This window comes from Cucumis melo, chromosome 12 (genome assembly GCF_025177605.1).
Source record: "Cucumis melo cultivar AY chromosome 12, USDA_Cmelo_AY_1.0, whole genome shotgun sequence".
Taxonomy (NCBI): domain Eukaryota; kingdom Viridiplantae; phylum Streptophyta; class Magnoliopsida; order Cucurbitales; family Cucurbitaceae; genus Cucumis; species Cucumis melo.
In genome coordinates, this window is record NC_066868.1 from 26,256,966 (window position 1) to 26,463,801 (window position 206,836).

At 33.0% G+C, this 206,836-nt stretch overlaps 34 protein-coding genes and 1 long non-coding RNA gene across 67 annotated transcripts; 14 read left to right on the top strand and 21 right to left on the bottom strand.

The window, feature by feature from the left end:
- Positions 1 to 613: 613 nt before the first annotated feature.
- LOC103483429 (bidirectional sugar transporter SWEET5) lies at positions 614 to 2,385 on the bottom strand. The gene is made up of 6 exons (XM_008440049.3): positions 2,091 to 2,385; positions 1,972 to 2,008; positions 1,659 to 1,875; positions 1,382 to 1,543; positions 1,144 to 1,263; positions 614 to 1,051 (listed from the first exon to the last, which is right to left on the bottom strand). The coding sequence occupies exons 1-6, from the start codon at positions 2,131 to 2,133 to the stop codon at positions 914 to 916; spliced, it is 717 nt and encodes a 238-aa protein (XP_008438271.1). The 5' UTR covers positions 2,134 to 2,385; the 3' UTR covers positions 614 to 913.
- A 3,787-nt stretch (positions 2,386 to 6,172) lies between these two features.
- LOC103483411 (protein DELETION OF SUV3 SUPPRESSOR 1(I)-like) lies at positions 6,173 to 8,637 on the bottom strand. Its single transcript, XM_008440027.3, has 3 exons — positions 8,474 to 8,637; positions 7,925 to 8,031; positions 6,173 to 6,530 (listed from the first exon to the last, which is right to left on the bottom strand). The coding sequence occupies exons 2-3, from the start codon at positions 8,013 to 8,015 to the stop codon at positions 6,400 to 6,402; spliced, it is 222 nt and encodes a 73-aa protein (XP_008438249.1). The 5' UTR covers positions 8,016 to 8,031; positions 8,474 to 8,637; the 3' UTR covers positions 6,173 to 6,399.
- Positions 8,638 to 9,551: 914 nt separating this feature from the next.
- On the bottom strand, positions 9,552 to 11,961 carry LOC103483402 (U-box domain-containing protein 19-like). Its single transcript, XM_008440016.3, has one exon. It carries the CDS (start codon positions 11,846 to 11,848, stop codon positions 9,803 to 9,805), a length of 2,046 nt encoding a protein of 681 aa, XP_008438238.2. The 5' UTR covers positions 11,849 to 11,961; the 3' UTR covers positions 9,552 to 9,802.
- Positions 11,962 to 16,395: 4,434 nt separating this feature from the next.
- LOC103488909 (spermidine synthase 1-like) lies at positions 16,396 to 18,744 on the top strand. Its single transcript, XM_008447860.3, has 9 exons — positions 16,396 to 16,597; positions 17,020 to 17,096; positions 17,190 to 17,312; positions 17,408 to 17,512; positions 17,735 to 17,807; positions 17,903 to 17,974; positions 18,072 to 18,270; positions 18,401 to 18,527; positions 18,612 to 18,744. Exons 1-9 carry the CDS (start codon positions 16,396 to 16,398, stop codon positions 18,675 to 18,677), a joined length of 1,044 nt encoding a protein of 347 aa, XP_008446082.3. The 3' UTR covers positions 18,678 to 18,744.
- A 7-nt stretch (positions 18,745 to 18,751) lies between these two features.
- On the bottom strand, positions 18,752 to 20,928 carry LOC103483387 (uncharacterized). Of its 2 annotated transcripts, XM_008439996.3 has the most exons (4): positions 20,405 to 20,928; positions 20,022 to 20,102; positions 19,155 to 19,294; positions 18,752 to 19,044 (listed from the first exon to the last, which is right to left on the bottom strand). In XM_008439996.3, the coding sequence occupies exons 1-4, from the start codon at positions 20,708 to 20,710 to the stop codon at positions 18,795 to 18,797; spliced, it is 777 nt and encodes a 258-aa protein (XP_008438218.2). In that variant the 5' UTR covers positions 20,711 to 20,928; the 3' UTR covers positions 18,752 to 18,794. The 2 variants fall into 2 exon arrangements, with proteins under 2 accessions (XP_008438218.2, XP_008438226.2); XM_008440004.3 differs by lacking the exon at positions 20,022 to 20,102 and having other exon boundaries at positions 20,405 to 20,919.
- Positions 20,929 to 23,479: 2,551 nt separating this feature from the next.
- On the top strand, positions 23,480 to 24,778 carry LOC103483378 (uncharacterized). Its single transcript, XM_008439985.3, has one exon. The coding sequence runs from the start codon at positions 23,935 to 23,937 to the stop codon at positions 24,436 to 24,438; it is 504 nt and encodes a 167-aa protein (XP_008438207.2). The 5' UTR covers positions 23,480 to 23,934; the 3' UTR covers positions 24,439 to 24,778.
- A 1,103-nt stretch (positions 24,779 to 25,881) lies between these two features.
- LOC103483362 (RING-H2 finger protein ATL46-like) lies at positions 25,882 to 27,547 on the bottom strand. Of its 2 annotated transcripts, none has more exons than XM_008439967.3 (2): positions 27,288 to 27,547; positions 25,882 to 27,190 (listed from the first exon to the last, which is right to left on the bottom strand). In XM_008439967.3, the coding sequence occupies exon 2, from the start codon at positions 27,108 to 27,110 to the stop codon at positions 26,052 to 26,054; it is 1,059 nt and encodes a 352-aa protein (XP_008438189.2). In that variant the 5' UTR covers positions 27,111 to 27,190; positions 27,288 to 27,547; the 3' UTR covers positions 25,882 to 26,051. The 2 variants fall into 2 exon arrangements, with proteins under 2 accessions (XP_008438189.2, XP_008438180.2); XM_008439958.3 differs by having other exon boundaries at positions 27,284 to 27,547.
- Positions 27,548 to 30,889: 3,342 nt separating this feature from the next.
- Positions 30,890 to 34,603, bottom strand: LOC103483342 (ubiquitin-conjugating enzyme E2-23 kDa-like). Of its 3 annotated transcripts, none has more exons than XM_008439928.3 (7): positions 34,357 to 34,603; positions 33,495 to 33,575; positions 32,728 to 32,807; positions 32,169 to 32,283; positions 31,979 to 32,031; positions 31,740 to 31,868; positions 30,890 to 31,266 (listed from the first exon to the last, which is right to left on the bottom strand). In XM_008439928.3, exons 2-7 carry the CDS (start codon positions 33,536 to 33,538, stop codon positions 31,136 to 31,138), a joined length of 552 nt encoding a protein of 183 aa, XP_008438150.1. In that variant the 5' UTR covers positions 33,539 to 33,575; positions 34,357 to 34,603; the 3' UTR covers positions 30,890 to 31,135. The 3 variants fall into 3 exon arrangements, with proteins under 3 accessions (XP_008438150.1, XP_050936127.1, XP_008438158.1); XM_051080170.1 differs by having other exon boundaries at positions 34,272 to 34,515; XM_008439936.3 differs by lacking the exon at positions 34,357 to 34,603 and adding an exon at positions 33,878 to 34,247.
- A 4,435-nt stretch (positions 34,604 to 39,038) lies between these two features.
- On the bottom strand, positions 39,039 to 40,353 carry LOC103483333 (RING-H2 finger protein ATL48). Its single transcript, XM_008439917.3, has 2 exons — positions 39,955 to 40,353; positions 39,039 to 39,484 (listed from the first exon to the last, which is right to left on the bottom strand). Exons 1-2 carry the CDS (start codon positions 40,028 to 40,030, stop codon positions 39,312 to 39,314), a joined length of 249 nt encoding a protein of 82 aa, XP_008438139.1. The 5' UTR covers positions 40,031 to 40,353; the 3' UTR covers positions 39,039 to 39,311.
- A 694-nt stretch (positions 40,354 to 41,047) lies between these two features.
- Positions 41,048 to 46,744, bottom strand: LOC103483324 (protease Do-like 9). Its single transcript, XM_008439904.3, has 9 exons — positions 45,993 to 46,744; positions 45,238 to 45,437; positions 44,961 to 45,141; positions 44,638 to 44,829; positions 43,662 to 43,894; positions 42,125 to 42,226; positions 41,784 to 41,834; positions 41,586 to 41,690; positions 41,048 to 41,489 (listed from the first exon to the last, which is right to left on the bottom strand). The coding sequence occupies exons 1-9, from the start codon at positions 46,588 to 46,590 to the stop codon at positions 41,391 to 41,393; spliced, it is 1,761 nt and encodes a 586-aa protein (XP_008438126.1). The 5' UTR covers positions 46,591 to 46,744; the 3' UTR covers positions 41,048 to 41,390.
- A 7,299-nt stretch (positions 46,745 to 54,043) lies between these two features.
- LOC103483316 (uncharacterized) lies at positions 54,044 to 55,124 on the top strand. The gene is made up of 3 exons (XM_008439892.3): positions 54,044 to 54,445; positions 54,533 to 54,645; positions 54,756 to 55,124. Exons 1-3 carry the CDS (start codon positions 54,136 to 54,138, stop codon positions 54,867 to 54,869), a joined length of 537 nt encoding a protein of 178 aa, XP_008438114.2. The 5' UTR covers positions 54,044 to 54,135; the 3' UTR covers positions 54,870 to 55,124.
- A 4,377-nt stretch (positions 55,125 to 59,501) lies between these two features.
- LOC103483303 (snakin-2-like) lies at positions 59,502 to 60,773 on the bottom strand. Of its 2 annotated transcripts, none has more exons than XM_008439872.3 (3): positions 60,616 to 60,773; positions 59,956 to 60,085; positions 59,502 to 59,817 (listed from the first exon to the last, which is right to left on the bottom strand). In XM_008439872.3, exons 1-3 carry the CDS (start codon positions 60,679 to 60,681, stop codon positions 59,633 to 59,635), a joined length of 381 nt encoding a protein of 126 aa, XP_008438094.1. In that variant the 5' UTR covers positions 60,682 to 60,773; the 3' UTR covers positions 59,502 to 59,632. The 2 variants fall into 2 exon arrangements, with proteins under 2 accessions (XP_008438094.1, XP_008438104.1); XM_008439882.3 differs by having other exon boundaries at positions 59,956 to 60,061; positions 60,616 to 60,771.
- Positions 60,774 to 61,560: 787 nt separating this feature from the next.
- On the top strand, positions 61,561 to 63,621 carry LOC103483295 (peroxidase 41-like). Its single transcript, XM_008439861.3, has 2 exons — positions 61,561 to 62,176; positions 62,660 to 63,621. Exons 1-2 carry the CDS (start codon positions 61,784 to 61,786, stop codon positions 63,269 to 63,271), a joined length of 1,005 nt encoding a protein of 334 aa, XP_008438083.2. The 5' UTR covers positions 61,561 to 61,783; the 3' UTR covers positions 63,272 to 63,621.
- A 479-nt stretch (positions 63,622 to 64,100) lies between these two features.
- LOC103483287 (putative DNA glycosylase At3g47830) lies at positions 64,101 to 66,427 on the bottom strand. The gene is made up of 4 exons (XM_008439848.3): positions 65,965 to 66,427; positions 65,269 to 65,469; positions 64,613 to 64,669; positions 64,101 to 64,522 (listed from the first exon to the last, which is right to left on the bottom strand). The coding sequence occupies exons 1-4, from the start codon at positions 66,397 to 66,399 to the stop codon at positions 64,292 to 64,294; spliced, it is 924 nt and encodes a 307-aa protein (XP_008438070.2). The 5' UTR covers positions 66,400 to 66,427; the 3' UTR covers positions 64,101 to 64,291.
- Positions 66,428 to 68,983: 2,556 nt separating this feature from the next.
- On the bottom strand, positions 68,984 to 71,074 carry LOC103483277 (U-box domain-containing protein 38-like). Its single transcript, XM_008439836.3, has one exon. The coding sequence runs from the start codon at positions 70,784 to 70,786 to the stop codon at positions 69,164 to 69,166; it is 1,623 nt and encodes a 540-aa protein (XP_008438058.1). The 5' UTR covers positions 70,787 to 71,074; the 3' UTR covers positions 68,984 to 69,163.
- Positions 71,075 to 87,778: 16,704 nt separating this feature from the next.
- LOC103483237 (uncharacterized) lies at positions 87,779 to 92,514 on the top strand. 8 transcript variants are annotated; one of them, XM_008439769.3, is made up of 9 exons: positions 87,779 to 88,043; positions 88,145 to 88,340; positions 88,487 to 88,596; positions 89,054 to 89,132; positions 89,235 to 89,302; positions 89,883 to 89,949; positions 90,585 to 90,671; positions 92,095 to 92,127; positions 92,241 to 92,514. In XM_008439769.3, the coding sequence occupies exons 1-9, from the start codon at positions 87,831 to 87,833 to the stop codon at positions 92,276 to 92,278; spliced, it is 891 nt and encodes a 296-aa protein (XP_008437991.3). In that variant the 5' UTR covers positions 87,779 to 87,830; the 3' UTR covers positions 92,279 to 92,514. The 8 variants fall into 8 exon arrangements, 6 of the variants coding, with proteins under 6 accessions (XP_008437991.3, XP_050936129.1, XP_008437984.3 ...); XR_007815961.1 differs by lacking the exon at positions 92,095 to 92,127 and having other exon boundaries at positions 89,235 to 89,379; XR_007815962.1 differs by lacking the exons at positions 92,095 to 92,127; positions 92,241 to 92,514 and adding an exon at positions 92,128 to 92,146 and having other exon boundaries at positions 89,235 to 89,379.
- Positions 92,515 to 97,352: 4,838 nt separating this feature from the next.
- On the bottom strand, positions 97,353 to 100,488 carry LOC103483254 (protein JINGUBANG). The gene has a single exon (XM_008439790.3). It carries the CDS (start codon positions 98,683 to 98,685, stop codon positions 97,531 to 97,533), a length of 1,155 nt encoding a protein of 384 aa, XP_008438012.1. The 5' UTR covers positions 98,686 to 100,488; the 3' UTR covers positions 97,353 to 97,530.
- A 3,339-nt stretch (positions 100,489 to 103,827) lies between these two features.
- LOC103483262 (E2F transcription factor-like E2FE) lies at positions 103,828 to 109,553 on the bottom strand. Of its 12 annotated transcripts, none has more exons than XR_001762324.2 (13): positions 109,105 to 109,468; positions 108,952 to 109,019; positions 108,804 to 108,856; positions 108,609 to 108,686; positions 108,443 to 108,496; positions 108,226 to 108,328; positions 107,919 to 107,995; positions 107,756 to 107,828; positions 107,611 to 107,672; positions 106,883 to 107,282; positions 106,011 to 106,101; positions 105,868 to 105,933; positions 105,491 to 105,761 (listed from the first exon to the last, which is right to left on the bottom strand). XR_001762324.2 is itself a non-coding variant. In XM_008439821.3 (11 exons), the coding sequence occupies exons 1-11, from the start codon at positions 109,203 to 109,205 to the stop codon at positions 106,079 to 106,081; spliced, it is 1,092 nt and encodes a 363-aa protein (XP_008438043.1). In that variant the 5' UTR covers positions 109,206 to 109,468; the 3' UTR covers positions 105,491 to 106,078. The 12 variants fall into 12 exon arrangements, 4 of the variants coding, with proteins under 4 accessions (XP_008438043.1, XP_050936128.1, XP_008438033.1 ...); XR_007815959.1 differs by having other exon boundaries at positions 107,919 to 107,986; positions 109,105 to 109,464; XR_007815956.1 differs by lacking the exons at positions 105,491 to 105,761; positions 105,868 to 105,933 and adding an exon at positions 103,828 to 104,175.
- A 1,792-nt stretch (positions 109,554 to 111,345) lies between these two features.
- LOC103483223 (pentatricopeptide repeat-containing protein At1g74900, mitochondrial) lies at positions 111,346 to 114,795 on the bottom strand. 4 transcript variants are annotated; one of them, XM_008439751.3, is made up of 4 exons: positions 112,925 to 114,795; positions 112,531 to 112,614; positions 112,368 to 112,438; positions 111,689 to 112,070 (listed from the first exon to the last, which is right to left on the bottom strand). In XM_008439751.3, the coding sequence occupies exon 1, from the start codon at positions 114,670 to 114,672 to the stop codon at positions 113,164 to 113,166; it is 1,509 nt and encodes a 502-aa protein (XP_008437973.1). In that variant the 5' UTR covers positions 114,673 to 114,795; the 3' UTR covers positions 111,689 to 112,070; positions 112,368 to 112,438; positions 112,531 to 112,614; positions 112,925 to 113,163. The 4 variants fall into 4 exon arrangements, with proteins under 4 accessions (XP_050936132.1, XP_008437973.1, XP_008437964.1 ...); XM_008439742.3 differs by having other exon boundaries at positions 112,531 to 112,623; XM_051080175.1 differs by lacking the exon at positions 111,689 to 112,070 and adding an exon at positions 111,346 to 111,495 and having other exon boundaries at positions 112,531 to 114,795.
- A 1,056-nt stretch (positions 114,796 to 115,851) lies between these two features.
- LOC103483216 (anaphase-promoting complex subunit 8) lies at positions 115,852 to 120,567 on the top strand. Of its 2 annotated transcripts, none has more exons than XM_008439729.3 (4): positions 115,852 to 116,167; positions 116,745 to 117,051; positions 118,723 to 119,973; positions 120,069 to 120,567. In XM_008439729.3, the coding sequence occupies exons 1-4, from the start codon at positions 116,082 to 116,084 to the stop codon at positions 120,156 to 120,158; spliced, it is 1,734 nt and encodes a 577-aa protein (XP_008437951.1). In that variant the 5' UTR covers positions 115,852 to 116,081; the 3' UTR covers positions 120,159 to 120,567. The 2 variants fall into 2 exon arrangements, with proteins under 2 accessions (XP_008437951.1, XP_050936133.1); XM_051080176.1 differs by lacking the exon at positions 120,069 to 120,567 and having other exon boundaries at positions 115,913 to 116,167; positions 118,723 to 119,552; positions 119,635 to 119,971.
- Positions 120,568 to 121,510: 943 nt separating this feature from the next.
- Positions 121,511 to 124,217, bottom strand: LOC103483212 (uncharacterized). Its single transcript, XM_008439716.3, has 3 exons — positions 122,892 to 124,217; positions 122,692 to 122,780; positions 121,511 to 121,877 (listed from the first exon to the last, which is right to left on the bottom strand). The coding sequence occupies exons 1-3, from the start codon at positions 122,931 to 122,933 to the stop codon at positions 121,724 to 121,726; spliced, it is 285 nt and encodes a 94-aa protein (XP_008437938.1). The 5' UTR covers positions 122,934 to 124,217; the 3' UTR covers positions 121,511 to 121,723.
- Positions 124,053 to 128,626, bottom strand: LOC103483188 (uncharacterized). The gene is made up of 7 exons (XM_008439686.3): positions 127,721 to 128,626; positions 126,489 to 126,540; positions 126,090 to 126,179; positions 125,397 to 125,461; positions 125,145 to 125,312; positions 124,989 to 125,059; positions 124,053 to 124,222 (listed from the first exon to the last, which is right to left on the bottom strand). The coding sequence occupies exons 1-6, from the start codon at positions 128,393 to 128,395 to the stop codon at positions 125,009 to 125,011; spliced, it is 1,101 nt and encodes a 366-aa protein (XP_008437908.1). The 5' UTR covers positions 128,396 to 128,626; the 3' UTR covers positions 124,053 to 124,222; positions 124,989 to 125,008.
- A 1,455-nt stretch (positions 128,627 to 130,081) lies between these two features.
- LOC103483182 (uncharacterized) lies at positions 130,082 to 132,044 on the bottom strand. Its single transcript, XR_536544.3, has 2 exons — positions 131,645 to 132,044; positions 130,082 to 130,377 (listed from the first exon to the last, which is right to left on the bottom strand). It is a non-coding gene; the product is annotated as an uncharacterized LOC103483182 (long non-coding RNA).
- Positions 132,045 to 133,361: 1,317 nt separating this feature from the next.
- Positions 133,362 to 137,689, bottom strand: LOC103483170 (uncharacterized). 2 transcript variants are annotated; one of them, XM_008439648.3, is made up of 5 exons: positions 137,526 to 137,689; positions 137,083 to 137,259; positions 134,890 to 136,188; positions 133,960 to 134,069; positions 133,362 to 133,718 (listed from the first exon to the last, which is right to left on the bottom strand). In XM_008439648.3, the coding sequence occupies exons 1-5, from the start codon at positions 137,538 to 137,540 to the stop codon at positions 133,646 to 133,648; spliced, it is 1,674 nt and encodes a 557-aa protein (XP_008437870.1). In that variant the 5' UTR covers positions 137,541 to 137,689; the 3' UTR covers positions 133,362 to 133,645. The 2 variants fall into 2 exon arrangements, with proteins under 2 accessions (XP_008437870.1, XP_008437878.1); XM_008439656.3 differs by lacking the exon at positions 133,960 to 134,069.
- Positions 137,690 to 140,491: 2,802 nt separating this feature from the next.
- Positions 140,492 to 146,952, top strand: LOC103483154 (pentatricopeptide repeat-containing protein At1g74850, chloroplastic). Of its 2 annotated transcripts, none has more exons than XM_008439636.3 (4): positions 140,492 to 142,611; positions 144,769 to 145,083; positions 145,162 to 145,269; positions 146,227 to 146,952. In XM_008439636.3, exons 1-4 carry the CDS (start codon positions 140,756 to 140,758, stop codon positions 146,537 to 146,539), a joined length of 2,592 nt encoding a protein of 863 aa, XP_008437858.1. In that variant the 5' UTR covers positions 140,492 to 140,755; the 3' UTR covers positions 146,540 to 146,952. The 2 variants fall into 2 exon arrangements, with proteins under 2 accessions (XP_008437858.1, XP_008437850.1); XM_008439628.3 differs by having other exon boundaries at positions 140,493 to 142,611; positions 146,224 to 146,952.
- A 4,943-nt stretch (positions 146,953 to 151,895) lies between these two features.
- LOC103483146 (transcription factor MYB1R1) lies at positions 151,896 to 153,931 on the top strand. Its single transcript, XM_008439617.3, has 3 exons — positions 151,896 to 152,272; positions 152,472 to 152,680; positions 153,207 to 153,931. The coding sequence occupies exons 1-3, from the start codon at positions 151,978 to 151,980 to the stop codon at positions 153,621 to 153,623; spliced, it is 921 nt and encodes a 306-aa protein (XP_008437839.1). The 5' UTR covers positions 151,896 to 151,977; the 3' UTR covers positions 153,624 to 153,931.
- A 6,845-nt stretch (positions 153,932 to 160,776) lies between these two features.
- On the top strand, positions 160,777 to 164,751 carry LOC103483138 (polynucleotide 5'-hydroxyl-kinase NOL9). Its single transcript, XM_008439605.3, has 10 exons — positions 160,777 to 161,080; positions 161,800 to 162,024; positions 162,153 to 162,250; positions 162,363 to 162,396; positions 162,642 to 162,811; positions 162,931 to 163,117; positions 163,517 to 163,697; positions 163,876 to 163,975; positions 164,111 to 164,238; positions 164,371 to 164,751. Exons 2-10 carry the CDS (start codon positions 161,837 to 161,839, stop codon positions 164,422 to 164,424), a joined length of 1,140 nt encoding a protein of 379 aa, XP_008437827.1. The 5' UTR covers positions 160,777 to 161,080; positions 161,800 to 161,836; the 3' UTR covers positions 164,425 to 164,751.
- A 1,144-nt stretch (positions 164,752 to 165,895) lies between these two features.
- Positions 165,896 to 168,934, top strand: LOC103483117 (probable myosin-binding protein 5). 2 transcript variants are annotated; one of them, XM_051080177.1, is made up of 5 exons: positions 165,896 to 166,936; positions 167,030 to 167,986; positions 168,058 to 168,242; positions 168,320 to 168,416; positions 168,513 to 168,934. In XM_051080177.1, the coding sequence occupies exons 1-3, from the start codon at positions 166,171 to 166,173 to the stop codon at positions 168,228 to 168,230; spliced, it is 1,896 nt and encodes a 631-aa protein (XP_050936134.1). In that variant the 5' UTR covers positions 165,896 to 166,170; the 3' UTR covers positions 168,231 to 168,242; positions 168,320 to 168,416; positions 168,513 to 168,934. The 2 variants fall into 2 exon arrangements, with proteins under 2 accessions (XP_050936134.1, XP_050936135.1); XM_051080178.1 differs by having other exon boundaries at positions 165,927 to 166,936; positions 168,068 to 168,242.
- Positions 168,935 to 169,633: 699 nt separating this feature from the next.
- On the bottom strand, positions 169,634 to 170,993 carry LOC103483107 (uncharacterized). The gene is made up of 2 exons (XM_008439555.3): positions 170,189 to 170,993; positions 169,634 to 170,086 (listed from the first exon to the last, which is right to left on the bottom strand). The coding sequence occupies exons 1-2, from the start codon at positions 170,900 to 170,902 to the stop codon at positions 169,931 to 169,933; spliced, it is 870 nt and encodes a 289-aa protein (XP_008437777.1). The 5' UTR covers positions 170,903 to 170,993; the 3' UTR covers positions 169,634 to 169,930.
- Positions 170,994 to 176,940: 5,947 nt separating this feature from the next.
- On the top strand, positions 176,941 to 180,372 carry LOC103483099 (hydroxyproline O-galactosyltransferase GALT6). Its single transcript, XM_008439543.3, has 7 exons — positions 176,941 to 178,244; positions 178,550 to 178,782; positions 178,862 to 179,152; positions 179,249 to 179,377; positions 179,485 to 179,658; positions 179,776 to 179,883; positions 179,966 to 180,372. The coding sequence occupies exons 1-7, from the start codon at positions 177,395 to 177,397 to the stop codon at positions 180,173 to 180,175; spliced, it is 1,995 nt and encodes a 664-aa protein (XP_008437765.1). The 5' UTR covers positions 176,941 to 177,394; the 3' UTR covers positions 180,176 to 180,372.
- A 2,950-nt stretch (positions 180,373 to 183,322) lies between these two features.
- On the top strand, positions 183,323 to 186,857 carry LOC103483086 (AAA-ATPase At3g28580-like). The gene is made up of 2 exons (XM_008439519.3): positions 183,323 to 185,306; positions 186,346 to 186,857. Exons 1-2 carry the CDS (start codon positions 183,770 to 183,772, stop codon positions 186,357 to 186,359), a joined length of 1,551 nt encoding a protein of 516 aa, XP_008437741.1. The 5' UTR covers positions 183,323 to 183,769; the 3' UTR covers positions 186,360 to 186,857.
- A 915-nt stretch (positions 186,858 to 187,772) lies between these two features.
- On the top strand, positions 187,773 to 189,926 carry LOC103483087 (AAA-ATPase At3g28580-like). Its single transcript, XM_008439522.2, has one exon. The coding sequence runs from the start codon at positions 188,201 to 188,203 to the stop codon at positions 189,722 to 189,724; it is 1,524 nt and encodes a 507-aa protein (XP_008437744.1). The 5' UTR covers positions 187,773 to 188,200; the 3' UTR covers positions 189,725 to 189,926.
- A 1,909-nt stretch (positions 189,927 to 191,835) lies between these two features.
- Positions 191,836 to 193,923, top strand: LOC103483085 (AAA-ATPase At3g28580-like). The gene has a single exon (XM_008439518.3). The coding sequence runs from the start codon at positions 192,143 to 192,145 to the stop codon at positions 193,781 to 193,783; it is 1,641 nt and encodes a 546-aa protein (XP_008437740.1). The 5' UTR covers positions 191,836 to 192,142; the 3' UTR covers positions 193,784 to 193,923.
- A 1,736-nt stretch (positions 193,924 to 195,659) lies between these two features.
- Positions 195,660 to 200,240, bottom strand: LOC103483070 (HIPL1 protein). The gene is made up of 8 exons (XM_051080179.1): positions 200,041 to 200,240; positions 199,474 to 199,568; positions 199,187 to 199,344; positions 197,480 to 198,274; positions 197,175 to 197,391; positions 196,860 to 197,038; positions 196,379 to 196,620; positions 195,660 to 196,280 (listed from the first exon to the last, which is right to left on the bottom strand). The coding sequence occupies exons 2-8, from the start codon at positions 199,562 to 199,564 to the stop codon at positions 195,872 to 195,874; spliced, it is 2,091 nt and encodes a 696-aa protein (XP_050936136.1). The 5' UTR covers positions 199,565 to 199,568; positions 200,041 to 200,240; the 3' UTR covers positions 195,660 to 195,871.
- Positions 200,241 to 201,188: 948 nt separating this feature from the next.
- LOC103483054 (protein EARLY FLOWERING 5) lies at positions 201,189 to 206,600 on the bottom strand. 3 transcript variants are annotated; one of them, XM_051080180.1, is made up of 10 exons: positions 206,280 to 206,600; positions 205,507 to 205,711; positions 205,125 to 205,218; positions 204,788 to 204,873; positions 204,421 to 204,470; positions 204,224 to 204,293; positions 204,054 to 204,135; positions 203,542 to 203,951; positions 202,802 to 203,317; positions 201,189 to 201,819 (listed from the first exon to the last, which is right to left on the bottom strand). In XM_051080180.1, the coding sequence occupies exons 2-10, from the start codon at positions 205,561 to 205,563 to the stop codon at positions 201,601 to 201,603; spliced, it is 1,584 nt and encodes a 527-aa protein (XP_050936137.1). In that variant the 5' UTR covers positions 205,564 to 205,711; positions 206,280 to 206,600; the 3' UTR covers positions 201,189 to 201,600. The 3 variants fall into 3 exon arrangements, with proteins under 3 accessions (XP_050936137.1, XP_008437718.1, XP_008437712.1); XM_008439496.3 differs by lacking the exon at positions 205,507 to 205,711 and having other exon boundaries at positions 201,274 to 201,819; positions 205,125 to 205,238; positions 206,280 to 206,599; XM_008439490.3 differs by lacking the exon at positions 205,507 to 205,711 and having other exon boundaries at positions 201,274 to 201,819; positions 206,280 to 206,598.
- Between the last annotated feature and the right edge of the window lie 236 nt (positions 206,601 to 206,836).

The window sequence follows — 206,836 nt, forward strand, 5'->3', positions numbered from 1 at the left end:
CTAAACCATACAAGAAAGAACGAGTTACAGTTACTTTTCGAGCGTTCGAAAAATTCTAGAAGAGAAATTAGAAACTTTATGGTCTTTAGCTCAGCTTATTTCTTGACCCATGGAGTAGATCAAGAAGATGGAAACGCAGAGACGATCTCGATGAGAAAACCGCGGATGAACGAAGGGCAATCCGTAGAACACCCACATGGCACAATTGAATATTAGAACAGGGAGAAAGAGAGAAGGAAATTAACTTAGTTATTGCTCATTAAAAATAATAATGGATAAAACTAAAGGTCATTCTATCTTAATTTGAGGTTTAGGGAGCTTAATCAATTTTAGACATTCATTAATACTGGATTAATTCAATGGATAAATATTACAGATAATTGCGTAAAGTAAGACTACATAGAGAACCAAACTATTAATCCAAACTTATGTAATTAATTGAAACTTGACATAAAGATTGATCTTATTTGACATTTTTGGAATGTCCAATCAAGAATAATATTAGATTGTTAGTGTTATGACCATTTGAACGTACAAATGTGCCTTTCAAATTATTTGTTGTTAATGGATGTCTCTCATAGTGTTTACGGATTTAGAAATATCACAAATATTATACAAAGAGATAAAAGGGAATTAAATTGAAGTTTGATGAAATGAAGAAGAATATATTCCAATAAAGAATATTGTGAGAACAAATTTAATTTGGTGTGGGGGGAAAAATGAGAATTAGAAGTACACAGCAAAACAAAAAGAATATATGTGGATGCAATGAATAAAAAGAAAAATTACACCAAACAATTATTCATGAGCTGAGCCTTCATCAAATGAAGCTCCAAAAGGAGGGGTAAACAAATTGCTAGACACGACATGTCGACTTCTAAATATGTATATATATATTCAACCTCTCCCAAGACTATACATTATCTGTCATTTGCACCTCAGGCCTCCTCGGCCTCGTCGACCCGTCACTGTCCCAATTTGTAGTTCTATAATAAGTTGCATACAGAATCAATTGTATCAACCCAGAAAGTGCTCCCAAACTATTTGGAATCTGTAGAAAATCAATGACAAAATATATATCAATGAATAACTAAAAATCAAATGGTTATTAGAGGGAAATCTGTTATGAAACGAATGGCTTACCAAGACGTTAGGATCGAATTTGAGAAGAGCGTAAATGGCCCATACAATACCGTTGCAGAAGTTGGCGAGGGAGAGAGTAAATGGCATGTATTTCACACTCCTTGTTTTGATGACTAGTCGCTGAGAAAAAAAATACACACACACACACATGCATACACGTAATGGAAATCAATATTCGTCGTTTTAGAAGAAAAGAAAAACCAATTTGATTGTACATTGAGTTTGTTTTTAATTATACCATGACAGTCAATGGAGAAGTATACATTCCAATGTTGAAGATGATACATAAAATGCCAACAAAGTAACTTCTAGTTATGGTGGTATGGAAAACCAGAAGCGTAATAACGACGACAACAGCGAAGAAAATAGTTTCGATGAGCAAAATGATCAACATCTTCTTCTGAAAAAATATAAATCCACAGAAACATGCATTATCAAAAGAAACCCTAACAAAACCGACCGTACGAAAAATAATTTAGACGAACTTTTTATTTATTTATTCTGTCAAAACTTACTTTCTTGGCCCATGGAGAGTAGAGAAAGAAGATGGAAACGTAGATGAGTTCGATGAAGAAACCGATACTATTGATAGTAATGACGAGAAGGCTATCGGGATGAACAAAGGGCATTCCATAGAACACCCACATAGCACAATTCAGGATTGTAGCCAAGTAAGGATCTGGCTTGAAATCTTCCACTGCCTTGTGCTTTATTATTTGAACAAATGTTGGACTACACAAGATTGTTTGTTCATCACGAAAATTCAACACAATAAAAAGTAACAAATCAACAATATATAATAGAGAGAAATAATCAGAATAAGCTTACATTGGTGACATAAACAAACCAAAAGATATGACATTTCCTGTAAACAAAATACTAACAATCAAAATCATCAATCAATTTGTTTACTTAAAATTACAAAGGTCAGATTTTGTTTTCTTTACCTATAATGCCAATCACTGTTCTTGCTGTCTCTGTACTCACCATTGTGACAAAAAACAAAACAACACTATTTTCCTTTTCTAATTAACCCTTTTAAGAGTGAAGAAGAAGGGTTTGAAAAACTTGAAAAAAAAAAGGGGGTTTTTTTTTCTTTCTATTTTCTGGGGATTTTTTTCCTCTTTTTTTTTTGTGGGTTTTTTTATAAATATTTTTAAGATAATAATAATAATATTATTATTAAAAAATGGTTGAAAAAATGAAAAAAGTTTGTGGGTTTTTATATATAATGGTGTGTGTGTGTGTGTGTAAAAGAGATGAGTGAAGAAATCTGTGGCTAAATTTCGTTGGTTTATATGTCAATGGTTTGGAACCTTTTTTTAAGGCTAAACGTAAATAGCTGAGAGAGTAGTGATAATAATTTTAACTGACTTAAGACAAAGTCAAATTAATTTTTTAGTCTAATTTTAGGAATTTAATTTTGATTAACATGTGGATAGGTATAAACAAAAACAAGGTTTAAGGATTAATTAGGATTTAGTCTTCCATTTCATACTAATTTAAGATGCTAATTAAGATTTTATTGTGGATTATTTATATTAACTAATTGAAGGTTTATAGTTATTGATGTATATAAGTTCAACTGAGTATGAAATATAGTATTGACTTCCAACTTAAAAAGGTATAAAGATTACTCTTCTCCTTTGTATATTGCAGATAAAATAATAAAAATAAAAGGCACATTTTCATATATATATATATAAATTAAAATATTTATAAGATATTGTAAAATTTTGGATTCTATCGATTATAGATACTAACAAAATTTTATAGTGCTATTAATTAAAGTATATCAGTGTCTATTATTGATATAATCTAAAACTTTATTATATTTTGTAAATATTTTGTCAAATTTATCAGTTTTTATCGTTTCGATATTTTTTTGGCTCTACTCAAAATTCTAAAACAACTAGCGGTAAATGATGTAAACTAATGATGGATAATTATTTATACTTTTTAAAGTATCCTTTATTCTTTTTTAAAAAAAAACATTATATGCTTTCTGCTGAACCGTATTTAAATATACTAAAACGAACCAAAATATTTACAAAATAGAATTAAATTTCATATTATAAATATTCATAAACTTCTATTACTGTCTATCAGTGATATTGACAGAATTTTAAAAAAAAATTATACTTTATAAATATTTTTAACAATTTTGTCATTTACAATAATTCTTCTTCGATTATTAGGGTTTTTTGTTGTAAATTATTTGTAAAGTATTTGTAGAAATAAGTAAACCAAAACATTCTTTATAATAATATCGATGTTAATAGAACGCAGTCGAATTTATAGTTAAGAAAACACAAAATAAAATTAAAAAAGAGAGAGAGACATCAATTCATCACTACCAAATTTGAATATAAACTCCTAATTAACCTAAAAATACAAGTTTTTCATAAAGAAAGAAAGAAAAAAAAAAGATTGATTTAGAAGGAAATGAATATCCTAATTTGGGTAACCATGTACAAGTGTTGAAATTAAAATTCAATAATTTAGGTCACTAAATGACCTAAGAAACAATCAAAATTTTGGTGTACATAATATTAATATATATATATATATATATATATAAATGATTGGATTCTCTCAATCATAAGACTTTGTTGTACACATGAACATGATTAGATTCTCCTAATAATTTAGAACTTAATTTAATAGAAACAAAAGAAAGAGGTTTTTAAATTCCAATCAATTCATGTGATGTGGGGTTAATGAATATGGTACTAAATCAATGGCCTGAGAAGCACTTCAATTTGGCATCAAATTCTTTTTTTTCTTTTTTCTCTCCTCCCTAAGTTCATATTTGGTATTTGAAAAGGACAATTCCAATCATTGTTGAACCTCTTGTCTTTCAATGTCTTTACACAATTTACCATAACATTTATTAAATTAAAAAAAAAAAAAAAAAAAGAGCTCTTGATATGATATTTTATAGGTTAAGGGTTTATTATATTAATCATAAAATAAAGTTAGAAAATTTATTAAACATTAACACAATTTTAACAAAAACTATAACTTTGGATATCAATGAAGATTGGTGTTCGTATAGAATATTCTTAATTTTTTAATTTGAAGAACATATATCTATGTATGTATGTAAAAAAGCAAAAAAGTTAAAAAGTAATAATAAAGTAGCAAACTTTAATTCATTGAAGCATGTGATTATTATTTAGTTTTTAGTTTTTGAAAATAATTTTTAATTAGCTTGACTAAACATTTGAAATTGTGACCAAATTTGAAAGATAAAAACAAATCTAAAAAATTACTTTTGCTTGATCTCTAAAAGTGTTTGTAAATTTAATTTTTTTTCAAAGACTAAGATACTAAAGTGATCGTAATATATATATATGTAATTTCCTTTCTAATGATCCAAACAAAAGACCGTTCCAAAAGGGTGTTTGATAAAATTTGGAAAATTTGTGAAAATGACCCCAAAAAAGACAAAAGCCAGAAGGACACTCATCACCAAATTCTTCTTCTTCTTCTTCTTCTTCTTCTTCTTCTTCTTCTTCTTCTTCTTCTTCTTCTCTCTCTGTCTCTCTGTCTCTCTGTCTCTGTGTGTCTTTAAAACTCAATCCCAACAAAACTCTTCCTTTTGAAGATCCAAAATGAGTGAATCTACAAAATAGAACCAAAAACAAAACAAAAGGGGTTTGTCATTTTGTGGAGATTATTATGGTTATGGAGATTGTTGTATCAGCTGTTCTGTTAGTGGTTGGAATAGCTGTTTTAGTTGTAATTCATGTTTGTATTGTTGGGAGAGCTTTAAGAGAAGAAGGAATTTGGAGAAGTGATAATAATAATAATCATAGTAATAGTTATGGAATGAAGAGATTTTCAAATGAAGATTTGGAGAAGATTCCTTGTTATGAGTGCAACAACAAAATGGAGGATTTTGAAATGGAATGTGTGATTTGTTTGGAGAATTTCAAATTGGGGGAAAGATGCAGATTGCTGCCTAATTGTAATCATAGTTTTCATGTTCAATGTATAGATTCTTGGCTTTTGAATAAACCCATTTGCCCAATTTGTAGGACTTTTGCTGCTGTTCTTCCTAAAATTTCATTGATTCAATTGAATTGAACTGGTTCATGGTTCTGATTTTGCTGCCACTTGTGGTAGCCGGGCCGGAGGAAGTCGACGTTCACGAGAAGCCCCAACGTCTACGGTGACAAAGTTGCAGAGCATGGCAAAGAGAAGAAGAAGATGAAGAACTCTTTTTGTGGTTGATATTGTTCTTGTTTGTAACTTCTTTTTGTTGTTTTGTATTATTCAGTTTCGTAATGAATAAGAATGTGGACTATTTTTCTTCAGTTTTTTGTGATTTGAGGATTTGTAGCCTTGTGCTTGTGTCAACAAACTTTTTTTTCTTTTTTTAAATTCTTAGAACTCAAGGACGTAGTTGTACAGTCTATATAGAATTTCGTTCAAATGAGATCGTAATTGTATTTTCTAATTCTCTTGATCTTCTTCTTGTTTCCTATATTTTGTTCTGCTCTTGCTTTTATATACTATTCGTCGCTCTAAAACTCCATTTTCTCCACATGTTTCTCTCTCTTTCAGAAGAAGAGCATAGTCGAAAATCGCAAAAGAAAAACAAAGCCCTAACGATGGGAAAACAGGGAGGAGCAAACGCTTACAAAAATTGTTAACAATAGCAAAGGTTTACTCGAGTGTCATAATTTTGTTAAGACAGTCTCTTAGAATACTCTTTTAAAGGGTCTTAGTCTTCAATTCTACCAACAAAAAAAAAAAAAAAAAAAATCGATTATCTGAATGTTTTGAGAAATGGTGTTTAATCATAGCTAAAAGATTCATTGAGATGAGCTATTGAAATAATTGGCCACAAAAGTGCTTGTTGTGAAACGTACAATTTGTTTGGAGCTACTGAAACCCTAGAAAATTTAATTGAAACGAATTTCATAAAATAGATGGAGGAGAAGTTGAATATGTGACCTTTGAGGGAAAAAGGAAGATAAGTAAATTGAACAAAAGAAGAAGAAGAAGAAGAAGAAGAAGATGCTACAACAATAATGAGTGTTTTCTTCAGAGCTAAACGTTTCACAAATTTCCAATTATCTGATCTGAAAAGGTAAAACGATGTTTTAGGCTGCTAAGTATGTTCATAATACCACCATTTACAAGGATATAAGACGGCGTAAAATCACAATGGGGTCAAAAGACCTAGGGTTGAACATAGATCTTAGAAGATGAAAACATACAAGACAGTAAAAAAAAAAAGTCTTCTCATTTCTTCTCGGTATTGCTCTCCAATTCTCTTCTAAGCTGCAGAGAGAAGTCGTCGTTGACATCGTCATCATCCCAGTCGTCTTCCCACTGCTGTGTAATTTCTTTGCCTTCTTCTTTCATTTCCCACTCTGCACAGTTGATGTGATCATTCATAACAATATTAGAAATGTCTGATAACGGAGTGTTTAGATTAGATTAGATTAGTACCCCTCTAGAACCAAATACATTTTCCATCAGGGGGGGGGGGGGGGGGGGGGGGGGGGGGGGGGGAGAGGAAGCCACGAGAAACAAATACTGATTTAATAGGATTACACATATATCAGAGTGTCATGCCGTTCTCCCATTTATGAGTTCATCTTTTAATGGTAAAGATACCAAAAAATGGATCCATTAGTGACGGGTGTTATTGTGCTAATAATACATCACTTTTTCTAGGCCTCTAACATATATTTTGAAAGAAAAAGAAAGGTTCAGATTGCGGCAGATTAGACAAGCAAATCCTTATCCATTGCCACAGGACTCTAATTTCCTTCCTAAAAACACTTTTGCATTGCTCATAGGAGGATTCAAATCAAGTAGCAGAGCATGCCTTTTCACCCCCACCTGCAAAAGTGGGGAACTACTTAACAGAAACTTCTACTTCTTCCCTAAATGTATCAAGATCAATGCATACCGGCCATTTGATTTACAGCAATTCAAAATGGTTGAACTGAAAAAGCCAAAAAGATTGTCTCTTTCTCTTACACTTAGTTCCAACAACATCATCCCTCCAATTTCCTTATATTCAACCAAAACTCATACTCCTACTATTTTTACTTTATTTTCCCTTATAACATGTGGGGTGGGGGACCAAACCTCAGAACTCTAGATATTGATAGTACAAGTACATGCCAGCACAACTGCTCATGTTACAAAAAAAATAACTCCTAGTATTTTTTAGTGCACACTATATTATAAAAACTTCTCAATTATGGGTCTCATCCCAAATATCATAAAATCTTTAAAGTAGATAAAACTTTCCAATGACCTTACTTGAACAAATATATGCCTGTGTCCTTGAGTTCTAAGATAAAGACTTCTCAAATCCTAACAGCGGAATGCCAGACATTCCTGGGAAGCCAAAAGGCATGTAACTCTGACATCTTTTCTCTCTAACTAATAGTTTCTTTAATTGAACGGTGTAATTGTAGAGAATGCAAGTCCAGCTCATTATAAGGTATGGGTGATTATAATTGTATCAGATGGAGATAATATAAAATGGTAATCATGAATGAACAAGAAAAACTTAAGAGTATGCTGATCCAAATTAGAGAATGATATTACTGTTATAGCAGATCATATTTATCGCCAAGGAAGTAACAGGACTATGAAGACCCTTATTTTATTTCCATTATTTTGTATGCAACATCAATTAAGTAATCCACATCGGCCAACCATAAACGAAAAACAAGTATACACTGTAAACAGTAGTGAAGAACATCAAATAAGGGGATGGTTTTTTTTCCCAAATGATTAACGGTACCTTCATTAATCTCAAACTCTTCAAACTCATCATCATCTTCAAAGAGGTCAATCTTAACTTCCTCAGTCGCAGTCTTGGATTCAGTCGCCATGAAAAATTTTAACAGTCTACAGATGTCGTATTCAACAAAAATCAGCAACAATCACGTTAATAAAAAATGTAAAAAAAAGAATTCTTTTTTTAAAAAAACCAGAAGTCATATTGTACTGCTTTCTAAACGACGAATTGATAATTTAATTTAGCATTAAAATAACAAAGAACAATGTAGTGAAACCCTAACTTTTCAAATCTAAGATCCCAATCAAACAAGAAACCAAACCAAAAATATTTTTCGCAGAAACTCAAAAAAGAGTCAGCATTAAAATAAAAGATGAAAAAAAAATCAGGAAGTGATGAATAGTGGGATAAAGAGATTTAATTAGCAAAACATATTGAATAAAATGACTGAAGAACTCCATAATAAAATGCAGATCTAAACACAAACAAATCGTAAAATTTGAAGAATGTAAATCGATTTAGATTTGAGAGAAGAACAGTAGAGAAGATTACCTGGGCCGAATTAGGTAATAGGGAAGAGTCGGGGAGATGAGTAAGAAGACGAGCCAGCTGAAGAATTTTGCAAATGAAATTTTTAGCCCTAATTATGAGGTCAAAGCGCTGAGGTTGCGGTTGGGAGTTCGAATCTAGAGATCTTCACTTCCTTTTAAATTTTCACTTTTCTTTTCTCTGAAAATTTGTAAAAAAAAAAAATATATATATATATATATATTTACATTTAGTACAAAAATTAGTTTTTTTTTGTTCTTTTTGAGGAAAAAAATCCTTTTTCTTTTAGATATGTGTACAGATAACTTAAAATTGATTGTAATAATATCAAATCAACCTGATTTAAGAGACTATGATAAGTAACTTTTTGTTTAAGTTATAAGTCATTTACATGGTGGCCACAAGTGTGATAGTGATGAATTTTACCGAGAATCTCTAAGTGTGAGCAAAATGATTATCTAATAGGGTAATGAATGGTTAGACGGTGGCCATAAGAGTGAGGGAAGGAGATAATGCAAATACGAGGAGAAGAAAATAACCAAAACAAGACGAACTAAGAAAGTGATCTAGATGGTATGTGACATAAATAAGATGTTAGTATTCGTTATATTAAAAAATCAAGTTATTTAACATTAACCCGACACAAAATGGAACATTGCACACTCAAAAGGAAGTTCATTTTATTCCAATAGGCTCAAATTTTATTGTAAATATAGGTAATCTTTTTAGTAAGATAGTTAATGTTATTCATACACATTTGTAAAAGAAAAATGATTATACTGACAATATAAAAAATTAAGAGACTCTATCATGTCTAACAATGTCAAGAACTATCATTGATATTATTTTAAAAAAAAAATTATATTTGAAGACACCCTTCGTAAATTGATAAACATTCCTTTTACTTTAACTTTTGAAAAAAAAAAATTCATCGCTCTTTACACTTGAAACCCTGTTTAGGTGAAAAAAGAAAATACGTTAAATACGAGTTATTGCCAAGTTCGAATTCAATAACAATAACATTTGATTGCATTTCTAATCAATTAGTTATAGCAACAAAAATCTAAGACACACCACTACATATGAAAATTCAAATACACATTACATTACAAAAGAATATGATGTTATTATACAGATTCACAAACTATAGATTATATCTCTAAAATATAAAGTATGGTTTTTTATATACAAGTGTTTAGTAATGTAACACTATTCTATACTTTCCTATCCAAAACTAAATCAAACGAGCTCTCTTAAAAACCGAGCTCATTTTCAAAACGAACAACAAACAATTAAAATCTCCAAATCATTTTTTTCCTAAACCTAATTTAACTACCAAACATCAACTGATCGTTCTTGATCCACCGCCGTGTACGCCACCACATCGTCTTCCCTAAACTTGTGCAAAATCTTCAACAACGACCGCGCCTTCTTCCCCGCAGCCGCATTTCCCTCCGTCACAACCGAATAAAGCGACCCAGCAATGGTTCGATCACCAGCCAGTGCCGCCACCACCTCCTCGCCGCCGTGGCTGCACAGAGAACGCAGCGTCGAAACGCAGTACTCTTTTCCGGCCAAAGCACTTTCCGAATTCAGAGTCTTTATAAGCAGAGGCAGAGCCGATGCTTGAAGAATCGCGTTGCTTCCTTCTGTACTCTCAGCCAATGCGGCGATTACTGCAAGGGAATCGGAAATCAATTCGCTGTTGTTGGAGGTGGCGATTATGTCAAGAAGAATCGGAACGGCGCCGGAATTAAGAACGGTTTTGTTGTTTTTGGGACAGAGTAAAAGCCCGAAAATGGCGACTACTGCGTTTTTTTTCCCGCACGTCGTTCCTTCCTTGATGAGATCGATTAGGCCTGTTATGGCGTCAGGAATTTCGCCGATTAATTTCCGGTATTCCTTTACGGATGAGAGGTAGAACAATGTGGCGGCGGCTAATTGACGAGATTCTAAACAAAACCCGGATTTTAAAACAGAGAGAATCGGTGGTAATCCTCCATTTTCCATCACCAAAATCTTACCAGTTGAATGCTTTGAAAGCTTCAAAATTGCAGCAATGGCGTTTTCTTGCGTGGATTTATCGAAAGACGAGAGAAGATTCAACAATGGTGGAATTGTACCAGCTTTAATCAAACAAGACCGGTTGAAGATGTTCGATTTCGCCAACAAACGAATCTCATATGCTGCCTTGTTCTTCTCTGTACTCGTTCCAAAAACCAGTCGCCGGAGAAGAAACTCCGAAGTGAATTTGATCGCTTCCGCAGCGGCCAAGCTCCCCGGAATTATAGTTCGAGTTATGTCATGAGATCGTGCGTTGAATTTGGCCAAGGAAATTCCATTATCGGCACAAAATTGATTAATTAACTTTTTGAGACTCGAATTTGGCACCAGCTCTAAGCTTGTGAGCCTCTCCCCTGTTTTGGGACAGATGAAATTTCCGGCGGAAAGCCATTTTTGAATGGAAGCTCGATCGTAAGTCTGTCCGGTGGATACAGTAACGGGATCAATCATAAGTTCAAGAGAAATTGGACATCGAAAATCTTCTGGGTTCAAACAGCTAAGGATCTCGGGATTGCATTTGAATTCCGCTTGATTTTTGTCCCGAAAATCCAGAGCTTCAAACAGAGTTACTCTGCTGTAACATATAAAACCCACCAAACTGCTCAAAATTTGGACATCTCGTTCTTTCAAATCCAAATACTGAAAATCAATCTCCTCTTCCAAGAATTTAATCTCTTTATTACAATCACTCCACCTTCGAATTTCAAGGTAATTAAGAACCCTTTTTATGGCGGTCAAATCCGGCTCAATCCCCTTCTCAAATTGCAGCAAAATCGATTGAAGACGCTTCATCGTTAATTCATCATCTTTATCCAGCCCAAACTTCGCAATTCTTGCTTGTTTCGCAACTAATTCCACTAATTCTTTCACTTCATCGCTCGTATCAATCCGATTCAACGGCAACACGTCGAGAGCCGTAGCGAGCGCTCGAATCAGAACCCAAAACTGAGTAGCGACGAATTGGGACTTCATTAACATCCAAATCTTCACATTACAACGCGAGCAATCTTCAAACAAGAACAAGATTTTCTGAAACGTGAGATGAAGCTCTGAAAAACAAAGCACGACAGAATCCGGAAGATTGGACGACATGTCACGAAGTTCCTCGAAGAATATCAACAAAATTCCAATTTGTCGAATGGTTTCTCGAGCGTTTCGTTTCTGGGTAACGAAAGTTTTCGTTTGGTGATTGCATATTTGACGGCAAAGATCGATCAAGGAGGCCAAAAGAGTCGCCGGTGAAATCGCAGAGCATGGATGAACCGCCGGAAAAGTAAGAATCCGACGATCGGATAGTTTGGGATTCCGAAACATTGAAGAATTTCAAAAGGAATGAAAATCGGATTATCTTTTTTCAAAGAAAGGAAATTTTAAGAAATGGAGAATCAAAGGATTTGAAGATCTTTCAAGTTTCAATTGAAGTGAAAAGGACGGAGGAGGTGGTGGTGGAAGGATTTGCCGCGAAAAATATGAACACGTGTATGGTGACACGTGGAAGGCTTTGGTTGGGAATGTGTTGCTTCGTGGATCCTGCTCGGATTTCGGGTTACGGGTTCTTAATCCGATACGGATAAACCTGTGGGGTCTACGAACCGACATAGAAACGTGGACGAATGATATCACGACATGTTACTTGCGGCAAAGGTATTGTCAGCTTGGTCTAAGCAACGTCAGACCCGACTCGTGGCTGGACGCGTGTTTATCTCCAATCAAATTTAAATATTATCTTTTTAATTTAAATAATCCATACTAAATTTTAATAATATCATTAATCATTAAAAAAAAATTGTTAAGGTTTCTTTTTCTTAGTATGTTGATGTAAATTTATAATTAATGTTTTCCTAAAATTATTATAGGATTCTATAATTTTCATCAGAGTCTTTTTAAGCTACCATTTAGGGAGGAAAATAATAAGCTTAAATTCTTTGTACAAAATTGATAATAATAATAATAATAATAATTGGTTTGAATTTCCTTTACTATTGGAACTTTCGAGATTTTGCCTTCCTTTTTCTCTTCTAAAATTTATTTCTTTTAAATTATCAAAATATTGCCTCTTTTTAATGATTTTAATTATTTTTTTTCTTAATATTTATAATGATATATTTGTCTTATCATAGTATTAAATTTTCATATATATTTACAAAACATAAAAAATAAACAATCTAGATATTATTGATGTAAATGTTGTTTTTTATGTTTTTATGAATCTAGTAATTTCATTATATTTTTATGTATAAATTTTAGTATTTTTTTTTTTTAAAACTTTGGTACGTAAGAGAAAGAAAAACTCAAAATTTTATTACATCATCCTTCAATCAAAAGGTTCAAACTTTTCTTCAAAATTAAATATATCTAAAACCCATTTGAGTAATGAAAATAAGAAGGTAAATGTGACACGAGAATCTTGTTATATAGAAGCAAATATGGACTTAATTATATCCTCGTGAGGAGTATTGACTTAAACGGTGTCTTAGTTTTAATAATTATATATATATATATGAAGAAAATAAAGTTAGCCTTAGAGTTTAGATTTCCATCAACTTAAGCTGTCGGTAGGTAATGGGTTGGGAAATATTAAATCAAAAGTCATATTAACTTATAAGTGCTTAATTATTTATATATTAAATCACTAATTAAAAGCTTCTCAAGTTAATTATATAGTTGCAGTCAAATCATAATAATTAATTACAATTGATAGGTTCATCAGTTCGTCCAAGGATACAGCTGCTCTAACTCATTCCATTAATTTATACCAATATATATATAGATTTGGACACAAAGACTACATATTATTAAACATCATTAATTAAACTTTAATTTAGACTCTATAATTTCCCAATTTTTTCAATCTTGTCTTGTGTGACATAGTTATGGTTTGAATTTTGCTCATTTCGTTTTAAATTTTTTCAAAGTTGGTTCGTAGGATCTAAATTTAGTTTTATTTTGATTTTACACTAATATTCATCGTTAATCCTTAATGATAATAACGTTGTTGATTAATTTAAAAAGAATCAAAACGATGATTATTAAATTTCTTTTCACTAATTTTTTACGTTATTATAAATTAGTTAAAAAAGCATCGCATAGTGATTAGTTTAAATAGTTAATTTTAATAAAAACTTAAAAGGTAAAAATAAAGTTCTAAAATTTAGAGATAAAATGAAAATATTCAAACAATCGGCTAACAATTGTAGTTCTAAGTGTTTCTAAATTTATGGTTCCAAATGTTTCCAAATCATCTTCATCTTTTTTATCGTCAACTTTATCTATCTGCAATAAAGAAAAGTGAGAATTTTAAGAAACTTACATATATCGATAGTTCGAACAACATAAGAAAGTGATAGATCGCTATCACTATCAATCCTAAATAAATAGAAATAGACTTAACTTTGGGCGTCAAATATTTTACCAAATTATTATATTAAAAAAAAAAACCTTTAAAAATAGAAAACCTAAATAAAAACTAAAACTCAAAATTTTGTCATTTTCATAAGACTATTAAGTGGGGGAGAAAAAAAACCAACCATTTCTTTAAATTCAAAATAAACTAATGATATTTTTTAAATTTTGATTATACAAAAAAAGTTGACAAAGTCAACATACACATTAGGAAGCATCTAGGAAGAAGTGTATTAAATTTATAATATGTTTTCAAGAACATAAATAATATTTTATAGAAACAAAAAACTATAGGGATCATATTATATTATATTATATTATATTATATATATATATATGTGGTGGAATTTAAGGTTAGATATTTTTGTGTTAGATTGATTTATATTATATAGTGTGTGGGTCATAGTAATCATATTATGTGGCTAAATATGCATGGCGTTATCCTTTTCAATAAAATCATATAGCATTTAATATTACACTAAATAACAATAGGACGTAGTCCCTCAATTTGGTAGCATTATTGATTTTGATTAATTATAACACAAATCTTGATGTTCCTATTTCTTCAATAATTAATAATTACAATCAAAATAATCAAATGTTAATTAGCTTACCCTATGAGACAAAAGCAAACATATTTTATTTATCCAATAGTTTTTTGACATTTCAACACGTTTATATACTTCCTTCGTTCACACCGTAACAATTAACAAACTAAATTTTCTTATTTCATTTCTTAAAGAGAAAAAATTAATACAATAATTCGTACCACCAAACTAAACATCTAACATTTGGTTTCGTTGTCTCTTATTTTAAAGAAAAAGTGAAAATAGAAAGAAAATAAAACGTATGGTTACATCAATCTTATTTGATAACAAATTTTGTTCTTTTTTTAATTAATATGGGACATTATTGACAAAATATAGCAAAAGTTTGGATTCTATCGATGATAAAAATTGATAAACTTTTATTACTGTCTATCAATGTTACTAATAGAAGCATATAAATATCTATCGATATATATCATTAATAGAATCTAAAATTTTGCTATGTTTTATAAATATTTTATCAAATTTGTCATTTTAAAAAATTTCTCTTATAAATATTTATGTTTGTTTCGTACCAACTTTTAAATTTTAGTTTTCATCTAAGAAATACTTAAATTTCTAGTTAAATTCTAAAAATAAACTTTTTTTTTATATAGTTTTGGAAATTAGATTGGTATTTGTTTTACATTAGAAAGAGATTGGTTGATAAAATTAATTTTTAAATTTTAAAAAAGATAAAGATGTTTGATATATTTTTTATGAAAGATCATATAGTTGTTTAAAAATACTTGTACATAAATTTTTAACATGTAAAGTTCAAATAATTTATACACTATATTTTGAAATTGTATTAATAAGTAAACTAATTGCATAATAATTTACAATCAAAGGTATTTATAAGTACAAATTACAAAAATTACTACCAAAATACGGCGGGTTAAACTTTCGAAATAAAAAACTAAACAATCAAACTCATTAAAATTCTAAAATTAGACCTTCAAACGTTCAAAATATATATTGGGAGATTCAATTTTTATTATTTTATTTACGACATTGTTGGATAATACTTGAAGTAGAGTAGAGGAGGAAGAAGATGATATGAAGCATAGTTAATTGCATGTAACAAATGTGTAAAGTGTTAGCCCCCAATTTGTGATGGGGAAAACGTGTAAATGTATAGGACCATAGGTATGTTTTTTAGGGTTGTTCCCTAGGGAAAGTAAAGATACAAATCACTTGCAAAATTTTGACTTGAAAGCAACATGCATGCAACAAAGTTTATTACATACACCCCTTTGTCCTTTTTTATATTAAATCCAACTAAATTTATATAATTTGTGATCGATCGTGTTAACAAAATAAATATCATAATAGTTTATTTAGCTTCATCGAACACGGACATAGTTTAACTCGATTAAAATGTATTATAGATCAACTAAAAAGTCAGAAGTTCGAATTTCTCATTTCACTTACTATATATAAAATGTACAACTTTGTTTAACAATTAATACACACGTTACCACCAACAAACAAACTCTTATTTCCAAATCTTCTCGTCCCACCAACCACACAAAAGGGAAAGGGGATCGTAAAATGGGGTAAAAAGGAGAGAAACCTCTCATAGCTATAGCATAAGAAGCCAAAATAGTCTAAAGAACAAAGTAGTACAATTCACCTTGAAGAAAAAAGCAAGAATCTTAGGGCATTTTAGGGAATGAGTAGGGGAGAAATCCACCAATCTCATTTCATGCATTGAAAACTTTCTATTGTTTCTATCCAAAATATTGTTATCCCAAAGCTTTTCAGCTGCTATATAAACTCCCATTGCACCATATTAAAACTCACTCACAATACTCCATCTCTTTAGTTCATCACATTATCTATATCTATATATCTAAATATATATCAAAAATGGCATTTCAAAATGGTGTCTCCTCTTCTCCCATTAAAGCTATGCTCCATGTCCCTACCATTGAGACCAACCGTAATGAACCTATAGAAATCATTTCTTTTTCTCCTATTCAAAATGGCACCCAAAATGGAGTTCAAGATGGAGATTCTTTTTCGCCTGTTTTTCCAGGATGTTACGTCGATATTGCTCCATTCTATCCTGGTACTTTTTTTTAGATAAAATATTATATATTTTGATTATTGAATTCCAAGACTTTTTCAATTTTAGTATCTATACTCTCAGTAAACCTCAAATTTAGTTTCTCAAAACTAATTTTTACTAGAATTTGTTAAATAATAATAAATAACTTTTTAGGCAAGGAAAAATACCATATGTGAATTTGTTTTCAAAATATAGTAAAAATTCTAACAAATAACAAAAAGTTAAGATTTTAAAAAATATCCACCATAAAATTTAAGATTTATTGAAAGTAAAAGATCAAAATCAGAGATTTCAAAGTTGTATCGATTCACAATTAATTAAAGGGTTAAAAGGGCTAAATTATAATAACTAGTCTTGTTTTTGTTTTTTTGTTTTTTTTGCATATTATTCATTCTCTCTAATGATGTAATTTAAATTAATAGAGCAAGGACATGTCTATAAGGTAGAGAAGGTCATATTCAAAGGAAAATCCCAATATCAAGATCTTTTTGTTTTTCAGGTAATTTTTTTCCATTTCCACTTTTTTATTTTACTTTCCTTAATTAATTGTTGTTTTGTTTAATTAATTTTACTAAAGTTTAATTTTTTTTAGACATCAACACATGGGAAGGTTGTTATTTTGGATGGGTCACTTCAACTAACAGAGAAGGATGAATTTGCTTATCAAGAAATGCTCACTCATCTCCCACTTTGTTCTATTCTCAATCCCAAAAAGGTCATTGTCTTCTTCATATCTATATATATATATATATATCACATAGCTAAAGTTTCTAAGTGTCTACCGAGTTTCATCAACACTTTACCTTATAGGTCTTGCTCATTGGAGGTGGAGATGGAGGGATTCTTCGAGAAGTATCTCGACATGCTTGTGTCGAGCAAATCGACATTTGTGATCTCGACAAAATGGTGATTGATGTAAGCTATACTCCAAAATATCATATGTTTTAGATCAAATCAAAAGTTAAGCTTAGCTTGTATTAAATAAATCCATAAACTTTAAAGACTTAGTTCATCCAAAAATTAAGAATTAATTATGTTTTAAGCATCAATTTTACTGGATGAAATTATGAAAGGGTAAGTAATATGTAAGGAAAACAACAATTAGTTAGTGATTAAATATAATGTTGTTTGGTTTAGGTTTACAAGAAGCATTTCCCAGACATTGCTATCGGATACAAGGATCCTCGTGTGAATTCATACATAGGCGACGGTAGGAAACATAGAACTACATGTCGTTTCGAGGATTGTTGTCGTGTTTTTTGTTTGTTAATTTCCGTCTAATTGTCGTAAAGTTTGTTGTTTCAGGTGTGGCCTTCATCAAATCTGTTCCTCCAGCCACCTATGATGCTATCATAATTGATGCATTTCAAGGCATGGGTATGTTATAATTTTTTTAATTTAAATTTTAACGTATAGTTCTGCTCACTATACAAAATGAGAAGTTGAAGCCTATATAATTGAATGTGGATATCAGGGGCTTATGCAACAGAGCTTTCAAACGAAGACATACTTAAATCAATAGCAAAGGCGTTGAAGCCCGGCGGAGTGATGTCGGCTCCGGCCGACAGCATATGGCTGAATAATTTCGCCATGGAAGACACCATAACCCTTTGTCGTAACATCTTCAAAGGCTCTGTAAACTATGCTTGGACCTCTGTTCCTTCATATGCAAGGCAAACCTATCCAAAACGAACCCTATATATTACCTTTTTTTCATTTCCAAACTTCTTGAATTTTTATTTTTATGCACAATCTGCACTTTTCTGATTGGTTTCTTCCCCCTGCTAAATGATCCAAATTCAGTGGCTCCATTGGCTTCATGCTCTGTTCAACTGACGGTCCATCAGTCGACTTCAAACGCCCAGTGAATCCGCTGGATCCAAGTAATTTTGGTGTTGCGAAAGGACCCCCCAAGTTCTACAACTCAGAGGTGGTTTCTTCTTTCTTTTGCTCACAATTATTCATAGGCCCTTATAAATTCCAACTAATTTGGCTGTTTAATTCTGCTGTTTAGATTCATACTGCAGCGTTTAGTCTTCCGGCATTTGCAAAGTCGGCGATGGGTTCCAAATACGCATGATAAACTCGCATGTAAACAAATTATGGTTCTTCAACTGCAGGCTGTAATGTCAAAGTGAAAAAGAGAAACTGATGTTGTCTATTGAACGTTTTGTAATATAAATGAATAACTCATCTATCACAATGGGAGATGTTTGGTTTCAGAATCTTTTGGTTGCATGGACTTTATACAAAGATAATGAGGTAGAAAAAAATAGAAAACCAGAAACACTAAAACTCCAAAATCAGCTTCTTCACCGACAGCTGGTCGACGAGGGCTAGCCCAGTATATCTGGCTTGCGCACCACATGGAATATAGGGTAGCTACTACTACCATAAGCTTTACGGACTGAAACCATTGTTTCGAAATCGACTTTCCAGACTTCACTCTGTATCATAAAGGAACATGAAAATGGTATATTGAGTGCGTGCTAAAGATTTAATGGAACTTAAATGGCACAGAGAGTAAGTGAATAGAATGAATATAATTGTCACGAACCTGTTAATGTAAACAAAACCACCAATTAAGCAAGCGCACAAGAATCCAACAACAAAAACAGCATCTGGATTGATTGGTGCTCGGTTCTCCCACCAACCAGTGCTCAAAATCCAAGTGTACGTGGACGAATGCCCGTTTTCCTGCGAATTTGGTGATACAGATATAATTGTACAACCCATCTTGTTTAATTACATTAGTTTCTAGGCAAAAAGAAAAAGGAAAGAACAATCCCATTCAGATGGACACAACTTAGAGAAAGTCGAAAATTGATGAACTAATTCATCAAAGATAAGATTATATCAGTTGTACTTCTGAACTCATCAGAGAACGATTTTCAACCAACTCAGTTAAAACAACAAAGGTATCAAACATCATTCATTAGATGGTAATAACAAGGTTTATTTTCCCTTGCACTCTCTTAGATAATAAGAAAACCTTTATTTTAACACACGTCACATCTCTTCATGACAGGTGCTTTACCTGCGGAGATGCTTTAGCAGCAATATGTTAGGATACCACATAAGGAAAATTCAAAGAAATACAAAGAACACAAGAATAGGAATGTATTGCAATATTAAGAGACATTATATTATACTAATAGCCAAACAGGGCTACGTCTCTCCCAAAGTCCAACGATTGAAACTTTCAACAAAATGATTCACACCCCCCTAAGATCTCCAACTTCTTTTATTTATAACTAAAACACCACTTACTCATATCCTGTGAATCTTACCCATACACCACTAACTAGTATTCTCACACATTGTTATATCAAGCAAAACAGTTTGCTTTTAAAAATGAGCAAAGAACTTACAGAGGCAGAAATGTAGGTTATGGGGCAATTTAAATTCTTGATGATGAGCTTACCTCAAACAAATGGTCAAGAAAGAAGTGTGAAAAAGAACCAGCTGAAATTAACAACAAGCATTGCCTTCTATTAAGAGATACCTACATCATTAGAGAAAAATGAACAAGGATGAAGATTAACAATCTTATAAAGGATTCACAATGTTTCCATTTCTTTTCACTAGAAGCAGCCATCGTTCTCACTTAATTATCATTTTACAGTAAGGAAAACCGTAAAGAAGTCAAACCATAACAACAAGTGAAATGGTGTAAAGAAAACGAGAGACCCAATTAGGTGTTCCACATAATTCAGCAGATTCAAGCAACCAACAACCAATACAATGATCCAAAAAATCGAATACCGAATTCCAAAATCTCCCCAATCATGGAGTGAATTGACTCACCCCACAGACGGAATCGAGGAGGCCCTTATGGAGTAGAAAAGAGGAGAGCCAGGAGTAGAAGAGGCAGAGAGGAAGACCCAGAATGAGGATGTAGAAGACGGGATGATGGATAGCGTCGGGAAGGGAAGATGCTGGGAAACCAAGAACGGAGGACAGCCAATCGGAGAAGGAGCCGATGTCGGGACCGAAGAAAGCGTTGATGGAGTAAAAGAGAGTATGGTGGGGACTAAATCGGCCGTCGGTGAGAGTGGTCAGAGCCATGCCGGAGCCCATGGCGTAGAGCATGTGAGGCCCAGGTCCCGGCATGGTTCCGTCTCAACGATCACCGTCGCAACCCAAGTTTCGATCTGGATGCTCGACAGAGCCGAGAGGGATAGTAAGCCAGTCGATGAGATTCTTTACGGTAAATATTAAAGAAGTAGGGACGAAATTGTTGTGTTTTAAGCTTATGATATATATAATCATGAGCTTCCGAGTTGGGGATTGTGTTCAAATTGATTCGACCACGAACAACTACGAACAGATCATTATTTGGATTTTTCTAAATTGACATCAAACGAATCTCTCCTCATCTTCGACTAACAATTTTATGTTCGATCAATTTTGGTTGATCCGCTTGATTTTTCAACCACTTCTACTTTTTAACCTTAGATTAATAGTTTGAGTGATGTTATTTTGACAAATAATTAAGAATTTAAAAGTTATAAAAAAAATATATTATTAGATTCTTGGGTCTAGAGAAGTTTATATTTTGTATTAATTTTGTAAAAGCTAAAATGCTAGCTTGGTTTATGTACAATTAGAAAGCATAAAGTTCGAGATAAACTAAAATTAAAAGTACAAGGACTAAAACGAAAAATTCAAAAGTACGGAAACCAAAATAAACTATAGTTGAAAGTTTGTGGAACTAAAATAAACAAAATGTTAAGTATTTTGTAAGTGATAATTATTCAATTATCTCAAAATTAAAGACAATAATTGCTCTTAACAATTAGGTTATTATCAAACATCGTCACCCTCTTCAACTTAAAACATCCATCTTGCAACCTTAATAGTTTTAGTAATAAAAAAAAAAACTACGGTTTTGTCAAACTTTAGTTGATTAGAGTATATATCCAAAATTTGAATCTCCATTATCACATGTGAATTTTCTAAACATTGTGATCTCTAACCTACTAATTAGCGACGACAAAACAAATTAAAATATTAAAAATATAATCATCGATGACATAATTGTATCGTTAAGACATCAAATCCGTACAAGCTCTGGTATGACTTTTTGAAGGGAGTAAAGAGTTTTTGACTTTGACTTTTTATTGGACCTTTTGGGCTTTTGAATAATGGGCTGGGCTTTGTAAAGAACGATAGAGCCCACGGCCCAAACTTCCCATCCTGTCCAAAAGATCCTATAACTTTTGCCACTTTATTAATTATTCTTCCTTTTCTTTTTTAGTTCAGTTTCTTTCAAGTTCATCATTCTCATCATTACTGCTTTTTTCATTCCTTTTATTTTCATATCACCAATAATACAAAACATACAAACATTTAGAATCCCTCACCTTTCCACAAAATATAAAAAAGAAAGATAAACAAAGAAAAAACCGTCCACTTATTTATTTATTTATTTCTTTCTTTCTTTCTTTTTTGAGTTTTAAAAGAACAAAAAGAAAACCGTCCATCTGACCTCTACTCTTTCTCTCTTTTGTTCTTTTTGAAAAATTAAGTTATAGCACTACTAGTTGCCCCCTTTTTATTTTAAATATAACATCAAAAAGTCAATGCCCCCAAAACCCTATCTACCAAGCATCGATACATGTGTTAGATAAGGATACTTTGTTAGATGTAGATAATTTCAAATACTTATCTAACATGCGTGTCTTAACGTATCTATTTTTATCTCGATCTTTTTTTTCAACCTAGAACGAAGGAACCTATTTAAAAAGCTCATTACCTCGGTCTAAAACTAAAAAGAAAACAATACATTAAAGAAACCAAATCCTAGAATAATCAAATCTTCGTATTCACGTTTGAGTCTCCAGGAAATCTCGCAAAATATATTCCAATTGAACATTCTCTTAACAATTCAATGCAAATGTTCTTTATTTATCATGCTTCTCCTTTTTCTTCCTCAATTGGAGTTCATTTTTTACTGTGTGTTTCTTGATTATTGCACTCTTTTTGATGTCTTTGATGTTGCTTCTTTGTATTTTATTTCAATGTTTGATTTGTATTTGTACGATTGTAATCAATTTGAGACATTTAATAATTTTTGGTGGATTTAATAAATTACATTCTAAATGTTTGAATTTACCAATAAAGTGGACCTATTTTAAGAAAAAAACAATAAATGTACAAATATTCTAAGTTTTTTTTTAGAAATTGGTGTATTGATGTACTATTTTAAAGGGCGTTTGAGGGAAGTAATGAATTAATGTAGACTTTGGTTATTATGGTTTGGTTATAATAGTTTGTATTTTGAACGTAGATTATAATAATTTATATTGTTGGTGTCTAGATTATTTTAATTTAGAGTTAGTTGCAAATCTAGCAATTATATTCAAAATAATTAAGTATATAACAACATTTTAAAAGAATTGCAAATATAGCAATATCTGTTAAAAACTATCAATGATAAAAGTCTATCATCGATAGACCATGTAGCAAATGTTGGTCTATCACTGATATACTATAAGAGTCTATCAATGATAGAAATCTATCACTGATAGATTTTGCTATATTTACAATTTTTTTAAAATATTGCTACATACTTAATAATTATTCTAAAAACTACTACTTATTATAATTACTCATTTAATAAGGAATAGTAAACATTGTACTAAAAAACAGGTCGAATAACAAAAACCGTAGCAAATTGAAAGTTCGAAATAACAATGATGTAGCAATAGATAGTTCTTATAGTCCTAGATAATCTTCGTCTCAAACGGGTTCTCGTCATGTCCATCTTTCATGTTGTATTATTATTATTATTATTATTATTATTATTATTATTTTTGTTCATACATCAATATCAAATGAAAATAAAAAAGAAAAGAAGAAAAAAAGAGAGAAAGAGAAAATAGTGAATATTAGTTAGTGCCAGTAGGCAGCGGATAGAAACGCCAGCGAAATAAGATTCCGTAAGTGGGACCCCACATTCGCTAATCATCTCCTCATTTTTCTAATCTACGCATGCCAGCTCATCCCCTCGGTCCCACCCCCCCTTTTTTCTTTTGTACTCTCCTTCCTTCTCTCTCTCTCTCTCTCATATCTCCGCGATACACCAGATCATTCCCTCTCCCACACTCAACGGCTCTATAATAATAATATAAATATTAATAAACCCCTTTTTTTCATTTTATAGCTTTCGGATAATTCACCCACCGGCTAACAAACACTGGGCCCCCCCCTCCCCCCCCCCCCCCAACTTTACCGGCAGTCTCCGGTCACCCGCCCTTGGCTCTATATACAAGAGCTTTATTCTTAATCCGTAAACCCTAATACCTCTCCTCTCTCTCTCTCTCTCTTCGGCCATGGGAGACCGTGACGGAGCTTTCAAGGAATTGGAATCAATCGATGGCGCCGATGCTCTTTTAGCCTCCAAACGCTACAGTTGTTTCTGTTTCCCTTGCTTTGGACCTAATCGGTCTGGTTCCGATGAGCTTTCATGGTGGGAACGGGTGAAGACGAAAGCAAAATCCACGAAGTTTGACGGCGAAGATCACTGGTGGACCGGCGGAATCAGATCCCTCAAAAAGCTTCGTGAATGGTCGGAAATCGTCGCCGGTCCGAGATGGAAGACGTTTATTCGCCGGTTCAATAGGAACCGTCCGGCTACTGTGAAGCTTGGGAAATTCCAATATGATCCTATCAGTTACGCTTTGAATTTCGACGAGGGGCATAATAATGGGGATGTGGATTTCGAAGGAAATCATGAATACACTGGTGGTGGTGGGTTTCAGAACTTCTCAGACCGGTTTGCTGCCGTCCCGCCGGCGCCTATGAAATCGTCGTCTTCTACAGCGATGAATGGTTAGAATACGGCGGCAGTGGTGATAATAATGGTGATGGTCTTGTTTTCTCCGGTGAAGTTGAACGGGCGGTTTCCTTCCTGTATTGGGATTTAACGTATATTTTTCAACTGATGAGCTGGAAGTTGACCGTTTTCGATGAAGTAGTAGGGAGGCGCTAATGGCGGCGGTACGCGTGTTAAAGATAATTTACTACTTTTTTAATGGGGTGACGTGTAGCTAAATGATTGGTGGGTGTTTATATTCTTATAGTTGATATAATTTTGTTTTATTCTTTTCCCAATTAAAATTGTATAATTCCAAATTTCACAGAGTTTTATTTATTTATATAAATTCTTATTATCAATATAGTGTGTATTTATTTATTTCTTTCTTTCTTTTTTGGGTTAGTTTTGTTTAAACAAAAAAAATTGAGTCACTTAGAATGTATTATTCCAATTAAATTATTATTGTCGTAAAATGTATATGGTTCGAATAATCAAAGGCTTAGTGTTGATTTAACTTCTAGTTTTGTTTCTAATTGAGTAATAAACTATATAGAAATATATAATATGTAAATAAAGTATCGATTGAGTAAAAAATTTTGCTCCATTGCAAATTATATGTGACAAATCACAAATTATTGAATCTTTAGACCAATTACAAATTTACAAGTGTACTTAATAAAAATTGAATGCAAAATGTTAATTGATCCAAATAGGACCATAGTTTAGTGAGATTAAAGTGGGTAATTGGATTTTACGACCAACCAAATCTATAAATCCAATTAAATGAATGAGTCAAATAGTCCATACTTTAATACTTAACGATATTCATTCTTTCACGCTCTTCGAATTACTCAACATTTTTTGAAAAATTATTTGGAGTGTATTAGATAAAAAAGTTTTGAAAGTTGTCTTATCAAGCATAGATTTTAACATATTTAATTAATCTATTAAATTTAAGTAATGTCAAATATTTGTGAGAAATAAATAAAAAAAAAATTAGGACTTTGTCAAACATTGGTTCATAAAGTTGGAAGGTTTAATCTAAAAAAAATTGTTGTACTAACAAAATTTACAAATTTATTCCACTCTTTTTAAATTTTAGAAAATTATTAAACACAAATATTGAATTTTAAATCTCTTACTTTTCATCAATATACCAAAGATTTTTAGGTTCAAATCAAGAGAATGTAAATATTCATATTTTCTATTATTTAAATATTTTAATAAATATAGAAATATCCTAAACATGACGAAAAACAAAATTATTGAAAATATTTACCAACGTCTATTAGTAAATATAAAATTTTGATTTGGTAAATAATTTTGGATAGTTTTGCTTCCTACGATGATTTCTCATATATATTTTTACTAATTTGAATATTTAAAAAAAAAATCATCGACATTTTCGTAAAATTGAAGAACTCCATATTTGATCAAATCATCATTCGCCATTGTTAGAACAGACCTAAAACTCGAGTAATTGGATACCATGTGTTCTTCATTGTTCCAAGGTTTACACACAACATGAGAGCCCCTTACTAACAGAAAACTGAATTCAATCAAATAGAAGAAACCAGCAATCATTTTGATCTCATTTGTCTGATACTATTCGGAGCTTCATTGATGAACATTTCACACAACTTCCGTCTTCCATTCACTGTTGGAGCTGCTCGTAATTGGCAACTCACTCTTCTTCGACCATTGCCAAATCTTCGACACCGAGAAACTTTCCCCTTTGCTTCTCCCACTGATTTTCTTCCCTTCCATTTCCCCATTTCCCCTTACATTCTCTGTGTTTAACTTCTCCTTCATCACCTGTAAGTCTGATTCTCCAACAACGTATTGGTAAGTCCCCATTGAGTAGCATCTTCTCGCATTTAGGTTCTGTTGGCTACTGCTTTCTCCTTTCTCTTCTATTTCTTCTTCTTCATCATCATCTTCTTCGTTGTTTAGTTTCTTGAACTTCCCGAGTCTCACAGACAATACTCTCATTTCCCCTGCAGATTCCTCCATTGTTGTTGTTACTCGTTTCTGATGATTTCCAGAAACCGTGTTTTCTGGGTGTCTGTTATAATTGTTTTCTTGCCCTAAAATCTCGTTGAGATTAGGGTTTTCGGAAGGGAAACTAGAGCCCAAAAGGGTAGCTCTGCAGAGTGGACATGTGGAGTTTGAGAGTAGCCATGTGTCTATGCAACTGATGTGAAAAGCATGGCTACAGATGGGGAGTAATCTCAGTCTGTCCTGATCGGAAAATTCGTAGAGACAAACGGCGCAATCGAATGGCTCTTTTAAACCCATGATATCTTTGTACAAGAACACTGGCAAAGCATCGATGAAGGTTTGATCGAGGCCTGAATCGTGAAGGCGAAAGAGCTGCTGGAGCTGTCTTTGGAGTGTGTGAGATCCAGGCCGTTCTGGGTATCGATTGGATTGGTAGATTGATGGGGAAGATCTTTTTAGTAGAAATCGAACGAGCAAATGGAGTAAACCAGAGATGAAGAAGATGACTGCTAGAATCACTATAACTAGAAGAAGGATTGGGCTAATACTGCTGAAAGAAGAAGAAGATGATGATGGGGATGGTGTAGGATCATTTGATTTTGGATCAGTGCTACCATCAAAAGGTGAAATGGGAGATGGGTATATCAGATAACCATCTTTTTGCTTCATTTCATTTGAAAATCTTGGCATCTCAGGAGATGAGATAGAGATACTATACTCAACAACCACTCACTCCTTTTCTTCTTTTTCCAGGTAATGGATGAAACTTTCTGCTTTTTGAGTGTAAAAAGCTGAAAGAGATTAGAGAAAGAGAGAAAAGAAAGAATATGTTAAGTTGAAGGAGGTGGTTGCATGGTACCTACCTACCATTTGATGCAGAAAATGAAGGAAGCCATTAAAAAACTGAGAGAGTCTTTGGCTGGTGAAGATGTGATCTTCAGATTTCTATTGTTTATTCTCCACAGAAGTAGAGGAAGAGGGTTGGGATTTGATTGGTTTTTTTAGTGTGAAAGACAAGGTGGGTGAGGCTGAGATTGGCCATCAAGGTGGCAGTTGAGCCCTACAGTGATTGTAACCACCAAAGCTCCAACGCGGCATGAAGAGACTTGAGAATCAGAATTCCATACATTTTTAACAAAACAACTCCCAATTTGAAGGCCCATTTTCTACCAACCTATCACAAGGTACAACTTTCTTTTCACCTGCTCTCAACAAATACCTGATATTTCAGTCATTTTCTTTATCTTGTTTCCTTGTATGTCAAAGATTTTGGTTAGTGTTTAGAGAAAAGAATGGTAGAAAAAGGTGAAGAAGATGTGTAAAGAAAATGGAGTGAGTGAGTTTCAGAGGTCCACCATTAAAATAGAAACTTGATTACCCACAGGAGCCTGTGTTCTCTTTATTTATTAGAAACAAAAAAAAATTATATCTACCTTCAATGATGATATTTCCCTGTCTAATAGCCTGCTAACCAAAACATTCTTTCCACTAATGGTGACTTGAAGTTGGACAACATCATTAACTGAGAAGATGAAATCTAAAGTCAGCAAGTGAAAATTCTTTACTTTGATTTCCATGTGATATAATATGAAGTCAAAAACTAACAAAAAAATTATCCTAAAGGGATAATTGGAGAAGAGAAAATGAAAGGTGCCAAGAGGAAAATGACCAGACAAAGAGAAAGAGAGAGGTGGGCAGAGCAGAGACTTGAAAGTATCGTATAGAACAGAAGAATTTGGATTGATATGTCACTAAAACTCGAGCAATATGACAAAGGAATAAAATTAAGGGCTTAGAAAATGGGTGATATGTGGGGTCTTTGCTGACTTTTCCTTGCACGCATGGCTTCAAAATACCCTCTTTGATTATGACCATTCAAACACCCGTCACCATGCGTCTTCCTGTAACACTCCTGTCTCTACCTGCGGGAGGTAAAAGGGTTGTTAAAAATACAAAACTTAATCTCACATTCGTTATAAGTAGAGAATATCTTGGACTTAGGGCGTATGAAAAAAGAACCTCTCTATATTAGTGTAGAATCATTTGCCAGATTTCAAAAGTCAAATTATACCAACTTGACTTTAAGTGGACAATATCATACCATCGAAGAAAGAGAACTTTGGTAGATTTCTATTAACTATCATGAATGGCCTAGTGTTTAATAAATGTCATAGGTATAATGAAGGACTTTAAAAAATGAGGTTCAATTTATCGTGGTTACCTACATAGGAATATCTTACAGATTTCTTTGGCACCTAAATGTTGATAAAAACCACGGAACCTTCACCTATCTCTACATTGATTTGATATTGTCTATTTTGGACATAATCTTTTTAATTTTGTTTGTGAACCATCCAAAAGGCCTCATACCTATCATAAGACTCGCTACTATGGCTTTGAAATCGCTGCAGATCTCATCGACACAACTAGGTTCAGACTATGACTCTAATAATGTCGATTGATAAAAACAACATAACCTCCACCAATCTCACAATGGTATGATATTGTCTATATTAGATATAAGTTTTCATAGCTCTACTTCTTGAACCACCCAAAATGTTTCATACCAATGAAAATAATTATTCTTATACACTCATTGTCATTTTATTCTCTAACAAATCTTGGACTCTGTTTACATTGCTAACAAATATTATAGCATTAGATAAATTGTCTCTGGAGATTAGTTGAGATGGAGGTTGGTTGACTTGAAATATCACAAATATTAAAATAAAATGTGCACCAGGGACGGAGGATTTGTCCCAGTTGAAAAGGTTTGGTTGGTTTCTCGGGATTCTTAAATTAGTTCACCCCACCTTTGGCAGAACTTTTGGCTTTTCTATGAACTTGATGGTATAAATCTCGTGAGAATTAATAGGTCAAACTTCTTCATTACAAAGAAATTATTAGTTTTTGTCTTAATATATATTATATATATTCATTGGAGAAAGAAAATATCATTATGCTATAGAAGTTTAATGATTTGGACGTGACCTTTAATACCTTGCTTTCTGGTCTTTTTAGTGTTCATTCATTCTCTCTCTTTTTTGGAAACTTTTTTTTTTTTTATGGTGTTCATGCTTATTTCATAATGACATTATATTATGTTAAAATATTATATCTTGGTGTTCATGCTGTTTCCTAATTAAGTTTGATTGCAAAACCATCCGAACTTTTATTAATATGAGTATTTTATATAAATACTGACACATTTTCAAATTTACTTTCTGATCATATTTAATTTTATTTAATATTTTCATATTTGCGTTGATGCTTTCAATATTGCTCAGACGGTGAATCAACATTTTTATTATTTCGTAAAAAAAACTCTATAAACATAAGATACCCATCAAAATGTCAATAATGTAAATATAGTATACATCGTTAATTTGTTGATTTGTTTAAAAACCATATGATCTATTTCTTAATTTAAAACAATTTTTTTCATAATTCATCCACATCGACAATCAATCGACATTTACCTGAATTTGAGATTTTCACACTTTCAATCTTTTTAACTTTGGCCATGCTATCTCTCCCCTCTATTTTCGTTTTTCAAATACTCTATTTATTTGATCAAGAAGTCAATTATATGAATTTTCTACTTATTGAAAGAAAAACAAATCAAATCATGGTGGCCATTATTTCTCTAGTAGGACGAACAACCAAACAAAAAATATTGCAAAAGAGCATCAATGTGCATAAAGCTAAGGACTTATGGTTGATCGATCTTCCAACTAAATTTCATTTCAATTGTGTTGACAGGCATGAAAAGCTAGATCATGAGCAATCGAGATACACGAGAGGTAGAACATAATTCTTGTATACGAAAATTTACCTTTGTTTATCTTGAATCTTGTAGGCAAAAAATCCAATCTCTTTTGCATAACGATGTTTTCTTCTTAAAAGCAACCAAAGAGATTGAAGAATCAACCTCATGTTACCACCGTAGACTAATTTCCAAGATGGGAACATCTTCCATGTTGATCAAATTAATTGTGGATCTTAAATTTAGATTAAAGCTCAAATTTTAATTCATAACATATTTCAGATTTTATATGGATTCGTTTTTTGATATCGTATGAAAAAAGTGATTTTATAATCCAAAATGATTTTACATCCTATTTTTACCTAAAAACTTAATAAGCTAAACGATTAGATTTTGCATAATTTCATGGGATTTGAAGATAAATTATATAATTGATTTTTTCTAATTTTAAATTAACCTATTCGTAGATAAAAACCTTTATTAGTAAATTTATAACTTTTTCTTCTTTTCGATTACCATTTAAACATGAAATTTTAAATATTTCTCGTTTTAAACGAAATAAAGATTTAAAATCATTTCTTTACATTTCTAGAATACAAATGAAGGGTAAAGTTAAAAAATTAGAATTTAGAGAGGATAAGTGCATAATTGAAGCCTACTTTCTAAACTTTATAGAAGGGAAAAGATCATTCAAACCACCAAGTAGGGAAAAGAGTCCATGGCATTAATTTGACATACAAACTAACATTTCAACATCATATATATAGGAGTGTACTTCCACTTACCCCCAAAACATGAAAACCATTCTTTATTTTACAGCCTAATTGTAAGTTGGCAAAAACAAACAGTAATATCCATTCATTCCAAACAAGCCATGTGATGGAACATATCATTTCATGTGTTTCATCTTTCTTTGGTCTGAATGAAAGAGTGAATCTAGTAAGGCCCTTTAGAGATCAACATGACCAGCAATATCATTGTCGCTTGAATCACTTTCATCATCACTTACATCTTCTTCACTCTCATCTTCTGCACCTGAATTCGTCACGTTTTCCCTTTTCGCATAGCGTTCGCAGTACTCTGTCATACCAAACAGCACACTAACAATATGTACTTTCATTTTCATCTCATGAAAACTTCACTTTCGTGGACTTCGTCTCACCCTTATCTTGTAATTGTTCTAAATGCTTGTTTCTCAACTTGACACCCTATCTATTATGTTATTGATAAAAACAATCCACGAGGAAAGGATCAAGCAAGAAAATTGGCAAGTGGATTTATGTTAGTTTACTAATGGTGTGTTAGCTTATAGCTACAACCTTGAGTACGTCACCTTGGACTCCAACTTGTTGACTAGGTCTCCGAGTGTCGGATAACATATTCAACATATTTCAACACATTAATAATAGTTTCAAAAGCAAATCTCCATTGTGCTATGCAATATTCTTATTAAATGTGATATCTATATCTAAATACAAAGTTAAAAGTATACTTTTATGCAAAACACATAAACCTCAAGTCCGTAGTAGAGAATTTGCAGAATAAACTCGTACCTTTAACTTTCTGATCGTATTGGCTTCTGTCTTTTAACATTAGAGATGCTGCGTCGCCATTAAGGGGGTCTGAAGGATTGGGATAGAGCAAAAGCTGTGGAAGGAAAACTTCAAAAACATTCAATAGGTCTGGAAAACAGAAATATGCAACAAAAAAATAAAGAAAAAAAGCTTGTCAGTCAACATTCATGTCAGGTTTTGAGCTTGAAGAAGTAAAATGATAATTGATATAAAGTTACCAAACATTGGACTCCAAGTTTGGTTAATCACATCCAGGCAGACAGAACCAGATCTGCAAGTGGAAAGGAAATTTAAGACCATTGAAAAACTTCTACCTTGCAAAAATAAGAATTAGTAGTGCACTAGAGTGAAAACATAACAATCTCAAACAAGTTGAGAGCCACACTATGTGAGGTCTAGGTTGCTCACAGTTCATCAACATTTGGATGATATATCTTGTTCACAAACCCAATAGATGGGGACTTGTATGGGTAAGCATCAGGAAGTTCAACGTGGATTTTCCAAACTCCGCCTTCGTATACACCTGTCATCGTTGCAGGCATTTTGTATTTCAGAATTTTCAAGCAAATAAACTGTTCACGAATAATGTATTTGAAGCAAACAGATGAGAACTACATCAGCACTTGAATTCACCATAAAAGTTGAATATTCTAAGACTTTGATGTTATGAATCCTATTTAAAGCTCACGGGTTACCCCACTTAATTTAGCATTCTAAATGAGACTAAATTAAAAGTTGAAACGATTGGTGCCAAAAGAACTTAACAAGGTAGCATCACTTGGAAGTTCAAGAGCTAGTTAAGGGGAAAACTCTGCTATTCATCCATATGCACATTCAGAGAAACTAAAGCTCTCAAGAAAATGGGAAATCACTTGGAACCTGCAATATACTACTCAGCACCAGCCCTACACATTGAAGCAAGTAGAAATACATGTAATAGAAGCAGACAAATGAGAATAGGGAATACTTTCTTTTGGACCGTTGAATTCAACATTAAATTCGCTAAGCCCATCGTCAATCATCTCCACTTTGTAATCACTCATCATCCTGGATTTAGTATATGAAAATTTCAACAAAGAAGCAACAATCAATACCTTCAACTTAAGAAAGTACAATGGGAATCTATCTATGAGAAGAGAATTGAAAACCTTTAGTGCATAAGAGAGCTCCTATTAATCAGATAAACTGGAAAAGTCCGAAAACAATTCAATCATGGTCATCCAAAACATCAATTACATGATTTTCCAATTATGGATGAAATATAATGAAAATTGAGTAGATTACTACTCCAAAAATGTGTCTAAACTAAGCTGCCCTAGGATCGTCTAACTTCATAATGGTACGCCAGAGAGCCCTAAGCAAGTAAATCCTTCCTTAATTTCTCTTACAATTCATCAAGGGAAAATGGTTTCAGCATTCTAACATCACTGTTAAAAAAGGTTATCTAGAAAAAGAAAAACTTCAGCATTAGCTCCAACACCGCATACTTTCAAGTTTCAAAGTCATTACACTTTAACGCTATAGTCTATTATTTTTCCCAGTTTGCATACCCCAAAATCCTGGACTACATTATAATTTCTCAAGATCAGGTATCAGCACCTTCCTCATAGTTTTCAATTAATTTTCGGCAGTTGATCTCATAGTATGAACATATCATACATGCAAGAACTAAAACTGATTGTAGCAGCAATCAAACGAAACCGATGAGAAAACCTCACTTGTCAATCAACTTACAATTTCATGACATCCATATCTCTCCGCTTGTTTGGAGACGACATTTCAAATTCCAACACCTCAAATATTTCAAAAGAACGCCTGCCAAGAATTGCTCAATTGCATTACTTCTCTTGTCAGACAAGTAAAACTATAACATCATATAATCTTTCCCGATAAGCAGAACATTTGCATCAACCAAATTATAGTGACAAATTATAGAAACAAGAATTCCACAGATTTCTAATATTACAAACAAAAGAACATGATAGTCAAGGGGCTGTATTATACAACTATAGTTGCCAATGCATCCACATAAACAAATAAAGCAAACTCACAACTTTTTATGCAACTCCACAAACTATACAAAACTTGAAATAAACCATCTAATGACAAAGCCTTACAAGAAACTAGATTCCCTTGTTCATCAAGATCTAGATTAAACAGGAGGATCAGAGTTCAATCCTTAACATCTTATGCAGAAGAAGATAATATTTGAAGTTGTCTGATAGATGACTCCAATGCTTAGCGATAGCATACTCAAAGGGTATAATCCATCATCCACAGTAATATTTCTACACAAATATCCCCTCTTTTAACTTATAGACAATGAGAAAAGGACAACACCAACCAGAATAAATAAAGAAATAAGCCTTTTCCTTCTCCCCACTCAAGCAAAAAGGAGCATTACACCGGATATCAAACTAAACAAGAAGGAAATAATATTAAACAGACATCCAAAATCTAATCTTTAGGATACGGTCTAAAACAGGAGTTGTTCGAAGATCCACGTCCTACCCACTTGACCAAACATTGATATTTGAATGAAAAATGGTTCTTTTCCCCCAAAGAAAAGGGGAAAAGGGAAGGGGTTGATTCTTACAAGGACAGGATCGCAATGGCGTGAAAATCCCAGCTCAATGAAGAAAACCCAGAAGTAAAACACAAGGGGAAAACTCTGGAATGACAAAGAAGAAAGGTTTCTTCGGCAACAAAGAAAGAACGAAATACAAAAATGGGAGAGAGAGGAGTAATCAACTTTTCATTATTGACACATGGATCAGAAGCCAAACTTTTAATACCAAAAGTCGGATAAAATGTTTGGATTGGATTTTTGTTCTTCAAAATTTTAAAAGTAAATACAGTTTTTTTTTTTCATTGACATCAAATCGCTTTATCAAATCAAATGTATGGTAAATTTTTGGGCATGTTGCAAGATCTAAACTTTATTATGAAATCCTCAAAATTTCAAATTTTGGACGGTGAAAATTGAGTCCTCAATATATGTAGGTGTTCAAAGGATTGAAAATGAATATAATAATATTTTTTAGTTTGGATTCCCATTGAATGAAAATAGAATAAAAAGTTTGTTGATACCCATCTTTAAATGTTAAATTTTTAATTAAAAAAATTAGATACATGTATAACTTACCTCAAAATTGTATGTAACATAGTCCTACTATCTTCATTAGCTAACTTTTTTACCTCAATTAAAATTTTTATATCGTTTAAACGAATAAACAAAATTTATTAGTTAGTTATTGAGACATGTCTTCTTATTTATCGTTAAGTTAATCCATGATGTATGGTTAAGTGTTAAAACTATATTGCAATTGTATTTTGTGCCACTTTATAAATTTCATCTTTCATATCATAATTTTTGTTAGTGGCGATCTTTCATGTTTTGTTATCTAATCTATAACCAATGTAAATTCGAAAGTCTATTAATGTATCTACCTGAACATAACTTAGTAGATAAGACATTATTTGTCATATTAAATGACAATTGTTCAATCACTTGCCTTGCAATGTTTGAATTAAAATTAAAAAAAAAAAAAGTGAGAGAGGTTCGTCCTTCATAAATATCTTGTTTTAGATGACATTTATATGTAGCACCTTTATTGTATTTATTGGTATTCATAACAATATCTTGAGATTTAATGATTAAAAGATAGTTTTCTTTTGTCATTTTAATGGGTATAATTGCAAGCAATAACATAATTTAAGATCATGGATTGGTTTTTCAAAGATAGCGTCAGAAACGAAGAGCTTGTTAGTAGTCATTTGTTATTATAATTAAATTATAATAGTTTGTGTTTGAGACGCAAATTATTTCAATTTGAGTTATAAAAATATATAGCTGAGGTATAAACTATTTTAGTTTGATAAATAAATAATAAATAAACGAATAAAAAATAATAAATATAAAACAGTACAAACAATAGAAATTTGAGATTTTAAGTTAGTGCCGATTATACCTAATAATAATAAGCAACAAAATAATATTTATTATTTGCTACAAGTCGTTATTATATTCTTAAGACAATCGATGCTTCAAACACCCTCTCTAAAAATTTAAAATAAGTGTTTGTAAATATAAATATATCACTCTATATAACCAAAGTATTTATAATTTGCATATTTCAGACACGCTTGTCCTTCGATATTTGATTTTATCTAGAAAAAAGTTGTGATATGTGAGTACTTTTGTCAGTGATAATTTAGTAGAAAGTGAGTCAAAACCCCCCAAAGATGCCAAAATTGTAGCCACAATGGTTCCATTTGCCCAACTATTATTGGCTTTGAGTATTAATTAACATTTTGAGTTTTTTTCTTCTTTAAAAAAAGATTAAATAATTTGAAAACAAAGGCATTTTTTTAGAGATAAATTCACTTCAAAGGAAGTGACACCTAATCTCAGTCCACGTGAAAGACTTGCACTAAGAAAATTTATAGCATAAAATGGTATGAAAACTCCAAGAACAACATTCTTTTAAAATCCACTGATATTATTGTGTATTGTGAATTCCATGAATTAACTATATAACGACTAAAGTTCTTTAGAATGTTATTGGTTTACTAAAGTTTGTTTAGCTAACCAATGACACTCTATCAATTTCAAAATCTTGAAAAATTTCAACCAAAATCAACACTTGAACGTTTGAAACACTGAATTAAATTATGAAATTTAAAGTTAACATTGAATTAAGAAGTTTATGTTTTGGATCCAGAGTTAGAAGACAAACTTTAGTAGTATATGTTATTGCGAATACTGGCTTTGGCCAAAAACCTTTTAAGGTATAAAGGTATAACATTTTGAAACCGAAACAACAAATAGAAACTATACTCAAAACTTGATACGATAAGAATAGGAGATCTTTGAACCCAACCAGTAAGCTTAAAAGATATTCAGCTTGTATACATATTTACCAACAGAAATATACAATAAACACCCCACAATGTCAACCAGATCCACAGGAAACAAAATTAAAGAATAATAAAGAAATTTTATATGACAAACAAGAGCCTTAGAGTTGAAAAAGATCATATCATACGGCTATTAGTGAGATCCCTGCAATTTGAGAACGCTCTCAAGAGCACAAACTTTCAATTTCAAATGCAATATATAATAAGCCGTTCTAGCGAAGAGATGTTCCCGTCGCAACCCTCGACCGCCGGGGACCACCCACCGGAGCTTCTGAACTTTACGGCGAACCTCTCGTGCTTCTCTCCTCTTCCTCTTCGAGCTTGAAGGAGCCACATTGTGATGGCAAGGGGGACTAGAATTAGCCATCAAATCTGCTAAAGCCATAGAGAGAGAAGTATAAACGCAATACACAAAGAGTAATAATGAAGGGAGTAGAAAAGAGATGACTAATGGGAATGGCTTTGAGTTTTGTATATATATATATATATAAGAAGAGAAGCTTCAATTGGGTGGTGGGGTTTTGAGTTTTTCTGTGGAGAAATGAAGGATTGAGTTTCAGGTGGGGAATTGTGATTCCATGTGGGCAAACAGTTGGAAACATTGTATGGGTATGGAAGGAGGGTTCTGTACACGTGTCAGGCAGATTTTGGACGGAAAATCATGTCCACTAGTTTTTGTTTGCCAGAAATTGACAGACAACAGACACTAAACTCCCTAGCATTCCGACACCTGTCCTTCAGCTCACGTGCTGATTATTTGCTCTCCAATGACTACTAACATCACCCACATGCTGTGGCTTATCCAATTCCTTGAAGAGAAGGGAAGTGGAATTCTGTTCTGTATAAACATTTGGTTAACACATGAAAGAATGTAAAATAATAGAAAAGTGAATCAATTAAAAAACATAGGAAAAAAGAACTTTTACACGCTGGATATGTTCTACAGATTGTATGACTATGTCCTTGAGTTCTAAGAACAAGAAACAACTTGACACATGAAAAGAAAATTGTTCAAAGATGAAAGCGTCTAATAGAAACGTAAAAGAAAACAAAGAAAACAAAGGACAAATACAAACAAGAACAACAAACTTCAAAATAAACAAATTTAAGGGTCTTCCTATCTGTAGTGGTCTTGTTATCATCATGAAGGAAGCAGGAAGAGACTTACATTACTTCAGCAAGAAGATTGCTCCTGAATTTATCGATAATGGTTGAATGAACTTCAAATAACTCCACCTTATATTTGAGTTCAAAGAGTAATTTCGTTATGAAGAGAAGCTTATTCTGCATCAAACTGATCAATCCAAGTTGAAAGATGAGTAAAATCAACATCTCTGCCTCCACAATGTACAAAAAGCTGAAGGCTGATGCACATGGCAAACTTTTGAAGATAACATTGCAAAATTAACAAAATCACCATTCTCATCAGCATTCATTTACACACTAAATTTCCTTGTCACCCAGAATCAGTAAACCATATCAATACAGATAAATTAACATTGTGATCTAGTAGATTCATAAGGGATGGAACTAAAACAATTCCAACTATAATATTCTAGGCAAGAACATAGATTTTATTGATCAAGAATAGTTAAATTATAGTTCAGTCATTAAAGGACTTTCTAATTATACAATGCACATGTACCATATTTCTTTCATGAGTACAAATACATCTGAAGTCTGGAATTCATAGACAAATTCCATTCAATGCTGAAAGCAATTAGAGAAACATATAGAACCGCTTGAAGGACTGGCAGATGAGAACATGTGGAGAAGAAGATTTGCACTTTCCACCCCCAATGATTTGTAACCAGGTGGAAGCATCACATTAATGAGAAAGCGGAGAAGATTAGGAGAGAAGCAGGGTCCTACCCCATATTGAGACATTCCCATTTGTTGAATCCAAAGGAAATGCAGTGACAGATCTCAAGTTGAAATTTCAAAGTAAAGTAAAACTATCGATTTAGACATGAAAATGAAATTTAGAATTTGCTCATCTACAGCCACAACTTCAATGCTGCCAAATAGAAACCATGTGGAATCAAAAAGAACGAAGAAAGGAAATAAAACATCCACATGCCTAACTTCTAACTTGTCTCTCCCTTCCCCTTATCTCTATTAATGCAGTGTACAAATAACTTTGCCATATGCTCAACATAAAGTAGAGAAGAAGACAATTAGAATGAGTAAGCTCTTCCATCATATGTCATAAGGGGAATATGTATACCAATATAATATATGGATGGTCATCGAACTAAGATGATGACATTGAAATAGGCCCAATGATTCTCAGTTATAATGTCAATGCTCCAACATAACACGTTAAACTTAAAATAAAAGAAAAGAAAAGAAAAGAAAAAAGCAAAAAAAAGAGTTCCAATATTACACCAAGATTAATATCTTTAAAGGCAACACGCCAAAGCCTAAGAATGAATACGTATTACACTTCCTTCCCCTGAAGGATTATTTCAGTATATATAAATATCGTTACCGAATCACTGAATAACATATCGTTGTAGCTTATACCTAAAGAAAGATCGCAAGACAACAAATCTTTCATTGTTTACTGAAATGTCGCAATGTAAAACAAGTTGGTAAAAAGAAAGTCATAAAGAGCAGTACATGGACGTTTTAACTCGACCGCCAAGGATTCTCTCCATAGTAAAAAGCCGTGCCAACCATCAGTGCTACTGTAGCACCTTGGACAACCACACGAGCTCTCATTAATATCTGCCCCAATTGAGAGTTGCCTCGTCTAAAGCTTATTAATCCAGCAGTGAGAACCCCAGCAGTGGCAAGTGCACCTGAATATCAAATTCTATCAAACAAATAAAACTAATGGAGAAAAAAGAACACAACCTTATATCCTAGAATTACAAACCGCTTACTCTCATAAGCAATTTTAACTCATGTACAACACTAAAATGAAAACCCTTTGTATTGTAGTATAGAAAAAGGACATTTCCTACAATTTTCTTAAAGTCAGATGCTCGATAGAATCACTCTAGAATTCGTTTCGTTTATTTGAGACTAACTCGGGTAGCAACCTAACCGCCAAAAGGGTATACATAGAAACCAAAACATATTCATTTGCGATTATAATCCGACGCCGTACATCCCTGAATCGAGAGGGAGCACTTAATTGCACAAAGGGGGAAGAAAAAACAAAAAAAAAAATATACACACAAGGAGACGTCCAATAAAACCATTTAACAGACATCAATGAAATTGAAGTAACAGCAATAGGAAGGAGGAAGAAATTGGGGGAAATTACCGATGGGGACAAGAGGGTTCCTAGCGCGCTTCTTCTCAACGAAGAACTCGTCCAAATTGGGTTCGTCGGAGCTCATTGTTGGTTGATTGAAGAAGGGAAGAGATGAATCTAAATCAAAATCAGAGAAAAACGCAAGAAGATCAAGCAACCCACAAAGTAAAAAAGAACGAATTGGTTTGGAGGAAGGAAGAGGTTGCTGCGTTGCCGCCTTCTTCGTCTTGGTACAAGTTCGACTTCGTTCAGTTGTGGACGTAAATTGGGCAGGAATCAGCGGGTCGGGGGCCCATACAACATTTTAGTCGTGGCGGAGTTCAAAGTTAAATTATCCTTATTATGTTTTAAAAAAAGAAAAACCCCTAATAGTTTAGATTGATTTTATTCATAAAGTTAGAAATTTCAAGTTTTTTTCAAAATAATTTTTACCTTATTATAACATACGAAAATTTTAGGGAGTTTGTAAAAAAAACATATTAAAAAAATTAAAATAGATATTTATAATAAACTCAAATTTTACTATATTTACAATTTTTTTTTACAATTCTTTTTGAAAAAAAATACTACTATAGATGTCGACATTTTGAATTTAATCGAAAGAAAATAAAACCATGTGATGCAATTAAATACTATACATCTGGTTGTCTCCCTCCATTTAACTTTATGCCTTATACTTTTTGTTATTTCGTTCTTTTTATTTTTCGCTAAATAGAAAAAACATAAACTTTTTTCAAAAGCTTTCCATGGTTGTTTCGAAAAAAATTTCAGACATAAAGGGAGCGTTGAAATATGCTTTTGCATTGTAAGAAAAGCTTTTTTCTAAACTCTATTTGGAATGATTTTCCAAAGATTTGAAAACACTTGGAAAATCATTCTAAATAGACCCGACCTTGTCATGTTCACATCTGTACAAACCAACTATGGATTAGGGAAGGAAGCCAATGCAGTCCCAGCAGAGGTGAAAACCCAAATTTCCTAAACCTGTTTCTAGTTCAACTTCACACAACCGTCATTTATGAAAGCAAAACCACATACAACGGTTTGGTCCCGACCGAAATGGTTGGCAGTTACTCAAGAAACTGCACCATAACTTAGCTAGTTATCACACATTATCAATGGTAAAGAGTTTCATTTCAACAAGTAGAGTGCGGTGAGGGATAGAGAAAGTCATCAAATCCACCTAACCAACTACTAATATCATTTAATCAAAACTTCCAAGAGCTGAGAAGTCAATACAATGCAGTTTTTAACTCTTGATCGATTCTATCTTTCATTCTAATCCTTTTGGAAATCTACCTCCTACCATTCGTATTACCCAACGTCATGAAGAAGGAAAGCAGCATACACACACTTCAAATGGAACCTTCACATACTCAGCAGGGCGGTAAACTGAGTACGATAAACTACGTAATCAAGTATACCTAAAAAATTTCAACCTGAAGTTAGGTCTTGAGATCGTTAGACATAGCTGAAGGTATGCAATGTGTGGCCAGAATATCTGAAGTGGCTGCTTTGGCCGTACTTGTGCGGAGGACAACTATCTGGAAGATTGCAGCAGATAGAAAATGAGACTCAAGATAAAATTAGAAAAAATGGAGAAAATCCGTTGGGGGGGGGGGGGGGGGGGGGTACAGAACCTGTTGATATTCTAAATCAAACTTCAAAAATTCATCGTCACAACTTTCAACCATGTTAGCCAAGCTCTTGAGGTTCTTCACAGGTTTACCATTGAAAGCAAGGACCTATGATGCACAAAGATGATCAAACAGAGTAATTAATTACTTGCAGTCAAAATGATGTCGTTCTAGTGGCTATTAGCAGGATATAATCCAGACCTGGGTGTTAACGATGTCTTCATATCCAATATTGATATCAGCCACAAGTACCTGCAAGAAATTTACAAGAAAGGGTTGAGGTTAAGAATCCGAAAAAATATAGGTTCAAAAAAACTCCATAATATGCATTTAATTATTGAATCATTTTAATATTTGATTCTACACTTTTAAATCTGATCATCATACAATCAATATTGATTTTAATCGTTAAAAGCACAACTGTGGAGCAAACTTGAACATGATAAAGGTGATCTTAACAATTTCAAAATCACTCCCAAACATGCTAATACACAACATTATATAGCACACTAAACTGAAGAGACGAGAGTAAATGAGAGAACCTGAGAAACCACCACTAGCTGCTCATCTGGTGATTGGGGCATTGAATGCAATAGTTTGTCCAAGAGTTTGACTGGAGCTTCATATTCATAATCCTTTCCATACTACAATTCCAAGCATTTTCAGAAAGTTCAGTATCATGATGTATGCAAACTTAATATCAAATCCGTAAGAACTTCAAATTTCAAATTACAATCTTTTTCAAGGACAAGATACTAATATATATATATCATAACTCGTAGAAATGAACATTTATGAATAAGAGTGATGTTAGTGTTCTCTACTCAAATTTATTCCTCTTTCTACTATGCTATCAACATTCAGTATTAACTGCTGATTTAAAAATTATTAGCTTAAACACGCAGGATCTTTCCATAACTGTGTACCACAATATACCGAAGAAAAGGCTCTGTGGGAGAATCTTAAAACAGTTTTCTACTGGAATACTTGGCAAGAAAGCTATAGGCGTATCTTCCAAGATGTGAGTCTCTCCTTTCATAGTTTTTTAAGGCTCTAAATAATCAGGGGCTCAATTGCGGTAAATGTTCCCTTCTTTACCAATCCTCTCCAATTGAAGAGGCCATTTGCAACCTCTTTTCTGGGGTGAGAAATTCTTCTCAAATTCTGCCTACCTCCAAAACTCCTAACAACTCACCCTACATGCGACATACTAGCCAACTCCTGTTGATGACAAATAGGTCCTCCAAATATGCTTAATTATGTCTCTAATATTTTCCTGTTAATATTTCTAACACAAATAAAAAACAATAAGGAAACTTCCCACCTGAAAGCCTTCCCTCCGGCAATGGAAATAAACATTAGTTTAGTTGACAACCAACTTGGCTAAATTCATAACGCAGGCCAGATCAGGGAAATTTCAATCCACTTTGTCATACACTTTCTCAAAGTCTTAGCTTCCAAGATCAACCAGTCTCAAATCCCCCTTTTCCTCCCACCATTCTTCTATTGTTCCATTAATAATCAAAATGAGATCTATGTTTTCCCGACCTTCAACATAAGGTGCTTAAGAAATTAAATGGTACGTTCATTCCAAAACTGAAAAGAATGAGATCCACCGACGAAATGCTCTTTGCCTCGCTGAAGAATGAAGAACCTTAGAGTGCACTTTGTTTTGGAGGCTCTATTTTAAGTTTAGGGTTTAGAGGCAAAGTTAATAGGCCTAAAATCTGACACATTAATACAGCTATAGTGTCATTGAGGATGCTGCTGTACAAGTTTTAATCTCATTTACAGTGCACTAACAATACTACAATCGAAGAATCAAATAATACCAAAAAGCAGGTAAAAGCTGAGCTAGATACCTGAGAGCTATACTGGTTGCACTGACAATAAGAGAATCATGCCTAACAGGATTATGATATAACCACTAAACACAATTCTATGTAAATTTTGTTCAACAAACTTTTAAACACATTATTCCATTGTGTAAATTCTAATAAAATATAGAAGAGAAAATCAAAGCAACTAGTAAAGCTTATAGAATGCAGGGGGAGGTGAAAAGTATCTTGGTTAACAAACCTCAGAGCGGAGATAAGGAACGGATACAGTGGAAAAAACAAATCCTGCTACGATGTAATAAGAAGGGGGTCTGCCTTCATTGTGGGCAGGAATGAGTCTTCTGTAAGTTGCAAGCTGGTAGTTAAAACTAAGTGTCTCAGAGTTGCGCAGAACTTTTATCGCTGCACTATCACCAGTATATTTCTGAGAGACAAGGTAACTAAATCCTATACGCTCACCATGCCTGAAAGGAACTGCAAAACATAGTGACAGAGTGGGCTATCAAATAAGAAAGAAGTGGCTTCTACAGATATACTTTCCAAAATAAGGTTATAACTTGTGCAGACACAGAAGAAACAATCCAAGGATTAGATTCTGCCATGCACTCGCATTAGACCAGCAAATCAGCGTTTTTCTAAAGGTATCCAAATATACGGAGTGCTCAACAGCCTCTAGAAATTAAGTCAACACAAGATGCAAGGGAAATAAACCCAGCTTCAGTGAAGTGGGATAAAAAAAGAATATAAAACTTGTGAAAATTATTGAATTTAGAAAAAGAAAAGCACGATATGAAGGAAACTAGAAGAAAGGAGATAAGAAATCTTCCAAAGAAATAGGCATGCAACATTTTTCTCTTCTAGTATTTAGAAAAAGAAAAGAAAAATAAAGATGCGGCAGGCTTGCTTTTTTAACATATTGCTGCAGAAAATAGTACTCAGCAATTATGCTTTAAACTCATTCAGCCTTCTTTCATAGGAGAGCTTTTTACTCAATTCAGGTGGTTTGGGTTAGTGTATCTACCTCTTTCTACTTTTGGTAACTAGTGAACTATATGTATCTTGGTATACTTTGCAAATCTTCTAGTGTTATGGAAGTAATCAAAGTACGTAATTACTATAAAGTATTGTTCAAGAAGAGGCTAAATGAGTCCATAGATGGTCGTCAGTTCAAGGATGATGCTTTAACATCATGTAAAAATGATAAAATACATATTTACCTGTTCCATCATTTGCAATATCGACCCCATCAAAGCTGAGAATAATATCTGCTGGCTTCAAAACTTTGGATTCTGGCCCGGTAGGATCAATACGCCTAATACGGACGCCTTTCTGATCTTGCTTCATACCCATAGCCTCACGAAGATCAGGATTTTCCATTTTCTGCCACTCAAGACCAAGAATTGGAAAGCCTGGCATCCAATAAATTTTATTGCTTCCATTAAAGAACAAAGTAAATCATAACAAAGGCCAATGTCAATCAATGAAAATAATATAAAAGGACCGCAGTCTGATATTCGTCCTACTCTAAGGGCCGAAATACCTGTGTATGCTCCATTCTTCTCGTAATCCCGTATAAAATGCAAGATAACTGGTGTTGGTATGACATAACCTATGTTTTCTGCATCTTCATGCTTGAGTGACTGAAAGGCAATACCTACACAGTTGCCTTTATCATTAAAGGCAGGCCCACCAGAATTACCAGAGTTTATAGCAGCATCTATCTACAGTAGAAAATAGTTGAAGTAAAGCATCGACCATTATCCCTATTCCAAAAAACTAAATAGCAGCAATGAGGTCAAGGCTCAAAAGTGCAAAACCTGTAGACCGAGAAGCTCGGTAGACCCGTGCACATAAGAAAGGATTTCTATCCGCGATACAACCCCACTTGTGACAGAAATTGTATCACCTCCAATTGGATAACCAACAACAGTTACTGCATCTTGCAGTGCAGGTAACTCCCCAAATTCTACCGGTGAAACTCCCACCCAAAACTCATCGTCATCAACCGTAAGCATTGCTGCATCATCATACATCATAATACTTAATGCTTTAAGTTGACGACAGACTAAATTTATGGAACCATAAATCGATGCAAATGCAAGGCAACGAGAAAAATGGTAGGTAAAACCAAAATTACATGAATCGTGATCCACTTCCATCATCCCCATCTTTAATTAAAGAGAGATTTATCAATCCTTGTCTTCCTATTATATATAAGCTTTCACATTAATCCATCGTAACAATAACCAAACATAAATGCACAGCGTGAATCTCATCTAAAGTAACCCATTCGCTAAATCAACATGCAAATGACTAGGATGAATTTCCACAAGTCTAAAAGATGAATTTATGTGCAGTTTAACCCCACAAAGAAATGACTAGGATTCTCAACTCCAGAAACAATACAATCTTGGACAACCGGAACGCATGGTAACGTCCCCAAAATTTCAGATTGAGATAAACATAGAGAATAGGTCGAACATAGCATAATCTAGTTTGAAAATTTATCCGTCACATTCCAATCCAAGAATCATAAATTAAATTAAAACCCAAGAGCAGCGGATCCCATTACCGATATCGCATTCAGTCCCGATTGCAAGTACGGTCGCCAAGTACTTCGTATCTGAACCACGCTTCTTAAGCTTAACCTGGGTATAATGCTCGACGGAATGCGCATTCGTGAGAACCCTCCTTCCACCAATCACAAATCCACTACTACTCGAACTATATTGCCTCTTTCTCTGCCAAGGAAGAGAGAAATTCGGCTCCGTGTGGACACAAAACACCTTAACCACAGCGTCCATCGCCGGCACGACTCTCGCCATGCCCGGCCATTCCGGTTGCACCCTTTCCGAAACGATGGAAGACGGCAAGGCATCGCCGGAAGCTGCAAATTCGCCATTTTCGACAGCGCGAGGGCCACGTCTAGACGGAGACAATTGCGGGAACTTGTCGGGATTCTCGACATGCTTGGAAAGCTTCTTGGGTCTCCCACGGCGGTTCTGGTGGTGTTTAGAAGTGGATGCGGGCTCCATAAGCTCGACGTTGCTGACTGAAAAAACGTCATCCATGGCGACGGTGGCAGTAGCGGTGGTGGGCGGAGGAAAATCTAGAGCCTCCGGCTTGGAATCTTTGGCTTTTCGGCCTCTTTTACGTTTGATTTCTCCCATTTCGGATGAAATTTGAAAGGGAGAAATTGAGGGTTTATGAAAGGGGAGAAATGGGTTTTCAATTTCTCCTGAAATTCAGAAATAAGAGGCGAAAAGTGAATGAAATGAAACAACACAACACAACATTTCCCTTCAAACTCCTTTTATAACTTCTTTCCCTTTTTATAAACAAATAATAATAATCTAACCTTCTTTCTAACTATTTTTTATTATTTTTTTTTTAAAAAAAAAACTTCATTATAAATATAAAATTAAATTAACCTCATTTAGCTAAAAATTCAACGGTTATAGTTTAAAATAGAAAATAAAATAATTATCAAACTGAATATGACCATTAATATATGTTTTTTAACCTATATTTTGTCTTTATAATAAAATAAATAAACGAACTTGTTTGTGTGTGTTTTTTTCACTTTGAGTTTGATAGAACTCAAAATTTAAAATGGTCATATTTTGTCAAACAACCTTAGCTAACTTTGTCCTTTTCCATGTATTTACGAATGTCGTTGTTTTATATTTTAAAACTATATTTTATGTTTTAAAGAAATAATAATTTGAATATTATTTTATTGTAAGATTGAGTATATTTGGAAGAGAAATGTATGAAATATATTAAATTTGTACTAAAGTGATGATCTCATTGTAACAATTTAACAATATTTTTTTTTATTTGTAATTCACTAATATATGAGTATAGTTTAATGTCAAAGTTATTGGGAAGTTTGGATATCAATTAAATTATTTACCAATTCTAAATCCTCCATCATAGTGGGAAATTGGAAAGTACACAATTTTATAATTATATATCAATAGTGTTTTAACCGTGTCAATAAAAATGTCATGTTCTTAATTTTGTATTAATTAGTTAATGAAACTTTTATTGTGGCTTAATTAGACTATCATTGACAATTTTTTTTTTGTCATTATTTCTACAAGACATGACAACATTTAGACATATTATAATAGTTGGTGCAATAGTAGTGTTTGCTGCGCCAAGAAGGCCTATCTCACTACTTCCGAAAACAGCATTAGAATTCGTCTCAAAACACCTTAGAAAAAGGGTCGCCCATTTGGCTCAACATATGAAGCAAAAAGTATCATGATTAACACGTTACGTGGAGAAGGAATTGGATCAACTATCAAACAAATGTATCATAAAAATGCTGTTGTCAATTATTATTCCTAAAACGACTATCTATTATAATTATCGAATTGTTATTTGAAATCATGATAAGTAGTTTTTATTAAATCTAATTTTCTAGACAATCACAGCACAGAACTTTTCAAAGAAATAAAATATGGCTTTAAACTACAAAACTGTGGCCAACATAGGCACTACTGAGTTGAGTTGGATTGGTATGAAAACTTTGTAAAATTTGGGCTAAACAAACAGGCCCTAAAGTACACTACTCTGGGCCCAGTTGTCTACCCAGTCCAAAAGAAATAGCCCAATAATCAATAACGAGCGGAGGTCCATTCGACATCAACAATGTTTAAATTAATAAAAAGATAAAGAATAGACATCAACTACATATTAAATAATTATCGGAAAGATTTAAGAAAAAAAAAAAGTATTCTAAACATACACTAACCTACTGCACGAACATTTAATTTGGTTATCTTTTTGAAGTGGCAGTAGTTCATCGTTTAATATCCATTTAGGATATGTAATAATATCATACAATGTCGCCCATACCTGTTGAAACCGAGATTGCATGTTCTTGCTAATGATTTTGACTTAGTTATTTCCCTTTTGTTTAAACAATTAAACAAGCTTGACTAAACCAACCAAAAACTTGATACGTAATTAGCTCTTCTAGTACGCTTGAACTATCTAGATGTCCTTGGACTTGGGTCTTGCTTTGAAAAATCCTTAACAAATTTGCGTTATGGACTATGATACATGTAGTAAAACGAATAAAACCAAATTGTTAACACAATTGAGCCAAACAAACCATAGATGGAAGGTTCAAAATCCACCCGTTTATTTGTTATAGTAAAAATATCATTTATCCATTTTTTAATCTACTTTTGACATATTTGATTTTGTACTAATTTTTTCTTTGTTTTTTTAACATTTTTTAAAGATTATTATTAAATTTTTTAAAAAATAATGTGTTTAACGTTTGTCAACATTTTAAAATCACAAGTTAACGTAAGAATGATAAATTCTTTTTTCGATTTTAAATTCAATTAATGTAAAGTAAAAGATTGAAATGAAAGAAATCTTCAATCTTTAATTATGGAATATATTCTTTGATATCAAATATACAATATAACATCAAATATACAACATCAACATTCTTATGTTATAAGATCACATCACAACAAATATACAATATAGAAAATAAAGGAAAAAACAACATCAACATTCACCAAATAATGAAAACAAAGAATTAGAAAAAAAGCAAACTAAAAAGAACAAAATTTTAGAATCATATAATATATAGAAGATATTATTTTTAGAAAATTTTAAAAATTATGAACATTAACTTTGTCCTCATTCCACGGTAAAATTATTAATGAGAGCTTCAAATTTATATTTAAAGTTGAATGTGTACGATCAAATTGAAATGTATAAAGATAAGTGCATCTTGAGATACACTCAAGTATTTCTCTTCAATAATTACTAGTGTTAGAATAATGTCTTTAATCTGCTATCTAATATTCTAAAGGACCAAATATGTGGTCTCACAATTTTTACATTTACATTATTTTCGATTATGATCCTAAAGTTTAAGAAATATTGTGTATAAATTCTCTAACTCTATTGGTACTTCTTAATCTATAATATGATAGTCTTTTTCATAGGATTAACCAACAGTAGTATCAGTAAACCACAAATAAATATCTATGTCAATTTCTCCTACATATGTTTTATACTTTGCACAATTTATTCAATTGTATCGATTTCTGAACGATCAGAGTCATGCACACAACTTTTAAAATCTACATCAACGATTACTATGGAAACAATATCCTAGAATAAGTTCTAACGTTCATCTTTTCACCCAAAGATTTAAATTTTTTTGAAAGGAGACGAATTTGTGGTAAGTTTTAAAGTGAGATAGAATTGGACGTGTAGTGGTAAAACAAAACAAAGAGGTATACATTTACGCAAAAAGAGAAGATCAAAAAAGGGAATACAATACAAGACACACTTGAAGAAAGGGCAGCTAAGAAACAATTTGGCCTTATTTACTAACAATAACATTCTCTTGCAAATTGCAAAAGGAGATTCCTTTGTTCTTTGGTAATGGCAGGCTTTTGTAAACCAATTTATGGGCATTTGTTTATTGGTCTCTTTTCCCTTTTTTTTTTTCCTTTCTTTCTTTGTAATACCAACATTTCCAGCACAAGAATACAAACCCATTTTTTGGGCTTCTGTCCTTTGTTAGACCTACAAAAGAAAATTGCATGATGAAAAGAAAAATTTTGCAACTTTGAAAACCCCTTTTTGGTTGTGGTGTGTGTCACCAATTTTTGGACTTAATATGTGTTGTTTGGTACAATGGCCAGAGAATGTTTGATGGACTTTGTAATTGTTAGAGACCTACCCACTAATTTATGCACCTAACTAACATTACCCCAAATTTATGTGTTTTGTTAAAATATAATGTATGGAGTTTAATGAATAGTAATTTTTTAGAACTTTGTTGAGATTTGTTTGGTTTTTTATTTTTGAAAATTACATTTTTTTTTCCTCAACTTTTCTATGATGTGTAATTTTTTTTAAGAAAATTGCATTAGATGAAATTTTTTTTTTAGAAAAAACAGTTTATAACACATCTTTTTTTTTTTGTATATTACAAATATGACAAGTAAGTAAATATATCATACGACTATCAGACAGTTATTCGTTTTTAAATTTGTTACTTTTGGAATTTAGAAAATGTATTGACATGAGTCTTATTATCATAATTTTTTTTTGTTATTTTTGCAAACACAATATCCTTAGTTGAATTTAAAAATAAAAATAAATATTATTGTTTTTTAAACGTCAGTAAGAAATATATAATTATTATTTTCAAAAACTAAAAAAAAAAAAAACCATTTGGTTACCAAAGTAGATATTGATTTCATGGTTTTTGAAACTTAATCCTATAAAGTCTACATTTACCGCTAAATTTCTATATTATATATATTCTTCTCTCTTTTCTACCAATAGTAATTTTATTTTGACTACCAAGATAATGAAAAATCATGGTAAAAAAATCAAGAAAAAAACATAAATTTAAAAAGAATGATTGATAAAAAAAAAAAATCTTTTTTAATTAATTATAAGCCCAAGTGCTATAAATTAGTTTGAGTTTAGATATGGTCCCTCGTAGTTATCGATTTTGAAAAGAAGTTACTTTATAAATTGTAAAATTATTAAAAATAGAACATTTGACAAAATATATATACATCAAATATAAAATTTTTTATCTTTTAGGTGATTTTGTTCTATGAAGTGTAAATAGTTTGTTAAAATTTTCTATTTTTGAAAAAATCTGAAAAAGAAACAAAAGCAAGAAGAGAAAGGAAAGGAACAGTGAAATAGTGCAGATAGTATGTACTTGAAAGGATCTAAAAAAAAATTAACAATATATAAGACAGAAAAAAAAAATTAGTGATTAGGTTCAATGCATTGCATGATATAAAATTAATTAAGCAAAAGGGGGGGTTGGGGATTTGGGTATCAAAATTTTTGCAATGATACTAAACTTTATAATGAGATCTTAATAAAAGAGATTAGTTAGTTGGGTTAGTAATGTAACAAAATTATATATATATATATATATATACATACATATTGATTATATAAGAGAAGAGAAGATTATGGGGAAGACATAAAATCAGACAAGAGAGTGTGCGTTTGTTAAGTGGACTTTAGGATATTAAATATTTTTAATGAATGTTTGTTTGTTGGTTCCCAATGTTTGCTACAACCTGTCAAGGAACCCTATTAATGGGTCCCCTTTTCACCCCCTTCTTACCATGACATTCTCTTCCTCTCTTCCATAGTTTTATAGATAGGGACATCCACTTTTTTTTAAGACCATTATCTTGTTCGATTACGATTTTAGGTTAAATTTAAATTTTTTATAATAATTATTGTTTCGATTTACGTTCGAAGATTCAAGAAAGTGATAAATTTTAAGGACGGTAAAAAGAGATTAATCATGCCATTAGATTCAAATCAATATCTCGATTTTTATGTAGATCGAGACCCAATTTTGCACTTAGTAAAATTGTTCTGATCCGTAGTTTTTTCCTTCGGTTCTTTTGTGGTTTTTTTCTGTTTATTTTTATGTTTTATCGTTTTCTTTTAATTTTTCTACTCATTCTTGTCGTATTAATGGAGATTTTTTTCAAAGACGTGAGACGACTATTATTCTAATATTTTGTCAAAACGAAAAAAAAAAACTATATTTATATAAAAACTAAAGTGATTGTGAAAGGAACCATTAAATATTTAACCTAAAAGGTGGTGATTCAAATGTATAGTCTTTAAAAACAAAAGAACCTAATATGTTGACCTAGTTTATGATCAACTTCAAGCATAGACTTAAATAATAGACAATGTAATATTATTGTTTGAAATATATATATATATATATATATATATATATTTTATTTGTCCTCACATGACTAAACCAAAAACAAATTAAAGTTGATACATTTTGACTCTTATTTTGGTCTCCTAATTCATATTTAATGCAATAGAAATCATGTCATAAGTTTAAGTGGGGTTCTCATAATCTTTTTTTTTTCTCTCTAAAAAATATTCCATTCAAATTAAATACCAAGACTAATATAAAATTTTAGATAAAGTTGGATTAAATTACACACTACATTTTAAATACTTTTATTAAATTCATTTTTTCTAAAAGATGGAAAAAAAAAACAAATTTGAGCACTCTCAAAATAATTTGGAAAATTGAGATTTTAAAAGGTTACATGATTTAACTAATAATGTTCTCTTCCACAAATTTTTAGAATAATAAAGCTTGAATGACTTTGTATTGAAGTTTGAATTGATAAACCTTCAAAAAAAAAAAAAAAAACTATTCATAAATTATATACTAAATTAAACCGTAGATAACATGTCGTTTAATAATAATTTTTTTAAAAAGTATATTTAGGTATTATAAACTCAATTTTTGATAAACATGAGTTTTGTTACAAATATATTAATTAGATGTAAAATATTAGCAATATAACAATAGTTTTAAAAAATTGTAAATACAACCAAATTTATCTAGAGTATCAAAAGTTCAACGATAAAAATCTATCGGTAATATACTTTGCCATATTTGTAACTTTTTAAAATGTTGTTATACACTAAATTATTATCCCTAAAATTACTACTAATTATATTTATTTAAAAGAACAAAACAATTATCAAACGTGACAAAAAAAAATTCCCATGTTATTTTTTCATTCATGAAAATAAATAAATTGATATTAAGCCAACAAATGTTTAGTTTAACTGACGTTGCAGAGTATTAGTAACAAAGAAATTTGTTGTCCGAATTCTTATGCCCCAATTGTTATAATAAAAGAATAAGTATGATATATATATATATATATATATATATATATATATATATATATATAAAAGATAGATGAGTATATGTAAATTTAAATGGAAAGAAATAAAATAGTATAAATGAGTGGAAATGTTTGTCATGAAAATGCCATGCCCTTATGTTTGGGAATTACATAACATAGAAGTAAGATAATTGATGTCACATAGTGCATTTAATGTTTTTCCATACAACCGAAGTTGGTCAACTCTCAAACGCTAATTAAACATGTGAAGGAAATAAATTAAAGACAATCTGTAACTCCAATGTTTCTTTCCTCTACAAACAAACAAAACAAATATATATATATATATATATATATATATATAGAATAAAAAATATATATTTTTGTACTAAATAATTAATTTTTTTATTTGAATAAATGTTGCCATTTTAATCTCAAACTTATCTTATATGTTTAATTAATACATTAAAATTTATTATTCAAGATGTGAGGGTTATTTGTTAATTTGACAATAGGAACGTAGCTAAATAATGGATAATTTTTAATCTCCTAGAGATTCATACCTAATTTCATATTAAAACCTTCAAATTTAAGAAATTAACACTAATAAAGTTTTTTTCCATTTCAAGTATTAAATAAAAATGCTAATATTCTTAATTTTCTACAAAAGAAAAGAAAAAAAAAAGCTAATTTTGTCGATATTAATTGTTTGATTGTTTTAAATTAACCTTTTAATTACTACTTACTAGAAAAGGAAAAAAAGAGAAGACGTTTTTTTTTCCTTTTTCAAAGTGAAGAGACGCATTTCTTCTTCCATAAAATTACCATATTGCCCATAGAAACGAAAACGCACCGTTTCAAGCAAATGATATGCTATAAAAGAGGTCGGTGCTTCGTCCATCCACTCTCCAATTCAATCTTCTTCTTCTTCTTCAACCTCGCGGCCGTAGCTTCCACTTCTTAGAGAGACAAAAAACCAGAGTACCGGTGGAGAGGGAAACAAACCCGATGGGAAATTGCCAAGCCATAGACACAGCTTCTCTAATAATCCAACACCCAAACGGAAAAGTCGACAGACTTTACTGGCCAGTAAACGCCGGTGAGATAATGAAAACAAATCCCGGCCACTACGTTGCTCTTCTCATCTCCACAAAAGTTTGCCAATCGGAAACCACCTCAACCCACCATCGTCGCCGTGATAACGACACCCAAACCAACAGCACAAATTTCAACTCGGTTCGATTGACCCGAATCAAGCTTCTGAAGCCTACCGATTCACTCGTTCTCGGCCAAATTTACCGACTTGTCACAACCCAAGGTCTGTTTAATTCCTTAACTCTTCGTTTTGTTTAATGGATTCGTATGATTTTGCAAGTGGGTTTTGAAATTGGTGGTGTTGGGTTAGATGTTTTGCAGGGGTTGAAAGCCAAACAGGAAGCGAAAAAGAAGAGGAATTTGTTGGATTTTGAAGGAAAACAGGGGAATTCGGAGAAGGGATCTGAAGGGGAAATTAATCAGGTGGGTTTCTTTTCTTTTTTCTTTTTTTTTTTCTCATTATCTTTTGAAATTAAAATTTATTTTCATGGGTGGAATGAATCTAAATATATATGTTTTGAATTGTTACACAGGGGATGAAGAATGAGAGAAACAGAGTGAAGAAATGCAATTCAACAGTATCGACGGCGGCGAAATCGAGAGGGTGGCAGCCATCGCTGCAGAGCATTTCTGAAGGGGGATGTTGAGGATTTGATATTTGAGATTAAGAACATAATAATGGTTTAATGAACACAGATTTGTGGGTTTTTTTTTCTTTTTTTGGAAGTTTTTAGAGTGAGATTTGTGCATAGAAAATGAGTAGTTAATTATAGAACAGAACAGAGGGGGAAAAAAAGAAAAGAAAAGAAAAAAGAAAAACAAAAGATTGGATGAAATATGAAATATTGTAGTTGAAATTTCATATGGAGGAAATGAAATTGGGTTTTGCAAGATTCAAATCATTCCTACTTGTTTCTTCTTGTGTTTTGATGAGCATTATTTCTTATAATCTTGAACCTCCCAAAAAAATTAGGAAATTGGAAGTGTTAAGGCAATTATAAGGTGATTTAGACAGCTTAAACGCAATTACTTACTTCATCAACGAAATACTTTACAAGTTTCTAAAATTCAAATTGAGAAAGGGAAGAATAAAATGAGATTGAGATTGAGATTGAGATTGAGTCACATCATAATTTGATATCCAACATTCAATTTGATGTTCCTTCTTTTTGGCAAAGAAAACCAATGGGACCATTCCAATGCCAACGTTGGACATAGACAACCCAACCTCCCTCTATTCTCATTTTAAAAACACAAACATTCATAATTACACTTTGAAAATCTTAGAACGTTACTTTTCCCCTTTTCCACCCCCACACTCCCTCATCCCCTCATCAATCAATCTTATTTCTTTTTATGGGCCTACTCACCCCTTGTCAATAAGAAATTATTTAGTGTGCCGTTATCTTAATATTGATATTTTTAGATATATACGGTGAAAAATAACAATTTAGAGTGCCAAAAATAAGTTGGGAAAGATCTAAAGACTCTCATGGTCGAACAAAAGAGCAACCTCGACATGAAAAAGATAATGAAATTCCTCCAAAAGCGTTTGGTTGTGCAAATTAAACTAACCTTAGTGGTCCTCTAGCTAACACAAACGGTGTAAGAATGTCATGGTAGTTTCGGTCAAATCATTTAAGGGTATGAATATGACGATATGTTATGTAAACTATACTTGTGACTAACTTAAAGCTTTAGAAGTGTTGACGTTGATGAGCACCACAGTGGCTTTAAGGATGCAATCTTGTAGGTACACGTGGAATCTAAGATACTTGTTGCTAGAATCACACATATGTATGTATATCTTTAGACAACCAAATTGAATAACTTTAATAAATTAAAAGACTATGTTTAATTTACATCGATCTTGAGGATGGGTGACGTAAGAGAAGTCATATATCATGTTTGGTTTTGATTATGATGGAAATGTGAGACAAAAGGGAATGGAGAAGTTGAATGAAAGTGGGGCATGTAATGTTTGAGATTGTTTAAGCAAAGGAAATAATAATAATGTAAGAGAGGGTGAGATTTTGACCAAAAGAAAGAAAAGAAAAAGGAATTGATTGCAATGAAGTCACATGAGGGCATTGAGAGTGGAAGGGAGGGAAGGTGTTAAAAGAAAGAGAGAATGCATTGCTCTTTTTGCTTGTCTTTCTGTGCCATGCATGGCCACAAAGCATGCTCAAAAACACACTCCATCACTACCAATCACTATGCATTTTTCAAATACACACAAAGCAAAAACATGCTTTGTGCCCTTTTTTTGCTTTTGTTTCTACCTAAGCTTACACTTTCAATTCAATATTATTCATTGTTTGGCCTCATCATGCATCAAAGTGTGTGGACAAATTTTGACTTACTCTAGCTATCCTGTATTCATATTCACGACATTTCATCATGATCATCTTATTAATTTTCTTCTTTGAATCATATTATTACACGATTGATTCTTTTTGTTGTTGAATTTTTATTATGGTTGTCAATAACTAAATCTCTTTACATGTTTTATTGTGATCCTTTTTGAATATGTACTTAGTTTGCAACGTCCCATAGCATATAGAATAATTAATTAATATATTCATACAGGTTCCTACCCTTTAGCACCGCAAATACAAAACCCATTTGTTTTCATTTATTTTACTTATTGTGGTTCTTTTTAACGTTTAACAACAACGTTTATAGATATGGAAAATGTTGTTTGTCTAAAAATGGCATAGAGAATTAGTCACATGTGACGTAAAAGCAAAAGGCAAATACGCGATATACTTTCTCTATATATTCATTCATCTAGTCACAATTTTTTTTTCACTCGAATCATTGTTAATTGTGTATGTTATACTATACGCATAGTATGTGTGTCTAGAAGCTCTTGCAAATGGAAAAATTGCACATATTGTTACTCGATAAATCATTGTAATTCATACTTGATTAGTTTGTGTGTAAGAAAGGATAGGGCGTACGTAAGAAGTTATGTCCAGGAGATAATTATATTAAGGATACAAGTGCAATCTAAGTCTCTAGTTCAATAGTTCTAAGAAAAGTAAATAATTAAAAATGGAAGATTGTGAATAACGACATCTCAAATAATCTATACCGAAATATTTGAAAAAAAACAAAGGTCAATAAGTAAAATTTGCTTCCAACTTAAGTTCGAAAAATATGAAAGTTTGCGTTGTATATTAAAACGTAAGAAAATAATTGGAAACTTGCTATTTTAATAATTTTAATCGATACAAGTTTGTTTCTTTTTAGATTAAATTTTTCAAAGCTACAAAAATGAAAACTTTTGAAAGAGAATTTTTTTTTCTATCATAATGCTTTAAGTAGGAAATTATTTAGAATGGTGTAGGTCAAAGAATTTAAAATGATGAATTTGCCAAAAAAAAAAAAAAAATATGCACTTTGATCATATCATAAAAAGAATTGGCTAAAGTCCATATAGACTAGAGAGCAAATAATTTGTACCTATAAAATGGTCATGTTAACCCTAATATATCCTCTATATATATAATAGCAATATGAATCAATGGGTACAAAAAGATCATTTGACCATATAATTTATCTACACATTAAAAGTTCATAGAGAATTCATTCATGATACAATCAAATCCCACCAAATAAATGGAAATAAATACCGTATATATATATATATATATATAAAAAGTTGGGTTAATGGTTTCATATAAATATAGCATAGGAATAGCTAGGCACAAATTATTTGACAACCATTCCCATAAAAATGATAAAATGATATCATTACTATTGTATCCCACTTGACCTTTGCTTGCTTTTAAAGAAACAATTCTCTTTATATATCAACTACTCCTTTTTCATTATTAGGGTTGGCATCTCCCTAAGGTTTAATTCCTTTTAATAGTAATTCTTTTTTTATGTTGAATTTTGACCAAATATTTGTTTCACCAAGAATGACGAAAAATTGATATCTTCTCGAGCAAGACATTCTTATTTAGTTTCTAAACACACACACAAAAAAAAAAAAAAAAAAGAAAGAAAGAAGAAGTTAGAGATAATTTTGAATCAAGGTAGATCTATTAAACATAGTAGTTGAACTATGACCAAGATAAGATCATGATGGGCCAAGGGACGAGAGGTCAAGCAAGATACGATCAAGTGATCATGTAACAGTTATATTTTGAGAGAAGACCTCAGTCAACCTCTTTTATAAATACATAAAGAATGGGAGAAGACCTAAGTCAACCTCTTTTGTAAATACATCATTATAATTTCATATGAGGTAACTTGAATTCTATTATCGAACTCTCTTAGTTTCTTCATTCTCTAACTTAAGTATATATTTTCCTTCTATTACACGTGACTCAAGTATATTTGCTTATTCTTCGCTATAGGCATCACACATGTAGATTTATTTGTTTGTTTTTGAAAGGAGTGGGTAACGTTTAAAATTTACACTTAAAAAGGAAAACGTTATGTGCAAAAAAAAGAAATGGTTTTGAATTCCATTGGAAGTTGGAAGACACTATGAAATGTGGATTTGGGCTTTGTTTGAGTCTTCTTTTCTATGGCCTAATTCTCTTATGGAACCTACTAAATTACGTAATTTTAATTATTCGAGTATTAATAGAACTCGAATTTCATAATTAAAAAACTAAAGATTTTTCTCATTAATCTTTACTTTGCATATTCAGCTTTAATTTTATGAAAAAAAAAATATAACAAAATTTAAATTCTTCTCTTACATGTTTTTTCCTATGATGTAAAAATTACTCAACTTTATATGGGTTTGTTTATGCAGAATTTTTGTCCATTAACGTCACTTTTTTATTTTCAAATTAATGAGTAAAATTATAAACCATCAAGTTTGTGATCAATACAAATCTCTCGTGTAAAAAAAAAAAAAGACATTATTTATATTCGATCCTAATTATTTTTTAAAATTTTAACTCAATATTTTTAATTTTCGAAGGTTTAATTTTTTTTTTTCTAATGTATTACTTGGGTATAATAGTGTTTATTTGCCAACTATGTTAAATTTACAAGAATGGTAAATAAAAATAATTGAACAATAATTTTATAAAGTTTAACTAAACTATAAATAATAAATCTTTAAAACTAAAAATTAAAAAAAAAACTAGTTGAAATCATTTAACTTAAATCCCTCTACCTTTATAGAAATCTTTAAACTAAAGACCAAATTACTAATTAATTTCACCTAATTAATCTCCCAAATATTTGATATCAAGATGTAGTTTAAAAAACCAAGCACGTAAATGGAAACATAAACATGGAAATACAAATGAAACAAAAAAGGAAAGTTTTTGCAACTAATAATTCTAAACATACATCAAAGAAGAAGGAAACAAAAGACTCAAAAGATTGAATAACCGAACCAAGGGAAAAAAGATGACATAGTAGTCGTTGGGTAGAGTTAAGGGCACTTGGTTTTGTTCCCATGAGTGGTCATGCTCGTGTAGCAAGTGCCACACATCTCGCGATTACCTGACGTACCTGGCGGTACACATCTGCACCGCCTACAGCATGTCCCGCACGCTCTTATGCACCGGTTTGGCCTCGAGTGCGCCCCACAACGACGCTTGCATTCCCCTCCACAATCTGTGTAATTATAATATTATTCCCAATTTTGTTTTGATTTCATTTCTTTTAATTTCCATAAACGAATCATATATATGAATTATAAGAATAAATTAAAAACCATCATTCTATTGTTTAATTTTCTCTCTCACGTCTCACCTATGTATTGCATTAGCCTTCTATTTGCCCCTCTCATCACTTGATCTTCATCATATTCCATCTCCTTCATCCCAGCTTCCTGATCTTGGTAGCCATCGGAAGATATCTGCGTTATGTGTGTCCTACGTAACTTAGTAAATAAGACGACATTTATTATATCTCAGTTTTAGTTTAATGAGTTCATTAGCTTCCATTTTTGTGTTTACTATGTTTTTAAGTTCTCAAAATCAAAAATTAGTTTTTAAAAAATATTTTTTAGGTTTTAAATTTTAGCTTCGGTTTCTGAATGAGAGGTTTAGATGTAGAAGCAGTATTTGTAAGCTCGATGAAAAACTAAAAATAAAAAACCAACTAATTACCAACATTAACTTAATCACTTGTTTTTAGTTAAGAAAAAAAACAATTAAACCTATAATAAGTAAACACTTCTTTCACTAAATTTCTTGTTATCTACATTTTACCAAAAAGCCAAAATTTAAAATCTAAAAAAAAGTATACATACATATATTTTTATTTAAAATTTAGCTAAGAACTAAAACCATAGATCTAAGAAATATGCAAATCCATCATAAGAAATCCAGAAAAAATAGCTAGACTCATTCAAAATTCAATTGCGAAGGGTCAGAAGAGAAGGAAGAGGTAGGAAAAGAGAAGCTTTACCTGTGAAAGGCAGAGGAAGACGAAGACCCCAAGAAGAAGGAGGAGGAGGAACTTACGGACTGCCATGGTTTCGACCTTTCATATAAATTCTTCAACTAATACTCTAACATCATTGATATAAAGAAAAGAGACTAAGCTTGAAATTCCAAAAAAGGACATGCTTTGTGGGGGTAAATTTCAAAAGAATGGGGAAAGCTTGAGCTGGAAAGGCTGTGGGGGGGTGGGGACATATTTGGGAGACAACAAATACAAAAATACAAAGAAGAAAAAAGGTGCCACTGACTACTCTGACTCCAGACCTGCCCCCAACCCAAATGGCATCTTCAACCTCACAGAGGATATAAAATGGAAAGGATAAGAGTGAAGAGAGGTTTAGGGGAATCTTTGTAATATATATTGAATTGGAAACCAGCTGCTTGGGCTGCACCTCCAACATACGAAGCTGTCTTCCACTATTTTTCATTCTTAATAAAAACGACAATAAAGTTTCTGAAACTAACTTACAGAAACCACTTTAATTACTTGGGAATTGAATTCCCATCTATGCAAATACGTTATTGGACATCACGTAAAACTGTATGAAAAGTGTTTTTAATATCCATATGCATGCATCTGTTTTATCTTATGGGTTCTGATACGATGGTCAAACCTAATTGACAAGTCTACTTAAATTTTATGAATTTATTTTTCTGTTATATGATGGATTATACATATGTGAAATTCAATCTTATATATCTAAGCTTATATATGTCATTTAATACAAGAGAATCTAAAAAGAATTAGATTCTCATGCAAAAATAACATAAATATTTATATATATAGAAAGTTTGGGAGGTGGAGAAAAGAGAAAAAAGTGGGAAGAAGAATAGAGAACAGTGGAAAATAGAATTTAGAAAAAGAAATATAAAAGAGAGGCAATGGTTTAATATGGAATTGGATTTATAACAGAAAACCCTAAAAAAAGTGTTTTGTCGAATGGACAGCAATTGATGGAGATCCCAAAATTTCTTATTGTATTAATTTAGGAATGTTTGTTTTTTTTATTATTATTGCATCCTCCTTCCTCTTCTTATTCTTCATTGCCCTCCATTGGAAGAGGCTTCCCCATAGAGGAATAGATAAGGAGGAAGCATTAAGTTTTCCTCTTCCTTTTCCCCTCTAACCCACCATGGCTTTCCCTTTCCCTTTCCCTTTACTTTTCCTGATGATCATTACCATCATCCTTCCTTTCCCATCTCTTGTTCATTCCAAACTCTCCCTCGGTTATTACCAAAAAACATGTCCCGACTTCGAGAAGATTGTTCGTGAAACTGTCACCAATAAACAAATAACCAGTCCTGTTACTGCTGCAGGAACCCTTCGCCTCTTCTTCCATGATTGCATGGTTGATGGTTGTGATGCCTCCGTTCTCATTTCCTCCAACTCCTTCAACCAAGCTGAGCGTGAGGCTGAAATCAACCACTCCCTTTCTGGTGACGCCTTCGATGTCGTCGTCCATGCTAAGACCAACCTCGAACTCGCATGTCCTGGCATCGTTTCTTGTTCCGACATCTTGGCTCAGGTCAATCAATCATCATGACTGTTTTCTTAATATATTAACCTTCTAGCTAGCTTAGTTTTCTTTTTCTTACTTATCATTTCATTTCAAAGTTATAATATTATAACCCTTCGTACCTCTTTCAAAATTATCATTAACAATAGTGTAATGATAGAAAAGTAAATATATATTCTAAAATTCTAATGAACCGTTTTCACTAATAGGATTAATTTTGAAACATCAATCAATCTTTTATTAGTTCTTTTAGGCGATAATCTTTTACTATTGTTGTTATTGTTAATCTAAAAGTAACGACATAGACAATGGTTAGAACATGAAACAATGTAGAGAGTGAAAATTGGATCCGAACAACACTACATTCGTTTTCATAGCTTAATTTTCGTATATAGCAGATAGATTTGCATTGGCCATCTATGATCTTTATATTATTGTTATTAATCTAACAATATCAGACCGTTGATAGCAGTTATTTAAAAACTAACGCAGGCGACTCGAGATCTAGTAGTGATGGTGGGAGGACCATTCTACAACGTTCGATTGGGGAGAAAAGACGGAATGATATCAAAAGCAGGCAATGTGGAAGGGAACCTCCCAAGAGTGAACTTCACAATGGACAAACTCGTCGATTACTTCACCCAAAGAGGCTTCACAGTCCAAGAACTCGTCGCCCTCTCCGGAGGTCACACCATCGGTTTCTCCCACTGCAAGGAATTCACAGACCGACTCTTCAACTATAGTGCCACGTCACCCACCGACCCGGACATATACCCCAAATTCGCCGAAAAGCTCAAGGCCATGTGCGCCAATTTCCAAAAGGACACCGCCATGTCAGCATTCAACGACGTCATAACACCTGGCAAATTCGACAACATGTTCTACCAGAACCTGCCACGTGGCCTGGGCCTACTCGCGACTGACCACGCCCTCGTTAAGGATCCGAGGACAAAGCCGTTTGTCGATCTTTACGCCGTGAACCAAACGGCGTTTTTTAACGACTTTGCTCGTGCTATGGAGAAGCTCAGTGTTCACGGCGTTAAGACGGGAAGGAAAGGGGAGGTTCGGCGAAGGTGTGACCTTTTTAATTCTATTAACTCATGAGAAATTCTTTCTTCTATTTTTCTTTTCTTTTTTTAATTTTTATTTCGTTTTTTACCCAAAAAAAAAAAAAAAGTAAACAAATCAAAAAGGAAGAAGGGAAGGAAAAGGATTGATGCTCGTATGCAAATCAATGTTATTTTCTAGGAAGAAGAAGAGCCAAAAAAAAAAAAAAAGAAAACAAAGAAAACAAAGGAAAAAAAGAATGCATTCTTTTTAATTCTTGAACTTCTATTTATCTGTGTTTTATTATTTTAATTTTGGAAATGGGTGTTTTGTTTGTTATTAATTTCCTTCTTAAAATGGGAATAGTGATATGTATTTTCCACTATATGAATATTTACTTTTATTCATTTATTTATTTTTAATATATTCTATCTTAACTTTAGTTTAGTAAATTATTTATGATTAATCAAATTAGTATAGTCTTAAGCGGGTAGGGAACAGAGGGGTTATTCGTTTCGGTTCCCTCCCCTATTGTCTATGAGTTAAAGGAACATTTCTACTTATATGTGCTTCTCAAAATGTAGGTGACTATATATTGTAATGAACTTATATATTTGAGTAAATGGATTAAAAATCGTTTCAAAATTACTTTTGGATTAAAAATTCGTTGGAATTTTGAATGAAAATAAGACTCAAATACATGTTTACTGTGCCTTGAAATAGAGTGGTCATGTTTGCGTTTGAGTCACATTGTTCCAAATCCTAATTTTTGTCCAACTTCCTTATGGATTTCTACTTTTTGAGGTAGATTTGATGCTTTAACGAGAGCTCAAAGTAATTTTACATCTTTTAAAAAGAATTAAAGATGTTTTCTTAACCAATGGCAAAGTCCAAGGTTTCTTCAATTAAATAATAATAATAATAATGGCCTTGAATGAAACACTTTCTTACAGATAACGCATTCCTAATTGTAGATATTAGCATGGCATTTTTATACAACTTAGGAACAAAAGAAAAGAGACAAGTAAAGAAGCTTTCATAAATAAACTCTTGGTATATACATCTATATTCACAGATTTAAGGATTATTGGAGTACTTGAACAAAGGACAAGACTGTTCTTCAGATCCCATTCGTTGTCGGGCGCCTGTTTTCTTTGTACATTTCGAACAGAGCTTTCCATGAGTATAAAGAAGACAGTTGAGATCAAACTTGAGATGATTTGGTATCCTTCTGTTGAGATGAAGATATGTTTTGTTCCTGTCTGCGTCATCCGGGACCCAACCAACGAACTTTGCAATCTGAAATACCTGCAAACATGTTGGAAAATCAAAACCTTTCAATGGTCTTTAGAGAACAAGGATCATAAAGTCATCCGAAAGAATAATTTAATTACTCACATGAGTGTCTACTGGAAAATCATCTTTCTGAAGATTGAACATCAGCACACAGGCCACCTGACATTTATAAATTGTATGATTGATTATTGATGCCATAACACTAAGCAACCAAGATGTCCCCAACGTAATCTTGTGAAGAATCTATGATGCCTTAACATTGAGGAATTTTGTGAATAATGCGAGCCATAGATAACCATGAGAACACACAGAAAAGGAAAAAAAAACAGTAGAAGCCTTCAAACTAGGATCCCTATAGATAAAGGCTAAGACGCAAGCATAAACATTTACCCACGTCGCAATATTGACACGTTAATTTCTAAAATGTAGGACACAACATGTTAGGGACACACTTTGTTTTTCTTACAACAATAAATATACGGGTGCATATTTGGACAAATTGTGAATATTTCCTTTGAAGATTAAAAGAACGTTCATCATTTCATGAAAAAGGCAATAGAATATTGGGTGGAGAGGGGGTTTGGACTTTCAAAGATGGAAGATAAGTGGCCAGTGGGTTTTCTTTGAAAAATCAACAGGAGTGTCGGTGCTTTGTAGGATACAAACATTGGGTGATATAGTTCCATGAACTGACAAGATCTAAAATGTTAGAAAATAAATTAGATTACGAAGGCAGTTATTCTTTTCAGAAACAATACCGTTTTGGGGCCAATTCCTTTGAAAGTCGACAGCTCTGCCTTTATTTCATCGACGGATAAATCGCGCAAGAACTCCAAGCATAATTTGCCTCTTCTCTTTGACAGAGAACTCAATATATTTTTTATGCAAGAGGCTTTTGTAGGTGCTAATCCTCCACATCTTATGGCATCCTCTATGCATTTGGATTCAGCTGAAAGAACCTACATTCAAATATGAGTACATAAATGATAAATCAAAACCCCTTTCTTTAAAGGCACACTTCATCAAGATTGCTGGGAAAAACCATTGAAGGTCTGTCCTACATACTCCAACTCTCCCATCACATTGTCCAAATTTGGATTTCAGATAGCAATTTTGCTTGCCCTTAAACTAAATATAAGATTTAATATGAAAGATGACTTTCGTACGCTTAGAAAATAGAGATGTTCAAGTTCGGAATTGACTCATGGTTATGGTTTATGCAAGAACAACAAGAGAAAAACTACTAAACTAATGATATCGGATAGAAGATTACATTGAAAAAATAAGAACTAAGAGGATTCAGTTTCAATTATCTAAACGCTGTTCATTGACGTTCCATTGCAAAAAGAAATTGACAGAAATCTGTCCCCTAAGAACATGTCATCCAACATAAAAAATTAAAAAAAAAAAAAAAAGAACAGTCGTAATCTAATCAAAGAAAGCAGAAGACTCACATCCTCCCAAGTAGAAAAGGCGGACTTGAGAGAAACAAAAGCCCTCTCGGAATTAGCCTCCGTAGTGTTCTGCGATAGCACAGTCTTCACCAATCCATCCAAAACGCTCTCCTTCTCAACGACGAGCTCCGACTCCACATTATCCCCGTGCTCAGCGCGGACGCCGTCCACGAAAAAGCAGCACTCACTCAGCCTCTCTCTCTCCTTCCGATACTTAAGAAACTCTCGCGGGAAACCATGAAGATTCAACAGATCGTCCCTCACGGACAGACATTCGTCCGAAGTGGGCGAAGAATGAGATGGATACGGCTCAGTAGTCGAGCAATTGAAGCCATTAACAGTTCTGATTGATTTAGCTCGAGGTCTATCGGAGTGAGAATCGGCCGGTGGTTCTGGTTTTTGAAGACGCCTCTTCTTACCGGTCGTCTTCTTCATCGTTCCGTCAATTTTCGAAGTCGATTCGTTCCTTAATCGTATGGATCCCTATTGTGGGCTTCCTTTTAGCGTGGGCTTCGTGAACGGCCCATTTGTTTAAATGGGCAACGACTTTGACTTTTCTTTTGGCTAATTTATTTTCTTTATCAATTATTAAATAAAAAATGTACTTGTACGATAATTTTGTATCAAATGACATAATTGACATAAAATAAAAACATAACTAATAAAATTGAAAAAATGGCAAAGTTTGGGCCAAAAGCAATACCCTAGACTCATTCGAAGAGAATTGGTTCGTTTCAAAATCCAAATTTATGTATTCAACCTCGCACAATAATGATCCTAACAAAATAGTTATTGGGATGTGTATCACACATCTCTGGTCCCAAAATGTCTCCCTAGGACCCGGATGGGATTGGGAGAAGATACTCAACTACTACCAAGGCTGTAAACCTTAGCTGAATATGAATCCTGATATGTTTAACAATTTGATAGGTTATATGATTATCCTATAGCTAACTGAACAACCTAGGTCAATCACCTTTACAAAACACTTCATTATGGCTTCAAATAAGGTAACTTTATACTCCTACTCAGAAACTCTCTGACTTCCACTTCTCAGTCTCTAACTTAGGCATCAGATCGATATGTGCAAGTTTTCGATTTTTCAAGCCACACCCTTTTCCTATTCAAACAAAGTTACTATCGTGTATTGCCAAGATCAAGTGTGTCCCTTGTTTGAATTTTGGCATCAACAATTTATAAATATACATTGAGATGAAATCCTTATATTTCTATTTTTGCATTACGACTTATCGTAATTTATACACATTCTTTTCATAGTTCTATAATAGGATTGAAGAGAGTCACACCATTTGACATGTTATAATTATTCAAGTCAATAGAAATCTGTCTGGACCATAGCCATGCGACATCAATATCTAACAAATGAGATACGTTTGAATGAACAATCAGACATTTTCACTTTTATTTTTCTTAAATTCTTACTTTGTCTTTTCTCTTTAACTAGTAACAACTTTTTGAGTCAAACAATATAAAATATTATTTGATACATTAAATCTTTTAAGTTTTTTATTTTTCTATATTCTAAAATATATATTATATAAAATTCACCTCCATCCCTAATGTCATAGATTACTATATACTAATCATATGCTTATTAACAACTTGACCGAATGAGGTGGTCAAAAGTCAACTATATCATTGTAACTTTTCATTAGTGTCATTGTGAAATACTCTATGAGGTTTTAATACCCGAAGTAAGCAAAAATATAATCTTTTCCATATTCAATATTTCCTATTAGTACAATATTTATCGTTGTCATAGGACGAAATTGATTAATTAACCTAAATTCGAGTTATAGTACTTTTCTTGTTGATAACGTGTGACCTAAACTTACATGTAAGGTTCGGTCCTTCTTTGATAAACCCTCACAAAAACGATAATTATTTATATTTTATCTTTAATGTAAATGGTCGACCACCTAACATAAACATCGAAAATTTATTGCTAATTATTAAAAAGCATATTGTCATATGAAAAAGCTATTTAAGCATAATTTAATGAAAGTTTCTTATATAATAACGGTATAAGGATGATATAGACACGTTATTAAGGATGATATAGACATACATGTATAAATGTCATTGGATTTTGTCTATTTTTGCTTTGGAAAGTGTTGACAAAGAAAATTAGAATCTTATATATATATATATATATATTTTCTATGCTAAGATTACTGCCTGTCACACATGGAATGTGAGAACCATTTTAATTCCTTGGTCAACGGTCAACACCTCACCAAACCTTATATTTTATCTTATTAATTGTTTTTCTTTAATTAATAAATTAAAAAGTCTTCGTGATCAAATGAGTGTATAGAATTTGGAAGTTTTGAACTCTATTACAAGCAAGGAAGATAAGTTTGTCTTATTCATTATTTTTTAATCATACTAACTTCTTTTTTTCTTGTTCAAAAGTATGCCTTCAAATTTGTGTGGTGATTAATTATCGAACAACTTTATCAAAATTTTAAAATTATTTTAATAAATTCTTTATTTGTTTTTTTTGTTGATATGTCTTTATGTTTTTTTTATGAACATAAGGATATAATAATGTGAGAGCAAGCCTGATTAGTTTAGTTAAAACGATTCCAGGGTAATATATGCTTTTGATACTTAGGTTTAAAGTTGATATGTATTTAGTTTCTGAGGTTTCAAAACATATATTTTAGTTATTAGGTTTGTAAAATGATTCTAAATGATCTACCGACTTTAAGTTTAAATTAATTGATGTTACTCCACGGACAAAATCTATTTGAATAATTTTTTTTTTTTAGTAAAAGGATGGAAATGAAAACTAACCTTAAAATTATAATATCTCTAACAAATTCCTCTATCCCTTCCACTACGGTTTGTGTATGTCAAAGTATGAATGGACTCAAAATCCCACCAATAATTCACCCCATCTTAGCCGCCAACACCAAAATTTCTCCACCACTCATCTTGAAATTAAAATTGAATACAAATGTTTTCCAAAAAAAAAAGATTCTTAAAAAATTAGTGAAAAAAAACAAACCCAATTAAGTAGATTAAAACAAAATTGTTATCAAATATAATACAATTTAAAAAATTGAATTTAGTAAAACATGTTTTTTCTTTGGACATCAATAAATAACTATACAAATAACTGAGTCCTAAAAATAAAATTCACATGGAAAAAAGAGGGATAAAAAAGACCAAATCAAAACTTAGTTGTATTTGTTGAGTACCGGTTCAAGCCGGCACCAACCCGACCGGTCCAGCTGACTCCACTGGTATCGAGCCCATGTCGGACGACACCTTCAATCTCGACCGAGCCGCTCCCGCCGGTTCTCATCATCTGCAAAATCCTCTTAGCCTTCTCCCTCGCCCGCTCGGTTCCTCTTTCTTCAACCTCTCTCAGAACCTCCACCGCGCCGGCCTCCTTCGCCAATCCTCTGAATCGGAATCCTCCTTGACTCAGTGCGTAAAGCGCCACCACACAATTCTCCCGAGTCGACTCGGAATCCATCGCCTTGTCCTTCAATAACCCCACCAAACAACCCACCGCATTCGCATCCAGCATCGCCGATCTCCCGTCCACAGACACCGCGATGTTACATAGAATCAGTACTATTCGGCTCGTACATCCTTCGATTCTCGTCAACGATAGCAGAATTGGAACGGCACCAAGTTTCACCAGTTTGACTCGGTTGCTGGGGTTTAGAGTCAAATGATACAAACAAAGAGCTGAATCGTTCCTAGTTCTCTCACTGTCGGATCGGAGCGTGTTCATCAACACCGGTAACGCGCCGAGAATTCCAATCGCCATTTTGTTCTCATCGTCTAACGATAAACTGAACAAAGCGCCGGCAGCGTGTTCTTGAGATTCGGTGTTTCCGCCGTCTAAAACGTCGATTAATAGCGGAACAAATCCTGCGCGTACGATCTTCAATTTGTTCGCTTTCTCGAGAGAGAGATTCACGACGGAAGCTACTGCGTTGATCTGGACATTTGGAGATCGGGATAAAACCAGAGGAAGTAAGGCGGCGAGGAATTCTTTTGTACATAAAGAAGCCCTGATCGATTCGTTTGATTTCGTTAATTTTCGTAGGGAAATCACTCCTTCTCGTTGCTCGAATTCGTCGTTGCTTCTGAATTTCAAAATGAGTCGAGATTCTTCCTCTAAATTTGGGGAATCCGAATCAGAATATCCTCCGTGATTGGAATCTCTATCGAAGCCTCCATGTGAAGAGGAAGAAGCATTAGCAGCATAACTAGATGGTTGTGTTTTGAAAGGCAAGAGAGTACTCTCCCGTGTAGTCTCCTCCGTCTGCTCCGGCGAGTTGAGTTGAAATCGGTTGTGTCGCAACCCAACCTCGGTGGTCGCATGAACCGCAACTCCCGTCGGTTTATCAGCGACCCTCCTAATCAACGCGCTATCAGAAGCCTCGAATCGATTCTCCTGCTCCTCCTTCTGCATTAATTGACGAACAATGAGTTCAATGGAAGTGTAAGGCGGTGGTTGGGGATGTTCGATGCCGTTGTTATCGCACCATTTGAGAATGGTGGATCTTATGTTTCTGTTGATTATAACAGAGGAGAAATCGGGCCTTGAGTCATCTTCTTCAAGCATGGGGGAAAACCCCAAGTCTTGACAAACTTGAACAGAGAGACGCTCGAAGGTTTGACCAGAGGAGACGACAACTGGGTCGGCCATTAAAGACTTGGAAATTGGGCAGAGGTATTCTTGGGGACAGTCTTTTGGGCGTTGGGGTTTGGAGTCGGAGGAAGATCGTTGGTGGAAGATGGAGAGTTTCAACCTGTGGTTGCCATGGCCGACCATTTCTTAGTCAAAAACAGGGGAAATTTCAGAAATTTGGAGAGGGAAAGAACCGATGGGTTTGATGAAATTGGGTTTTCGGGTGTTTGATTTATGGCAAATGTCTGCGCGGAGAGAGAAGATTTGTCCTTTTTTTGCTTTTTTTCTATTATGAATGTTGGATGAAGACTGGGTCGGAGATTGGGAGTGGAATGGAGTTTTGACTTTTCAATGAATGAATGAATCTTTGTGTTATTTTGTGCGAAGAGGAACGGTGAATCAACTTCCCGCCGACCGTCACGGCGGCATTTACCATCCTCCCCCGTCCGTTAAATTTTATCCACAGTAAAGTATGAGGTTCTACTCTCACTTCTATAAATATATTTTAAAAAATGTGCATAAAAATTAGATTCTAGTTTTCATTTAGACCCTTTACTTAGTTATTCCATATTTAAATTGACACTTTTCGTGAAAGTTTGGAATTTAAACGCCAACAAATTTACTATAGTTTTAGGAATTTGAGTCATCTCCATTTCTATACTATTGGTTTTTATATATATACGTACGAAATTTGGCTTCTTGCTTCTAGCCTTTTGTAGATCTAAGGTCAAATTCTATTAACAATATTTTTTAATATATTATTAAATTTAAATTCATATATTTGTAGAAGTTTAGTGTCTAAATAATCACTAAAATTAAGATTAAATTGGTATGAGATATATTTTTAAATATAATAAATCAAAATATTTATAAAATTTAGCAAAATTTTAGATTTTATATTTACGAAGGATAACATTAAAAATTTTAGTATATTTTATTTTTTCACGATTCCCATGTATCCTAATTATAAATTGTTATTTGAGAAAGGAAAAAAGAAAATTATAATAATAACTAAGTTGAGGGGAAGAATATAAGATTATAAGACAATACGTAAAGGAGCTGACGTCAGAATAAATTTGAAGGGTCCAACCCAATTATTAATTATTTAATTATTTTGGAAGTTCGTACTCCCGTTACCGTTAAATGCGACGATGCGCTTCACGACAATCCTATGCTTTGGAAAATATTAACTAAATTTCAATAGCTTTTCTTTTTAAAAATATTTTAAATTTAATATTTATAACTTATTTATAAAATACAGTAAAATCTTATAATGAACTAACAATTTTATTACGTAAATAATTTCAATTTTTTTACATAATTTAAAAATTTCTTTTATCGATACCTATTATTTTTTATTTTTATGTCTTTTTTCTCCTAACTCAATTGTTTGACGTTTGTTTATTTTAATCATAAATAAGTACAGAAAATGAAAAAAAAAAAACTTAAATAAGATTTAAAAATTTTGATATATATTGTTGAAGTATGCTTATATCTAATTATTTTATTTATTATCTATAAACAGTTTTTTTATTACATTTTGACAGACATTTTATTGATTATTTTATATATATTTAGACTAAAATAGTATACTAAGAGATACGTAATTAAATATCTAAAGATATGATTGAAGGAAAGGATGATAATTAAAAGAATTTAGGGAACTGATTGGACCAAGTCTAATTAAGAGGAACAAGTTGGTATTAGTTTGATAGAGGTATGTATTAATTTAATTCCACGATTTATTCCTAATCTTATTTTAAATTTCTGATAACAAAACTTGACAGACTGAGATATTATAACATAATTCGTATGCTACACCCACGTTTTCATCCCAATGTTTTTATGTTTGTATTTTTCAAATTAATTTTAATTCTTTGAACATTTCTCTCTCTATATATATAAATGTTTTTCCTTCTATTACTAGGAAGGAATTTTATATTTTACAAATAATTTGTTTTTATCAATTCTTTATTTGACTTGTCAGATTAAAACGGAAATTTAGGGCCTGTTTGGTAACGTTCTTGTTTCCTGTTTCTTGTTTCTGTTTCCATTTTTTAAGAAACAGAAGTGTTTGATAACGTTTCTTGTTTCTCGTTCTCAAAAAAAGTAGAAACGTTTCTCATTTTATAAAGAATTATTGGGAACAAAAAAAAATAGTTTCTTCTGTTCCGTTTCTCAATTGCTGGTTTCCTTTTTCTCAATTTATTTCTATTTGTTTCCTTTTCCTTTTTCTCAATTATTTTTATTGGCTTTTTTCTTTTTCTCAATTATTTTTATTGGTTTCCTTTTCATTTTTCTCAATTATTTTTATTTCTTTTATTTTCCTTTTTCTCAATTATTTTTATTGGTTCATTTTTCTTTTTTCAATTATTTTTATTGGTTTCCTTTTCCTTTTATCTCCATCGTCTTCTCCAAATAATCATCCTCTTCCTCTTTTACTCATCGTTTTTCTTTGCACACTGTCTTCCTCTTCACCTCTCACCGTCTTTCTCGACAACCCGAACTCTTCCTCTTCGTCGGATCCATAGTTCTTGCCTGATTGTTCCTCTTCGTCGGATCCATAGTTTTCATCTTTCTCTTTGTGCAAATCTGAATTTTCGTTGTGGGTTTTTCTCTAAAGCATCATAGGTTAAGAGTTAAAGGTTAAATTTTGTTTTGTTTCTTTCAATTCTGAATATTGAAGACATAATAACTTACTTTAAAATTAATATTAAATTCTAGATGTCACGAAATAACGATGAGATTGTAGAAATTGATGGATTAAAAAGAGAAATTGCCTGAGTAAGAGATGATATTGCCAATCAAATTTGGTAACATTTGAAGGATAAATATAATTTTATGTTTATGTTATTATTTTTATTCGTGCATTGATACTTTTTCGTATTAAATGAATAAACTTTTGATAATTTTATTTGTTATGTTTGATGGATAGACCTATATTTTTGTTTAATGTTTAATTGAAGTAGATGTGAAAAATAAAAAATAAATCTAGAAGAAAATCAATAAACAAGAAACAGTTATCGAACACTTTTTTTGTTTATGTTTCTTTTTTTTTCAAGAAACAAAAAATAGAAACAGTTATCAAACGCATTACCGTTTCTTGTTCTAAAAAAAGAAGAAACAGGAAACAGGGAACAAGGAACAAGAAACAAGAAACAGAGAATAGAAACGTTACCAAACGGGCCTTTAGTTTCTTGAACTATTGAGTGTTTTTATACATTTTTTAATGTTTTTTTTTTTATTTGTTTACGTGTCTCTTTTTGTCATGGAGTCTTTTGATATTTATGTTTCAAAATCTACGAGTAATCTTACGTAGTTTTTTTCAATATTTTATGTGTAATATTTTAAAAATTGACGAAACAGTACATAAAATTTAAATTGAGAGAAGATTATGTAAGAAAAATAGCTAGTATCGATCTTCGTTTCGTTAGAGAAGCAGTTCGAAAGAATCCAAAAACTATTGTTGATTTAGATGTTTCAAGGTTTTTTTTTTCTTTCTAGTCATCGATGGTTGTAACTAAGATGCAACAGAATGCAACCATTGAAATAATTGGCTAGAAAAACTTCTATTAGTAAAATGTGAAAACTTACGAGAACTCTCCCTAACAAAATTTTGAAAAATATTTGAGGAAAAAAAAAACAATAAATATCAATCAACTATGGAATTTTTATTGTCACTTGTTAGTGTTAGTATAATATGAAGATTAAGAAATAGTTGAAATTTTTGCTACACAGTTTTCTTCGTTACCTTAAAATATAACGTTAGATGAATTAATATGAGTTCAAATATTTCTCTATTTAAAATTAAATCTTTTCACCTCTTATATATTCAAATTATAAATATACAAAAAAAATCATATTTTCCTTATAAAATAAAATATCAATTTATCAATCTAAATATAATTTAATAGATTATATATATAAATTTCCTATTCTCAATAAATGTTTATAGACCTTTACTAAATATCCATACGATACTTTAGGGGATGTTTTTGGAAGCTAAGAGCAAACTTTATAACTTCAATTATATATATATATTAAATAAACATAAAATTAATTGAAGAAAACAATTATAAAAATAATGTCAATGCAGTCATTTCACCTATATATATATATATATATATATATATATATAATACATACATATACATATTGTGTTTGGCATGGTCAGCTGATGATTCTTTGGCCTGAATCTTAAGAGGATTAAATAATATAATCAAAGGCCAATACGAACAAAAATAATTAATAAGGTTTAATATATAGTTGGTATTATCCTTTGATTTGGACTTGGGCTAAACTATGTATATATATATATATGGTGTGTTTTAATCATTTACAAGCTTTAACGTCAACAATTATATTTTAGTTATCTTTAATTAATCTAATTAATGAACATTGAAGCTATACATTAACGAACCATAAGATCTTGACGTCTGCCATGACTTTAGGCTAATTGAATAAGGTTATTATTATTTATTTATTATTATCATCACCTCATAGTAACAATAATTATAAATTATAACAAATTAAAAGCTATATGTTATCATGTAACACTAATTGTAAATTTTTTAAATAGGGAGAAGAAATGCAAAATACATTACATACGTGCACAATTGTGTTATTTGTTACACATGCACTCTAATATGGGTGAAATAGTGTGTGGAAGCTAAAGAATTTAAGAGTCATACTTAAGTTCTCTTATATGAAGCTATAATAATGTATTAAAAAGTTAATTTAAGTTGTTCTCTCGATAAGTATATATAGCTTTTCCTAGGTCCATTTTGATCCCGAAGGTGATACTTTGGGCAACAACATACTTTGCTATGGCTGTTAGTTATTTCGCTAGGGTTGGCTTCGGTTAATTTGGCCTTGGCTCACCAAACATAATAGTTTTGTTCTTTAATCCAAGTTAACCTTCTTCGCTAGGGCAAGATGCTATTTTTAAGCCTTGTTATTTTATGAATCTTATTTATTTCGTTTTTATTACTTACCAATTATTATAAATTTATGTTTAAAATCACCGATGATATATATATATAAAATTAAAATTTAGAAATCTACCTCACCCTGAAGTGTTTTTTTCTTATTATTATTTTTATATCATTATGAGAGGAAAATGTGTTGTACACATATAGTAGAGGTTCAACGTAATAAATGGTGTAAAATTAATTAAGAAACACTTGTAACAATAGTAAGAATGGATCGAAATAATTGATAAGGATAAAAAGATTAATTAAAAAATAAACGTTTTAAAATTAATTTTTAAAAAAATAACAAAAAAATATAAATCTATCATTATTTTTGTTCCACGTGCACACCACACCATTCCTTTAAATAATTTTTCATCAACACATTTTTCTTTTTAAAACAAAGAAACTTAGAGCAGAAATGGTTGTCTTGTTTTAAAATTTAAATAGATAGATGGGCCGAACAAGAGCCCACATATCGTATTCTTTTGGGCTTTTAGGCCCTAATGTCATATGGGTAACGGAGGCTAGAGACGTCCTTGCGAATCTCAAAAAGTTTCTTTCCACTTTTTCTTATTGTTTTGGAAAAATTTCAATCCACAGCTTCTAAACTTCGAGTTATCTGTATTTGTACCGATCTAAATCGTGTAATTTCTGTTTCGTTTGAGAACATATAGAGTGAAATTTATGATCATATACCAATTAAATTTCTAAAGTGAACCAATTTAGATTCTTAATCAATTTTTTTTTTAATAATTATGATCGTCTATTTTTGTACATTTAAACCATTTTTATCGTGATTTTGATTTATGAAAATTTAAGAATTTAATAAACTCTAATCATACGTTTCACACGATATTAGTTTAATAAAATTCGATGGAGTATCATTTGAGACTTAGTCTATTGATGATTTTTAAGGACAATCGTAATGAATGTGTAAGTTGACTACCTTATGAAAATGTACGAGTGTAATTAACTCAAACCATAAGTTTCACACGATATTGGTTACATAAAATACAAAGTACGTGTGAATTAATACACTTGTGAAAGGATTGAATTGATAAAAGCTCAAAGTTTAATTTAGGGACAAAAATTCATAGTTGCTCTACTACTTGTCATGCTAATTTACAAGTTGAAGGATGGCATCTTTAGAATGTATTAAATTTACTTTGTTGTTGTTTATTTTTTATGTTTTATGTTTTAAAATTTTTGAAGCTATCCTAATTGAGCTATCGAGATAAGATACTAAATTATATATATATATATTCAAAAGTCGATAATTCAACGAGTTGCGTTCGAAAGATTTAGCTCTTCGAAATTATTTGGTTAATAGTTTATTTATAGTATATAACAAATATTTTTCTACAAACAAATGACATATGATAAATATAAATTGACAACCCATCCAAAAGAACTCGTGTAATCCAACCGAAATCGTTAATATATATAGTTGGATTGAGTTGGATTAGAGATTTTTTTTTTCAAATTGGTCTAGATTGAGAAAATCAAGTGCAACTTGAACGTAACTAAATAATGTTTTCATTTTATCACTAAAGTTGATAGTACATATTTAATATCATTTGACGAACTATATGCTTATTTTGACGGTATCTTCTTCCTTTTATTCTATTTTAAGTCTATGGTAAACCCTAATGACCCATTGTAAAGATTTGGAATTCTCTCTTTTCAACTTTAATATGATAATTTTCTTTGGAAAGTGATTCTTTGTGTAATATTTCAAAAAGCAAAAAATAAAAGCTTCTTCTCTATTTTGCTTTTTTCTTAATCTTGTGGTCTGTTTTTCACTCTCTTTTTGGATTCAACTCTTTCTAATTTGCCTCTTTTTTCATTAATTAAAATGTATAATTAATTAAAGTTTCTTCATCAATCTAAAAAGGAATCTTATCTTCTCTAATAAGAAACTTAATTTAATGTTTAAGGTTTGCCATTCGTTTTTTGTTTTTGAAGATTAATTCTTAAAAAATAAGTATGTTTGATAACTAATAATTCACTTTTTGTTTTTATAGAAAAACTTGTTCTTAAAATTATATATGAAAATAAATTGAAAATTAAAAAAAAAAAAGACGAAGCTTTCAAATCACTTGAAACTTTTAGTTGAATTTAAACAGAAAAAAAATCATGTTTTATTTTAAAGCATTTTTTTTTTAGTTTTAAAAATTGACATGTTTTTTAAATAAAAAAACATAAAAAAAAGTATATACTGTCAAAATAGCATTTACAAAAATAATTACCGAATGGAATTCAATTTCTAAGAAAAATTAAATTCTCTTGATGACACTAACTTTTGCTTGTATATTAGACGAAATAAATTCACGTAGTTAATTAAGAGAACGATGAAACAACAAAATTCTTTCACAATACAATAATAATTTTTATACGATTACGTTAACACTCACAAAAGAGGTTAAAATTAAATTTGATCGAAAAAATTAATTAGGATAAAAACGACTAACTTTATTCGTATACAACAAATATATGATACAAAGATTTGAACCCGACCTAAACATTTGGAAAAAGAAAAAAAATCCTTTTGACCCATTCCATTCAAATGATGAAAACATGTGTTTTTATAATTCAAAGTCAAAAATTCCATTGGGAAGTTAAAAAACATGACATATTTTTATCCAACATAACTTTATACAAAAATGTGAGCAGGCCATCAAAAAAAGAGAATCCCCTTATGAAGGAAAATTCTTAATATTATGCATTAAATTGAAGCTACCTTATAATAATAATAATAATAATAATAATAATAATAATAAATTAAACATTATTATTTCTCTTTTTTCTCTCTCTCCCTCTCAAAATATTTCCAAATAATAAAAATAAAAATGCATGTGCATTTCTCATCAATAACAATGAAGAAACAAAGACAGCTTTTATCATCAAAATTCAAAATTGAAAAGGTATAAAAAATAAAAAATAAAAAATAAAAAAAAGTTCTTCACTTTTGTCATTAACCGAATATACCAAGAAATCAAAGAGACGACTTATCTACATCTCTTACTTTCAACTTACTTTTTCTTTTTAATTTTATTATTTTTTTCACCCTCTTCAAAATTTCAAAAATAATAATAATAATTAAAAAAAAAAAAAAGTACAGTGAAGCATTTGGATCATGAGCTCCCACCACCAAACCACTTTCCTAGGAAACAAACAGAAACCCTTTGAGAAAATTTTCTTTCTTCTCTACTTTTCAAAGTGATTTTTGAAAGGGGCAAAAAAAAAACACTTCTTTCAAAAGTACCATCATTATTTCTTCTTTACTATTAATAAAATGGGATTCTTTATATCCTTACAAAAATTTACATCTTCTAGACTTGTAGCCTAGCTACTACTACTCAGAGAAAAAAAACCCAACTCAAGAAAATATCATTCAAAGTAATAGTAGTCAACCACCTAAAGTTTTTAACTTTCCTATGCATTTGATCATCATCAATTCAATTTTGAGTTTCGTGTTAACCTTAATTGGTTAAAACATCTGTATTAATCTAAAAACAATTACTCGATCTTAGCTAGGATATGATTATCAATAACATGTTTGAGCAAGAAATCTGTATTTAATCTATAACTCATTAGTTAAAGCAATGGATTAAACGACCTATTTGTAGACTATATCACATGAAGAAATTGAAAAAAAATGGTATAAAAGAAGGATAAACGTACGACTACGAGGATTGATGTGTGGATGCATGTTAATTCAAAATGGTCATGCTGGCAGATTGTAAGGCATAAGAGTTAAATGATTGAAATTAGATAATAATGAGAACATATATACCATCATAATAATTACAAAACCCTAGCAAATGAAAGAAAAAAAGTTAATTTTTTTAATGATTTTACATGTCATGATTCAAAGTTATTGATAAGTTTGTTTAATTTCTGCCAAACCCAAATGAAGAGAATGAAAAGAAAGAGGGGAATTTTGTGAATTCTTGTGAATAATTAAGATCATAAAAAGACAGAAACCCCAAATGGGAAAAAGAATAGAGAAAACAGTGTAAATCTTTTATCTTATATAATGATAACAATAATAAAAGAGACACAAAATTAAATGATGATAAACCCCAAGATGGGATTTTTGATAAGTTTGAGCACAAAAAGACATAAACTTTAACAACTAAATTAAAAATCAACTACAAGTAATTAATCAACAACAGTAATAATAATTATCATAATATGACATTAAAAAGAAAAAAGAAAAGAAAAAGAAAACTCAAAACTTGAGAGAGAAAACCTAATTGTTCTTGTTGGTTGTTGTTGTGTTTGAACTTTGATCTATCAAATGAATGAAGGATCAAAAATCATCGGACCAAGATGCTTGATTCCCCAAAAGAGCAAGCTTTTTGTTGAGAGAGGGATTTTGATGAAGAGAGATCGATCTCTTTTTGATTAAAAGAGACCATAGAAGGAAAAAAGATGAAGATGAAGATTAGGGTTTTTTCTTCCTTTTGGTGAAGAAGAAGAAGAAGAAGAAGAGAAAGAACCCTTGTTTTTCATTGATGATGGGAGTATAGGTTAATTGGGAATTAGGGTTTGGAGAGAGAAGATGAAGAAGAAATGGTGATGGTGGTGGTGAGGGTGTAATGATGATGAAGGAAGAGGAGGAGGAGGAGGACATGATGATGGTGGTGATGATGATGATGATGATGATGATTTTTGTTGGGTGCTTTGTGATTTCTTCAAAGGTTGAAGAAAAATCCAAGGCCTTTGGTGCCATGATGATGATGATTCTTTCTCTCTTAATTGAACAAACAAAGAGAGAAAAGAGAGAAAGGAGAAAGAGAAACACAGAGATTGATTATTAACCCTCTTTGCCTTTTGTCTACCTATACTTCCTCTCTTTCTCTTTCTCTCTCTCTCTCTTTCACAAAAGGGGAGAGAGAAATACATTATAAGGAAGAGTGGAAGCTTTTTGTTGCCCACTCTCTCTCTCAATAGAGAGGTGTTTCAGATAAAAGAAAACTAATAATAATACATCTTAATGCATCTGTCTTTGGGCAAGGAACTGTGGTTGGATAATTAGTGTGAAATTTATGACACCTAATTTTGAAAGAATGGTAAAGAAAAAAAAATATTTTAAATGACAAAATTATAACTTTTAGAAATATTTATAAATATTCTGTAATATATAGACTATTGTATTTGTCTGTCGTGATACAGATAAACAGATGATAGTCTATTGCGGATCACATCTTAGATAATTTTTTGTGACATTTTACTATATTTTGATTCATTAGCTATATTCGAAAATAGTAAAGAAGAAAAATTAATCGCGATAGATCAAGATATACTAAAATGCATGTATTTTGCACTCTATAAATTTTTTTAACAATATTTTTAATGTATTTTAGGTTATACTCATTTTTGTGTAGTTTCAACTTTCATCCACTTAACCAGCTATTTAAAAGATGGACGTGGAAGCCCATTCTACACTCAAGACTTTTTTTCTTATATACAAACATGTCAACTTGAAAAAGAAAATTAGCGATATTAACATGTGTGAAAGCTAAACACCTCTCCACCTCTCTAGTCTACAAATTATTTTGAACTTGTGGATGTATATAAAAGGAGAATTATTTGACGATGTCACCTACAAAAACTTGCAGTTTCTCAACATGTTAATTAAACATATGAGAGAGATCGGACATATACCTCAAATTTATTATTATCCAACACGGTTAATACAAACACACAACTTCTTAAATCCATATTCAACAATTATTATGAGATAATTACGCCGTAAACAATCTTAATTGAACAGTTATTTCTTTTATAATAGGAGTTGAAACAATATGTATAACATTATATTATATTCTAATTTTAAAAAAATCAAATTTACTAAAGGGTAATTTTTTTAACCTAGAAAAGAAGAACAATATAAAGAGTGGTGAATGGAGCTAGCAGCTCACCCTGATCTGCATAAATGTCATGAGTCTAAGAGAATATGCATAATCTTTGGGATTCACCAAAGCTTCCATTTTTTTTTTTCCTTTTTCCATTTAAAATTGAAACCTTGGAAGAATAATTTTATATATATATATATAAAGAAAAGAAAAAAGAAAAATCACTTAGTGAGAAGTGTTTTAATATAGATTATTTTAATTAATGATGGTAAAAAAAAGAAAGAAAAACTTAAAGGCTGTTTGTGACTGTATATCCTTGAGTAGATAAAAAAATCTCTCCTTATTTTGAGAGCTTTATTGGGTTTTGTTAAAGAGAGAGGGAATATTTTTGGCAGTTTGGAATAATTTTGTATTAAAATAATCCACTAAACAAATACACAAACACACAAATTAATTATAAAATACCATTCTTCTTCAAATATCCAAACATTACAAACCACAAAACCTCTTTTCAGCTCTTTTTCTGTTTTTTAATGATGTTTGTGTTTAGATAAGTGCTTTTCAAAGCATGATTTTCCTTTTAATTTAAAAATATTTAGTGCTCTGTGTTTTTTGGTTTAAATATATATAGCTAAGAGTGTATCTTAGTCCTTTAAACAATCATGAGTGATGGAGATTCAAACACATTTTCTAAACTAAAAAAACTAAAAGCACTTTAAGGAATTGGATGTGTATATAGGGCTGAATTAATGGTGTGGTAATAAAGGTTAAAAAAAAAAAAAAGGGATAGATTCAACTTTAAGGTTGAGTTTTAACTTTTAACTACGTTCATTTGTGATTTTGAAAAGTTCCGTTCTCTAATTAATATGAGATAGAAATTGACGTGACAATTAATGGTACATGAAAATTAAAATATACCTTACATTATTATTTGAGAAGTAAATTAACGAGGAATTGACAGAAAATATTGTTGTCTTTTTTTTTGGGTTGATTTTGGTAAGTTATATTGTCAATTGTCTTCAAAGGATGAGAATCTCTCTTGATTTTTATCATTAATAATATATACGTGGTCGTAAATAATGTCACGGACATTTTTTTGATTTGTTATATATCAATTGTCATATCACATCAATTTTTATATTTCTTTTCCAATTTTAACCTAAAGAAGAGTTATTTTAGGACTTTGTTTAAGTCCCAACTTCAAATGAGTAGAGTGAATATTAATGGTCTACTTAAATTAATTATAATAATTCGTGATTTCTACTATTATAGATTTACCACATTAACTACCGTTGTTACTATTTCAAATGTTTCTTTATTATATATCGACTATTTTCTACTTCCATCCCTTTCTATATTTATTACAAGATTTGTTATTCTTTTTCCAAATCGAAATAGTATACACCGATATATATATATATTAGAATCTACATATTAAAATAATAAATTTCAGTATCCTAAATTTCCTCCTAAAGTAATTAGGGTTAGCATAAGTGAGTTGGTTTTTGATCAAACCAACTACCGAATGACTAATACAATGTTGATTTAGTAAACATTCAAATTGATTTCGACCATGAATAAATACAAACCAACCAAAGTCCCAAACAAACACCGACCAAACCGGTCTTTCGATTTTGACTCGATTTTTTGGTCTATCGTGCTCACTCTATCTAAGGTCGACAATTCCTTTTTTTTTTTTAATAAAATTTTAAAAAAATGTGGGGGGACATAATTGAAACCCTCTCAACAATTTAGGGTTTTTGTGTGTGTGTGTGTGTGGGTACAAATGAAGTTATGAAAAATAAGGGAAATAGTACATAAAAAAAAGTGAAATTTTGTAGAAAGTGGATGAATGTGGTAGTTTGTCCCTGTGGAAGTGGTAGTTTCGAGGGGTTTTGAGAGAATAAACAGAATGTCATTGTACTCAAATGTTTTACCTGAACTCAAAATTCCCACCTTTTCTTTCTTTCTTTTCTTTCTTTCTTTCTTTCCTTCTTTCTTTTTTTTTTTTTTGATCAATTTGAGAATAATGATTCGGTCTTCATGGGGACAATCAATTATTATTAGATTCCCATTATATATATATATATATATATATATATATATATATATATACTTTCTTCTCCTTGTCATTTCCCTAAGACACCCTTGTCTAAACCCTACTCGTCCTTGTCTTCCAAAAGAAAATGTCATAGTTTGATTGAGATAAAATGCATGTACTCTTAACAAGATAAAAGAAAAAAAACTACATCATAAATCTCTTCTCCTATAAAACTTAAACTTGTTATACAATTTGGAGTAGCTAATTACAGTGGAAGTCATGAGTTAATTATGCAAGCAAGAGTTTGGTAAAAGTAGGTTGGTAAGATCCCTTTTGACATTTTATCGTATTGGGTACACAATGGACACCATATGTTACTTTTAGATTTAAGTTTAAATATCAACTTTTATATCTATGAATTGTTATTGAGTATAGAGTGATTAATATGATCTTGATATTATTATTCCGTCTTTTGTTGCACTCCCTATACGGTACTTTATTTGAATAATGATTTGCATAGCATCATCTATTCAAATAGTGATAAACCTCTATTAGTTCACTTTGAATACATTTTGGATATATCCACATCAAACTCTTTTCTAAAATAATTTGTTTATTTGATAGAACGACTCACTACTATCTATCTATTTTTACCTTTTAAAAGAAGTTCACGATATTCTAATTTTTAGATTTAAGTAATTAATAGATAAATTACACTTAGTTTTTACATTTAAGTACAACGATTGGATATATGTAGGAAGATTTGAATCACACACTAGATGACAGTTAATCTAAACTTTGGATGACTAATTGATCAGAGTTTACTTCCCTTTTGTTTAATTTTTTTTGGTTAAATGATAACTCTTTTTTGTCCTCTTCTATTACCTTCAATTATTGAATTAGCATTAAATAGAAGGAATCTTGCTTAGTGAGTTTTTTAGTTTTGTTTTGTTGTGGGTTTTTTCTTTAGTGTTTTTTGGAGGGTTAGTACTAAAGTTTTAGGGTGAATTGAGATGGGGTATTTTGGAAATGCTCTTTTCTTAAATTAATTTTTTTCTTATTTAATTCGACTTTCAAACATGTTCCTTAAGATCTTCAAATGAAAATGTTCTCTTTTTTTTTTAAAAAAAAAATGTGAGGAAAATAATTTGTCAAAACTATATCTTTTACTTTGTTAGAAAATTTTTGATTAAGTAATCATCGCTTAAACCTTTATCGCATTATAGATTTAAAAATATAGTCATTTTAATGACTATAGATTTAACGTTTTAAAACTAATTAATCGTTAGAACTTTACTATTTTAAAACTACTTGATTGTTATATACTAATCTCTTATATATAGATCAATATTCGTTTTGGTAAAACATAAGTTATTTCTTCTTTTCTCCGACCTTCCATCTCTTTTTAATTTTTTACTATCAAAGTTATTATTGATATCCACTCCTTTCCGATTAATGCTTTTATGTCAATTCAATAACGTGAAACGATTAGAACTAAGTTAAAAGTCAATAATCATTACATGGCATAATAGTTGATTTGCTCCACATTCGTTTTTTTAAGAACTTCACTTTTTTAAAAAAAAACACAATCCAAATTAAACTGATTAGAAATGATTAAATACATTCAAAGAGGCACTTTCATTATATTTTTATTCATAACAAACAATAGAACCTCGAGTAATTCTTCTTAAACAAAAATGGCCGTTTGGCACAAAATGCGAACTTAAAAGATTAATATATAGAAATCTATGATTCGACATAATAATGTGATCTATATTATGCAAACTATATAATTACCCCTAAAACCCCAAATTAATGTAATCACACCAATGGTTGACCTTCCATCATAAGGTCACATCTCACCCCTAAAACAAAACTCAATTAATGAACCAACCAACCTTTTTTCCTTCCACTTTTTAATTATCTCTTAAAGAAAAACATCAAGGCCCATTTATAATTAGTTTTGATATAAAACAAAATCAAAACATTAAAAAAGAGTTATTCGAAATATATAGTAAATTAAATTAAAATATTTATAAATTATAATAAATAATACTCTATCTTAATTGAAAAAAAGTCAAAAATTTCAGCACTCATATAATTACACATAAAAAAGAAAAAAAATAATAATTAGAAGCAAACAAAGTTCAAACCCGAAGATGATCGAAAAGAATAAAATCTCCATAGTCCCCACATAAATGTTGTTTGGTTATGCAGCCAATAAATCCACCCATATTTAATGGCTAGAGGGAAGTAAATATTGTGGGTCCTTTTTTTTTTAACCTAAACATATTTAAAAGGATGTATAAGATATTAATTACCCGAACCAAATTTATTACTTTTGTTGTTGGTTTAAAAGTTAGAAGTTTGAACCACACCCATATATCATAAAAGAAAAATGAACTTAAAACTAAAAAGAATTAGAATCATTACTTTTGTTGAAATTTATAATTTTTTGTCAAAATTAACTTATGTATGGGTCAGAACTTATATTTTACGAAAATTAATGTATCCATCTCTATATATAATTACACCTAATTTTGTTAGAAATTAGATTTAATGGACGAACTAGTAAAAATCGAATCAACGAAAAGAATTACAATACTTGTAGAAATGTTTAGAGTTTATTTTTGACAAATTTTCGGGAATGCAATTAGACTCTCACGTTATATAAATAAGGATAACAATCATAGAGTATATAAGTAATGAAAATTTATAATGGGACGACATAATACATAATATAGAGGATCAATGTTCCTTACTAGTTTAGTCATGTTGTTAAGCAAAGAATGTAGTGGAATCTCGAAGATAATCATACTGTAATATGTGATTGAAGTTTATAAATCGTAATCTCTCGTTAAGAAAAGTTAACATACGCAAGAGTTTATTAGGCTATTTAAGTAGAGATTTGGTTGTAGTTTTTTGTTCAAGAGAAAGATTGTTGAAAATGCGACCAATTTAAGGAACGACCATAGACGTTTTAGAGAACTATCGCTATTGATACGAACCTTGTAAAAATATGTAGAGCGTCGTTGTAAAGTTAAAATTCACAAAATCGGTCAAAATTGATTTTTCTCTTCTCTTTTGTTTAGGTTTATGAGAGAAAGAATTGTGGGGCCTCAATGGCTCTGATCTTTATTTTATGATTCCTCACCTCAATGCTGCTGTCTGTAGGTGGAGAGGCCCCACAACTATACAACAACATTATAAAATGTGTATATATATATATATAATTTAATTAGGTGTATACATTAAATAAATGAAAATAAAAATAGTAAGGTTGAGTTTGTCTGTAAAGTTGGGTCACCATCATTACTAAGTAGAAAGTGTGGGTTCTGCACTGTCCTTTGTGCCACTATGTATTATTCCATTTTTTATCTTACTTCCCTTTTCCTTTTTCCCTTACATACCCTCTTACTGTTACACTATTCACTTTTCAAACCCTTCATTTCTACTCTCGTTTACGGGTGACCTAAAAACTTTTTATGAATAGAAATTCAAACAACGATAAAATACGTCACAAGGTCTCTTTAGATTATATCTTTCTATTATTGTTCTTGTTGTGGACATTTTGTTTATTTTGGCTTATGAAAAATTTTACATGCTATCTCACCAAACATTACGTATTGTCAAAGGAAGAATAAACAACTCCACTTGTTATTGTCGTCGTCGTCAAAAGTGGGAATTATAGAGGAGTGTTGTTGATTAGAAAAGGATATAGAAGAAGTATATAAAAAGGGAAATTTTTAAGGAGAGAAGTGGAATGAGAATTGAGAGAGAGAGGATAAAAATATTTGTTTGAGAAAGGGGTTTGAAAATGTTGAAAACCTTTTGTGTAGAAACATCCGACTATTCTGTGACGTGCTATTCTAAGATTTGTATGATTCATACATTATAAATTTGAATTTTTGAGTTATCTGGACATCTACAAATACAAATGTAGAGCTATACTAAACTTAACAACGTTGACTTATAAATTGAAATTCAATGTTTGATGAATGTACTTGGACTAAAATAAAACTTGTATTATTGATATCGAGAGTTTTCGTAGCATTTAAAAGAAGAAAAGGGTCCAACATACATAACTACGTTTAAAAAGTGTTTTAACCAAATATTTAATAAGTAAAGAGAAAGTCCGGTGGGTCGGGTTTAGTTGCGTCAAGAGTTCGGGTTGGGGTTTTGGGCTTTTAATGGGCCAAGTCATTGGGCCGAAAGACGAAAAGGCCCAATCGACAACATATCGAACGACAGGTCGTCAAGACACGAAGGAGAAACGGGTTTGCCGAAGACAGACCGAAGAGCGCGGGAAGATGGCAAGTACGCTCTCGTTCTCTTTGAGGACTTTTATCAAACAGTTCTCGCCTCTTTCGAAGCGAACGCGGTTCAATTTTCCGATCCGGACCAGCTTCAAGCGACTCAACGTCACCTGCAATTCTTCCAGATTTCTTCACTTTGAAACCCTAACTTCCCGCCAAAAGGACCAGGTTCATCTTTTCGTGGACGCTCTTCTTCAGTGGAACCAGGTACTTGGTTTCTCTTTTACGCTGGTTTCATTTCCTGAAATTGCATTGGTATTTCTTGTCGTTAGCTTTAGTTTGATGGATGTATGGTTGAATTATGGTAGAAAATGAATCTTACGGCTATTACGGAAGTAAATGAAGTGATGGAAAGGCACGTCGAGGATTCTCTGGCTATTATACCGCCAATTCGAAATCTGTACTTGTCGCATTGTTCGACTATTCCATGCAATGACATTAAACTCGTTGATGTTGGAACGGGGGCTGGGCTTCCAGGATTGATTATAGCTATTGCTTGCCCAGGTGAACACAATCGATTAGTATGACGATGAAAATGCATTTTATGCGCCAGGGACTATTCTGTGATATAACGAATATTCAATTTTGCTTGCTTCCTCATCCTATCTATTATTTTGGGGGTTTAACTTGGTAATATTTGGATGGACTAGAATGGCATGTAACGTTGATGGAGTCTATGAATAAGCGGTGTCTTTTCTTGGAGCATGCAGTGGGTCATACCGGTTTGACAAATGTTCAAGTTGTGCGAGGAAGAGCAGAGGTAAGTGGACATTGCGTTTACGCAATTAAACACCCTGGTCTATTTAGCCATTCAAGTTTGATTCGTTGTCTTGATTAGTTCATATACGTGGTGGTTAGTATCGATTTTATTAGATAATGAGCAAAATTTCTTGATATTGCGATGTATCGATAGTGTTTTTAAAAAAAAATGTGGAAGGGACACGTTTTTTGCTTGAGTTATGGTAAAGAGATTTGCATGTTCAACAGTTTTTCGAGGGTAGAGTTGGTAGCATGCTAGATTTCATCATTATATTCTCTGTTTTCTGAGTACTTTAAGAAGTTGAAGTCATTAATGAGAGTTTTCCTTGAGATAAATTTTTACTCTATATTATGTATTATTATCTTCTGAGAGAGAGAGAGGGAAGAACACCTGCTCATGTCTCCAAACTTTCTTTGTTTATATTTAATGTGGCAATTATATATCCGATGTAGGGCAGAATTTGGGACATGATCTTTCCTTACGGGAGAAATTTGATGTAGTAGTGGCTAGAGCTGTCGCAGAAATGAGAATTTTAGGTACCATCTGAATTTGATATATATAGCTTCCTTCTACCAATCTTCAATACATTTGTTGTTTTGCTCTTGCTTATTATTTTTCTTTGATATCTTTTCTTTCAGCTGAATATTGTCTTCCTATGGTTCGTGTTGGCGGTTTGTTTTTAGCTGCCAAAGGCCACGATCCTCTTGTATGTTCTCTATCCGTTAACATTGTGAACGTCTACTCTCTGATTGCGTTCTTCTACTTCATTGGGAGTCTGGGACTGTATGCACATCGTTTCCATCATTGATACTATTGTTGCTTTCTAGAGGCAGAGGCATTTGATGTTAAAATCTCCATTTTACTTTAATTATTTTCAGTTTCTTGTTTCCTTTTCCATATATGAAAGTAGTCATTTACAGATTATAATGCACAACAGGATATTCATTTTTGTATGGTCGATCTAAAGTATATAAGTATAGGTGCTACACAATATTGTCATGGACGATATGAATATAAAGATACGTGGTAACTATATTTTTCTTACCACCATTTTAATTTTTAAGGGACTCCTTTTGAATTTAAGTTGATGTCTAGCATACTTCGTGACTTTGGAGATTTCTCTGAACTGAATTCTTTAGAGTTGGAATATATCTAACTCATTTTGAGAAAGTTTCTTTGCTTAATTGGTATACTTTGAATTTTAAATTTAAATAATCTTGTTAATTTTTAGTTTGTTACTTTTTTGTTGCATGACTTATTCATTCTAGAATTTCTCGTTTTGACAGGCAGAAGTCACAAATGCAGGAAAGGCAATTGAAATGATGGGTGCCTCCTTACTGCAAATATGCCCTGGTGTGTTTGTCTTTTTATTGGTCTTCCTGCAATGTCATAATCTCATGTGTACAGTAATAAAGTTAACTGATTTTTGCGTCCTTGAGGATTGCTTTATAGTACAGAAGCCTCTTCTGAAAAGACACTCCCACTTTTACCTCGTAGCCAGTTGGTTTTCTAGATACTTCAACTTAGTTATTCCAATGTGTACTTGGAACTACAAGAAATTTTCTGACGCTGGCAATTTCTGCTACAATCTATATGAACGTGACGTAAAAACTATAGGATTTGCCAGTCAATTAACTGGAATTTTGACCCATTGCAGTGAATTTCGTCAAGCCTATTTTATTAGTAGGCTTATGTTTTTTTTGAAAGAATTTGCATATTTGTTCTAGTATTTGATTTGATTTGACTGGATTGTCTTTGATCCTAAGATTTGGGTTATTAGGCTTTTTTGCATCCGGAACTTACTAAACTGTAGTATTCTTGTGGAAAAATCTTTTTCTTGGGCAAGATTGGATTTAGAACTATTTTCTCAACTAATGATAATTTGATTTATAGTTCCATTCATGAAGTATTTCCAACTTATGCTTTACCTTAACTTTACCCGATAATTATGTAAATATTGTCTAATGATCCCTTTTTTACTTGTGCAGTGGAATCACATAGTCCATATGGGCAGCGAACTGCCGTTGTTTGTTTTAAAGAACGGCACACTCCGAGGAAGTATCCTCGTGATCCAGGTACACCAGCAAAAGCCCCATTATAATAGATTCTGTGGGCGTTCGGTTTGGTTTCAATTCATGTGTTCTTCACAACGTCAACCGGTTGTTTAGTATGCAAAATGCTTCGAGAATGCGTGTGATTATAATTACCTTAAGATAGGCACCTTTTTATTTGTTGTGCATATCAAATATCATTTCACGCTGAATAATTCTTTAGTGACATTTGTTTATTGAAATACTATGAAGCATTTATTTATTCACCGTCCATTTTGGATTTACTTGTTGGTTTTTCTCCCTCCCGCCATTATCCTCATCAAGTCCGTCTCTTTCTTTACACCGACCTTCTTAACTCCACCCTTGAAAGGAAGGGATGTGAAATTTGCATCATTCTCAATCTCGTCCAGCTAAAAAAATGTCCAGAATTAAATCAATAAAATACTTAAAATAGGGCATAAACTCTACTCAACTACAAAAGCAGTTTACCCCAAACGACAAATCAAACGGGTAAAGAAATGTCTATCGAAATGTGCAAATCTAATAAAAAATCTCCCTAACCTAGACAAATTTAGCACTCACGAAAACATCTCATCGTTTCCTTCAAGAAATTTCCTTTCTCACCTGCAATTATGTTGTTTATTGTGCGTGACAAACATAGATCCACCCCGTTTTTTTTTTTTTTTTTACAGATTTTAGAACTAAATCGGTAATAATCATTTATTGCTCAACACCTGCTTTTGTATTTAGACGTATATTTTATTCCTTCAACACCCGCTTAAGAGTACACGCACGTTTATTTCTTTCTTCCTCTCGCCACATACCTTCATCAAGTTATTCAAATGCTCTAGTCACCCTCATCCTTCGTTTCCTTTGTTAGAAAATGAAAATAATACCACAACAGTCAGTATAAATGACTTAGCTGTAGCGTGTCTTCGCTAAGTCTATAAACTCTATTCATTTTATATCCCATTTAAAGTTCCAAAAATAGACATGACTATGATTAAGGGGACAATTGGTGAAACCCCTCTCTGCTATTTTGCTTGTCTATTATTAATTAACTAATTTTTTTAGAAATCTATCTATTGTTGTCTTTCCTCCAAGTATACTGCCACGGGCGACAATATATGTATTTAGTTCTAAGTTGTAAGACAGTCCAAAATAAACATACCTCAACTGGCATAAAACTTGAACCATCAACTTTGATGATAGAGGTTTGATTCTTCTACCCCACATGTAAAAATGTTGTTAAACTATGAGAGGCTTTCAAGATCATTGGGTTTTGCAGGTTTCCAAATCGAGTACTATATTTACTTTTTCGTATGAACTCTTATTTTTCCAAGAGTAGTATAAAATAAATTGAGTTCTTCAAAAAAGTGAGTATTTAAAGTATATAAAATTCTGGTACTAAATCATTAGCCATATGCTTGCCATAATCCTTGTTTAGGCATGAGGAGTTGCTTTTTGGAATATTTTACAGGTAAGACTTCTGACCATCCGATAAGATGGATGTTTCTTAATCTTCCTCGTTAGCTTTTCATGGATGCGATTCTGTAAATTGCTTTGCCATCTAATCGTTTCTCTTATGTCAAGTTACCTATTATTGCACTGCACCAAGGACAAAGGAATAAACCTTGCTGAACCCAACTTGGAAAGATTCGCCAGAGGGAAAGGTTGATAAACCGTGTCGCCAGGTATAAAGGCTATAAGCTGTACTTATAATTGCTAGATTAACCTGATTTGAGTTCAAAGTATATAATTAAGCTTGTTAATAAATAGAAATTTGGATGCGATGTCTTATTCGATGATGAATTTTAGCTAAACAGCCAAGTTTGGAATTAATTTACACCATTATCTTTAGTCAAAAGTAACGTATTTATTGTTGGAGATAAGATTGTTTATTTCAAACTACATGCAAATATCTTCTAGGTTTAGGGGACAGGTTTTGTATAGAAGAATCGTTCGTCCTTTTATCTTGTGTTGTTTTTTGACATTTTTTTTGTCGATTACTTTGTGGTGAATGATTAAATAAGATTTAAACATGAATGTCATTTCAGTTCTCGCACTCCAAGGTATTCAATTAGTCTTTATATTGTAAGTGAATTACATTTTCCCCCATGGGTTAATGTTGGTTTTCAAGTTAGTCCTTGTGAGGATAACATAGTTTCCTTTCTCTCTCTCTCTTCTATATATAGGTGTATCCATTCCGTTACTTAGTCGAATAGTAAACTTTTTGAGTTTGTTACTGTAGAGGGTTGCCCAGCCCCGAGGTATCCCCCAAGAACAATGGCATTCCGAAACCTTAATAGGCTTCACGTCTCAAAAGGACAATTCCCCCTCGAGCTCCATTAAGGGGAATGGTCGAGTTGAGTCCACTGTTGCACATATTTTGAGTGGGAGTCAAAGAAAGTGAAAGATTGAGTCTTATTAATAGCCACATTCCACCAACTTCAAGGGACAAGTGATTCTCTCTATGCCTAACCAAATTGAACACTTGAGGGTACTTGGCCAATTGAACGGAGTTAACAAGTCTAAGATTAATACGTTGAGTTTGTGTTTGAGTTGTAAAATTAAGTTCATAATTTGTGGTAAAACAATAGATTAAAAAAGTAAGATGAATTTCTTTGGTAAATGTGAAAAATAGATGGAGAAAAAATGAGAGAGAGAGAAGTCACTTGATAAATGTTCAAGTTCATAGTCATAAGGGTTGGAGTATGGTTGGTTCCATATCATGTAGTGCAATTACTCTCTAAACAAGAAGTCAAACATATGTAAAGCTAGAAGATTATGATTTATTTAGATCAAACAGCTTTAGGATGAGGATTTAAATGGTTGAAGGAAAGGAATTGGTGCTTCAACCTCAAGTTGAGCTAATGATAGTAGTTAGAAAGAAAGATTATGAAATAATTAATGAGAAAGGAAGGCTGTTTCGTGAGAACCGAGTACTTTCTTTTTGGAGAAAACAAATGAAAAAAGGTGGAAAACCAAAGGGGGGAAAATTAGGTGGATATGTGAAAAATGACCCTTTCCTAACCTCCCTCAAACATCAGACTTTGTATATTGTAATAGGCTAAGTAATTCCCAAAAGTCTTTCAACCTATAATTTCGTAACATATTGTTTCAGGTGAAGATATTTTCACTAGATCTTTTTATGATATTTGCCTGCCACGTTAGTGCATAGTACAATTATAACCCTTTTTAAAATATAAGAAAGCCCTTTTCTGATGTCACACCTCCTCTTTCAATTATTCAATATAATCTAATTCTTCTATAGTTCATTACTTTCTTCTTTGGTCTTAAATATTTTGTGTCAATACATCTAATTTGGACTTTTATGTGAGAATTTTATTGATTATATGGTGAATTCTCTATCTTTTTATTTTTTTTATTTTTTGGGATAAAGAAGCTAGGTGCTGAAAATGTTGACACTTCTTAGAATTAAGATCATTAATATTATTATTATTATAGGTATGAACGTCAGTAGCATTAGTATTTTAATTATGGTCCATCCCCTATATTATTTCTTTTTTACCAATAGAGCCCCACAATCCAACTAATTCTTGTTTGTAAAGAAGCTACTTTGCATAATTTTTTTTTTTTTAATCAAAAACCCACTTCCACAAGAAAAATAAAAAAGGTCTGATTGAAAGGGAAAAGTCTTAAAATAAATGTTGCAAAAGAAGGGTCGTGTGGTTTCCTCTCTTTTTTTTTTCTTTTCTTTTCTCTTCTCTTCCTTATTGTTATTATTATTTTCAATTTGACCCCTCACCCTCTCAACAAATTGCTGAGTTGCGTCCTGCAATTTGGGAGATAAAATGTTTCTTTTTTCCTTCTTTAGTTTGGTGTTTAGTCGGTGTTTTTAGGGGATTTGCATATAATCATATATCTCAATGGTAAAAGGTTTCACTGAAAAGAATAATATTTGTTGTTCTTATTTTATTGATTATTGATATAAGGTTTATATGGTCTATTTTTATAGCATTTTTAATGTATTTAGTGTACCATGCTCCCATTAACTTCAATTGCTTGGACCCGCCTATTTAATCTGATTTGGCATATAGAGTTTCAACTTTTACGTATTTTGTTCCTAAATTATTGCAACCACAGATGGTGAACTGATGCAGGTTTATGTCTATTATGATCTCTTTTGAGTTTTACTACATATGTTTTCCTTTTCTTTTTTTTAATGATTTTTAAAGAATCTTACTTATAATTGTGAGTTTTTTTAAGAGTGTATATATATATATATATATATATATATATATATCATTATCTGCCTCTTACTCGTTTTTCAAAATCTAAACAAAATGTTGAAAATCCTCGAAATTTTTTCATTGGGTTACCAACTTTTTTAAAAATAAGTTTTTAAAACTAGCTCATGACTAATAATTGTGAGTTTTTTTTTCTTTTTCTTTTTTCTTTCTGAAGAGAAGTAAAAATCATGATAAAGAATCGTAAAAGCACAATTTCAAAATCAAAAAACTAATTAGGATTTTCCAATAAGAGCTTTATTTTATCTTATTTTTGAATGATTACACGTTTTTTTTTTATTAATTTGGTTACTGTTTTGTGCTTAGAATTACATTATTACAATAACATAATTGTTTTTCACAAATATGAATTTGAGCGATATTCGAAGATTGTGTCATGTTATTCTAGACACGTTTTTTTTCTCTTTGTTGGTGCAAAGTCATTCAATATATTTTGATTCTATTGGTTTGTTCTTTTGTTGACTTTTTTTAGTTCAATTTCGATAAGAAATTAGAATATTAGCTTCTTCCTCACAGCTATATGCTTATGAGTAAAGAAAACTTAAATGAGTTTCATGGTTTATTGAATTTTCTTACAAAAGTGCACCTACGATTTAATTTTTTAAAGAAGAAATCATATAAATCAAAAGAATCCCATTACACTTTATCCCATATTAGGTATAAACACAATCATATTCGTAATTACAACTAATAACATAGAAAAGGTAAGGTAGGAAGTTGGAACATGATAAATGGGGGCTTGTATAAATATGGAGCATTTTTTAAGTTCAAATTTCCCCATGGTTTGCAACTTTAATAGAAAGTAAACAAAAATAAATCAATCTTTTACTAAATGAGGAAATAAATTGGACAAAAAACACCATAAATTGAAACAAAAGTACACCTACCTTGAATATTGTTTAATTGATCAACGATGCTAACATGGGTGTAACATGACTAACATCGATATATAATACCAATCTTGAGATCTAAGATTCAATCCTCTACCTTAAATATGGTAAAAGGAAAAAGTAAGCATCGAGTGATCTCCTTAAATATTTGAGATTTACGTACATATAAACTAAACAAAATGTTAACTAATATAAATCATGTTAACACATATCTTATATAAAGTTGATCAAGAGGTTAAATATTTGATTGATAAGAAAAATACTCTCAAAGTTTAGTAATTTATAAATTTAAATTTAAAATCGTTAAAATTGTAAGACAAACATTTTTTGATGTAGTTTTTGGCTTGTCGAGTAGTCTAAACTTTCGTTAAATAATACAACAATGTTAGATGCTAACCATGGATTCAGACAATACATCCAATATCAAACTTGCAATCAGGTTCACAGCTGCCTAAAGTCAGTACCAAAAGTTAATAGTTTCATAATTTAAGCTTTTGCTTATTTGTAAGACATAAAAGTGATTACCATTTATCAAACTTTATTTCATTCTATTGTCTTATCAAAATCAATTGATAGGGAGAAAAGAAAAGGCCACAAGATAATATCCAATAAAGAAAAAATATAATATATATATATATATTTTTGTGAAACCATTCTTTTTATTTCAATTCAATATTTGTTCCACAAAGACACAATACTACATGATAAATTGTATAACTATTCTCTGAACTTTTTAAGTGGATTAAATAAATTTTTAACTTTTCGAACTCCTTTTCATTTGCTTTAGTTTATATATAATGCTTTTTATAAAAGATAAAAAATAATAATAAAAAAAAAGGTTAGGATCTGTTATACAAAAAATTGATTTAATAAGTACATGATTTAATAAATGTAAGTCGCTCAAAAATATCTAAAAAGAAAAAAATTAAAAAGTTGTGACTAATTAGATACGAATTTGCTATAAATTTAAACACTTATTAGATACAAGTCAAATAATCTTAAATTTAAAACTAAACTTATATGTTTTCATATATAATTATATAGGAACAAAGAAACAAGCTATCTCCTCTTAATAAAAAGAAACTAAAATATTTGATCAATTGATCCAAATTAGATTGACAATTCAAACATTAGATCCTTGAGATGATTTTGGTTTAGTCGTTGCCCTTTGTTATTTCTAAGATCTAAACAATAGTTACTACTTCAAACATATTATATATTAGATTAAATTGTAAATTTTGTAAAAGTTAGAATTTATTCTATGTAGTTTACAATTAGAATTTGGTTAATATAATTTGATAAAAGATTCATAAACTGCGTCTACAATTTTGAGTATTTTATCAAATCACAAGAACTAAATTCTGAAAATCTCAATTTATTCTATATTTTTATATAGAAAAAGATTTAGATGCATATTGAGCTACTCATATCTTTGTACAGCTACCTAAATATTTTAGTAGTAAATTCGAACCATAAACTAATAACTAATCTTCTTTTCCGAGCATAATTTATAATAATACTATTCTTTTTTGAGCACAAAGTCGTAACTAATAACTAATCTTCTTCATATTAGATGATCCAAAGGCAAATCTCCTCCAATTTGGCATCACTCACTTGCACATCAAGCAACGGTTTCTAAAAACACCAAAGGGGAACTGAAATCCAAAACTCTTTAGTCTTTAATAATATATACACAAATCCCTCAGAAAAAAAGTAATCAATCTAAACAAGAGGAACAGAAATCTGCCAAGCCTTAATATCACAGTCCAAACCACCACTATAAACCATAAACGACCTGTCGTTTTGGTTGAACCGATCAACCGCCGCCGCCAAACACTTGACGGGACCGTTATGCCCTTCCAAAACCCTCAAACACACATAATTTCCGGCCACAGCCTTCTTCCAAATTCTGATCGTCTTGTCCGCCGAACCACTACAGATAAAATCCAACACCACAGCCAAACACAATATCGCCTTCGAATGGCCTCTCAACACACCCACCAACTCCATTAACCCACCTCCTTCCTCCTTCTCCCAAACCAAAACCGATCTGTCACAGGCGCCAGAAAATAAAACCGACCCATCGTCGGTGAGAGCCAAGGCATTAATTCCCGAGCTGTGTTTTTCAAGTGTTTGGACCAAAAAATGTCTTTTCCCATCTGGGTTTTTCCTCCACACTTTAATCCTCTTGTCCGTTGATCCAGTGTATACGTCACCGTCTCCGGCGAGAGCGACGGCGTTTATTGCATCATCGTGAGCTCCGGCGACGGATTCCAAGCATTTGAAATCGGAAGTCCGCCAGATTTTGAGGGTCCGATCCCACGAGACGGAATAGAGAAGTGACTCATCGTTTGACAGAGCAAGAGCTGAAACCGTATCAACATGATGAACCCATGTGCATTTCTTGTGCCGTCGGATTTGGACCTGATTATTGGGAGTCAAAAGCTTGGCCGTCCGATCGCCGAGCGTCGGGAGAGTGGCTAAGCGAGTGTACTTTTGATGGTGGTCGAAATCATTAGAGATTTTCCAGACACGAATTTTATGGTCTTGATGAGCACTGTAAAGTTTATCAGATGAAACCACAAGAGATTTCACTGCACCATGTCCGGCTGTAACCATATTGTTTTGAAATTCTTCCTGATTTTCTTCACAATTTTGCGATAAGTTACGTCTCCATGATCGGATTTCTCTGTCGGAGGAACCAGAGTAGAGGAACTTTCCGGCGAGAGTTAGAGAAGAGATGTAAGAAGAATGGCCTTTGAAAGTAGTTTGACATGAAGAAGACGAAGAAGAAGAAGAAGAAGAAGAAGAAGAGTAAGATTGATCAAAATATGTATCAGAATTATGAAAAGTTTGATGGTATTCCATAATTCCCATTTGGAAGCAGTGATTGTTCAAGGCAGATGATGACTTGGGGGAACTTTTTATAGATGATTTTTTTTTCTTTCTGTTGGCAAAAAGTGGGAGAGACAAGAAATGGCCCACTTAGGTTTTTTTCTCTGTATAATTTTGGAGAACATAAAACGTAAGAAATGGTTCTAAACAGCCTTTAATTGACTTCTATTTCTAGATTTTCTTTCTATCCGCCATGCATAGAAGCTACAGCAGAGCTTGCGCTTTCACTGTTACATAATACAGATTCACCATCTTCAAATTTGACATCATCCCATTCAGATGTTTTATCTCTCTACCAACAAATGGACGACCAAATATTGAACAAAAAACATGAAATCTAAGATAGGTTTAATCCATTTTGGCTGAGAAAACGAACTAATGGGGTTTTGTTTTTGGTTCAATAATTGACAGTGACGGTTTGCTCGGGCCCCTCTCCATGAACGAACCAAAAATCAGCTTCCAGAAAACGGACAACCCACTCTTTACTTTAAATTATAAATACAATTAATCAAGACTTATCCTAGGAAAATTTTGGTCTTTAATCTCAGATTAAGTGGCTATATCTTTTGTTCTTTTCTGTTTTTGTGCTCTCCTTAAAAGTGGAAGACAACTCAATGTAAATCAGGATCTATATCTGATTGGGGTTTTTTTAAAAGAATTATTTATTTATTTGGGGTGGTTTTCTCTTTACACTGGTAATATTTGGTTTGCAAAGAGGCATTAATATTCCACATCCAATCAAAAAATTTGGAGAGGAAATGAAGGAGAAAGAAAAGGTTTGGACCTGAAAGAGATATTTCTCTCACAAATGTTTTGATGTCATTTCTGGTAGGATTTGGGGATGATTCTTTACTTGGCCACCCACTAAAGTAAAATTGATAATAATATTATTAAAAGAAGAAAAAAAAACCATAGGGTATAGTCTAAATTAATGTACATATGTAGCATATGCTTTTTTGGAACATATCTTTATAAGTTGCCAGCCCTAAAAGGCTAAAATGCAAGTGTTTGTGAAATCATTGAGATTATTTAAAAGTTTTTCTCTCAAAAGATGCCCGCTCCTCCCCTGAAAGTTCCCCTAATTTTGCTTTAATTTTTAAAATAAAAAACATATTTCGTTAAAATCATGTTCTTTGAAATCGTGTTCCTTTTCATTTAGAGAAGCTAGTTTCTCCCAAGATTTGAAAAGATCTGTTGAATTCATAAATGAATTGGTGAATTCAACATAAAGTTAGGGCAATCTTGAAGGTATAAATCACTGTATTTTTTTTGTTACTGAAAGTAAATAAGAAAATTTGTTTGTTGATTCGTTCAGTGAAAAATTAAACCTTCCTATTTCAGGATGAAATTTGGTAGTTGATGACATACACATTTGAACAAGAATAACATGAAAAAAAATTGAGGGGGAAAGAATATCACAAGTATTTGTGATTTGAAAATTTGGACTTGGTCTAAGAAAACTGATAGAATGATATTTTAATCTTGCTTTAGTTTTTTCTTTTCCTAATTTTCTAGACGGGCATAATGAACTTAATCCTAGAATCTTGACTCTAGTCCAACAATATTGACTAATTCATGAAATAAGAGATGCCTATCCCAAAAGTCTTGACTTTGGCTTAAATGGTGAGGGGTATATCAACTAATGAAAGTGGTAGGAAAGGTTCATAGGGTAAAAACAAAGGGATGAATTGCCAAAAAAAAAAACTCCTAAATAAGATTGTAGGTGCAATTAACCCTCACATTTTCATTACAAAAAAAATGTTAAACCCTCAAATTTATAAAAGCGTTCAAATTAAACCTTCAAAATTTAAATATAGAAATTGTAACAAAATGTATTAGTTGGAGGGTTGGGTTCAACTGTTATCATTTGGGGATTCAATTTCTCAGAACTATTGTAAGTTTGAAGATCTAATTTTAACACTTGTAGAAGTTTGAGGTCTGATTTGTACAATAAAAAAACTTGAGAGTATGAATGCAACTAGCATCATACTTCGAATATGATATTTGCAATTTGCTCCAAAAAAAATTATTAGAGATTCTTGTTAGAGAAAAGAAATATCCTTTTCGAGCCTTAAGTTTAAAACTTTCTCAGTGCCCCAATAAAGGAAACATCCATCCTACTCCAATATGGGGCAAAAGGGGATGGTAAAGTTAGTAAGATTAGGCAAAAAGGTGAGAGGAAAAGTTAAAAAAAGAGGAACATGGTAAAAAGTTGGATATAATTTTGAGACAGTGGTAATATGTTTTACATAAAAAGGAAGAAGAGAGATAAATAATAGAGAGGAAGAGGATGGGAATAGAGGAAAGCACATGGGTCAAGGCTTGTAACTTTCCAAGAGATTGCATTTTGGCCTTTTTCAGCTGCCCTCTTAAGTGCTCCACTGAATGGGAAATTTGTTAGATGTATTTGGTACGAAGATCCTTTTTTGAACACCTGCTCTCTGTGTGTCTGCAAAAGGACACTCCCATTCTTTTCTTTGAGTTTGAACCCTTCATTTTCTGCCAAGTGTTTGGCTCCTCTTCTCCTAGAGTAATCTATCATTTTGCTTGGCTCCTCTTGATTTCTTCCTTCTCCTTGAGTGCCTATCATTAATGCTTCTTTTCAAGGTTTTCATTTTGTAGATAGGTTTTAGCTTCATTTCCTATGCTTTAAGTCAACATTAGGTTAAGGTTTTTGTTTAGTAGGATAACTAATTTTTATTACTAGACCATGCTATGACAAAACTAGAAGAAAGTTCAATTAAAGGTTAAATAACATCTCCAGATCTTATGGATTCGTCGTCCTAAAGGATTACTAATAATAAAAATAAAAAAGAGAATGCGAATCTTTCTTTACGATGAGTTTAAGATCTAGGAGTAAAAGCTAAGGGAGCTAGAAGAGAATAGATATAACTAAGGAAGGATGTTTGTATGTTCTTAATGAGATGTTAAGACATTCCAACTAACATTTGTTGAGCTTCCCTCTTTTGGGGTTGTACTCATTTCCTCGTTAACTTAGTAAAGTTGTTGTAATTAGTTTATTAGCCATCTTGATACTCAAAAGATTACGAGACTTTTAACCCACCCTAGTTTCCTTCTCTACATTGTGTTTTGAATTACGAGTCTTTTTACTACTTTCAACTTTCTTTTCATCCAATATACTAAACTTAAATGAAAAAAAAGATTGACTTGAGGTTGTAGTATGTTCCAAGGGTTAGGTTGTTTCACCCCCTCCCCTTCCATTCTTCTTGACTTTCATTTTAGTGATTGACTACAACGTTTAAGTGGTTGTAGTATGCACTTTTACTTTCATTGAAGTCAGTATTATTGATCCCAAAAGAAAAGTATTTCACGAACCGGAGTAATCTTTGTTGTTCATTGAACACCTATTTGTTTGTTTACCAACTTTGATACAAAATCATAAACAATCTCCATTGAGGATTGCACGGTCCTTAGTCCTTGGTCCTTGTTGCTCAATCTCTTGGGCAAGGGTGGTTGTTGCTATGGTATACACAGACTAGCACAATGGTCATACTTTTCAAATAGTTTAGCTCATGTCATTGGGGTCAGCAGGTCGAGTCTAGGCGTGTTCTGATCTTGCTTTCTTTATTGAACGCTCTACAGTCTATGGATGATTAAACTTTCTTTTTTTTTAAAAAAAAGATGGAAATAAAGGTTCAAGTCCCTAAATTTTCATGGATCTCCACGGTAAACTATTGGAATTCTCTGTTGAAAATTAATATTCAACAAAGATAAAACCGGGGAAATTGCAAATAATATAAACCATACTAGAAAATTCTTACCGGAAAAGTAACAAGTAGAGAAGAAAACTTCACTACGATTAAAAAATATATATTTAAAAGATATACAACTACCAAAATATAGTAATATACTATGTCCACGTAAACAAATCCTAGATTACATCAACTTTGATCCCTTCACTGCCCGTCAAGGGTTCAGTTTTTCTCACCTAACAGTTGCACTGCAGACTTCTAAGGTACGGCAAGAATTCAGATACAGATCTATAATATTAGAAATTTTCACCGGCAAAAGAAAGGTACTAACTAAAATATATACATTTATATTAAATTAATTTAAAAGATCTAGACTGTCCAAATAAGATATATGGTGTTTGTTGGGTCAATTATTGACATTTTATCAAATGTTTCTTCCGCATCTTTTCAAACAGATCCATCATGAATAGATTTGAACATATATATAGGTAATTTGATCCTTTCAGGAATGCATCTTTAAACCTAGGAAATTATGGGAAAGTACGACACAAAAATATTTAGGATATTGACATACCACCAGATCTGCTCTTTTAAATTCCATTTCAATACTTTTTAGCTCATTTTCCCTTTCAACTAATTTTACAGACTCATAAAACCCTGTATATGATACTTTCATGATACATAACCAAAATAGTCAACCATTCTATCTTCTTGGTTGCATATATCTAAGCATCTAACTCTCACATAATAAGTATAATATATCCAATAATTTCCTGATTATATATTTGAATATGTATAAGGATAACGAGTCCCCACATTTTTATAAAGGTATGATATTGTTCATCTTGGACTTGAGCTTGTATACTTTTGCTTTTGAACTCTAGCTAAAAGACATCATACCAATGGGGTTAATTTCCTTGTTTATATATCAATGATCTTCTCGACTTTTAATTCATGTGAGGTTGCAATGACATCCATAACATATGGTTTTGGTATCCTAAAATAAAGGATTTGTGAATAGTAGTTTGAATCTATACAAGAACACTAACCTTCACCAGTTATATAATCACTGTGCTTGTAAAAAGTTATTATAGAAGAAAAAAAAACAAAGAATTGTTTGACAAACTAAACAGTTCGAAAGTTTAAAACTAAAATTGAAGCTCTATCACAGTGTGAGTGGCATAGAACTATTCATACACTTTCCAAAGCAAAAGTAGGTAGTGATTACCACTAGACCCTGAAAAATAGTGAATGAATTATAGTGGGAAGATAGTAAGAAAAAAACCTCACATCATCAATATTGGCCACAACCCCACCAACAACAAGCTTACAGACCTAATTGCACTAAAAAAACCCTAATTCAACACTATATCCCCAATTTGCTAACAAGTTTTTGACTAAATTTATCCAATTGACAAAAATTGCAGACATCAGCCATTTGCTAACAGCATGGACGTTATTATAATTTTTCAGTAATATGAATAAACAAAGCTAAAGAAATGTTTTCCAAGATAACAAAATGCTGATAAAATATAAATGATGAGATGGTCTGAATTTTTCTTTTAAATGCGATATGGAAATAATGGGGTTTTTAGTTCAGATTTGATTACCAGACAATGCTCAATTGGTTACAGCTTGGAATCCCTATCCAAATTCTGAATGTTGGTCCCATACATGACAGTGGCGATGTAGTCAGCCACCTTTAATCAAAATTTACATCAAATCCTTCGATTTCTTGTCAGATTTTTCATCTCACAAGCTGCGAATTGAAGAAGAAGAAGAAGAAGAAAGGGATAAGAAATTGGAATCGGTTCGAATTTAACCAAAAAGGAATTTGAACTACTCTGTTCTTTCTCGCGATTATTAGGTTCTATGAATGCAGAGGACATGTTTGATTATAAACAGAAAAATGAATGAGTACAATTTGTAAGCATCAACAAACAGAGAAACTCACATGGAAATTGGTGAAATTTTACTTCAAATTTTACTCGATCTGTAGTCGAAAATGAAACACTCCACATGGAAATGAAGAGGAAGAAGAAGAAGAAGAAAACGACCGCGAAATTTTCTTTTTCGTACCAAAAATTCAAAATAATTGTTTTTCGCAATTACTCTCACTTTCACTGTCATGAAATAAAATTAAATCAAATGACTCTCATTTGAAGGTCTCTTTCTCTCTTTGTCAATAGTTAACTTCATAATTACACATTTTTTAGGGGTAAAAATACATATATCTACTAAATTTCAACAACAAAACATCAATAGTAAATGCGTAAAGAAGTTATAATGTTTGAAGGTAGGATAGTTATTTTAAATTCTTACAACTATTTAATTTTTTAAATTACTACGTCCATTCGAACTTTTGACATATAATAAGATATTTGTAAAATTGGTTACCGCAATTTTAATTTCCATTTCAAGTTAGCAACGCATTGTTTAAGATCTTAATTTATGTCCTAAAATCTTAACAGAATTTAACAGTAGTTTTGAAAGTTTTATAGTATTGCAATTTAAGAAAAATGGGAACTTTTGTAATTTAATCTAATGTAGATGCTCATGTAGTTTACTATCAAACATCCATATCTAAATAAAATCAAAAATTTGTTTTTAAAATATTGGAATGTCATAATAAAGAAATGTGCGAAATGAAAGGAACATCATTGAGGCATTAAATGATTTGAAAGAAAGGGACTAGGTTAGGGCCAACATTGAAATGAAGGACATCTTAGAAATTAGGATCGATCGAGAAGGTGATGTTTGCTTGAAATACGACAAATTACTACAACCTACACCTAATAATAAGTCATGAGAGGTGGTTAATCTAATTAGCAACCCAGTCATCAAATTTTACTAAAATGAAAGAAGGTTATCGATCAGATTGTTGCTCGTCATGCTTCGTATTGTTTTGATCAATCTATACAGCCATTTCAAACATAATTGAATTTGTCAAAAACATAATGACCTTCTCACAAAACAAAATCAAGGATGTTAAATAAAAATACAAACCCCCTTAATTGACGAGAGAAGAGAAACCTTATATCAGAGAACATATTTTAAGCCATAAGAAAATTGGATGCTAGAATTGTTTTGTCTTGTCAATTCAATCCCAACATTACCTTAGTTCGATCGATCCATCTTAAGTTTAATGAGTTAAATACACCAGTAACGTTCTTTACAGATTGAAAAAGGATAATAAATCCAAGATATTATATTAAATGACAGTAACAACCCCAACAATTACAGCAAGAGAAGAGAAACCTTGTAATCTATTTTGAGCTATAAAGTTGGAAGCAAAATTTGATTTCTAATTTCAACCACAACATTTCCTCAGTTAAAACCGTCCATCTGAACCAATTTACGATGATTAGACTAATCAGAACATTCCTTAAGAGATTAAAAGTTTAAATGGACAAATTAACATGAGTGATATTAGGAGAATCATTCCACTAACCACTACTTGATTTCTTCAAAATTTATTGTCCCGTGAAAGTTCAGCAGGATGAAAAGGAAAAGAATCCTGTGGGACTTGAGGAATTATATGGCATGAAACAAGTGGAAGAAACAGACAGCAAGCTATAGATAAAGAACTAGTACCAGAAGATCATCCAGAATCGATAAGCCAACTTCTCTGATTTGAAAGTTTTCTTTGCAATCATTTACTTTCACAAGAATTGCATCCAGAAACCTAGGATGTTGTCGAACAGACAAGCAAGAAAATAAGATTTCTAGACGAAAATTCCAATATGTATATCATTTTGATTCCAACAGGAAATTGCTTTTCAACAAAGGCGAAGTCGCCCATTTCATTGAACAATGTAGGGGAAAGGAAATAACTACAATAAAATAACATGGTGAGAATGAAGAGAGAGAAAAAAATTACTAACAACTATGTTAGGCTTGTTTTCAGGATAATACAAACAAGAACCTATTGGAAGTGTTTGGCACTTTCAAAGATGACCTTATACTACGTTGGTGCACTAAGGAAATGCAACCAAGAAAAAGGCCAAGCTTTCATTTTTTTTTTTTACGAACTGCAGTAGAAACAACGCTTAATCAAGATAAGCTTATTAAATATTTCGAGCAAGCAACAAAGCACATCAAGAAATTTGTATAGGTTTCTTCACTGCTTCAGAATACCATGATTTCCAAGCTTCCACGTAATGGGAGAAAAGTTCTTTTAAGGCTGACGATTCCAAGAACAAACACCACAATATTAGTTTGTATCAAGTTTGAAGATCATCTTAAAAATTCCAAACGTGTCAGCTAATATTGACCAATGAAGGTTACAATATCAAGCATGAGAGGCGTGCTGAAGTAAAATTGAAAATGAAAACTAATGGGAGAACTGAAGATATATGAAAAGGTGACTGGAGTTTGGACATTCAACGAATTGGCCATTTAAATCCACTATGGCATTTCAAAATAAAACAGCACGTTGTTCAACTATGCTTAATTAGGGGATTTACCTTGATTGTGATACTGGGGACGAAATGTTGAGGAAAGACTTTCCCAATCGTGAGTCCGCTTCACATTGTTATTGTCCAAGACACCAACTTTAGCTACTGTTACCGGAGCAAAGGGTCCAAATTGATAGCTCTTGGAAGTTCTTTCACATTCTTGATCCTGACTGTTCTGGCTATCCTCTTGTGAAGAATTCTCGCACTGCACTAGCTTTTGGATGTTGAGGGAATGACTAAAACCCTGATAGGCGGAACTTTCAGCCTTAGTCTTCTTATAACTGACATTTGTTACGTCAGTTCCAAATGCCCTTTTTCTGGACTCTGGAAGAAGGGTTGGCTCATTCTTGACTTTGCCCCTCACTCCCAACCACCTAAATGCAGGCTTTCTCGTGTCTGTTGTATGAGTCTGCACATAATTTCAATAAATGTAAAACTTGTGCCAAAAAATAACAAAAACCAAACACATCGCCCAGTACTTTACTGAAAATGTCAACAGAAAATATTGATATCATGTAGATGTTAATGGACATTCACAGAACAATTATAAAGAAATGTCTAATTAATAAATAAGCATCTCACCCCTTCTAAACAAGTTAAAACTTATGTCTACACTAGTGATGTTCTTGTTATATTCAGTAGGCTTTTTATAATATAATTTACCCCCCTCCCTCCCCCAATGTAGATGACAAACTTAAAGAGCTTAACACCCTAGTCAATATGGGGTAACGCAGTACCTTTTCAATCAGATTCATAGAAGACAGCACATTGGCAATGTCGTATAGCCGCCTTACCTTAGCTGTAAATAATAAAAAATATGTTATTATCAAGCATTTCCCAGTTCACATTCTGAAATTAATTTCAAAGCTCAAGATTTCTTACTTCTCATTATTGATGAATTGTGGCCATCTCCTAATAAAAGCTTAGCAGCTTCGTCAAGGGAAATCATATTCACCTGTAAGGCCAATTTCTATCAGTCAACAGAACTCGCGCAGAGGCTCATCCACAAAAAGTGAAAGATAAGGTGGTTCATTTTTTCACTCACATGACTGCAGATAAATAGCTTAACAAAATTTTGTGTCAGGAGCGCCAACGACTTCTCCCTTCTATTGTCTGCAGATACTAATAGAAAGTGTAAGGGAACCTCATTGTGGGGGACAACTCAATTTTATTTAGCACGACAAATTTAGAAGTTGGAAATTGAACCCCAACCATACAAATGTTGGCAGAAGACAGCCAACTTAAACACACAGAATAAATTAAAGCAATCGAAAGAACCAAACTGAGAAAAGGCAGATGGACAACTTCCAAAGATAATTAAGCCCAATTCAACTAACAAGGAAAGTGCATACCAGCTTTTAACGACGATGAAGATGATTTCGGCACAGCTGCAGTTGAGGTCTGGCTTCCAGTTGGATTGGAAAATCTTTCATCCTCATCTTCATCATCCGAGACCTAAATGTGACCAGATGCAGGACAAGGAAACATCAAATTCCAGCCCATACGCATGCAACAATTGGGAAGAAATGAGGAAATATGAACTAAAAAACGAAAAATAAATTAGCTTACTTTGGCATAATCGTTACCATCAGATGCACTGCAATTCTCCCTCAATCCCTCTTCCTATCAAACAATTCAAAACAGATTACGCCATTTCCATAACCCAAATGGAGACAACAGCAAAATTAAATCAGCCCCAACTTTATTTCTCCCTAGGAAATCCAAATCAACTTACTTTAAGATCTTGTAAAGCCTTAGGGATTGCTCCAAACCCATTCCAGCTGTACTGATTCTTCGCCTTTCTCGATAGAACCTAAAAAACAAGGAGGGAAAACACAATCTCAAATTAGCACTACACAGAATAAGACTAAACACAAAATAACTTCATTAAACATAAAACAAACCAAAAAAATCAAATTAAATTCCCCACCCCGACGCTCTCCAAAACATTCACAATATCATAGATCCGCCGCCTTTCCACACCTGTACACACAAAAACCCTCAAATTTCAAGGAGACAAAATAACCAATACCAAATAACTAAACATTTCATACTACAAATTCAAACTAGAATTAAACCTAATCGCGATGCAGCATCGTCAAGCCCAATCGAATGAACTCCATCGTGGTTATACAAGCTCAAAAAACTACACAAAACACAAAAACAAATCAAAACCTCGGAATCATGAAACAAAAAGTCATCGATTAAACCGATAGTAAAAGCAACCATACTTTGAGCATAAAAGACCAAGGGATTTCTGCTTTCTACTGTAAGTATGATGTCTGGAAGAAGAAGAATCCGGTAGAGCGGAAGAGGATGGCAGAGCCGCCATGAAGTAGTCGCCGTCACCGTCGCCGCCGCAGATCTAGAAAGGGGCGAAGGAAATAATGCGGGAAGTGGGGTTGGGAATTGGAGGGAAGAGAGAAATGGGGTAGAGAGAAAGAGAGGGAGAGATGGTGGGAGAGAGTGAATGAGGACCGTTGAGATTAAGAAGAGAGAGAGAGAGATGAGAGATTTTAGACTTTAGGCGGGGGAAAGGGTTTTTCGTAATTTTTGAAAAAGGAATTAGAGAGCGTTGGATCGTTGGATTTGGATTATTCATTTTTTATTTTGGCCTTTCGAATATTTTTGAATAAGCGGGAAGTTGAATCTTTACGCGCCTCCGCCTTTACGTGAATTATTATCATCCCATTTTCTTTCTTTCATTTTTTGGTACACGTGGATATTCTTTCTCGTGGGATTCTTAATAATATCCGAAATTAAATGCATTTCTTATTTACGATTTTTTATTTGATTTTGCATTAAAATAAATTAATAAATGAAAACTTCTTTCTTTTTTTTTTTTAGTTCGGACTATGTTAGATACAAAATTATACTCGATTATAATAACCACCTTCCGTTGAAAAATAAGCATCTCTTGCTATAATTTTTACTGTTTAACATTCATTATCTTTTTATTCTTTGTTATAATGCTATTCAAATACAAACTATAATAACTTACTCATTCCTCCAAACAATTAAGTTTTAAACTTTGAGTTTTTATTTGAAAAGTATTTTCTCAATATATTGCCACACTAGTGTGACTTCGAATCTTCCCAATATGTTTGTAAATATTTACGAATATTCAAAATGAAATTTAAAAATAAAAGATTTTAAAAAATGGCAAAATATTTAAACTATTTATAAAATATAATAAAGTTTTCTATTAAAAATTTTCTATATTTTGTAAATAGTTTCATATTTTATGTTATTTATAATAATGCTTCTTTTGTTATTTAAATAGATTTGCTGGAGATGAAAGTATGAAATGAAGGGACCTTTAATGGCTAAAATCTCCCTAATTTGTTAAAAACTATAGGCATCACTGTTCGACAATTGTCGGGCTTAGCCAATACTTCCATTGATTGCATACTTCGACGATAGCTTCTATAGACCGCCATGCAGCAACAATTTGACTACCACTACGACCAAGTCTAGTGGCCAAAGTTATATGACCAACTACCATCAATTTTAAGTTTTATCAAATTCGACCATATGCAATTCAGCTTTTTTTTACAAAGTAGAAATAATATATATATATATATAAACATCATGATTTCAACTATAATCAAGTTTTGCATGATTTCAACTTCAATTAATACACAAATTAACCATCAAATAACTTCATATTTTTAAGACAATGGCTTTGGCATTGGTTTTTATCAAATTCCTATCAATTTTGTATTGTACATATACTTTGTAATTCGTTTAAGTGTACAAAAATATTTTATAAAAGGCAACTTATTAGATACTAACAAATGCAATATTTATCTTGTATGAGTTAAGGCTAAGGGTATGGCACTTTATACTAAGTGTGCTAATCACTTTAATACGACAGTTTCATTTACATTGTACATTTAATTGTGATTATTCTTCAAACTTACACAAATTTATCATATCCAATGCAAGAAAGAGTCGATCAAAGTATAAATTCGACGAATAGCAAAAGATTGATAGTTCGATTTTTCTTCCCACAGTCATTAAACTAAAAAACGAACACAAACAAAACAAAGAAATATTGTAAAGTTGAAATGCATACTCAAACAAAACTCAGCAAATAATTTGAAGTGAAAAGCATATGTATTATACTGGTCCACTAGCCATGATATGGAAGCAATTATTGGTCTATATCTTTATGCAAACATTCGTTTTTAGTTTTTAAAAAACAATTATTCTTACATGTTTAAAAGGACTTTTCATTGTACTGGTTTTTTCTTTAGGAAACTTTTCATTATATTGTCAAGCAGCATTCTCATCTTTTATCATGATGTCAACAAACTTCTCAATTTTACTACTGTATGGCAAAAGAAAATTTCTCTTTAAATTTGTCCAGATCTAGAACCTTATTGAATTCGAATGGAAAGCATTTGGATACACAGATGAACTCTGTAAACATTAAAATTTTCAAATCGATTCAGTAAGATTTGGCTAAGATACAAATTGCTTTAAGATCAAAACTTCCGAGGCTAGAATTTCTTGACCTAAAAGTTGAACAAACTAGTAAGATAGAATTATCTTACTTGAACGTTTTTGACAAGCGAGTCCAGATATGAATTGCAAAAGGTTCAAGAAGCTTTAACAACCTAATGGAAAGGCTTTATCAGCTAAACTTTAAATAACACACCATCAATCAGAGAAAAAAGACTAAGATACCCCTACTCAACATTGCAAGAAAAGGATAAAACTGGATAAACTATTACACTAAGACTCTAACGTGTAGATCATAGTTTGAATGAAATGCTTTGCCGCTCATCGTAGTTATTAAGTCCAATATCAAATTAGAAACCAGGCAGCTTTAGATTTATAGTAAATACAATATCAAAGGACTAAGTTACAGCCACAAACCCAAACAGAATCAGTAGAACTCTACACTGATTGCCCACTCCAAACCATCAACAGAGCAATAGCCTTGGATATTATAATTGGGGTGGTTTGTATTGAATTTCTAAGGGCTTACACTTTTTTTAACACTTACAAAACCAGAATACAACCTAGCCTTGTCAAGTCAATGGTGTTGTATTCCTGTATAAATTTGGCGGCATTGAGCTTACGGATGGCAATAAGAACTCTGCCATCAAATTTCTGACAATGGGAGATGTGACAAAGTATGTCTACATGGATGCTCTTTTTTATTTATAGGCAAGAGTCAATGTGGAGGCTGAAAACACGAAAATATTTAATTGATAAATATTTCAATTTCTATATTCTATTTTGTTAAAAAAACAAACGACCTTTCTTAATCAAGATTCATTCAAGGTATGCTCTATAGATTGTATAACCAGATCAAGAATAAGTAGAAAAGCAAAAGAACACAAGGGTGGAAGTGGTATTTCTTAGCTTACTTTTCAAAAACAGAAAACCACAAATAAAATAATGATCTAACAGGACCTTACAAAATCCAACTCAATATACAAGTGTTTTAGATTAACATTAGCATATGTTCATGAAATCTTACATGTTTAATGTGAAGACTGGCATTCGACTGTTCTGCTTCTGAAAGTTTCCAACATTATCAGTATGGATATCCTGTCAAGGAAAAATATATTGAGGCCAAATGATTATAACTTATGGTTAATTAATCAAATTAAGCATATTTTAACATCAAAGCTGATATAGACCTGATATGATCTAGCAACTAGCAAGCAAACTTGAAACAAATGAACTCAAGTGACCACTGATATCTGCTGCTTTGTACTCTGCACCTGAAATCTCTAAAAGGAAAAATGCATTGTTGAGCCTTTTTGGTAACCATTTGGTTTTTTATTTTTAGTTTTTGAAAATTAAGTCCACAAACACTAATATCACCTCTAAATGATTAGCAACGTAATCTTCTTATTACCGATGCTTTCAAAAATCAAGTCAGTTTTTTAAACTTTAAAATTTTGTTTTTTGTTTTTTGTTTTTTAATTTGGCTAAGAATTTAACTCTTTTGCCAGAAAAATTTGCAAACCATAGAATAAACTAAAAAAGAAAAGTAGACTTGATTTTCAAAAACAAAAAACTAATGGTTACCAAATGGTCGTGATGGAAGCTTCAAGATATCAGCTTCATTCTATCTCTTAACCAGGGGATCAAGGAGACTAATTAACTTGTCCATCCATAAACGATTCAAACACTTCCGGATCCATAAATATAGTTCAGAATCTTGTTTGTCGTCTTCAGGTAGAATGGAACTGGTTCTGAAGTGCCAGCTTCACAACAAGGTCAAATGAAGGCACTGAAACTTACATCATTTATAATCGATGCCAGCTTCATAACTTAAATTGGCGAGGAAGACGGCCACATTTGCTCTGCTGTCTCAAAATCTCCTTTGCAAAAGCTTGATTACCCGTCAGCAAAAGCCCGTTGAGAACCCGATTGAAAGTGAACTTCCTAGGAATGAATCCTCTATCAATCATCTCAAGCAACAGCTTCCCAGCAACCACTAAATCTTCAGACTTCTTCCTCACAAACATTGCACTAATCAAAATATTATACGTATCCAAATTTGGTAAACTCCCCTGCCCCATCTTCTCAAACATACTCAACCCCTTTTCAACGTCACCAGCATCACAAAAGTATCGAATGGCAACGTTATATGTCTGAACATTTGGTTCACACCCATCAGTTTTCATTCTCTCAATAAACTCCATAGCCCTATCCATATTCCCTGCATGAAACAATCCTCTTATAACCACGTTATAAGTGGTCAAATTCGGCACATAACCCTTCTTTATCATCTCCTCAAACATCAATACTGCATTCTCCACACTATCTTTCTTACACAGAACCTGTATCATAGCATTGTAAGTTGCTGTTGAAGGAAGAATCCCTTCACCAACCATTTCATTGAAAACCTTTCGAGCCCTTTTTATTTCACCCACAACACCAAACCCATGAACCATAGTAGTATAAGTAACAACATCAATTTCAACTTCCCTCTTTTTCATTTGCAAAAAGAATTCCCAAGCTTCCTTAATCTGACCAGCTCTAAAATACCCTTTTAAAAGTATATTGTAAGTAGTAATAGTTGGAGTTAAACCTCTTTCCACCATCTCCTTCAAAACCTCCAACGCTTTGGGTGTACGCTTAATCAAACACCATCCATTTGCAATTATGTTATAACTAACAACGTCAGCCTTAAATTTTCCTCTCAAAACCTTGAACAGATGGTTATAAGCCATTTCTACACGTTTTGACTTACAGAGAATGTCGAGAATGGTGTTAAACGAATGCAGATCCTGAGGACACCCATGCTCCCGCATCGACAAGAAAACCCTGATCGCTCTATCTGGTTTTCCCGCGCCTACGAACCTCTCAGCTATAATTGCGAAGGTTTTTGAACTGGGTCCAATCCGGCGAGCTCGCATTCGAGCTACTAGAGCCCATACGGTCTTGTAGTCACGCATACGACCTGCAATGTCGATGGCGTGGTCGAAGGAAGATGAAGAATGGGCATAAGATGGATGGTACTCAAGGTGTTTGAAGAATTGTAGCGCTTTCGGTCCGTGGAACCATAGGCGTTTGAGAACCTTGTCGACAAGTTCAGGGGTAAATTGAAGTGGTAATCCATGGAGGGATCCCCTCAAGCTTTTGGGGTCGGACTCGAGAACAAGAGTGGCGATATCCGCAGCGGCGGCGGCGGTGTCTAGGGCGGATGTAGATTGGGCAGTGAAGTTGCGATATGAGAGGAAGAAGCTATGTATTGGTGGGCAAAGATGGAGAAAAACAGTCTTCGTCTTCGTCTTGGTTACTCTTCGGTTGATGTTTCTTTGAAACATATCGAAAATAGTGTTCCGTTTGCAGCTGATTGAAACATCTTTTTCCCTCTTCCCCTTGATTTTCCCTCCTATTTTCTCTCTGCCCAAACAAAACAAGTTTAGCCTCTCGAGGGTTTTTCTAAATGGAACAATATTTTTCAATAAATATCAAACTATACACCAAAACAAATCAAAATATTTATAGAAATATAACAAAGCATAGTAATTAGATTGATATTTTGTTACTTTTATCAGAAGGTTTTTTCATTTAAAATAATTTTTTTATTTTTAAAAATGTTTTTATTTAAAGAAAATATGGTATCAAATGGTTCCAGATTAAATTTAACCTAACTGTTAAAAAAATATATGATTTTTGGATCTTTGTGGATGAAATTATCAAATCGAAGAAAAATGTATGTTGTAATTTACTTCTCAATTCTCGCTTAGACCTATTGTCTGCTTATTCTTCTTGTCAATTTTCAATCTTTTTTGTTTTCCTTCTATGTAACTTCTTAGTTTTATTTTCCTTTCAATGACATTCTAGGTTATGGTTTCTTCATTATACATACAACAAACTCCTTTAATTAATTGAGAGCCACGTATAATTATGTGAGTCCTATCTTTCATCTTTCGTGCGTGTCCACAACTGTGATTTGTATCTATCTCAAAAGGAACGAAAAGTACAGTTCTCTATAAGACTGAAAACTAGAGAGCAAATCTAAATAAATGTTGTCAACGAGTGAAAACACTAAGCTTGAGTGACAATTAATGACTACTGTAAAATTAAAATAATATGCACTTGAAGACTATTGCGACTTGGGGTGAGCATGATAGACTGAAAAATCGAGTCGACCAATCAAACCGAAGTCGGTTAGTTGGATTTGGTTTTGAAAAGTTTCAAATTAATAATTAAAAAATATATATTTTTAAGTGTTAAATCAACCCGATCCAACAGAAAACTGACCGACTTTTATACAACAACGTCGAAGTCAGTTTAGTAAAGTGTCAAGCCGGGATCGATTTAATTAAAAAACACGACGGACCAATGATCACCTCAAAGGGGTTTGAAATTTGGGTCAACCGTACAATTATGAAGGAGCTGTCTGTCACAATGGTTGGGCTTTAATTAGAAAGTGGGCTTTTATGTATTTTGGGCCATAAGAGTGAAGAAAGCAAAAAAAAAAAGGGAAGAAAAGAAAAGAAAACACACAAACATGGAAAGAGCCGATACAGAAGAATTTTGAAGTTGTAATTTGTTATTTGATTGATTTAAAAGTTTGGGCGGGCGGGCAGGAGGCGGAGCCTCCGATTGTGGTGGGGCGAAACGAAACAGCAAGGGCGTATGTTAGCAAAGCAACCACCCCCTAATATTTGAAGTTTGAGTTTCAAAACAAAGAAGAGCTCAACAAGGGCGCCATACCATAGATTCAATGACTTCCAAAGATAATTGTAGATACGAGCTTCGTACTGCAATTCGTCAGCTCAGTGATCGTTGTCTTTACTCTGCTTCTAAATGGTTCACTTCTCATAGCCCTAAATTTTCTCTCTCCCTCAGTCTCTGTCTTGATGTTTCCGATCTGTTTTTTGTGCTTAATCTCGCTTCAACTGCTTGAGTTGTGGTTGATGTAATTAATTTTGATATTGGGTAGGGGTTTTGTTGGAGTTTTGGATGTTAGTGCTACATGGGTTATGAGAAAGTAGCGGAAATGGAGGAATTGGTGGTTTTGAATCGTGTATTTGTTTGCTTTGTTGTATGTTGAAATTCAAATTCCGGCCGTTGTAATTGGTCCGTGTTCAAGTCGTGGTTGATGGGATTGATTTTGATATTGGGTGTGGGTTTTTTTAAAGTTTAGATGTTAGTGTTTCATGATTTCTTAGGAAGCAGCGGGAATGAAGGAATTGGTGATTTTGAATCGACTTATACTTTATGTATGTTGAACTTTAAACTGCATCCGTTGTAATTGATCAGGGTCCTAGTTTTGGTATCTCGTTTCTGGACAATGTTCGAGCTATTGTAACAATTAATATTCTCCGTATATTGTTGTATGGCTAAAAGATCTCATTGAAGTTTTGACATGTATTTGGCTTAACAGGGCAGCAGAGCAATTGGTGGGTATCGAGCAAGATCCAGCTAAGTTCACACCTTCAAACACCAGGTTTCAACGTGGAAGTTCAAGTATTCGTCGAAGATTTCATTCAAATGAGGGTAGTTCAACTCCAATTGCTGGCATTTCTTATGTTTCTACGCCAGTGATGGAGGAGGATGAAGTTGTGGATGGTGATTTTTACCTTCTGGCCAAATCATACTTTGATTGTCGTGAATACAAGAGGGCTGCTCATGTTCTTCGAGAGCAAAATGGAAAGAAATCCGTGTTCTTGCGGCTGTATGCTCTTTATCTGGTTCGTTGATCCTTACCATCTATAAATTTTCTTTTTGATTTTAAGTGTTTGTTATATATTGTCATATATTAAACTGACTGGATGGATGAATATAATATAGGCTAAAGGCTAGTTCACTCGGTTGCATGGAATCAGTCTATACATGTTCAGTTGTCATTATATCCACTAAATGTTTAAATTTTGTTATGTTGACCGATTGGCTAGTTTTTTGGTTCAGTTTAGTTGATAATGTTGAAATCAAGTGAAGGAATGTAGAGAATATTTCTTTACCTGAAAGAAGTGTTGGGAATGCCTTGCACATTCTGTTTCTATACATACGTAGGTATAGCTTTTCATAGAAAAATAGTAAAAGAAAGATTTGCTACTTTTTTCTAACATCCACATTCTTTATGCTTAATGATGACTTGGATGAGATCTATCCCAAACATTTTCCTTTCTTGCCATTTTAACCTTTCAAGGTCATATGTTTTCAAGATTTCAAACTGAAAAGACTGTAGTTTGATAGTATAAGGAGGAGTTTCCATGTTACAAGTTAGAATAACAATCATGGTATGTTACAAGTTATAGACAAGGATATTTGAGGTGAAGCTTAACTGTAATGTTGTTGGAATTCTTTGAGTGTGTTCATAAATTCAGATTCTCAATCAGAAATGAAAAGGTCAATAAAATATTCATCTAAGCAATCGAAGTCTAGAATACGGATACATTATATTGGGATATTTAGTTATAAGAGGGCAAGGTGTTACTTTGATTTAAAAAATCATCACATATTTAACCTCTCAATGTCAATTAAGTAATAGTGATCTTTCCCATGTTATTTTGCGTTTGAGCTTCACCTAGATTTTCAGCTTAAACGCATCGCACATAAATAGATTGTTACTTGTGAGTGTTCTGATCTCTTTACCAAATACCATGGTCCTTGGTGAGGTTCAATGTTCCTCTTTGGGATTTTATTTGGAGAAGAGACATTCTAAACCTGTCATTGACTCATTCAACGTGTTCTTATTGTTTCATTGTCCATGATTGTTAATATAAATATAGAATCATCAAGGAAAATGATACATGAAAAATGAAAAAACTAAATGAAAATTTGAAGATTGTAGGTGGGAAAGATAACTTATGTTAGATATGCTTTCTACACGAACTGTTTGTGTACAATAATTACTAATACTGATTTTTTCTTTTTGTTCAGTCTAGTGGCTCAATTTATGTATTTGATGATAAAATGAAGGCCAATTAGAAACACATTTAGAAATTTCTTCGGAACCTTTTCTTTTAAAAATGAAAAGCAGTAAATTTCAAGGAATTAACTTGAAATTGAGAGTACTCCCTTAACTTGCCTTCAGTTTTTATTTTTATCATTATAGGTATTGATGGCTTTCGTCTGAATCACATTAAAAGAAATCATCTTTTTGGAAAAACGAGGTGAGGGGAGACTGATGAAATTCTTTTATGTATTTAAGTACTGCTATTCGTTATGGCAGATAAAGTTCAATGCTCATCTTCTATTTTATGATGAATCTTTTGACGTTGCTTGCTTCAATGTTCTATATATGCACATCTATGTATTTTTTTTCTTTTTTCTTTTTTTTCCTTCACTTTGTGGTTCTCTTTTTCGTCAACTTAAAATCCCCGTGCCCAAGCTGAAAACTCACATCTTGCTTCTTGTAGGCTGGTGAAAAGCGGAAAGAAGAAGAGGTAGTAGAACTTGAAGGATCATTGGGTAAAAGCGATGCTGTAAATCAAGAGCTGGTTTCACTGGAAAGGGAATTATCAACCCTTAGAAAAAATGGCATGATTGACCCCTTTGGACTGTACTTGTATGGACTCGTACTCAAACAAAAAGGCAGTGAAAATCTTGCTCGTACAGCTCTTGTGGAGTCGGTGAACAGCTATCCTTGGAACTGGAGTGCGTGGTCGGAGCTGCAATCCTTATGCACTACAATTGACATATTGAACAGCCTTAATCTCAATAACCATTGGATGAAGGACTTTTTTCTTGCCAGTGCTTACCAAGAACTTAGGATGCATAATGAATCCTTGGTTAAATATGAGAACTTACAAGGTACTTTTAGTTTTAGTAATTACATACAAGCTCAAATTGCAAAAGCCCAATATAGTTTGAGAGAGTTTGATCAAGTTGAAGCAATATTTGAAGAACTTCTTAGGAATGATCCATATCGGGTGGAAGACATGGATATGTACTCAAATGTGCTCTATGCAAAGGAATGCTTCTCTGCATTGAGCTATCTTGCTCATAGAGTTTTCATGACAGATAAGTATAGACCTGAATCTTGCTGCATTATTGGAAATTACTACAGTTTGAAGGGGCAGCACGAAAAGTCAGTTGTGTATTTCAGAAGGGCACTCAAATTAAACAAAAATTATTTATCTGCTTGGACTCTGATGGGACATGAATTTGTGGAGATGAAGAACATTCCTGCTGCCATTGATGCCTATCGACGGGCTGTAGATATAAACTCATGTGATTATCGAGCTTGGTATGGATTAGGGCAAGCTTATGAAATGATGGGCATGCCTTTTTATGCTCTCCATTACTTCAAGAAATCTGTATTTTTGCAGCCAAACGATTCCAGATTGTGGATTGCCATGGCTCAGTGTTACGAGAGCGAACAGCTACGCATGCTGGAGGATGCAATCAAGTGTTACAGAAGAGCTGCAAATTGTAACGATAGAGAAGCAATTGCTCTGCACCAATTGGCTAAACTGCATTCCGAATTGGGACAGTCTGAAGAGGCAGCATTCTATTACAAAAAAGATCTAGAAAGAATGGAAGCTGAAGAGAGGGAAGGACCAAATATGGTTGAAGCTCTGCTTTTTCTTGCTACATACTATAAAGCACAAAAGAAATTCGATGAAGCAGAAATATATTGTACACGGCTTCTGGATTACACTGGTCCAGTGAGTATTATTGGTTTTGCGTGTTTGACGGTTAAACTCTTTCTTGGACAACTTGTAATTCGAGTCTCACTCAACAACCATTATCTTTTTTGCAGGAGAAGGAAACGGCTAAGAATTTACTGAGGGGAATGAGAATAGCACAGTCTAGCTTTCCATCAATGGATGTTGAGCTCTTCCCTCCCTAAATTTTCTTCATTGCAACTTCTGATTTTCTAACATCTTTTTCCAATATTTGGAAACAAATACAGGTCGGTCCATATCAAAAAAATATATACTGCGACGTGTTTGGCCTAGCGATCTTCATTTTTTTGAAGTTCCAGCATCAAGGTTTGGTGTCTTCAACTATTCAATGTTTTATTCAATTGTATTGCTCTTACTCTCTCGCTCACTCCACCTTAGGTTGGCTGTGCATTCTGAAGTGCTCAGTAGAAAGAGCATTTCTTGCCTTTGTGCTATCAGTTTTCTGTTGTATCATTGTCTATTAATTTCTGTAGTCTGAATTTAGAAACCGTTCTAATTATTTGAAACATCAATTTTTTGTTCTCATTTCAATGTGCAATAGAAGTAGCGCAATTTATGCACATTGAGGTAAAATGGTGCCATAGGTAACGTTAGGAATCAGTTCTCTAATCACGTTTCTGGTCCCTTTTCCCCCTCTTCGTATATTCAATAATTGTAGATTTGCAATTGAATTATTGATTTTTTTGGAATGGTAACAAGTAGATCTCATGCTCTAAATTTTGAGTTACACTATCATTTGATAGATTAAACGTGATGGACCTTAATTGTAAACATAGTTGAATTATTATTTTCTTATTATGTTTACCTAAGTATTTTACATACGCAATTTGATTGCTATTGAGATTGTTTACCTATTTTTCTTATTATAATTGTTTAGGGTTTTCATAAGGATAACAAGAGCCGTTACAGATTCACAATTATTCAATTGTGGATTAATTTTGTTTTGAGTTCGATATTCCATTACAATTATAGAATCAACATGTAATTAAATGAGACAGACTTTCCAAATTACCATAGAAAATTAACATATATTCTTGCAAATTTATATACAATAGTGTAACCACATCCTTATGTTAAGATACGTTCGATATAAAATATCAACAATAACAAAACAAATCAAATGATAATGCAATGAGAATGTTTTAATCTTGTCCCATGCAATTTGGAATTATGAGTGAATATTGATAGATCAAACAGAATATAAGCTTCCACACAACTTGAAAAGTGGGTTAATCGAGATCATTATGAACCAACGAACCATCCATCTTTATCAAAAACCATAGTCTAGAGAATTGAGTATTAGACTATGTTGATCTAGAGATTCTGGTTCATCAAATTTCATTTAATTGATAACTGATTAATAAAAATGCTTAAAAACATTCAAAAGTCAATCTATACAAATTCTAAATATTCAACGCACAAAGTTCCACAAATTTATCACAACAATATTCTCCCAAGTCCAAAAATCTAAAGCTCCATTTCACAGTTATAACATAGAGCATAGAATCAGTCGATGTGCAAAGATCAAAGTAAGAATTTCATGATAACTGAAATTAAATTTTGGTTCAGAATGGTTTATTTTATCGATCCATCGTTTTCAAACTTTCTCAAACGAACAATAAAAGCAAACGTAAAAGCAGCATAGTTTTAACTTTTACAGCCACCAATCCACCAACAATTCAAATTCAAATCTACATCCAATCTAATGTGTAATTCATTCATAGCCTTCTTAGTTTCGACTTGGGTCAGTGAAGAAGTTGTTGATCGATGGCATAATTTCTGGGGACTTGTTGCGTACAAACTTCCTCAGGAAATGTTCAGAATACTTCTCTCCCTCAGCAAAGTTATCCAACACTCCAGCAGCCCTATTCTCCTTGCTCACTCTGATTCTCAAATGATTAAAAGAAACGATGTACTAATCAGTTTACAAAACTCTTATTTAAGGAAACAAAACATACCCCATTTCAATGGAGGCAATTTATCCCTTTTGACAAGGGCATACAGAGATACAAGCCCTCACAGATTAAGATGAATAAGAAGTACGGGGGAAAACCAATCACTACAGTCTTTTTGATAACCATTTGATTTTTGGCTTTTGGTTTTTGAAAATTAAGTATACTTCAAATTATTAATTTATTTTTGAAAATAGGAAAAATTAAAGGTGAAGGAGATGTTTATAAGTTTAATTTTCAGAAACTAAAACCTATAAACCAATTGGTTACCAAAAAGGTTTTGTCAAATTCAACAAGCAGATGTTGGTAATTAAAGTTTTCGTTTGTTTGGGATTTGAAACTAATTTCATAACAATTTTCACCTTGACATATATTCTTGGCCAGGTCTACTGACTATGTTAGCAAAAAACTACAAAAAGAAAACCCTAAGATTCTTTGCAGTTACTATCCCACAGCAATCAACAATTTGACTGATTAAATCCATTAATTTAAGCACCAGTTTATACATTAGTTAGCATGCATCATTTATCTATACTCATCCTATTGGAACTAATCACAGGGATAGCAAAGGGTCAAAGGTAGGTTTATGTTCAAAACTTACTATTACTCATCCTCAAATCTGGTATCATAATATATTTATACCACGAGAATATGCAGATTAAACCACACAAAAAGAAAAAGAAAAAAAAAATCGAACTTAAAAACACAAATGAAAAGTTAAAGTTTAGAGAAAACAGGGAGAGACCTGACTTCAGGATTGATGCAGATGTTACGGATTAACTGAAATCCGCAGATTCCGACAGCCACTCCTACCGCCGCGAAAAGAGGGTAAACCTAAAAAAGGAATTGATCGAGGTGATTAAACGGCACGGAAACGGAGATCAATCAATAACAATACAGAACCGGAGAAAAATTAGAGGACAGATCTGAATGATTATGGATTACCTCAGGCCTCAGCCATCGACTAAGGGTGGAGGAAGGAGCCATTGATGAATACCGGCGGAGGAAGCGGATCGAAGAGGCTGAAACGCGGCTGAATCGGAGAGCTTGTGGGGGTGAAGAAGATGAGAATTTCGGGATTATATATATTTTTTTATAATTTTTCTATTTGCCCAATAAAATTATGCATGCGGCTTTTTACTGCCCATTCAGCCAATTATTAGCAGACAAGTGGACAAATGTTTGAGTTGCGGCCACGGAATCGTAGGGTACCTTCTTGTGTTCATTTGAAGTTAGTAACTTTCTTGTGATGATATATATACATATATAATGTAGATGATTTAATTAGATATATATATATATATATATTTTGTTGGCTCCTAATTTGATTAAACTGGTATTTTAACCTTATTAGGTGCCACTTTTCGCACAAAGAGGTTGAAGCAATATTCACCTGAAAATAAAGATCTTTGGACTAAAGTAATCAGTCCAATTTTGACTATTTTCTTATGTGACATGAATAACTAGGACATCATAGACCACTTTACATAGAATACGAAGCTATATATATAGCTCTTAAATGTAGCAATTTAGGGAGATTCACAATTTGCATGTGTTTATTGGAGAGGTACCATCAATGCATTTGTTGAAGTGGATTGAAGAATTCCATGCGATGTTAGATGACAAAAGAATGAAGATTGGAGCTATATATTGGCTCCATTTAGTACTACAATGTGCTTACCATTGAACATGACCACAATACTAGAAGGGATTCAAATGCTGCCAACAACAAATCACCTTATACATTAATCATTGAGTTAGATAGTGTGGAATCAATTCACCTATTAAATGTTGAATACAAAAAAAATCTTTCTTAATTCAACGCCTCATATAAATAGACTATATAATGAAGTGGTGAACATTTAGTTTCATTGATGAATTGGGTACCAAACTTCAATTTTTTTAATCCAATGTCCAATTTCTGGTAAGGGAAAATGCTAGCAGTCATTAAAGAGAAAATTTATGAACACTCTAGAGAAATCCTTAATATTTCTTCCTATAATTTATTCTTACATGAACTTTAATTTATTGTATCACTCATAATATTCAATTTTTTCACAATCAATAAATAACATTTTTCATCTTCAAACTCTTAAAACCAGAACAAGAGGCAAATATACATGATATAAAATATAAAGCCACTAGTACAAAGATACAAGTATCCATCATTTGACACTTATCACAAAAGGTACACTTTTCCCTAGGCAAAATACTATGGGCAAAACTTGTATCTCACGTTCTGGGTGCCTTTAACCATCAAGAGCCACATAAGCCCACTGCACGTTTAAAAAAAAGATAATTATAATGGATAGCAATTTTTAGAATAATTATTAAGTATGTAGCAATATTTTAAAAAATTTGCAAATATAGCAAGATCTATCGGTGATAGGCTTCTATCGTTGATAGACTCTTATGGTTTATCAGTGATAGACCAACATTTGCTACATGTTCTATCAGTGATAGACTCCTATCATTGATAGATTTTGACAGTTTTTGCTATATTTGCAATTTTTTTAAAATGTTGCTATGTACTTAATTATTTTGAATATAATTGTTACATTTGCAACTATCCCAAAAAAATTGCTTAAAGACTTTTATAATAGAAATAACAATTTATTCATTCGTTTGTAACAATTTAACCGCAAAATTTTATGAAGTACTATTAGTTCATATTTTAGAAATTAGTTTTGAGTTTTGATGAGAGTTCTTACACAGATAAATCAATAAACTAATTAGCGATTCAATATTGTTACATAAATATATCTATTACAACAACTAAAATGCTACGTATGGACCAAATAGTTAGTTTTGTAAAAGTTAAGTACCAAACGTGTTTTTTTATCCAAAAAAAACACCCTAGGAGACATTATTGAGACATTATTATAAAGAACGAAGGGAGGAAATATGGAAATGTAACATACTACCGTACTATTAAATTTTTCTCTTCCCGCAATTCTCATTAATGCAACAAAATCCATAAGAACAGAGATGATCATAAGCAATTGGCAATAAACTTCGGTGCAGTTTAGTTTCGGAACCTACCAAATATGAGCTTGTTTGACCTAAGCTTTACGAGCACGGTCACGCCAAGAACCTTGTTGTTTTGCAATTATCTATAATGAGTTCCAAAAGATAAGTGGATATCATATTCCCATTTGAAAGTCGTCAAATAAAGAGGGAGAAAAGAAGCAGAAATACCTTCTCACTCAATAGATTTGCTGCCATACCACTATCACACGATTCCTTCACCCTTTCATTCTCGGCCTCGACCTTGACCTCATCATCGGTTGTACTTAATAATTGACCCACTGGTGCTCCAAACATGGCCTCGTCATGTGCAGCTTTGATTTGCTCCTCTTTCCTAGCCTAAAATAACAATTAAAGTAATTGCAGCTATAATATAAGAGACAGTCAAACAAGTTAAGAGTGGTAGCAGCAATAAGGCACAACCTCAATTGCAGAAAATCGAAAGCTTTGTCCAATATGCTTTACTAATGTTGCATCATCTTCTGCAGCTGTAGGTAGCATCATGACAGCCATATAAGGATATACAATTTACTCAATAATGATAACAATCCCCATCCTAGGTCATTAACAACCAAATTACTAGAGAAGAAAAATCAATTTACGACATTTGAAATACAAAATTACCACTTAACAAGGTGCTAATTTTGGTGGCACACCAAACCATGCTTGGAAACGTTTTAAGGCAAAAAGTTCTCAAGTGGGCCTTGTGATTGTTTGGTAGATATTCCCGTGAAGGTTGATAAACATACTATGCTAGATAAGAGTCAAAGGCAAAGATATGTTTGCATTATTCTGAGTGAGATGGTTGCATAGAGGTGGTTCGATGAAACTGTTTCTAGGTGCACAAAATAGCTTTGGTAAAAGACATTTTGAAGGATAAATGATCATCGGGACTATTTTATGGGTCTCATCAATACCAAGTTAGAAAGCAACAAAGAAATATTAAAGGGTGCTTGAAGTTAAAGAAAGGATAATATATAATAACAGACAATTACAACAAATGGTGAGTACGTGGGTATAAAGATCGTTACTTTTAGAAAGCAATGCGAGTTTCGGTTCACAAATCAACTATTGGTTCAAATAAGAAATTAGAAGACTAATTGCTAAAATTTATACCTTCAATTTCTTCATCATCAAGCGGAGCATCCTTGTCAAACTCAAACCTTTCCCAACCAGGACCTGTGCCTTTTGTATCATCCATTCTGGCTGCATTTTGAATATGAAGAGCCAGATTCAATAGTTATCAAATGTCTATATTTGTTTGTGTGCTAAAGTCCCCATTACAATTGGAGAAAAGGGAGAACTTGAAAATGGAAGTCAGAATCCATTCTTGAGTAATCTCCACTCATACTGTAAATAGCTTCAGGTCAATTTGGATCAATGATTTGTTCACTAAGATTTCTTAGATAAAGAACATGTAGCTCCGTGTCAGGACCTCAGAGAGAGCACCTCATCGTCCAAAGTCCGTGTGATACATTGTAGAAACAAAATATTAAGTATCAATTGACAAGTTACCAGTTTCAGCAAGTTGTAGTTTCATCTTCGCTTTGACTCTTTCCGCGGGAGACTGGTGACAGGCAAAAGAAAGAAATCAGTTTCCAACTAAAAGAATAGCATGGTAAAATTCTGCTGAGAGATGACAAAGATGGGGAAGTAAAGGCAATAATATCACGGTTCAGGTCAATTCACCATTAAGGAAGCCAGTACCACAGACTTGTCAAGGAGAGTTACTAGAGGTAAATAAATTCCTTGTTTTTATGCGATACAACGAATAGAATACCATCATCTGGAAACCAAACTTTTATAGCACAAATTAACTTCAAATAACAATTGCAAATTATGCACTCAAATCAGCCTATTTTGTAAACCACTCTCTCACGTCTTAACAACAGTCTCAGACATCTTTGCAAATCATGTCTTCTATCAATTAATTTTAAAGAATTTGGTATATGCAACATACCTATAAAAAAAACTACAGGTACCAATTTAGTTCATTTAACATAAGAGGTCGGATTTTCCAACTGATATGGTGGTCTGAAACTACTGTTAGAAGATAGCATATCATAATTTGTAAACTAAAAAACCAACATGGTGCCATTGGTAATTTTCAGACTTTAACAGTGAAGGGTAAGATTAGTATGTCTAACACCTACTTAACAATTCAAATGCAAGTTTTCAGATTTAAATAAGACTCTACAATTGTTCCCCAAACAAAGCATCTGCGTAAGAATACCTACATTTCCATTCGAAACTGCGTGTGTTCAACAACCCAAGTTTACACTAGCGTTATAACAATCAAAGGCACGGCAAGCCGCAAGATGCAAAATTGGTGACAGAAACCATTATGGGTACCTTGTAGTTATAGGATTTTTTCTAAAGCAAACATCTATGAGTGTCGGATTTAACTTATGCCCACCCCACTAATCTCGCAGGTCAACTCGACTACCTTAAAGATTACAATATTTGCATAACTCCTAGGATATGAAATTTTAGGTAGGTGGTCAATGTGAATATAAAAGTGTTCTATCGGACTATTGGTTGCTTATACACCAAAAAATAGTATGAAAATTCAATGGTGGGGAAACTTCCAAACAGTAAAATGGTGAAGAAACAAACGATAGACTGACGAGAATCAGCACTTTGATCAAAAGATATACATAATCAACAACAGAAATATGCATAGAAACTGATTTAATTGCGAAAAAAATGAAATATCCAATTCAAATCCTAGGAAGTATGAAGCATACCATCATGTCATATCCTTCAATCAATCTTGAATAGTCAACACCTTCGGTCTTCTGTCTTTCAACTTTACGGTCCTTTTGTTTTCCCCCTCCGTTACTTCCATCGTCGTCCGACCTCTTCCTCTCTGCCGACAAGCTTCTACTCCGTCGACGCCGCCGGTCTCTATCTGGATCACTCCTAGACCTACTTCTCCTCCTCCTACTCCTCTCTCTATCCCTATCCCTATACTTATCCCCATACCTATCTCGACTCCTACTTCGCCGCCTCGAATGTTTCTCCCTATCTCTACTCGAACTCCGCCTCCTCGAGTGCGAATGTCTCTCCCTCTCTTTACTCAAAGACCTTCGTCTAGGGCTCGATTTCCGTCTATCTCTCTCCAAATCCCTAGGGCGCCTCTCTTGTCTATCGGGGGAGCTTGGTTTCTTCTTCTTGAGCTTGTTCTGAATGGCCTCGAGCTGAGCTTGTTTTTCGAACTCGGAGGGCTTGGAAGGGCTTGAGGCTTTAACAAAAGAGCTGAGAAAGGAAGACGACGACGGCAGTGCGGAGCCCTTGGACGCGGAGACCACGTCACTGTTGGAGTCGGAGGCGGCAAAACCGAGACCTCGTTTGAACCTTGCTGCTCCTTCTCCTTTGCGAGTGAGCTCATCGTAATACGCCGCTGCTTTCGATTCCTCCATTTCAGCTCCAAATTTGGTTGGATGCTTGAAGATGTGAAACCGATAGAGATTTGAGAGCAGTTATCTGTGTGAATCAGAGTGAAAAACGGTCGACGGTAGTGATCGGAAACTGTTAAGTCGTTGCTCCATTTCCGACGAAGTTGAAGTACTTAAACTGTTTCCACTCCATCGCGCATTCGAATTTGTCGGAATTGGATCGTGCAATTGACGATTGCAAAGCCACGAGGAGATCTTTAAAAATGATATATATATAACAAATTAAAAAATATCTTATAATTAAAATTTAACATAATTGTATAAATCAAATTAATTATATAAGCTTAAGAATTCAAATTTTCATCGAGATAATATTAGAGCATTTTTGAAATATCATATTATAATATATATTAAAAAAGGCTTTACTTTAACTAAATTTTAGTCCACATTGTAACTTGAGGTTAAGATTTCAATTCTTACCTTTTGTAACTATTTTCACAAAATAAATTTTATCCAAGAAATTAATAATTTTTTCCTCAAATATCAACTTTCTTAATAAATTTCAATAACCTTTTTTGAAAAAATATATAATTTTTTTAGAAAAATACCTTACTAAGACAAAATCGATAATCTAAATTTTCACATGTTCCAAAAAAAAGGTATTTTTTTTATATACTATTTTTAAATTCACATATTTACATTACAAAAAAATCATGTGGAAATTGTCATCTCTATTGCTACAAATGTAGCAAATGTTATTGAAACATCACTAAAACATCGATATATTAATATTTTTTAATGTATTTATTATATAACGTCTAGTGCACTCTATATAAAATTTCTGGTCTGCCACTCGATTGTTGCTATTGAAAATTTAAAGGTGGACTTATAACTTAAGGATGATTTTGTAATCTACCCGAAACCATGAGTTATTAATCAATTATTTGAATTAATAAAAAATAAAATGGGGCAAAATTTAGTTAGATTGGGTTGCATGTCTTCCTCTTTTATCAATTACAAAAATTTAATGTAAAAAATGCCAAAATGTTAAAAACAGAACCCCAATCTATAAGAACATTCGCCTAACTAATCAAATCATATCATATACTCTTGTTAAGAGAAAATTTGAATCCTGATATCAAGAGATTAAGGTTCGAATCTCACAGCGTTATCATTCTCGAGATAAAATGTGAGCGCTTCATTGAGCAAATCTTCTATTTGCTGTTCTTATTGGCTCTCTAATGTGATACATTTCTAGTGGCCAAAAAGATCTTGTATACTATTGTTTTTACGAAGATTAGGGTCAGTTTCAAAATAATTTCCCCTTGCAAATCATAGCTCAAACTCAAAGAACGTTGCTCAAAAACATTCCAGTTGCTCCTACAAATGCTTGCTACTATTTCAGCTAAGTTTGACAAAGGAAAATCTAAGTTTGTTTGGCATGGCGAGTGACAAAAATATGAGTCAGTCTAGTGTTGGTTTGTGCATGTTTACGAATTAGTGTAACTCATCAAATTGACATAGCATATCAAACGTGACTCGAGTTCAAGTACATATTTAATCTATAACTCAAAAGTGTTCCTTAAGAGGGGAACGACCATCATCCTCGAATAGGGTACTAATCTTCTATCTTATACATTGCAAGACGCAACACATGGAGAAAAAAAAAGATCAAATGATAAACAACAAACGTATGGAATAAGAAAAAACTACATCAGAAGGCACATAAGGCAATTCCCATTAGAATAGTTGAAATGATCTGCAGTAAATTGCTGACCTTGTATGAATAATGCCCTTAATACCATAACCAAATTATGCTAGATATCCAAAAAGAAAGTCTCCTGCTCTTCCCATGAAAGATAAGGTATAAAGTGAAGCATTGAAATCAATTTAGAACCTGATCATACAAAATTTGTAGGAAAAAAAAAAAGTTTAACTGCAGATGTTCCGTGGCTCAAAAATCCAAACTATGTAGCCTCTTCATTTGAATTTTCGTTGTTGATTTTCTGCACAAAAATAAGCCATGACCCTTTTAGCCCTTCAAGAGGTATCATGATGCAAACATTATGCAAAACTTTGAATCTTGAATATGCTTAAGTACCAATGACGTATCTAATAAACATTATTAGAGAATGATGAGTTAAGCCAGATGAATGATAGCAAAACTGAAAGTCCATGAAACCAGATAGTCAAGAGGCATGCATTGCTTAAGCTTTTCCTATAGAGGAATACAATAAGTTCTTATCTTATCACCAGAAATCCTCAAATAAGTAGCACAAAGTCCAGATTAAGGTAACCATAAAATTCGAGCAAGTCAATGGTTGCCCTAATCTTTGAAAAGTATTGTCAAGCATGTAGATTTAGTTACCACAAACTACAAGTTATTATCCCAAAGTACCAGTTTACTAATTCCCCGTACGAAATGATTAGAATCACACTGAATATTAATTCATCTTCACCATATATTAACTTTCTTTTTTTAATTTTTCAGAAAAGAAAGGGGAAACCCCAATGCATCAAAAGGTAAACAAAGAGATTCCCAATTGGAAACTAAATAAGAAAGACTCAAATGATTAAAAGGTTGCTTAGATTTGCACCAATACAACGGAACGCACTAGAAAGAGTAAAATCCACCATATATTAACTCTCACTAAACAAAAACTCAATTCTGCAATTTATACTACACAAATTCAGTCCTAAAACAGAAGAGGATTGTTAAAATATAGATATAATTGAATTTATTGTAATTTATCAGTTTAAGCTTTTGAGTTAAAAGAGTGGTTCGTGCAACATCATTTCCTCTCCGATTAACATCCACTTTATTTTCAAACTCACAAGGCTAGGGAGTGTAAGGTATAGATATAACTAAATTTACAGGAACCCACCCACTTAAGCTTTGGATTCGATGTTGATATAACAAAGATCATTTCCCTCGTTCAAGTATTGAGATTATGCAGATTAGCTGCTTCCAACAAATGATGAGAACAAAATATTCAGAACCTAACAACTTCACCATAATCGTCAATACTCACTTCACTAAGTTCCCCACATCATCTACTAATTCCAATAATTGATTTGGACCAATCACGAAGTTTTGGCTCAACCCCAAATTCCAATATCGAAATTCAATCCGAATTACTAAAAAACGCGATAAATTGGCTATGAACTATAAACTAAACAACACTGATAAAAGAAAGAACGCAATTATGAACAATAAGCTATACGCAGGGGCTTCGATCAAAAAATACATAAAACGAAGTAGAGAAATATTACGGATTGAGCTTTGTGCCAAGACAATCCTCTGTAGACGTTGACTGAGAAAGTAGCAGTGAGATAAATGGTGGCGACACCGAGACCGGCAGTAAAGGCCTTGAACGCCCAATCGCCCGCTTTACTCGCTGCTCCCATTTCACCAAGACTTCGACGTTTCTCCGTTCACCCCCGTTGGAATTTTCAGCCGAGCTTTGATCGTCGCCGACCTCACCGCTCCCGAGAAGAACTGAGCTGTGCGACCTTGATTTGCATAGAAATGGAAATGGAAATGGCAAGAACCCTTACGGCGACGTCGTTTTGATTCTCAAACGAAGGGTTCTATTTAGTCTTCTTTTTCAGGACAACAATAAACATAAATGTGGAGGAGAAAAAGAAAACAATATTGTTAAAAAGAATTAGGTTAAAAATCACTTTAAACTTTCGCGAAAATAATAATTTAGTTCAAAAACGTCGGAAATGATAAAGTTTTAACTTTATAGCAATTTAGTTCTTCAACTCTATTATTTAACAATTTAGTTTTAATACTCTAAAATTTGGAAGTATAATGAGATTCATTATATCAAATAAACAAAAAAACTATTTAGAGATGGAGTAATTCATAAAATATAAAGTCTACATCATAAAATAATAAAAATTGACATCAAAATTTGACGATTATTTTTTAATCAGAGACTAATTCGTTATAAATTTTAAAGTATAATAACCAAATTGTTACGTACACGCGGTAGACTAAATCGATTCAAAATTAAAAGTATAAAGATTAATTGCCAAAATTGTTACTTTTAGAGAAATTTAAGGACAAAAAGTCTTTTTTTAATGAAAAAATTAAATAGACAAAATTAGCTGAAATATAGTACGTCAACGACAAAGAGGCATACAATTAATATTCCATTTCAATTTGCATTAGAAAGATTAACCAAAACATACACTAATAAATCAATAGACTAAACATGTAATTAATTAGAAAAAGAAAACTAATGCGATATACCATTATAGAATAGGGCCACAAGTTCATTGTAGATTCTAATTTTTGTCCAACATTCTTTCAAATTTTTATTCCAGTGTAAGCTTGAAACGTTTGAGAAAGACGAGGACTTGTTTATTCAATATCTTCCTTTTCACCATTAATAGAGGCCTTGCTTTTCAAACTACAGGTCAATTTGTTCCTAGTTGACTATGTCATTGATACTTTGACTCCACTATTCGGATTTAAGAAACTTGTTCAGCACTCAAAATCTAATATATGACTCATGGCCTAAAAAAGAATCTCCCTCTCACAACTCACCATGATCAGTGTCAGGGTGAATATCTAATCTAAGCCTACTTTATATCCCAATTTTTAGGGATGCACAGTGGAAAAAGCAAACAATAAAAATGTCTAAATCGTCCGCTCCATCTACTCCTTGATTCAAAAGCTACAGATACTCTTCAACAGAATAACTGGCCTTGTATGTCCAGAAAGCATATTAGATGAATCAAAACACCAAGAAAAAGACCAGCTGGGAATCACCTAAAAGAGGATTTATCCAAAAGGAATTGGAGCAAGCCTTGGCTAAAGGGGGCTTCAAAGAAGGTTCTTTACAAGGCAATGAACTAGGACCATTAGAATTTGGAATTTCTCTTTTCCTTTCCATTTGGTTCTTCAAATACTATAATAGCAGCATGTTTCTTATAGACGTTGTTACCACAAGGACTCGAGGTATTACAGGGAAATAAATACCATGTGAAAATTGGAATATAATTTAACTAAGCTTTCCCAAAGGAAAGAAAAATGCCAAGATTCAAGTTTTTAATATAGTGATGAAGGGAAGGATATAAATATAAAGATTACATAAACATTCATAAGTTAGTGGACATATAGTGCCATATGGTGTACTTGCTCATGGCCTGTGGAACTTTGCTTGGAAAAACATTTCATTCGCTGTGCAGTGCAACCAATACTTTCTTGCTAAGCAGCCCATTTCGGCGTTTTCCTTTTTTTGTTGCAGCTGGTTTTATTTCTCAAGCAACAAATATGAGTTTCAGGACAGCCAGAGTTCTACTACCGCCACTTCTTCTCAGACAAAGATATGAGCTGCAGAAACATAATTTCAGGATTACATTAGTAAACAAGAAAGCTTTGGCATTACAGCTCCTCTCATTTATTGACATGAAATATGATGAAACGGAATATAGATAAAAGGGTGCAAAGACTTTTGTTATCGTTTTCCTCGAACATGAAAGAAAACCAAACACAATGGACCAGCATGTTAGCTAAAGCTATAATATTCAAAAGAGATGCAAACTGCAACAAAGACTGGTTATGGAAAAGCCACCTCCTTGGGTGCAGCAAGTCTTGCGGCCTAGCTAATTTGAGCATTTCTGGGAAAAGCACGTCAGAGTTGGGAGGGAGCTGCGAACTACAATGGCCTAGGACCGCAGGGGTCTGTTTTACATATATATTTATAAATGGGATTCCTCATAGTATGTGAAGTTAAAAGTGAAATCTTATAAGTGATGTAATGGACCACTATCTAATTATACGTGTTTCTTCTATAGCCTACGATAACAAACAAACCGAAGTGGTGTCAAATATTCAGGAACACAAAGCATCAGAGCCAAGAAACACGCCCAAATATCAGCATCACTTATGAGAGTGAAATTAATAAGAGTTAATGGTTTCCAAAAGAAGGGATGGTATCCAAAAGTCATCCAAAACAACAACCATAAGCTCGAATCATAAACAATGAAGAAACACTTTGAATGGTGGGGATAGAGCCATATCGCATGGAATCACATGTACCACATGATATGCACTTCGAACAATAATTTTTCTACTTAGCTAAATGAGATACTGTATGCTACTACCAGTAGCTATGCTTGTAAATACTTGAATTTAGAATCTCCTCCACATACTAAACATGAATCTCTCCCAGGAAATTTTAACATCATAATAGGGTATTGTTATTGGTAAGAGCAGATGCACCGTAAAACTTAACCCTGACAAATGGCCAGTGGCAAGTAGTACGGAAAAATAAAGTTCAGACAATGTTCGTCTGAGTACAAATGATCTGAACATGGAATTAAAGTAGATATATTGTCAGCCTAAACTCTAGGACTAAACAACAAAACTTAACTCTTTAAGAGAAACCAACTATTATGACCTCATCCAGTAGAGTACCTCAGGTATGTGAGAAACTAATTCCAGATGCTTTGAAACAAATCAGAAGGTTATACTAGCATGTTAAAGAAAATATAAAACTAACCTGCCGAGCAACCTGTGCCAACCGACGGTTGTCTCGAGATGATTCTGTCATTAAGCTAAACTTGTCTGATTCTGACGATACACTTTGTTTATCCTTCATCCTTTTCTTTGATATGCTTTCATCAACTGATGATTTACCATCAGGGCTGCTCAAAGATTCCTTCTTTCGCTTTCTTTGGAATGTATACTTGAGAACTTTATTATTTGACTGTTGACTAGGAATCTCATCAATCACATCAGAGTTTTTCATATCCAATTGAATTGATGACTCCTTAACCGGGTCAAGGTCAACTTTATCAGTAGAAGCCTCCAAATTTTCCCCACATAAACTTTCCTGGCTAGCGAAGTCAGATTTACCTACAACTGCTGTATCATGGTCTGTCATGTTCCTAAGAGGACAATCATTTATTACTGCTCCATCTCCCTCACTGGCGTCGGGACATCCTGAAGGTGTTGGCATTTCATTAATTTCAGACAGCAATGGGGTTGAAAGCAAAATTAAACCATTCTGACTATCAATTTCCTTTTTCGACAAAAAATTCCCAGCATCGTCGTTATCCACCGAAAGACTTTCTGAGCAGTGAAGATCAGGTGACTTGCATTGTTTAGGTATGTCATCAAGAACAGTTAAAGCTTTCTTCTTGTTGTATCTAGTAGCCCGTTTTCTTTTTCGACGGAGGGATTTAAGAATTGGTACTTGAGTATCCCCGCTTAATAGCTTAGGCAATGCCTTGATCTCATTAAAATTTTTCCTTTCTCCACTGATATTATCAGCCTTGGTAGTGTTTGTTTTACGCATCAGTTTACCCTCTTCTTCACCCATATTGCACACCTTACTCTTGACATCTTCAGCTTGTCCAGTCAGACATACTTCTCCATCAAACGATTTTCTTTCAAATGCACGTACTCTCTGAGTGCAGCCATTTCTGTAAAGCTCAGGTTCTTTGCTTCTCATCACCATAGAGGCAAAATCCCTATGAACTTGGGCTTTATCCGTCTGCGAGTCATTCTTACTTTCAGGCCAACTGTCAAGGCATGTACCATTTAAAGTTGAACTTATGTCATAAGGTGCGATCTTCTCATGTGAGTTTGGAAAATCCTCTCGAGATGCAATGTTACTGGCCAAGTTTTGCTTATCTTGGGGCTCTACATTTTTGTTTCTCACGTGTTCCAATTCATCTTGAACTTCCTGCAACTGAACTCTAAGTTCCCTCACTATGTCCTCAGCTTCCTCAAGCTGAGCTTCAAGCTCTTCGATCTTTTTCTTTTGATTTAAAGAAACCATCTCTGCCTCACTGACCTGAAAAGATGGCACAAGTCAGCTCCACACTTAGTTCACAAAAATTAGATAAGCAAAAGAGGGAACTGAAGTTCTTTCAAAGGTTATGTTCAGAAAGACACAACTGTTAAGAATTTCACTCGACCACTATTAAACTGAAATAGCAGCTAATGAATAAGAGCCATATTCTTTTTCCTTCAATTATGTAGCTATACAAAAGTAGTACGATATCACAATTCCAATTTTAGCTCCGCCTCCCTCCTGAAGGTGAAAATTATGGGAACAAGACCATGAGCATTAAAGTGGAAACCTAGAAAAATCAACAAGGCAAAAACAGTTATCTTTTATGACACGTCCAGAAGCAGATTCTTCAAGAAGTTAACCAATGCAAGAGACTTCTATTGACAAATCAAATAAGATTTCACATGAATTAAACCAAACATGCTGCCCAACTTCTTCATAAATTCACGAGCAAATCATAAACTTTAAGCGGCTCTTGCTCTCTTTGATCTCATTCTTATGACACTTGATTTCAAAATGTTTGGTGATGTTTAGCAACTACCGACTTAAATTAATTAGTACGCAATAGTTGAATTAACCGATAAACAGCCAGCAAATAGCACCAACTGGTTGAATGCCTGATTTAACAAATGGCTAACAAGCGAAGCAAACGCAAGAAACGTTTTGAGCATCATGAAAGAACAACATCCGTTATCCAACATTAAAGATGACCAACTAGCGTAAAGATCGAAAATTTTCCATCTCAAAACCGTTAACAACCTCATCTAAACGAAAACCACCAACCATCCGCATCAGAACGTGATCAGAGGAACACAAGAACAATCTCAAACAAGAAATGGGAAAACAAAAGACAAGAAGAAAAATCAACCCCATTTATACAAAAAGGCAGTATACCTTAGAATCCAACATTTGCTTAAGCCTAAGCAGTATCCGGAACGCCTCATCTTTAGTAGTGGAGAGCTCCTGCTGACACCGAATAGCGTTCCTCTCAGAAACCATAATACGCGCCGCGGCCTCCTTCGCCGTATTCAGGATTATATCAGCATAAGCCTTCTTCAAGGCAGTCAATTTCTGAAAACAAGCAAAACCCATTACAAAATCAAACGAAACAAACCGCGAACAACCCATTAAAGAGCAGTAAAATTTTTTTCAATAAGATCAAAATCAACCCCACTTACACATTCCCCCTAAAAAAGCCACAAATCAAAGAAAAAAACAAAACCCAACACAAAAAGGGAAAACATCAGAAAGAAAGTTAGTTAAAAAAGCGGCAAGGGCAGTGGTTTTCAAGAATCAGAAAACGAAGAAGAAATAGGAGCGATTAAAAGGAAAATTACCTCAGAGTCTTCCATTATGAGTGAAGCGTGGAGTATTTCTTTGTCTTGGTCGGGGTTGTGAGGAAGGAAAGAAGGAAGAAAGAAAAGAGAAAGAAGAATAAGGGGGGAGGTTTGTTCTGTTTCCCCCCCTCGCTTTTACATCAGCTGTCTGTTACGAACTGAAAGACTAAAGTCCAACCCTAATTACCAAATTATCCTCCTTACCCTTGCGTAATTACACCACCTGCCACTTCAGTGGCTAACCGCAACAACGCCGGTGTTTAATTTTATTTTCCCCTTTTTCTCCTCGCACGTACGAGCTCGCGCCATGACAGTGGTCCCACGGAGTGGAATGCTGATGTGGCCTCATCGGCCCTGACAGATGGACACGCGTTTCAATGCATGTTGTTCGTTCAATCACTGTGCGTTTGATTTCCTACTGGACGGCTGTGATTTCGGGTCTACCGTGTGCAGCAAATACACTAACGAGTCCTTCTTTTTTTTTTTTTTTTTATTTGGGTAAATTAGAAAAGAAAAAGAAAAGGAAAAAGTTAAATTACGCATTTTAATGTTTTTCTTTTTTCTAATTTTAAATTGACGAGAATATCTTTTATAGGTAAACATTTTTTATCATGAGCCATTGCATGTATGTGTGTATGTGTATGTATATGTATATGTATATATGTATACGTATACATCACCACCTTTATAGTGATATAATTTTTCTTCTATCGAATGAGATATTGAGCCTACCCCATGTTGATATTTGTGAGAATGTATAATTCAACTATACAATAAAGAGTGATTTAAATATTCTTTTTTAGAGATTATTTATCACCATTTTTTAAGTCATTGATGAAGTTACTTGGAGTATCGTTCTTTAGAATTCACTCCTGGTTGTGTGTAACGTCGGTAGTGTCATGGTGGTTGTGATTCTTGAGGTTGTATGGATCCATACTCACTCGACTTAGTTGTTTATTGATTTGTATATATGTTATTTGGCGATAACGAAGTGCTATCGTACAAACCCAAGACTTTTTTTTAGTTTTATTCGAATGTTTGAAATACATTATACGATGCTTTTAACGACTAAGTACGATCAAGGTTTAAATAAATGCACTACATAGACTCTCTAGCTTTGGAGATGTCATTTTTAATGTACATAGCACTACTTTTAATACAAACTGCTATCTATCTACTATGTATACGTAACTAACACACTAGATGAGAGTTCTCATGATACAATTAGAAGAGAGAATTCTAGGTTGGTGGAGCTATTTAAGTCATTACACAAGGCTCGAAATAGATAGGAGAAACAACTAAGCAATCATTTTGAATTAGGCTAAAAAAGACAAGTACTATTGATTGTCTGTTATTTATTTGTCGATTTTGTAACACTCTCTTATGTGATTATGTTTTCCTATGCCCCACCTCTTTATTTCTCTTTGACTCGGGTTCACTTGTGGGCTATCGGCTAGGAAAATCCTTTACAAATTAGATGTCAAATTTTCAACTTCGCGTCAAACAATTTCAAGCACAAAATATTGAATAAACCATTAAATAAAAATTTTGAAAATTTGTCGACATGAACGTATAGAAGTTTAAAGCTCATGCACCTTTGAGAATTCCAAAACTTAATTCGAATTTTAAAATTAAAAGGCAGATAAAAAATAAATAAAAACCAAACATTTTATAGAATGTGTTTTATTGTATATTTTTCTTGGGGTTTATGAATCTTTTTCCTATTTTTCACAGCCCCACCCCCCGCTCCAACCCTTTTGTTGCCGTAATTACCTAATTTCAAACGATATGTCTGTTTTTTTCATGTGACGACCATCGATCCATTGGATTTGTTAGACAAAAGTCGCATCGTAAATTCGTTTCAAGACAAACAACCACAAAGGGGAAAACATTTTATTTGAATTCAATGAATAAAATTTAAAATCTTCCCTATTTAGTCGAATTTGATTTCAATAATTCTATTTTTAAAATTTGAATTTTTCGATTCCAAAATTCGTATTCTTTTAACTACATCCTTTAACATTTATATCTATAGATTAAGTCTTACTATTATTTGCACTATTAAAATTAAATTTATAATTTCCAAAACTCACATCATCCCGCTTGCTTCGCCACTAGACTTCATCAACCTCGTCTACTCTTTCAACACTTCAAACTACTACTTTCATCGTCTTATATAGTTACTCTCTCGCTTCATCATTATCACCAACCTCAATGCCTCATTCCATCAAGGATGGATGTTTACATGTTATTTTGCAAGTTATGTTTGCGATCTATACTAAAACCAAACTTAAGAACTATAAGTGTAACAATTAGAAATATATAGATCAAATAAAAAAAATACAAATCTCAACATTTTACTAAGCAAAATAATTTTTTTTTTTTTATTATAATATATACTTCTCAACTCTGCTCATGTTGTATCAAATCTATGAAATTGACCATTGCTAATTCATAACACAACCATCTCTATTCAACTCGTCAAAATTTAGGCTTGATTTAACATATGTATATATATAAACTTGTATACATAGTTATAATCCTTAAGTTTTGTTTGACACTTTAAACTTTTTTTTTTTTTGAGTAAAAAATAGTATTTGAAATACAAGAAAAGAGTCAAATTTATTTAAGATAATAAAGTAAATCAATGAATTATATATTATCATGAAAATGAACCTACCATAAAAAAAAAGGCCCAATATATATATATACTCCTTACCTTATGTGGAAAACATTCCAATATTATTCTAATTAAAATAAAATTCAACAATAAAAAAAGAGTCATTAACAAAGAAACTTTAACGACAGCATAAAGTCAAAATACGTCTAATTTTTTCTATACTTTATAATCCCGCCATTTCCTCCTCAGAAAACCGGGCCGGGTCACATAACCGACTAACCAAACCCGGTTCGAAAACTCGCCCCGTCTTCATAACTTGAAACGTCACTGTTATCCAAAACCTCTCCACGTGGCTTTCACCGAGCCAATTTCAGCTCTCATCTTCTCCCGCCCGGTTGTTTCTCGCTCCCGCTGCAACTCTGGAAGTGAAATCAATAAGCAAATCGGAGAATTCGGTTCTGAAATTTCAATTTTCGAAGTGTTGTTTCTGTTGTAGATTTTAATGTGTTCTTCTTTTTCGTGTTAAATAGTTGCTCTCAATCTTGTTTTGGTAAATTGCAATTTGTTTATTTCATGTGCTCAAGTGGCCAATGAATTCTAGATTTATGTAATGGCGCTCTCACCGTATTTTTCAGTGTCGAATCCGTTCAGAACTTCATCGACGTTTCAGAAACGGTATTTAGAGTGTCAACAACTTCCATTTCTTTCAAAACTTTCCAATTTCAGTGTTCGCCGTAGATTTTTCTCTGATGATTGGAGATTGTCCTCCGACGTTGGGAAGGCCAGAGCGAAGGCGAAGGATCTTGTTCTTGGAAATCCGTCGGTAATTGTTGAGAAAGGCAAGTACAGTTACGACGTTGAAACCCTAATTAATAAGCTTAGTAGCTTACCGCCACGAGGTAGCATAGCTCGGTGTCTCGATATCTTCAAGAACAGGCTTTCGCTCAATGACTTCAGTTTGGTTTTCAAGGAATTCGCGGCGCGCGGGGACTGGCAGCGGTCGTTACGTCTGTTCAAATACATGCAGCGTCAGATATGGTGCAAGCCGAACGAGCATATCTATACCATCATTATCAGCTTGCTTGGCCGCGAAGGATTGCTGGAGAAATGTAGTGAGATATTCGATGAAATGGCGAGCCAGGGAGTGATACGTAGCGTTTTTTCTTATACCGCTTTGATAAATGCTTATGGGCGCAATGGTCAGTACGAAACTTCACTTGAACTTCTTGAAAGGATGAAAAGAGAGAGAGTTTCGCCTAATATATTGACTTACAATACCGTGATTAATGCTTGTGCTAGAGGTGATTTGGACTGGGAGGGATTGTTGGGATTGTTTGCTGAGATGAGGCATGAAGGGGTTCAACCTGATCTTGTTACTTATAATACCTTGCTTAGTGCTTGTGCTGCTCGCGGTTTAGGTGATGAGGCAGAGATGGTTTTCAAGACTATGATAGAGGGAGGGATAGTTCCTGAGATAACAACATATAGTTATATTGTTGAAACATTTGGAAAATTGGGTAAGCTTGAGAAAGTTGCTATGCTCCTAAAAGAAATGGAGTCCGAAGGGTATTTGCCTGATATATCGTCGTACAACGTGTTAATAGAGGCACATGCAAAATTAGGGTCGATTAAGGAGGCAATGGACGTGTTTAAGCAGATGCAAGCTGCAGGGTGTGTGCCGAATGCATCCACTTATAGTATTCTGTTGAATCTATATGGAAAACATGGGAGGTATGATGATGTACGTGAGCTTTTTCTTCAAATGAAAGAGAGTAGTGCCGAGCCAGATGCTACTACTTACAACATCCTCATACGAGTATTTGGAGAGGGTGGATACTTCAAGGAGGTTGTAACTTTGTTTCATGATTTGGTGGAGGAGAATATTGACCCAAATATGGAGACATATGAGGGTTTAGTATTTGCTTGTGGAAAGGGAGGGCTGCACGAGGATGCAAAGAAAATTTTATTTCACATGAATGAGAAAGGAATTGTTCCAAGTTCTAAAGCATATACTGGACTGATTGAAGCATATGGACAGGCTGCATTGTACGATGAAGCTGTTGTTGCCTTTAACACAATGAATGAAGTGGGAAGTAAGTCAACCATTGATACCTATAATTCTCTAATTCACACATTTGCTAGAGGTGGACTATACAAGGAGTTCGAAGCAATTTTATCGAGAATGAGAGAATATGGCATTTCAAGGAATGCAAAGTCATTTAGTGGCATTATTGAAGGTTATAGGCAAAGTGGTCAGTATGAAGAAGCTATAAAGGCCTTTGTTGAGATGGAAAAAATGAGATGTGAACTTGATGAGCAGACCCTTGAGGCAGTTTTAGGTGTTTATTGCTTTGCAGGTCTTGTGGATGAGAGCAAGGAGCAGTTCGTTGAAATTAAAGCTTCCGGAATATTGCCAAGTGTATTGTGCTATTGCATGATGCTGGCGGTTTATGCTAAGAATGGCAGGTACCCATTGATTTGTATATATATAGTTGTTCGTGTAAGTCATGCTCATTATCAATTTATGTTTTCTTAATTTTATTTCCGGTTGGTATAAACTGTACGGGGTACTTGTCTAGAATTTTGTAGGCATTGGAGGTTGGTTAGTTAGAAATTAGATTGTATGTGGTTATAAAAGATGGTTGGAGTTTGTTAGAGTTTTTCAGGGGACTTGTTAGTGACCAACAGTTATAAATATGAAGAGAGCGCAGGGAGGGGAGGTGGGCTCAAGAGAGAGATATTCGAGTTTCTTAAATTAAACACTTATACTTGGCTCTTGAAATAGATTGAGTTACCATTACTATTATTTTCATTAACAAAACATTTATTATTTTGTTCTCTCTCAGCTCTAAGAATTATATTCATAGCCTTTATATGATCTTGAGAACTTGGAGGTTGGTTCATACTAAACAAGCTTTTAGTGCATGACATATAAAATTACCATATGAAACTACCAGTTATAGGTTGTGATACGTATAAGTTGGTTGTATCTTGCTGTAAATGCTCCCCTATCTTTCACCACTAGAATTTTTTCCTCCCCTCTCTAATTGAAGAAGTCTTTTGTAATACTCCACATGGGATCTCCCCTTTTATAATTTCATACTATCAATGACATTGTTGCTTTGTCGATGCATTATGGAAATGTAAGACAAGCTAATTTATTTATAGGGTGTCGTGTCTTGTCAACTTGTAAGACATAGGAGATTTATGTAAAGTCTTTGATGTCTATTCCTAGGAGTCAGCTTTGATTTTATTGTATAGCATAAGAAGATTTTGCGACCTGCTTCAAGTTGCATGGCTAAAATGGCATGCCATGCAATAAACTTTATGAGATTCACTTGCTTTCGTGATTGCTAGTAAGCGAACTTAATGTAGGCATCCAGGAGGGTTCTGAATTGGAAAGAAACTCACTCCCTATTAATCATCTGAAGTTCATGGACATACTATCCGCTTGTTTTCCATGGAAAAATTTTCAATCTACAAAAATCATATATTTTCTTGAGGGGCCCTAAATTGATATTTTCAATCTGTAAATACAGTAATTGGCCTCGAGTAAAAAATGTGGTGGGGAACAAAGAAATGCCAAATTCTCAGACAATTGGAGAGATACAGAAAACACTCTCCATGCTGCTGTTTATACTATTTCTTGCACTTTTTATGATCGCCATTATTAATGGTCTCTAAATCAGCATAACGTGGAATTCCTTAAGTTAAACTTGGGATTTAACAAGAGTAGAAATCTGACGGCTTGGAAGTTTGGAAAACGGATATTTCTCTGAAACCTTTGGAAATAGGTCTGTAAGGATAAATACCCAAGGCAAAATTTAAAGGAAAAGTTCAAACCTCTGGATTTCATCCCACTGCTCTAAGATGTGGAAAGTCAACAGGTTGACCCAATAACTTATAGTTCAACCTCGGTGCTGATTGGAATTTTCTTGTATCCTCCTTAGCTTGGATTGGGGTTTTCTTCTCTCTCATTCAGTGATAACTCATAGACAAATCACTCGATCAATTTAATAAAGTTGTAAAGGAAGAGCTTAAGCTTTTTGTACCGTTGCATTTGTATCAGTGTTCTAGTAGATAGACATAGATCCTCTTAATTTTTAATAGGCCAATAAATGCAAAATTTAGATAAACTTTGGAAGAAGAAAAGTAAACATCCTTTACCTCTTCTTTTGATATTGCAATGTCAGCAATATAGTCTGATTTGCATCTGAAACATTCTTCTTTTCCAAAATCCCTCGTTTCAATGACCTTGGCATGTTTATTAGCCTTGTGTAAGAAAGAAGTTCACTGCATGGACCAGGAAGACTGGTCATTTATAGATGTACACCAAGTCAGAGTTACAGGGAAGAGTTTGTCAGTTGACATTAGCTTGGTTACAATCTTGTATGAACATCACGTTTCCTCAGTGTTAAACATTTTTGTTTGATTATATCCCTGGAAATTATCATCATTAACCATCATGGAAAAATTGAAGTGATCTTTGGTTTGCAATCTTACAGTCCTAAAGCTCCCACTTCGTTATACTAGATTTTTTAACACTCGGTTTTCTAGTTTATTGAATTTACAAATGCTTTATTTTAAAGCTCTCTCTTACATCATAGAGTTCATTCTTTCCAGGTGGGATGATGCCTATGAATTACTCGATGAGATGATTAAAAACAGAGTATCTAGTATTCATCAAGTCATTGGCCAGATGATCAAGGGAGATTACGATGATGATTCTAATTGGCAGATGGTTGAGTATGTTTTTGACAAACTTAACGCTGAAGGCTGTGGATTTGGAATGAGGTTTTACAATACACTGCTAGAAGCACTTTGGTGGCTTGGCCAGAAAGGACGTGCTGGGAGGGTTCTAACTGAAGCAACAAAGCGAGGCCTTTTCCCTGAACTTTTCCGCCAAAGCAAACTTGTGTGGTCTGTGGATGTGCATAGGTATGATAAGAATAGGTTTCTCTTCTGCGCTAACCTCAGCTTAAGTTTAGACTAAACTGATGTCTGGCCTTTCTACAGAATGTGGGAAGGTGGTGCATATACCGCAATTTCACTTTGGGTTAACAAAATGAATGAAATGCTTATGGATGGAGAGGATATCCCTCAACTTGCCGCTGTTGTAGTTGGGTAAGTTTCATTTATCTTGCGATCAATTTAATCATGGTTAACGTTTCTGAAATGAAGTGTCACACATGGTGGAGGCGTATATGATTTTATAAGGGTTTCCATAGTCCAGCCGAAGCCAATATTCTCCATTTGAGCTTCTTGGACTTGACTAATTTTGTGAAGCTGTAATGTGCACGTTGCTAATATGCTTGTTAAAAAGTGGTCTCTTTAGTTTGGCATCCTAAATTACACACAGGCTATCACTGCAATGTCCGGAAGTTGTTAACGGATTTAAAGTAGATTAAGCTTTTTAAGTAGTTCTTTACAAGGTGCTGGCCGAATATGCTTGATTTCGAGGGAGGAGCGCATGGAGGCCCCATGAATTTCTGACAATTGTTGATTAGCAATTAGTTGTAAATAGTATTGTCAGGGTTAATTATAGAGGGGAGAATGAGCTTCAATCGAAAGGAGTTGCAAAAAAAAAGGTCTCCGGTTGAACAGATCACAGAAAAAACGTCTCCACTGTCCAATTAAAAACCGTTAAGTGACCCCCAAAATTTTGGAGCAATTGGGCAGGTGAGGAATAAGAGTCCTTGTGAGTTGTGACCCTCTATTTTGTTTGCAAAGGACGCACCATTGGGGATGATTAACTAATAGCACACTCGTTTTTGTGTCATTTCATGAATATCAATTAGGAGAGAGTTCCCAAAAGAAATAATGCGTTGTTATATGGTCACTCCAAACAGCCTTAAGTAGATGGTGTTGAGTGTGGTCTTCCTTGTGAGTCAAGCCTGAAAACAAAGATTACATATATATAATTCCTTCAAATTTCAAGTTTCCAAGATCAAACATCTTTCGTTTGCACAAGGTTTTTGCATATTGTTATAGTTTGTTTCAATTTACGTGATATGAAAGCTAGTTGCCAAGTTTTGAGAAACCAACTCTTTTGTCAACTGAGTACTCTCAAATTTTCAGCAGGGGGTGGTTGGAGAAAGACTCAACCGCACGAAACTTGCCTATTGCAAGGGCTGTCAATTCATTCCTACAGGATAACGTGTCGTCATCCTTCTCATTTCCTGGGTGGAACAACGGTCGAATCGTCTGCCAACAGTCTCAACTAAAGCAGCTCCTCACAGCATCATCTAGTGAAATTATTGCTCTAAACAATTCCCCATTAAATCTTCCAGAAGCAAAGATATCCAGATCTGGTATAAACAATGACAAATACAAAGATATTGATTCCAAATCAAGTAACCGGACCGGAACCGAGCTTCTAACTACAACTGTTTGAATGAAATTCAAGGTTGAACATCTAGTTTTCAAGTTCTGAAACTCATCACCTCCCATTTTTATTGGAAGGATGTGATCCGTGGGGCTCTTCGTCTTCAAAAGAACTTACAAAATGGCAGTATCACAGCATTCAGGTGGAGGCAAGAGTCTTCTTGCAACATTGCTTGCGATGATTCACTTATAAAGAGGCTAATCTGATCGATTCAAGGAAGAAGAAGAAGAATATGCATGCCCAAGTAAAAGAGGTCGGTGTTTTTGTAGCTTTAGAATTAATATTCTTTACTTGAAAAGTAAATGCTGTTTATTAGTAATTTGTTAGAACCGTCAGGGAGGTGTAATATCTCTTAGATTTGGAATTCTACAACTATATGCATAGAAAATATGGAGGATTAGCAAGAATTGCCTTTTTTACCATTATAGACTCTTCTACGTTTTTGGCCGGTAAGGGAACCGAGCACCTATAAGTGATTACAAGAGAGATTTTCTATTGGAAGCTAAAAAAATAAAAAGAAGAAGAAGATTAAAATTCACAAAACTTTGCCTAGTCCTATAAAAACTTCAAGGCATAAATGTAACATAAATCCAATCGAAACTAAATTCAAAATTCCATACCCAAAACTCCCTGCCAAATAAAATTAGATCCCTCAACTTAAATACTAAATTTACAAAACATGTCATTCATCCATTACTTCAAAAGAAAAAAAAAAAAAAGAACAATAATTACATAATTGAAAACGAAAAAATTTGTGTTCATTGCGAGATGACATCTGACTTCAAAATTAATATTATAGGCTTTTTGTTAGTGGTTTATGTTTATTTTTGTTTGTACCCATCCAATCTCGAACCAACATAAGACTTGACTTTCAACATTCTTTTGTTCTAATTCATTATATTCTTTTAAGAAAGAAAAAACAAACACATGTAAGACACCCAATTCTTAATTAATCTTCTATAATACAAAAACAAAAAGGTCACATATAAATTATTCTTTGCAATATTTTTTTCTATTTTTCTAAATACTGCATAAACTCCTTGGCGAAATCAATGGAAAGATTTATTATTTGGAATAATAATGTGTGACAAGTGTTGATTATTTTAAGAAAAGAAAGTGGGTTAATTAGCCTACTTTGGACAATTTATTTTATACTATTTTAAGATATGAAGTGGATGAAAGTTAGTAAAGATCCTTTGATACTTTGCCATCACAAAAGTACTTTGATGGGATGTTCCCTCTCTCACGCTTTGTCCATACACACACACATTTCATTTCCTTAAAGATGCTTTCTCATTTTTCCCCCTTTAAGATATGGTTTTGACAAGAGGTAATCACATATTTTTCTTTTCTTTTCTTGATTGGATGTATATTAATCTTTTAAATTGAGTTATCGATTTGAAATTTTATATAATGAGACCTTCAGCTGATAAGTGCTCGATGATAGAAGATCAATTTCTAGTTATCTTTGAATAATTGTTCGATGCTAGTTGAATATGTAATTTTTGAATTTTCTCTTATACATCTAACATATTAACAACTATATTGTTTTAGTTGTTTTTTATTATAATTTTCGTACAATGTGATAAGTTGATTAGAAAAGGTGGACAAGAAGGAGGAAAACAAAAACGTTGAAAAAAATGAATATGGAAAAGAAAATGGACATAGAAGGACCCACGAGTTTACCATGTATATTTTGTCTGTTTTAGTTCAGAACTTTTTGTTTTTAACTTTGCTAGTTATTTAAACGGTAGAGTGAGTATAACTTAAAAGTAATAGATATATACTCCGTGTTTCTTCATTTTCTCTGAGATTTCATATGAGTTTGTTTGAATGTTTTTTCAAGTGTTTAATTTAAAAAATGTCTTTTTCTTTTAATAAAGAAATTGAAGTATCATGACAAGCATTCAAAATAATTTTTCTAGCGTGTCTTAATCAATTTTTACCAAAAGTATTTAAATAAAAATAAGTTCAAACAAAGACACTCCGACTTGTTTAACTTTGACCAACTCCAATTTTTTTTCTTACACATAAATTTAAGACGCAAATAATAGAGTTTTATTTATTTATTTTAAAAAACCAACAATTGCAATAGAGCTTGATCAAACCATCTTGGTAATTAATTAGTATCTTTGAACCATATACAAATAACAGAGTCAACATATCACTGTCGAATAATACTCTTTCATCGACTAAGTTAGCTTAAAATATATAAATCATATCGATAAATGACAACAATTCTTTGAATTTACAATCTTTCAGTTGGAAAAAAAGTTTATAAACACGCAAAAGTCAATCCAAAGAACCTCAAAAAATATGCCGAATAAAAAGAGTTTCTTACCATCCAACAACTACCGTATTCGTTATATGCCACATGTCCCAATAAAATCAAGGTCAAATATATCTCTTTAAAAGTTGTGTTATTAGAAGTGATGAGTTTCTTTGAGTTAGTGGTGGAATTGAAAACTAAAATGGTTGGTGGGTGAACCCCACATGACCTTATCTTGATTTATCCTCCAAGAAGCAACCCACCCATCAAAAAAATAAATAAGGAAAAGCTTATATTACTAAAAGAAGTACCAACAAGTATTAAACAAGATAATGTAAATAAAGAAAGAAAATAGAAACTATATAATATATATATATTAACATTGTGACAAAAAGCGAATATGCTTAGCCAACGGTTCATAATAAAATTGTACAAAAGATAACAAAAAAGAAAGTTTGGTTTTATTGGCGTTTTGCTCACCAAAGAATGTTGTTTTTCACTTTTCCTACGGTCCGCCGTGGAGGATGGACTTAGTGGATATGTATATTATTATAAACCTGAACCGACCCAAAAATTACCTCTACAATAATGGTGTTTCCAATTATATTCTGATTTTCAATTTTAGAAATTTACATAAATATCAAAATTGTATAAGAAAAAAAAGGGTTTAATTTTATCCTTTACGAGTCTAATTAGGGTTCACAATTTTCACAATTGATTGATAGCTTGAGAGTTGCCAATTTTTTATGAATAGTTTTTAAATAAATATTTAACTTGATTGCTTAAATTCCACTTGGCATTTGGTATTTGCTTGTTTATTTTTTAAAATTAAATTTATTATACCTCTTTTTTTTTTTTTTTTTTTTTACTATTGTGTTCTCATCTATCTTAAGTAAAAGAGTTAAATCGTAGGTTAAATGTTAAAAACAAAAGCAAGTTTCTAAAAACTATTATTTTAGTTCTTGAATTTTGGTTTGGTTTTCTTAGAAACAGTAGTTTTAATTTAGACTTTTAATTGGGGTTTCTAGGTCTTATTTTAAAAAACTAAAAATTTAAAATTGAATAGGGTAGTACCTGAAGTTCTTATATATATATATACACACACGTTATCATGTGTCGTAAAGTGTGGAAGGAGAGTGATCGTTGTGATACAATACATATTGTAATGAAAAATATGATATGTCTAGAGTTTAAATTCTAAATTTCATCATAATTTGAAAAATACAAATTTTTAAGGATAACAATTTTCTATTGTAAAAAAATGTAATTACAATTTATAAGCTTTCAACATGTGCAAGCTAATCCTATACATTTATCTCACGTTTATCGAACAAAATTTAGTAGATGATGCAAATTCAAATTTTAGTCCATATCATCTTTAAACCTAAGAGATATAAACTAACTTTATATATATATATATATATATATTGAAATAGACACGAACCTAACAATTTAAATACTAAACTCGATTAACCACAACAAACCCGAAAGTACCATCATTTAAAATAAAATTTTAAGCTTTAAAAAGTGGAAAGCAAGAGATTCTCCTACTTTTTGTATTCATATAGTAAAACCCAAACAATCTCAAAAGTGAATGTCACCAAATATATATATATATATATTTATATATATATATAAAGGTTCAATGAAGGTATAGTTGTGTTTTTGAAGGGAAGAATTGATACAATTTGGGGTGTTGACTAATTGATAAAAACTAAAAAGTAAAGGGACCAATGTGCAAAGTAAAATTGTAAAAAAACAATAACATTAATAATAATAATAATAATAATTGCTTTTCTTCTACATGTGAAGTGATTTTTGTAATTTAATGCTTTGTCCTACAAATCTCATCTTGGGGTATGTGTAAACATTTTCAACCATATATTTGTTGATTTGATACCCCAATTCCCCTATTCTTTCCTTTCCCTTTCCCTATCCTTTCACCTTCCTATGTTTTCTTTTTAATCCTTTTTTACTTTCAAAAATCTCATCCAAACAATTTCAATCCAATTTAACTTTTCTAACAAAAACTTTGTCCTCTTCTTCAATCACATTCGATCGTAAAATCTACTTCGTTGAACTAGCTTAAACGTATTTCAGCTAATCTCACGAAACAATCTATTTGATCCTATAACATTTGAATGTCAAAAACAGTTGAGATTATAAGATCATTTGATGTCTTTATTGTTTATCATCTTATTTGATTAAGACCTTTATCGTTTTTAAATAAAGAAATTCAACGATGAAAATAGTTAGTGTGTGAATTTTGAACTAACTCAAGGTTTTGTCGAAAAATAAAATTTAATATTGGGGAACATATTAAACTACTTGCAATTTATTCAATCATCATTGGAAAATATAATGACATCAACTTGGAATAGAAAAAGTATTAAAAAATGAATAGTATTTAATTTGAATGTTGGTTTGTATTTAATATATGTGAAAGCTCCTTGAATACCATATTATATACAAACTTGCACTTTAGTATTTATCATTTATGTATTTTAATAATAGTCTTATAATAAATTTTATGTTTTTGAAAATTAACTTAATTGTTAATTCTATTCTCGCTTATTTTTTATTTACAATCTACCTTTTAAAAATAGAAATTCAAATGGAGGGTTAAAAATTAAAATAAAATAACATAGTTAGAAATTCAAACCTTTTTTTTTTAAGAAACAAAAATGCATTACAAAGAGATTACGAGAAAACAAACATATTTTTCCAAAAGTTTAAAAACAGGCGAATAGAACTAATCATCAATTAGCTAATGCTATTTAAAATATTTATCATCAGTTTATTTAACGATGTTTACTATTTTTTTCTCATACTAAAATTGTTTATCCTTCGAATACATATTTTTATTATAAATTAAACTAAAATAATCTATAAAATCCAAACACAAATTAGTATAAATATCCGTGATGTTTAAATAAAGAAAGAAGGATAAATTGGACAAATAGAAAATAGAAAAATTAAAACAAAACCTGAAGAGCCAATCAGAAAATGACACGTGTTGCACTTAAAACACTGAATTCCACAGCCACTCCATGATTGTCATCGCCGCATTATATATATATATATAATGACGGAACCAAAAGCTTCACCACACCACTTGTCTTTTTGATATTGTTGTTTAATTTCGGTGCGTTTCGTTTCTTTTCTCCCTTTTTTTCCGATGCTCATGCCGATGCCGGCCCCCGGAGACGCCGTCATGGATGCTGCCGGTGTCACCAAGGAGTTCATGTTGTTCGGAGTCAGAGTCGTGGTTGACCCGATGAGGAAGAGCGTCAGTATGAACAATCTCTCTCAGTATGAACATCCTCTTGAAGCTTCTATTGATGATAATAGCCGCAACAGTAAGACTACTGTCTCTGCCGCCGACAGGAAGGAAGATTCCGCTGCCGGTTATGCTTCTGCGGATGATGCTGTTCCCAATTCCGGTGGGAATCGCGAGCGTGAACGCAAGCGAGGTTTGATTTTCTTAGCTTTTCTTTGAATTGGTGCTTACCTAGTGATTTTGAGATTCGATTTGTAGAGTAGTTGTGTAAATGACTGATAATCGGTGGGGTTCTTCACTTGATAGATTGAGGATTTTTGTTAGGTTTTATCTTGGAAGCTTGTCAATTTATTTGGAATTTGGAGCTGTTAATGATTGGGGATGATTTTCAGGTGTACCGTGGACGGAGGAAGAACACAAGCTTTTCTTGCTGGGATTACAGAAAGTGGGGAAAGGAGATTGGAGAGGAATTTCGAGGAATTTTGTTAAGACTCGAACGCCAACTCAGGTTGCTAGCCACGCCCAGAAATACTTTCTACGCCGAAGCAACCTCAATCGTCGCCGCCGTAGATCCAGCCTCTTCGATATCACCACTGATACGGTAACTGTCATCTTTACTCAATTCATAACTTATGTATTCATGGATGGATGGTTTAGTTTTTTCAAGTATTGTGCATTCTGTTGTTTGATTCCATAGGGTTGCTAAGTTTGATCTCAAGCTGTAATAGTGAATTCATTTGGGATAGTGGCTAACTAGAATTTTGGCCTACTGGTTCATGAGTTGACGAATCCCCTTTAAGAGTTTGCTTCTTTGTTCTAGCTTTTCTTGACCAACCTCAAGGAAGAAAACCACTAGTTTCTTGCAGCAAAGTTATAGGCAAAACCGAACAAGATAATATGATGAATGGTTTCGAGGATGTAGAACATGTTTAGGAGTGATTTGAAATGGTTAAAATTAATTTAGTGTTCAATCACGCTTTTAAATGTGATTTTCATAGTGTCAAAGCATGATTTAGAGTGATATTAGTCATTCACAATTAATTCAGTACTCGTAATTATAGAATACTCTTTAGTAAGTGTAAGTTGGAAGGGATCCTTACTTGTAACTCCTTTTCTGGGTTCATTAGGTAAAAGAGGCTGCTGAGGAAGAACAAATTCAAGTTCAAGATAATTCCTCCCAATTACAATCCTTGTTGCCGCCTCCACCACCTGAAACTTGTAACATAAATGTATATCATCCCATGATACCAACTTTTCCTTTGTCTGTTTGCCCTGCAATTATACCTATACCAATTCCAATGGAGACTGATACATCACATGAGTTTAACTTGGAGACTGATACATCATCAATTGGTGCTGAAGTTTTGCCACTCAGTGGAACCACACTTGAGTTTAACTTGAATTCGAAATCAACATTAAACTCAGGAGCTCTTTCTCTTAACCTTGCTTTGCCATCAGACTCATCCAATTCGTCAATGAAACACTCTGCTTTCCAAGGAATGTCAAGTATCAGCAATGGGGATAACATTATCAGTGTTGCTTAAAATCACTTTGTAGGTTTGCATGGTATGATATATTGATCCGAAAGGCAAAGCGATTAGGCGACTAACGTAAGTTGTTTGTTGTAGTTGTACATCCCCACCCCTACCCCTAAAGAAGGGGTCAAGTAAAAGAAAAAAAAAAAAAAAAAAAAAAGAAAGGAAAAATAGAGAACTGCCATGGCTTGTTTCTTTGTTCATTATGTCATTGCCTTTGGATTCATCTCCATTTGGTGTTTGTTTGTATAACCGAACCTAACAAGCAGTCTCTGCTCACTTCAGTTTAATGATAAAAGGACTTGGTTTATTCGATATCTTTTTGTGGTCTTCCTGTGTTTTGGTTTTGAGTATGAAAAACATCAAGTTTTGATAAGGGAGGGCTATGGTGATGTAGCTACCTCATATTTCGTCATCTTTGATTAGATTAGGTTGGTGCATCTTGTGATTGAGGATAGCGTTTCATCCTCAATTGTGGGTCAAAGGTGGTTGTCCTGTCATTTTGATATTACTCGTACTCTTGATTTCAATATTATTTTGTGGTGGAATTCTTTTGCAACTTGCTCATTATTTCTTTTATAGCTTTGGTAGCCCTATTGACATTGAATAGCTGGAAGGTTATGGATTTAATATAATGATAATCACTTATGTACAAATCAATATCCTACAAGTTTTTTTGGCACATAAATGTCGAGGATCAGGTACATTATTTCATAAGATTTATTATAAGCTATCTAAATACTTATATAGACTTCATTTCACAATTTGTTTGGTTTCTTTTCGTAAAGACTTTTTACTCTTATTTGGGGTGTGCCTAGACGGTCAAGTAACATCCAAAGTTCTCTAGATACCAACTTGTTTTAAGTTGAGAATTATTTGAGTTGGTTCAAATTTGTTGGAGTTTTTTTCTTTTCTTTTTTCTTTTTAATAAAACTAATTTGGATTGTTTCAACCTCATAAATATATTATTATGTAAACGTAGATTGAATTTTTTACCACTAGAAGTAGAAGTATGTCGATTATTATTAAACTAATTTTAGTACGATATATAAATATATGGGTGACTTAATTGCTATATGATTGAATTTTGTTTAAAACCATCGCATACTCTCTTGTTTGGAACTTGAACATCTTTAATCCTTTTTTCTCCCTTCAAAACCCTTTTGATAACTTGTAATTTGACACTTCTTCCTCGTCTATAAATAATCTTGAAAAACATGCATTTTTTTACTACTCTTTTTAATACAAGTACGAAAGTTCAAACCATAAACCTCTTTGTATTCCATTGAGCTAGGTTTACTTTGACCAATCATTGATTACTCATGATCACATATCTTCTTTTCTCCACAAAATCTAAACTTCAGTCTTTTCAATAAAGAATGTAACAATACAACAATCATCACTCCATATGCAATTATTTTTGTAAGTGTTTGGTAACTCATAATAAGATGAGGTTCTAATACAAAATAACCCAAAATCCAAATTTGGATCGAACATAACGTAGTAATATAAAATAACCCAAAACCCAAATTTGGATTGAACGATTTGTAATACCAAAGCAGAAGTGAATCCAACGCTCTTTCTCATCGTTTTCACGCTTCACGATTTAACGAGTATGAACACGAAAAATTGTAATACTTTGGAAATACTAAAACAAAGAAAAGATGGGATAAAGAGGGGGTTTGAAAGGGACAGTAAGTGGTAGAGAATGAAATGGTATTATGTGGGACATAGAAATCAGTTCCATGAGGATTTGATTGGGTCCACTTCAGGATCCGGATTACATTATTTCCATCCCATTATTGCTCTCTCACCACTCTCTTTTCTTTCTTTCTTTCTTTTCCCCTAACGAATAAATTTCTATTCTTTCTCCACTTTTACACGTTTTATTTTTATAGAACTCTCAACCATACAAAAAGATTGACAAATATTTACGATTTTGGTTACGGAGGGTAAACCGGTTGGGTTTGATCGAGAGGTATTTTGGGATCGATCCGAATTTTGTAGCTGGTTGGTAAGCCGAATAATCTTGACCTTGAAAATATGAGTTGGGTTGAGTTGAATTATCAAGTTGTATAATTTTTTTTTTCTTTTCTCGTTTCTAATATTTGTTAAATTTCAAAAACATCATGACATCGTATCTATCCATAAAGTACAACGTTAATACAAAAATACTTAACAAAAAGTTTTAAAACATCTAATATTATTTAAGAGAGTCAAATGTGGACCAAACTTTTAAAATCAAAAAACATTCCAAGCATCATGTTATAAAACTTAATATAAATATATATAATATTATTAATTCGGATTGAGTTGGGATGAAGTGAATCTTTCTAATATAATTTAAAACAAACAAAAAAAAAAAAAAAAAAAACTCAACTCAACCCAAAATTTAAAATTACCTAACCCAACCCTTATAATATGGGTTGGTGGTCCGGGTTATTCCAACACCCCAGTTTCAGTAATGAATTTTGTTTTAGTGATTTTTTTAATTACTTAATTTTTAAAAATTAAATTTATTTTTTTCTCTATTTATTGATATGATTTCATTTTTCTTAAATAAAAGAAAACTAATGTAATTTCATTTTTTGAAACTTGATTTTTTGAAATACTTGTAAAATGTAGATAACAAACTAAAATGTCAGAGATGAAAATATATTTATACATTATCTTTTATTTTATTTTTAGAAACATTTTGTAATAAATGCAAGAGAGTAGATTTTCCGAAACTTCTTATCCGCATTTATATATAAGTGTCAGTTGAGCTAAACTCACGTTGATTTTATATATTATTTTTTCATGCATTAAAATTATAATTCTTATTTCAACCAATTTTGATAAAAATTTAATTTAAAAGATTAAATTTATGATTTATTAAGTTTATGAATTATTAAAAGGTTTTTTCTTTTAAATATTAAAAAACTAAATTATTTATATTTTATAACAAAAAGATACTAAAAGAAAAATGTTTCATTTATGACAATTATTTTCACTAAAATATGGAAGATAAAATTAGAACATTAAAAACATAAACACTAAAATGGTGGAGAGGCCCATTTAGATGATATTCTTAACATTTTTATCCTAATTAATTCAAAAGTTATATTTCATCTTCTCCAATAGAGAATATAATCCACTCCCTCCACATATCACTATGAGAGAAATAAATACTTTTCTAATTCAAACTTAGTGGAAAAAACAATTAAATCATCTTAAAGTTGTTATTTTATATTTAAACATAGTGGAAGATTTGAATTATAAATATTTTAGCCAATAACACACTCAATAATCACTTTTAGCTCTTTGAAAATGTGCAATTCATTTAAATATTAATATCAACATTACTATTTTCCGACCAAATAATTAATCAGCATCAAGTAGTTTACTAAACTAACCTATCAGCTTCCAACTATAACAAAATGAATTAAAATATTTATAAATATAATAAAATTTCATCGTTTATTAGACAACAATAAATATCCCTAGACCATTATTATCTATATTCATAAGACATTTCTATCCATTTTATCACTTAAAATAATTATCTATAATTATAAAGGAGCATATTTTTGTATGTAATGTAGACAATATTTATTGAATGCATATACAAAAATATGTGAATAATTAAGAGATTTTTTTAAAAAATATAACAAATCGATAAACTGCTTACATTCCATAAAACCAAATTATCGAAAAAGAAAATTCATTGCATTTGATTTATCTATGAAGTGTAAATGTTTTATCATAATAAAATTTTAATAAATTTTAATTGTAATATTAAAGTGGGATCTAATTTCCATTTAATTAGATTTGAAATAATTATAGGTTGATTATTAATTAAGAGCCATAGTGTACTTTTCTTCTTAGGTAGTAAGGATTCTCAACAAAAGGGGATGCCATTGCTATGGCTGCCCAAAACTTAGACAACACTCAAAAGTTAAGTATCTCTTATTACAACTTTCCATTTAAACAATCTAATTCAAAATTAAACCCAAAAAAAAAAAAAAAAAAAAAAAAAAAAAAAGAAACAAACTAAAACTAAAACCCAACATTAATTTATAAATTATATGGTTTTATAATACAAATTTAACATCTAAATCATGCTCATTTTAAAAGAAAGAGAGTGGATTTGGTCGATAAATTAGTGACAATTGATTGATTAATTACTTTTGTCAAAAGAACATTAACAAATAAACCACCAAACAAGAGATATTTTTTTAATGTTGTAAAAGGTGAAACGTAATAAAATATTTTCTAAAACTCACTCGTGGTTTTGCTTAATTCAATCCGACATTTGGAACGAAGCATTTAAGATTTGTTATATAGAGTATATACCTTACAAGAAAATTAACATACAACAATTTAACACATCATAGCCACTATATTTTAGATTTTAGTATTAATGTCGATATAGATTCTAAATTTTTGTTATATTTTGACCGTCCATAAGCACGATTAATTAAATAATAAGACTAATTTAATCGTAATCTAATAGATAAAACACTTATTAACCTTATTTAGAGATTAAAAATGGGATCCCAAACCCTAAAATGGTGGAACTTGAAGACGAACATATAGTAATGAACCATCACTTACGTAAATTTAAAGAAAAAAGTGATAAAATTCAAAGAAGATAAGGGGAAAGAAGCTATAGCTAATTTAGAACAGAGGAATTGGTTCTACGAAATCGACTTTTAGCCATTGATTTTGGCTTCTTCATCGTCGATTGTTCAAAATCCTTCCTGTTCTTATGAACTTTCTCTATATACTCAGACGCCCAACCATCAACATTCGCCTCATCAAAATCACTCTCTTCATAAATCACAGAAGAAGAAGACGATGTTGAATACCTCGGCGACGGCGATCCATGTCCGATTTGGAAGCCACCTCCGCCCGGCTTCGTGACGTAGATCGGCTTCGCTCGACTCTGCGGCTCCTGCAGCCGTTTACTTCCCGGAATCAGAGGCGTTGCCGCTGGATTTCCTCCCGATCGCCGTCGTGTGGTCGGAGATCCAGCGGTTGCTTCATTATTCGCCGTCTTAGCGAAAGAAATGGAACTGGAAAGCTTGATTAAATTCGCTACCAACAACATGGACTTCTCACATAGCGATTCCGTGGATCTTGATTCTTTACGGATCATAGCTCTGGTAATTGATTGATTGGTTGAATTTTTTTGTTTATCCAATACCGAAAGAAATAAAAGATGGAATGAGGAAACATAGAGGAAATTGAGTTGGATTTATAATGTTTATAAGCTGTGTTTGTTGAGGTTCTTTGCTTTGAAAGAGAGAGAGAGATTAGTGAAATAATTTAGGGTTTGATTAAAATTTGATTAGAACATTGAAGGGAGATTCCATTATTCAAAATTTCAAAGAATAATTCTAGGACTTTAATTTCTTTTGCAAGTGGATAGATCCCTTTCTCACTCGCTGAAGACTACGTTATCCGTCTGTGGATGGAGGAGGAGGAAGAAGAAGAAGCATCCATGAGAGACTAAAGATATTTTGTTAACTTAATATTAATTTATAAATTAATCATTATATCCTCATCCAATAGACAAAATTCTTCCACTCAAACAATTTTTTTTTTGTGGATAATAGCTTCTTCCGTCACTTTATAATATTATATTAATTATATCTAATCTACGAACTGAATCATTCAATCGATGATTTAAAATTATATAACTATTTCAATTCATAATGATATATAGTTAAGTTTACACTAACTTTCATTTATATGATTCAAAAAATACTTATATTCTTTCAAAACTTGTATCAAAACGGTTAGAAATTTTGTCAAATAGACAAGACTATGTCCTACTAAATCGGTTTATTGTTTTAAAGAGTAAGTCTTAAAACATTACTGAATTTGAAATATTGAAGAAAAGTTGGGTTTTCTTTTTAATACAAAGACAAGATATTTTTTTTTTCTTTTGTTTCTTATAAATGGTTTATGCCACATGGCATGTATATATTCCTTTCTGTCTATCCTACCAAACTTTTTATGATAAACTATTCCAATTTGGGAATTTGATGCGAAAAAGTTGTTGGATATATCTTTGGTTGGATAAGTACATATTTATGAATGTATTTGAATATGTGTTTTTAGGTGATGTATTGCTACGTCTGTCTTATAATAAGCATAACTTAATCGATATATTATGTATATACAATTCATAATCTCTTCGATACTAATAAGGTAAAAGTTCAAAGGATGTTAACTTATTAACTTCATAAGTCGAGGTTAAATAATTTGATGATAAGATGTTGATGTAGTTTGCACATTTATCGAAAAGACTTTATCTTCCCATATTTCTCTCTTTTGCACTACTCTATCTTTAACTAAACAACTTTATATCCTAAACATGCAAACTTCCTACTCGTTTAATGATGTCAAACTCAAACAAAAGTGAAATAGTAAAACTAAGGAAATTGGAGCAAACAACCAAATTTTAGGTTTGTTTTTAGAGGTTTACAGATCAAATCAAGTTTCATTGTATTTATAATTTGCTCTTATATGGTTTAGACAATTAACAATATAAATTTACACCTACAGATTTTAATAGAAGACATTTTCAAATATAATGTAATGAACCAAAATATAACAAACTTTCAAATTCTATTATTAATGATAGATATCGATAAACTTCAATCATGTCTATCACTGCATTTAATAGACATTGATAGACGGTCTATTATAGATAGAATATGATATTTTGCTATATTTTGTAAATATTTTCAATAATTTTGTTATTTTTAATAATTTATCTTTTAATAATAATTTCCCAACTCTTGTTATGTCTTTGTTACTTAATTTTGGAAACAAGCCATCAGTCATATGAAATCAAACTTTGGCTTGATTTGGTTTTCAATTGATGTTTGAAATCTAATAAATTAGATTTACATTTTTCAAAATTTTGGATTAAAATTTTTTTAAAGTATAGTTCATAATTTTTAAAGTATAGCCAAAGTTAAATTTATTGAATTGGATAAAAATTATTTTATAAAAGATATTAAGATATTTTAGATTTAAAGAGGAAAAGGAGAAGTTTGGCTTTGGGTAAATGTTTAATTTAGGTTAAAACTTAAATTAACGTTAATTAGGATATTTTGAACTTAAAATTTACGTTTAATTTAGGTTATATATATATATATAACCTAAATCTCTTCTTCCGCTCCTTCGCGGGAAGACAACGGCACTTGGCATCACTCTTTCACTAAACTTGCAATTAATCATCGGAGTTTTGTTCTCTCTAAACCCTATTTCACCTTCAACCATCTCCTCCCTCCGATTTCCCGCCCACTGCAACCTTCTTCGCCGCTCGCCATTCCTGCTGACGCCCATGCTGCATTTTTAGTTGCCGCAGTATCAGCCTTCCGACGAAATCTTGCCATCAAAATTGCTTGTATTTCAGCCCCTAACCCCCGGCGTTTGTGAGATACCGCTCATTTTTTCAGATTCCTAAGGTTTTTATCTTTATTGATTTTCTATTTTGTTTCGTTGGTTTAATCTGTTCACCTCCAAAGAAGAAAATCAATAAGCAATTTTTTTTTTTTAAATTTCTTATAAAACCAATGTTCAACGAGTCTTAAGTGAAAACAAAAGGCTAAAAAAAGAAAAAACAAGATTGAGATATATAATTCTTCTTCAAATCAATAAATAGATTATGTATATATATATATATAAAGATGAACATTGCAAAAGAGAGAACTCGCATATAGCTTAGTTGAGTGTAAAAAATAATGGAACAACGTATTTGAAGAGATTGAAGTTGTTGTTGCAAGCAAAATGCAATGGACAAAAAGTATAGAATGACTTTTCCAAATTAGAACTGATTTCAAAGTCCTTTATTAATTTTTTTTCTTCAAACAAGTGGAATGATTTAAATCCAGGGATTCCGCGCAGGAGGTTAAGGCAGCGATTCTACATGTTTGTCATTTCAATTCATCTCATTATATGTATTCATAATAGTAATTTACTCTACTTTTCTGATATCTAATTTTTCTCTCCACATTCGTATCAACTCTTTCTATTCTGTGGTTGAGTGTACAAATTTGTTGTTTAGAGAACAAAAAAAGAAAAATTGACGATGAGGAAAATTATTTAATGATAATGGGCCAGAAGTCTAACTTTTTGAACAAGTACATTTATGTTTGTACACTGAATTGATGAATTTGTTTTACAGTTGCTAGAGATTTGGGTGGACTCAATAAAATCAATCCATGTCTTCTTTTTTAGAACTTGAAAATTCATCTCCTAATATTTTTATACCTGAAGAATGGTCTGAGGCTGCAGAATCCATAGTTTTTGATTCTCCCACTTCGCCACCCCCTGTTGTTCTTATCTGTGGTGCAAAAAACTGTGGCAAAAGTACTTTCTCACGTCACCTTCTCAATGTTTTCCTTCAAAGGTGATCTTATTCTTCTTTCAAGAGTGATGATTTCAATTCGAAACTGTGAATTTCTAGCTTGAGTACCTCTCTTTTTCCCCAAGTTGCCATGTTTTTCACAATGTATTTTCTTTTATTATCGTTTTCAGGTATAAAAAAGTGGTTTACCTGGATTCAGATGTTGGACAGCCTGAGTTTACTCCACCAGGTTTTCTGTCCCTCACTGTGGTTGACAGACTAACCCCAGGTAATTTTGTTATAGTCCTTGCCTTGTTGATAAATTCTCATGAACTTGCCAATAAATTTTTTCCTAATGAGTCTCTTTTGACTGATGTAATTTTTTTTTCTTATTCTTTTAGACTTGTCGACTCCCTGCTTAAAGACGCCAGAAAGGTAGGTTATGTTGAATCCATTTAACAAGTATCCATATTTTATGTTGGTGTTTAATCTCTGTTTTCGAATGTATGTACCTGGACTATATGGTCTGTGTTGAGGATCTTCAAAATTTGAAGTAAAAATGCATTTTAAGTTTATAACCGAGGATGGTTTTACTGTATCTTACGTCCCTTTCTTATTTTCTTAAGTGGTGAAGGTGAGATTTTCTATTTTCTCACTGTTTCTTTTTATTCTTCTTTTAGATGTTTTTTCTTTGGTGATATTTCCTCAAAAAGAGATCCTACAGCATACTTAAGTTATGCAAATGCTTTGTACGACTATTACCACAAGGAGTACAATTCTTTTAACAAGACCGAAGAACTTGCAAAGATTGAATTGCCTCTTATTGTAAATACACCTGGCTGGGTGAAAGGTATCCTACTCGTTTGAGTTCTATATCTGCTTAAACATTACTTTTCCTGCTTTAATTGCTTTGGAGAGATGGCTTGGGCTTGGACAGAGATACATATTGATGTTGGCCCTGTTTCCCAGGTATTGGTTATGAGATATTGGTAGACATGTTGAAATACATTGCTCCATCACATGTAGTCAAAATAAATATATCTGCTGAGAGTAAGAACCTTCCAGCTGGGGAATTTTGGCTAGAAGAGGAGGAAAATTATGGGACGACCAGTCTAATAGAAATTCGTTCTGCTCGGCAAGACGAGTTTAACCGATCGTAAGTTTCTTGCAATGTTTAATTTCAAAAGAATTTATTTATTCAGGTTAATGGTTGGTTTTCGTATTTATCCCCACTGTGATCCTGATGTTTTATATCTTCTTGTATCCCTTCCGGGATCTCTTTTCACTGAATGACTTGGCTTTATTTAGTTTTCGTGATGTTATTTTTATTATCATTTTCCATTCTTTTAGTAACTACACATGGTTTTTTCTATTGTATTTGTGGTCTGTTGTTGCTTATTGTTCTAACACAATCTTGAACAAAGTCACAATTCATAAAGTTATTGTCATGTTGTTGTTGCACTTAAACACTTGTGTTGTTTCATAAAGACATTTGGTTTGTGACAGTATACTTGAAAGGATAATATTTCTTACATCTCTTCCTTCATCATGTTAGGATACTAGTGCAAAAGGATGCAAGTCTTATGCGAGATTTGCGTATTATGGCTTATTTTAGACAGTGCTTTTCCAGAGATAGCAATATTACCACAATTAAAGAGCTTGCAAATGCACTGGCATCTCACCCTCCTTACCAAGTTCCAATATCAAGCATTAAGATTAGACACCTGCACAGTCAGGTTGGTACAAAAATCAAAACTCTCCAATTTTCTCTCTTCTTTTCCCCTTCAATTTTCCTACAATTGAGTTTTAACACATCAGCAATATTTATCACTAATTTAGTTTTTACAGCTCTCTTACCGAACCACCACCCCTGCAATGTATCGGTATTAACTCTATCTCCATTTATCTACTTAGGTCCCAAGTGATCAGATCTTCTATAGTTTGAATGCAACAATTGTTGGTTTGGCTACATGCTCCAACAACTCTGAAAATTCATCGTGGTGCGTCGGTCTTGGTAGGTTACTTCTTTTACATTGTCTTATCCCTATTTTCAACTCACCTGCTTGTTTTAGGCCTTAAAGTCATTCCCTAAGAATACCATGAGTAGTTTAGTGTAGTTTAATGCTCTAACTAATATCTCGTGGAACAGGAATTGTTAGAGGCATCGATACATTTAAAGGTCTCCTATATGTTATCACACCCGTCCCCCATGGCACTTTGGAAAAGGTTGACCTTCTTTTGCAGGGGTTTATTCAAATTCCTTCTTGTTTGCTGCAGGTAATAGATCCTTTTGAGATTTACATAAATTTCCATGCCTGCTATTAGATGGTGCTATTCCTTTTCTTTTATTCCCCCAACCGACCCTTGAAACACTTTTTAAAACACTTCTATTATGCAATTTTTTTTCAGGTTAAGGGATGTATATCTCCTTACATGTGTGCAAACATTCTACCCACGAGCTAGAGTCTGGACGAGTATTGAAAACATTAGACATTTTTGTCATACAGTTTACTCTTTGTAAATATATTTATCAAGAAATGTGGGATAGTCATCCCTCGTTATTGATTTTGAAATTTGTATTCTAGGTACAAAGAATTGAAATTTTTGTTCAATGAAATCTAGGGGTTCAAAACATCCCATGACCTATAAATACCCATCACCTCTGATTGGACTAGGTTTGATTCAAATGAACAAAAATCTTGTAAGGTGGATTGGTTTATGGGTTCACTAAAATAACCCTATGCTAACTTATTATTAACTTTAAAAAGATACATCTATTTATTTTAGTTTTATTTAATTTCATTAATGTACCTATTGTCCAAACAATTTTTAAACATGGTTTTTTAACTCTCGGGAAAGAACTTTTTTATTATATAAATTGAAATTAATTTGTTATTTTCATATATAAATCAAGTTTTTATGTAGTTACTTTTTATTTTAAAAAAAAATTAGATAAATGACTCGAGTAGCTTAAGCCAACCCAATTTAAAATTTTCAATGTTAGGTTGGATTCATTTTTAAATAAAGGTTATTTGAATTGACAAGATTTACGATATGAACAATTACACAAGGTCTAAAAAGTTGTTCAACTCACAAACACCCAATACTAAGAGATTTAGTTTATTTGGTTATTACAATTCGCGGCTTGCAATGAAACTTGCGTTGGCTTGTTCTAAACTAATTAAAAACAACATAGATTATAATGACTTGGACTAATCTTATGGAACAACTCCTAGGTATGTGACATAATGAATTAAATCCATGACCTTTTAGTTAGATATAGAGACTATGTCTCCCTTTTTAGCATAGTAATGATTACTTTGACGATGAGGATTGATCCTCAATAAATAAAGTATTGAGCAAAAATGTAATTTTTTGTATAAAATAACGTGAGAAGATCTTGCCAACAGACACTAAATATTTTAATGCTTATTCAATCGATCCTTGAGGCAACATTTGTGACAAACTACCTTCTCAATGCTACCCTCTCTAATCTTCTAGTAGCATTAGCAAATTTTGACTCATAATCCTAATCAACTTTAGCAAATGTAATGTAATGAAATTAGGAAGATCACCAACAAATCGAAATTTAGACTCTTTTCTTTAGTACAAGAATTAGACCACCTACATATGTCAAACTACATATGCCATATCATACTGTGAACCATATATTAGAAGGATATACTAAATGTTTTATAATTTTAATCTTATTTTTTTAAAAAAAAAAAAGTTTAACAAAGGCAAATGAGAAAATGGTAAAGAAATGTAATTTGGTCCTTAATTTGAGTGATATAATGTTTCCTAACTGGTTGGTTGGGAAGTGGAGGAATGACCGTTATTTTAGGTAATTGGTCATAAAAGAACCTCAATTGCCCCCTAAAGTATCGCAAATAAATCCTAAAATGTCTAATTCCCCTAACTTAGCTCATAACCTCTTGCTTTGTCGCCTTTCATCGGAAACACAAACAGGACAGGGGAAGGGAAAAAGAAAAAGAAAAAGAAAAACAAACAAAAACAGAAAAAAAAAGATCATGATCTAGGTCTGGTCCTATCCCACCAAGGTCATGATCTTTTCATCTTCATGAAACAATTTCTAATTAAAAAAAAATTACTCCTTTTTTCCCAAACTTCCTTATTCCAAAACAGGGGTTGTGTTAGAATTTTTAAAAATTTTAATTTTGGGGAAAAGAAACTAACAAGGGAAAAAGAATGGCGACAAAACGTTCATTCACCAGTTTCGTAGAACAAGAGCTGGGAAAGTTTCCACATTTTGTAGTTTGTGCAGTTCTTGAATGGGTTCTCATAATTTTGCTTTTTATAGATGGGATTGTTGCATTTTTGGCCAACGAATTCGCCAAGTTCTTCGAATTGCGAGTTCCTTGTTTGTTCTGCACAAGAATCGACCATGTTTTAGTTAACAAAAATACAGATTTCTATTACAACAATTCCATTTGTGAAGGACACAAGAAGGATATTTCATCTCTTGCATATTGTCACAACCACAAGAAACTCTCCGACATTCGAAAGATGTGTGAGGTTTGTCTTCTCTCTTTTGCAACACAAAAGGAATCAGATTGCAATACCTATAAATCCCTCGTCGGGATATTGCACAAGGATCTTGAATGTTTTGTTGAGGATGATAATCGTCATGTGAGCTTGCCGCCAATGGGGAAGAAAGATGATGTCCTGCATATGGAGAAAGGGATTGGTGTTAATTATTCATGTTGTTCGTGTTGTGGAGAGCCATTGAAAGTTAAATCTTCCAATTCAAAAGGGAAAAATGGGAGTACCTTTTCACAAGCTCCTGCTCCTTCGCCACGAGCTTCATTTACGCCCTCTTTCAGAAACGACGACAAAACTGGCTTGGAATTGCCGCACATTCGTTACACCGAACTCAAATTATTGTCAGATAGTGAATCGGATTATGTGGAAGACGACGATGGTTTACATGGAAGAAATCTTGATGCTCATCCATGTAAGTCCAAAACTTCTCTTTCTTTCACTACAGCATTCTTTCATTTGGTTTGTTTGTGAATAATTGTAGTATCTGGATTTGATGAGAGTGCAGTTAAGGAGGATGTGAAGGCTGTTAAAGTGCCATTGTTACCTGAACCTGAGGATATGCATGAAAGTTCAAGGACTCCTGTTTTTGGTAAAGGGAATAAATTTTTTGGTATTCCATTAACAGATTCTGCTAATAATAGTCCCAGGTGGGCTATTAGAATCTCTAGAAAATCACCACTTGAAAGAACAGAGCTAGCTGCAGAGACTTACGAAGCAGATATGATGGGGCCAGGAGACAATGATTCCATTTTGAATTGTTTGAAAAGACAAGTTCGGATAGATCGGAAATCGCTCATGGAGCTGTACATGGAACTGGACGAAGAAAGAAGTGCATCAGCTGTAGCAGCAAACAATGCAATGGCCATGATTACTCGATTACAGGCTGAAAAGGCTGCCGTTCAAATGGAAGCTTTACAGTACCAAAGAATGATGGAAGAACAGGCAGAGTATGATCAGGAAGCCTTACAAGCTACAAATGATTTGCTTGCTAAGAGAGAGGCTGAACTTGATGTTTACAGAGAAAAATATGGATATCTTGGGGAAGATTGTTTTAAGATGTCTGATGATGAGATATCTGATGAAGATTACCAAGAATTCAAGTCACAATCTTGTTTATCTTCGGATGAAAAATCTGAATGTAGCACGCCTTTTAGTTTTAACGGGAGAGAGAACAACAGGGAAAATTTTAACAATTTTGACGTGATGAGTATACCGCCTGCGTTGAAGATTGGAGTAAATAGCAAAGAAGAAAGTACAAACAATCAAGAGGTAGCTTTGCCATTCTCCCTAGGGAAGGTTGAAGGAGGAGACCAAACCGAACCAGTGACAAACTTTAAAGGAGAAAAAACATATCTTTTAGGCCGCTTGAAAAAGGCAAAGAAGAACAACTTATCCTCAGATGGTGTAATTTCTTCTCTACATTCAAGCTCTGGCAGCGTCAATCAAATAGATGAAGATCCAGGTATTGTGTTATATCAATAGTGGACGTGATACTTTCTAGGAGAAGTTTGATTTCTGTTTCTAAAATGGCAGGAAAGGGAAGAACTTCTGCACTGACCCGAGAGCTCTCTCATCTTAACGAGATCGTGAGAGCACTTGAAGCAGATGGCAAATTCTCTAAGCATGAAGGAAAAGTAATTTTAGCTGATATTTCACACAAATTAGGGAAACTTCAAACACTTCTCGATGAGAACAGCGATTCTTAACTTCCCAAATTGGTAAATTACTCAGTAATTATAGTTAGGTTTCAACTATAGAGAGTTTGATTTTTAGGCGGGTGTTTTTTTCCTTGCAGTTTAATTCTTTGTAGGATGTACATAGTGTTGTATGACATGCTGAATACATATATCAAGCTTCATGACGCTCTGTGGCTGCTAACTTCTTCCATAGTAGTGAGAGACTTGCTTTCCATTTTTTTTTTCAGTTGCATTCGGAACTTTTCTCTTACTTTTGAAAGCTTCACCCAACAAAAATTTATGAATTTTCAGGTACAGAGCTGAAGAATATTTGGCTATCTCAGATGGGTGTAGAAGACCTTTCTTTTTTCTCCTTTTTTTTTTTTCTTAATTGTGTTTCTCCCATGATGACCCATCAAATTCAGAAGAGTGGAAATGGTGTTCAAGAAAGTGGTTTTCGATTTACACATCAAAAAGCCAAAGAACAATGGAAAGAAAAAGGCTAACATTCCTTCTTTTTAAGGCCATAGCTGGATCAATGATAGAACCTCAAGGGAAACCAGAAAGGCAAGGTGTTTGGTTGGCTTTCATATTCCATTTACAATGAGACAAATGTTAGTGTTGTATGATGCAAGAATTTTTTTCTTCTTCTTTTAAAGTCATAATCCCCTCCCCGAAATGTCTTTTCGAGTTTATTAAAAGTGACAGCAATGTTCAAGGATTTTTTATTGGTATCATCCCATTTTACTAACTGGAAACTTGGAAGGGGAAGAGGCCAATCTTTTTGAATGCAGATAGATAGCTTTTTATTTGTCATTAATTGTTCAAGCAAGAAAGGAATTTCAACTAACAATAGTCACTTTTGTCCTTGGCCATCATATTTTGAATAAAATATGCTTAATATTGACTAGGGACAGAACCGACCCAAGGGTCCCCAACCTCCCACCAAATTAAATAACAATGCAAAACTAAGTGAGAATTTTTTCCAACTTCCAGAAAGAGCCAAAAATCAATAGTCCAATCTTCAAAATAAGGAGCTATAAATAAGAACGCACATGTATCGGTCAAAGAAGAATGTGCATCCAATATCAAACATAAAAGCTGTGGGCCTGCCTACCATCATTTTCAGTAAAGTAATAACTCTTATGACCAGCTGAAGAAAGAAACTTTATAACATAGAAAGTTGGAAAAAATGGAGAGTGGGGTAAAAACCTCTCTCCTTGTCCTTTCCAATTGTCCAGACCAACCATTGCTACATTTTACAAAATCAGGTAGTGAAGTGAAAGCTCTATAATAAACACATCTCAGATCAAGAAACAAAAATGCATAATTTAGCCTTGAGTCTTGTAAAACATTCTTGCTATTGATGTATAACAGACCATTAAGCCTTAATCGGTCAATCTTTGCAGCAAATAGAGAGATTGTACATGCAATTTAAACAGAAATACTAGTGGAATTGGAGAAGTATATGTAGAGAGAATCGAGTCTTTGAGCTGTAAAAGTAAGGGTTATTCTCTCACTAAACCTCAATAATTGCAATGAAATTGTTCAGTAAACAGCTTGTAAGGGATCTCTAAACATATTGTAGTGAATATTCTGTATTGTTGGTGTGTTTCTTAACATACTCAATGTACATGTATTCGGATGGATGGCCTCTTTTACCTCTCTTAAACTCTAATATGCCAAATTTATTGGATTTCCCAGCCGTGTTTTGGACATCTACTTCAATCTCAATCAGCTCTTTGTACGGACGTTTTGAACAATAGAATATACAGTTTTTGGTCCAGTGAGAAATATAAGAAACCACCAACTGAATGAGTCACAAAAGACCCAAAACTTGTCCCCACGATGCAGTGCCAAGCCGGACCATACACCCCATCAAATTCCTGGAAAACCACAAGCAAGAAATCAAACAAGAAAAGTTAATAGCTAATTCATTTCAATAACTTGCACAGATTTATACATAACATAACCCTTAAACTAATTACCCTTTTGAGAGATAAAGCAAGAGTTTTGGAAGTGAACTTCTCCATACTGTCATGAGTCTTTCTTGCACAATCCACAGCATGAATCTGCATAGCTGGTTGCATATCAACAGAAACCACTTTCACACCATTTTTGGCAAAAATATCACTCAATTCAACTTGTGAAACAGCAAATGATTTCCTTCTCCCACTCTTTCGAAGTAAAGAAACTGTTGGCCTCAAACTGACAATCTTTTGCCCCTTTTGAGGCTCTTTCAATTCCTTCTCCTCCTTCTCCTCCTTCTCCTCCTTCTCCTTCACCACAAGACAGAGACCTTTCTTATCAAACCCATCATTGGTTTCCTTCTTATCATCAAAAAACTTCTTCCTACCCAACTCTCTACACACCTTACTGAATTTCTCATCCCCACCAGAAGGAATTTTTTGGAGGTGGGGTTTTGATTTCAGCATAGAAGAAACAGTCGGAGCTGGAGGTGGGTTCAAGTTCTTTGATCTTTGAGATGAAAACCCAGCTTGACTGTGAAGTTTGGAAAACGGGATATGGGTGGATAAGGAGGAAGGATTAGGAACAGCAGCTATGGAGGAATCAAGCTTTAAAAGCGTGGAATGATTGTTAGCTATGGAAGCAGAGGAAGTAGCTCTGAAAATGGGTTTAAGGGGAGGAGAATCATGGTCAGGAGGTGCTAAACTACGCTGCTGGTTTGTGGGTTTCGCCATTGAAGGTCTGTGAGAGAAATGGAAAAGAGAAAGGAGAAATGCTTGACGAAGAAAATGGGGATTTGTGCTTTTGAGAGATGGGAAGCCATTTTCTTGATGGGGACTTGTGTGTGTTTGTGTTGTGTTGTGTGAATGAACAGTGAAATTTTGTGCTGTGCTCTAACGTGCGCCTTGACGTGGACGCCGAGGAGAGGTCTGTGACGTTCGTTAGATCACTGACGTGTTTGACTGGATTTTATTTTTTATTTCTGCTTTTCGCCTTTTAGACCGAATTTAAAATAATAATAATAATAATAAAAGTAAGAGTTTTTGAAATTTTGAAATTTAAAAAATAAAGTCGTTGAAATTTGAAACAACCTTAGTTAATTCCATGATTAAATAAAAAAAGAGGAGTGTATTAACACTTAAATTAAACTGTAATTACCATAAAACTACACTTCCAATGCAAGGTTTTGTCACAGAGCAATTGCCATTAATCTCATTCCATCTAATAAGTTTGAATTTGGGTTACTTTTTTAAACACAAATGTAATTATCAATTGATCATATTTCTAATCATAAGGACGTTTCTTTTTTCGATTTTAAATTTGTAATTACCGATGTTAGTATTAAATTTGTATTATTTTTCTCTTTCTGATTTTTATTCATGCATTTCATCGATATAAGTTATAAACAAGGTTAAAGATGCAATAATAAAGTGGAAGATATTAGTAATAGATTCATATGCTTTTCTCGAATTATTGTTTATGTATATATATATATATATATAAAATAAAATTGTAAGTAGTAATTATATTGTAAATTCATAATATAAATCAAAATTTGTGTGTAGAGCATTGTGTATGCACCTTGCTTGTACTTTGAACCAAAATTCAAGTATGGTCTAAGGTTGAAAATACTTAATCCTAAATACGAAATAAAAGGAATAACAATAAAATAAAAATAAAATAAATTTTAAGTGCACGGTAGCCATTTAGTTAAAGAAAATCTGAAGAAAAAAGGGCAACTTATGTTCAATCTATATTCTATTGTGTAATTGATAGCGATATCAACAGACACTGATTGTCCTTCTTATAGCATATATTGAGAGAGTAATTGTAGTGTATTAAATTAATTAGCATATAACATAATAAAATATTGTTTTATATTTCTTTGTAGTTTTCTTAATGTTAGGGGTGTTAAACAATCGATGACTTGAAAATTTTGATCAACCTGTACGGTTTGGGTTAGGTTATTAACCCATTTGGGTATAGCTAAATTAGAAAGAAATGAAAATCTTACGGATTGGGTTGGTCCATGGGTTCACAAAAAACAACCCAAACCAACCCGAACTTAATATTAATTTTAAAAATATGTTTTTGTACTTATGATACTATTATATCTTAATTTTATGAGTTTTATTTATGGATTATTACCCAACTTCTCATAAAATTAATTTTTTTACATTTTCAAAAGAAACTCCTTGTAATTGAGATTGAGTTCTTAATTTCAATTCAATATATGAAACTAATTACATACACGTGAATATTTTGCTTAATTTTAGAACGACAAATTAAAAAGTCATTCACGGATCAAAACCAACCCAATCCAAATACTTCATTGTTAGATTCATTATTCAATAAACGTTGATTATAGGTTTAATTGATGGTTACCACCTATCTATCTAGAATTTAATATTGCCTTAGTGTTGATGAATACATACTTTGAGTGTATTAATTTCCCATGAACTTGGGCCATGTTGGGCCTGATTTTAGCTTATATGAGTCACCATTGGGCCCGACTTTTAGTTTAAGAAGTCCAACTAATACCGCGTTTGGTCCTCACTTTGTACATTCATTCTCATAAAGTCGATCGTAATTACATTTTCCTTTCATATTTGCCCTAAAAAAGGATATGTTTGTTCATTTCTCTCCTATATATCGTCTTTTGAATTATTATTATTTTTTTAAGTTCAAAAATCACTTCATCTCTTTTTTCTTTCAAATTTGGAGTTCGCTATTTGTTTATAAGTTTAAAGGTTAATACCATTCATTTACATCCTTCCTAATATTTCAAAAAATTCACCGAAAAATTATCGAGACTTATGTTATATTTTAATGTATCTCACAATTCAACATAAGGGGAAGGAAGGTCATTTCGTTTTTGTATTAAAAACGAAGGGGTTTAAGAGATAAGAAGATCAAGGATACCTACTAAACTGCACACATAGATGTGAGGTCTGTCGATTTTTTCTACTATGGAATTCTCACAGAAAATAATATGCAGAGTACTAATTATATATAGAAAATTTATTTTAAATGATTAAAAAATTATTTACAAATATAGTCAAATATCACTATCCATATGTGATAGACCAATATATAAACTATTATTATTTTTGTCTATCGTGATATTTTATTGCAGTTTGTAAACATTAAAAAATAATCCTTATATGTTGTCGCACACATATATATTTATGAGTAATTTTCATGACCATGGATAATTTTAATAAACGAATCTTCTTTTTGTCACGCTCTCAAAGTTTTTTTTTCTATCACTATATTTATGATTTATATTTAATTTCTTTATTTTGGATTGAGTACTTACCCCCTAGTTGTCGTCCATTCACAAATTTTGTTACTAAGATCAATTCACAAAATTTGGAGTAATATTTTTTTAAAAGTGAAACACTATACAAAGAGTTGTGTGCGTGATTGAATCGAAGTGGTATGATAATAACCCTTTTTTGAAATGAAATACAATGAATTGAAAGTCGTTAAGCTCTTGAATAATAATTTGAATCTTCATCGAATATACTATTTTCTTTCGTACAAGATTACGAGTTATTGTTAAACAGGGCCATTTATGCAATGTAAAAGATATAGTTGGACTTTTTTGCAATAGGGAAGATTTGATTTGGGTATTTGACCATAAAATGTTATGTGTCTATTCATTCATTTATTTGTTATTTTGACAATAACAAGGGAAGAAGAAATCAAATCTAAAATCCTATTCGAAATCCAATCATATTCTATTTTTTATTTTAAGTTCAATTAATCAAATGATTCGATCAATATCTATTTTGCAGATTTGTTTTTGTAAAAAAATAAAATCCATTTATTATAAAAATCAAAAATCAATTTTATGTTTTTTAAACAATTTTTTATATGTCCAATCCATTTAAAATTTGAATTAGATAATTAGTTTAAGTTTTTTTTTTTGGTAAATCTACAATTTAAAGTTAAAATAAAATTATCATAACTTATATAATATAGAAAAAATTAAAACGATATGTTTTATATAACAAAAATATGTTAAGATACAAAATTTTAATATGTTGTTTTTTCCTAAAAGAATAAATATGTCGTTAAACACATCGTTTGAAAGTTAGAAATATTGTTAATTTTTTTTTTCTTTGCTTTGAACTTTTTGTTCTTTTTGAAAAAGACAAAAAATAAATATAGTGTTGAATTTTTTTTAATTAGGGTTACAAAATAGAATGATTCGATCGATTATGCAAAATAATAAAAAATAAATGAGTATCTAAACCACATTGTTCAAATCTTATGGTCACATTTTTTAATTTTCCATTTATACATTTAGATGGATTCATACTTCATATATTATGACAAATATGGAAATCATTGCAATCAATGAAAGGAAAAAAACATTTTCATAAATTACAAAATATCTCAAATTTGAGATACTAAAAAATTTAAACGTTGACAAATTGTATTTAGCATATGGGAAGAAAATGAAAGAGAATGATAATGCGCCAAAATGATGACAATCAAAATCTAAAAGAGAGTGATTTTTTGAGTTCTTAAGATTACATCAATTTAACATTTAACCTTTAACTAAAATTTAAAACCCTAGATTATTAAAAGTGATAATCTTATCTAACATCCTATTCATTCGAACATAGAAGTCTACCTCACTGTTAGAGAGTCAACGATTGAATCTTGATCGCAGAGACCAAAATATGTTATTTTTAAAAGTTTAGAGACAAAAACAAGCATTATTAAAAGTTTAGGGTTCAAAATAGAATAAGATACAAAGTTCAGAAACCAATATAGAATTTAAACCTAAAATTTATTAGTTTCCATTTATTTTCATATCAATTAAAAGTAGGAAAATTTTTATATTTAAAATATTACATAATATAACAAAATTTTATATTTATAAAAGTTGTGTTTATCGTTGATAGAATATAAAATTTTATTATATTTTGTAAATATTTTTATTTATTTTTTCATATTTAAAAACGCCACATAAAACTTGAATATCATCGTCAAATCCTAAATAAGAAAACTCTATAATACAATTATAATTGAATGTTAAATTCAAAACTTAAAAAAAAAATAAATAAAAATATATTTCTATTTTATCTTTCCAAAAAGCAATTTATATTTAAAAAGAGAAAAAAAGCATTTCCTATCACAAACAAAATTGAAACAAAAATGAAACTAATTTTCAAAATAAAACAAGAAAAAAAGCATAGAGAAGAGAAGGGATTGGGTTTGTGGTTGTCCACAAAAGAAGAAAAGCCTGCAAAAGAATATTCTCATAATAATCATTATTATTATTATTATTTATTAATTTATATAGTTTATATCTATTCTTTTTTTTTTTTTTAATTTTTTCTAATTAATATTAATTTATAACAATAACACAATCATTTGATATTCTTACACCCTTTTGAATTTGCTGGCAAATGACAACCACATCCAACAAAACAACACCTTATTGGTTTTTCCAACCATGTTTCCAAACAACCTTTTTCTACCCACCTCTTATTTTTTTATTTATTATATTAACAATTTCAAACATATTTTAATAGCCTTTAGCCACTACATTTTTCCTATAATAGTAATCTTAAATTGCTTTACTCAAAAATTTTCTTGTCATTTTCTTTTTGGGGTTTTTCCCTATTCATTCTATCTTCAAAGAGTTTTTTTTTTTAAATCATAGTTTCTTTTGTCTAAATTAATGATTGAGTAATGTTGTTGGTGTTGTGTAAGTCTTTTCCCACACTCATAGAAATAATAATAATAATAAAGACTGTTTATTTATGGAGTAATAATTAGTTTGAAATATACCTATAATAAAGGCTATCTATTTATGAATAATTGTTTGAAAAGAAGGTATGTTTAAATATGTCAATTTAAGCATAGATGAAATTAGTTAAAAACATGTGTTATCGATCTAAAATTTAGAAGTTTAAATTTTTTAGTTACTTGTGTTACAATCGAACTTGAATTTCATTTGAAACTAAAACTAAGTCATCCTAACTTATCATAGATTATACTGTATTGTTAGATCACGAAGAAAACATCCTTTACACATAACCACAATCTTCTCATCCTACTCAGAGACTATGATAGCAATTAGTTATGACTTTTTGAGCTCAAGCTCTTGTTTCTCGATTACTGTAAAAGCAAACTTAAAGCGAGCAAGACACATACCTTAATGTTTTGTATAAGGAGGAATTGTTAAGTATCCATTGAAAAATTAGGTGGAATGTTAACTTAAAATGAAATTAGAAATAATTACACAATAAAGTATCACACTACCAACCGTTAAAATGATAATTATTGAGTATGCTATCCATTTAGCTATATTTGAATTGACTTAAACAGTAAAAAAAAATATCTTAACATTAAATTATAAATTTTCTACACTAAACACGAGTAAGATTAAATTAACTACACCCTTCAACTAGAGTCAACTTATTGAATTCATGCAAACTTAGCAAGTGATTTTGAAGAAATCATATAATTATGAAATAAAACCAATAGTTTAAACAAGTGGAAGAGGAGGTTGATCAAACTTTTGGGTTTTATTCAATGAAATTAAAAATCAAATACACATCTGCACAAATTGACATATAACTATGAATCGAATTCACCAAACGGCACAAAAAGAAAAAGCAAAGGGAGGCTTTTGAAGACACCAACCAAAAAAAAAAAAAAAAAAGAGGAATTATTGAAAGCGACGAGGAGGATGAGCCGTTGAGAAACGTTTCTATTGGAAACACTGTAATGAACAGCTGACTGAGACCAAGTCCATCCCTCTCATTTTCAAATTCTCATTGGAAGATTCGATCTATTTTCTGTTTCCGTTGGAAAGTCATTGCCTTTCAAAAGAAAAAAGAAAACCCACTATTCTATTCTATTGATTCTTCAAATTCTCTGTTTCCTGGAAAGTGTTTTTGGTTTGTGTTCTTTTTCTTTCAACCCTTTTTATTCTTAAGCCCCTTTTGAGACTTGGGTCTCTTTCGATTTTTAGAATCAAGAGCAATCTCTGTTTTGATTCGTGTGTCCGATCATCTGGGGTTTTTTAGAACCAGAAAAGAAAGAAAGAAAGAAGAAGAAGAAGAATAAGAAGGATTAACGACTAAAGGGTTTTGATCATCTACTCATTTTGAAGTCTTCTTTTAGGGAAGATTCTTCTTCTTTCCTTTTTGGGAGTTGGGGTTGGGGCTTCTTTGTTAATCCCCTCCTTCATAGTAGGGATGAAGAGAGGGAAATTGGACAAAGTTGATATTATCGTTTCTTTTACTAGACAGAGATCGATTCAGATACTTTTACTCATTGGGGTTCTGTATCTTCTTCTGGTTTCTTTAGAAATTCCTCTTGTTTTCAGAGCTGGGTCCAGCGTTGTTTCTCAAGACTCGTTGTCTCGGCCTTCTCCGCTTGAGAGCGAGGAAGATTTGGAAGAAAGAGAAGCCCCATCTCGTCCTTTGGAAAATATCTCGAGAAATTCGTTACAGCCGACTCCTAGTCGACTGAATCAGTTCAATAAAATCATCTCCAGTTTGGCCTTGGAAACGGAGGCTTTTGAATCGAGGAGTGATGATGCGGTTTCTGAGTTTTATAGGTCTGCAAAAATTGCCTCTGAGGTCGGGAAGAAATTCTGGGATGAGCTTGAATCTGGAAAGAGTCAACATTTGGAGAAGAAGAAGGCTGAAAAAGGATCAAATTCCTCTTGCCCACATTCGATTTCTTTATCTGGGAAGGATTTTTTGGCTCATGGTCGAGTTATGATGCTGCCCTGTGGACTCACATTGGGATCACATATAACCCTTGTGGGTAAGCCAAGAGTGGCACAACCAGAGTACGATCCTCAGATAACTATGGTGAAAAATGGTGAAGAGTCGGTTATGGTTTCACAGTTCATAATGGAGTTGCAGGGCTTGAACGCTGTGGAGGGTGAAGACCCTCCTAGGATTTTTCATTTCAATCCTAGGTTGAAGGGGGATTGGAGTGGAAAGCCAGTGATTGAAATGAACACATGTTACAGGATGCAGTGGGGCTCGGCCCATCGCTGCGAAGGCTGGAAGTCCAAGGCCAACGAAGATGCAGGTAAATGACTGAAGAATTCAATCATCCTTCGTAGTTTTATAGCTGGCCAGAGCATTGGATTTTATTGATTTCATACGAGTAGAACATGGTTATTTTTATCCATCTTTGAATGCTGATGGATTGTGATCTTTTTGGCTTTCATTTTCATCTTTTACCTTTTTAGTCTATATATCTCAATAGAGTATTGAATTGTTCTGCTTAGTTGAGAATGATAGCATTATGAACATCATTCTTAGAGAACGCTGAATCATTGTGCAATACTGTGATGGCTGCAGTAATTTGAGTATTTCTTAAGATTTCTACAGTCGATGGCCAGGTGAAGTGCGAAAAGTGGATCAGAGATGACGAGGGGAACGAAGAGCAGTCAAAGGCTACATGGTGGTTAAACCGACTGATTGGTCGAACAAAAAGAATGGATATAGACTGGCCTTATCCCTTTGCTGAAGACAAGCTCTTTGTCCTAACACTTAGCGCAGGATTTGAAGGTTACCATGTGAATGTTGATGGGAAACATATTGTTTCTTTCCCTTATCGCACTGTGAGTATATATACTTTAGAAATTATAGATGCCTTTTCCCAAAAGCTTTTCTTTCCTTCTCTAATGGTCAACATCGTAGGGTTTTGCTCTCGAAGACGCCACTGGATTATCTGTCATTGGGGACATTGATGTCCAGTCCGTGTTGGCTGCTTCTTTGCCACGATCACATCCTAGTTTTGCTCCTCAGCAGCACCTCGAGATGTCAACGAGATGGCAAGCACCACCTCTTCCTGATGGCGAGGTAGATCTTTTTATTGGTATCCTTTCTGCTGGCAACCATTTTGCTGAACGGATGGCAGTAAGGAAGTCGTGGATGCGACATAAACTCATAAGGTCGTCAAAGATTGTAGCTCGATTTTTTGTAGCACTTGTAAGTGATAATAACGACAGTTCTTTTTCATTAAAGTCCAGGTTATTCTGCATTCTTCTGTGTGTATATAACCATTCCGAATTCATACTTTTGCAGCATGCAAGAAAGGAAGTAAATGTTGAGTTGAAGAAAGAAGCTGAGTTTTTTGGGGATATAGTTATAGTGCCTTACATGGATAACTACGACCTTGTGGTTTTGAAAACTGTGGCCATCTGTGAACATGGGGTGACTTTCTGAACTAATATGATGCTGCTGATGTATTGATTTGAGTCTACCAAGACAAGATGTCTTGTGATATATCATTAATCTTCGAGTTCTATCTTTTTACGTAGGTTCATGCGGTGCCTGCAAAATACATTATGAAATGTGATGACGATACGTTTGTAAAAGTGGATTCAATCATGAATGAAATTAAGAGAGTATCTGGCACCGGGAGCGTGTACATTGGCAACATAAATTACTACCACAAGCCCCTGCGCTACGGAAAATGGGCCGTCACGTATGAGGTAAGTTCCCATATATCTCGACTTTGCATATCCAGTAATATGAATGCGCCACCATTACATACTCTTCTATATCTAGCTTCCTTCTCTAATGTTGGGTGTGTGGATTGTTTCATTCAGGAATGGCCAGAAGAAGATTATCCGCCTTACGCAAATGGACCGGGGTACATAGTGTCATCTGATATTGCTCAGTTTGTCACATCAGACTTCGAGAGACGTAAATTGAGGGTACGTTATACATTCACTTTGAACATCAGTTAAAATTCAAGTGATTTTGGCTTAAAAGAGAGAACTATTGTGTTTTTGACAGTTATTTAAGATGGAGGATGTGAGTATGGGGATGTGGGTGGAGCAATTCAACAGCTCAAAAGCAGTGAAATATGTGCATAGTTTCAAATATTGTCAATTTGGATGCATAGAAGAATATTACACAGCCCATTATCAATCTCCAAGACAAATGATTTGCCTTTGGAACAAATTACTAAGGCAAGCGAAGCCTGAGTGTTGCAATATGAGATGATGAAGTTCTTGATAAAAAAAGAAAACTTGCTGCTGTCAGTCGATGCCTATTTTTTGACTTGCCTGTACATGAATCTACTGCCTTGTATGCCTTGTATATTATCTCAAGCATTGGTTTTAGGCAATTTTTAGTTCATGTAGAGAAGAAGAAAAAAAAGAGTTCACTCCAAATATCAATTCATTATTTCTTGAGCTCTATCTTGTGCTTATTTGGTTGGTTTTTGCTTCTTGGGTGGGCTCTTCTGGGGCTGGTGGGGGTGGCAGTTCATGGGCCTTGGAATCGTGGATCACTAGGCCCATTTGAGTTTGAGTTTTATACTTTCCTCTTCGGATCAAAATTTCAAATGAGGATTTGAAATACTATTTCTGTGTGAACTTTAAAATGTTGTTGTTGACAGAGAAATGTGAGTAAATGTCAAGAAAAGTTATAAAATTTATTTATTTATTTAAAATTATCCCATAAAAATTTTAAAATTTTAAATTGAGTTGACATGTTTATTATTATTATTTAATATTTACATTAGTGATATTTTATTTTTTATTGTTATATGTTTTGTATGTTTTCTCGAGCATAATGGAAATGCTGATTCACTTGAACTTATAAAATTGTGTTAAATAATAAGTTATCAACATAAATTTAATATCACTAATAAACCAACAATGTTGAGGAAGTATTCTAAAATAACTAGGGTCTATATTCTAAAATCTTTTGATATATCTAATTTCACGGTAAAAAATGCATTTAACTCGAGATTTAAAAATTAATAATGTAAAATCTTTTGCTTGTATCACTCACCATGGTCTCATTTAACTAATCTAATAAAAAGTTTTCTCATACACTATGACTCTTTCCCTTGCTCCCCTATGTTTAGACTCCTTACTCTCTCACTCGTGCTTGCTAGTCATGCAAAAGAGAAAGCATGGACAAATAGATTGTGACATATACAGATAGTAATCACTTATGAATCACACAAAAATTTTAAATATGAAAATTAGGTCATCTATACAAAAATCTCTTATTTTTTGTTTTTGGTTTTTTTTTTGTGTGTTTCTTGACAACCCATAAATTTTGGATGGATTTTAATTTCTTAACTGCTCCTTTTCTTGCCTAAATATCCCTAACCACAAATGTTCTAGATTTTCTATCTCATCCTTGTTAATGAGTACAATAAATCACTCCAACTCCTATTTTTCAATCTTACAAATGCAAAATTTTGACTAAATTTTGACTAAATTTTGACTTCCTTCTCCAAAATTTTTGATAAGACTCTTAGCTCAATGGCTCTTTCTTATAAGGTAAAGTTCTTTCGATCCCTCATCCAAGTCATTTCTAGATATCTTATTATAGAAGATTTTAGTATATAATAGGTATTTGTGTTCCTCAATCCAATGAAGATTTTAGTTCTTTTTATACAAAGTATTTGTGTGGCTCGATGGAACGAAAATTATAGTTGTCATCTACATGTTGTAGTTTGTTGATTTTAGCAGAAGATGTTCTCCCTTTCTTAATTTGATTATACTATTTGGGTATGTGATGGGAGAGTTTATGAAATGTGGAAATCTTGTCTTTGAATATAATGTATTTATCATCCCTCTTATTTGGTAGTATAGCTCAGAAGTTAAAGACACCACTTGCTCCAATTACAAGTTTGTTAAACAAATCATAGAAACTGAAGTCTTCAGCTTCATTTTCAAATTGATTTGGTGATTGATTCTCAAAAAATATGTTGAAAGATGAAAGAAGAGTATGATTTGTATAATAGAGAGACCATTGCCCATTAGTGGGTGACTTCTGGTTCAACCTGACACAAAATGGAATTCTGTGGTGGAATCAGAAAGCAAAGGAATCTTTGCCATTGTCACATAAAGGGCAGTTAGGAAGGTTGCAAGGAAAAGGGAAACAACTCTGTATCAGAATGAAGGCTAATGTCCAAGTTTAATTTAGCATTCTCTGGTAGATATGTATGTACATTTAGTTTAGCCAATGGGACTTCAGGAGGGATTTATCCTGTCGACCGAACAGAAAAATTAATCTCCAACCTCACTCCTCCGTCCATATTATAGATATATTTTACAAAAAATGGAGTGTAATGTAGTTGGGGTGAATTGGTGCATCTTCTAGTTTAACATTCCACTTGTCATGAAATGAAAGTTTTAACAAAAGAATACCCTAAAATGGAAATATTTTTGTTAAATTATAGTGTATAATCAACACTCCCCCACCCTCTCACAAAAAGGAACCTGGCTAAAGAAAGGGATCTCAACTAGGTAAAATACTGCCAATAGAGTAATTACAAAAGAATGACATGAGACCTCACATAGTCCTTGTCCACACCCTTAGAGCCCAAGGCACGCTCGAGAGAGGTTCTTGAAACACTGCCCATGGGTGGGATGAAGGAAGGAAGGATGGAAGGAAGGAAGGAAGGAAGGAAGGTGCTTCGTTGCCATCCGTTTCTACGCAATTTCACAAGCCTTCTCTTAATCATTCTCACACCAAATCACAATCTCCAAAAGCAGCATTTTTAAAACCCCACCACCACCGTCTCTAATAACTTTTTTCAAACACTTTGTGACCCACCTTTCTTTGCAACTTCCCAACTCTATTGTCTCTATCTCTCACAAGTCACACACCACTACATCACAACCCCTAAAAGGATAATTTTTTCCATGAACTGGACGTCATCGTATATCATGCCTGCTACGTCAATTTCATCCACCAGCTCCAATAATCGTACCAAAGTTTGTTCCTGCCGACTCAGACTTCTACTAATTCTAGTCATGAAAACATATTCGATAACTATTCGATTTTGTAAACTAAACATACAAATACTTATCCACCTTTAACTTCTTACTTTGTTATCTAAATTTTACTGATATATTAAAAATAAAAAATAAGAAAGTGTAGTTTTTGAAATTTGAAATATGACAAAAAATTCAACTATTTTACTTAAGAAAATAGCAAAGCGTGGTAAGAAATTTTAAAAAAATAAATGGTTACTAGATGGGATCTTAGTATTTAGTTTTTGAAAATGAAGCTATAAATACTCGTTTCACCTCTAATTCTCTTTGGTTTGTTATCTAATTTACTTGAATGATTTTAAAAACTAAGCTAAAAATGATTTTGTTTTGAATTTAGCTAAGAATTTACATTTAAATAATAATAATAATAATAATAAAATACTACCAAATGCACCTCAAGCCTAAATTATTCGTTCTTGTCAGTATAGCTTGTGACCTGAGCTCAATTTAAGGTATCTAATGCTTGAGTGCGCTTCTTCTTCCTTTCAAATGCATCCAAATATGTGGCGACATGGGTGGCAGTGTTCCACCCCCAGTTGCCTGCTTTACTCATTACAAATAAACAACTCAAGATATTATTAACAAAAGGGAGGGGGAAAAAATCGCAATACCAATTGACCGTCAAAAACTTGGAGTCTTCGTGGATGGGTCCCCAGCTAGGAATTTCTTACTCGAACAAAATTTGGAAGGGGAAAGCTAACCCGTGTGGGACACAGCCCACTTGCTTATAACTCCCAGTATCAAATTTGATCACGCTACATTCAACTATTTCTTTCAATCTCACTCACTCCACTAAATGTTTCACCTCTTCAGTAGTCTAAAGAACAGCTCAACTCAGGGACAGCTTCACCAGAACAGAACTACAGGGATGTGGATGGGGGCAGCTTCAATGGCAGGTTCATGGGTAGCAGCTGGTCCAACAATTGCAAGCTTCATGTTTGTTTGGGCTATGATTCAACAATATTGCCCACAAGCAGTTCTTCGTTTCTTCAAGAAATACTGGCGTAGACTCATGAACTACTTCCATCCTTACATACAGATCTCAATCCATGAATTTGCTGGTGAACGTCTCAAACGTAGTGAAGCTTTCATTGCAATTGAATCATATCTCAGCAAGAATTCATCCAACACAGCCAAAAGACTCAAAGCTGAGATAGGAAAAGACAGCACAAATTTGGTGTTCAGTATGGATGATCATGAAAAAGTGACCGATGAATTTCAAGGAGTGAAAGTATGGTGGGTTTTAAACAGAACAGGTTCATCAACAAAACCCGATAATTCGTATCCTAGTCCTGATAAGAGATATTATACACTCACTTTCCACAAGAAACACAGAAGTTTAATTACGGAACCATATTTGAAGTACGTGTTGAGTGAAGGGAAAGAAATTAGAGTAAGAAACAGGCAAAGGAAACTTTTTACCAATGGTTCTGGTGGAAGATGGAGTTACAGCCATACTATGTGGAGTCACATAGTGTTTGAGCACCCTGCAACATTTGACACCCTAGCAATGGAAGCAGAGAAAAAGCAAGAGATTATGGATGATTTGCAGACCTTTACAAGCAGTAAGGATTTTTATGCTCGAATTGGGAAGGCTTGGAAACGTGGGTATCTTCTATATGGTCCACCAGGAACAGGGAAATCAACTATGATTGCTGCAATGGCAAATCTACTGAATTACGATATTTATGACTTGGAACTCACTGCCGTGAAAAACAACACAGAGCTTAGGAAACTTTTGATTGAGACTACTAGCAAATCGATAATCGTGATTGAGGATATTGATTGCTCGCTTGATTTAACGGGGCAGAGGAAGAAGAAAGAAGAGAAGTTGAAGGATGATGAGAAAGAAAAACCCTCCAAAGAATCTTCCAATAAAGAAGATGAGAGCAGTAGTAAAGTTACTTTGTCCGGATTGTTGAATTTCATTGATGGAATATGGTCAGCTTGTGGTGGGGAAAGGCTTATTGTTTTCACTACTAATTATGTAGAGAAACTTGATCCAGCACTTATCAGAACTGGTCGAATGGATAAACATATTGAGCTTTCTTATTGTAGTTTTGAGTCATTTCTAGTGCTGGCGAAGAATTACTTGAATCTCGAAACTCATCCGCTATTTGATCAAATCAAAGAACTGATTGAAGATGTCAATATCACACCTGCCGATGTTGCAGAGAACCTCATGCCCAAGTCTCCAAAAGATGACCTTGAGAAACGTATTCACAAATTGATTCAAACTTTGCAAGAGGCAAAGGAAGCAGCAATAGTTGAGGAATCTCAAGAAGCAAATACAGCGGAATCAACCACAACCTATCTTCAGTCACAAACTGAAGGTGAAGGCTCATCTTCTAGTTGAATTTAGCACTTTCTGCTTATTGCTTGTTAGGCTCACCTTCTAGTTGAATTTAGCACTTTCTGCTTAGTTCTTGTTTAGCACATCTTCTAGTTGAATTTAGCACTTCCTTTTATGATGGCTGATAATTAAAATTAATGCTACGTGACATATTTTAGCTCTTCTGTCTAAAAATGGTATAGAATTCTCTTAGTTAATAAAATGTTCAAATTGTTAGTTGATATAACATTTTTCGGTAGTATGGCTATGTAGTTAAAGACATCTCTTCCTTCAATTACAAGTTTGTTAAACAAATCATAGAAACTGAATCAACTTCGTTTTCAATTTGATTTGATGCTTGATTCTCAAAAATAAGTTGAAAAATAAAAGAAGAGTATGATTTGTATAAAAGAGACCTTTGCCCATTAGTGATTGCCAAAGTTCAACCAGTCACAACTATGGTCGGATCAGAAGTAAAGCAGAGGAAGAGCAATAACAATAGTTACCCTGACATAGAAAAAAACTTGAAGCCAGTCCATCATAGTTATTGTATCAACAGGTTCTCATCTCTGCCACTGCCACAAAAAGAGCAGTTAGGAAAGATTCAAGAAAAAGGAAATAACTCTATACCAGACTGAAATTATTGCCGAAATTTGTAGGGGAAAGGATTTTACTTTACGGAAAATAATCAAAGACAAGTCAGTTTTAGAAACCTTGCCTAAAAGGAGTAATCAAAGGCTATCTCTTTCGTTGTAATTTGGTGCATGAACTGTTTTGAATAAATTCAGAAATTTTGAATGATACAAAGTTTTATGTTAAAAGCATTTTTTTTAATTAAAAAAAAAGAGTTCATTTTTAAATGTCAACAAACTCATAAAACAAAGGTAATAGAAAGACTCCTTCCGTCAACGAAAGAATAGTTCATCCACTCACAGGCTGACAAGTAACACAGTCATTTTCTTTCATTTTTATCCTTCACAATGCATGTCTGATTAGGCAATGAGTCACTAATAGCGTCACTAATTTGTCTTTAAAAATAGCTCGAACGAGGTGAAGAAGCCAATCAACGAACATTTGAAGAAACAAGAAGAAGAGGTGAAAAACAGAGTAACTACTGAATTTCATTGTCGGAATTTGACCGGCGTGTGGCGGAGAGAGGCGGATCGTTTTCACAATAAAACACGTGGAGAAGCTTGATCCGGGGTGGATTCGAGGGAGTAGAATGGACAAACACATTGAGCTTTCATAGTGCAGCTATGAACCTTTCAAAGTGTTGGCTAAGAACTACTTGAATGTTGAAACACGAGCTTTTTTAGGAGATTAAAGAGCTTATCAAAGATGCAGAAATTACGACGGCGTATGTTGCAGAGAATCTCATGCTGAAATCACAGCAAGAAGAGGCAAGCACTTCTGTGCTTGAGACTGAATGTTTTAATACTTAGTTTGAAGGTTTGTTTACTAACTATGGATGTTGTAATATTTAAGTTGAAAGACCACTATAAATATTGGAATTTTAATTATGGGTATAAAACATTTTAATTATATTTTTGCACATGGAATATTATGATTTTTATTAGGAAAATTTATAAGGGTTAAGATCTAGACTAAAAGGTTAAAGGTAAGAAAGTTTCAAGAATAAAATCAAAGTCTAAAAATGATAGTACACACTAAAACAAATCTCCATTTTTAGAGGAGTGGGAAGCAAACTAATCTTAATCCTAATTAATCAAAGAAATTAATACTAATCTTAAGATAGAACCAAGTACCTTGAGCTACTTCTGAGTTATTAGTTATTGCAATATATTCTATTTAGCCTCTATTACTATTGTCTTTTGTTATGGGTAGTATTTAAAATCTATTTAAAGTAATTAATTCATTCATCATGCCACTTAAGATACCTTGGCTCCTCTTTAGAAGTTGTATGGGTTACTCTTTGTTAACAAAAATAATAGATAACCAAACACTTCACTGTATTAAAGAGCAATAGACAATCCTTAGGTGATAGCTATTTGATTGGTATATTAAATAACTAAAAACCATTTAATAATTGTTAAGTTAAAAGTTTATTTCATGCTTATCCTAATTTGGTCTTTGCAATTTCATATACTTCATTCTTTTCCATAAACTTACCAGACAAAATTATATTGGTTTATATCATTTGTTTTCCATAAATTCAAACATTAACTTCCACCCCTAAAATAAACACACAGGCACAAATGAAATTTCTAGGGTGGAAGAAGCTTACTTTATGGGAAAAAACCAAATTCATTCACTTTTAAAGATTTTTCTTTGCAATTTCATGACCCTTCTCTCTCTTTCCCACATTTTTCCATTTCCACCCTTGATTTAGACGATTATATTTTGTCCATAAAGTTGACGTAATCATGTACATGTCACAACTCTATCGTCATCCACCAAATCACCCTCCACTTTCTCTTTCTTAAATCCTAATACAACTTTTCTTGTGAATTAAAATAATTAAACTGTCTGGGTTCGTTCTTTGAAGGAAAATATTAATTTACAGTTCACGACCTAAAATCAAATGTAAAAGTAATTTGGACGGTACCTAATCTTAGAGTGTGCTTTGTTTCCTTTCAAGGACATCCAAATTTGTAATTTCAGCTCACATGGGTAAGCCAATGCCAATCATGTTGCCTGCTTAGTCATTACAAATAAAGAAATCAATAGATTAACATAAAAAAAACCACAACACAATTCTTGAGGCACGTCAAAGCTAGCAGTCAAGGTTGGGACCCCTGCCACGCATTTGTTATTAAAAAAAATGTTGGGGACTTGAGGCCATCATAAATCCTCACTTATAAATAATGATACTTTCCATTGTCCATACATCATCCCACTCCTTCTCACTTGCCTTTCAATCTTACTCTTTCACAAATGTATTCCCTTTTCAGTGGTTTACAAAACATAAGCTCTGCTGGGGAGCAACATCACCCGAACACCAGTACCACTGCAACAATGTGGGTGGGAGCAACATCCATGGCAGGGTGGTGGGCAGCTGCTGGTCCAACCATTGCAAGTTTCATGTTTGTGTGGGCTATGATTCAACAATCTTGCCCCCCAGCAGTTCGTCATTTCTTTAAAAAGTACTCACGGAGATTCATGAACTACTTCCATCCTTACATCCAGATCTCAGTCCACGAATATGTTGGTGAACGCCTCAAGCGCAGTGAAGCTTTCTCAGCGGTTGAGTCATATCTCAGCAAAAATTCATCCCAAAGTGCTACACGACTCAAAGCTGAGATAGGACAAGATAGCACCAACTTGGTATTGAGTATGGATGATCATGAAAAGGTGACCGATGAATTTCAAGGAGTAAAAGTATGGTGGGTTTTAAACATGACAGGTTCGCCGACAAATTCTGGCAATTCTTTTCCAAATCCTGATAGGAGACACTATACACTCACATTTCATAAGCGGTGCAGAAAATTAATTACAGAAACATATTTGAAGCATGTCTTGGGTGAAGGGAAAGAAATCAGAGTGAGAAACAGGCAGAGGAAGCTTTTTACCAATGGCTCTGGTGGTAGATGGTATTACGGCCATACCATGTGGAGCCACATTGTATTTGAGCACCCTGCAACATTTGATACCATAGCAATGGAGCCAGAGAAAAAGCAGGAGATTATAGATGATTTATTGACCTTCACCAGGAGCAAGGACTTTTATGGTCGAATTGGTAAGGCATGGAAACGTGGTTATCTTTTATATGGCCCACCTGGGACAGGAAAGTCAACAATGATCGCAGCAATGGCCAATCTTCTAAATTATGATGTTTACGACCTGGAGCTCACTGCCGTGAAGGACAACACACAGCTTCGAACACTTTTGATCGAAACGACAAGTAAATCAATCATCGTGATTGAGGATATTGATTGCTCACTTGATCTTACAGGGCAGAGAAAGAAGAAAGAAGAAAAGTCTACAGATGACAAAGAGAAATCCCCCAAAGAATCCTCGAAGAAAGAAGAGGAAGACACCAGCAGTAAAGTCACTCTCTCGGGATTGTTGAACTTCATTGATGGAATATGGTCAGCTTGTGGTGGGGAAAGACTTATTGTTTTCACAACCAATTATGTGGAGAAGCTTGATCCAGCCCTCATCAGAACAGGTCGGATGGACAAACATATTGAGCTTTCTTATTGCAGCTTCGAGGCATTCAAAGTGCTTGCAAAAAATTACTTGAATCTAGAGACTCATCTGCTATTTGATCAAATTAAAGAATTGATCGGATGTCTCAAAATTACCCCTGCTGATGTTGCAGAGAACCTCATGCCCAAGTCCCCCAAGGACGACCCTGAGAAACTTCTTCGCAAATTGATCCAGACTCTAGAAGGGGTAAAAAGTGCAGCAGTTGAAAGGGAATCTCAAGAAGTAAATCCTGAGGGTTTAACCAACTGATCTTTAGTGATAAGCTAAAGGTCCCTGCCCAAGTTGAATTAGCAGTCTTTGCTTTGTGTTTGTTAGGTTGGGTTTTGGGGCAGGGAAATTGATGAGAATTCAGAATAAGAAATAGTTATTTTCTTTTATGATAGCAGAAGATGCTACCATCATTTATAAATCTGAAAATCATCATAAAACCAAAATCATTTGGCCACATTCAGCATTTTGGCATCAGTACTCTTTTTTCTTCTCCTTTTGTTGGTGGTGGGGTTAAAATACTGGGCTTTCATGTAGACAAATGGAAGAATGTACAAGAGTTGAAAGAAAAAACGAGCTAACAAAAAAGAGTGCAAACAAATTATCACTTACTCTCTACGGAAACTTTTAAATATGAAACAGTAGGAGCCAGCAAAATGCATATAAAATAGATTTGGAACTTGGTCGATCGTCCACATAAGAGTTCGAATAAAAAATTCATCCACATGGGTAAGGCTTTCAACAGAAAAGACATTAAAGATTAATTCAGCTGTTTGACATCGTTGATCATAGTGTTCAGGTCAATAAACTCCAAGTCCCTATTTTCTTCAAGAACGTAATGCATATGTTTCTTAAATAAACCTAAACCCCATTTTACCTGCAGTGGCCAATTGTTCAAGGGGTTGTTCATATTCTCTGCAGCCACCTCCAAACACGTTTCGTTGCCCGATCAACTCAATTTCTTAATCGCCATTATCCTGGATCATCTATATGTGTAACTCTCCGGTTTTAACACTTCGATTCTGAATCAGAAAGCTCTATCAGTAACGAAAATCGATGCTAGATCTACCAATCCTAATTAAGAGAAAATTAACATCTTAAACCGAAAATTAAGAAAAAAATAACAAATTACTACCTAAAATAGAATTGGAACAGTAGTATATAACTTCCACATGAGGAAACAATGAATTCTCGCATATTTTAGAGTTTGAGAAACGTAATAGTTGGCTAAGTTTGAGTTCCCCTGTTCACCGGTATCCCGAGCCGCCTAATGCGATCAGGCCACCGGCCGGAAGTCGGGAAGACCGCATGTCCAACATGCGATTTCTCCTCGGAGCAATGTCACCCCGCCATTGGTTTCTTCTTTTGCCGCCAAATTAGTTGGATTCACTAAAAAAGAATTGTTCGTTTTTTATTTAAACTCTTTCCAAACAAATTAATTTAAAATACGCTCCAAAATTGTTCATTCATTGGTTTCTCCTCTGCTTTATTTCTACCCAACTTTCGATAGTAAATCAAATCAATTGTGTGATGGAATCATTCATTTTATGAATAATGTGAACTTCTCTACTCTTTTGTTGTTCCTATATCAAAACAATTACAAAATACAAAATACAAAGTACAAACTTAGAAAAGATGGTCTCAACATAATGATTTGTTCATTCTTTTTGGATGTAACCATAACAACTCCCGTGTGAAGGTAGTTAAAAACACGAATTTTGAATCCAAAATTTTTAGTGAAAAAAAACTATTTTAAAATATAACAAATGCAGGAACTACAGTAGACTAAGTTAGACTAAGTTTGAGGGTTAAATTTTATAATTATGAATTCTACTTTACGTAGGTATTGTTTTTTCAATTTGTTCATAAAACTTAATTGAGTTATCTTGACTTTAAATAAAGAACAATTTTTCTCTAAGAAGAAATCTTCAAACGATGAACTAACAATTTTTCAATTTAAACTTTCAAGAAATTTAGATCAACATAAAATTATGAACTAACAATTTTATCAAATAGATTTTTTTAAAATAGATTTTTTATTTCAAAAATAATAAATTGTGAAATTTATAAAATTGTTTCAACTGAATTATATTATCATCATAGGTGAATTAATTTTAACAATTTATTTGGATTATCTTTGAAAATTGTTAATGCACAATTGTTTGAACTAAAATTTCTTGTTATTTGGATTATCTCTGAAAATGTGTATTAATTTCTTCCAATGTTTGATTACAACAAAATACACAAACCTGATTAACAGTCCAAAATAATTATTGTCCATGGTTGGTTCCAGTTAATAAAAATTAAATAATACAAATTGAAGGATGATTTAAATTTTTTTATTGGTGATTTCATATTAATTTTAATTTTTATTTAGAAGTAACCTTTTCAAAGTCTATTTTTAAAAATATAGAATATAAAATATTTGTATGTATGATTTAAAATAATCATTTTCTAAAAGTCCTAACAAACTCATAAAATAATGAAAATGGAGTGACTTCGTGCGTCAACGAAAGAGAAGTCCATCCACTCACGGGCTGCCACGTTACACCGATCATTTCTTTAGGTAATGATTCAACAGTGAGCGCTAATTTGTCTTTTAAATGTAGTTCCGCTCAGTCTTCTTCTTCTTCATTCTCTCTAAAGCTTCCAATTCCACTGTTCACAGAGCAAACTTCCATGGATTCCATTACCCGAAGGTACAAGATGAGCGGAACCGAAAAGTTCGACGGTCGCGATGGCAAGGCGATCTCTAGAAGGAGGCCGCTGACGATGACGGAGATTTTAACATCAACAAGCTCTACACTCGCGACGATCATGTTCGCCTGGTCGATCATCCGTCAGTACTGTCCTCACGGACTCCGCCAATATTTCCAGATATATTTTGGTAAGTTCATGGATTACATCTATCCTAGTCCGTATGTTCGAATCGCAATCTACGAATTCGTTGGTGAACGTTTCAGTCGGAACAAAGCCTTCGCGGCGGTTGAAGCGTATCTTAGCGATAAACTTTCAGACGACGCTAAAAGACTCAAAGCCGAAGTCGGAGAAAGCAAGAACAACTTCTCATTGAGTATGGATGAGTACGAAAGAGTTACCGATGTGTACGAAAACGCTGAGTTCTGGTGGACTTTGAGCAAAATCCCCGGATCGGCAAAGAAATCCCCCTCTTTGTATCCAGACATCGATCGAAGATTCTACCAACTTAAATTTCACAAGAAGCATCGAGAACTTGTGAAAGAATCGTATCTGAAGCATGTATTGAAGGAAGGAAAAGAAATCAGAGTGAATCGGAGGCGGAGGAAGCTTTACACTAACGGAACAGGAAATCGATGGCTAATTCACAAGTCGACGACGTGGAGCGAAGTTTACTTCGAACATCCTGCAAGTTTTGACACAATCGGAATGGATCCAGAGAAAAAGCAAGAGATTATAGAAGATTTACTAACATTTAGCCAAAGTAAAGAGTATTACGCTCGAATCGGCAAGGCATGGAAACGAGGTTACCTTCTGTACGGCCCGCCGGGGACGGGGAAATCAACGATGATCGCCGCCATGGCGAATTTGCTAAACTACGACGTTTACGATTTGGAATTAACAGCAGTGAAGGACAATACAGAGCTTCGGAAGCTTCTAATTGAGACGACGAGCAAATCGATAATCGTGATTGAAGATATCGATTGTTCATTAGAATTCACAAGGCAAAGGGAAATCAAGAAAAAAGGAAGGTCAAATGAGGAGAAAGAGAAGGAGAAAGCAATTAAGGAACCGAATAAAGAAGAAGAAGTGAAAAGCAAAGTAACTCTGTCTGGATTGTTGAATTTCATCGACGGAATTTGGTCAGCTTGCGGCGGAGAGAGGCTGATCGTTTTCACAACAAATCACTTGGAGAAGCTTGATCCAGCATTGATTCGTAGAGGTAGAATGGACAAACACATTGAGCTTTCTTATTGTAGCTATGAAGCTTTCAAAGTGTTGGCTAAGAACTACTTGAATGTTGAAACACACGAGCTTTTTGGAGAGATTAAAGAGCTTTTCAACAATGTAAAAATGACGCCGGCGGATGTGGCCGAGAATCTGATGCCGAAATCACGGCAAGAAGGGGCGGAGCATTCACTTCGTAGGTTTATCGGAAGCTTGGAAGAGAAGAAGAGAGTAGAGGAGAAGAAGAAAAGAATGGAAGACAGGAAGAAAGAGAAATCAAAGATAGTCGACGAAAAAGGAGATAGTCGACTAAAAGGGGTCGTCTTTAGAGTGATGAATAATTGGGGCAGATTTTGGGTTGGGGAAGAAGGTGGGTTAAGAATGGAGGAGAAATGAAGCAATTATTAGTAGATGAAGATGTTCAAAACTATGGTATTTGCCTTTTTCTTCTTTTGTCAAAGTCTTTCTTTGGGTCCCTAAACGCTTTGATTTAGTTTTAAAAGAAGGATCGAATATTCCATTTTAGTTGGGTTAAATGGTCTACTTCATCTATCTATTTGGTTACTCAATAACTAAAGATACAACTCAACAAACAACAAGTAGTAATAACAATTAATAACTGAAAATACAATTCAGGAAACAAGTAGTAATAATAACCATTACAACACCCGATATTGGTAAGATGACACAACATCTACATCGGATTGTTCTTGACCTATAGTAAGAGATCATATATTGTTTGTGGTATAATTCATGATTACATGGTACAAATATCATCATATACATCCAACATGATGTACATATATATATATATACACCATAATAATAATGAATGAAACACTCTCCTTAATTAGAAATGAGTGAAACACTTTCCTTGATTAGAAATCACCATACAATAAACCAGTCAAGCTTTCTTTCTAAGAATCTCTTATAGATACTTTAGTTAATAGTCAAAATAACTTACCACGTTCTAATTTTACTCTAAACACCAAAGCAAAGAAAAATAACGAGCAACCCAAGTCAAAAGAGTCCAACCAAAACCAAAACAATATATAGGATCAAATCGCAACGAACAACCAAAATAATCCAAACTAGAAGAGACAACTAATAAAATAAGTAAATAAATAAATAAAAGAAGTGAGACCACAATTCTCAACACAAATGTGACATTTTTAAAGTTTATCTCTTTAGTAGAAATCTTTTAGATAGAAATTTTGGATAAAGTTACAAAGTTAGCATCCAAACTTTTAAAATGGAAGAGAGTAATAGAAAAGAAGAGAAAGGGATATTAGAGAGATGAGAAGAAGACGACTCTCATTTGAGGACACTAAATTGTTTTTTTTTTTTTTTTTTTTTTAATTTTAGTTTAGTGTTTGGTTTAAATTGATTAGATAATTTTTTTTTCATAAAATAGTCATATTTATTTGAATTATTTTGATAAAAAAAAAGTTAATAAACTTTGAAATTGTTTGAAAATTGGCTATTCTCAAAAATCATTTAAAAAAAAAAAAAACTTAAACTTTTTAATGTTGAACCAAAAGTGAAGAGAACATTTTCAAATATATAGGGTTGATGGACGTTGACAATTTTCGAGAAACAAATATTTGGCTAAGATAACGCAGTCATTGAGATGGGAAAATGTATTCTTTTTTACTTGTTCAATCTATTTTTGGTCATTTGGATCAATTGACTTTGGTTTTTTGTTTTTGTTTCACTTCTAACTATAAATATGAAAATGTAGTGCATTTTTTGAGTAATTTTGAAATGATTCCAAAAATAAGATAATGATTTTGATCATTTCAGAATCATTCTCGATTCTCAAATACGTCAATTCTTTGTTTGTTTGTTTTTGTGCGTGTGTGTGAGGAACTATGCAAAGTTCCCATCTTTTTATCACTTCTATAATTCTTAATCAAGCTACATTAAAATACACAAGTTAGATTCACTATATTTAAATATTTATTGAATATATTTAAACATTTATTAAAGATAATTTCACATCAAATATTTTCTCGAGATATTGTGACACATGTATCCTTTAGAAGATATTACTTAAATATGTATAATGTTGTCTACATTACTAAATAGTCATAATTATATACTTAAAACATAACTTAACATATACCTCAAATCAACAAGTCCTATAAAATTTGGTTCCAACGTTGAATAAACGATTTCTCTCGAGTGGACATCAGGATATGGAAGATCTTAAAAATATATATATATATATATATATAGAAAACTAGTGGTTTTGCAGGATTCATACCATTAGTGAATGAAATAAATAACTGTTCATATGATAAAAATGTTAAAAATCTAGTTTTAAACAAACAAGCATTGAATACTTATTGGAGCAAATCTTCAAGCTGTTTCTCATACGACGTAAATGGCTGCTGTTCTCTCTTGGTTACCTTTAAAGTTGAGTTCAAGTTACACAACCTTACATATAATTAAGAAACTTGGCAAAAAGTTTTAACCCTGTAATCAGCTGCAAGTCATAAGCAGAAGCAGCACATAAGTGAGTAGAAGCATCAGGATACTCCATGAGTTCGAAGACCGACTTGCATGGGACGGAGGAGGAGATGGCGTTGGACCAGAACTTCCAACCGTTGATGTCACGTTTTCCAATGAGCAAGTGTATTTACAACGACCCGGTGCGGCGACCCTGTAAACTCCACTGCTGGTTAGAAGGTAAATGTCTTTGTCTTTGTCCTCACCAAATGAGAAGACATAACCCAACGCTGGAAGAGAGCTGCCTGGAGTGGAACTACAAGGTATAGGAGAATCAGGTGCACAACTGAAAGGGATTTGATTTGAGGTAAAGTTTCCACTGTTTTCTGGGTTTTCAATTCCTGCCCATATAGCAGAAGCGTACAAATCTCCATACAAGTACCTGCTCAGAAACAACACAATGAGACGGGGATAAGATGATTCTTTTTTCCTAAACAATGTTATTTCAGACACTCTGAGCATATAAGTGTATAAACATACCTTCCGTACATACACGGATCGGTCTTAGATCGATAGAAATATCCCCCTGTTATTGATGCAGAACCTACATTCTTGCTTACTGCAGAATGGTTGTAGCCCATCACAGGGAAGATTGGATTTATGGAATCTACAGGTGTGGATCCTCCAGGGGATGAATTTGGAACAAACAAAAGAGGACCCTCGTAAATGCGCCAACCATAGTTTCCGCCCTTTGTGATGATGTCCACCTCCTCGTATTGATCCTGTAAGAAAAGAACCGGTAGAGTGAATTGAAGCGTTGTATATTAAACTGTGCTCTTGGAGAAATAACAGGTTTATTCAAATTCTAGTAAAACTTGAACTTCATAACATCAACATCCAGCAAAATTTGGGGGGTTTTATTTTTTTCTCTTTTAAATGAATTATTATTGAGATTTACTTTTATCATCCTTTAATGAGTTAATTAACCTCTGAGTACAGATGTGTGAAGTGAGATTTGAACCTGTCCAACATCTCCACACATGAAGTAGGAAGGTCTTTCTGAATCGAAACTGCAGCGCCAAGGATTTCTCAAACCGTAAGCCCATACCTCTGGCTGTGCTCCTTGATCTTCAACAAATGGGTTGTCTTTAGGAATAGTATAGTTTCCCCATAAATCAAGTTTATCAATATCTTCTGGACCTGTACCAAATATGAGAACAGAATGAGGGGAATTACATACTTGTAGTTATTGAAGAATTGTCGAGCTGGAGATGACATTAGCAAATGCATAAAGAACAGCGATTGTACATAGTAAACGTTTAACATTAACACTTACTTGGAAAGTTATTGATATCAAGCCTCATAATCTTCCCAAGCAATGATTTCTTGTTCTGGGAAAAATTGTAAGGATCACCACCTTGACCGCCACCGTCTCCCATCATGAAGTAAAGATAACCATCTGGCCCAAAGAGTATCTGTCCCCCATGATGAGAGGTAAATGGAAGACCAATAGTGATTATTCTTCTTACTTCCGATGGCTTTGCAGTTGTTGCCTGAAAATAAAAATTGGCATCCCTTAGATCCCACAAGTTGCAACCTGCTAAGCATACAAAAATGTGTGTAGTGTCTAGAGGTTTGTACCAATGAAGGCTGGGATGCACTACCATTGACTGTGTACTCTGCGACTACACTTTGATGTTGGCACGGTTGGGATCCACTATCAGCTGGTAGTTTGGAAGGATCACAATTAACATCAGAATTACAAGAACATCTTCCGGAGCACCCTGGCCACTTAACCTTGTCACAATTGAAAGAAGCAAAGAATCTCCCATTTTGTGCAAAGTTTGGATGAAAGGCAAGGCCCATCATGCCAAATTGAGTATCGAAGTTAACTTCATCAGTTAAGTCTACAAAAGGTTTAGATTCGTCGAGCCCCAAGACTCCTCCTGATCCCTTCTCAGGAATAGTTGCCAACCAAATCTTGCCCGCTTGGCTAGAGAAGAATGCACGATTAGATCCATCAGGATGGGGCACCATATTCAGGTAAGTTCCATTCCCAATTTTCTCAAGACATAAGCCACGTGGAGGGCTAGGAAGTTCAGTATTGTTAAGTGACACAGGTTCACCAACAAAGCAGACTGACTCTTCCGTGGATGCTCCTCCAAATGCGTTGCAAAAGTCAGCCTTTGACTGCCATAGATCTGAGAGCTTGCTAGTACTCGAGTTAGTAGGTACTCCAGCTCGACCCTGTAACGAAGGGGCAAAGGGGGAGTTGACTATCGTTACATTTTGGCATGTGTCCCATACTGTAGAACAGAAGTCAGTAGCTGCTTGGTTCGACTGTGGTGATTTCTCTGAAGTGGAGTTGCAGAGAAGAGGAACTGGCCTAGGTGTTGAATCGACTTGATACAGATCTCCAGAAAATGGATCGCACCTCTAAAGATATCATAAGAAGGAAGAGAAAATTGGAAAAGGCTCGAGATACTGGTACCACAAGTAAAATAGCATGCAAGATGATCATCAAACAAGTGCAAGTCAACCATTTAAACTAATGTCCATATTAGGCTTAAAAAGCTAAGATTAGTCCTTATTTGTTAACAAAAGTAGAAAAATTTTAATCACAGCCTTCATCCTAACACTTTGTTTTGATGTCCTTCTGTAACATCAAGTGTATGGAATAGCTTGTGTCTTCTTAACTTGATGATGGTTCAGCAGGTGTAAAGGTCATTTAACTTGTAAAGTTTCTATCTAGGATTGACAATCATCATCTCTACTCATATCATTATAAAAAAAAAACAAGAATTATGCATTTCAAGAGTAAGGCCAATGGAAGAAGAGGTGGAAAGAAAGATTGCATAAACTAACTGCCTTTCTCAAATCATTTAAGCCCTGTTTGTCAACCATTAGGTTTTCGGTTTTTGAAAATTGTACTTGTTTCACACAATTTCTTGATCATGATTTTCAAATCTTTTATGTAAACATATAAAGACTTAACCAAATTCCAAAAATAAAAACTATTTTTTTTCTTAGTTTTCAAATTTTGCTTTGGATATTAAAAACACACCTAATATGTAATAACTAAACACACAAATCAATATATGATAGCGGCGATTACTAACTTAATTTTCGAGAACCAAAATCAAAACGGTAAACTGAGCCTGAGTTGATATATAACAAATGACAGAATTCCTACAGTACCTCCTCAAAAGCTTCAGACAATCAAGAATTTATTATTCACCAACAGTTAAAAACGAGATATATGTTATAACAACAGGAAGAATCAACTATCCCATATGGAGAAAGAAAGGGGAGATTTTTTGTTTTCTTTTGGGGATCATAAGGTCTTACCGCACAGGCAATGGATTTGACAAGAGAAGCACAAGCAGGATCAGAAATGTTCATCCCTTGGAATTGTCTCTGTATAGCCCCATCTTGAGTAGAGTTACAACAAACACTCCCATTATAAGGACAAAACTTCAATGTAGTGTTCAAAGTAAAGGGAGCCGCTACAGAAAAAGAAATCACAAGAAGATATCAACAAAAATTGAAGCACCAAACCAGAAAAAGGGTATTGAGAATTGAAACAGAAGAATCAGCAACATTAAACCAAGTAAAAAAGAAGAACAAAAACCTACTTGAATCAGAGCACAAGGGAAGTGAAACTGTAGAATGAACAAACAGCAGCAGCCCACAGAGGAAGAGGATGACCCCAGTAAAACGTTCCATAGCACTAAACAAAAGGAAAAGGAGACAAAAAGAGAGGGGGAGAGAGAGAGAGAGAGAGAGATTTTCTTCAGTTCATCTCTCTGGATAAGCTCAGGAAAAACCCTATTGTAAATAGGCTTCAAAAAGGGATGTCAGCATTTCAAGCTAAAAGAAAACAATGTGAAAGCATAAGAAGTTGAAGTTTATCAACATGGTGGCCATGACTGACTTCAAATTTTCATACTCTTCTCCCACTAGAAGAAACCCATCTACATCATTTTTCTATATATCTATACCATTTGGACTTTTTTAAATCCAGCTTCTGGTAGTAAACCCATTTTCAAACCTCGCTGTCTCTCTCCAGAAATGATAAATTACAAATTATAAATCAAACCCTTCATCGAGATTTCGACATATTTCCTTTCACCTCATACGAATAAATATATTGAAGACCAAAGGATTAAATTAACGGGAAAAAAGTCTGTCGTTGACTTTACCTCCACTCTCTTGTGTTTAATTGAATAGGGTTGTTGAGAAAACCAGTGGTTTTCAGCTGGGAATTGAATTTGGATATGGCTCGCCATTGTCTTCTTCCACCCGAACCAACTTCACCAAAAAGTGAAACGAAATAACAAAAAGTCTCAAACTTTAGAGGAACCCACTTGGATTTATTATTAGGGAAATTCGTCAACTTCAACTATGAGTTTGACATCAGGCGTGACGAATGGTTGGAATTGTCAAAAGAAATGGTTTGAAACTAAAAGGATTGTTTTTTTCTTTTTATGAAAAGTTTGTATTTTCTTCTTGAGTTCAGTATATACTCTGTAATAGCTCCAATTCCAAAAGACTAACGGTTTGACTTTGTCTCTTATCATTTTTGGATATTTAAAAACATCATGTCATGTGATTCTTTGTCCATAATATGATTGACAATGTTCTAATACTGCTTAATTTTCTCATTTAAACAGCATGATTAGTAGAAATCTCTTAAATATTAATTATTCGGATTCTACAAAAGAATTCGAACATTTAATATTTGTGTAATTTGGACGGTTTGAGCTGTGACCAAGCAATTTTTTATTGAGCACTAAGGATAGTGGCCTTGTTCTTTTGCGAAGTCCAGTAAGATCGTAATGATGAGCCAATGATGGTCCATTATACACAAATTGAATGGACGAATTAATTAAAATTTTAGACCAAGTTTATCGATTCTGGACCAAAATCAATGCAATTGTAATAAAATTTTATTAATAGATGAAATAGTAACGAACTATAATAACAAATATAATTAAATCGTGTTTACTTAAAATATAAATTTTATCAAACTTATCGTTATCTTTGTACAAATCGTTAACCATAGATTAAAGTGTCAAAATTTAGAGTTTTTTTCTCTAATAGAACACAAAAATAGTAACCATTACCCAAACTATAAGAATTTATCACCTTGCACAAGTCAATCAAATTGCAGTTTTTGTTTATAGATAAGATTATAGATCCTTGTACCGGTATGAATGTAGAACACAAGTAAACAACATCAAAAGTAATTCACATATAACACATTTTTAAAATTATCATTGATGTATTTCCCCATTAGACATCTTTTTGGAAAAAACTTTAGCTATATAATTGTTTCAAGTCTAAAAAATAAAGAAACCCAGAGCTGCTTTGAATGTTCAATGGTCAGTTGCACAGTTTCATAGGAAAAGAAAAAGGGAAAAGAAAGGGCTAAGTTTCCTTTGAAAGTAAGGATAAGGGATCGGCTTGACATCTATTGAGAGATAAATCTGACGAACAATTTCCAATTTTTCCAAATATAAAAATGTCAACGTGACACAATTTAAGGCCTCTAAGTTAAATGCCATTATCAAGAAATGCAGCAGGGCCAATAGTGCGAGTAACTAATGGCTACCCGTGGATGCAGCAAAGCACACCTTGAAGGCAATTATCCGATCATCTCCAAATTGAAGACAGTTCCTGAGAAGTGCAAGCCATTTGTTTCCCCTCCTTTTCGATTACACCTGCTGCCTACAATTTCCCATATAAACCAATTCAATATCTCATTCATCAAGAGCGCCAAGAGCCTTCATGTCCTCCAAAAATGCCATATATGAGTCATCAATACTCTGTTTCTTTGGGGCCGATGACGAGCTGACCAACTCTGGCTTCCCTACGATAGGAGCTGTGGGTAGGGATGGTGCGGCTGTAGTTGATGGTGAAGGTTTTGGCTTAGACTTCGGTGCTGCTAGCTCTCTTCTCACTCTAACTGATGCAGGAACCTGAAATAGTGGCATGATATAAGTTTAGAATGTCGGAGCAAAGTTGATATATTTCTGTGGTTAGAGCAGAATAAGACTAATTTGTACAGTGAGCTTTTCTAATTCCCAAATGCCATGGATCAAACTACATCGCGAATTGTTGTTGTATATATTGCTATTTTATAGATCACTTGTATATTTGCATTTGTACAATACAGGCAAACATCATCATAATCTTATACTACTTCCATGCTAAGGTAGCTAGAACACTAATTTAAGAGGGAAATTTGAGGAGCATTCCTCTTTCAGGCGTGAAAGAATAAGACTATCCTTCACCAGGTTCCAATTCACTCACCTTATGCAATAACATTTCAAAAGGTTCTCAGTGATAATGAAATATAAGAAATTTACTTCAAGTTGGGTTGAACATCAAAGATTCAAGCAGGAGGCAAAGCATACGACATGAGCAACATCTTCGTATGGTCATTTTGGAAAGAAAGGAATATTGTCTTCTTTTAAATGAGTTCTCTTCAAGCTTTTCTGAGGAAATGTACTAATCATAGCCTCTACGTGGTGGTCTTTACACAACTCATTTTGTAATACACAAAATTATCTGATTAATTTAGAAGGAAGGTCTTTTGTTGTCAATCCTTTGAATCAGACTTGGGGAATCCTCATCCCCAAGACATCTTCGTATGGTCATTTTGGAAAGAAAGGAAAGCTGGCTGCTAATAAAAAATTATAGTTAGCCTCTCGAAGTATATTCCCTTGTCATCCTTAACATGTGTGTGTGTGTGTCCAATATATATATGTTTTTCATGGAATGTCATCCTTAGCATATAATATCTCTTCCCCTGAGAACATGCCAGCTATATAGAACATCTGCCAGTTGGAATATTTTTTATTAAACTTGCTAATGAAGGACAAGTTTGCTCTAACATTCCACAATGACCGCAAATTTTAAAATCAAATTGCACTAGAATAGCATATTAAGTCATCTTACCATTGCTGTAAGTTCTGGAGTGTGTTGAGCCAGCGGACGCTTAACAACAGTAGATGCTGCAGATTTAACATACGAGGGCTTTTGAGGGACAGGTGGCATATGTGCATTATGGTCATCTTCATGAAAAATGGGAGGAGGCCCAGGAGGAAGAGGTGGTCTCATCATGGGTGGAGGTCCAAGAGGAGGCCCAAATGGTGGCCGTGCCATTAACGGAACCATCATTCCGGGTGGGAGTGGAACTCCAGGTGCGGATAATGTTGGTCGCATGTCTGGTGGAGGTGGAGGTGGGGGAAATCGAGATATTCCAGGGGGTAAAACATCAGGCTGCAAGGTTGGTATCAATGAAGGCCCAGGTACTGGAGGAGGTCTTGGAGGTGGAGGTGGAGGAACCAGTTTAGAAACATCTTTAATCCCTAAAGAATTATTTGTCTCCTCATCACCTGATACACCTTCAGACAGATCACTCTTTGGTGGCATTCCAGGTGGGGGGGGAGGTGGCGGGAGAGTAGTAGGTACCTAAATGAACGAGACCAATAAGAATGTTAGCTTGCTAACATTGACTATTAATTACTACAACAGTTTCTGTAATCAAACACATGCAAACCGCTTTTTCTTCCCCAGATAAATCAACTAAAGAAACAAGGACGTCAGGCATGTGTAGTTCATCTCATACTGTGTATTCAGCCTCAGCCACTTACAATTTCATTCCATGTTAACGAGAAGTTAAATAGAGATATTACCTGAGCTGGCATCTTGGAAGTTGAATCATCCAAAAATGCAGATGACTGACTTCTCTCCTTTTCACCTTCACTGGTTCCAGAAGGGAGCATCATGGTAGACTGCTGCAAAGGTGGAGGCAACAAAAAGGGAGGGCGGCCTGCAACTTGTTCTCTTGGTGGAGGTCCAGGAGGTGGTGGAGGTAGTGGTAAACCCAAGTTTGATGCTACAGGCTTAGATGGCAATGGAGGCGGAGGAGGTAAAGGTAAGGAATCAGGTAGAGCAGGACCATCAGCAGAACCCAACTTAGCAGAGTCTGGCAAAGGAGGTGGTGGGGGAGGTGGAGGTACAGCCAAGGGAACATCCTCCGGCTCCATATTCAAGGATGATGCAGCACCACTAGTAGAAGCATCAGATAGAGGAACTCGTGGTCCTACAGTTTGCATTCATACAAGACTTCAGAGGTAGTTACAAATATAAAAGCACACATGTAAATTTCTGTTTTACTACAAGATTGAACAGAAAACTAACTTACCAATTGATGATTTAAACATGGGAGGTTTCCCAGGTGGTGGAGCTCCAGTGGGATTTAGTGTGGGGTGGTGGTAAACAGAGTCCTAAAGTGGCAGAAAAGAGTCAAATAAAATCCATAATTGCAATATAAGGAATAATATAGTTGCACAGACAATCAATTAGAGTTCTCACTTCAGGATTTGGATGTTTCCCTCTCTCTTCTTCCTCTTCAGCTGTTCGTCTTTTTGGAGGTCCCAAATGACTGCCCAGAAGATAGAAGACAGTGCTTGAATATAATTTATACACTATGGCATATTTTGGAAAGGGAAAAATAATTTAACTGCATGAAGAGCAATAACACCAATAATGAGCAAGAGAGTCTTCTATACCTGAACATAACTGGGACCTCACCCTTCTCCTTCATTTTATCTTCATATTCCTGTCCAAGAGAGAGATTCAATATGATTGCAGGGAGCAAAGCTTGATGTCAATGTGCAAACTAAAGGAAAACCATGTAGTCGATTGTATTCAATACTTCTCATACATAGTAGTTGTAACATACTCCTCGAGTGCTAGTAGGACCATAGGTGAAACAGAAAAAACTAAAATAAAGCTAACATTTGTTTGCAGGTGTGCGTTTAAATAAATAATCATCTTGTATGGGATCAACTTCTGCTTCTCCGTAACTATAATGTCTGGTGATAAAGTAGCTTTTATTGAGGAGATTTCTCAAGAAATAATTAAAAGAAAAATTACCCTCCTCTTCTTTAATACAAGATTAAGAGTGTCTTCTAACTGCCTTTTCTTGTGCTTTCTAGCTTTATCGAGGGCACCATCAGCCTCTGCATAAGACAACAGAGAGAGAAACAAAAAAAAAGGGCTGAAATGAGAAAGCAACGTGTATTTTACAAAAAAGAAAAAAGAAAAGAGAGGGCACACGCCATTAAAATTGGAAAATCAAAGGTCAAAGATCAAATATCTTGATGTTGCTCATGAAGAATCAAGAAATGAAATAGGCCTCTCAAATCAACAAAGAAAACTTAAGGAACCATGTGCAGTAAAGTAAATAGAGTTCATAAACATTGCAACTTACTCATCATTTCCAACTTTTGAATTTGCTCCTTGATTGCATCAGGATCTTTCTTCAAAATTCCCACCTCTCTTACCTTTTTTCTCTCTTTCTTATTCTGGTAGGCACACATAACATCTGTTATTAGAGGTTATAGATTTGAATCCAATCATTGACCAATCACATCAAAAAAAATACTAAGAACTAAAAGAAGACCAAAAGCAAAGAAATATATATGACTCACAAGAATATCAGTTTTTCTTAATATGCACAAATAACCTTTTTTTAGAATTGAACACAATATGCACAAAAAACTTCAACCTCGAAAGTCTTAAATTCCTAAATTCCAAAAATGCACAAAAGTTAATGTCATGATATCAAGAACATCTAAATCTGATCTTCCTACCATTTCCCGACTTGGAATACAGGTCCACGGGAATGAGCTTCTACAAGGTTGATACATAGTTGTCAACTATCCATATCACTAATCATTTCAGAAAAAGAGAACCTCAGAAATTGTTTAGACTCCAAGGACTGTGGCTTCCAATCCAATATCCAGGCCCCCCAAATTTTCCAGTGAATGAGATGGCAATCTCCTTCTTTACATACTCCTTTCCACAGGAAAAACTCAATAAGCTTCTGAATCTCATTGTTCACAACGAAAAATCTATTTTCACAATATATTATAGGACTTAAGTAAGAACTTAAGAGATAGCAACTTGAATCAAGTGTAACTGCATTAAATAATCCACTTCTCTAGAAGGGTCTCTATTCAGTCCCCATATCACATAATGAATCCTAAAGGAAAATTGATGGGTTAGTCAACCCAAATCAGTTACAAGACTCCTGTGATATCTCACTAATCTAAAACCCTAAATCCAAATCCAGTAACAACTCTTTATCGTCAGAAGACTATAAAAAAAACCCAGGTCCCTAAACGCGTCCAAACAAGCCACTATATCTTATTTCAGTGAAGAATCAACAGTATTCGTATGCAACATATCACGTATAACAATGCCAAAAAGTAAATTATCTCATCGAATTCGATTGCACTACAGCAAGCAATGAAAAAAGACGAACGCAAATGAAGTTCGAAGACGGAAACGATGAAATAAATTGGCAGAACTAGAAGTTAACTGAGAGGCGAAAAAAAAAATAAATGGTAAGAAAAACAATTACCCGTTTCAATTCCTTCTTGCGAAGCTCCTTTCGGTAAGCATCCGTAGGGTTCATCACCTTACCTCCTTTGGTCGTCTTCATTTTCACCCTTCTCTTTCTTTCGTGAATCCTATAGCTTCAAAATTTCCCTTCTTCTTCTTAGATTGGTAGTGTGGCTGTTCTTCGTTCTTCAGATACGAAAGAAATCCCAAAGCGGAAACCAGAATTTTAGGCGACAGAGAGGAGGGGATAATGGCGTCAATAGAACATCGCCCTCTTCGTCCCAATTCTTTTTATTGAACTCGAACGACGCATCATCTTTCTAAATGAGAGCACGACATGTCGTCGTTTGTCTAATACGTATCAATAGGAGTGTCGTAAATGGCTTAGGTTGGCTTGGGATGTAACCCAACCCTAAATATCAACCAACCTTTTCTTTACTTTATTTTCTTCGATTAATAATATATATACCATTAATTTGAGTTGGATTATAGATAATTTTTCTTTATAATATAGATTAGGTAATTTACGTTCGGTAATATTTAGGTTATTTTTATACCTCTTTATATTGATCTCGG

Coding starts and splice junctions, on each gene's coding strand:
- LOC103483429 (XM_008440049.3), bottom strand. CDS start 2,133: ATGGTGAGTACAGAGACAGCAAGAACAGTGATTGGCATTATAG. Junction 1,544..1,658: donor ACTCTCCATGGGCCAAGAAA/GTAAGTTTTGAC, acceptor ATATTTTTTCAG/AAGAAGATGTTGATCATTTT. Junction 1,264..1,381: donor CTTCTCCATTGACTGTCATG/GTATAATTAAAA, acceptor TTTTTTTCTCAG/CGACTAGTCATCAAAACAAG.
- LOC103483411 (XM_008440027.3), bottom strand. CDS start 8,015: ATGGCGACTGAATCCAAGACTGCGACTGAGGAAGTTAAGATTGACCTC. Junction 6,531..7,924: donor AGAGTTTGAGATTAATGAAG/GTACCGTTAATC, acceptor TCAACTGTGCAG/AGTGGGAAATGAAAGAAGAA.
- LOC103483402 (XM_008440016.3), bottom strand. CDS start 11,848: ATGTTTCGGAATCCCAAACTATCCGATCGTCGGATTCTTACTTTTCCG.
- LOC103488909 (XM_008447860.3), top strand. CDS start 16,396: ATGGCATTTCAAAATGGTGTCTCCTCTTCTCCCATTAAAGCTATGCTC. Junction 18,271..18,400: donor TCTGTTCCTTCATATGCAAG/GCAAACCTATCC, acceptor ATCCAAATTCAG/TGGCTCCATTGGCTTCATGC. Junction 18,528..18,611: donor CCAAGTTCTACAACTCAGAG/GTGGTTTCTTCT, acceptor TCTGCTGTTTAG/ATTCATACTGCAGCGTTTAG.
- LOC103483387 (XM_008439996.3), bottom strand. CDS start 20,710: ATGCCGGGACCTGGGCCTCACATGCTCTACGCCATGGGCTCCGGCATG. Junction 20,103..20,404: donor TCCTCGATTCCGTCTGTGGG/GTGAGTCAATTC, acceptor CTAATGATGTAG/GTATCTCTTAATAGAAGGCA. Junction 19,295..20,021: donor TTCTTGACCATTTGTTTGAG/GTAAGCTCATCA, acceptor CCAAATTCGCAG/GAAAACGGGCATTCGTCCAC.
- LOC103483378 (XM_008439985.3), top strand. CDS start 23,935: ATGGGAGACCGTGACGGAGCTTTCAAGGAATTGGAATCAATCGATGGC.
- LOC103483362 (XM_008439967.3), bottom strand. CDS start 27,110: ATGCCAAGATTTTCAAATGAAATGAAGCAAAAAGATGGTTATCTGATA.
- LOC103483342 (XM_008439928.3), bottom strand. CDS start 33,538: ATGTCGTCTCCAAACAAGCGGAGAGATATGGATGTCATGAAATT. Junction 31,869..31,978: donor AACTTGGAGTCCAATGTTTG/GTAACTTTATAT, acceptor TCTGTTTTCCAG/ACCTATTGAATGTTTTTGAA. Junction 31,267..31,739: donor ATACGATCAGAAAGTTAAAG/GTACGAGTTTAT, acceptor TTGGTATGACAG/AGTACTGCGAACGCTATGCG.
- LOC103483333 (XM_008439917.3), bottom strand. CDS start 40,030: ATGAGCTCCGACGAACCCAATTTGGACGAGTTCTTCGTTGAGAAGAAG. Junction 39,485..39,954: donor GAACCCTCTTGTCCCCATCG/GTAATTTCCCCC, acceptor TTTGATATTCAG/GTGCACTTGCCACTGCTGGG.
- LOC103483324 (XM_008439904.3), bottom strand. CDS start 46,590: ATGGGAGAAATCAAACGTAAAAGAGGCCGAAAAGCCAAAGATTCCAAG. Junction 41,835..42,124: donor AGCTAGTGGTGGTTTCTCAG/GTTCTCTCATTT, acceptor AATTTCTTGCAG/GTACTTGTGGCTGATATCAA. Junction 41,691..41,783: donor AAGACATCGTTAACACCCAG/GTCTGGATTATA, acceptor TGTGCATCATAG/GTCCTTGCTTTCAATGGTAA.
- LOC103483316 (XM_008439892.3), top strand. CDS start 54,136: ATGGGAAATTGCCAAGCCATAGACACAGCTTCTCTAATAATCCAACAC. Junction 54,446..54,532: donor CCGACTTGTCACAACCCAAG/GTCTGTTTAATT, acceptor GTGTTGGGTTAG/ATGTTTTGCAGGGGTTGAAA. Junction 54,646..54,755: donor CTGAAGGGGAAATTAATCAG/GTGGGTTTCTTT, acceptor ATTGTTACACAG/GGGATGAAGAATGAGAGAAA.
- LOC103483303 (XM_008439872.3), bottom strand. CDS start 60,681: ATGGCAGTCCGTAAGTTCCTCCTCCTCCTTCTTCTTGGGGTCTTCGTC. Junction 60,086..60,615: donor TCTTCCTCTGCCTTTCACAG/GTAAAGCTTCTC, acceptor TTATTTACTAAG/TTACGTAGGACACACATAAC. Junction 59,818..59,955: donor AAGGCTAATGCAATACATAG/GTGAGACGTGAG, acceptor ATAATTACACAG/ATTGTGGAGGGGAATGCAAG.
- LOC103483295 (XM_008439861.3), top strand. CDS start 61,784: ATGGCTTTCCCTTTCCCTTTCCCTTTACTTTTCCTGATGATCATTACC. Junction 62,177..62,659: donor GTTCCGACATCTTGGCTCAG/GTCAATCAATCA, acceptor AAACTAACGCAG/GCGACTCGAGATCTAGTAGT.
- LOC103483287 (XM_008439848.3), bottom strand. CDS start 66,399: ATGAAGAAGACGACCGGTAAGAAGAGGCGTCTTCAAAAACCAGAACCA. Junction 64,670..65,268: donor AAGGAATTGGCCCCAAAACG/GTATTGTTTCTG, acceptor TATAAATGTCAG/GTGGCCTGTGTGCTGATGTT. Junction 64,523..64,612: donor ATTTTCCAGTAGACACTCAT/GTGAGTAATTAA, acceptor ACATGTTTGCAG/GTATTTCAGATTGCAAAGTT.
- LOC103483277 (XM_008439836.3), bottom strand. CDS start 70,786: ATGGTCGGCCATGGCAACCACAGGTTGAAACTCTCCATCTTCCACCAA.
- LOC103483237 (XM_008439762.3), top strand. CDS start 87,831: ATGGCAAGTACGCTCTCGTTCTCTTTGAGGACTTTTATCAAACAGTTC. Junction 88,341..88,486: donor TATAGCTATTGCTTGCCCAG/GTGAACACAATC, acceptor TGGATGGACTAG/AATGGCATGTAACGTTGATG. Junction 89,950..90,584: donor CTTACTGCAAATATGCCCTG/GTGTGTTTGTCT, acceptor TTACTTGTGCAG/TGGAATCACATAGTCCATAT.
- LOC103483254 (XM_008439790.3), bottom strand. CDS start 98,685: ATGGGAATTATGGAATACCATCAAACTTTTCATAATTCTGATACATAT.
- LOC103483262 (XM_008439802.3), bottom strand. CDS start 109,205: ATGGCGGCTCTGCCATCCTCTTCCGCTCTACCGGATTCTTCTTCTTCC. Junction 108,329..108,442: donor ATGGTAACGATTATGCCAAA/GTAAGCTAATTT, acceptor GGTCACATTTAG/GTCTCGGATGATGAAGATGA. Junction 107,996..108,225: donor TTCATCGTCGTTAAAAGCTG/GTATGCACTTTC, acceptor ACTTTCTATTAG/TATCTGCAGACAATAGAAGG.
- LOC103483223 (XM_051080175.1), bottom strand. CDS start 114,672: ATGTTTCAAAGAAACATCAACCGAAGAGTAACCAAGACGAAGACGAAG.
- LOC103483216 (XM_008439729.3), top strand. CDS start 116,082: ATGACTTCCAAAGATAATTGTAGATACGAGCTTCGTACTGCAATTCGT. Junction 116,168..116,744: donor CTTTACTCTGCTTCTAAATG/GTTCACTTCTCA, acceptor TTGGCTTAACAG/GGCAGCAGAGCAATTGGTGG. Junction 117,052..118,722: donor GGCTGTATGCTCTTTATCTG/GTTCGTTGATCC, acceptor TGCTTCTTGTAG/GCTGGTGAAAAGCGGAAAGA.
- LOC103483212 (XM_008439716.3), bottom strand. CDS start 122,933: ATGGCTCCTTCCTCCACCCTTAGTCGATGGCTGAGGCCTGAG. Junction 122,781..122,891: donor GTCGATGGCTGAGGCCTGAG/GTAATCCATAAT, acceptor TTCCTTTTTTAG/GTTTACCCTCTTTTCGCGGC. Junction 121,878..122,691: donor TGCATCAATCCTGAAGTCAG/GTCTCTCCCTGT, acceptor TTTGAGAATCAG/AGTGAGCAAGGAGAATAGGG.
- LOC103483188 (XM_008439686.3), bottom strand. CDS start 128,395: ATGGAGGAATCGAAAGCAGCGGCGTATTACGATGAGCTCACTCGCAAA. Junction 126,541..127,720: donor TTGAAGGATATGACATGATG/GTATGCTTCATA, acceptor GCCTGTCACCAG/TCTCCCGCGGAAAGAGTCAA. Junction 125,060..125,144: donor CAAATCTATTGAGTGAGAAG/GTATTTCTGCTT, acceptor AACTCATTATAG/ATAATTGCAAAACAACAAGG.
- LOC103483170 (XM_008439648.3), bottom strand. Junction 136,189..137,082: donor AGCAAATGTTGGATTCTAAG/GTATACTGCCTT, acceptor CCATCTTTTCAG/GTCAGTGAGGCAGAGATGGT. Junction 133,719..133,959: donor GACTTGCTGCACCCAAGGAG/GTGGCTTTTCCA, acceptor ATGTTTCTGCAG/CTCATATCTTTGTCTGAGAA.
- LOC103483154 (XM_008439628.3), top strand. CDS start 140,756: ATGGCGCTCTCACCGTATTTTTCAGTGTCGAATCCGTTCAGAACTTCA. Junction 145,084..145,161: donor TGGTCTGTGGATGTGCATAG/GTATGATAAGAA, acceptor GCCTTTCTACAG/AATGTGGGAAGGTGGTGCAT. Junction 145,270..146,223: donor CTTGCCGCTGTTGTAGTTGG/GTAAGTTTCATT, acceptor TCAAATTTTCAG/CAGGGGGTGGTTGGAGAAAG.
- LOC103483146 (XM_008439617.3), top strand. CDS start 151,978: ATGCTCATGCCGATGCCGGCCCCCGGAGACGCCGTCATGGATGCTGCC. Junction 152,273..152,471: donor CGAGCGTGAACGCAAGCGAG/GTTTGATTTTCT, acceptor GATGATTTTCAG/GTGTACCGTGGACGGAGGAA. Junction 152,681..153,206: donor TCGATATCACCACTGATACG/GTAACTGTCATC, acceptor TGGGTTCATTAG/GTAAAAGAGGCTGCTGAGGA.
- LOC103483138 (XM_008439605.3), top strand. CDS start 161,837: ATGTCTTCTTTTTTAGAACTTGAAAATTCATCTCCTAATATTTTTATA. Junction 163,118..163,516: donor CAAGACGAGTTTAACCGATC/GTAAGTTTCTTG, acceptor TCATCATGTTAG/GATACTAGTGCAAAAGGATG. Junction 163,698..163,875: donor TTAGACACCTGCACAGTCAG/GTTGGTACAAAA, acceptor TTATCTACTTAG/GTCCCAAGTGATCAGATCTT.
- LOC103483117 (XM_051080177.1), top strand. CDS start 166,171: ATGGCGACAAAACGTTCATTCACCAGTTTCGTAGAACAAGAGCTGGGA. Junction 166,937..167,029: donor AAATCTTGATGCTCATCCAT/GTAAGTCCAAAA, acceptor ATGAGAGTGCAG/TTAAGGAGGATGTGAAGGCT. Junction 167,987..168,057: donor TCAAATAGATGAAGATCCAG/GTATTGTGTTAT, acceptor CTAAAATGGCAG/GAAAGGGAAGAACTTCTGCA.
- LOC103483107 (XM_008439555.3), bottom strand. CDS start 170,902: ATGGCGAAACCCACAAACCAGCAGCGTAGTTTAGCACCTCCTGACCAT. Junction 170,087..170,188: donor TTGCTTTATCTCTCAAAAGG/GTAATTAGTTTA, acceptor GTGGTTTTCCAG/GAATTTGATGGGGTGTATGG.
- LOC103483099 (XM_008439543.3), top strand. CDS start 177,395: ATGAAGAGAGGGAAATTGGACAAAGTTGATATTATCGTTTCTTTTACT. Junction 179,153..179,248: donor CTCGATTTTTTGTAGCACTT/GTAAGTGATAAT, acceptor ATACTTTTGCAG/CATGCAAGAAAGGAAGTAAA. Junction 179,378..179,484: donor TGGCCATCTGTGAACATGGG/GTGACTTTCTGA, acceptor CTTTTTACGTAG/GTTCATGCGGTGCCTGCAAA.
- LOC103483086 (XM_008439519.3), top strand. CDS start 183,770: ATGTTTCACCTCTTCAGTAGTCTAAAGAACAGCTCAACTCAGGGACAG.
- LOC103483087 (XM_008439522.2), top strand. CDS start 188,201: ATGTATTCCCTTTTCAGTGGTTTACAAAACATAAGCTCTGCTGGGGAG.
- LOC103483085 (XM_008439518.3), top strand. CDS start 192,143: ATGGATTCCATTACCCGAAGGTACAAGATGAGCGGAACCGAAAAGTTC.
- LOC103483070 (XM_051080179.1), bottom strand. CDS start 199,564: ATGGAACGTTTTACTGGGGTCATCCTCTTCCTCTGTGGGCTGCTGCTG. Junction 199,345..199,473: donor TCCCTTGTGCTCTGATTCAA/GTAGGTTTTTGT, acceptor CTTTTTCTGTAG/CGGCTCCCTTTACTTTGAAC. Junction 198,275..199,186: donor TCAAATCCATTGCCTGTGCG/GTAAGACCTTAT, acceptor TGATATCTTTAG/AGGTGCGATCCATTTTCTGG.
- LOC103483054 (XM_008439490.3), bottom strand. CDS start 206,360: ATGAAGACGACCAAAGGAGGTAAGGTGATGAACCCTACGGATGCTTAC. Junction 205,219..206,279: donor GCAAGAAGGAATTGAAACGG/GTAATTGTTTTT, acceptor TGTGCCTACCAG/AATAAGAAAGAGAGAAAAAA. Junction 204,294..204,420: donor GAGGTCCCAGTTATGTTCAG/GTATAGAAGACT, acceptor TCTTCTGGGCAG/TCATTTGGGACCTCCAAAAA.